This window comes from Gopherus evgoodei, chromosome 9 (genome assembly GCF_007399415.2).
Source record: "Gopherus evgoodei ecotype Sinaloan lineage chromosome 9, rGopEvg1_v1.p, whole genome shotgun sequence".
Lineage (NCBI taxonomy): Eukaryota > Metazoa > Chordata > Testudines > Testudinidae > Gopherus > Gopherus evgoodei.
This window is the reverse complement of record NC_044330.1, coordinates 39,101,847-39,390,204: the sequence shown is the minus strand read 5'-3', so window position 1 is coordinate 39,390,204 and position 288,358 is coordinate 39,101,847. Positions and strand designations below refer to the sequence as shown.

General features: G+C 41.2%; 1 protein-coding gene across 2 annotated transcripts; it reads right to left on the bottom strand.

The window, feature by feature from the left end:
* Positions 1-128,592: 128,592 nt before the first annotated feature.
* EPHA4 (EPH receptor A4) lies at positions 128,593-266,606 on the bottom strand. 2 transcript variants are annotated; one of them, XM_030575754.1, is made up of 18 exons: positions 266,493-266,606; positions 263,881-263,948; positions 258,719-259,382; positions 208,794-208,949; positions 192,831-193,169; positions 161,847-161,971; positions 160,587-160,746; positions 159,226-159,337; positions 151,133-151,191; positions 149,042-149,155; positions 148,640-148,825; positions 144,326-144,387; positions 143,608-143,817; positions 140,890-141,039; positions 137,913-138,106; positions 135,311-135,466; positions 134,168-135,028; positions 128,593-131,119 (listed from the first exon to the last, which is right to left on the bottom strand). In XM_030575754.1, exons 1-17 carry the CDS (start codon positions 266,581-266,583, stop codon positions 134,914-134,916), a joined length of 2,961 nt encoding a protein of 986 aa, XP_030431614.1. In that variant the 5' UTR covers positions 266,584-266,606; the 3' UTR covers positions 128,593-131,119; positions 134,168-134,913. The 2 variants fall into 2 exon arrangements, with proteins under 2 accessions (XP_030431614.1, XP_030431615.1); XM_030575755.1 differs by lacking the exon at positions 128,593-131,119 and having other exon boundaries at positions 134,938-135,028; positions 135,283-135,466.
* Between the last annotated feature and the right edge of the window lie 21,752 nt (positions 266,607-288,358).

The window sequence follows — 288,358 nt, the reverse complement described above, 5'->3', positions numbered from 1 at the left end:
TGCAGCACAGTCATGGAATCTGAGTGCCTAACAGATTGTTATATGATTACAAAAAAAAAGTATTTTCCCTGCCTATAATCTTATTACAAGATGGAATAAATATAAAAAGATGCATGATGAATTCTGATCAGTAATAGACATGCTCAGTTCTGGAATATATTTATGCACAACAGCCCTGGAGAGAAAATCAAAGCATATTTATAGGGAGAAGCTCAGCTCTGAAGTTCAGGTACCTTCTCATATAAGGCCAGATTCTCAGGTAGGGTAAATAGGCATAGCACCATTATTTTTAATGGATCTTTGCCTATTTTCATCAACTGAGGACCCAACAATTTACATAAGCTGTAGAAAAACAATTGTTTGGATCTTGAAGGTTTAAGGCTATAAGAGACGAAGGATGGTCTTCTGTTTAAGGCACTGGAATAGGTCTCAGGAGTTCCATGTTCAGTTCTAAGCTCTGACACAGCTTTCCTAGGTTATCCTTAGTCAAGCCACTTATTTCTCTAGCCTTCAGTTCCTGACTGACAAGATGGGAATACTACTTTTATGCCTTGTCTATTTAAATTATAATCTGTTTGGGCAGTAAGGGCAGTCAGTCCTTCTCTGCATATACAGTGCCTAGCATGATGGGGTCCCACTCTCAAGTGGGGTTTCTATGTGGTATTGTATACAACTAGCAGGAATCTGAATGATTCACTAAAAAGATCTTCAAAATTTTGTTAAAACAGTTTGATGCTATAGCCATGGCCAGCTCTCCGAATGCTCCTTTGATGCCTCCCCTACTCCCTTCCATATCAAAATCAAACTCCTTGTTCCTGCATGCAAGGGTTTTCAGAGCTTAGCTCCTTCCTTCCTCTCCCCATGCTCTCTGTTTCCTCCAAGCTGCCTGCCTGACTTCCCTTTCTACCATGCACACTCTCTTTTTGAGGTCTGAGATTTCACCCCACAAAATGACAGGTCCCAGGAGGATGGGGGCTAATTGCTTAAAACCAGACACACAATTTTCAAAGTCATTTCAAAACTCATTCAATCCAAGAGGTTCGTAGAATATCAAACATTGTTTCTATAAGTCTTGATGAGCATGATCATATCAACATGACCCTCTGACATCCCTACTCCCTGCTTCTGTCTCCTCTTGTTGTTCTTGACATCCATAAGGCCACCCTTACTCAGTGAAAGAGGGAATGAAACAGCTCTTATGAGTAAATAACTGCACTGTGGAGGCAGATACTACACTGACTATGAGCACCACAGTAACGTCTAAACATAGAGAAACCAGTGGATTCACTTCATGCAGTTGGGGCAGAACTATGACAACAGCATGGAGTAGGGAGGAGATACTTAACTACATGGCAGTTCCCCAGAACATGACAAAAAGGAGACCATTGGTGTTGCTCCCATGCAGGGCAGCATTGTGAAATAGCATGCACAGGGGATGAGGAAGTAACAGCAGCTATCCAAACCCTTTTGCCAGAGTCCTGTCACTCAGGTAGTTCAAATATGTCAAACAAGGAAGCAGGACCATGTGCCTACAGGCATATACAATCATGTGGTGTGAATGTGACAACAGGAAACTAAATGTTAAGTTTTCTTGACAGCCAGCAAATCTGGCTTAAATCTTTCTCAGTCAGGAAATTAAAAAAATCACTTTTAAATATGGGGTTCTGGATCAGGGCTGCCCAGAGGATTCGGGGGCCTGCGGCAAAGCAATATCAGGGGCCCCTTCCATAAAAAAAATTGCAATACTATACAATGCTATATTCTCATGGGGGTCCCTGCTGGGCCCAGCACAAATTGCCCCACTTGCTTAGCACCCACGGACAGCCCTGGAAAAAATAAATCTTCTGCATCTCAGCACAAACCCCATTTTGAGAAAAATTCTTTACAAGCTGTCATAAACAGATAGTTAAGGGTTAATGTTTCTTTTACCTGTAAAGGGTTAACAAACAGTGAACCTGAAACACCTGACCAGAGGACCAATCAGGAAACAAGATACTTTCAAATCTCGGTGGAGGAAAACCTTTGTTTGTGTTTTTTGGGTTTTACTTTGTTCTCTCTGGGTCCTGAAAGGGACCAGACATAAAACCAGGTTTCTTGCCAATCTCCCTGCTACAGTCTCTTACATATTCAGAATAGTGAGTATTAAGTAGAAAAGGCAGTTATAGTATTTTGATTGTTTTCTGTATTTGCAAATGTGTATTTTGCTGGACAGATTTTGATTGGTATTTGTGCGGGGGGGAGACTTCTTTCTAGTGTTTATAAGCTGAAAGACCTTGTATTATTCTATCTTAATTTTACAGAGATTTCTTACTTTTTTCTTTTATTAAAAGCTTTTCTTTTTAAAAGACTGGATTAATTTTTTTCCCCTTGTTAAGGCTCAAAGGAACTGAGTCTGTACTCACCAGGGAATTGGTGGGAGAAGGGAAGGAGGAGTGGGGGGAGGAAAGGTGAATTTCCTCTGTGTTTTAGATTCACAAAGCTTGAATCTGTCTCTCAATCCTGGATAGCCCAGGGAGGGAAAGCCTGGGAGGGGGAGAGAAGGGGGAGAAAAAACCTGATTTCTCTGTGTTGTGATTCAAGGAGTTTGAATCACTGTGATCTCCTAGTGTACCCAGGGCGGGAAAGATCTGGGGGGAAGAAAGGAGGGGGAGGGGAAATAGTTTATTTCCCTTTGTTGTGAGACTCAAGGGATTTGGGTCTTGGGGTCCTCAGGAAAGGTTTTGGGGGGGACCAGAGTGCCCCAAAACACTATATTTTTGGGTGGTGGCAGCCTTTCAGATCTAAGCTGGTAATTAAGCTTAGAGGAATTCATGCTGGTACCCCATCTTTTGGACTCTAAGGTTCAGATTGGGGAATATACCATGACACAAGCTATCACTGGTTCTCAGCATCAGCTAGTGCTAAAAGGCACTAAAGCTCATTAAAAGGGTTGGACAAATATTTTCCGTCAAAACTTTTTCTGGATCGAAAACTAGGGGTTTTTAAAAAGCAGAAAAAAATCACGGAAAATGTCTGGTTTCCTTCAAAATTTGTTGTGTTTTTTTTTAATTGAAAAGCTGAAATTAGTCTGCCAAAACCTGAATATAGTTTGGGGTTTCAGAAGTGTGTGGCCAAATATTTGCTGCTTGCTGTGTTTGACTGTTTAAAGAAACAATAACAAAAAATTCTGCTTAAAAAAAATCCAAAACTTTTGAACCACCTCAGCTTGTGACCAAACGCATGAGCCCATCCAGTTAGAGATTTTTCCAGGTTTCTGATACTCTGCTGGCTTCCTTGACTCATAGCCGTCTCCATAACTTTGGGTTCATTTAGCTTAGAACATAAGAATAACCATACTGGGTCAAACCAAAGGTCCATCCAGCCCAGGATCCTGTCAACCGACAATGGGCAATGCCAAGTGCCCCAGAGGGAGTAAACCTAACAGGTAATGATCAGATGATCTCTCTCCTGCCATCCATCTCCACCCTCTGACAAACAGAGGCTAGGGACACCATTCCTTACCTATCCTGGCTAATAGCCATTAATTGACTTAACCTCCATGCATTTATCTGTTTCCTAGTGACTGGCTCCATGGAGTCCCTCACAAACTGGAGAGGTTACTATAGGTTTGTTTTTAGTATAGCTTATGTACATACTCCACAAACTGAACATTTGAGCTTGTTCCAGAATCTGGGATGAGCCTATGTTGTGAAAACTGAAATGCTCAAAATAGCACATGCATGTGAATGGACACAGGGTGCTAAAATTAAATTAACCCAGGGGTCCTCAAACTGGGGGGGCAGGACCCCTCAGGTGGTCACAAGGTTATTACTGGGGGTCGTAAGCTGTCAGCCTCCACCTAAAACCCTGCTTTGCCTCCAGCATTTATAATAGTGTTAAATATATTAAAAAGTGTTTTAATTAATAAGGGGGAGGGGTTGAACTCACAGGTTTGCTATGTGAAAGGGGTCACCAGTATAAAAGTTTGAGAACCACTGAATTAACCCCTCTGAAGCCTCAGTGAATGCAGGGGACGGCAGTCTCCCTTGGTAGAGTTGGGAAGGATATTGCTCTTCTCATGTGATCCCTCCTCCGGGGCTACTTTTAAATGAAGCTGCCCTCTCCTGACATGAATCTCCCTATGGCACTGAAATTAAATATAGACTATAATTTGGCATTTGAGAAGTGAAAGGAATGGTAGCCCTAATGGAAAAGCTAACAGCTTGGCTCTTCTGCAAGCCATTCGAACTGCTGAATGAGCTTTAGGGTAGGGAAGGCTGTGCCTCCCAAACAGCCTGGCCCTGCCCCCATCCGACCCCCACCACTTCCTGCCCCCACCCAACTGCCTGCCCCGCCTCAGAATCCCCAACCCATCCTGCTCCCTGCCCCTTCACTGTCCTCCACAGACCCTCCACCACCGCGGGACCCCACCCCTGCTCCCTGTCCCCTGACTCTCCCGACCCCTATCCACACCCCCCCCCCCCCCCCGCTGAGTGCTGACAGACCCCCGGGACCCCCAAATACAACCCCCCTCCCGTTCCCTGTCCCCTGACAGCCCCCCCACAACCTCTTCCCCCCCTCTGTGCTCTGACTGTCCCCGGGACTTCCTGCCACTTAGCCAACCCCTCCCCCCAGCCTCTTACCCCCGGCTCCCCCCTCAGTGGAAGCCTCAGCCCATCCACGAGCTTCGCTTCACAGCGCCAGCGTGACTCCGGCGAGGCCCCTGAGCTCCGCCCCCTCAGAGCCGCGTGATCAGGGGGCGGGGCTGCGAGCTCCATGCCCAGCGGGGCAGCTGAGCGCAGCCTGGAGCTCGCAGCCCCGCCCCCTGACCACGCGACTCTGAGCGGGGCGGAGCTCACCCCCGGGGCCGCGCTGTAGCTGTGTCAGGGGACGCTGCTGGATGTGCTGAGGCCCCGGGAGAGGGGCGGGGTCGCATCGGGTGGGGATGGGGAGGGAGCGTCAGCCATTCTCGTGGGGCCCCCTGCGGAGCCCGGGGCAAGTTGCCCCACTTGACCCCCACCCCCCGGGTTGCCCTGTTTTGGATGCCACATACACGGGTCAAATATAGTGCTTGTACTCAGGCATCAGAGAAAGGAAAATTGTCAAAAGTCTCCAGCTCTCTTCCCTCCTAGATTTCTCCCTCCCCGATTCAAAGCTTCAATTTAAAAGCACTCCACCTGGTAACAATGCTGAAATAACCCAGTTAGAAAGAAGGATTCCCCAGTAGACAATTCCGAAGAGATGTTGGCCATGTAGGCATGCCTGGGTTGGTATGAATGATCAAGAACTGTCAACGTATGACTAGAATTACCGTGGAGATACAAAGGAAGACCAATGATGAGATGTGCGACTAAGGTAACCAACCACACAGCACCAACAGCGAAGAACTGCATGTCGCAGTTTGCTAACAATCAATTGGCATAAATTTGCACATAATTAAACAAGTCTAAAAAGTGGACATATTCATTAAAAAGTGACCTGTCTGCAAAGTATTTAAAACAGAGAAAGGGGTTACATTTGCTGAATTATTTGCTGTGAATTGTTTCTTCATCTCTAACTGGAATTCATTGTAGCTTGTATCATTCCATCATGTAAAGTAATTAGACTATCACAATAATTCATGTAGTTATCTCAGCAACCTTCTACTAATCTGCAGGGTTTTAAAATCAAGCTGAGATCTCGCTGCAGGCCCAGGTATTATTTAAAGACTATAATGATCAAATATAACACTGAGAAGAATTGTTCAGCAGAATTTTGAACCTATTTCAAGGTGTAAAATAACCTCTGTCACTTATCACAGGTTTACAGGCCAGAGGCAAGCATGAGCTCTTCTAATTCCATTTAATGGCATTAATCCAAGATGAAAGCTGTTTCTAGGATGTAAAATAATGTCATGGTAATATCTGTGTATTATCCTCAAAGGAGGAGTTCAGTTCAAAGAGGTACCCCAAGATTTTTAACAGAAGGTGAAATTGGATCAGCCAAGACATAGATGAAGGGCAAAGCCATGGGACTTGATTCATTACTGCATCATTTAGTCTTATACCAGTGTAACTTCAAGTTACAACTTTGTAAGACATAAGATGATCAATCAGGCCCACTGATTTTAATAAATGAGGGGGTCTAATACAAAACATTTCAGTGTTATATGCTTTTTTAAAATAAAACGTACCATTGAAGCTAGTTAATTGACTAAAGCATTAGGACAATCTGACATTGACTTAGAGAGAAGAAATACAGTGTAATTGTTAAAGCTTAGGAATGAGCAGATCTGTATTCTATTCCTTGTTGAGCCACAAACTTATGTGTGGCTTTACCTCTCTGTGTCTTTGTTTTTCTATTTTTAAGGTGTGGGGGGGTATCATGACTCCTATATCACAAGAGTATTGTGAAGCTTAAGTCATTAATGTCAGAGTGCTTTGAGATCCTCAGATAGAAGACATTAGAGATAAGGAAATAATGTTAAAGGCTATTCCATTTAAAGCAATAAAAGGGAGCTTTTCTGCGGGTGGAAAGGAAGAGGAATCAAACATACAATGCCAGGACTGTACTGTAACACCAGAAAAGAGAAACCAAGGAAACCTAAAGTACACCAAAGAGAAACACAATGTGGTTGACTATAATGAATGTCCATGAGTTCAGTGAAAGTTTTGCCAATGTCCAAAGCCATGATTCTAACTCCCCGTTGAGGAATTTTAAAGTTACATATCAATGATGTGTTATGGGTTGATGACAAGAAGCTGCACTCAAACTTTAAATTGTTCTGAATAAGTGTTTAATTTAGATTCAATTAGAAAATTGTACATGATTTAAATGACAAGTGATGATTATAAAAGATATTTAGTGAGGCTTCAACCAGCAATCCTACCACCTGTGCTTGCCAAAACTCTGAGCGGCTATGGTGCAAACTGTGTGCGGTTAACAGCGCTAGCTGAAAAACTGGTAACAAATAATACTTTCTACAAATGCTGCCTCTCGGTCCTTTTGTGAATCACCCACAATCAGATTGCATTTATCTTAGATGCATTCATTATTCAAAGATATCTGCAGATTTCTATGAGGCAAGATTGTTCCCGGAACTAAGCAGCCACGAAGAGGCATAAAGAATAATTGGAACCCTGCCTCACACCTCTGCACGGACTCCCTGGCCTTTGTGTTCAGTGCACAGGCATAAACAGGAGCAAGGTACCTGCTATTCAATGCCCTCAGGGTTTACAGTCAGGGAGAGGCTAGGAACAGGCGGGGCTATCCTAGCACCAGCAGCTCAGCTAAGGTCATCATTTGCTGTTGACATAGGCTAGTAGCAAAATCCTTAACCCCTGCTACATCTTCACAGCAAGGGGGAACCAAGGAGGGAAATGTGCCACTCTGGGACATAGTGGATTCTCTCCGGTGCTCCTGGATTTGTACAGCTATGCACAAATGCCATACACCGTGCTAGGGCAAAACCACAATATAACCCTCAAGGAAAGGAAATTACTGGAAATGGGAGGGCACATTTTCATCCTACTTCCTTACAAAACCAATGGAAATGATGGTCCCAAGGATGGGCAGCAACAGCATTTTTGCCTCACAAAGGCCCATTGACAGAGGAATCTTCAGTTCATTCCCCATTCAGAGAAGGGGAGAGACATCAAGATCTCCAATACTTTCCTCTATGGGAAGGAAAAATCCAGTCTCCATCCTCCTCACAGGCTTAGGAAGTGGCAGGGGTAGCACAAAACACTGAGATCTTCGCACCTGCTCTTGACAGACCTAGGGGAGGGGAACCATAAGTGAGATTCACTACCTGTCTTCATCCATCTAGGCAAGGTAGAGGCAGCAGGAGCAAGAGGACAGGAGCTCACGTCCGGTCCTACTGTCCACAGGTTTAAGGAAGGCTCAGTTTCCGTTTGCCACGTATATTGAAGAACAAATCCCACAGCCTTCTCTAGACATACTCACTCAAAACTCCTCTGAAGTCCAAGGCAGTTTTTCCCATTTAAATTTTAACTAAGGACTCAAGTATCAGAGTGCATCTGAGGAAGTGGGTATTCACCCACGAAAGCTCATGGTCCAAAACGTCTGTTAGTCTATAAGGTGCCACAGGATTCTTTGCTGCTCTAACTAAGGACTGTAATATTTGGCCCCATCTTCTGATTTGACAGTTCAAAGGAGCTTCTCAACAACTGCACTAGCATCTCCAATAGAGAAACTGCCAATGGGAGCACCAGGCCCCAATTTGGAGTCTGGAGCAATGTGCAAATAAGGATTTCACCAGGTGGGCATAAGCTGGTGTGGACATGTCCTTCTGACCCAGCGATTGTAGGCATGCCTGTGGTACAGGGCCCAGGGTAAAACCTTTGAGCCTTCATGAGCTTAACACTGAAATAAGGAGCCCCACTCGGCACTGAGGAGCAGTAGAGAGAATCTGCAAACATTGCTTCAGTCTTAGGAGTAAAGCAACCCCCTCGGCTGGTGCAGTACACCTGCTCAGATGAGAACAGCCAGTGTAACTGCTTGATTGTGCATCCAGTAGTCTCACTCACACTGCTCCTTCACCCACTGCCTATGTCCTGCTTCTTAACCCCCTGCATCCCATGCAGTCCCCTGACCTTGCCCTTCCTTTCTGTAAGAAGACTGCATACTTTTTTTCTGGATCAGGAGCCTCTGTATCCACAGGAAGGAGAAGAATTTTAGCTTATGAAACAACACAAGTTAGTAAATAAATTGGCTAAGCATTATAGACACTAGTTCTCCCTTTTAATGATCTACTGTTAAATACTGAAACGTGTTCTTTATTAAGTGGTTGTTTAACATGCAAAAGGTAATTAATTCTAAATCCAAGACTCAGTCCAGCTTGTAACATACAAGGTACATGATATACAAAGCCAACTGCATTTGCAGTCAGTGGTTTTACTAGATGCACATCAGGGCATATATGCGTATGCCAAAACAGGGCCAAGCCTGAGAAATGTGGCTGAATTATAGTTAGGACATGTGTTACTCAACATCAGAACCTACTGGGCTTTTGTGGGCCTGTCAGGTGAACGGCTACTTCAGCACAGGTGTTTTCCTGGACTAAATGATCACCTTTATTATATATATATTTCTCATAGAAAGAAATATTTCTGAATTACATAAGCATGTATCTGTTTATTCCACTAAGAACTTTTGTAACCTCATACTTGCTACAAATTAGGAAAGAACATAGTAATCATATTTTAAAAAGTTTTCTAAAGCCTAATCTAAATTCTCTACCAACTGTTTTTTGTGTCTTCCCAACTCATACTCTCAAACAAAAATTGGGTTATATATAATTTAACTTTAATATTTCATTCCCCAAATCCATACCACTCTTAAAAACCTTTTTCATTATTACATCTAATCTCCAAGGGGTTAATTACTGGAAGATTAATATATTATATTAACCAAGGCTGTCATTAACAAAAAAAAATACCCTCAAAAGTCTTGCTTTTGTTAATTAATAAAGTTATCACTGTCATAATGAGCCTCAAATTGTGTGCGATTAGGAGGCCAAGTCTAGGGAGAAGGGGAAGACAGAAACATCACAGCGCCATGGAGTGTGTTCACATTAATGCAAGATAAAAACAATCCAGCATCAGAACTGCAGCCCACAGCTACTACCAACATGTAGAAATTCACATTAAAAAAATACAGAGAGATTAGAAAGCTCTCTCTGTTCCCCTTATAGTTACCATACATCAGCATAATTTCCAACTCAAGGACATACCCATGCTGGCTCTGATCAAGTTAGCACAAAAAATAAAATAGTGGCATAGCCCTGGTGGTGCAAGCAGCAGGAAAGGTCAGTCATCCGTACACATACCTAGAGTGCCAGACAGGATAGTACTCAGGTAGCTAACCTGTTGTGCCATGGGGGTTATATTACTGTTTTTGATGCACTTGCCTGATCAAGCTAGTCTGGGCATGTCTACCTGAGCTAGAAATTACACCTCCAGCTCAAAGTATAGACTTAACCTACATATTTATTGCAGGTCAAATCCTGAAATTGTTATTTGGGCTGAGGAGGAAAGAGCTGTCCTACCCGAAGAGGAGCTTTATGCAGCAGAACATACAGTCTCATTGATAGAGCTGGTTGAAAACTTGAAATTCAGAGATCTGGTGATCTCAATATTTGAAAACTAGGGGCATCAGATGAAGGTGTTTCAATTCCCCACCCCACCCCCATTTTGCAATCAACTATATGGCTGGTCAAAATGTTTTTAACTTCAGAATTGTGAATTTTCGGTAGGAGAGGAAAAAAGCAGGGAAAAGTTTTCCCAGAAAAATTCACATTTTTTCTCCTGTGACCAGCTCTACTGATTAAGGTCCTGGTTTGAAAAAGCATCCCTGATCAGGATGGATACTTAAGCACATGAATAAATCCCATTGTTGGCAATGGGGCTTAAATGCATGTTTAACATTAAGCACGTCCTTAAGTAGCGTTCTGTATCTAGGCCTAACACCTGTAGGATTTGCCCAAGAATAAGAAGTGAAATTTGCCCCTGTGCAGAGGGCCAGAACAAGGGCTTTAGTCTCACTTTAGTGGTGCTGTCCTGTTGCATAGGTTTGTATTTCACCCAAGGTGAAGAGATACTGATTACCAGATGCATTGTCCTAGACACCCTATTACAGGGAGACAGTGTTGCCAGCTCTCACCATTTTATCATAAGTCCCACAATATATGGTATTTTTTGTCTTAAAGTCCCAAGTCCTGGAGTCATGGGATAATCTCAGTTTCCTTTAAAAAAAACTAATAGAAAGATATGGTGCTAGTACTCACAGTTACAGACAGCAGCTTGAAAATAAACTCTAACAGCTTTTAAAAGTCAGATGGGAAACAATAAATGAATGTCACATGTATTTCTTTAAAGTCTCATAATATTTAGGCCCTGTATTTTGATTGCTAGGACTGGCAAGATCAATAAATATATGAAATATATATTACATCTATAAATATAAGACAGTTTCTGACACCAAGGAGGAATTATCTCATGTAATATATAGAGGTATAACTGGGAGTAATTGGATTAAATTAAGACAGGAACATTTAGGAACAAATTCCTCAAAGAAGGATGCATAATATTGTGAAAACCTGGGAGACTGCAGTCAAAATGAAGTACACTTATCCCATCCTCTCTTTTTTCCCCTTTCCACTCTTTGATAAAGAGAAAGGTAAAAATAGAAATATCAGCTATGGAAGGACAATTCAATAAAGACAGGCATTGGAGAAACATTCATAAACTCACTCATCACCTTCCTTCAAAACCTTTTTTAAAAAAATTCTCCCTTGACATGAAGCTTACCAAAAAATATATATATCTTGGCAATGACTGAGCTGTTGGTGCGCTGAAATCACAGTCTATCATGCTGACCAATAATGTTTCATTGTTCCCTTATAGTTTCCTCTGTATCCACCTGTTCTCTTTTGTCTTATACTTCCACTGTAAGCTCGTAGGGGCAAGAACTGTCCTTTTGTTCTGTAAGTACAATGCCTAGCAAAATGAGGTCCTGGTCCATGACTGGAGCTCCTACGCGCTACAATCCTACAAAAAATGAATAAATAATACTAAACACAATTAGTTTAAACATCTGTAGGGTGGCATGCATGGGCCTCCAGTAGGAAAGGCACAACCCATGCTTTTGAAATGGCTTTTTCAGAATTTTAGGACTGATAATTTAATACATATTTTCTTTAAAAACTTATTTTTGACTTGTCTATGTATAGTCCAATACATTCTAGGGCCAAATAAATTTTAAAGTCCTTCACATTGCTTTATACTGCACCTGGATCCTGCCCAGTAATTTCTAGTCCACCAGTCATTCATTTTGTACTACTTCATGTTTTACCTCTGTCACACCTGGAGAGGATCTCAATATAAATTATTTTAAATTCTTAAATACATATTTGAAAGTAGAGCCTGGAAATATTGCTTTGGGTTGAACAAACAGGATGGAGGTTCAGATTTTACGAATTGCAATGCTTGTGAAAGGTGCTTGTTTGACAGCCCTTGTATTTAGGTGTGACGCTCCAAGTACATTTCCCAGAACTGAAGAAGAGCGCTGTGCAGCTTGAAAGCTTGTCTCTTTCACCAATAGTAGTTGGCCCAATAAAATATATTACCTCACCCATCTTGGCCCTGGAACTGAAATATTTATTTTACAGAACACGTACATCACAGGCAGCGGCAGCAGTTCAAGCTTCCCCCAAACTGCTCTGCCAATGTGCTACCACTCTGACCGGGAGAAACTACCACTGGATGAAAGACAGTAGTTCAGTCTCTGTACTCACTCAATCTGTGCTGTCTTTGCTGCACCTGTCAACAAGAGTCTTAAATATAGCAAAGGTTTTCTAATGTGACACTTGTCAACTAGAGAACAGGTTGATGAATGGGTTGAGACCATCAACTTCTTTCACACCGGGCAACATCCATCCATCAGAAGATAATAAAATTCAGGCACTGCCACCCTAGATTGGATTTGAATTGGCATCCTACAGGTAACGAGTAGAGCTGTGCAGGCACTAGATATTCTGCTTCACAGGAAATTCTATTTCAAGTTCCTTTCCATTCTGAAGCTGAACAACAACAAATCAGTTTCCTGAGAAAGAAAATGCTGGGAAAAAAGTGTTTCTGGTTAATGAAAATATTTCCTTTAGATTAAATTTAAGTATTTCATTCCCAGTTTGATTTTTTCTTCTTTTTATAATATATAAGAAACAATTTAAAAATTGGATTAAATGTTTCATTCCAAAAAGATTCCATTTCAGCTGTATCTTACCACTTCTTTCCATTTTTCTTCCAAAATGAAATTTTGTTGAAAATTACATGTTTGTATGTCAGGGAGACCCGAAGAAGAGGTCTTTGGGGCTCAAATCTAGTCTCTTTCACCAACAGAAAGTATACTAATAAAATAAATTACCACACTCACCTTGTTTCTTTCATATCCCGGGAACCAACACTACAAACAACATATTTGCATGAAACATTTGGCTTTCAACTAATCACCATTATCCAACAAAAAAAATTCTTATGGAACATTTCCAACCAGCTCTAGTAAAAAGCTAAAAAAAGTGTAAGTTAAGATTGCATATAAAGAAGGCTTTTTCATCCACAGATCATGAGCATATTGGACAGGGTACCCAAAAACACTGAGAGATGATAGTTTCACATTTCAATTCCATGATACTACCTTTATGGAATAACAGTTGTAGATGCACCTACTGAAAGGTACATAGTACCTGTCACATGATGCATTACGTGATTCCTAAAAACTACATTGAGGTTTATTTTAACATCATTCCATTTCTATCATTGATAAGTAAAGTTAGATATTTATTACTGGATTTGGATCATCACTCCATTGCACCTACATATTAAGTTACTGGGTGTGGCAGATAAATGGAGGTTGGTGTCAGTTTGAATGTAATCTGATTGAAATAGTATCTCTCAGTGTGAGAAGGAAAACGTTTTAAAAAACACATTTTGGTGAAACTTTAATAGCTATGAGGAATTTGAAGAGTAGGGAGTAGGTGTGGAAAATATGAATGCCACCCAGCTGGGTGCCATAACAATGCTTGAAACAAGATAGACTTGAGTCAATATGAGTTGCCTTTCCATAACCTTTACTATCATCTTAATTAAAATTTAAGATTACATGCAGCCAGCTCATCAGTATGAAAGCAGTTGTTTCTGGAGCAAAAGGTGTTGTAAGCGTGCAGACTCACCCCCTGCAGCGCCTCCTGCTGGTCTCTCAAGGAATTAGCTCAATTTCCAGCCCAAAGCGCCCTCTGCAGGCTGGTGATCCACTAACACTTGGTCCCCATGTCCCTCTCTGAACTCCAGTGCCCTGTCAGCTGGGGTGCTGCCCCCTGGCAGTAACCCCTTTCTCTCAGGGTCTCCTCTCCCCAGGAAACCCCCACCCACTATCCCCACCTTGCCTTAGTATAAGGCTACTGCCAGTCATCATCTAGCCCCCACACCCTGGGGCAGACTGCAGTGTCAGCCTACTCATCACTAGCAAGGTGGGTTTGGACCTGCTGCCTTGGCCTAACCCTGGGCTGCTCTCTGCAACCCCATAACTAATGGGCCTTACCAGGCCTTTAGCCTGGGGCTTTCCTAGGCCAGAGCTCCCCAGCTCCCTAGGCCTTTCCCCAGCCCTGCTCCACTCTTGGTTCCACTCTTGGCACCTTACAGCCAGGCCCTTCTCCCTCTACAGCAGAGGTAGACTGCCTGGGCCTCTGGCTCACAGCCTTTTATAGGGGCCAGCTGGGCCTGACTGGGGCATGGCCCCAGCTGAGCCTACTTTCTTCCTATCAGCCCAGGCTTCTTACCCAGCTACAGCCCTCTCCTGGGCTGTTTCACGCCTCACAGGGCAGGAGCAGGTAATCACTCTGCTACAGATGTACAGTACTCGTGATTGTCATAGAGCTCACAGCATGCTGCCCTCCTTATAGGAATTAATGATTCAGCCAAGGATGTAGAGAAATACTGTACAGACTATGGGCCTCTCAAACCTTCCTTTTAAAATCATTTTACTGTTCTTTTACTTGTTATACTGCATTTAACTGCAACAATACCTGGACTATGTGCTGTCTCCTGTTTGACTTGACATGGGTCAAGCTGAAATAAACTGGGAATTCCCGGGTCCTGCTTGAGTGAATAATATTCACTTGTGGTTTATGTTCAGCAGAATGTAAAATACAGCTATATATAACTTTCACTTCATCCTGAACTCTGACAAGTATGCCATGGTTTAAAAACTGGGGAACAATGTTGTTTGTATGCTAATAAATAGAAATCCAAGGAACTGTTGCAACTAATTCAGAAATTAATAGCCACTTGTTTGCTATACCCTGAAATCTATAGCATGAGCTAGATGTACTCACACTAAGTGGTAAATTATGCCATGTGATGCCTTATTGTTTTAATGGAACCACTAAGTGGGGTAAATCTGACCCATAATTTGTTACTCTGATATGGATCTCTTCGGGCATTTACTTTAATTCTAATCATTATAAACATGACCTTTTTCAGGAACCTGTAGATAGACGTTTAGTCCTTGGAAATATTAACAGTTAACTATAAAGTTTTACACTTTAAGTATTTGTTTAAACTCACATTTTAACAGCTGTTTTGCACAGGGTAAGCTACAGATGAATGTGAATCAATACCCCAAATCCAAACGCTTAGGAGAGGTTAAGATCTGCATCTGAACTCTGTGATTTGGGCCTGGCTTTAGTGGAAGTAGCTTGACTGCTGGAGATCCACATCTGGAGTCTGAACCTTCATCCACTGAAGTCAATGGGAGTAGAACCAAGCCTCTATAATACATTGTCACGTAAGCCTTTTTAAGGAAAGATTGTATTCTCGGGGACTGAAACTTTAGCTGTGGCAGCATGCTGCTCATGTCTGAGCTCTGAGATTGCTTCGTTATTCCTCCCATGAGAGTTCAATGGATTTGTTCAAGCACCATTGAACGTGATGCTGTATTAATTGCCCTGGAGGGTAGCAAGGCCTTTGAACTGTGGCTGTGAGTGATATTTTGCCGTAAGACATGTGTCAGCACTTGGCTGGTTAACTCTGGGGCTGTGTTGTACAGCATGCTGGGACCAAGTATCTGGAAAACTACTTTACATCCTAATCTTACATCTGTTTTCAATCATACTCTGAGATTGACTGGCCATTCTATCAGAGAAGCATCACTCTGAATAGTCAGAGTTTAAGTAAAAATTTTGTACTGTCAAAGAATATTAAGGATTTGCCATCATCTCTTATAGTTTCCAAAACCAGCTGGCACACGCATGCAGTGGGATGATGTAATGAACTAATGCTCTACCCTTTCACCTTTGGAGGAATGAGAAGTAGTGCATCAGCATTCTGACACAGCAAGTAAAATTAAGCTGGTTCTACGGCTTTCTGCTAAAAGCATCCTCCCTGCTTTGAACACAAAGTCACCATCATCCATGTGCGAAGCAGTTTCCTTTCCTACATCATTTTAGTTTTCTTGTAAAATAGCAGCTTTTGGTTTAATTTAACTATATGACAAGACAGTGCTGTCAGTATCTATCCTGTTTAAATCAATGCTTTGTGTCTTTTAGTCCTTGATTTGTAAGAAGGCCTTAAGCTGGCCTCCAAATCTGTGAATGTAACTTTGTGCCTTCAGTTAATTGCAGACACAATTCATAGCACTTAATCAACTGTAAAATAGGGATAATGATAACCTTTAAGATGGAGCTAATGATATTGACCTCCTTTGCAAAGTGCTTTAAAAATCTATGTATGAGAAGTGCAATATAAGAGATAGATACTGTACTATTATTACCTATCTACCTGATACAGTAGCATCAAAAGGTCACAAATGAGACCAAGCCCCATTGTGCTGGTGACATTCATACACTAGTGAAAGACAGTCCTCTGCCCTGAATAGCTTTCATTCTAAATAGAGAAGGAAGTATATTATCTTCATTTGTACAGATGGGGAACCAAGGCCCAGAGAGATTCAATTACTTGCCCAAGGCCACTGGGGAAGAATGTGGCAGAGCTGAGGATTAAACTCAGATCTGAAGTCCCAGTCTAGTAGCTAAACTACAAAACTCTATGAAGTGTGGGGACAGACTCAGAGTTCATGTCTAAAAATCAGGCTCTAATTTTTTGCATAGATATTTTACTAACCTTTTTAAAAAATAAGGTATTACGATAAATACAAAGAATTGCCCAGGCCAGGGCTATATACCCAGATCTCATTGTCAGGTAATAGGAAAGGTGTAATTCCCTATCTAATCTACTCTTTAAAATAATCACAACACAATCTGTAACAATTTTTGCTCTGGTGGGGGAAGGTAAGACTGCAGATAAATGGGATTAGAGACAGAATGAAGCCGTAGCCCAGCCTAACAGAACAACAGTTTTGCAGGTATGATTTGAAGTGAATTGCTTGGAAAAGAATCTGAAGAGTGCACGTGGATTATTGGGACTAGACTATTGGCGATGTATTTTAGAAACACAAATACAGCAGTTTAAGGATCACTAGTGAAGATGGCATAGGCTGACTCAAGCCCTTGGTTAACTGAGCTGGTCTCTGTACTTCATAAAGAGCTTGAACACATTTCTAACCTTTCATCTTAAAAGGGAGCCAGAATCCCCTCCACCCTCCGGCCGTGCGCACACAAAAAATCCCCAGGCCATCTCTCTGCATTGTGCTGCAATCATGGTAGAGATTAAACAGTTACATTTGGGGAAGGAGAGCAGTAAACATCATTTTGCAGGTCTGTCCAAAGGTACTAAAGCCATGTCTACTTATTAAACATCTCTGCTGTCTTGGAGGATGATTGAGCCAGCTTCTGTTCACGAAGGTAGCTACCATGCCAAAGGTGCATCTGCTGTTGCCATGGCAGATGCTGCAAGGTGCTGCATGCCCCACCAGCATCTCTAGAAATGAAGAGGGATGGGAGAGAAGGTGAGGTACACTATGCAGACCCTGGTTCTTCCCCCTCAGAAATTATTTTAGCTGCTTATCGTTGAATAGAACCGTGATAATGAAGCGATTGTTCACAAAGATTCTGTCTCTCTAAATATATAGAAAACAAAAGAGAGAGCGCTACTGAGGATTGTAAAGAATTTCAAAAATATTTGGAAGGATGGAGGTCTTCTCCATACATCTTAGGTACTTCTATGGCTCCCATCACCATAGTATCTGGGCATCTCAGAATCTTCAATATATTTATACTCACCACACCCCAGTGAGGCACAGATGGGGATCAGAGGAACAAAGAAACTAAGCAACTTGCCCAAAGTCACAGAGGTAGTCTGTTGCACAGCAAAGTATTTAACTTTGGTCTCCTGTGCTCCAGACTACTTCTCTAACTAGTGGGAAATCCCTCCTCTCTTCCTTTCAAAGCTTACCAGTTTTGCTCTCTCAGATTATGACTATTAATATTAAGCAACACTATTCCTAATCTTCATAGTCATTGTCTGGACTAATCTGGAAGTTGTACGTAGAGGTGGGTGGCGTAAAAAGGCCACTATGGATTCACATAATAAGCACAAGGCCTGTTATTCACTATGCTATAAAGAGATCCAGGCTCATACGGATATCTAAGTAATGAGAGATGGTGCACAAAATGGAATGGATATAGCATCACTATTCACAGACACCGTGTATAATAATTATTGAGTAAGATATCTTGGGGAAGTAAGGGTCTTCCCCTGGACTCTTATTTTGAATTCTAAAATATCAAAACAAAATTAAAAAACGTTAGCTACCCTTGCTAGAAGTAAAACTCCAGGGTTACTTTTTCATTTACTGATTACATGACTACCTGAAATATTTAGAACACATTTGAAAGTTGAAAAGGTAGACAGGGATGGCATTTTAACATGAAAGGAAGTTGTCTTTTTGTGTCTGTTGCAATATTTCATACATTGGTGTCTAACAGAGGAGTGCACTGTGACAGAAAAAGCCCACAGTGTAGTCATAGTAATGTGATCTACGACATAGAAGTAGCCTATATGTTGATGCTAATGTGGACTAAATAATAGATGTGTCATTACTGAAATACCTGAAGCCGTGGGCAATAGAAAAGTATAGATAAATTCCTCTAATAACTTTCCTTATCCAGAAAGATGGGCCCAATTCTGCTTCCACTAAAGACTATGCAAATTTTGCCATTGTCTTCTACGGGAGGAGGGTCTGGCCCCCATATGTTCTTTATTCACCAAATACACAACTCGATGGATAATTTAAAGAATCAAAAGTAAAAATCCTCCATTTCTTTTTCGAATTAAAAATAAATCTTTTGAAATGCTTTTGAAAATGCATTCCCTCCACTCAAAGGCATGATCATGCTCATTGAAATCAATGAAAAATTTCATATGAACATCAATGGACATTGAAATCCAACCCAGAGTAGTCTCCTTGATAAGCAGCAGATTTGATGGTGTGCCATAATGTTTCCTGTGTTGTTATTGGCCCCAGCTTAGTTATTGATATAGTACTGGGGGATAAAACAATTCAGGTAAACTTGAGCTGTTGACTGCCAGAATCCATCTGTTATCCTAAAAGTTATCTTTACATGTCCTAAAATGTTACCACATATTGAGCGTGGAAGGAAAAACAGCTAGCTAGTCATGTTAAATCTGAACTGTCAAACAAGAAAGTTTCTGCAGTAAGTAGCAGTGTAGTTTAACAGCATTTATCAAGAAAGTCCATCAGGCTGAGTTCACATGTAAATTGTAAAGTAAATCTGACAGTTAAAATATTAATGCATCCACCTGGTTCTATCTTATGCACTGCAATAGATGTTTAGAAAGCATCCTTTATATCCATTTCAAATCTAGCTGATTTTTTTCAGGTTGACATCACCTAATCCTAAATCTAATTTGAACTAGCTATTTAGAAATTATTCTATTTTTGTATTGCAAACGTATTTTAGTGAGTGTCATTTACTTTGCTTGATAGCTAGTTTTCTATTCATTATTTTCCATGGTGTCACACTTCAGTGTGATGCAGGTCTCTCAACGCCACAAATATACTATACCTTTATAACTTCACTCAAATAAATGATTGCATCTTCGGCAAGCATTTGGATGTTCATTGAGATCGCCTTATAGTCTTGCTCAGCGGTTCTGATTGTACACAAAGAATACGTCTATGGCCAGAGAAATGATACACAAAAAGGAAAATGGCCAGGACTAAACTGAATACAAGCACCCTGTTGTCCCAAGGAAATATCTGCTCCTGAATTTCAACAATGGACATGAGGCCTTAAAAGCCCTTAGCCCGTTTAGAGAGATACTATGGTCCATGACCTGAAACTACAAGGAGTTTAGCACCTCCGGAGGATACTGAGCAACTTCAATTCCTATTGAAATCGATGGGCAAGGAGGACAGTCAGCACCTCACAGGACAGTCTCAGTACCTTGCAGAGCTGTGCTGTATGAGAGGTACAGGTTGATTTACTGGGTTCCATTTTACTATTAGGAGTCCTTTGTAATAGGCAGGTATAATGGAGGAAGAATGAAAAAAACATTGTTCTTAAATACATCTTGTAAATAGTAAATTGTAGGCTATGAGAAGGCACAAAATTGAAGGCATTGCTAGTCTATTGAACAGGAATGTCTTCAGTCTTCATTAAGATTAGATCAGATGAGATCAGATCAGAGGAAAAAATATCTACCCCTTTCTGTACCCATAATATATCTTGAGCGCTGTTCTTAAAAAGCATTCAACACCTACAAAGAATTCATTCTCTTGTTTGTGAACACGGAAATACAAAAATTCTAATCCAGTGGTAAATTGAGAGATGAAATTATAAATAAAAATAGCATCCTTCAATCATTTCTTTCAGTAATTGTATGGGACCTTTATTTTCAAGTTTACTTTTTATTCGTTACAAAACTCTGCTTCACTTCATATCCCAATCAGACTGCATTATAAAAAGAATGATTTCACTTGATTTTAGAAATAAGCTCCTGCCTCAATCTTCTATGTTATTTATCAAACCACTCCATCTGCTTCTTAGTGAACCTTTAAAAAAGTTGCCTGTGGACTATAAACAGGAAAAAGAAGAGTTTTGTCTTTTTTTGCCAACCTTGTTTGATCTCGCACTAAACACTAGATTGTGTAAAGAAGAAATGTACAGCTAATATTTGTTAAATATACACAGTACAATGCTTTTGGGCAGTATTGTGTCTATAAGAACCTGATCCAATGACAAGACTCCAGCTGACATCAATAAGAGCAGGCTTAAACCTTACAGAACATTGTACACCACATACTTGACTGAGGACCAAGCTCTCAGAACTGAAGAAAGTACAAAGAATACCAGATACATCCTCCCATAGGGGACCATAACCTGCATTTGCAAAAGGTTCTTTCATCAGATTCTAATCTGGCATTACAATAATGGTGTTTCCCAGTAAATATTGCATATAAAAACATCCAGCACCATTGTACTTCCTGCTTTTGACTAGGATGAAGACTGGATAAACCAATATACTAAAAGGAAAGTTATTTTCAGTGCATTTGCAGTCCCTGATTTTTAAGGCTCTGATTTAAACACTGACATTTTGTTAGGTTACCAGAGAAAATACCATTTCTCAGTGTTCTAAACACTGAATTAATGTTTCTTGAATTTCTTGGTAATAGACTTGATCCTAAACACACTGAAGAAAATTACAAAGCTCTCATTCAATTTCATTGTGCAGGACTAGAGCCAAAGCTATTAAGTTACTTTCTAATATATAAGCAAAATTGTTCATTTTATAAGAATGTGATCCCATAGAACTGGCTGGCTGTTCTACCCCTAAACTCCTGGATTCTCCAAGATATTTTGAGGCCTATCCCTGGGCCTCCTTATCATTGCTCAGCTTTTCCCCAGCCCTCACCCTCCTTCCCCACCCCACAACACAGTCCTCTTAGGCGGCACATCTCTCACAGGGTTAATCTGACTGGGTCCAGTGGATTTTCAAAGGGTTCACTTGCACTGTAAGTCCTGGGAGAAGAGGAGGGCGTTGGCTAGGTTCAGTTCTTCCCCTCCACACTGAGACCACAGGAGGGGCATTGGTACCTTTATTTAAAGTTCATTCCTCTCCATTTAGAACAGGAGGGAGGAGCTGCTGCTGCCACCAAAAGCTATTTACTCCACCCTATATTAAGACCAGTGAGGAGATGTGATTATTTTTCTTCCTCCTCTCCACTGAACTCTTTGGAGTGGGCAGCATTTTCCTCCTTCCTCGTGCCATATGACTGGGAGGAGGGGGAAGTAACTGCTAGAGGCAAAGATGAGCAAGCTGTGCCTGGAAAGGAGTGAGGAGGACTGATCAGCAGAAAACCCAAATATCAGCCAAGAAAACAAAGTGTGGCCATATTTGTATTGCTAAAAATGACAAACATTATCAAGGACCCAGGGGATGATACACATTTGCTCGCTCTCTAAAAGACTGCAATTCCTAAAATAGGTAGTATATACCATTACAAGATCTTAGGTTGTAATGAAATCTCTTCCAGCAAGAATGACATAATACACCTTAAATTACTGTCACAGGATTATCAGATTTCAATAGTATTGCTGCCTACACTAGTCATTCCTCTATTCTTTCTCTGACATGATAAATTTTGATGACAATGGCCTAATCCCTGAAAAAAATCGCCCTTTGGTTTCAACATCAGCATTTCTAAATGCTGACCTGTGTTATGTTACACCATTCTACATGGTCAAACAATGACCAAGGACACATTTTTATCTCTAATGCAAATGCCAAGTTTTTGGTCTTTCTTAAGAAAAAAAAAAGAGAGAGAATGTCTGTGGCTTCTCTCTTATTCCAATTTCAGTTATCCTGTTATTGAGGTCTGTGTGAAAGAACTTGGCTTGGACTCGCTATTAAAATTCACAGGCAGCTTTAGATCTGGAGCTGAAGGATTCGCACTGGCCTTCATAAAGTGCCCTGATGAGAACATTTGAAGCTTGCACCATCCTGGAGCCCCACCATGTCACAGGTAACTGACCCTATACCAATTGACTGCCTTTTGAAACAAAGTACATTAGAATATTTGGACATTACAGTAAATCTTACTGATAACATGTCTCTTGATTCTTCTGATTCCACTCTGCCTGTGACTCACCAAGTTGCTAATAGACATTTTTTTCCTGTTCAGTACAATAACTTACTTTTCTTATGAGAGATGCTATTCAAAAATATGAAGCATTTCATAGCCACTTCAATTCAACTTGAGTTCATCAAGTGTGGAGAGACAAAGACTTCCTCCTCCTCCCCTCCCTCCCTCCCCCCGCATGCCTCTTTCTTTTATTTTCTCCTTGGCCACTCTGTACAAAATACTGAGTGCTTTTAGGGTTTGATCTTGCAAGTTATTGAGAATTCTAGCCCAAACCAGCAAAGTACTCAGGCATGTGTGTAACTTTAAGCACATAAGTTGTCCCATTAAAGTCATGTGCTTTGCTGGACCAGGCCAAAATGTTCAACACCTTTACTCAGTCAATAAGGTTGGTAAGTATTTGTATCTCCCAATGACAAACAGGACAACTAAGGCAGGGAGAAAGAGACAGCTGAAGCAACTTGTCCAAGCAATCCAATGTTAAACCAAGATATGGAATGCAGGAGTTCCTATGTCTAAGGATATAAAACAGCCTATAGAGATCACAGATCACAACCCTCTCCATGAAAAATCTAATCAAACATATCTTATAAAAAAGTCTAGATATATAAAATGAAAGATGAGGCTTCACCCTTCATTGTGTCCACATGCAGAACTAGCCACCATTTCTTGTAAAATAAACAGAAGAAAAGGTCCAAGGGAAAACAATGGAAGTTGTTAGACGTATGGAACGGTGGAGTCACATGTCGCAGGAGAAGCATAAACTGGCCAGTCAACCTCAGGTGTCCACCTCATAGCCTGAGATCTCGCTACAGGTTTCTGCCTCAGCTTGCCTCTTCTTCAGCTCAGGACCTCTTAAATCAAGCTACTAAACAGCTCTTCTCTGGTTCAGCCACACCCTGCCTTGGGGCTGGATGTATTAAAGTAACAAAAAAACATCAATCCCAAAAATCAAGTTGTCAAATCTTCTTCAAGTCCATACTCCCATTGTCTTTCCCACCAAGGTCTCCCAGGCCTTCCCTGCCCAGAGCCTTTTCCTTGAAGACTCAGCATTCCCTGCTGGAGCTTAGTCTCCATTTAGAAGTCTCTGGGCTGTCTTTCATCCTGAGTATCCCCCCCTCTCTGCAGCTTCCTGCTGCTCTTTATAGAGGAACTGGCTTCTCCATACCCAGTTGGTTCTACTAATTAAATCCCACATCTCATTCCAGGTGTGGCAGGCAGGGTTAATTACATGGGGCCGGGTGGATCTGGGCCAGGAGCAGCGCCAGGGTTTCTGGCGCCTTAGGCAGAATTCAGGGGGTGGCATTTTGTGTGCTCCCCACGGGGCAAGCAGGAGCTTCCGGTTCCATTCCCATCACACTGCCGAAGAAGGACCCTCTGCCAAAATGCCGCAGGTGACAGCGGCAGCCGTTGAGGTGCTCAACTGCCTGCCACTGTTTTTCGCGGCACGTCAGCAGAAGGTCCTTCTTCGGCGGCACAACGGGAGCAGAACCGGAAGCTCCCGCATGCCCCGTGGGGAGCACACAAAATGCCGCCCCCTGAATCCTGGCGCCCTAGGCGACCACCTAGGATCGCCTAATGGAAGCACCGGCCCTTATCCAGGCCACCACATTACAAGGAGTATTTTAAAAGTTTAAGGCTATCTTGTTTACAGAGGAAAAGAACAAGAGGAACTGATCAAAAATTGGATAAACACTAACCTGTAAAATTTAAAAATATTGACTATTTTCCATTTTATGGAGTGGTGAGGTTGCGATTTTATTTTTTGCAAAATATTTGATCAAGGGCTGCTAATTCTCCTTTTTCTACAACGTGCAATACAATTAATTATATCCTTCCTATCACACACATTTTCCTATTTTTTTCCTTTTGTTTTTGCCACTCTGTAATTTTTCCAAAGTTAAGAAAGTTTGAAAAGTTACAGCATCATGGCAAAAGGAGAAATTATATTAAAAAAGGAAAATGTGAAAAAAAACTCTAGACATTATTTATTCTACTGTATTCAGTGGCCCCAATAAAGTGTTTTCAATATAACTCCACTATTTGGCAAGAAAAAAATTGGTCAAAAAATTTCAACCCACTCTAGGTAAAGCATATATGATAAAGAATAATTTAATTTAACCCATCTGGGTAGTCCCATTTACCTTGGCCCATAATATGGCACAAATCAAAATTTGGACCCTGATCTTACAGACTTATACAAGTGATTACATTTATTCATGTGAGAAGGCCCACTGAAGTTAACAGTACTACTCACATGTGTAAAGATAGGTACACACATTTTTTATAGAATCAGGGCCTTGACTGAATGTTGCCTAGGGTTTTTGGTTCATAATCTGAAATTCAGATATGAATAAAAGATGTTTTAATCCATGTAACCCAAAAAGAGGTCATATGAGCCTCTGAGACCATAGCTCGACTGAAAAATGAATGGAAATTACTCTGGATAGTCTAAAGCATCACATCAGCAGCTGACCTTTTGCAAGGCAGAATGGATGTAGCATCTTAACACAGGAGACATACATGATGCCATATCTACCTTTCTTTTCTCTTACTACAAGACAAGTCATTCTAGCTGAGACTAGACATTTGCTCCTTGCGTTTAGAAAACCGAACAGCTTCCATATTTTCATTTCTGCTCCTCACATACAAGTAAACAAGGTCACAGAAGAACAAATTGCTGAGCTCCCTTGTTCAATCTGAGAAGTGTTTGTATGTTTTTTAAAGCAACACAAAAATATAAATCAGATTTTTGTTGAAAAAAGAATCAATGCCCCCTCTGTTACTGAACTTCCAGGAGAAAAGGCAGGTCACTAAAGATAACTTGAAGGCAGGTTGTCATCCAAATATTTTTACTGGTGTATGGGAAAAAGGAGGAATCACTGCTGGGTTTTTTGTTTATTTGTTTTGTCTTCTAAAATATTTTCTTGTCCTATTCAGTGTTGTTCTGAAAGTCAGTCCCAAGATTCTGCATGATGTATTTGCTTTCTCAGCCATCCCTAGCTCTTGCATCTAGTCTCACCGGATATCAGCTGAAAACTGGGTTTGATCCTGCATGGTAACAGTGCATGGTACCCACAGACCCTAATAGGAGAAATAGTCATAAAAAGCAAGATACTTAAAAGATTTGCTATGTGATCTTATAGCTAGAGATGTGGGGGTGTTTAAGATGACGTTTTCATGCTCCAAATAGCAAGTTTCTTCCTATGAGAACTGTCTTGTTTGTTTTCAAAGGAAATTTGCAATGCCACTGAACCACCAGACCACATGAGGTCTAATATCTAGTATTCATCTTGATTACTTTTGTCTTCTAAGCCACCGTGTATGATATAAGGTAATAATTACAATGGAATAGAATAAATGTAATTTTACAGGACGGGTAAATTGGTCTGTATAAAATATTGCACCTTAATGACCTCACATTTAAACAAACCCCCTTTGACATTTGAAACAAGACAATGGTTCTTCTTCCTCCCACAACCCTATGTTCACTTTTTTACCTTTTGGGGTTCCAGCATTGATTCTTCTGCTCCAAGTATCAGAATAGAGCCTGTTCTGCCCAATCAGAAACTGGAAGCACCATCAGCCTCGCAAGGGAACCTATTTCTCCAGTTGTCCTATTTAACACTGGAACATTCGGGTGCTTCTCCAAAACAAGTTTCAGAGTAGTAGCCGTGTTAGCCTGTATCCGCAAAAAGAACAGGAGTACTTGTGACACCTTAGAGACTAACAAATTTATTTTAGCATGAGCTTTCGTGGGCTACAGCTCACTTCATCGGATGCATGTAGTGGAAGATATATAAATGTACAGAGGGAACATGAAACTATGGGTGTTACCATACACATTATAAGGAGAGTGATCAGTTAAGGTGAGTTGTTGTCAGAAGGAGAGAAAAATAACTGTTTGTAGTGGTAATGAAAATGGCCCATTTCCAGCACTTGACAAGAAGATATAAGGAACTGGGGGATATAAGGAAGCCTGGGGAAATAGTTTTACTTTGTGTAATGGCCCATCCACTCCCAGTCTTTATTCAAACCTAATTTAATGATGTCCAATTTGCAAATTAAATCCAATTCAGCAGTCTCTCTTTGGAGTCTGTTTTCAAAGGTTTTTTTTGTTGTAATATTGTGACTTTTAGGTCTGTAATCAAGTGGGCAGGGAGGTTGAAGTGTTCTCCAACTGGTTTTTGAATGTTATAACTCTTAATGTCTGGGGTGGAGATTGCTGAAATCATGATGGAATTCCTCAAGGGCTTCTTTTCCATGGGTCATCATTTGCTCCAACCCCTCAGACAGACAAATACCTACAAGATCTCTATCAAGTGTTCTTACAACTACAATATCCACCTGCTGAAGTGAAGAAACAAATTGACAGAGCCGAAGAATACCCAGAAGTCACCTACTACAGGACAGGCCCAACAAAGAAAGTAACAGAATGCCACCAGCCATCCCCTACAGCCCCCAGCTAAAACCTCTCCAGCGCATCATCAAGGGATCTACAACCTATCCTGAAGGATGACCCCTCACTCTCACAGATCTTGGGAGACAGGCCAGTCCTCGCTTACAGACAACCCCCAAACCTGAAGCAAATACTCACCAGCAATGACACACCACACAACAAAGCACTAACCCAGGAACCTATCCTTGCAACAAAGCTCGTTGCCAACTCTATCCACATATCTATTCAGGAGATACCATCATAGGACTTAATCACATCAGCCACACTATCAGAGGCTTGTTCACCTGCACATCTACCAATGTGATATATGCCATCATGTGCCAGCAATGCCCCTCTGCCATGTACATTGGCCAAACCGGACAGTCTCTACATAAAAGAATAAATGGACACAAATCAGATGTCAAGGATGATAACATTCAAAAACCAGTGGGAGAACACTTCAACCTCCCTGCCCACTGAATTGCAGACCTAAAAGTCGCAATATTACAACAACAAAAACTTCAAAAACAGACTCCAACAAAAGACTGCTGAATTGGAATTAATTTGCAAATTGGACACCATTAAGTTAGGTTTGAATAAAGACTGGGAATGGATGGGCCATTACACAAAGTAAAACTATTTCCCCAGGCTTCCTTATATCCCCCAGTTCCTTATATCTCCTTGTCAAGTGCTGGAAATGGGCCATTTTCATTACCACTACAGTTATTTTTCTCTCCTGATGACAACAGCTCACCTTGACTGATCACTCTCCTTATAATGTGTATGATAACACTCATTGTTTCGTGTTCCCTGTGTGTATATATATCTTCCTTCTGTGTTTTCCACTACATGCATCTGATGAAGTGAGCTGTAGCCCATGAAAGCTTATGCTACAATAAATTTTTTAGTTTCTAAGGGGCCACAAGTGCTCCTATTCTTTCTCCAAAACAAGTTGCTAAATCTCTTGAGGTTTGGCCTGCACTAGCTGTTGCAACAGCTAGCAAGAAAGTTGCCATCAAAACAAAAAAATTAACAAAAAACAGAACATTCTTTACAAAAATTGCGCATGAATAATATTTTCCAACCAGCTCTAATAATCTGTAGAAACATGTAAATATTATGTAAGTGTGCATGCATGCTCTACCAATAAGTACTTGTTCAGTATGCTTGCATGCCCTAACAATAAACTCTAGTAACTTGTATTTAAAGAGCAGGGAATTGGTATTCATGCTTTTGAACTAATCAAGTGTTTCCCTAGAAATCACTGGGAAGTAAGCAATTACACTGAAGTCAAAACTCCAGATATGGCAGTAACCTACAAGCATAATGCCTTAGCCTAGGGCATATATTTTAGTATATGTGTGTGTATATATTCCTGCCAATGTAATGGACCAATGTTGAATCCCTTTTGTCCATGTTTGGGACACAAACCTCTGGAAGGTGGTATAGCCATGCATAATGCACTTGAACCAAAAAACAGTAGCTCTCTGGTGATGTTCAAATCTTTATAGACAAATAGTCCTTTGAAGGAATTAAATTACAGCACATTAAGGTAGTGAGTGCAGCAAATCCAAACATTAATCTTTTTGTGTGTGAGGGCATCTTGAACAGAATTGAAGCCCTACTGTGCTAGACACCATTTACAATCTAAGGTCCTGCTGATCCTAGAAGCACATTCACATGAGTGCAAATGTCCTCCAGTGAGGATCAAATATCAAGATCAGGGTCTGAGACAGGAATATCAAGTAGTAAATAAATTTCATCGTTCTGAGTGGAACACTTGTATGAAAATTGTGTCCTTCAGTTTGACTCTCTCCCCTACCAAGAGTCCTGTATTTATGATCAAATGTCAGATCAACATGACTACGTTGTACTAATTTGCCAATACTATTAGCTTTTCTGATCTGATAAAAGTGATAGCTTCAGAAATATTTTACTTTCCAAAGAAAAAGGAAGATCTCAATGTCCTTTTATCATTATTATTTAACACTCATCATACCCATGAATTCTTCAGTAGTGTTTCACTTGGAGGATTGCATTAGTCATTCACAAAGTACTGAGATAGGACTTAGATACTCAGACTCATAGACTTTAAGGTCAGACGGGACCATTATGATCATCTAGTCTGACCTCCTGCACAATGCAGGCCACAGAATCTCATCCATCCACTTCTATAACAAACTCCTAACCTATGTCTGAGTTATTGAAGTCTTCAAATTGTGGTTTGAAGACCTCAAGCTGCAGAGAATCCAATAGACAGAGAAATGCAATTTATTTGGTGCAATTCAAACAATGCCAGTAATTGTATTTATTACTCTCATAATTCCAGTCTATTTTACCTTTCCCCGCCCCCCGCAAAAAAAACAGGCATCACTATCACATTAAGATCTCCAAGAGTATGTCTACCCTGTTATTGGGAAGTGAGACTGCAGCATGTGTAGCTATATTGTTAGCTTGAGAAACAACAGCAGTGAAACCAAGGTAGCACAGGTGGCAGCAGCTTGACTATGCACCCAGGGGTCCTGGGAAGGGTGGGGCTGTACTGCCCAGGCTTCACTGCTATTGTTACTTGTGCTAGTTTTGATCTAGCTAAATCAAAACTAGCTTAGGTATACCCACACGTGCTGCAGTCACACCTCCCTTTTGCAGCATAGATATAACCTAATTTTCTGCTGCTCCTCCGTAATGCACTATAACACACACCCCACCCATGATGCACTTACAGTTGGTTTTTAAAAGGTATTTAGTATTGTCAGAGAAGCATGAAATACTGGACTATCAGACTAGCTTGTTGACCCTTAAGGAACAGGTTTCTATTTGTTTTAAAGTCATGGAAATCATGTATGCTTAGCTCTGGCAGGAAGGGCAGAATTTAAAGCATATCACCCATGCATTTGTCATTCATTTCCCTCCCCTCCTCCTAGTATAGGCAGATGCAGGGAGCAGCATAAATGACTTCAAAGGAAAAGACACAAGACACAATAATGTAGTGCTATTGAGAGAGGGAATACAATGAAAATCTTTGCAGGTTTAAAAAAGACTCACAAGAAAATACTGGGACCTTCCTGAACACTTGTAAAAGCAGAAGTGTTAGATACTAGGCTGGGTACTTTCAGAAAGTGTGATTTGGTTGTTCATAACCCAAACCTAAAACAGACAGAAATGAAGAAAGAATCATAACTGGCTTTAGAAAGGCATTACATGTTTGAGCAGTTTCTCAGCAGGTGTAAACTGGTATTGCGGCGTGGAAGTCAATTGCCGCATTTTACATCAGCTGAGAATCTAGTCCTTAGAGCTCAACAGAACTGGGAAAATAGTGGGAAGCAGCATTTCAAAAAATCTGAGCATTCTGAAAATCAGCTGGATTTGGCATTAGCACCCTCCCCACTTCCTTTCCACCCTCTCTTCTTTTGCAAAGTTCTGTTCACATGACTTCATGTGAAATGAATTTCAGACCCCTGGTTCAAATTCATTTAAACTAAAGACAAAAATGCACTAAAAACACAAAATGTAAGTGTCTGAGTGCAAGCTGCAGTAGTTTATAAGAGTTTGGTCACCTGGTATTGTTCCTGTTCACTCTTTGTTTAGCCCTATCACACAGCTTTCATAGTGAATTCCAAATATCTAATATTCATGGCAGACAGAGGATGAACAAACTGTACCCTGGAATCTGATCATGTAAAACTTATTCCTTATACAGTTCTGAATAATGAACAGATTCTTGAACTAATGCCTGGACAATTTGCAAAATAACAATGGACTCAGTTCACTGAATCAGCTATTCTCTGTAAATTATTTCATCAGCTCTAGAACCTACACTGGTGTCATAGCTGCACTCTTAAGGGTGTGCAATAGAGTGCAATCAGAGAAAGGAACTGAAGAGTTGCAAAGATAGTCACCATTTGGAATTTTAATCATGCTAACTTCTAATTTTTGTTGATTGTCTGTTCTGATTGCAACTTTCTAAAGGTAAGTGCTGTCTTGTAAACAGCTGATCATGCTGTTGGCATCTAACAAATATTAAAATCTTTGAAATCTATACAGTTTCAGAACACATCTAAACACATCCATGCATTTTAACAGCAAGATATATCTATACAGCTGGTTGAAAATTTTCCAAAGTAACATTTTTTTCTGTCAGAAAACACTGTTCTGTCAAAATCAATACTATATGCAGGAATGTGTCAATTTTGTTTCAACCTTACTGGAACAGAGTATTATGAATTTTCATTCGAAACAACTTTTAATTTTGAAGTTTATTTTTATTGTTATAAATTATAATGTGAAATATAAAAGTCAATAGGGGAACAAGTTTTTTGATTTTATCAAAATGTAATGTTCCAACTGACCCAGAATTTTTTCTTCAAACATTTCATTTTGTGGAAAATACTGATTTGTTTGTTTTGTTTTGTTTTGATTCAGAATGAAAACAAGTCCCACAGTGTCAGAATTTCCCCAGAATGGAAATTCCAAGTTTTGACCAGCAAGTTTAGTTTTAGAAGTTTATAGAAAAACATAAAACTACTGCTAAACTACTAAATGGAAAACTTGGAAAAGTAAAACTGGCACCACATTTTATATTATGAAGAAAAACTGAGATTATTGCTTGTTGTGAAACTGTCATTATTTCTCAAGTTCCTGTTTACCAAGAATGTTTTTTATGAAAGTCTCTTCTATAAAGAAAACCTTCAGGGCAGGGCTAACAAAAAATGAGGCCACCTTGTTTTTGTAGAGATGAGGATTTGTACGTATGAGTTCTGTTTACCATGAAAACAACAGTATCTCAAGCACCTAATTCTAATAATATTTACTGGTATATCTATGATTATCAGAAATTAATCATCACTAGAGTCCATTTCTCAAACCCAACAAATAAATCATAACTTGAAATGGCATTTACCAGGAAACATCTGAAAAATGGAAATTTTCTGCCATGAATTGAGTGGCACTGAAATTGCTTGCTATGCCCATCTGATTTTAGCAATGACTCTGGTATTCCTTATACAAAATACACAACTTACTGAGATAAAACACATGAAAATGCAGTGTAACTAATATCTCTCTTTCACACCATCCCCCACAACCCACCTCCAACTAAAACTAAGAAAGGGCATATAAGAGAAGCAGTTTTGAGAGAATGCCAGTATTCAGGACCCCCTCAGTGTCAGGAAATTATGAGTTTGCTTCTGAGAAATGTCTACCACAGCGAACTGTGAAGATAATGACATCAAAAAATTATCTGTACCTCAAGAATTATGATAATTATTTAAGATGAATTTTTGATGACATCTCCATTCACCAATTAGTTTGCTAGTCACCAAAGAGCACATTTGGCAAGGGCATTTGAGCAGAGCACTGAAAAATAACAGGAGAAAGGGAGATGAATGGGGCCCCAATCCTCTACTCATTTATATCAGCTTAGGTAGGGGTTATTCCATAGAAATCGGCAGAGTTGCATTGGCTTTAAACCAGTGTAACCGAGGGGAGAATCAGGATAGCTATTGTTATTTTATTGCTTACTAAAACAGTAGGGGCATTTCCTCAGCTGTTATAAATTGGTGTAACACCATTAAAGTGAATTCGAGCAATAACAAGGCCCAGTGCCAGACCAGGCACAAGCATACCATAGAATGTCTTCTTACGTTGGCTGTCCATGGCCTACTCTGGCAGCCAGGAATCAACTAGACATGGAGATAGCCCAGTCTTGCCTTATTTTACCCAGCCATGCCCCCTATACCACAAAGTGGTGTGGCATAGGAGCGAGCGAATTGCTAAAATACAGAGAGAAATCTCAATTGGCTAGAATTTGGGCCTGCTGAGTATTGTCAAATTGGTGCAACATAGCCCCAATGCTCTGGAGATTTGAACTATATTTCCAAACAATTCTGTTTGTCTGAATGGAGAGAGGGAAATATACTAAGATCATTCTTCCTGATTTACCCTCTCCTTCTTGCATGATAGGATCTTTGAATTTTGCAGTAATGCATGCTGGCTAAGAGAAGCTTGGTCTTTTGACTCAAAGCCAGGTAAAAAGATCTTTTTAACGAGTGCCAGCATTTACTGTAGTGGAAAAATACACAGCAGAACCTAGTATCTCGTCATTCTCAAAAATTCTACTAAACCCCGTAGGATTCTTTTCCTGTGCCATAAATTGGTTTGCACCCAGTAACCAATCACCCTCTGATCCTGTGTTGTTTTCCAAGATTGTAGATAGATAGATTTGGTTACAGATTTGGTTACTAATTTTTTTACATGAAGCTAGTACTCTGTGTCATGGATTATTAGCTATTTTCCCATAGCTGCATAAAGCACGGCTCCTTCTGTCTGAGGAGCTATTGGGACAGCTGGTATCTAACTGAGAGATGTTTATTTTAGACTTTGCTCTGAAGCAGATAAGCACAGTGCACCAAAGGGAGCTCATAAAAAGAGATATGGCAAAGACCTCTCTTAAACAAGTCTAAAGAAAGTCTAAAATTTAACCCATATCTCAGTGCTGGAAAATATAAACAAATCAGTTGAGTTGGATTTAGCCTAGTCTGACTTAAAATGGTTTTCTACAATGTCATCAAGCATTAATATTGACATTTCATGGCATTTAAGATGCTATGTACACTCAATATGCTAGACATATACCAGACAATTTGCCATCAATGCAAGCAGCTGGCTCCTCATTTTTGAGGTTGAGTTGGGATGGAGTAGTCATTAGCATCTTATGGCCCCATAAAGATTACTGAGAAAGGATTTTAATGCTAAAACAGCTCCAGAGTACACCTTGTACATTCTGGATTTGCTGCATCAGCCATCTGTGGATAGAATGAATCAATACTGCTTTAAATTATATCTTCATGTTAACCACAGAAATATCTGTGCTTGATCTTATGACTTTGGTCGCACTGGTCCCAAAAAAATGCTTACAAGTCTTCATAGTGATGACAAGGTCCTACAAAGAAAAGGTGAGCTGGTCACTTCAGTGGAGTTACTCTAAATTTTCCACAGGTGTAACTGAGCAGGATTAGATGACATTTGTGGCCAGTCTATGCTACATTTTATACTAATGCAGCTATGCCCATGCTAAAACACACAATTCTGTCTAGTGTGGATGCATTCTAAGATGGTCTTATGATCATTTCACCATCCAGGTTCTGCAGTTCAGCAATAAAGCATTTAGAGATGTGGGAGTGTGTTACATTCCCTTAAGCAAAAACATGGTATTGTCGATGTGTTTATTATCTTACTTCCTGCCAAAGAGGAAAAGCAAATTAACAATTTCAAAGAGCAGTCTTTGGAGACAACTTGCCTTGGTTATGTTTATTTCCAGAGAGGAGCTGAGATGAAGGGTGATCTAAAGCAGTGACATGTCCTGCTCGCTGCTGGGTAGCTAAACCAAGACTAAACTAATAAACTCTTTTGGTTTGTAATCAGGTTATAAAAATAAAGTTCAGCAAACAGAAACAAAACTCTTTCTGTAAGTAATTCATGTGCTTTGTCCAGGCCTTAATTAGATCACATGGTAAGAGACATTTAGAGATGGCTTCTTATAGACACCTTTCCAGACTTCTGGGCTCCTGATATCCTCATCTCCCTACACCTTGCTCAATAAGCCTTATAGCAATAATTACATGGGCAGGTGACGTTAAGGGGAAATTCAGCAGGAACCTTATCAAAAGACAATAGTTGGGAATTGGCATCCTTACTATAGTATCTTCAGCCCAGATCCTCCCGTGTATTTAGGTGCCTATCTCCGAAAGAAATCAACTTCTGAGGATCTGGATCTTCCTGCCTTTCTAATTTGACCTCACTGAAAAGGGCTACTTTAAGATCTGTATGATGCTTTATGTCTAATGTTATCTAAAGGCACGGTAAACTTGCCATTATTGAAAAGTGCAATGGAATTGAATAGGGTTCTAAAGAAATTACATTAAAAATCTATAGAAATGAACAGAGAATTGGACCCTTTTTATATGATTAATTGGCTTGCTATATAGAATTCTGTTGCAGGATCAGTTCCTAAAATGCCTGCTCCCACTGATGTCATTATCAAAGCTCCCACTGAGATGAGGATTGTGGCCATAATTCTCTACGGTGGTTTAGAAACCCTGTAGAAAGTTTATCATTCTCTACTCAATTCTGAAGGAGCTTTTCAGAAGAGGTTGGAAAGTCCTTTAGACATTTCCATTTGCACCCCTATCCACCCTGCTCTAAGGGTCTTTTTCATAGGCAGTGCTGCCCCTGAAAATGTGCAGCCAACATGAAATCTGACTGAACATTTCACCTGTGTTAACTCCATGTTCCTAGAAGGACATTAGAAGGACAATAGACAATTGCTGCTGAGGCTAATCCTTGCTGCTATTCTCAATATGGAATGTTAGGTCAGAGCACATTGGTACTGGGAAAGTCATTTCAGTAATTTGTCTCTATTTAGCAAGAGATTGCTGCACTTCTCATAACCAAATGGGTTTCTTGCACTAACTGTAGAAGAAATGGCTATAAAGGTAAGGTGCTGATTTTTTTCCTTAACATATATGCAGCCTCTGAAAAAGAGCCACAAAGCATCTACAGAGATTGTATACAGTTTCCTATGGTGCTTCTATAAAAATGTTCTTTCAAACTATATCTCAAGGCTTGGAACTCTTCGTCACAGTACACTTTTTTCCTGGATCAACTTCATGAGTCACTGTTATAGCATAAGGTGAAACAGATTGGATAAAATAAGACTTTCCCACCCAAACATACACCCATTTTTGAAGTATAACTTTGAGATTCTGAGACACTCAGAAAGCTTTTTGTCCTCTCTTGTCTAGTAAAAGTGGAATTGTATTTGATCAAAATGTCTGGCTTTCTGAACATGACTGGATGGTGACTTGTATTCTGGAGTGTTAGCTTTTATTTTAAAAGATCAGAGAAGAGAAAGGCCCAGTGGAAGCTACATCACTCTTGGGCTAACAGATTCCCAGCTACCCCAGAGTGGATTAGAAGGAGAAAGTAGAACTGCCATCTTGGTCCATCACTGGAAATTTAACTTGAGATCTCCAGAACAGCCTGAGAACCTCCTCATTATTCCAAAAAAGCTGTAATGGGGAAGGGGCATTTAGATAACTATTTGGAAAGACAGATGAGCCAATATGTCTGGCTAATTGGATTAGGGGGAATAGTCCCCTAGATTATACCTTGAAGATATTGCATAGGGTAGCAGACCACTGGGCTTCCCCCACAATAAAACAATATTAACTGGGAAGGAGTTGGGAGCAGTTAGGAAAGTAGTGTATAAGGAAGTGGAACTGGGCAGCTCAGTTAAACTTAAAAAAAAAATACTGTAAATTTTCAGAATTTTATCTGAACCAAATTCTATATCACTGGAGATTCAACCAAAATATGCAACATTTTAACCTGGTGACCTCAAAATCTCCTCTTTTTCAAGGAAATACACAAGGCATGAATTTGTCCTATCTCCACTGAAATCAATGCACTTACGCTTGCGATGGATTTGGCCCATTAAATATAACTTCTTCAAAACCTCCTTATAACCATTCTGCCTTCAGTTCAATTGTTCTACACCAATCTAGGTATTCATACACATACAGACCCATCACTACAGTATGTGGGCATCTCACAAACATTAATGGATACAGCCTCACAATACTCCTGAGATATGGTGAACTGAGGCAGAGAGAGATTGTGGCAGAGCCAGGAAATGAATCTAGATCTCCCAAGTATCAGGGCCATCATCACAAGGCTACCTTTTTCTTCTTCAGTCTAATCATATCCACCCCATATGACACTTGTTATTCCAGGTGGGATGTAATCAATACTCCAAGCAAAATATTCTTTGATCCACATTTCTTTCCTATTCCTTATGCAAACTATTGCCTAGTTCCTTTCTCTCCCTCACAATTATACAGCTATGCCCTGGGCTAAAAGTTTCAAAGACTTAGAGGCAATAAGCCAACCTGTAGGATTTACTGCTGTGGAAGACCAGGATAATACTAAGGTCTTGAAAGTTTTATGAACACTAGTAACATTTGTAGCTATACAAGCTAAGACAATGATAAGGGTAATCAAATTGGACCGAACTGCAGCGAACAGCGGAGGCTAACAGAAGGAGTTTGCCTGGGATCTGTCTGAGAGGAGGTACACTAAGTGCTACATTAGGGGGCTGTGTTGGTGAGTATCTGAGTGTCTGTTGTGGGGACAGTTTGTCAGTTTGACTGTGTGCTTGATTGTTTGAAAAATGTGAATTGGGAGTGCTTTGTTAGAGGTGGGCCTAGAGTGGATCTGACTGTTATAAAAAGGCAGTCAGCAGCAAACCAGCTGAGCGGCGAACAGCAGAGGCTAACAGAGGGAGTTTGCCTGAGGAGAGCTCACTGAGGCTTTCATCTTGCAGGCTTCTCTGAGTAGTTACTGCAACAGCTGAGGAAGCTCTTAGAAGGAAGGAAATATGGATGGTGAGCATTCAGCTGTTGTTACCTGCACAGGATGTGCCATGTTTGCCTTTCTTCCACAGGACAGAAGCGACGTTGTCTGTACAAAGTGCAAACTGGTCTCCATATTGGAAGAGAAAGTTTGAGGTCTAGAGAAACAAGTATCGACACTGCATTGCGTAAGAGAAAATGAAGATTTCCTGACAGACGTCAGGATATGCTTCTATAGGCACAACATTCTGAAAAATCAGAGCAGGATGCGCAGTGGGGACAGAAGGACGGTGAAGAAATTTGGCAGCATGTGACCTTCAGAAGAAGAAAGAGGAGCGTCCATGTACCAGCAATGCAGTTACAGATGAGCAACCATTTTCATATTCTCTCCACAGGTACTAATGCGGAGAGTGGACTAGATGATACATCTGAGGGAAGGGAGCAGAAGGAGACTCCACCAATTGGAAGACATAAGATACACGTCCTAGGGATGAGGATTCCTTGACCACCACTCCCAAGAGAAGGAGGCGGGTGGTGGTGGCTGGGGACTCTCTCCTCAGGGGGACTGAGTCATCTATCTGCTGCCCCAACTGGGAAAACTGAGAGGTCTGCTGCTTGCCAGGAGCTAGGATTCACAATGTGATGTAGAGACTGCCGAGACTCATCAAGCCCTTGGGTCGCTACCCTTTCTTGCTTCTCCACATGGACACCAATATACTGCCAAGAATGACCTTGAGCAGATCACTGCAGACTACGTGGCCCTGGGAAGAAGGATAAAGGAGTTTGAGACACAAGTGGTGTTCTCGTCCAAACTCCCTGTGCAAGGAAAAGGCCTGGGTAGAGACCGTCGAATCGTGGAAGTCAATGAATGGCTACACAGGTGGTGTCGGAGAGAAGGCTTTTGATTCTTTGACCATGGGATGGTGTTCTAAGAAGGAGGAGTGCTAGGCAGAGACGGGCTTCACCTAACAAAGAGAGGGAAGAGCATCGTCGCAAGCAGGCTAGCTAACTAGTGAAGAGGGCTTTAAACGAGGTTCACCGGGGGAAGAAGACCAAAGCCCTGAGGTAAGTGGGGAAGTGGGATACCAGGAGGAAGCACAAACAGGAGAGCAGAAGAGGGTAGGACTCCTGCCTCATACTGAGAAATCAGGACAATCAGTAAGTTATCTTAAATGCCTACACACAAATGCAAGAAGCCTGGGAATCAAGCAGGGAGAACTAGAAGTCCTGGCACAGTCAGGGAACCATGACGTGATTGGAATAACAGAGACATGGTGGGATAACTCACATGACTGGAGTACTGTCATGAGTGGATATAAACTGTTTAGGAAGAACAGGCAGGGCAGAAAAGGTGGGGAAGTTGCATTGTATGACTGTTCAGAGCTCCAGTATGAAACTGCAGAAAAACCTGAGAGTCTTTGGATTAAGTTTAGAAGTGTGAGCAACAAGGGTGATGTTGTGGTGGGAGTCTGCCATAGACCACCAGACCAGGGGGATGAGGTGGAAAGGGCTTTCTTCTGGCAACTAAGAGAAGTTACTAGATCGCAGGCCCTGGTTCTCATGAGAGACTTCAATCACCCTGATATTTGCTGGAAGAGCAATACAGCGGTGCAGAGACAATCCAGGAAGTTTTTGGAAAGTGTAGGGCAGTGGTTCTCAAAGCCAGTTCACCGCTTATTTAGGGAAAGCCCCTGGCAGGCCGGGTTGGTTTGTTTACCTCCATGTCCGCAAGTTCGGATGATCATGGCTCCCAGTGGCCACAATTTGTTGCTCCATGCCAATGGGGGCTGTGGGAAGAGACACGACCGAGAGATGTGATGGCTGCCCTTCCCGCAACCCCCATTGGCCTGGAGCAGCGAACTGCAGCCAGTGGGAGCCATGATCTTCCGAACCTGTGGATGTGGCAGGTAAACAAACCAGCCTGGCCCACCAGGGGCTTTCCTTAAACAAGCGGTGGACCAGCTTTGAGACCCACTGGTGTAGGGGATAATTTCCTGGTGCAAATGCTGGAGGAAACAACTAGGGGCAGAGCTCTTCTTGACCTGCTGCTTACAAACTGGGAAGAATTAGTAGGGGGAGCAAAAATGGATGGGAACTTTGGAGGCAGTGACCATGAGATGGTCAAGTACAGGATCCTGACACAAGGAAGAAAGGAGAGCAGCAGAATCCATACCCTGGATTTCAGAAAAGCAGACTTTGACTCCCTCAAGGAACTGATGGGCAAGATCCCCTGGGAGAACATCATGAGAAAGAAAGGAGTCCAGGAAAGCTGGCTGTATTTTAAAGAATCCTTATTGAGGTTGCAAGAACAAGCCATCTTGATATGTAGAAAGAATAATGAATATGGCAGGTGACCAGCTTGGCTTAACAGTGAAATCCTTGCTGATCTTAAGCACAAAAAAGAAGCTTACACGAAGAAAGCAACAAGAAGAAAGTCAAGGAAAGTGTGGGCCCCTTACTGAATGAGGGAGGCAACCTAGTGACAAAGGATGTGGAAAAAGCTAATGTACTCAATCCTTTTTGCCTCTGTCTTCATGAACAAGGTCAGCTCCCAGACTGCTGCACTGAGCAGCACAGCATGGGGAGGAGGTGACCAGCCCTCTGTGGAGAAATAAGTGGTTCAGGCCTATTTAGAAAAACTGGATGAGCACAAGTCCATGGAGCCAGATGCGCTGCATCCGAGGGTGCTAAAGAAGTTGGCGGATGTGATTGCAGAGCCATTGACCATTATCTGTGAAAACTCATAGTGATCCCATCTTTAAAAGGGGCAGGAGTAGGATCTGGGAAAGTACAGGCCAGTCAGCCTCACCTCAGTCTCTGGAAAAATCATGGAGCAGGTCCTCAAGGAATCAATTCTGAAGCACTTAGAATAGAGGAAAGTGATCAGGAACAGTCAGCATGGATTCACCAAGGGCAAGTCATGCCTTACTAACCTAATTGCCTTCTATGAGGAGATAACTGGCTCTGTGGATGAGGGGAAAGCAGTGGATGTCTTATTCCTTGACTTTAGCAAAGTCATCCAGCCCATACTTCTTTAACGTGCTAGCAAGAATACTGTGGAAGTTAAAGAAGTATGGGCTGGATGAATGGACTATAGGGTGGATAGAAAAATGGCTAGATCATCGGGCTCAATGGGTAGTGATCAATGGCGCCATGTCTAGTTGGCAGCTGGTATCAAGTAGAGTGTCCCAAGAGTTAGTCCTGGGGACGATTTTGTTCAGTACCTTCATTAACGATCTGGAGGATGGCATGGACTGTACCCTCAGCAAGTTTGCAGATGACACTAAACTGGGAGGAGTGGTAGATATGCTGGAGGGTAAGGATAGCATACAGAGGGACCTAGACAAATTAGAGGATTGGGCCAAAAGAAGTCTGAATAGATTCAACAAAGACAAGTGCAAAGTCCTGCACTTAGGATGGAAAATTTCCCAGGCACTGCTACAGACTAGGAACCAAATGGCTAGGCAGCAGTTCTTCAGAAAAGGACTTAGAGTTTACAGTGGACGAGAATCTGGATATGAGTCGACAGTGTGCCCTTGTTGCCAAGAAGGCTAATGTTATTTTGGGCTGTATAAGTAGGGGCATTGCCAGCAGATTGAGGGACATGATCATTCCCCTCTATTCGACATTGGTGAGGCCTCATCTGGAGTACTGTGTCTAGTTTTGGGCCCCACACTACAAGAAGGATGTGGAAAAATTGGAAAGAGTCCAACGGAGGGCAACAAAAATGATTAGGGGGCTGGAGCACATGACTTATGAGGAGAGGCTGAGTGAACTGGGATTGTGTAGTCTGCAGAAGAGAAGAATGAGGGGGGATTTGATAGCTGCTTTCAACTACCTGAAAGGGGGTTCCAAAGAGGATCTATCTAGACTGTTCTCAGTGGTACCAAATGACAGAACAAGGAGTAATGGTCTCAAGTTGCAGCAGGGGAGGTTTAGGTTGGATATTAGGAAAAACTTTTTCACTAAGAGAGTGGTGAAACACTGGGGAATGGGTTACCTAGGGAGGTGGTGGAATCTCCTTCCTTAGAGGTTTTTAAGGTCAGGCTTGACAAAGCCCTGGCTGGGATGTTTTAGTTGGGAATTGGTCCTGCATTGAGCAGGAGGTTGGACTAGATGACCTCCTGAGGTCCCTTCCAACCCTGATATTCTATGATTCTACAATTCTGTGATTCTAAATCCAATGCTTTGGGGCACAAAGTTATTATTCAGGGGGTCAGGAAGAAATCCCCCCTCCCCCATCTCACATACAGTGATGTATAATGCTAAGTGTTATGCTTGTTTTTTTCTGAAGCATCTGGTGGTAGTCACTGCCAGAGGCAGGGTATATTAGGCCAGTGGTCTGATCCCATGGTCAAATCCTGTGTTTCTTTATTACTAGTTAATGCATTGCTTAGGAAGAAATGCACTAATAAATAAACACATGTATTCTAAAACAGTTTAAGACCAAAGTTTTCCGATGTAGGTGGATAGAGTTGGGCACCTAAATCCGGGGGGGTTGGGTATCTCAGTAAATGGAAGACTAATTTTCAAAGGTACTAGTACTTCTTAGCATTGCACGTCCCATTGACTTCAGTGGCAAAATGAGTGTTTAGCACCTCTCCCTGTTATTGAGGGCACCTAAATATAGATTTAGATGACAAACTTTAGATACCTTAAACTTAAATCGTTCAGTGCCTTACACACAAGATCATCCTCTCTAGCCAGCTCTACATAGAATGGATATTCTTTGAGAAAGCTCCTGATTACAGGAAGTGTCTCAACAGACAAACACCTATGGGGTCAGGCAAGCCACACCACCAGAACAAGCATGTCTGTTTCCACCCAACTGATAGAGAACCAACAGTCCTTTTAGTCATTATTATTTATCTCCTTTGATCTTCTCCCCTTGAACCTCACGTCACTTCCTTTTACAAGTTCTCCAGCTCTTTGGCAACAGTAGCTATATCAACACCATCTGGCACCATGCAAGAAAATATTACTACATGTTTCCCAAAAAAGCCTGCAGTGCTAGCCATGATCCACTGACATTATTTCCAGCACACTATTTCTGAAGATTTTTACTTAGACTCCATTGCTTGTATTTCCTCTCTGCAGAGGAGAAATAACTCTTTCCATTGATTTCTAAGGTCAGGAAATGTACATCTCATTTTTTAAGAATGCAAATACTCCAAGTTCAAGTTACATTTTACTGCTAGCTGCTCATTACGCCAAGCCACCATTCTGCTTCCAATAAGTATGTTGCAACATAATAGAAGCCTAAAATACTGATTCCTATAAAATGCTTTTAAGTACTGCATTTTGTACATGAAAATCACTGTGGTTGATGTTTTGCATCTTATCATGAAGGACTTTGTTAGATGTACGTACTCGACATACTAATTTGGGGTAAAATATTTAACAAACTGCTTTACAATAACCCTTATTTATTATACCCACAAGTGGTGGGTGATTCCTGTGTTCCAACTGTACACTTAAGGCCCATCATGTATTAGGAGTTGGAACATTTATACATACTTTTGATATCACATGCAAGCCTCTCACAACAGATTAAAATGAATGTAAATTCTCTGTATCACCTAATCCTTGGTATTGAAAGAATATTAACAACACAATCCAAACTGTAATGGAAAGCTCAGCTAGCTTAGTTCTGTGTAGTCATTTAGCTGGTTTCATTTAAGAATAAAGTTGATTCCAACATATCTTGTCTTTATTAATCTGCATTGACTAATTAATCAAATTCAGCATTATATTAGTTGAGACATCACAAACAGTGCTGGTCAAAACTCAGACTTACCAGTTTGAGATGAAATGTGACATTTGAAATGTCTTTGCATTCTGGTTCAAAAATAAAAAAAATTGTTTTGAAATTTCTCATGAACCAGAAATTCCAAAATATGTTTTGACAGAAAGTTTCCAACCAGCTCTAATCAGGACTATTCATGTGAAGAAAACCTGGTCCTACCTAACTATATTCCCTACAGAACCTTATGTAAAACTATCTAGAACTGAGTGTTATAGTCAGTATTTAGTTCAGATGCAGACTTCCAACTCATAACATATCGGAGATGCCTATGGTGCAATAAATAACCTGCAGCACTCGGGCTTGTGTGGCTCAGATAGCAGGGCTATAAAATTGCAGTGTAAACATTCAGACTCACCCCCTTTGCGAGGTCTCACAGCCCAGGCTCCAGTCCAAGTGTCTATCCAGCAACGTAATGGCCCCACAGCCCGAGCCCCATGAGACTGATTCAGCTGCCCCAGGCAAGCACAGTCATGCCACAGGCCTTTTTATTGCAGTGTAGGCATATACACAGAGCTGAATTCTGGGCAGCGAGTTCTTAATGAGCCCTTGGATCTGCAGCAGGCTTGTTTCTGTGATGTGCAAAAGTTCAAGTTTGTTGACATTCTGGGCATGGCACAAAGCACATCACTTTATTTAAGCTTTAGCCTGAAGGCATTGATGATATCTTTGATTGATGTCATTGATCGAACTATAGCATATTGGGAGACTGTTTGCGAGGGGGGGGGGACATCAACTAACTGTGATAGTGACAATTTGTAACTAATGTTTGTGTTTTAGCTGTGTGTTCAGAGACTTGCAACATATATCTGTTAGAAGTAAAATAATAAATATACTCTCTGTGCCAAGCAGTCCATGACTAGAAGTGTGCTGCACAAACTCTGCATCTTGACTGATCTGCCTCACACTAGTCATCAGAAACAGCAGATCAGTGTTCAGCACAGGAGATACAGGGCCAAATCCCACTCCTCTGACTTCAAAAATAACTCAGTGTATTAGTAGTGAAACTGCTCTAGCCAGCTGCTCATGCTCAATTACATACCCAGTGCTGCCCCGTCCTTCCCCCGTCGGGCAGGCTTGCACAGCCCATGCTGCAGTCCATTCTGCTTCAACTTCACCGCTATTGTTATTCAAGCTAGTTCTGATATCACTAGCTCAGGTATGCACACCTTGATTGCAGAGTAGACCCTTTTGGACATGGGACTTAGGTCTTTCTGAAAAGTTTTACTAGAGATCTTAGTAATCATGTGAATATAATATTACATGGAATTCCAAAGGAATTCCAGAGCAGCTTTTAGTTTGATTTTTTACATTGCAATGAGTAAACCTTAGATGTTATCGTACTCAACAGGAAGAAAGTATAAAAACTATTCTTTAAAATGGACTTTTCTTTTTAACACATTTATTTTTAAACTGCGAGTTCTTGCAACACCCTCTACACAGAAAAGTCTCTGATGACTAAACCAAGTGAACACAACTTTGAAAAACATCAATGTTTTACTATTAATAAAACTCTGTACAATCTGCATAATCCATAACTATACTGAAAACTCACCTGGTTTCATGTTCAATATTAGACGAGCTAAATGTCATGAATCTGGACTCAGCTTCAGATGAATATTTCAAAGGAAACTTGGATGTGCTTTCAAGCAAACATAGTCCAGTTTGTGATTTTTTGTTAAAAATTGGAGGTCGGCAATTTTGTTTGCTTTTATTAGAAATCATCTCAGATCAGGATTTCCAAATCCAAATACCTCCAAATGCTGGTGAATTTCAGAATCTGATCTGGACTTGAACTTTAATGCTCCATCAAATCTGTCTACTTTCTGCGCAGACCCAGGAGAAAACTGGCATTTCTGACAGAATTTCAGTTTGAGAGTTAGGGTATGTTTGAGCCCAAAGTCAGCCTGTTAAATCCTGAAAGGGCAGAGTCCAACGGGAAAAAAAGGGCTGCTCCTCAGCGGGGAAAGGGGCCATAAGATCATGAATCAACTAGTTGCTTGAGACAACAAATGAAAATAAAATAATAATAAAAAAAATACAGGTGAGTCAAAGGTACAAAAAGAGGGGGCTAGATGAGGATATCCAAGAAGAGAACAAAAAAAATCAGAATTAAAGTGTAGGATATGGCCATACAAAGAATCATTCTGTAGCATGTGTCTAATGGTATTCTCACCTCACCAGCATTGCTGCCACAGCTTCCCTTCCAGTCCGGACTCCTTTTCTGTGGTAGTTTGGTACTTTGCAATCTCTAGTCAAAAGAAAAAGTCCACTCCCCTTTCAGGGACAAACAGAACAACCCAGACAAGTCACCTCAGGGTTCATCTACACTACGGGATTATTCCGATTTTACATAAACCAGTTTTGTAAAATAGATTGTATAAAGTCAAGTGCACGCGGCCACACTAAGCACATTAATTCGGTGGTGTGTGTCCATGTACTGAGGCTAGCGTCAATTTCCAGAGCGTTACACTGTGGGTAGCTATCCCATAGCTATCCCATAGTTCCCGCAGTCTCCCTCGCCCCTTGGAATTCTGGGTTGAGATCCCAGTGCCTGATGGGGCAAAAAACATTGTCGCGGGTGGTTCTGGGTACAGCCTCACCCCTCCATCCGTGAAAGTAGCAGACACTATTTCTCACCTTTTTCCCTGGCTGAACTGTGTAAATGCCATAGCACAGCAAGCATGGACCCTGCTCAGATCAAGACCGCAATCATGGACGTTGTAAACACCTTGCACATTCTCGTGCAGTCTATGCTGAACCAGGACCTGCAAAGCCAGGGGAGGAATAGGCGGCTACAGCAGAGCAGTGACGAGAGTGATGAGGACATGGACACAGAATTCTCTCAAACTGTGGGCCCCTGCGCTTTGGAGATCCTGCTGGTAATGGGGCAGGTTCTAGCCATTGGACACCGATTTTGGGCCCAGGAAACAAGCACCAACTGGTGGGACCGCATAGTTTTGCAGGTGTGGGACGATTCGCTATGGCTGCGAAACTTTCGCATGCGTAAGAGCACTTTCAGGGAACTTTGTGACTTGCTTTGCCCTGCCCTGAAACACCATAATACCAAGATGAGAGCAGCCCTCACAGTTGAAAAGCGAGTGGCAATAGCCCTCTGGAAGCTTGCAACGCCAGACAGCTACCGGTCAGTCGGGAATCAATTTGGAGTGGGAAAATCTACTGTGGGGGCTGCTGTGATGCAAGTAGCCAAAGCAATCATTAAACTGCTGCTACGAAAGGTTATGACTCTGGGAAACGTGCAGGTCATAGTGGATGGCTTTGCTGCAATGGGATTCCCTAACTGTGGGGGGGGGCAATAGATGGAACCCATATCCTTATCTTGGCACCGGAGCACCAGGGCACCCAGTACATAAACCACAAGGGTTACTTTTCAATGGTGCTGCAAGAACTGGTGGATCACAAGGGATGTTTCACTAACATCCACGTGGGATGGCCAGGAAGGGTTCATGATGCTCGCATCTTCAGGAAAACTGCTCTGTTTAAACGGCTGCAGCAAGGGAATTACTTCCCAGACCAGAAAATAACAGTTGGAGATGTTGAAATGCCTGTACTTATCCTGGGTGACCCAGCCTACCCCTTGATGCCATGGCTCATGAAGCCATACACAGGCAGCCTGGACAGTAGTCAGGAGCTGTTCAACTACAGGCTGGGCAAGTGCAGAATGCTGGTAGAATGTGCATTTGGCCGTTTAAAGGCGCACTGGCACACTTTACTGACTCGCTCAGACCTCAGCCAAACCAATGTCCCCATTGTTATTGCTGCTTGCTGTGTGCTCCACAATCTCTGTCGGAGTAAGGGGGAGACCTTTCTGGCAGGGTGGAAGGCTGAGGCAAATCACCTGGCAGCTGATTACACGCAACCAGACACCAAGGCGATTAGAAGAGCACACCACAAAGCGGTGCGAATCAGAGAAGCTTTGAAAATGACTTTCATCACGGGCCAGGGTACAATGTGACTGTTATGTTTGTTTCCCCTTGATGAACCCCTCCATTGATTGACTCATTCCCTGTAAGCAACCCACCCTCCCCCTTCGATTACAGCTTGCTTAAGGAAATAAAGTCACTATCATTTAAAAATCATGTATTCATTATTAAAAAGTCATTATAAAAAGAACTGACAAGGTATCCTGGGTGTGGTTTGGGAGGAGGATAGGAGGGAAGGAAAAGGCCACTAAAAATATTTCAAAGTAATGACAGCCTTTTGGTTGGGCTGTCCACGGGGGTGGAGTGGGTGGGTGCACAAATCCTTCCCCCACGTGTTCTTACACATCTGAGTGAGGAAGATATGGAACATGGTGAGTGGTGAGGGTGGTTACACAGGGGCTGCAGCGGCACTGTGTGACCCTGCTGCTGTTCCTGAAGCTCCACCATACGTCGGAGGATGTCAGTTTGATCACACAGCAGCCCCAGCGTTGCATCCCGCCACCACATATCTTCCTGCCTACACCTCTGATCTTCCTGGCACCACCTCTCATCTTGAGCCTCCCTCCTCTCCTCACGTTCGTCCCTCCTATCCTCACATTGGTCCCTCTTATCCTCATGTTCACTGGCATCTTTCCTGTAATTTGATACCACGTCCTTCCACTCATTCAGATGAGTTCTTTCATTGCGGATTACTTCCATGATTTCCGAGAACATTTTGTCTCGCGTCTTTTTTTTTCCTCCACCTTATCTGAAATAGCCTTCAGGATGGAGTAGGGAGGCTTGAAAAAATTGCAGCTGCATGAGGGAGGTAAAAAAGGGAGAGAAGTATTTAAAAAGATACATTTTAAAGAACAATGGTTATACTCTTTCACAGTGAACAACACTATTCACCTTACATAACACATGTGATTTCACTATAAGGTCGCATTTTGCATCTTAATACTGAGTGCCTACGGCTCTGGTGTTACAGATCTCACAGATGCAGGCCCGGGCAGCAGAATTCAGCTTGCATGCGGCCATGGTACACCATTGTCTTTCGGCTTCTGCAGCCTTCATATACACAGTGCCTTCCTTTCCCAAATACCAAGCAAAGCCCGTTCAGTGCTGCTTCTTTCCTGTTAACATGCAACAGCAGAAACCACCCCTCCATCCAATTCTCTGGGATGATCGCTTTACCCCTCACCCCACCACGTGGCTGGTAGCAGGGAAGATCCCTGCTAGCCAAACACGGAAAAGCTCAGTGCCATTATCCCCTATCCCCTCCCCCCGCTTGGCTACCTGCAAGGAAGGATTTCTTTTAAGCAACAGGCAAACAGCCCAGTAGGAATGGCTATCTCTGTCCCCTTAATTAAATTCCTGAATTTCAACCAAGTTACCATGAACGATATCACTCTCCTGAAGATAACACAGCGAGATAAAGAACAAATGTTGCTTGAATGCCAGCAATCACCGGGACCACACGCAGCTAGGCTTTGTCATGCAATGATACCAGATTACTTGCTACATGCATGGCGTGGTCAAGTGTCCTACCATGGTGAACAGAATAAGGCTGCCTTGCCCAGAAACCTTCTGCAAAGGCTTTTGGAGTACCTCTAGGAGAGCTTCATGGAGATGTCCCTGGAGGATTTCCGCTCCATCCCCAGACATGTTAACAAACTTTTCCAATAATTGTACTGGCCGCAAATGCATCCCAAGTCCTCAGGGCAAATCAATCATTAAAAAACGCTTGCTTTTAAACCATGTTTTATATTGACAAAGGTACACTCACCAGAGGTCGCTTCCATGGCTTCATTGTCTGGGCTAGTGGCTTGGGAGGACTGGGAGGGTAATTCCGTCTGGGTGAGAAAAAGCTTCTGGCTGTTGGGGAGAATGGAGTGCTGTGTGCTTTCTGCAAGCTCGTCCTCCTCATCTTCCTCGTCCGTAGAATCCTCAGCCATGGTTGAGATTACCACCCCCACCTCGGAATCCACGGACAGGGGTGGGGTAGTGGAGGCGGACCCCCCTAGAATTGCATGCAGCTCAGCGTAGAAGCGGCATGTTTTCGGCCCTGCCCTGGACCTTCCGTTGGCTTCTTTGGTTTTCTGGTAGGCTTGTCTGAGCTCCTTAACTTTCACTCTGCACTGCACTGAGTCCCTGGTGTGGCCTTTCTCCATCATAGCCTTGGAAATTTTTTCAAATGATTTTTCATTTCGTCTTTTGGAACGGAGTTCTGTTAGCACAGAATCCTCTTCCCATATAGCGATCAGATCCAGTACCTCCCGTGCGGTCCATGCTGGAGCTCTTTTTTGATTCTCAGGAGACTGCATTGTTACCTGTGCTGGTGAGCTCTCCACGCTGGCCAAACAGGAAATGAAATTCAAAAGTTCGCGGGGCTTTTCCTGTCTACCTGGCCAGTGCATCCGAGTTCAGATTGCTGTCCAGAGCGGTCACAGTGGTGCACTGTGGGATACCACCTGGAGGCCAATACCGTCGATTTGCGGCCACACTAAGCCTAATCCGATATAGTAATACCGATTTCAGCGCTACTCCTCTCATCGGGGAGGAGTACCGAAACCAGTTTAAAGAGACCTTTATATCGATATAAAGGGCCTCGTTGTGTGGACAGGTGCAGCTTTAAATCCGTTTAATGCTGCTAAAATCGGTATAAACGCGTAGTGTAGACCAGGCCTCAGATTCTTTCCAGGCCCAACATTTCATAAATCCCTCCCCTAAGACCAGTGTTTCTCAAACAGGGTCGCCGCTTGTGTAGGGAAAGCCCCTGGTGGGCCGGGCCGGTGTGTTTACCTGCCCCGTCCGCAGGTCCGGCCAATCGCGGCTCCCCCTGGCCGCAGATCGCTGCTCCGGGCCAATGGGAGCTGCTGGAGAAACCCTGCCTAAGACTATGGAGCTCAGGTTTTCCCCTCAGCACCCAGGTTTCCACACCACTCCTCTAGGCTGAACCCTATGTGGGTTCCTATGCCCTTAATGTTGCCACCTCTCAAAATTTTATGGTGTGTCTCATAATATTTGGCATTTCATGTAAAGCCCTAGATCCTGCAGGCATGTGAGTAGGTGAGAATTTGAAGGCAGGGGGAGATTTTTTTTTTAAGTCAGTTTCTATCTCTCATGGCTGTTGACAAAAGCTTGAAAATGCAAACCAAATGCAACCTAAAGATGTGAAAAGCAGAAAGGGAGAAAAGGACGGGGAGGAACCTTTTTTCTTTTTTAAGCATCTCATTATTTCATAGATCCCATCTCAGGATTTTGGAGCTAATGGGTTTGGTAATACTGCTTCCTTCTATTACAGGCTCTGCTGCCTCAAAGGGGTGTGCCTTAAATCCAGCACTGCAACTGTTCCTCTAGGGCCACTTCCTCCAGCTTCTGTTCAGGCATTTTCCTTTTGCTCCTCATACACCTTTCTAGACTCACCTCTAGGTCTTCTCATTGTTTTACACCCCTACCCTTACTGAACACAGGTCCCCTCTTATATTTCCCCCTAGGGCTAGCTCTCAGACACTTGCTCAGTCATGGGAGGAGTCAGTTCACACCTGGGGCTTGAACTCCTTAAAGGTGCAGCTGACCCTTTGACAATATTTGCAAGATCCCCTGCAAAGCAAATCAGCCAAGTTTCTCACACCTCTGGGCATTAACCTGTCCCAGTGTAATGGATTATGGTACTACATCATTAACCAAAAATCCAATTAAGCATAATTAGTACCTAAATTATGGACTACATTATGGGTTTAGCAGATAGTTGCTAAATGTCTGGTGTCCGTAACCATAGGACAAACCAAAATAGATAAGAACAGCAAGACAAGAATACAACATAAAATTATTTGGCAAATTCATTAGCCCAAATACAGGACCAGATCCAGGCCCCTGCTGTGTCTGATTTGTGTCAAGACACTGACAGAGAAACACTGCAAAGCCAGCTTAGCTAGATACTCAAGGATTCCCCTCAAAGAAGGGGCAGCTCCAGTTATTAGCGGACCAGATTAGATGGCTCCATGATGGGCCTTCTCAGCACTCCATGATGCAGGGGACAGGAGCATGGGAAACAGGATGTGTCCGAAGCGTCGTTATAATCTGGTGATGTCAGGAACCAGAGCATCTACTACAGAGAAATGCAAGTTAGGAAAGCCTTGCAGCTGCTCTAACTTTTTCAGGGAGCCAGTCAGCCCATGGCCAGTGCCAAGATGATGGGAGGTAGTGTAAGGGAAGCATTCAGCTCACTTTTTCCCCCAGTCCTAGTGACCTGCACCAAGAGGAATTTAGCTCAACCCAAGAATCTGGCCTTTAGAGAGGCTGCATGGTATAGCAAATAGGAGCCTAGACTAGGAGCCAGGTGAGCTGGGTTCTATTCCTGACTCTGCCACTGACTTGCTGTGTGATCTTGGGCCAAGTTACTTAAACTCTTAGTGACCTGATTTCCTCTAATCCCTTTGCTCTGGCTTGTCTACTTAGATTGTAAGGTCTTGGAGGCAGGCATTATCTCACACTGTGTTTTTATATTGCCTAGCACAGTGGGGCCATAATCCTGCTTGGGATTGCTGTAATATAAGAATATATAATTTAGTAAATAAAAACATGACTGAAATTGAAAGTGAGATAGGCTCAGTTCATGTCCATAATCTTTACACAGACAAGAGTCCCAAAACAAAATATTGACCCTTGGTTCTTTAGAACATAAGCACATAAGAATGGCCAATGTCAGATGCTTCAGAGGGAATGAAAAGAACAGGACAATTAGTGAGTGATCCATCCCCCTAATCCAACTTCTGGAGGCTTAGAGACAGCCAGAGCACAGAGCTGCATCCCTGATCATCTTGGCTAATAGACACTGAAGGACTTATCTTCTATGAACATATCTAATTCTTTTTTTTTGCATTTTTTCATTCTTTTTTTCTGAACCCAGTTATATTATTGGCCTTCACAACATCCCCTAGCAATGAGTTCTGTAGATTGACTGTGTGCTGTGTGAAGAAGTACTTCCTTATGTTTGTTTTAAACCTGCTGCCTATTAAAAATACTTCCTACTTTATGAACAGTGAAATCAATGACCAAACTCCCATTAACTCCAACCCATAGGGCATCCAAGAGGCTTACTGATTGACTAAGAATTCACCCTCTGATGTCCTGAACAGTGTATTTTTTAATATCTGCAGCCTGAGAACCTACTGATGAGCAGCACTTGCTCATTTCTTACTTTTCTTGTCACTAAACCTAGTGTGAGCCCAAAACATTTATAAGCTCACATCGCACTTTTGCATAAGTCTTTTATTGATAACATGAACCAAAAAGGATCTGTAAGGTTGCTTTTTCCTGCTTTGCCATCTTTCTTTATCTACTTGTGAAGGCAAATATTTCACAATTTGCTACCATGCAAATTAGCTTTTTTTTTTTTTAAGATCTGACAATGGCTGGATAAGGATAGCTTATTAACCATATTTATTTAAGATGTCTCTCTCAATTTGACTACCTACCAACTACTCACCTATTCTGCCATCCTCAAAATGTTTGTCCCCCACAGTTAGTTCCTTACTACGGATGAACTATATATTACTTTGATACTCGAGCTGCGAGTCATACTGATATAATGTTAGGGATGAATTTATACTGCTTCTAACTCTTGAATATGAATGAGTAGTAGTATTAGTTCACATAAGTATCATTCATAGCAAGGCTGGGATTCACTCCCTTTTCAAAGGCATGATTCTTTCATATCAAGAAATATACTACTTAGCCTATGGATATTATGTACAGCAAAATGTTACAATTATCAGTAAGTTATTATGTAAATTACTTTTCCCTCTTCAGTACTGATATCTATCTACCTGTACCATACTCCTCATTGTAGTATTGGTATGTCGCATCCTATTTTGCTCTCAATTAAACCAGCATAACTTGCTTCTGTTTCTGCAGTGGCAGATGTTACCACATTCCTAATTCAGATAATCAGTTCTAGTTAAATCAGCAAAAAAAACCTGGAGAGTTTATCCTTTATTTATACTCTCAGTGACAATGTTAAGATGTTCTTAGTTTTTGAAACCAGTTAGCTGTTTTTTGTTCTTGTTGCAGGGAAGCTTTACTAATGTCTTGTTTAGTTATTTTTTGAATTTCTTTTCAGTAACTGCCCAGTTTCCTACTTGCATCACCCTATTATAAAAGTCTTATAGTAGAGATGCAATACATCTTTAGGTGCCTAAATACCCTTAAAAATCTGGTCCTTAGGCACTTAGTCTAATTCTTGTAAAAGGCCTAAATCACTTTTGACAGTGATACTTAGGCTCCTAAGTCACTTAGGGCTACAGTCACAAAGGGAATTAGGTGTTGTGATGCCCAGCATTTGCCTAACTTTTAAACACCTGGAAAACACTGAGATTCACAAAGCCTGAGTTAGGTGCTTAGGCTTCCTAAACCATGAATGGGGAGAGATAGATGCCTCTGAATGGGATTCACAAACACCAGCACACTAGGTGGTTCCCCACTCAAGTTAGCCAATGGGAGATGCCAGGGAAAGGGGTGTGTCTAAACTCCACCCCTCTCAGGGAGTTTAGCACCTATCTGTGCTTAGGATTCTGAACTGCAAACTCTCTTAAAGTTAGGTGCCTATGCCATTTTTGCAAGAAACTGGGGAAGAAGGGAGGAGGATTCTCCTAATAACTTTTAGCCAAGCAGTTGGAATGCTCACCTTGGACATGGAAAACCCTTGGTTCAATCTCCCTTCCCCTGAGGAGGAGGGGAGAAGGGATTTGAACAGAGATTTGCCACTTTTATCCTCTCTGAGGTGGGCCATTTTGTGTGAGCTCGCATGTGGGGCCCAATCCAGTGAGCAACCTTGGAATATGTCTAATTGATTGGGCCCCTCAGGAAAGTTAGAACACCTATTTTCGGGGACATGCATCACATTGAGACTTAGGCATCCAGACACCTACAGTGAGGCTGCGATGGGCATGCTCAGAGGCAGAAACAAGGCACCTAGGGAAATTTACTGCCAAAAGTTAGCCACTGAGTGAATGTAGGAACGTATAGTGTTCGGCGGCCACTGAGTAGGCCGCTTTCTACATTTTTGCTAAAGAACCAACATCCAGCAAAAAAATACATTAGATTTTCTATATAAAAGAGGACCAACACATCATTTGGTGCCCCCTTTGTCAGAGGAAAGACACACTATAATTCACAAAATGCTAGCCCTACCACAAATAGAAATCAGAGAGGCATCTACAACAATATTTAGTTGTTAGCTAGCAGGATGTTATCAAAGCATGAGTGGAGAAGAAGCTAGTTAGGGAAGCATGAAGGAGTCAATAGGAAGAAGCTACTTATGTAAGGCCTAGTCCAAAGCCAGTGAAGTCAGTGGAAAGACTCCCATTAACTCCAGTAGGTTACAGACTGGGCTCTTTGACAACATGATATAAAAATGTGGAGGCCTTGTGGCTTGGGCTATCTGACTTGTTATATTCATGAAATGTTGTCGAAATCACATTGCAGCTGAAGAATCTGCTTGACCCCCCCATAGTGGCCCTGATCCAGCAAAGCATTTAAACATATCCTTAACAGTAAGCATGTAGTTAGTTCCATTAAAATTATGTGCTTAAGAGCTTTGCTGAATAAGGCAACTGGATGTAGTAGCTTCTGAAGTATCCCAGATTCTCTGTAATTATAAAGTATATGGAGAAGTTGTCTGTTTCTACATGCAAGTGATAATGGCTTCCATTTTAAAATAAATCCCTGTTGAAGGCCACTGGAAATATGTTTTAGATCATTTTTTAAATTAAAGTAAGTAAAAGATTAAGGAATTCTTATATCCTTGCCACTTTTCTAAAGCATTTAAATAAAATCTGATCCAAACATTTACAATTTCACATACAAGAAAGCCACATAAAAGACAGATCTAGATTTGTAAGAACATGATATCTAGAAAAAACAGCTACATCAGAATAGGCTAACCCTTTAATAACTTAAATTAAACATAACCCAATTGTAGGTAACCTTTTCCCACCCTACTTTTTATTAAAATCTTTCATGTGTGGGATTATGACCCTTAATGGCCAAATTAGTGCTAATTATTTATCTTGACCACTGTGGCTTTTTCCCTAGAAATAAAAATCAAAAATAAATTTATATATGGCTGAATTATTGTTATTAATTCAGCCTTTTTCCCTACATGAAATGTTTTAGATCAAATGCAATTTATCAACTGATACAATCGGGATTTGGATAATTTGCAATCCAAATGGTAATACAGATACAGCTTTAACTACAATGTGATTCTGTCCACGGTCAATAATGAAATTATCTTTAAAACAAATTCTGTCTCCTTCTGCATGGTGGATATGCAAGAAATTTTCATCTGTTTCCAGTTTTAAATTTAATTTTGTATATATCTAAAAAGAAGAAAAGAATACTGAGATACTGTTGGCAAATTTAGGAACTGGATATCTCCAAGAATGATTGTGTTTCTGCAGTCCCAGGGGAAAAATCATTATCTAGTCCACATGTTACAAACCATATGGACATTTCTGAGGCCACCTGGACTCCTTGAGATTTAAAACATGAAAACTCTCTCAAGGAGGAGATATAACTCATTCAAAGGCATACTCAAGATGGTATCTAAACATTTCTAGCTCTGTAGGGAAAGAAAATAAATGACGGCTTAAAAAAAATGAAGACACCCTGGAAAGAGAAAAATAAGGGACAGTTTCAAGCAAGAAGAATACGTTTGTAAGTCGCTGTGACACTGACCTGTAATCAATGATGACCTTATTCTGTATAAACCTTAGCGAAAGGTACATGGAAAATAGTAGAAAATACTGTTGATTTCTTATCTTGAAGGGAAAAGGCATACGGTGAGGACTATTTGCAATGCTATGTGACTGAATAATCAAAACAATGAGCTAAATTAATCTCAGTTGTAACTCAGCTGAAGTCATTGGTGTTACATCTAGAATATAATTAGCCCATTATTTCTGAAGCCTCCCACTACCAATTAGTATTATAGAGGTGTCAGCTCTGAAACAGAGAAACTAAGATTTTAAAAATTTACAGTAAATCGATGGAAGACCAACCAGGGTTCTGAGAAGTCTTTAAGATTCTAGCAATTCTTCTCCCATCTTTCTTGTTTTGTTAACTTTGTGCCATTGCATTTAGTAATAGTACCTCATATCTGCCAGCTTCCATAATCTGGCTGTTAGTCTCTAAGGTGCCACAAGTAATCCTGTTCTTTTTGCAGATACAGACGGCTGCTACTCTGAAACAAAGGGAGTTGTGATTTCCCTTCTCAAATAAGAGTTCAATTGCCTAATGAATAAGAAAGTTTTCAAAATGGACTTAGCAGGGTAATATATTTACATTGTTATTTTGGTTCATCTACTTCAACATTGTACTCTGAAAAATTGGGAAGGAACTTCCCATAAAGGGAAAGAATCACTTTTTTTCAGGAAACCCTTTTAAAGAATTGCTGATGCCTGATAGAAAAAACTGTTAAGCATATTCTTTATAGAAGCAATTCTGCAGATGTAATGTATTTTCAGTGTATATTGTCCCACAGTATTTTTATAATTAGAACATTTGCATGAAAATAAGATATTTGTATTTTTAGGGGTTCATTTTCTCTTGCTGCTTTTTTTCCTGCACTTGAAGTCATAGTCTTTTTATATCACCATTCTCAGGAGACTTTTTCTATTGTTTTCATGAAGCCAGGAAGTTTTCCTCCCCCTTCACAACTAATATTTGTCTGTGCCTTTAAAAATAAAATCAACACTGGACAAAAAGCAGGCCTGGAACACTACTCATTCAGGTCTGGGGATAGGGAGTTCTTTTTGTGAAACCATTTAGTACATCTTCACTCATTTGTCCCACCTGATAAAATTAAGGGGTATATTTATGAAATCACAGCAATGAAAAAAAATAAGAAAACTGACTAATGAAGGTCTCGGAATGTCACACTAATTCAGTGTCACAGAAAACTGAGACATACAGTGGGACCTAAAAAATTCTCAATCCACTGATCCCATACTTCTTGGGGGTAAAAAATGATGATTTACTTTTGCCTCTAGCAAGAAATGTAATAGTTCCAGTGATTAAGTTTAAAATTTTAATAATTTAATAGAGTTTTGCAGTAAGATGCCATGCTACCAAGAATGTATTACTTTTCCTATTACATTTACTAAAAGTACACTATGAATTATTTAAACTGATACTTGTCAGAATAAATGAATTACATGTTGTGATACAGTATCCTTGTTTTAATTTTGTTTTTTTTCCTCACCCAGTTCAGCAATTCAAACAAGTTCAGTGAGCCAGTTTCCTAGCCATCAGAGCCAACTACAAGTGGAATACTGTAGCAATGTTGCTACTATGAGATTATTTTTAAAGCAATCGTCTAACTTTATATTAAGCAAAACAAATACTGGTGGTTTCAGATTTACCTGTTGAAATTAACTCTATGTAGTAGGAACTGGAAATTATCCCAGTGTGATAGTATTATGATTATAGAGTGAACTGCGTCTTAGACCCTTTAGAGTCTACCACTTAGGTGACAGGTCTGGCTTTCTGCACTCTACTGGAGAAGGAAGCATGTGATCCAACATTCCTAGTCTAGATTGTTGGGTGAAAGCCCCCTGTCACTGACAGCATTAACACAATAGTCCCAATGTGTTCAGTTCCTGTAAACCCTTTCACTCCAGGGACCTATGACCAGCAAGCTGATTAAAGTGACTTAAAAAAAGATGCTTCAAAACCAAGAAAGAACACCGCAGTTAGGAAAATGGGTTACCTCAACAAAGAGTCCTATATGCATATTTCCTAGTTTAGCCTCTTATCCATCACTCAGATAAATCCAGCTTATCCTCATCTCTTAATTGGGAGAGCCAGCCTGCTTGCTGCAACTCACGTATCTGTCTCCACGAATCTCCATGAGTTTAGCTGTCAGCCTTGGTCTGCTGACAACCCACTCACCTTCTTTCTTCCTGAGGCCAGCATCTTTAAGATTTAAGATCATGGGTGTAGTTTGGGAGGAGGCCAGGAGGAACATTGCCTTCCCAAACTGCAAGCATTGGGTAAGATAGGCGCAGGATTTCTTCTCTCCCCGCCATGCGTGGCCCCATCGTCCTGATTGGAGCTTCTCCCTCTCCACCACCCCAAATATAGAAGTCAAACTATGCCTATGTTTAGGATCCCCTTTGAATCCAGGCTTTGGTCTGGGAAAATTAAACCATTCTAGCCTGGATGGAGCTGGCTAGGTTGCTACTTCCCAATGGATGGCCCAGTCATTCGTATCTTAACTCCTTTTGAATCTGTTAACACTAGGTGTCTTAAATTTGCTATTATTTGTTTCCTGGTGGTTTCTCCTTTAAGTGACCCATCATAAACACATAGACAGAGCCATGCACGATATTAATAAAAAATAATGCAGATATTTCCCAGTTCATCACAGATATTTCACATTAGTCACTGAAAAACAAACTGTGGGTTTTATATGGATATTGTTGAATTCTCAGTTAGATTGAAACCCTGACCCCACTGAAGTCAACAGCTTTGCCATTGACTTCAGTGGGTACAGGATAGTCTTCCAGGTGTTCATGGTGCTTTACAAATACATTGTTGTAAATGATTCCATGCTCCAATGGCCTCACCACCTAACTGCGTAGAAAACAAAATAAATGGGAGTTCCTAATAGAGAAATATCACTGAATATTTTAAGAAAATTGCTCTACAATTGATCCATGTTGCCAGTCTCCATACAGACCAAAGAGTGAATAAGCATGAAAACTGTATAAGTCTCTTAGTCCTAAAGGCAATAATAGGTCATGTTAGAAGGAAAAGCCCAATGCAGATATGACCGTAGAGGGCTTCATATTCCTTTCCTGTCATTTTTGTACCTTTATGAGTATCAAATCCACCCCTTAAAAAAAGAAAATGAAAAGAAACCCTAGACAAGTGTCTCATACAGTTTGGATACTGTAAAAAGTGGTAGTTGTTCAGTAATACTAGGCCTTATGTTCAGAAGTGAAGAGTTTTTCTGGGTCCCTTTGACTTTAATGGAAGGTGCGGATGCTCTGTACTTCTGGAAATCAGACTGTGTCTACTTTTCCTTTACTATTGGAACATGAAGGCTGTATTGAGTTTTCTGGGAAGCATGAGCAGGGGAAAGCCACCTCTTGTTATCAAATAGGAATGTCAGTTTAGGAAGCAGTAATGCAATGGTTTGGTAGGATCCAATTAATGTTTTTTATCCAGGACTGTGGTATTTGAATGGGCGGCAATACTATAAAGTTGGATCAATTTCAAATGCTAAAGAAGCTTAAATATGTTTGGATACTCTCAAAACAGAATTTTTCTTGAGATCTAGGACAACTCTAGCTTGCCACTTTCAGCATTTAAATTCTTATTATGAAATAAGAAATGCCACTCTTTGCAGTAGGAATGGCATAAAATACTGTATGATGTTAAATGGAAAAGCACTGAACACATCATGAAGCATTAACATATTTTGTTTACTTACATGTCACATGGTTCAGGAAAGTAGATTTAAATCTTGGTGTAAATAGAAACATCTTGAACACTTCTTTGGAAAACACAATCTAAGTATTTGAAATATGAATATGATCATTCTAGATATTAGAAGGCAAACTGGAAGATTTTCAAAGTAGGCACCCTGTTCTCCTAAATTATCTTCATATCACACCAGCTTTACAACCTGTTTTCCTTTTATTTGTTGTCCAAATGAAGGGGCCTGTAGCAGGGTGGACTCCTGCTCCGGGAGAGAAGGGACCAAAACAGCCCTGGCAAGGGGCCGTAGCTGGAGCCAGAACCCTGGGCTGATGGCGGGAGTGGCTGCAGCTGGGGGCCACACCCCAAACTGAGCCACGAGGCTGTATAAGAAGGCCAGGGGAGCCAGAAGCAGGGGCAGTCTCTCTCTGACTGGAGAGAGAGATAGGCCTAGCTGCTTGGGAACTCACCCAGGGTGCCTAGAGGAAGGCAGGGCTGGGGAAAAGCCTTAGGAGCTGAGAAGCCCTAGGCCAGCAACTCCCCAGGCTGCAGGGCCTAATTCTAGGCCTGCAAGGTACTGGGCTTGCAGAGGGGCAGCGGGAGGGTGGGTAAAGGCAGCCAAGCCAAACCCCCCTTTGCCTATGATGAGTGGCTGATACTGCAGTCTGCCTCAGGGCATGGGGGCTAGACAATGACTGGGCAGTAGCCAATACTGAGGGATAGTGGGGTGGGGTTCCCCTGGGAGGGGGAATACCCAGTTAAAGGGGCACTGAGGTCCAGAGAGGGGCCCAGGGCCAGCAGAGGACAGGTGGATCACTGGCCTGCAGAGGGTGCTCCGTAGCTGGAATCGAGCTAATTCCCCAAAGCAACCAGCAGGAGGCACTGCGGGGGTGAGTCCGCTCATTTACAGGGCCATTCCAGGTTCATTGAACATGAGAGAGAGAGACAGAGAGCAATATATTTGATTGTGTGTCTGTGCACACATTGCCCAAATCCATGTGCTACAGGCAGCTGATATCATGGTCAACCACAAGAATCAAACCCAGCTCCAAAACTTCTACCACCTGATCTACAGATGAACTTATTAGGTGGGCCAGCCTATAGACAGTGACACAACTGAGCACGCTTTTAAGCTATAATTACCATCTGTATTCATATGTACTTGTATTTGGAGGGATACCGTCCATGTCTCTTGCTCTGTTTGGTGTTATTCTTATCATCTTATTCCCTTTCTTTAGCCAGACAACTGTAACTGTTACTTGACAAATATCTACCACTCTTGTTTCTAAGGTACTTTACCTATTGGCCCACCTTCCCTGCCTAAGGCACCAGCCCAATCCTAACTGCCACAAAAAACAATGTTTGATCTCTCAGACCTCCTCACACTTCTCAGAGAATCACTAAGAGGCCATAGACCAGGTTACAGTGTGTTCTAGGTATCTTTGGGTTTTAAAACAGATCTCACGGTTTTTTGGTCAATAGTAGAGATCCGTATACCAGAAATTGAGGGATGGATGAATATCCTCCACACGTACACATCAGGTAATTCAAGTTAAAGTAGGAGATGATTATAACATGTTCATAACTCTAGTTGCTGGGGAATGTGGAAAGATCTGAACCATAAGTTCCTTTCTTGTCAGATGTCATAAAAGACAAGGAACATTTTTTCCGCTTTGAACTTCTGACCTTTTCACACACTTAGCTACATATACTGCTTGTCCTTCCACTCTTCTTTTAAAAAGCCTTTCTGTGTCCCTGGTAAAGATGATTTCTTCTTACTTATGGTTTTAGATTGAAAAGGATCATCAGAGTTCTTGAAAAACTCATCAGAAACAGATAAACAACTGTTGGACTAAATATGTGCATGCCACTCAGAACAGATCAAATTCCCCTACATTACAGAGAAGATTTGGTGTGAGCTCTGAAGTGATTATGCAGATATGAAAACTATGTCGCGTGGGAAGGGCTGAGTTGGCCTCATCCCTTTCTGACTGAATATTAATTGCCTTATAAGAGCAACAACAATATCTTATATTTATATGACATCTTTCATCCCAAAGAATCACAGAAAAACCACCACACACTAGTTTATGACAGGAAACGGAGAAGAGAATAATGTGTCCAATTGATACTACAGGGAGATTTGAAGGAGAAAGAATGTGCATTTGGAATCAGGCCCAAGACAGTGGGGTTAACCCCTTACTCTTTCAAAAAAGTTCCATGGGATAGTAACAACCATAAGTGCTCAGGACCTCAGTTTTATGTCTCATCTGAAATATTGTAATACATTGTCAGTTAATTCATACCTACATTTAAATTTTCTTAATTTGTATTGTTTATGTTTTTCAGGCAGCATGCAAGTAATTAAAAATCGGTATGCAGCGAGTCAGGATGTTGGTGAAAACCACTTGACAGGCATATTTGTATTTAAAAAAAAACATATACTGCAGTTTGTGCTGGGGTGTGTGTGTTTTCATTTATCATGACTCAGTGTGATATAGTCATAAGTTCTTTATGCTAAATTGTATCTGATAAATGGAATAATTAAAAAAAGAAATCACTGTCCTTGACACAGCCATGTAATATGCTGGTTTTTTAACACTCCCTACAATATTTTTATAGCTGATTCAATATTTTCAATCCATATTGTATGATGTGGCTTACTGGTTACAAGTGGACTCTGAGTGAGAGTCTAGAAATGGCTTACTTAGTGCAATGACATGTTTAAGTGCTGACAAAATGCTAGCTGTTATTAACTTTGTTTCTAGCTCAGGTATGAAATAACACAATTAGAGCTAAGTGAATAATGGATTCTTTTGGTACAATGGGATGAACCCAAAAAAAAAAAAGTGGTTTGATTCAAACTGAACTCCCTTCCCTTTTTTTTTTCCCCCTCAAAAATGTTTGACAAATCGAAAAACTCAAAAAATGTGTTTGGAGTCAAACAAAACATTTTGGGCTGACAAAAAAACTTTAGTTTGTTTTTAATTGATTCAGCCATTTTGGGGCATCTTTCAGTGTGTGTGTATATGCACACGCATGCTCAAATTGGCCAAATCTGAGAACAAAATGCCATTTCAAAACAAAAAGTTGAAATGAAATGTTTCAGCCATTTCAACACAAAATCAGCATTTTTTTTTCCAGCGGAAACTATTTGTCAAATTCAACCCAAACTTGCAAATTATTTTGAAGCCCCCCAAAATGCATTTTTCAGCAAAAATTCCATTAAAAAAATTTGTCAAGCTCTACTAACACTAGATTTCTAGATGTTCAAAGAAACCACCCTTTTTTCCTGTGTGAAAGCATCTTGCTTTAGTGGTTTTCTATTGTAAATCCATAATTCTTTCAATTTCCCCAGCTCACTCATCTAACACTGTACTGACAATATCAAAGGATAAATTCTGCATTGCCAGTGACCTAACAGTTCTTTCGCATTTCTAATTTCTATGGGTTATATCATACTATCAGTTTTTAAGATAAACTCAGTGATATAAAAGGACTCCTTTAAAAAGTAGTAGTATAATATGGCCTAAAGATTTTATTAACTGATACTTTGGAAATTGTACAGGTTGGAGTATGGGAAAGCTTATAAATCATAGAAACTAAAAGATTGAAAAGACCTATTTGTCCTTCCAGGTCATAACACCGATCAAGCCTTTCTAGTGTAGTATATTCTCTAGCCTTTCCAGTTAGACCAAATCAGTGTATTACCATTAAGATCTCTCATCCTAAAATATAGCCCTTTCATGACTAGTAAAAGTATTTTTTAAATGGCCAGCACTTCAAAATGAGCTATTTAAATAGCTGAAGCTATTTTGGTTCATTAGGCTAAACACAAGGGGTAATTTTTTTCAAAAGCTGGAAAATGACAATTCCATTTCATGACAACTTTCAAACTTTTGTTTTCATTCTTCATTGGAAGAACATAAAACCTTCTGAATGATTTTGCAAAATGGAATAGGGTCAAAAAAGTCAGGTTGTCTATTCAGGTCTCCCTCCCTCTTTTGAAGTGATGTCACAATCCACTCTAGACCACCTATCGAAGTGAGAAAGGCCTTCCTATCAAAAGTCCTTCATTAAAATTGACATGACTGCACAAAACGGCTCAGCTTCAATAAAATAGCGTTTAAAAACAATTAAAAAATGTTCTAATCAGTTTTACTTGGGACTCTACATCCCATTTGACTTTCAGTGAGCCTCAGACTCCTAAATTCCTAATACCAAGTTTTCCTTTAGTGACTAGTGAATTTTGGTGTCTAAATTTGTTCAGCATACTTCTTGAGGCACCTCGAAAAGGCCTAATTTTCAGATTGTGTGTGCTCAGAACTTTCCAAAAATCAAGTCTCTTCAGGACGTCTCAAGTCAGCCTCCTGAAAATTGGGGAACACACAAATCACTAGCTTTTGAAAAGCTTGGCCTAAATTACTTCTGAAAATAGGACTTAGGAGGCCAAGTCCTTTAGGTGCTTTTGAAAATGTTCCTGTGGGGTCCTTTAGCACATTTGAAAGAAGCTCCTTGGATTAAGGAAAAGGAGAATTTAGATTCCTGATTCTTTTGGCTGGTATGGTCTTTGCTTCATGTATGCCTGCCGGCCAAATTTGCATACCATAGTGCAGGGGTGGCCAACCTGCACCTGAGAAGGAGCCAGAATTTACCCATGTACATTGCCAAAGAGGCACAGTAATACATCAGCAACCCCCATCCGCTCCCCCACCACCACTTGCCATCAGCCCTGCTGATCAGTGCCTCGTCCTTCTTCCCCATGCCTCCTGCAGCATGCAGGATGCTCGGGGGGTGGGGAGGACAGCAAGGGCCTGGCAGGCTCGGGGAGGGGGTGGGAAGGGGTGTATTTGGGGCGGGGCCTGTGACAAAATCAGGAGTTGAGCAGTTAGCACCCATTCCCCATTCCCCAGCACATTGGAATGTTGGCACCTGTAGCTCCAGCCCCAGAGTCGGTACTTATACAACGAGCTACATATTAACTTCTGAAGAGCTGCATGTGGTTCTGGAGTAGGGTGACCAGATAGCAAGAGTGAAAAATCGGGATGGGGGGTGGGTAATAGGATCCTATATAAGAAAGACCCAAAAATCGGGACATCTGGTCACCCTACTCTGGAGCCACAAGTTGGCCACTCACACCATGGTGCATTCCTAGTGCCAGGGCTGTATCATCAGAGTTCAGTTCTTCTCTTCATTCCACAGCACTTCCTGTGTTAGCTTTATTATCAGGGCTATGCATGCATATAATGTGTGAGAATTGGGCACCGACTGGTTTTATTTGAAGAACTTAATTAGAAACAATACAAAGATAGGGTTTCTGAACTTAAAAAAAGACTTAAAGTCAATGAGTAAAGTTCAAAGGAGGTGAAAGAAACATTGCACAGAGTTAAAATGCTAATATGATATTTTATTTATACATATTGTGAATGATGCTCACAAATCACACTTATTACAGTCAGTCACTCAAAACTTATCAGATCAATGATGGTATGGCTAAATGTCAGAAAAATATCATGCTAAATTTTAAGTTTCATCTCATTTGGTAGGACTTAAAAAAAAAGGAAAAGAAAAGAAAAGAAACAAACATGCATACATCAGCCAGACTAGTATCTCAAGATACACAAGTGGGAGTTTATCCACTAGGCATTTCCTGTGCAGAAGTGGGGTTTAGAAAGCCTACCTCCTTCCTACGACTTTGCAGAGGGCTCTCCATGGAATCAGGAACCATGCAGGGTGAGGTGACTGAGTAATGTTCTATTGAGTGGGGCCAATGACACAGTCCCCTTTCTAGACCTGTAAAGTGTACCTTGGAAAATAAATACAAGAAAAGGCTCTAGTATTTGCTGTGTGGAGGACTTCTTTACTGCACTGTGTCTCCCCAAGAAAGCCACAGCTGGGAGAAATCTCTGGTAGCATGAAAGGAGTCTCTGTATAGATTTCCTTCCTCTTAACCTCTTCTTCAAAGTTTTTGCTTTAGGTCCAGTCATGAAGCCTGTATTCAAGCAAATCTTCCAATTAAATCAATGGGAAGATTGGCCTGAGTAAGGACTGCATGAGTCTGGACTGCAGGATTAGTCCCATATATGTACATGTACCTCCAGCACATGTATATTATTTCAAGTAAGGGAAACTACAGTGTATATGCAAAGCAGTTGCATTCCTGCTACATAACTGCTGTAACAAAAACTTTCTGATCGCATCTGTGTAAGCGGGCAAGCATTGCAAATTATTTGAAGCAACAACTTCATTTTCGTTATCAACATTCTGAGCTATTTATACTTAGACTGATTGTTATCCTGTATTCCTTGCCAAGAAGTGTTTTGAGAGCCCTTTAGCCATCTTTGCTCAGCTCTTCAAGATTGTTATGCCAGCGTAGGTCAGATGCTGAAATATATAAACAGTCCTTTTGTGCTTGAACTTGAAAGAGAAAAATCAGTCATCTGTATATGATCTGTGTAACAGCAAAATGTAATTTTTCCCTCTGACAATGTTTATGGTTGTTAAGTTATCTTGATTGCCAAGAGAAATCTGTTTTCTGTGGCAGACTTCTCTAGCTTAAAATGTCAGCCACTTTTTTTTTTCCTCCCATTTTAGTTTCTGCCTCCCTTTTCAACTAATTCAGAAATTGAGTTGACTATTAGCTGGGTTAAAAAAAACAAACAATTTCCTGAAAATTAAAAGTCTGGCACAATACTACACTAAGAGTCCATTTATCTTCTCTCTCTCTCTCTCTCTTTTTTTTTTAAATAAAGCTATGCTGCAATTTCTGGCAAAGTTCCCACTTCCAGTAAGGAAGGTCCCCAAGGACATTTGGCACCTGAGCCCATCTCTTCCTGGATCCTGACTCTGTTACTGTGTTTAATCACACACAATTAAATTGCCTGTTAGTAGAGAGCTTATTATTATTTGTATTTATTATTGCAAAATAGAAAGAGCACAAAAACAGCTGTATATAAATGATATCATGAAACTTAGCCCAGTGACTTTGTAAGCTATGGCATGAGTTCAAAAGAACTAATTCACCATACATATTAATTTTGTTACTCCCCCTCCAAGAGGAGCACCATATTTTTCTCACATATATTGTATGCATTCACTAGACTGACAAGTAATGGAATAAGGTCATCTACATAGATATTTCGTGCAGGACATTGATTTAGTGTGACTAGGCCCTGTCTCAGATATAATCATCTCACTGTGTAAACTACCTGAAACTTTACACTGGTCTGCAACAAATCATGCCAAGACTATAACCTTATCTTGTTTAATCTGTCCCCTAAAGTCAATACATTCTGCTCCTTGCCTTCCTTCTTCACATCCAGGTGGCAGTCAACACCACTGCATGTGGTGCAGCTCTTCAAATCCATGACTTGGTTGGGCTTTCCAGTTGATCTAAATGTTGCATATTCCAAATGTAAATACTGTTTACTTTCTTGAGGCTCCAAGCAGCTCTAACAAAATTACAACACCAAATTGGCTCATCTTTCATGGCATTTGGGAGAAATAGCACTTGAAGAATTGTGCACTTGCAGTGGTTTCTAAAGCACTGAGCAGTTTTGGACATGGGGCTAGTGGACCATTCAAAGTCTTATTGTGACATTTCCTTTCTTTTAACCACAAGTCTACTCACTAAAGCAATAGAATCTTCCTTTTAGTACCAGTTGTGCCAATATAAAGCCACTTTGTCAAACAGGTGGTGACACTACAATTAAAATGCATTTTAGTTCAATCATTCATAAATCAATGTTTCTATTTCACTTGAGCTATAATGTCATTTCATAATGTGTACTGTATTTTGCAGTTATTAATACTATATTCCAACATGATTACAGAATCACTTTTTTCACTTTATTATATTTTGAATATTGTAGGGTTCACCCCCCACACACCTTTATTATATTGCATTAGAAGAGTCTGAAAATCTTCTGATGCATGAACAAGGACACAGTTCCAGCTGTTTTGTTTTTCTTTTTTGTGACATAGATGATTTTATTTTAAAAAGTACATGTAGTTCACTTTATGTCTGTCAGGATACATCATTTGTGATGGGTGGACACTTCACTGCAAAGCTTTGGAAAAAGATTTACATCAATAAAACCAGCTTTTGCAAAGTTCAAGTGTTTTAGAAATGGGATATAGGTCTTCAAGTTACCAGTTTAAATCTAACACGCGCCAGATAGCCATATCAAATCATAGCAATGTAGAGCTGGAAGGGACCTTGAGAAGTCATCAAGTCCAGCTCCCTGTGCTGATGTAACGCCAACAGACCCTGGTCATCAGTGGGCAGGATTGAACCTAGGACCTCTGAAGTTTAGTGCATGAGCCTCTACTGCATGAGCTAAAAGTCAACTGGCTGTTAGCAGAATCACTTAATTCTCTCACTTTAAATGGTTTTGGCGCCAGCAGATGGGACAGAACACCACACTCAGGAGGCGTGGGGGTTACATACTTCCCCTAGCTGAGAAAGCACATCCCAAGCTTCAGAGACTTCCCAGCTGAAACCTCAGAGGAGCCCCTCACTTATAATGCTGACAGACCCTGGTCATCAGCAGGTGGGATTGAACCTGGGACTGCTGGACCTTAGTGCAGCTAAAACCGTATGAGCTAAAAGCCAACAGCAGACTCATTCATATCGCCCTCTCTCTCTCCTCCCACATTAAATGGGACAGAACACCACACCCAGAAGGTGTGGGGTTATACTGAGGCAGGACCAAGTAAACTTAGACCATTCTAGACACATAGCAGAACCATAGTGGCTAAAAGTCATTACCATTTGAAAGCTGTTTGGTGGCCTACATGAAATGAATGGGTTTCCTAACAGTTTCCTGTGCTGGCAGCCGTTCACATGACAAAATCTACCACCATAATTACTATCTTTTTGTTAGTCTCAGAACAGTAGCCACGTGTCTGATTCTGAATTCACTTAAACTGCTATAAATCAGGAGTAAATCCACTGCTCTTACTATAGTTATGCTGGTGTAAGAATTATTTGTATTGTACTTGTCTCCCAGCTGAGATCAAGTCTCCACTGTGCTAGGTGCTGTATTGACACATAGTAAGAGATAATGTCTGTCTCTAAGCGCTTACAACCTAAACAGACATAACATCTTTATCTTCGTTACAAGTGTCCCAGCAAGGTAGATCAATATCACAAAGTTGCTTGAGATACAGAGGCTCTTTGGTGCAACTGGCAAAGGGTTTGCTTTTTGATGTGTGTATTACAAGCAACTCCTGTCTCAGACCTGACAAACTCCCTATGTCTAATACACCGCTTTCGTGGTATTTATCCATGAAGAGTAGCATTTGAAGTCTCTACAGAAAGCTTGTAACTTATCAATAGACATAATCATTGTCAGGTAATATTTAAGAAAGAATGGAACTATATTGAAAACTCTGCCTTACAGTCTTGGAGAAAAAGTTAGTCACCAGAAAAATCAGATGTCTCCGTGAAGGCCATTGAAATATCAGAGTTGTCACCCACCCCCTGGTTAGCCAGTGATGTAATGCAAGGTTTACTTGTCTACCCTTGCCCCATCCCAGAGCAGTCAATGGAAAACTATTAAGACTACTGCGTATAGTCGAAGGCAAAAAGGAACATTATAACAGACAAGGGATCACTTTGTCCATGAATGAAGACAAGAATGATTCAGTATAATGGAGTGGAGCAAGACTTTCTGCATCCATTCACTGAGGAGACAACTTGTCAAGCAGGGGTATTTCATAGACTGGATCCTGGTTCCCAGGAAGCCAACCAGCTCTGCAACAGACTGAACTTTGGGTGAATTATGTGGGAGGGAAAACCTACTTTATTAGATAGAAAAGGTAGTTATTAATAAGCTTAGTCTCTAGTTCACATTTTATTATTGTTTCATATTATAACCATTTGCTTCCATCACTCCCTTGTTTCTAGTGCAACTGCTATTCTGTCGTCTTTTGTTTTATTATCTGTACTCACAAGTCCTTTGCATTATGCAGGAGTGGTGATTTAAGGTAAAACTGGTAAATTGGGGATACACCGTTCCTTTGGGAACAGCAGCTCTGAGAGATCTAAGAGTACCCAATGTCAGGGGCTGGATATCACAGGAGAACAATTCAAGGGGACTCAGGTGCATTTATTGTTAACCTGCAAGGCAAAGATAGGGCTGGCATAGCCTGGAGGAGAGTGGCATTAGGGAGCTAACAACCAGTTACCTCAGGCAAGACTCCCTCTTACTGGAAACAGGGCGTAACAAAGTGATTCAGTCCTGGTTACCCCAAGAACCATCACATTACTGCATTCGTATCTTTTGAACTTAAAATCTCAACAAGGACCCAAGCTGTGAGGAAAGCTGGTCCATGTGCCACCACCTGATCACTATGCTGCTGTCTGAGAAGGCTAGCGATGGTACTGCCTCACCTAACCAATACAATAACATTTAGCTTAAGAAGTAGGCAGACATAGTCCAGGTGATAACATGTAGGACCAGGAAGACTTATTAGAAACATGGAGCAACTAAAAGAAGTTATTGTCCAAGAGGAAAAGACTGAACCATTGTTCATGGTGGCACTTGGACTCTTTCCAATCCCTATTTCCCTTCTCCACTTCTTCAGCTGCAAATGGCCTGTAATTAAGGAGGCAAATTATTCTGAAAATAATTGTGTAAGCCATTAAGTCAACCAAGGTGCTCAGATCTTATGGTGATGGGTGCCACATACTTCAGAAAACAGACCTTGCTGGACTACCAGAAGAATGTGGTATGAGGGAAATGGGATAACTCTTTGCCTCTCAAGGCATCAGGAGGGAAAGGGAGTAGTTGACCTGACCTCTCCCCACAACACCAAGAGAAGGATCGGGATATCATACAGGGAGATCTGGATGACCTTGTAAACTGTAGTAATAGTAATAGGATGAAATGTAATAATGAAAAGTGCAAGGTCATGCATTTAGGGATTAATAACAAGAACTATTGTTATAAGCTGGGGCGGCATCAGTTTAAGTAACAGAGGTGGAGAAGGACCTCGGAGTATTGGTTGATCACAGGATGACTATGAGCCGCCAATGTGATATGGCTGTGAAAAAAGCTAATGTGGTCTTGGGATGTATCAGGCGAGGTATTACCAGTGAGATAAGGAGGTGTTAGTACTGTTATTCAAGGCACTGGTGAGACCTCATCTGGAATATTGTGTGCAGTTCTGGTCTCCTATGTTTAAGAAAGATGAATTCAAACTGGAACAGGTTCAGAGAAGAGCTACTAGGATGATTCAAGGAACAGAAAATCTGTCATATGAAAGGAGACTCAAAGAGCTTGGCTAGTTTAGCCTAACCAAAAGAAGGCTGAGGGGAGATATGATTGCTCTCTATAAATATATCAGGAGAATAAATACCAGGGAGGGAGAGGAATTATTTAAGCTCAGTACCAATGTGGACACAAGAACGAATGGATATAAACTGGCTATCAGGAAGTTTAGACTTGAAATTAGATGAAGGTTTCTAACCATCAGAGGAGTGAAGTTCTGGAACAGTCTTCCAAGGGTAGCAGTGGGGGCAAAAGACATATCTGGCTTCACGACTAAGCTTGATAAGTTTATGGAGGGGATGGTATAATGGAATAGCCTAATTTTGGCAATTAATTCATCTTTGCCTACTAGCGGTAAATATGCCCAATGGCCTGTGATGGGATGTTAGATGAGGTCAGATCTCAGTTACTATAGAGAATTCTTTCCTGGGTGTCTGGCTGGTGAGTCTTGCCCACATGCTCAGGGTTTAGCTGATCACCATATTTGGGGTCAGGAAGGAATTTTCCTCCAGGGCAGATTGGCAGAAGCCCTGGGGCTTTTTTCGACTTCCTCTGCAGCATGGGGCATGGGTCACTTGCTGGAAGGTTCTCTGCACCTTGAAGTCTTTAAACCATGATTTGAGGACTTCAGTGGCTCAGACACAGGTTTGATACAGGAGTGGGTAGGTGAAATTCTGTGGCCTGCATTGTGCAGGAGGTCAGACTAGATGATCATAATGGTCCCTTCTGATCTTAAGGTCTATGATTCAATGATTCTATGAACACACACATCACAAAAGGAGCGGACCTTGCTCAGAGTTTGTGGTTCAAACCGTGCAAAACTCAGCATCCAGTTTAAGTGTTTCTATGCTTTTTAAAGTTTTTATTTAACCTGAAACTCAAAGAAAACTCAAAGGTGCAAACCTACATAGATGAAAAATGAAAAAAATTCTCTTCACAGAAATCCCTGTAAGAAAAACTGCTACGTTTTAGCGTTAAAGTTTAAAGGTGAAACATAACAACAAAGGAAAGGGATCTCACTTTTACCAATGCACACACTGGAAGTTCTTGGGCACTGAAGCAGACCTCAATAAATCATTTCCGTATATAAAATTAACTTGGAAGTTAAACAGCAGTGAAATTCTCATTTCTTCCTCTTTTCTTTTCAGGTGACTGTTTATACACCTCAAGCCTTTGAAAGGAATTCCTTTTCAGCTTCAGAAATGTGCTATTTGTAATGCTGCAACATGTTTGTGCGCGTGCATATTTGTGGGTATGTGTAACCTACTTTTTATTATACTGGCAGGTAGACAGTGATATACCCATTTTCCTTCCCCCCGTAACAATTATATTAACTGGCAAGATGCATCTGCACCTCTCAAAAGATGGTGATTTGCTAGCTGAATAGCAATAAGGATATTCCAGACAAAAACGGAAAAGAATAAAGACTGGATTCATGCAGACCTCTGTTCTTGAGAGTAAATTGCAAAGCCATGAATATGTGAGTGCCTAGGTTTAGATCTCATTGCCCTTTCCTCCCCGCCCCCAATGTAAACTCCATTTAGATCAAACCATTGAAGAGAAGTCAGGATTTCTTAACAGGATAGGAACAAAAATTAAGTGGATCTATGTCCCCCATTCCCTCCCTGCTTCACTTAGCCATTTTGCACTACTGAATGGAGCAGAAATTGATAGCTAGAGCAGAGCAGTTCTTTACACTGGCAGTTCAGTTGAACAGTGCCTAGCAAGAATCAGGTATTCCAATTATTTGAAATTACAGAAAATATAGAGCCATATGCGGAGATCTTGATGCTTTGCAACTTTTCATACTTTTGGAGAGGGGTGCTGAGGTAGAATGAAATGGGCTGGGCCAAAATCTGCTCTCAGATGCACAAATGCAAATCCAGAGTCATTCCACTGAAGTCAATTTATTTTCCCGCCAGTTTAAGAGAGTGAAATTTGTCCCATTGTTCCCAATACGGGGAGTCATATATACAAGTATTTGCTCAGAGATTGCCCTTGCCCTGATCTTGTTCTGATTTGTTCCATTAACATCATCACAGGTTGCTATTGCTGAAATACAGGATAAAAACAATAGAAAGCAAATAGCTTTGAAGGCAGCCTTCTGTTTTTAACTGAAGCAGCCTTCTGTTTTTAACTGAAGCAAAATTTTCCTTTTTAGGTTTGGTATTCTGTGCATCTCTCCATTTTAATGGCTTCGAACTCGCACATGCATAAGCAACATAAAAGCAGCATGGGGGTTATTACCTATGAGAGACAGGTGGGCTGTTTTCCTGTAGCAAATACCATTTCCCAATCCATTATGCCTTCCTGTAACTCCATCAATAATTAAGAGAATATGCCTGTTTCACAGAACTCTCTCTTATCAACTGCCAGCTCGCAAAAGCTTCCACAGCAAATGTACTTACCATGGCATGTGCTAACAAACCAGGTTGCTTTGATCTGTGTGTGTGTGTGTGTGTGTGTGCGTCTCATACATAAAAACATACGGTGGTGTGCACTAAACCATAAGTCAAATGCCTTAAGTTGTAAACTGGTTTAACAGCCATAAATTTAAGGGGGTTGTGCAGATGCTAATAAATTCCATTCAAAAAAACCCTCCCCCACAAATTTCACTGTGGGCTTTCACATCATACACCTGTTCTCATTATGGGAAACATACACTTGTTCTGTGATAAAGCATTCCTTAGTGATAGAATAATTAAATATCATGTTTCTTTCATTCCTCTTTTGATCATTATGTAATCCCCTGTGGCAATAAAAACATATGCAGTAAATGAGTCGTATACGGCAAGATGCATTTCAATATGCTGAAAAAATCTGATCCAGCAAATATATTTTGCAGAACTCCCTTAATGTAGCAATATATTTATAAATATCTATGCAAAGTAGTACATACAGCTAAGTTTCTTCTGCAAAAACTGTCTGACTGACTATGCATAACTACTATACCATAACATTTAGCATATGAGGAAACATTTTTAAAAGAAAATTATTTGAAATCATGGCTACCAAAGAGGGAATGTAGGATTTCGATACATTGCTTGGAATGGTTATTAAAAATGATCTGTAATTAGCAGGGCCAGTCCAAGGAAGTTTTGCGCCCTAGGTGAAACTTCCACCTTGCATCTCCTCCCCTCCCCCCAGCCCTGCAGCAGCTCCCCACACCCCCCACCAGGAAGCTGTGTGGCACCTTCCCATCCCAGCTCACCTCTGCTCCACGTCCTCCCAGAGCACGCCACCCCCACTTTAATTCTCCTCCCATGCTTGCAGTGCTAAACAGCTGATTGGCGCCGCAAGCCTGGGAGGCAGAAGTGGAGCAGCGACCCTGCTTGGGGAGGAACCACTGTAAAAAAAATTGGGGGCACCTCTTTTTGGCACCCCCAAATCTTAGCGCCCTAGGCAACCACCAAATTCGCCTTAATGGTAGCACTGGCCCTGGTAATTAGGGCATAGCATAAGAAAATTAACTGACAAAAACCTATATAAATTTAAAATATTTGCCTTTGCAAATTTATATTAGTTTAAAACAGCAGCATGTGCTCACATACAAATAAGTGTCAAGTTCATGAAAAGCGAGTGACAAAATAAGCGTGTTTTGGTTTTTAAAACAATAGTCCCCAATTCTCCACTATGATCTGGCTATTTTGCCCTGCTCAGGCTGCAGAAACCGCACAAAAAGCCAGATAAATCAGCTCCAAGGAATTTCTTCTAATCCTCATATGGTGTACAGCTAGAGTAGAGGCTGTGATGGGGTAAGGGTAGGAAATATGGTTAGAACTTTGCTATACTATGATCCATGACTGCTGGATTGGGTAGTCACACCTGTGAGATAAAGCTACCTTCACTGGCCCAACTAGTCCCACTCTGAGCATCTCTCAGCCAGATAATCAGATCAATTTAATTATTTTCAAGCAAGAAATAAGGGTCAAATCCTGCCCTGACTAGTGCAGTGAGGATGAGTAGTGACATTGCTCACTGTATGCTTTTCTTTATGAATTCTGCCAATTCAGAATGAATTCCATAGGGTTGGGTAGGTGAATGCCAAGTGGGACACACAGTACCGCTCCTCTGACCAGGAACTTCTTGTCTCCCTGTTCTCTGACTTCAGTTACCATGTGCTCATGAATATAGCATGTGCTCTAAGCAACCAGAAGAGATGGGCTTTCCTTTGTTGCTGATCACATCTCCTTAGCCAAATGGGTACAGATTGTCATCTGTACACGGGTTTTAGTGCACAAGAAAGGGCACATCACTTTATGCATGCGCTGATGCACAAATCTTGGGAGTCCACCTTTGAAAGATCAGACCCCATTAATTAAAGGAGACTAAATAAAAAGTTGTAAGAATTGATTTAAAAAAATCCAATGGGGTATTAATTCACCACATTCACCTAGTTCGAGGGCTTATATGGGACTTCAGTACCATCATCCTGCACAGGAATGAGTTTTAGCTGAAAGGGATTTAGACCTACAGTCCCAAAAACAGCTCCTAATTTTTGGAGTCTTAGTTATTGGGTACTCTATTTTAGATGGTTATTTGTGGCTTTATTTTCAGTGCACTCTGCAATCAGTGGAGTTACTCTGTATTGACGCTGGCATAACTGAGATTGAAACTGGCCCAATGACAAGATTTTTCAGGCATCTCAGCCAAGAGGCTGAATTCCAAGGGCAGAAGATAACAATCTTTCCCAAAGATGCAAGTGAAAAAGGAAGAAATTGGTGGAGTTTAAAATATGCCTTTGCAAATGTTAACATCTGCACATTAATTTTATATCCAGCTAAATGATGTGTGTTACATAGTAATAGATCTGCATTTTCTGGAATAGGAAATCAGTGAAACAACTTCTACCAGTCATTACATCTGCTGGTGCCCCAAGACATACAGAGTAGCGAATGCCAGTAGGTCTGATGTGTGACAAATATGGGCAAATTATATATACTATGTAAAATTGCTTTATTTTATTTAAATTGTGTTAAGTATATAAATAAATAGCTTCAACACATTCTAGCCAAATGAACATAACAATACTCTTAAATGAAGGAAAAAAATTGTCTTTTATTTACTCTCTTGACTGTATCTGGTAGCTGTACCTGCATAGAACCTCACATGTTGGACCATTATAACTGACACAATTATGGTTTTATGCAGTGTAACTCTGACAGTTCCATGTTAGTCAGCATTTCTCAGTAACTCAGATATTAAGAAGTCTGAGCAAACCCTGATAAACTGAGTACTATTGTATATTGAAAATGCTGAGAATAAGCATAATTGCTTTAGGAAATCATCTCTAATCCTTAAAGTTATAATCGTTATCATTGTTTTAATTGTGATTTTGGAGAGCAGATAGCTCAAGAGATTGGCAGTAGACTACAGGTTTAAATCTAGCCCCAGTCAATCATTGCAAAGTTGTCTCCATTTCATGACTCCCATCAGTAATCTTGCAGGCCTTCTTTGCAACACAGTACATCGGGGTCCACATCAGAACTGGCACTAACTGGAATCTCAGCAGAGAAAATAAGGACCTGATTTTGAACCATGACCTGGTTCCTTTATGTTGCTCCAGTGGTGGGCAGTGACCAGAACCCAGATAGATCCCTTGTAGAAATTCCCCTGGTCCGGGGGCAGTCTAGGCAGCCCGACGTCACCTCCCACACAGCGCCCAACTTGAGGCTGGTGAGGGAGGGTCAGTGGGGAAGGAGAGTGCCCTGAGCACTCTGCTTTCTGGCTATTCTAGGCTGTGGGATGAACTCCAGAGGGAGCTATGGGTCAGGAGCAGGGCCGGTGCAACCATTTAGGCAAACTAGGCAGCTGTCTAGGGTGCCTAGCGGTTGGGGGCGCCTAAAAGTCCCCTCAGGCGAGGAGGTGGAGTGGAGGTGAGCTGGATGGAGGGGCACGCGGGGAGGGCTCCCTGCAGTAATGAGGGGTGGTGCGCACAGGGGAACAGCTCCCCGCCCCAAATCACCTCCACTCTGCCTCCTCCGCTGAGCACACAGCCCCCACTCTAAGTCTCCTCCAATCAGCGCCACAAGCCTGGGTGGGGAGGAGAATTAGAACGGCGCCAGTGTGCTCTGTGGAGGAGGTGGAGCTGAGGTGAGCTGGGGCGGGCTACCCAGGCAGGGTTAGCTGCCGTGGCGGGAGGGGGGTCTCCCCAGGCAGGATTAGCTGCCGTGGGGGGACAAGGGGGAGAGGGGTTAACTGTCATGGGGGGGGGAGCTGCTGCGAGGGGGGGTTCCCCGGGTGGGGGGCTGAGTTAGCTGCTGCGGGGGGGGGTAAGCTGGGTGGGGAATGGGTGCAAGGTGGAAGTTTCGCCTAGGGCGTGAAACTTCCTTGCACCAGCCCTGGTCAGGAGCTGCAAGTCCAGAGCAGCGGTTGCAGCACTCTGACTTAGGGCAGGGCCACATCTGACCTTGAACCTACCCAGAACTTGGGAGGCACAAATTGGCACACAGCCACCGTTATCCTCTGTGTAGCTAGGCTGCACCCACTGAGAACACTGCTAAGGAAGGGGCTTCTCAGAAACAGATCCCAAGGACTCAACCTGGAGAGTGAAGAACTGTGTCTTGCTTTTAAAGGTGGTCCCTTAACCATTAACGCTGACACACTTTGGCTATGAAGAATCATGTACTGTGGTTATACCTCTTCTTTAGGTGAGCAAGAGATTTCACTCCCTGGAAATGAGTACAACTTATAAAGATGGACTGGTTTAAAGTGAAATCTGCTGTTAGATAATGATTCCAATTAGTTTCCCCAATTATTTGCCCATGACACAATATCAGCAAACAGTTAGAGACAGTTTATCTTAGAGCAATTGTCAAGGCCAGTGTTACAAGTAAACATCAAGCCACTGAGTATTTCATAAACACTATCATAATCCCTTCTTAACCTGGTGGATGTTTTCATCCCGATATATTGAAAAGAAATCTAGGAGATGCATTCTCCTGTCCCCCTGGTAATTGGGCTTGTAGCATTCAGAAATTAGCTATACAAGTGAATATTTACTTTCCAGGGTTTGTTTACAGATTTTGCCAGATGAATGTGTAACCTATGAACTATAATTAGGGATTTCCAGCTGTTACCAGAAAGCCTGGAATGCACACAGCTTACAAGCTTGGAACATGTTTAAGAATGAGCTATTGGTAATCCTAAAATAATATTACTGATAGGGATGGAGTAACAGATTTGAAGGCTTATTAACCCTTTAGGGACAATAATTACAGGACTTGTGTATTAAGGGGTCACCTTTGGGAGCCAGATTGTAGCATTTAAGCACAGCCCAGAGTAAGTGGCACTGTATAAGTGTACCGTCCCATCAGGAGCACGGGGTAGAATTGGGACTCTCTGAAGTTACTTTGCACTGGGAGGAAAGAAATGTACTAAAGTCTTGAAAATGGGTGTAATGAGTTTATTCTCCCTTTATCCCCCACACCCACCAAGCTCTGCCAGCCAGTGCTGTCATAATATAATTCCCAAATCTGGACCTTAGCATCCAAAATATGGGTATTAGCATGAATTCCCGTAAGCTTAATTACCAGCTTAGATCTGATAGGCTGCCACCAATTAGGACATAGAGTAGAGCGCCTGATCGACTCTAGGCTCCCCCAAAAACCTTCCCTGGGGGTCCCAAGACCCAAATTCCCTGAGTCTCTCAACAAAGGGGAATAAACCATTTCCTTCCCCCTCCCTTCTTCCTCCCCAGCTCCTTCCCGCCCTGGGAACACTAGAAGATCACCTGATTCAACTCCGTGAATCTAACACAAAGAGGAACTTTACCATTCCCTCCCTCAGGCAATACAGACTCAAGCTTCTTTGAGCCTTAACTAGGAGAAAACACTCAAACAGGTCTTAAAGCAAAGCTTTTAATAAAAAAAGAAAGAAAAAAGTAACAGGTTTATCTCTGCACTTTAGATGGTAAAATTACAGGGTCTTTCAACTTATAAACAATAGAAAGAAACTTTCTCCAGCAGAAACACAATTTAAGCTACTTCCAGCAAGTACACATATGCAAATGAAAAAGAAAACAAATTAAAAGACTATGACCTCCTTTTCTACTTACAATTCTGAACAGATAAGAGACTGTAGCAGGGAGATTGACAGAAACCTGGTTACACCTCTAGCCTCATTCAGGACTCAGTAAGAACAAAGCCAAACCCAAAACCCACAAACAAAGGCTTCCCTCCCACGAGATTTTAAACTATCTTGTCTCCTGATTGGTCCTCTGGTCAGATGTTTGGGTCCCTGTTTGTTAACCCTTTACAGGTAAGAGAGACATTAACCCTTAACTATCTGTTTATGACAAGTGCATACGAGGGTGCAGGGATTTGGCTCCACTCAGTCCCTACCTGCTTTTTGCCACTTGCTTGTGGTGGGAAGCAGCAGCCACACAGCCTCTGCATGCTGGTGCAAAATTCCTGTAATTCTAATGCAGCTTGCTTCTCTACTCCCCTCAACCACCATATAATAGAAACTGTCAAGACCTACCCCTATTAAGTCCAATTTTGTCACTCCCTCTAACTTTCTGGGGGGGAGGGGGAAATCCTTGCAGCATACAATTTCCTGACATGTAGTTTCTGCTCAGAGGAGGTATTAAAGTTAGACATTAATCGGGACAAGCCATTTCTGAGTTACGAGACTTTGAAAAAGTGGTGGTTTTTCACCTTTGGAAATTTGTTCTAACATTTTTTGTCCGCTCATAACTCAAAAACTAGTTGGTGTAAAAACTTCAGACATGGTTTATACACTGATCCTCACAGAGAGCCAGAGCAAAAAAAGACACCGAGTGCAGAATTATAAGTTACAAGGGTTGAATTTTTGACGCCATGGAGTTAGTTAAAGGTTTTCTGTGTGTTACCACTTCCATGAGAGGTCAGATAGATGTTCAAAGCTTGTTCCAGCTAATCTAACATTTCATTAAGGGGAAATGACAGTCTCCAGAATAGATGAAACAAAAATCGGAACTTTTCCTGCAAATAGGTATTTCTGAACTGGTTCTGCTATGGAATCAAGATACCATGACCCAATTCTGAGGTCATGAAGAAAATGTCATGATAACTCTGTTGCAGAGACAGACAGATATACAGACACATACACACACACGTTCAAGCATCAGGAATCTTAGGGCTCTTTGTTGCTGTTTTTTATAATTCCGTGTTTGATTTGTACTCTACAAAAAAATTTTAAAGGACATAAAACAAAAGCAAGAGTGCCTTTAAGAAATACAGACGTGCATAAGGTCCTATAAATCATTTTTTTCTCAAGTTACTAAGTATAGTAATTCAAGCTTTGGCTGTCTGCCTAGAACTACAGTTTCCTTAAGGTTTAATTCAAACTTTCATCTATAAAATTGATTGTGCCATTAAAATAAAAGTGTCATAGTTACCAACTGCTCACTACAATTAGATACTGTTAGGTCCTTCCTCTTACTTAAAAAACATTCCCCATTTAATAGAGAGAGAGTTAGTGTTGACTAATGATCTTCCTCATTACTAACTTTTTACCAGTTAGTGGGAATAGTTGCATCAGAGCTGTGAACACTTTGGAATAGCCAGGAATTTGTTTTTGAGAACCAGTCTGAAAGGTTCCAAGTCAGGTTTAAGTCTGGAGGTTTACAGCAAAATGGATTCCTTACTGATGTCTTCTGCAAACTGAAAGAGAGACTAGCTAGAGAAATATGGCCCCTTGCATTTATTACATACCACATTTTGAAAAAAAAAATGGGACAAGTTAACAGGTCCAGATCTGAATCAGTGTTTCAAAGCACTCTAATTTCAAAGATGTTCTGATCCAGACTCTATTATAAAATCTAGGGTATTTTTTCAAGATATAGAAATCAATCCCAGTTCAAGTTTTGAACATCCCCTAACATCAGAGTATACATCGTCACTATTATTATTATTCCTTAAGTCCTCTCTCCAGCTAGGTTATTTTTACTTGTAAATCAAAGGGATCCAGCCTCATAAACCTATTTATAGATAAACAGATACATACTACTAAATGATATTTTTGGATACAGAGTATATCATAAAGAGAGGTCATTTACATATTTTAATACTATAATAGTATCTTATTGGTTTGCCTAAAGTTTTTGTTCTGTTTTTTTAAACCAGACAACTAGCTCTGTATTAACAGCAATAGAAAATAATGGTAAGGAGGGAAGGGAGTGATCACGGACAAAGGCAAGCTGCACTGGAAAGACCAAAATTTGGCTTACAAACTCCAGCCCATGCTGTGGGAGTGCAGAGGGGTCTCACTGTTCTCAATCACCTTTCTTCCTAAGGGATCCTAAACAGAGCATGCCCCATGACAGGGAAAGAGGGTACTAAAGTCGGGGGGGACCTGGCTGGTGAAGGCCGCATGAGCTTCCCTTATACCATGAGCACAAAGCCCATCCACAAAATCCAATATTTTTTACTTCTCAGAATTTTCCTTTAACTTTCCATGCAGGCCCAAGATCACACTCCCTGAGATGAATAACCAGGACTTTAGGTGGGTGTACGTTACTCAATGAGTTCAGGAGAAGCACTGGCAGATCCTGCAGTATGCCTCTCCTGCCAAACCACTGAATGTGTATAGCGTTGGCCTTGAAGACCACCTGTGATCCACCTGGCTGCCTTCTTTGAAAGCCCAAAGCTCTATAGAGTACCCGCAGATCTGAGCATCAGCTATGCTTTGGATATCCCCACGAATCCAAAACAGATAAGGTTATGTCTAGTCAAAACCAAAAGCCGGAAAGGACTTGTGACCTAACTGCTATACTCGGTGATCTAAAAGACCAGCACAGATCCCAAAATGCATTCTCCACAAATACTATTGGTTAGTTACACTTATTACCAGAAGAAAGGTTATTGGAAATGGAGCAGACATGAGACCTGTTGCAATTAGATTTCCAGTGCCCTAACCCCGTTGATACTGCCAATGTTGTTGCCCGAATCCTGAAAGAACGAATCCTGAAAGAAAGTTATGCTTTGCTGTCTCCACCCAGCTTTTTCATTATTGGAGCAAACTCATGTCTTGTCAGAAAGCTCCCATCCCCATGAATAACCAGCAGGCCCAGGTCCTTGTTCCACATGGCTAGGAAAGTTTACATTCATCCATACATATCCATAACACCACAAAGGCCCCTTTCCCATTCTGGTTTGTTTCAGAGTACCTTGACTGTAACAACACTGCTCCAGGTGACAATGGGTTTGTGGCTATCTGAGGCACCAGCTCACTTACCTTAAAAGTGCCAAAGAAAGCCACGACAAATGCTGCCTTAAACAAAATGACCTCCATCCCAGAACTGCATATCCTGCACAGAGCATTTAATAATCCTGTAGAAATGGCTAAGAGATGTCTCCTCTACCCGTCACTTCTGCACCACCCCTTTAACTGCTTCTGCACTATGAAATCTCTATGTAAGTCTGGGAAACATGCTATCCTGCACCAGAAGGACAGGCCAAATAGCTGACCTGATACCAGAGGAAGCTAACCTGTGGTGCACCAGTGATACCACATATTTCATTGCCTGATGCCTAGGAATGGGTCCACAGACACTAGAGCCCTTTCTGAGCTCACAACTGCATGAACTCAGTAAGGTAGGCCCATTCTTGGGGAAACTGCATTCTTAACTAATCTCATGGCTGCCAGAAGCTAGGCTTTCACAGGTGGTGAGGTGTCACCAGAGGATCTGTCCTGGCAGGTAGGGCAAGCTCCCGAAATCTGCTAACCTGAAACTGAGACAGAACATCAGCAATGCCATTGTCTGCTCCTGGAACCTGCAATGCACAGAAAACAATGTTAAACAAGAGGTAATACAATACCAAAGTCCTCACTAGCCTCATTACCCATGCAGACTGAGCTGACTGCCTATTTGCTATATGAAAAATAGGCTGGTTGCTGTACCTGAAACAAACCTTTGCACTCCTGAATGTCTGTCCTGGAACAGCAACTGCCACCAATATTGGACAAAATTCAGTAGAGACAATGTTGATCATAATACTCTGGGCTACCGCAGCCTGTGGCCACCACTGAGCACATCTTTCCCCTTCATAGTACACCTGAGACCCCATTCTCTGTGGCAGCAAATTGCACCTGAAACTGTCCACAGAATCGACTCCAAACACCAAATTGAGACAACACTAAACTGCTCGAGAAATTTCTTCCAACTCTCTAAATCTTCTTTCTTTTCCCTAGTCACTGACAAAATGGTGAGGTTCCTTCCACATTCCAGATGTGACTTCTAATAGATGAGCTCAAAATGCCATATCATGAGCAGCTACCCAGTACACAATGTAAGTGTCCCATGATCTCTTGGAGTTCTTTCAAAATAACCTTTTTTGTACTTTTGATTGCCCTTGTCAGAGCCATAAGAATATATAACTTATCTGTGACTGGCCAAGAGACATCCTGAACTGTGTCCAGTTAACTTCCTAAGTATGTTAGCCTTTTTACAGGGCCTTCTGTTTTCATTTTAATGGTCAGGGGACTCCAAAGTGCTCAGCCAAATCATGGAATGCCCTCAGTAGGTAGGCACAATTGCTCAGTCCAAATTTTCCCCAAAATAGGAAGTTTTTAAGTGCACGGTCTTGATTATTCAGGTCTGTGTCTCTCACCATTACCCACTCCAACATGAAACTGAAAGTCTAAAAAGCTACTCAAAAGACCAAGCACCACATGGGCATGTCCTTATCAAAATAATAATGGCCCACAAACTGAAAACACAGCAAGTTAAAATCTCTGGGGTGCATGGGAAGTAACCTGAATGCAGACATGATATTGCGTGTTGCTAACATAGCACCAGGGCCACACTGTCTATCCATGGCTATTGAGGCATCAAATGAGGAATATCGAACTGAACGTAACTGCAGATTGATACAGCCAATTACAGAGGAGCCCTTGAGGTAAGATAAGTGATGAATAATCCTATATTTTCCCGTTATATCTCACTTGGGTGTGGTATCATGGAAAGCTAAGTCTGGCATTGGAAGACTCAAGATTAGTCCCACTACTCTCTTCACTGCCACTTCTGCCAAAATTTTGTCCTGCATTATATGCTTGAACCTTTTAATGGACTTCAGATTCTCAGCCCAAACATGGCATCTGGTGCCTTCATATGGAATTTGGAAATCAGCCCTAAATCAACTGTGTCTGTCCTTTTAGGATAGTCCACTAGCAACGTGCATAACACTTGTAATTTAATTGGGGAAGGGACCTTTTCCATAAATGCTACCTCCCCCTTCTGGCTCTGCTGAAGTATTGAGCCTTGTTGACTTTCTTACCACCTTTTTGGCTCCTCCTCTGCCCCTCATAGCAAGTGAGGGCACTATGCTGATTCCACAGGCTTCCTAAAGCGGCGTTTGTACTTGCAGCGGAAATGAAAACACTTTTCATCTTTCAGTGCAAAGAAACATTGGACTCTATATCCACAGATGGTGCTCATGATTTTGCCACTGGCAACCCACTCTCTGTGAAAGCTGCTGGGCAGGACGATGAGGGGTCCTACAGTCCAGGCAAAGGTCCTGATCTTTTTTATCCCATGGTAATTCTGACTCCTCTGCTGCCCTCTGTCTAAATTCCCTGTCATATCTTATCCATTCTAAATCTGCTATTCCTGCTCCTCATTCAGTTACTAGTAGTTCATTTTCTGCAGTGAAGACATAAGCATATAGAGCAGAAGTTTGTTCTTCATTGCATCTGAAAACCTTAGCCATAGCCCCATAGCTGCACTGCTTAAATTAGTAACATTTGAGTTTAAAACTTCCAGTCAATAGCCACAATAATCCATTTTTATGCAGAGAAACAATTTGGAGAAATAATTCAAGAGTTAAAAAACCAAAACAAACAAGTGGAAGAGCAGCAGACCTTTTATGCTGTTGATCATGTGGTATTTCCTACTTTAGAGCTTGTGATCAGAAGTAGCTTTGTCCAGCCGGACATGAAAGGAATGTGGAAGCACTAAAGCACAAATATATTTGCAATGAACAGGGCCCAGGAGTGGTGCTACCAGGAATTTCATGGGGCTTATTCTAGAAAACTAGCAAGAAAGGCACAGCAGTGGGAGGGGAAGTGTGCGAGAAGGACTGGGAGCACATTTGGATGAAAAACAGTTGTCTGAATCAGTCCAGAGCTGAAAAAGAAGTTTAGTGTTTTACTTTTAGGAGTGGGAGTTGAGGCAGGACTGGGAGCGGCTTGGGCTGGTTCTTATTTTTTTTCTCTTTCTTTCTCCTCTTTTGTTTTTGAGCAATGCCTAGACAAATGTCACACTGGAAAGACAAGTTCTGGAAGTAAGAGAGAAAGGAACCCTAACACCAGAGTGTTTTTTTTTAATTATCTTCTATAATTAAACTTGCTCAGTCTTGTAACCCCAGTGAACTTGGAAGACTTTAGAAAATTTCAGTTGACTCATTGTATGAGATCACTCTCCTCAAACTAGAATTTTATCACTGTAACCACACATTCCTGGAGACTGTTACTGTCCACCTAATCCACAGATATTAGTGTCCCAAAAGAAATGCTCTGCTACCTGATAGAATACTAATTTTCAATAATCAGGTTACCTGTTAATACCGGTTTAGCTCTTTTTGGAGTCTCAGCTTTTTTTAATGTCTTTTTCCTCAACTGGGAAAATTTACTGTTTTGTGTCTGAGAAGGGAAACTTCCATTCTATTTGCTGTTATGAGTTATATTGACCCAAAGTTATACTGTACACCTTACAAGCTAGGAGCCTGATCAACATCACTTAGAAATGAATATCAACTGGGTATAGAATCTGGCACCCCTGGAAAAAGCACAATTAGACAGGAATAAATACTCTTCCTTAAATTAATCTGGCAGCAAATACTAAATAATGTAGGGTCTTGAAATACAGGAGGAGTAAGGGGAGCAGAATCATATATGCAGTGAAACAAAAATTCCTTATAGTTCTAATTGCCTAAGTGCTTTGCAGAAGATGCAGGGGAAAATGAGAAGAATTACAGAGTTTTGAGGCTCTAATGTAGCTCCTTTTGTCACTACTACAGATGGCAAGCTGTAACGAGCCCAAGCTGATGCCTCCTGTAGACATCCTATATGCAGAGATGTATCGCAGCTCTCTGAAATGTCTGCAGTGAAACAAAAAACCAAGCGTCATTGGCCTGGTTTCAGGTTTTGTTGCACATGTGAAAGGCAGAGCTGGTTTGTTGAAAGATTTACAAGAGATTCACACATTTTCAGGTGATTCTGGAACAGTCATAGGTCAAATTATGGTTTAGTGCTGAATCCATACAAAGTTCATGTCCTCATGATTTCAGGTGAAACCTGCAGGATTTGACTGAATTGCCATATGAAATTTTGGGTCTGATCAGGTTAAGAGGGAGAGAGAAAATTTGAGGTAAAATTGTGATTCAAAGCCATATCTTAGTATGTGTAATGAAGGATCTTCACTCCAGTGAAAGCTGCTAAAGACATCATGCCATTCTAGCATATATACTAGAGTCCAACTGAAAGTCAATCCTAGAGAGAGTGTCTAAATACTGCCTTTAATACTACACAATAAGCCAACAAATGAAGAGAAATTTCTTGTAAGTTTCACAACTCCTGGGAAAGAGTGGAGTAGGAACCGAAAGAGAAGACATGTTCATATATTGTATGAAGAATAAAAGATTACTCAGAGCTCTCTCCTCCTCTGTCAGTGAAGTGCTGGAAGGGGTTTTCAGAGCATCACAAGGTCCCTTGGGGAAATGTCTCTTTCAGAAATGGCAGCTATCACTTGGAATCTGGGGGGACAATACATGCTATGGAAAATTAGCACACAGATTAACAGGCAGATCGATTGATACATAAAAATAGGCTGAAGTCAAGTTTATTTACATGTAGAGGGGCAGGATATTTAAAAAAAAAAAAAAAAAAAAAAAAAAGGTCTCTCCCCCCCTACCCCCTTTAGATTCCAAACTGACATCTCTGCTATCCGTGCATTATACTCAGTGGGTGAAACACTGATCTCATCTACAGCACATTTACACCAGTGTAACTCTATTGATTTCTGTGGAAACACTCCTGATTTACACTCTTAAACGGAGAGGAGAATCAGATCCAGGGAGACATTCTCAACACTTCCACCGTGTGAGACTAATAATGAAGGAAGCAAGCTTATGCTTAAATGGGTAAACAAATAAATAGATCTTTCCGCCTTTCTTCTGGGAGGACATGCACAACCATACATAGACTTATCACAAGCTAATGGGGAACATTTCTGTGGGAGCTCCTTGTTAAAATACCAGTTGCACATCTCTATCCAAAAAGTACATTTCTCTTGTCCTGCCACATAAAGATTCAATAATTTAACCTAGCTGTTATGCCTGATGTGACAAAAAATTGCAAGGAATCAATTTGTAAAGTCTCCAGTGCAGCAGATTTCCTAAGTTAGGCCCATGTTATATAGAACTACGACACTAACTCATTCGGGGGGGGGGGTGACTCTTAAAAAAATCGTAACATTTCCTTGGCTAATAACTAACTGTTAATGTGTTTCTATAATGCTCTTTTAAATTACTAGTTAAAAAACACACATACACACAGTGCTGATTTCAACACTGCATTAATTATCTATAAATGTGTCTGAGATTTCCTAGCTCAGATTTTCACAATCTCATTATTCCTGTACAGACAAATTAAACACACTGTAGCCATTCCAAGTTCAGCAGCCCTATAATTTACACAAACCTGGTAATTGATATTTAGAAGTACAGCAAATCTGAAATGAATAGAAATGTTAGATGGTCTGATCTAAGTTCACAGACCTTTAATTTGAGCACATGTATTGAGAATTGAGGATTTGCATAGAAACGGGCACTCTCTCTGCCTTGTGCTCTGGAATGTGTACCTGTAGCCAGAGATCCTCCTCTTTTTTCCCCCCAGAGGGTGGATTATTTCTCACTGCTCATTCATTCTCTGGTGATACTTTAACACAGGCCTGATTGTAAGCAAAATGTGGGCAAACTGGTTTGTAAAATGTATCCCGGGAATGAGCGCTTGTCTGGCTATGCTGTAGAAATTATTTTTGGATCATTCCAATTGCTCATAAGGGAATGTGAGTACCAGGTAAACTGTAAAGTAAGTGCATCTCCTTGGCCCAAATCAAAATGGCATCTGTTCTGTGAGGCTGAAAGACCCGGAAAGGCTGACTATTTTATCTATTTGATAAGAAAAACAGAAAAATGCTCCTTGACCTGAGAGCAGGTATTGCACATCCAGCCCTGTGCAGATTATCCCTACTCTGAGTAGGAATAACTAGTGGTATGTAAGTGTTCAGTGCGGAGACAAAGTTTGGGTCATCTACAACAAAACATATTTATAGTTGTCATCCCCTACCCATCCTCATCAAACTGCAGCTCCCAAGTCCAAACTAAGGTAATAACAGTCTACGACACACCTAGCTCAGAAACCACTTCAGCCTTATGTCCCAGCCTGGACTCTACAGTCAGTTGGGAATGCTTTAATTGTTAGTACCCAGGACTTGAGGAGTATAGTATGTGGGTTGGGAAGAATTATCCTTGACAGCAGCAGTCCCTGGGCACTGGACTTTGACCTCACTAGAAATCTGTCAGAGCCTACATCTTACCAGGTGTGATGCAAGATACATCTCTCTGTTCAAACTTTCCTCTAACTATGTTAGTTAAATTCCTCCGGTATAATCTCTGGGATGGTTATTCCCATGACTGGTCTTTAAGAAGCTGTATTGGCTGGTGCAAAGAGACACAAGATATGATTCCTCATTGCATTTCATAACTCATATAAATGGAGCCCAGACAACGTGACCACATTACCACAGTAAAACAAGCAAACACCAAACAAAAAACAAAGAAGGACCTGCTGACTAAAAGAAAACTTTCTAATTTTGGGAGCCATTGAAGTTGCAGCACTATTCATGTTTCACTTGGTTGCCCCTCTGTCATGATGGAGGGGTGTCCAAATTTGAATGAGTGGCATTGCGGGGAGCCAGGCCCAACCCTGCAGGACAGAAGCTGTCTCAGTGGGGTGAGTGCAAGGAAAGCTTGTTTTCCACTCCTCTGGGGACTGTCTTCCTCACCAGGCCAGGATTAGGGTTGCAATGTTAGGGCAAATGGTGCCACTGTGGATGGGCAGTACCTCCTCAGAAGTTTAATATAGTGCACTCATTGAATCATGAGGCTAACTGAGGTGCTCAGACAACTTAATGGCACTATATAAGAACCTAGGTAGATAGATACCATGTTGATGGGAACTAAATCCCAGTGTATTTATACATACATGTAGTATATGCTGTAATTTATACATACATGTAGTATATGCTGTAATTGCTAAATTAACTCATTATTAGACCATTCAAGAGGATCACTGCAAGAGAGCAGGAAGTGGCTTTTTTTCCATCCCTGAGACATGCAAATGTTTTACAGAAGAAAAGAAGCCCTAGAAACCAGCTGACGTATGTAACCCAGGAAGTTTGTGCCAGACGAGGGAGTAGAAGCATGTAAATCACATCAGCAACCATTTCTTTTTCACCCACTGGATTTTTTCCATTTTCTAGGTTTCATGCTAATTTCTACCCCCTCTTAAATATTTTTTCCTCAGATAGGTCTACTCTAATTAACCACATAGAACCTGATCTTGTTTTTCCTTTAAACAGATTATGCACTGGATATGCACTTGCTGTCCTCTCTTACAGAAAGCATCCATAGAATCTTATTGTTCATGTTAAATTCTACAGAACTTGGGAGGCAATGGAATTTAATAGAAAATGCTAATCTCTAATCTATTTTTTTTCCTTTCAAAAAAAATAGTAGCAGGAACATAGTTTTCTATTATATTCTAATATTGAAACCCATGGAAAAATTAGCATTTTCTATTAACTTTTATCTAGATACTTAAATGTCCCTCAGAGGTATCAGAGTGCCCAGCAATCATTAATGGATTTCATCCGCCACACGTCTCAGAGGTAGGCAAATATTATCCCTATTTTACAGATGGAGACTTGAGCACACGATAGATTAAGTGGCTAGCCTATGGTGACATAGGAATTCTGTGGCTAAGCCAGCAATTGAACTCTCAATTGCCAGCCAGTGCCCTACCCACTAGGCAGTGCTTCCTATAAAATTCCATAGGATATTTTCATAAGTCATTGTTAATCAGACAAGAATTTGCATTAAAATTGAATGAGACATTTACATATGTAAGGAGTGTAGAATTGTGCTTTTGGGCTTTGTTATCATTTCTGTTTTCCTCATTTCTTGTTGACCTACCTTGTCCAAACTGAGGACAAGCCTCAATTTGGTAGGAAAGGAATGGGAATTACAAGCCTGAATTCTGGCCTCCATTATACACCAACACTATACCATTGATTTTATTGGAGTTACTCCTTATTTCTGCCAGTATAAAAGGAAAGACAAACAGGCTTCTTGGTTTGGGGGGCTTTGCAATCTGCTGTATTGCAGAAAGAAAAAAAAAAGTACCCAGAAGAATTGTTATAAGCCAAGAATAAATATTGTCAGGAACAGCTTTGCTGTACCCAGAGAGTGGGATGAGCTGCCTGAAAAGAGTAATTCCCACTCCCACCACATTCAGCAGCACATTTTGAACAATGGTGCTGTTGTGAGTGGAAACTTTGTGCATTCAGTAGTATCTAACTAGTACTCCGTCAAATCACACACACACATGGTTAATGTGCTTCAGATTTCCCTTTTGTTTCCCTTTTTATTATTATTATTATTTTACAAAACAGGATTGTCTTCTTCAGGACAAAAATGAAGCATTCCCTATTCAGAGTCCAGTCCAACAAAGTAGGCATCACATTCACTCAAGCCCCCAACAACCCATCCCTGAACTGAGCTTCAAATTACCATGGATAGCACAAAAAGTTGATTTTTCATCCATCTTGTGATTTTTAGATCTATATTCGTTGATTCCTGAGCTATCACACCCTCAGAAGATCACATTCTGTCTCAGCTACAGGGTGATATACAGTACTCAGAAGGAATGTCATGCTGGGGCCTGATCGACAGAGATAGGGCATTTGGGTGTGGGGGTGTCATAAACAGATAAGAAAAGTTAATAGCACAGAAGTACTTTATATCTCTTTGACTGTAAAGGGTTAACAAGTTCAGTAAGCCTGGCTGTCACCTGACCAGAGGACAAATCAGAGGACAGGATACTTTCAAATCTTGAGGGAGGGAAATTTTGTGTGTGCTGTTAGATTCTGGTTGTTGTTCACTCTGGGGGCTCAGAAGGATCAGACGTGCAACCAGGTTTCTCTCCAATCTCTCCAATACAGGCTCTTATAAGTTCAGACTAGTGAGTACTAGGTAAATAAAACAAGTTAGGCTTATGGTTGTTTTCTTTATTTGCAAATGTGTATTTGGTTGGAAGAAGTTCAAATGAATATTTGGCTGAAAGGAGTTCAAATTGGTATTTTGCTGAAAAGATGTTAATTTGTACTTGTGTACTTAGGCTGGGAGGGTGTTCCCAGTGTCTATAGCTGAAAGACCCTGTACCTATTCCATTTTTTTTAAATTTACAAAGATTATTTTTACTGTTTTTCTCTCTTTAATTAAAAGTTTCTTGTTTAAGAACCTGATTGTTTTTTTATTCTGGTGAGACCCCAGGGGACGGGGGCTGGATTCACCAGGGAATCGGTGGGGAGAAAGGAGGGAAGAGGGAGAGAGAGGCTGATTTCTCTCTGTGCCAGGATTACTTTCTCTCAGGAAGAGTCTGGGAGGGGGAAAGAGAAGGAGGGAGGAAGGTGAATTGTCCTCTCTGTTTTGTGATTCAAGGAGTTTGAATCACATAGTGATCTTCCAGGGTAACCCAGGGAGGGGAAGCCTGGGAGAAGCAACGGTGAGGGAAAGGGTTTACTTTCCTTGTGTTAAGATCCAGAGGGTCTGGGTCTTGGGGGTCCCCGGGCAAGGTTTTGTGGGGACCAGAGTATACCAGGCACTGGAATTCCTGGTTGGTGGCAGTGCTACAGGTTCTAAGCTGGTAATTAAGCTTAGAAGAATTCAAGCTGGTACCCCATCTTTTGGACACTAAGGTTCAGAGTGGGGAATTATACCATGACAGAAGGGTATAAAATTCACACTCTCTGAGCACTGTAGCTGTGCTGACCTAACCTCTGGCATAAATGTGGCTAGGTCAATGGAAGAATTCTTCCATTGACGCTGCTTGGAGAGGTGGACTACCTACAATGATGGGAAAACCCATTCTGCGCTGTACGAAGCATCTGTGCTAAGGCACTACCATGGTATAGCTGCAATGCCATAGCATATACAGGGCCTGACACAGAAGCCCCAAAACAAGCAGACTACTCTACAACTTGCTGTCGGACAGAAAGGTGATGAAGTGGCATTCACCCACACTCTTTAGTGATCAGTGGTATAACTTGGGAGGCTCTTCGTTCTCTCTCTCTCTCAACATAAGGCTGTGCAACTAGACGTCCTCTCTACTGCATAGACACATGCTGGAAGGGTAGGGGCATAGGGATTCCCAGGGTGTCCTCCGAATCTGGTTTGTTTTTACAGAGGGGTGAATTGTTTTAACTTGAGAGATGTATTCCTTCTAGGAAGAGGTCTCTGCCCTTTTCCCCCAATCACTTGATGTCCATATATTGGGGCAAGTTCTGCCCCCCTTGCATGGCTGTGAGGGGCCATGCTGAGCAGAGGAGGAAGGATTTCTGGAGCTTCTATAAGGCGTCCGCAGGCATTGCAAGCTGATGAGTGCAGCTCTATGGGGGTTCTCTGCACATCCCTAAAACTAACAGGGTTTAGTGGTGGGGAGAAGCGTGAAGTAGGCACTGTATTCCGGACCCTAAAGATCTACAGACAATTGTCCCCTGTGAAAAGTGAAGCAGCTCCACAGCCATTCTAGAGATGTTAACATTTGTTTGCACATAACATCCATAAACTATTGTTAGCAAATAAATTAGTAAAATCACAGTTTGATCATGACAATTAGCAAACAGGAAAATGGGATAAAATCTTAGGATGAGTTTTTCCATTGTGAATTCTTTACCCGTTCGAACAGTGTGTGTGTTAGATCACACTGATGCAGCATAAGAATCTCATCTTCACATTTTGCCTTGTTTTTCTTCCTCTATTTACAATGCTAGCCTCCCGGTGTAGGATAATTCCCTATATAAGATCTGTCTTCCCTTTACGTCCTGCGTTATTTCTCCCTCTTTTCACACTGCTAGCCTCCCTGGAATGGAATAATACCCTGTAAAAAGATAATAGAATGTGTGCTACAAGTTGATTATTTGTGTATTAAATGTCCCCCAATGCGGGATAATATCCACTATAAATCTGTCTTGTGCTTCTTCTGTTGACATCACTGATACCAATGAGAATGCAAGAGTTACACTATGGAATTGGTATAGTTTTTGGTCCTAGGAGTACTATTTCCTGTTTGTAGGGAGTGTGCACTACTGTCACAAAAGGAGAGCACAAATAAAATAGTTTAATAGTAATGTCCCTCCTTAATTTGTGGGACTAACTGTACCTGTAAGAGGAGGCTTTGTTCTACATAAGCCACTATTAGCAGTTGCTATTTGAACTATGGGGTGACTGAGGTACTCTTTCTCCATGAAAGCTTATGCCCAAATAAATTTGTTAGTCTCTAAGGTGCCACAAGTACTCCTCGTTCTTTTTAGTCAAAACTCTATCTATCCAGTTTTTGGTTTAAGTTTTCATACCACACTAATCATGAGTCCATGCTTCCCTGTTTCTCTGGCTGTATGTAGATGTGTTACACATACACACATTCTTCCAAGCAAAATATGTCTTCTTACAACTGTATAACTGAAATTCCAACAATATGGATTTGTATATTGGTATTTTGCTGTGTGTGTTCTCTGTAGAGGATCAGTGTTTACTGGGAAAGAATTCTCTGTTCCAAACTGATGAGTGTGAGCAATGAGTGTGACAAATGCCACCATTAGTGATTGTGCCTATGTTAGGTTATTTCGAGAGTATATGATTCCTGTGGGACTAGCCAAGTATATTTTCTTCTCTATAGATAGATCAACCAGCTTTACTAACTTAAAGTCTCAATGATAAAGTCCTATTAAAGATATCTTACCCTCTTGGTTTTATTACATTTTTGTTAATGCAAGTGGCTCTGATGCAGTGTGAATGTCCTTGGATTGATTTAATTGGGCAGAAATCTTTGAAATATGCCCCAGGCTAATTCACTTTGAGGGTTAAAACAATGAATCCCCATAGAAAATAATATATTAGCAGGTAAAATGATGAATTAATGGCAGTACTCAAATAGCATCTCTGCAGTAACCAGAACAGCTGAATTAATAACATACTAGAGTTTTATTGTTTCCTGAGAATTACAGCTATGGTGACATTATAGGCAGACCAATCTTCCCCTTTATTGGACCTTGCTAGACATGGCTATACGCATGGCCTCTAGAGAGTTTTTTTTTCTCTTGTGATCATCAAACAAGGTTAATCCATTTACAGTAGCATCTCCTTTCTTAGCCATCTCTCTCTCTCATTCCTCCAAGTTCACACACAGGCCACACACCTAAGTATCTATGTTAAACCTGGCCTCAGGCAAAACAGTAGTGTGAAATTTGATTGGCAGACCTTTAAATCTGACTTATTTGGTGGGAACTGTTAGAAAATGAGCCGCCATTCTTCACACAAAAATGTTTTATGCAATAAACAAACATTCGACTATAAAAATCTTAGCACCACATGTATTGGTGGGCCAAATTCTGCTGTCAGTTACCCTGCAGGAAAGCTGGAGTAGTTCCACGGCTGTCAATGGAGTTATGCCAATATAAATCCAGAATAAGAGGACAGAATGCAGTATTTGGTCTTATTTTTTAATCTAACCATATAGTCCAGTGAAGATAGAAGACTGTGTATAATTGAAATGGAAATATTTAGCCCAATGTACTTTTTCTAGAGAATGAATTTTAGGGCAAATCCACCAGACACAGTTGTGTGTGTCTACATACAACTAAGTGTTTCAGACACCAATACTGCACCATTGAAATCAGTAGTTCTCTCCTTCCCTCTGGTGAGTGCAGAATCAGGCTATTAGATTAGGGGTGCATTAAATGCTGCTCATTTTAGGGCTCTCTTGTTTTAAATTTAGCACTGATCTGTGTGAACTGGTACCAAAGGAAAAATAATCTTATAATGGGGCTTTAAACAAATGCAAGGGACGAAGGGGATAAAACGTAGCTACCCCATATTCCCATCTTGCTGTTTGAGCCTGACAGAAAAATAAAGCCTTTGGTAAGACTGAGAAGGCATGAAATTGTTGGTTGGGTTTTTGAATTAGGAAAGGAAATTGGTTTAGTGGATTTAGGAATTTGTGTAGCAAATGCTTATTCAGCAAGCTCCAAATCATAATCTGAGCCTTACAGAACTGTAGGCAAAACCAGCCTCCAGTTCCATGGTCACCCAAGAGAAGGGGAGAGGAAAGATTTGAACTAGTAGCAAAAAGGTGGGCAGCATAAGGAATTTGGGTTATATCTTTACCTTAGAGCCCATAACCACCTTCTCCTGTCACACTTAAAGCCTCTTCCCTAAAATCATTGTCCACACAGAGGTCACTGGGAGTTATTATTTGGATATTTTTATTTTATTTCACATATAGGTAGCATCTTCTATCCATTTTTAATGAGACTAGAGATTAGAAAAACTAAATCGTGACCCACTCCCACAATCTTCTAACTAAGCAATAGTTGGCACAAAGTTAGTCTTATCGTCTCCCAAAACAAACCAAAAAGATAGACAAAATAGTGTGGTTTAGTGGATGGGGCATACAGACGCAGCAGACTGGGTTCTGTTCCTGGCTGTTCCACTGACAGCATATCAAGTCATTTCACCTCTCTGCCCTTCCCACCTTTTGTCAGTCTGGCTTATTTAGAATGTAAGCTCTCCAGAGAAGGAACTTTGTCTTTGTTTTTTATAGTGCCTAGAAAAACAGAGGCTTCCAGCTGAGCTTGGGGCTCCATGCATCAGTTTTAAACAAATACATAAATTATAGGAAAAGAAGTCAACTGACCTTTTTTAAAATTAATAGTTCTTCATTCATGCCTTATAGGGAGAGGCGTAAGAAGCTCCATTTATTTAGTTTATCCCAAGAGGAAGTTAAGAGGTGATTTGATCATGGTTTACAAGTACCTACACTTGTAGGAAGAGATTTTTGGTAGTAGATGGCTCTTTAATACAGCAGAAAAAGGCATAATGAGATATAAGGGTTGGAAGCTGAACTAGACAAATTCAGCCTAGAATTAAGGTACACATTTTTATAGTGAGAGTAATTAACCATAAGAGGAACAATTCATCTAGTGATGTGGTAGACCCTCCACCATTTGAGGACTTTAAATTAAGCCTGGGTCTTTCTAAAAGATGTGCTATACTTCAAACAGTAGTTACGGAATTCAGGCAGAAATTATTGAGCACGGTTCTATGGCCTGTGCTAATGCAAACATTCAGATTAGGTTACCAGCATTTTCCCTTCTGGTTTAAAATCTATGACTTTCCAAGCACTAGTTGGATCTGGGAGCAGAAGCACCAGAAATCATGCAGGAAAGCTTGTCCTCATGAGATTTTCAGCCCAGTGTTGTAAACCCAACAGGGGCTGGCAGGTTTGGGCAAATATCTAAACTTTTGGGTGTTTATCTGAGTGCTGAACGCTGTGTGGTCCATTCATTGCTAACCCGCATCGGTGCTGTGACAAAAACTGTGAGGAATTACTCTTAAAGTTGAAATGGATGTGTGTGAATGGAATTGCAAACTGATTTTACACTTAAGTACTGTGATGTGGTGATGAGTGAAACAGGTATAGACATAATAGATGAGTTGTCACTCGTTTGCGATATTGTGAAATGTACAATTTCTATCAGAAACAAAATGTCAAAGTGATGAAGTCCCATCCTCTGAACAAAACCCTGAATTGTTATGAATTTGCTCAAGGAAAATAGGTTATGAACAGCACATTGTGGGTTTGTGAGTATAGTAGGAGCCGGTAATCCTCAGAGATTACAGGCTAAGGGACAAGTTTGCCATTTTACACTAACAAAATACTGTTTTGTTCAACCTACATATCTCAACAAACACTACCCTACATTCATTCCATCATAAATTGCCCCCTCAAAAATCAAATGTTTTCTTTGAGGTTCGGAGGTTGAGTTATTTGTGCTCCCTTGGGGAGCTGGGTTACTAAACTCGGAATCAGAGTTATCTGGAGTATTTTGCATGCTCGTTTTCAGATCAGCTAGTTTGTCTAATGAATGAGATGTGAAATGAGTTCCTGGGCTCAGGAGAAAGCTGGAGGAGGATTTTTTGGGCTCTCTGGAACTCATTGTCCTCGTGTGCTATTGAATGTCAGAGCCTAGCAAACACCTAGACAAACCAATCCATCACTAAGCCTTCTGCAAAGCATTAAAAACCCAGGGCAGAGTGGTGATTTGTGAATTCTAATAGTTTTTAGGAAAAGGAAAATGCACTTTTGGCCAAGTCTACACTAGACACTTTTGCCATTATAGCACTGTCTGTTAGGAGCAGGATTTTTTTGCAACCTTTCTGTCAGATGCAGTTATAACAGTATAGAAGCATACAGATCAGCTTTTGTATAGATGCAGTTATAACCGTATAGAAGTGTTTTTGCTGGTATAGCTTATTTTGCTCACTTAATTGGGTATGATTTATACTGGCAAAAAACACTTTAATGCTGGCATAACTGCATCTGCACCAGGAGAATTTGTTTGCATAATTATACCAGCAAACATTTTCTAGTTTAGACGAGGCCTTAGTTTGAAGGCATTGAAAACAAGTTGCAGGTATCAGAGCATTAATATTTGTCATTGCTAGACCCTTGCATGAAGTAATCTTAATGGGCCAATTTTTTGAAAAAGTAGTTTCTAAACTGTGTATTTTAAACTGTTTCTAAATTCAGTTTGCACAACTGCACATTTTGCCTCCAACACCTTCTGGTTGCACCCACTCATGCATATTTTGCATACTCCGCATAGATACTTAGTCCAAAGTTTTCAAACTCAGGTGACTGAGTGAGAATAGAAGCTTAATGTACCAAAATAAGTGACCTAAATGTAGATCAGAGCATCTGGTGCCACCAAAATATCAATAATAAATCATAACAATAATGTCAATGATTTCCATATTGTGTACTCAGTATTTTTTTTTCCAAGTTTTAGCCCTGCAAACTCAACTGGGCATCTGACAGTCTAGCTGGGTTCTTTCCATCTCATCTGCATACTGCTGAGTCAGGTGTGATGAGAATCTGAACAGAGCAGAAGCCACAATAATAAAGGCTCTCTGGGCCAAATTAGGCCCCAAATACAGCTGCAAAGCCCACTGTTTTCAAATTATGCCCTTAGTGACAAATTATGCCTTCTGTGGGTTTGCACAGGTTATTAAATGCTTTTCCAATACAAAACTACTCAGCCATTGATACACAAGGTGGAATACAATCTAGCTCCCTTTGGTCTTTTAACTGTGTTACTGCTACAGGGCTAACGAGGCTAGAGTCAATAACAGAGCTAATGAAGAGAGTGACCTGCTTTGGGAAAACACTCCCCTTCTCTCTCCTACTATAGCACCAAGAAGGAATCAGACCTCCAGACAATCAGATCCACAAGTGGTGAGTAAAGTATTTATGCGGGTGAGGGGGAGACCTTACGCCTCATTTTAGCCCCTGCCTACTGCTGCCTCTGCTATTGTGTGTTTCTATAGTTTCCAAATATGGCACTGAGGTGTCTAAAACTTCACAGCCTAGGTGAAGCCTACTTTCTGGACAGTACTAAAACGAGATTGGTTCCTCATGTTAGTTTGGATGATTAACAAGAGTACATAACTATCCACAGCAGATCATCTCTTAAAAGGAAACATTCCTTATAGCTCAAACATGAACTCAAGTCCTAGACCCAGAGATCACAGTGATTGGTGCTTTAGAAATGCATAAACAACAGTAATAGTCAGTGTTTTAAGGTTTTCTAATGGTTCGCAGTCATTCAAGATTCAGATTCAAGATTCTTTTGTGGTTAAGGTCATTTTAGAATTTAGTAGTCTGCTTTCTGCATGCGGAATGGAAAAAATATCCAATTGCGATATCAGTTTGTGAGTTAGACACCAAATCCCAATTCTTTTGAGGTTTGCCCTTCCCTTGAATTCAGTCAGCACATAGTTATTCAGTAAATAGCTGCTGTTATTAAAGTCATGGCGAAGCAGTGCTCCTATTTGTCATTTGCACTTCATAGATATAAGGGAGTGTAGATTAAAATCCATTAGTACAGTATGACACCCAGGAATGTTTCAGTGGCAGTAATTAAATCCCGATGTAAAACTGCTACAAATATTTCTCAGAAACTGAAACAGATGTTTCTGCAATCAAGCGATGAAGAAAACCTGAAAAGTTCCACAAACCACACAAGGGGGCACGTCTGAGGGAAACCTGCTGCACGACTTTGCTACCATCCTGTCTCAATTTGCCAGCAACGTTAAATAGATACAAGACAAGCCATTTTTTTTGTATTATTATCTTGGTTTCCAGTAGCACGCCAGAAGTAGCACAATAATGTGTGTCAGGGGACTTTGGAATAAAAAATAATGGTAATAATGAGGCACAAGGCTTGTAAATTTACATTTCAGTTTCCAAAACCATAATAAATTAGCACAATTGCTCAGACTTCGTCATGAATCACAAATCATATCCTTGTGTGGCTTTTAAGGGCTAGAATTATCTAATTAATAACCAGTAGTGGTTTATACATAAAAATATTAATGATCATTACTATATTCATTCAGTTGGTGTGGAGTTAAATTAAAACACACCATGTGTTTTAAGCTGTGCCAAGCTGTGAGAGAGAGCAAAATGCAGGACTTTCCACCCTTTATATATGTAACTGTTTCCTTGTGGGCGTTTTGTCTCAGGAAAGAGGCACCTCAGCCTTTCCTTCAAAACACACCACTTAGCTACCTTGAAGAATGGTTTTACTATGAAGCAGGCCTCTCCTCTAATACCAGAGTGTGTATTCACCATGGAGTTGTCAGTGGAATGAGATGGAGAACTATTTGATCCACGGGAACATAAATTGGTAACAGAGATACAGTTGCTACTGTGACTCCTGAGTTTGAACATGGTAAGCATAATTCTCAGTTGAACCAGTTTTAGCTTTAACAGAAACAAAGGAGATATCGGGCCAGATGTTCAAAAGCATGCAGCACCCACAACTTCAGCTATTTATATAAAACATTTCTAAGTGCTTAGCTCCCAGTTAGTCACATATAGGAACAGTGTTAACTCCCAGATCTTGAGGACTTTTGAAACTCTGCCCACTTCATTTAGGTACCTGAATGGAAGCTGAACTCCTAAGAAAACCCTCCCAGTAACATTACCCAGAAGATATAATGCCAATTCCTTACTGGAAAGCACAATGAAAGCAGCTGCCACTTGTTTAAAACTAGTGCATTTTATTATGTCAGGGCAATTGCTGTCCTGGTACTGTAGCTTATTAGTTCTAATTTATTATCAGTGTTAAAGTGGTTAACTGCACTGTTATTTCCTCTGCTACTGGGCTTTATTGCATGTCTGCCACAGAGTTCAGAGTAAGCCCAGATAGCAAAGGAAACAACAAAGGCCACAACTTAATAAATATCCTCTGAAGGAACATGGCCACCAGGTAGGAAACAAAGCCCTGTGCTACTAGGGGAAACCAGGAAAGGAAAACTATAGCAGCTTTTATGGATGCACAGTGAATAACTCATTTATTCAATGCATTTAGTGGAAATCACAATCTGCACAGCTATCTTACAAGCAGAAAAAAAGAGACTAGTTTAATAAGTTTTAATAATTCTTTGATGAATAATCTAAGTCTGTGGATTGATTCCTATCCATTGCTGAGAGCAGTTAATGCTTACTATACACTCTGCATTAATTAGGTCAGAAAAAAAAAGCACACTGTACTATTGCTGTTCCCTCATTGGCTGAGCTCCCAAGTACTTCCAGTGCCAATATATGTAGTCAATGGAACTACTGATATGCTTAAAAGTTCAGTATGTGAATAAGTGTTGGCAGGCTCAAGGCCAGGAAGTTTTCTTCCACCCCTCAAAAATCTCTACAAACACGATCTTGACATAGATTAGTGCCAGTAAAACTCAACCACTGGAAAAAAGCAAACACAAACAAAGGTGCATGAATGTGGCCAAGCACATTAATTTAACATTAGTGGAAATATTTTTACATCATTCACTCAGCTGTGTATCAGCTACCAAAGCCAAAAAATAAAATTGCTTTGACTGCACAACACTGAAAGTTAACTACAATAGAAACAGACCATAGAGAGTGGAACAAATAAAAGCAGTTACCATACTATTACACCTGTAAACCAGCACATCTATAAGTATATGTATTTTATATACACACACTCATGGATTAGCATGTTAAATTCTAAATTAAATTATATACTGTTTAATCATTACACTCAATCACATAATTACAAAAAGTGCCACTCTGGAAATACACTGAGCAGTCATTTCACAGGTGAAGCCAGGCTTTTCTTGATTGCAACACTGAGGGTGATGCTTCCCTACTTTCCATTTAAGCAAATTTTAGTAAACAAGCAATGAGCCCATTTCTTAAGTCAGTGGAGTTCTCTTGATATATCTGAGATCAGAATCAAACCCAATGTTTCTCAACATATATCTATGTCCCAACAGCAAAAGATTTCCTGCATCTCCAACAATAGACACTGAGGACTATTCTCAGTGCCCTGCAATCTATAAATGAGCATGTGATCCACAAATGGAGATTTACAGTTAACAATAACTATAGCTACTGCATACAGTTTCTAGTTTCATATACACATATAGCTTTCCAATGGAATTGGCTAAGCAAGAACATAGGACTATGAAGTAAGCAACTGTGACCACTGAAATCTGAAGTGCATGTTAACCAGCAGCTGGCATTCATTGCTGACCACTTTAAATGCTGACTTTCCCCAACATTAAATTTGGGGAAACGTATGTTGAATTTAATGTTATAAACTCCACAATCACCTCCAATTCTGACTCAACCCATGGAGCTGCCTTTGTAATTGAGACATTAACTGGGCTCACGTGCAAGGACTATTTACCATTTTCCAAGTTATAAAACAATGCTGCGAGGTACATACTTTGAGTGCTGTCCTTTATTCAGGCTAGTGAGAAACATAACAAGAGTTAATACTTACCAGCTTGACTAAAGGAACATGCAGCACCATGAAGGTGTTTCTCCCTTGGCTCTGCAAAATATAAATGGCCAGCTGCAGAAAGGCATGCTGGGAAATGCCATTCTTATAAAAGAGAAGAACCAGTAGGAACTAGGACCCTGGTTCTCACAGATAGGAGTTAGTCATCTAAATACCTCTGAGGATTTGGCCCTAGATGTTTATCCCCTGTTTCAGCAAAGATGTTAAGTGTATGCTTAGGTCCCATTAACTTCACTGGGACTGAGTGCTTAAGTGTTTTACTGAGCTAGGTTAGTCTTTTGTGTGTTGTATATCACCACTAAATAATTAGGGTGCTCTTTCAAAGAATCAGTCCACTTTCTGTGGCATTGGTGCAAGATCCCAAATACCCATTATTTATGGAAAAACAGTGTCTACAGTTTCCACTGATGTTTCTGATGCCATGTACTCTGTCTGAAAAAAGTGTTTTGTACAAGCAAGATCAAAGTGCGACCCTTCCCCTTTTTCCTTGCTGCTTTGCATCTATCAGCTAGTTGCAGGTAGTTTGCAGGAATTTCACCCAGACTGTTTGCAGAAGAAAATTGGGTTTTTGACTAAACACAAAATGTTCATTAAGTGTCCACTTTTGGCAGAAATTTTTTTACTTTTCATCACAAAACTAAACTCTCAAAATGGAAAAGATTTTGGCCAAAAATAGAAAAAAACATTGATTTGGAAATGCCACCAGAATACCTCATGGCAGTAGTCCAGGTGCCTCCCTCCCATATGGGCTGGGTTCTACAGCTAGACAATGATGCCCAAGATACACCATGGTTAGGGACTTTCATGAAGCACCATGACAACTCAGGAGAAAAGGAGACAATGGTGCAAAATGGGAGATGTAGGATGGCCAGGAAGGCTGGCCTATGTAAAAATATGGGAGTATGTGGTGTTTAGATGTTGCTTGTGATTATTAGAACTGAGAGCACTGGGTGTTGGGAGTTTGAAAGGACAGGAAACAGGAAGGACCGTGGAGGAGTTGAGGAGGCAGAGTGAGAGTTACAGAGGGTGCAGCAGCAGCTTGGGAAAGAGGTTTCCACTTTAAAAATAAAGTCCGTTGAAGTTTGTTAGTACCTTGCCTGGTTGATACAACAGAGTATGACTAAGGCATTCAAAATATAATTCCATGAGGCAATAGGGAGGAATTTCACCCAACAGAAATTTTCAGTTGTCAGCCAAAGTTCTCTTCTTTCTCCTGCCTCCCTTTTCTCTCACTGCTCTCTTCATTTAATCTGTCTCTTTTCAAATTTGTACATTCCCTCATTGATGTACCCTACTAAAAATCCCCTTTTGGCTCCTCCCTCCCACCCCCTCAATTCCTTTTCTCTTCTCCTTTTCCCATTTGGTCTCTGAAGGACTGGCAGCAGTAATGCTTTACAGATGGCAAAGCTGCCGGCTGCACAGGGAAGTTAACTAGCATTCTAGTTGATTTTCCTCTGCAGCCCTTTCCATGTGTAAATCATAGAAGGTAGAGATGAAAAAGGGCAGATAGGCAATCCCTCTGGCCTGGGTAAGATTGTTCTCTATTGTAAATCTGATTTATTAATCCCAAAGGCTCAAGTTTTAAGTGTCCTCCCAGATGGGTCTAGCACAGCTTCCCTTGGCAGATTATTCTACAACCTAAGAGATCAGTCAGAAAGATTTCCTAGCTATTCCACTGACATTTTCCCTTTCTTGATTTCATCCTATTACTCCTAGTTGTATTGTATCTTCTATAATTTGTCTCGCTCCTTGTTATTTTACATCCTTTAAATATCCCCCTTAGTTATCATTTAGCCAAGCTCTATATTTCCCAGAACCCTTTACATCTACTTCTGTGCATCAGTCTCTCTAGTCCCCAATCATTGTTATTTATCTTTTATTAATGCCTTCCAATTTGTCAATTTCTTTCTAGTAGTGTGGAGCTTGGATAAAAATGCAGTGTCCCAGGAGTATCCAGGGGCAAAGAGAGCACAGCACCAGAAAGAGTGGTTGTGGCGGTGTAAGGTACCAACAACCCAACACAGGCACAAATGGGTGGCAATAGATCCCCTGTGCCAGTATGTTTGAATTAAGCCCAGGAACTACTTCCTCTGTGCATGCTACCCAAACTTATGTTGCCCTTTCTTGCTATTAGATCACATTGCAATCACATGGCTAGATTCCTACACACCATCAACCCTAAGGTTTTTTCAGCTTCACTCCTTTTCAGATTTCTCCCTCCCATTGAGTATCTGTGCTCTGAATATTTTTTCTTCCTATGTTAACTTGTTTTTCAAAGATTTGTCTGGTTTTATTTTCTATCTGTGCTTCTATTTAGTTAATTAATAACGTTCATTGGGTGAATCAGAGTGAGTGAAAAGCATAAGAGATGGGTGAATAATGTAAAATCTCCTGTGAACACCCATTCAAATTTAACTACTTAGGTGCTGCTGCTGTTAGCATTCCTGCTGTGTTCACTTTCTGCAAATATTCTTGCAATTGAGTTTTATTAGATTTACTGTGAATGCTGGTGGAACCCAAATCTTAAATATTCTTTGTGTGAGGATTCACCTCAGAAACCTGAGGATTATGTTCATCCAATCAGAAAGTAGAAATAATACCATGCAACATGTGGTGTCAATTCAGCAACAAGATCTGAGCATCAAACTTATGAAAAGCCTTCAAGTTAATACATCTAGCTGCAGGATCAAAACCTAGGGGAAACAAACACACTTTGACATTGTTGAATACTGAATAGCAAAATAAAGGGTCCAACAAAATTCATGAAACATTTAAGCAAATAATTTTAAATGAATGTATGAAACAGGAGACAGATCCTGATCTGCTCCCAGGTCTGTGAAAACAGAAAAAGAGAACTTGTTCTGGGCAAGTTACTTGTTCTATTCTATAAGTGACCTGCATCAGGTAGGGCTACGCATTGTGAGACTGGGATCAGTGATCAAGTGAGGAGAGTTGAGAAAGAGAGAGGAAAGGATGAGATATGGGGGGAGAATAATCAAGTTGGACTGGAGGATGAGAGGCAAGGCAAAAAAACCCTCAAGAGGTTCAGATAAGCAGCCAAACATGAGGCTAGTCTAAACCCAAGGACAGATTCTCATCTGCGCAAGAAAGGCTCAGTACCACTAGGCAGAGGGGTGCAATGGTGCCCTTTGCACAACCCGAATCCTGGGGTACACTCTGCAATGGCTGTTCTAACCTGCACAAGCTGCCAGCAGCCCCAAAGGCCCTTGTAACAGCTACCTTCCGAATCATACTCCTCTCCCTTGACCACACCTCCTCACTGGGGGAGAGAGTGACACTGATGCATGACAACAGTGGTGATCGTCTGGAGGGTAGATGTGCTGATTTAGGGCTGCTATGCACCAGAGGAGTGACACAAAGGTCCTACAGAATGCCCAGAATCGGGGCCCAGATTTCCAAGCCATTTCTCGTGGCTTGAAGACGTACAAGTTTCAATACATGTTCATTGCAATCCTCATGACTTGGCTAGCTCCACAAGCCAATAAGTTTATGATTTATTGACAACTGTCCTGTGGTATTTAGCAATCTATATAGATCATTTTTCTGAAAGTACCTCTCTCTGACAGCAAGGTGAATTTGAGGTAACAGAGCAGGAAAATAAATTAGGAAAGAAATTGTGTGGTAGTTTTTTCTTTTCAATAGAGTTTGACTAACTGTACCCTGGGTCTGTGTGTATACAGTAGCACACATTTAGTGCCCCCCTGCTTAAAATGAGTATTGATACGGAGCATGCATCGATCTGTCCAGTATGGGTACATGCTGTAACAGAATACTAACACAATATCATCTCAATGGTACCTAGGATATTACTTTCATGCCACTCTTGAGTGATCACTTCTAAATAATTTACAGTCAAATATGAGCAGTTGTACAGAACAGGACAAACAGTTGTTGATGGTTTTAAACTTTACCTCAGTAAAGTTCTCAAAAGAGCTGAGAGGCTAGCCAGATGTTCTCAGAAAATGCTGTTTGAGTGCCTTATGTCAGCAGACTGAGTAATATAATACACCGATATCTTCTGAAAAAGGCTGAGCCAGATTGTCAGCTGGTATAATATTGACTTCAGTAGAGTTATGCCCATGAATACCAGCTGAGGATCTAGCCCATCATTTTTGCCTGGCTTGCTGATCTAGTGAGAGCGCTCTGCATCACTACGCAGGAGACCCCAGGGTTGATTTCCGTTAACAGTCCCTCATTTCCCTGTGAGGGCTCCTCTATGACTTAAAGGGACACTACCTAATTCCTCCACACTATACACAACTCACATTTTCCCTTTGTAGCCCTAAGGGGCCAGTATACCCCATTACAAGAAAGAACTGGCACTGACTTTAGAGGCGTTCTGGCAGGAGATGAAGCACCACATCCATAACAGTCTGGAAGGAAAGGGAGTTACAGTAGCAATAAGATGACTAGAAAAGTGAGGAGATTCTAAGGTATCCTTCAGGACTTGCATTTGTTCAACACTAGGAACAACTAAGGAACCCCATGCTCGGAAACCTAGCTGATAGCACATGGAACAAACTTGTGACAATGTAAGAGAATAAGTCGGTGTACAAATTCTCAGGCTACATTATGCATTTCCCAGTGTAGATTTCCTTCACTTTAATGCTGACAAGCTGTTGATTTTTAATTTTAATTATGAACTGCAATCAGGTTTTGCTGTCAGTTATAAATATAGCAGACTGCTATTTAACTTCAGATTCCCTATCACTAATGTAAGTTGTAAGTATAGTCAGCTCAGTATCTTTAAAATAAAATATTTGCTGGCGGGAAAAGGAAATTTTATCTCAATAAATAAATATAGAACGATATGATTGTTAGTGAAAATCTGGCCAGATGACTATTATTAATGTTGCAAGGGTGTTAAACAAATCCACATTTAGGAGAGATTTTCAGCCCAGTTTAAACAGCAAAAATAAGGCAGAAAAGATGGTCTTGTGGTTAGGGCACTGGATTATTACCCAGAAGATCTGGATTCAATTTCTAGCTTTGCCACAGGTCTGCTGTGTGACTGAGAATAAATCACTTAGCCTGTCTGTGCCGCAGTTCCTGGTTTGTAAAATGTGGATGAAGATCCTTTCTTTGTCTATTTAGCCGGTAAGATCTCTGGGGCAAGGGCTGTATCTTACTAGGAGTTTAAACAGTGCCAAACACAAGGGAGCCTGAAAATTGGCTGAGCTCTTTTGGCACTACCATAATACACTTAATAAATAAAATAACACTGATAAAACAAAAGCCAATGATTGTTCTTCCCTTTCATTCATTTCAGCAATGGCAAGCTAGCAAGCTGCTAAATGATTAATTTAATTGAGGTATCCTTGAATATCGCTTTGAGTAGCCCTTTTAAAAAACAAACAAACAGACCTTTTACTGACTAAACTGACGTCCTAAAGGAAAGATTTCCCCAAGAAGTAAGCTTTATTAACAGGCAGTATAACACCTTGCAGTTATGCTACTAGTGGCTGCCACAGCCCAGTGTTCTGGTTACAGGAAAATGGGCTTGCCATAATTCAAGAACTTGCAAACTAGTGCTTATAATAGGTAGCAATGAATCATAAGCTTCCCACATCCTCATAGCTCATTTTACATTGTCTCTTATATCTTTCCAGAGAAATACAAGACATTTCTCAGCTCCTTTGGAACCTATGCATTATATCTGATTTCTTTTTCTCTATCTTTGGGCCATCAAGTCTCCCTCAGTGGCCAAAACAATATTCTTGTAATTTAGAATTAAATTAAACATTGTCTACATGTCCCATCATTTGGGGGGCAATAGAATAGAGAGGTAAATAATGGTGGAGGTTTAGCAGCAGATACTTTTTCCATGTTTATTATTATGTTCTCTTCTGTCTTACTCCATTCTGGCTTTCTGATAGTAGGATGAATCTACGGTATTCCTGTAGTCTTGAAAGGTTCAAGAAAATATTTTACCAAGCAACACCTATATAGTCTTTTCACAGGAATACATTAGGTAGAAAATCAATGTCGGGTGTGCTCATTACAACTTGGTTGTCATTCTCCACATTTAAAATGCAGTTTCAGTACAGAAAGGAACTAATATGGTTTCATATCTCTGAGTCATATTCATGCTACAACTTGGAAATGTCTATAGCGTCTTTCAAAGAAACAATTAAAAAACACAGAGTACTAAGAAAACAGATATCAGAGGGGTAGCTGTGTTAGTCTGGATCTATAAAAGCAGCAAAGAGTCCTGTGGCACCTTATAGACTTACAGACGTATTGGAGCATGAATACCCACTTCGTCGGAAGCATGACACTATTAACTTTAATGAAATGGATATTTCTTCTTCACAAAACAATTTTGTCTTTGTATTGCATTAGAAAGCCAATTAATGGTATATTCACAGAGGTCCTGATCTTCTGCCCTTGAAGTCAGCGGAAGTTTCCCCATTGAGTTCAATGGGAGAAAGAACATATAAACAATTAAACAATTGGGATGATCCTTCCACTATGTTTATTGTTAATAATGCTTGTAATAGCACCAATCATTATTAGCGTAAGCTGATACACCATCTATTGTTGATAATAGAAAGAATCTCATGGATTTTGATGGCAAGTGGATAAATATCTTTGTGTTTGGTGCTGTATGGGATATAAATAATAATGGTCCCTCATGAGGAAGGCCAATAAAGCCATGTAGCTAAATTCCAAATTGTAATCACTATCTATAAGAAATGGGATAAGTACCTAGAGGTTTGTGATCCTTCCCAATCAGATCATTGCTATATTTTCCTTTTCCACCCATGACCAATAAGCCTTCTGCAATGTTATAAAAATACGTTACCAGCACTCAGCCTTTCCTATTAAAACAAGCAGCAGCATAGAGCTTTCAAAGAGCCATTCGGAAAAGTAGTACATGAAAGTTCATAAAGGAGACATTATGAAGAAAGAATGTAAACTACACTGTTTAACATTTTTATCAATGACCTAAAAAAACCCATAAAATCATCACTGACAAAGTTTGCAGATGACACAAAAAATTGGGGAAGTGGTAAATAATGAAAAAGACAGGTCACTATACTTACTGGATGGGGGACTCTATCTTGGGAAGCAATGACTCTGGGAAAGACTTCTGAGTGGTGGTGGATAATCAGCTGAACATGAGCTCTCAGTGTGATGCTGTGGCCAAAAGAGCTAATGCAATCCTGGGATACATAAACAGAAATTTCAAGTAAGAGTAGAGAGGTTATTTTACCTCTATAGTTGGCACTGGTGCAATTTCTGCTGGAATACTGTGTCTAGTACAGTACTGAATTGTGGGGTCCACAATTGAACAAGGATGTTGATAAGCTGGAGAGGGTTCAGAGAAGAGCCACAAAATGATGAAAGAATTAGAAGACAAACCTTATAGTGACAGATCAGAGAGCTCAACCTATTTAGCTTATACAAAGATAGCTAAGGGATGACAAATACAATCTGTAAGGCTCTACATAGGGAACAAATACTTAATAATGGACTCTTCAATCTAGCAGAGAAATGTATAGCATGATCCAATGGCTGGAAGATTAAGCTAGATAAATTCAGGCTGGAAATTAGGTGTAAAGTTTGAACAGTGAGAATAACCACCACTGGAACAATTTATGAAGGGTCTTGGTGGATTCTCCATCACTAACTATTTTTTTAATCAAGATTGGCTGGTTTTTTAAAAGATCTACTCTAGGAATTGTTTTGGGGAAGTGTTATGGACTGTGTTATACAGGCGATCGGACTAGTTGATCACAATGGTCCCTTCTGGCCTGGGAATCTATGAAATGGTTGATTCCAGAATACCATTTGGGTGTACTGAATGAGCAGCTGGATAGGAAAGCCTCCTGGTCAGCTAGGAGCTGAGGGTTGTTTCATATGCCACTTGAAAGGTAATTTCCATTAGATCAGAGCTAAGATTTTACCTGTCAGCCATGGTGTTAATGATCTTCACATAACACTGAATACTGGCCAACAAATAAAAAAAATTGGTGGATATACTAGATAGTTATTCAGTTGAAAGTGTAAACTCAGTTATTAGCACTCAGTGTCTAAACCATTACTTGTTTGAACTGAATATAGCTGTCCCTCAAACAGGTAACTCCAGTGCTATGATACAAATGCTGTGCCTGTATTATAATTCTGTTAAAACAGAGAGGAAATGAACCTAGCTTAGTCCATTATATGTGTGTACTCCAGCTGTATCAGTTCACAGCCTTGCCCACCTGTGCCAGTGCTCCTGTAATTGATTCCTACAAGCTCACATATGCCATGGTATTCGGTTCCATTTAAATGCAGATGTGGTAGGGCTGTGCATTTTGAATAGAAAACTAGGGAACATATTACTCACTTGTTTTGTGATCTGAATGTGTTTTGTCTTTTCCTTAACAACATTTATTTTGTTTTTTTTTTAAATTAATAGAGTGATTTTTTTCCATGCTCCATTCTGAAGGAAAGGGGGGGAGGGGAAGAGCTAATTATATCTGAACTGAAGTGTAACAGTGGCCCTATTAAATAGGTAGCAGTTATGTGCTATTGATCGCAGTTCACAGGAAAAGCTTGTCATGTCGTGTCAGGAGGTTAATGTAATTACAAGAGCGGGCAGCAGGATCAGCTGTAGCCTCGAATAGGCGAATAACTAAAAGCTGCTTTAGAGACACATAATGTTGTCAAAGCATAAATAATTCATCCCAACATTCGAGAAGAAATTACTGCTCCGTTCCAGCGTATTATTCAGCCATTAAAATCCTGCCCTTGTAAAGACTTTTGATGTAGTCATATTTTCAGTTCTAAGAGCAGTTTTGGAGCATTCAGCTTTTATTAAGCTTTATATTGTGCCATTTTCAAAGTATTAAAAAGGATATGAAATAGACTTACAATTTGTTTAATAACTGCATTGCAGTTTAGATAAGAGAGAGAACTGTATGGATTTATGAAGCTGCTGTGTATGTGAAGTGAGGAGGAAGCTGTGGTATAAAGGGATAGAATTCTTGAACTCTCAATCTGGTGAGAGTTAAATTGACTTCAGTTATTTACTGGATGCAGTGTTGTTTTAGCTGTGTCAGTCCTTGGATATTAGAGAGGCAAGGTGGGTGAGCTAATAGCTTTACTTGGACCAACTTCTGTTGGTGAGAGACAAGCTTCCTGGCTTAGACATCCTGGCTTAGAGCTCTTCTTCAGCTGTTCACTGGCACCGAGAGCAGCAACAATCCTTGCAGCATTTGGTGAGCCATTTCTTGGAACCAGATAAGTAGGAGAACCATGAGAAATATAAACATGCCCAGCTGCCCTCCATAACAGCTTATTGACTCCAGCTATTTGCTAGTTCTTATTAAAGTCTATGGCAATTGGGCACTGAATGGACTCCACTCTTCGCAAGCAGCTTGGCAGCTTAAACTATGTGTTTCTGTCAGTTGCCTTCTATTAAAATATCTAAGATTAGCTGTGTTTACAATCTCCAGGATCTCTATTTTATAAGAGATCACAACAAAGTAACCCTGAGTTGTGATAACACATGTACATAGAGTCAGAATGTGGCTAATCCTTGTGCACAAGTGTGTGGGGCAGGAGGGAGGGTGAACAGGAGGAAGGGAGATGGTACACGGCCTCCCTCTCTCTCTCTGGCACTTCCTTCCCCACAAGAGGCCAACAGGGGTTGCAGCCCTTGTGCTATCCCCAGCACAGAAATTTCTGTCTGCTAGCAACTCATAGGGTACAATCCACCTCAAAAGAGGGGAGTTCATGGACCCGCCTACTTTCCCCCGTCTGCTCCAAGACCTAATGGAGATGGCTGGCTGCAGAGGGAAGTGCACACAGTACAGCTCTCCACAATGCCTCCTGATGCAATAATACTGTTCCAGGATGCACCCAGCAAGAGATAGAGAATAATTGCGAGGATCTTGCCAATATTATTTCATTTTCTGTCCTCAGAGGTTTGACCTTAACTCAAACTCTCATGGTGAAACAACTAAAACCTCATCATTTCACCTGGCTTTGATTTGAAAACATGCAAACCTAAACGTTTTGCATTAATTCAATAGAGGACAATAAATTGCTGGAAGTTAGTTTGGGTTTGCTTAAAAGTTCTGTGAGTTTTTCCAGTAAAGCTGTTCCACATTTCCAGTTCACAAAGAAACCTGAATCCAGTCTAAAGTGGCAATAGCTGTGCTGCATTCTTTTAAAATAAAGGATCACTTATTGACTGGGTCCTCCTATTTGTGTCACAAGAACTAAAGGCTGAGAGTAGAATCCTGCCCTCATTGTGTACAAAGACAAAACTCCCATTGACTTCAGTGGGCCAGGATTTTAACTCATGTAAATCAGCATAGTTCTACTGAGTCCACCAGAGCTATGTCGATTTACACCAGCTGAAGATCTGGCCCATTAAAAGCAATATCTAAGATTGGTTTCCGCTCACTAAAGATTCTATATATTTTTTGCCTTTCCCCAGTCTGCCCTCCCCACCTCCACCATGCCCAACCATTTCTGTGCTCCCAGGTATAGCCTTGGGTTAACTATAGATCTGATTGAAGCCTTAAACCTATTTGGGGAAGGTCCTTCCATGGACTGAGAACTGGTTAAAAGACAGGGAACAAAGGGTAGGAATTAATGGTAAATTCTCAGAATGGAGAGGGTAACCAGTGGTGTTCCCCAAGGGTCAGTCCTAGGATCAATCCTATTCAATTTATTCATAAATGATCTGGAGAAAGGGGTAAACAGTGAGGTGGCAAAGTTTGCAGATGATACTAAACTACTCGCGATAGTTAAGATCAAAGCAGATTGTGAAGAACTTCAAAAAGATCTCACAAAACTAAGTGACTGGGCAACAAAATGGGAAACGAAATTTAACGTGAATAAATGTAAAGTAATGCACATTGGAAAAAATAACCCCAACTATACATACAATATGATGGGGGCTAATTTAGCTACAGTGAGTCAGGAAAAAGATCTTGGAGTCATCATGGATAGTTCTCTGAAGGTGTCCACACAGTGTGCAGAGGCAGTCAAAAAAGCAAACAGGATGTTAGGAATCATTAAAAAGGGGATAGAGAATAAGACTGAGAATATATCATTGCTCTTATATAAATCCATGGTACACCCACATCTCAAATACTGTGTACAGATGTGGTCTCCTCACCTCAAAAAAGATATACTGGCACTAGAAAAGGTTCAGAAAAGGGCAACTAAAACGATCAGAGGTTTGGAGAGGGTTCCATATGAGGAGAGATTAAAGAGGCTAGGCCTCTTCACTTTGGAAAAGAGGAGACTAAGGGGGGATATGATAGAGGTATATAAAATCACGAGTGATGTGGAGAAAGTGGATAAGGAAAAGTTATTTACTTATTCCCATAATACAAGAACTAAGGGTCACCAAATGAAATTAATAGGCAGCAGGTTTAAAACAAATAAAAGGAAGTTGTTCTTCACACAGCGCACAGTCAACTTGTGGAACTCCTTACCTGAGGAGGTTGTAAACAGTGTTTAAAAGAGAACTGGATGAATTCATGGTGGTTAAGTCCATAAACGGCTATTAGCGAGGATGGGTAAAGAATGGTGTCTCTAGCTTCTGTTCGTCAGAGGATGGAGATGGATGGCAAGAGAGAGATCACTTGATCATTGCCTGTTGGGTTCACTCCCTCTGGGGCACCTGGCATTAGTCACTGTCGGTAGACAGATACTGGGCTAGATGGACCTTTGGTCTGACCCAGTACGGCCCTTCTTATGGTCATTGAAAAATGATGTCATAAAATTCAAACATTTGTAGTTTTGTGAGGAACATATGTTTAATTTATGTCTATTTTTAAAAAAAAATAATCTCATCTTCTGTAAGGAAGGATTGGGGTGGGAGGGGCTGTTATACAAATCAAAAGAAACAATACTACAGATTGCCGATGCAAAATCAGATGTGGATGGAAGGAAGCATGTAATATATTACAAACATCCGTACTTCATCTTTGTTCAAATCTAGAGACTGTATCATATAAATTGTTCACATGGTGGACTCTCTAACCAGCAACAGATTTTCCATTCTTATGTATTTTTTAAATGATACATAGTTCATATAGATAATATGTGGTGTGTTTTTCATCGACCAGCTAGGATAAGGATTGAACACTATTCATTTGACTTCAGTCATTTGTTATGACTACAAGGTTAAGTAAAAACTCCTCTTTCAAAACCTTTGGAACTTACTATTTCCCATATTTTGGTGTTTAATAATCACTTTGCATTACATCTCTGATCTGATCCACTTCCTTAATCTTTCTGTTGCTACTAAAACTTTGGTTAGTTCTATTTGCACTGATCTTTAGGTCCAGCCAAACTTTGTGCAGCCCATGGCTAAAAGCACAGAGGAAGGGGAGAGCAAAGGTAGCTTTATAATACCTCATGGCTGCTCTAACTTATATCCACTTGCAGTGCCCCTCCCCATATGTTCCCTAGGTCAGAGGGTATAATAAAATGGTGTGGAAGTGGCTATTTAGAACCCTATGCCAAGGAAATCTCCCGCTGAGTTCTTAGGCTAGCATGAGGCAGACATTTTTGAGAAGAAAAATGATTCAGAGTAAGAACTGGATTTGTTTGTACTATAATCGTTTGTTGAGAAAGTTTCAGTCATCCAGTCAGGCAGCAGAGAAATACCTGTGATTCAGTTGACCAGTCACACACAATCAATAGCAAACCGCAAATAATTGAAGTGAACTGTTTCTGAACAGACTGAAATTGTTCATCCAGCCTATTCAGCAAATGGTTGCTAATAAGGAATACCTCTGTAGTAATTTGGATTGGTTTCCAAATTATACATAAACAGGAAAAGGGGCTACATTTGCAATGAATATTATTTGAAAATATACAAGCAACTCAGCTACTCAGAGAGTTTCACTTGAACCCAAATCTAGAAGCACAATTCAGGGATGCAAACACACCTGGGCTGAAAATGAAGGAAACCTTTGCAGAAACCCCAGCAAATTGAAGCCAGTGAATTTTGCACAACTGCAACTGTAGCCCCCACCAGTCCAGCTGTACACTAGGCGAATGTCTGATTGTGAGCTTTACCCCGTGCGACCAGAGTCCCAGGGGGAGCCACCTGATTATTAGAGTGAACTGCAAAGAATGGGGCAGACAATCCCTAAAGCTGGTGGATATTCCAATACTTGGATTTACCAAGCCGGCACCAAATAGCTTCTGTTATACCTCACTGGTTACTCAGAAGTCCAGAACACATTTCCTTTAAAGTAACCCAGCCTCAGGCCTCCACCTAGTTACCCAACAGATATGATGAAGATTAATGGAAATCTTATTTCATCATGTAAAAAAATTCTACCAATCACAAAGGATTGGACACATTACCTCCCAGATTAATGAATATACCAGATTTTACCCAAATACATGCTTACAGCCAATTCTTATTAACTAAACTAAGATTTATATAGGATTATATATGGAACAGACATATTGCACAATCTTTCCATAAAATGTGCATGAAATTGAACGTGATGGTGGACACAAATCATTCATGAATAGGACCGCCAGTTTCTCGGATGCACATTTCCATACCTTACTTTTGCTGTATGTAATGAGATTACGATAGATTATGAGATAAAATACCCTATAGCTATGATTCAAAATGTAAACCTATAAATCCATGGAATCCCCTTTTTAATAGAAGCAGAAAAAGTTTAATTATTCACTTTAACATAAACTTGGGCATCAGCACAAAGAAACTTGAATAAATTCAGTAAAAGGTAGATTAGTTAAAATATTGATCTTTCACCCAGAAAGCGAGGTTCAATATCACACAAATTCTGCTCATAATTTGAAAAGATGCCATGTGCTCAGAAGCAGCCCAGGTGGCATGCACTGTCTTAAATACTCTACAGCAATGAAGCTTTACCCCTGGTCTCAGAAGATACACATATCTCTTAACACTCTTGCATGCAGATTTGTTCTAGGTGTGATACTGTGGGCCAAATTCATCCCTGCTGTAACTTCTCTGCAATCAATGCACACCGAGTATATGCTTGCAGTACTGTCCTGAAGATGATGTAGTCATTGCATCAGGAAATAATAGGAATTTAAAGAACGGACATAGATATCCTTCTAGAGACAAGCAATTTGTACTTGCACTAATACCCAGAATGTGGTGATGAGTGCTTAAGGCTCAAACCCATAGCCTAACATCTAGTCCAGTATCCTATCACCAGATTCTTCAGAGCGACATCCAAGAAACTCCACAGTAGGCTGCTGTGGAATTGTCTGAGTCCCATGATGGTTTCATGCTAAACCTTAATAGTTTGAGATTAGTTTAAACCCTGAAGGTTTCATATCCTTATAAAAAATGTTGATAGCATTAGCTATTTTAACTCTGACATTAGCAATGTAAGATGGAGAAGCCATTGGCTGTGGATACTTAACATCCCAATCTATCTACTCATCCATCTCCACCCCTGACATCTGCTACAGGTATAGATGGGCAGGGCCAATTGGGACCCCCTGGCCCTCATTAACCCCCTCCTTGCCAGTGTAGCACCTGTATTCTCCATCACAAACTGGTATCCATTTTGGGCATCCTCCAGAACCAGGATCCAAGATCTCTTTACCAGGTGGTATGACATCTATATCATATATTATTAGGAGCACATATACACACCCCCTGCACATAAGATTGACACACAGCATGGAGCACAGACATGGTACTGTGCACAATCATGTTATGTTCAACAACTGCTTTCTTTTTCTATAGCTTGGGGAAGCATTGTAGGACCCACCAGAGCGTTGTCTTTGTTTCATCTTTCTTTTATATGGTCTTGTAATTTAAACAGTGCACTGTTTTTCATTTATTTTTAAATACATTTGTATCTGCATTGCATGCAATTGTTACCCTCTGTGTGTGTCATAAAAACAGGCACAAGCCACTCTAGACCTATAACCAGTTCAGGATTGGTAAGTAAATCATTTCACATTCAGGATTTCTGCAAATGGAAAATCTTAGCCCTGTGGCAATTTGAGGGTGAAGGAGGAGAGGAATTTAATGATGCACTAAGAAGAAACTGACATAAATAGGGGCTGGAGAGTAGGAACCATGAATTACTTTGGGTTGAGCATAGGGAAGCAGCAGTGAAAAAAAACAAACAATAACACAGTCCTTTATCAGTCAAGCCCTGATCTGAGAAAACGGAGCCTTCTCTACATCAGGAATTTGCCTCAGTTTCAGCAGCTGATGGCTGCAGTAGCTCCAACCCCAATCGTAGGCAAGAGAAACCATCATTTGTACTGATGATAAAGCTTACTATGTGGGCTAATTAACCATAGGTATATTGCTCTCAGTTAAATGTGGGGGATCTTTAGCAAAAAATAAAATAAAATAAAATTAAGTGATACCAATTCCTTGCAAAATCTCAAATAATTTTCTATTTATTTCATTGACAGCCCAAGCAAGGACCTCACTAGCAGACAAATGACTCCACTCTGTCTTGGGCACTACAATCAGTATAATATGCATCAACACAAAATCCCCACAATGACTTTATGTATTTCAGGAATACAGATGGGTTCCTATTACGATTTCCTTCCTCCATTGTGAAGGGCCAGAGATTGTCCCAGTTGTCTTGTTGTTCAGTAACAAAGATATTTAGGAAAAGAGGGTAACAGAGCCCAAATCATCTTTTCATAAACTGGGAAACTGCAACCCAGAAATATTTCCTCACTTTAAATCTAAACACACCTTGTTATTTACATTTAAAAAGCAGCAGAATTTTGCAAGTGTTTCTCTTGCAGCAGGGACGTTAGGCCCCACCTTCTCCACCCAGCTTCCTGCCCTGTTTGGGGTGGCTATGGCTTTCACCTGTAAGAGGATGACCAAACAGGGGGTGTTCCTTGGGCTCTACTACACAGGCAGAGGCTTAACACATTCTGATCATTAGTGCATATGGCAAGTGCACTTTGCGAAGAGAAACTCACAGGGCTCTGAAGAAAATGGGCCACATTCATGATTGGTAGAAGCAGGCACAACATAGTGAAATCAGGAGAGTTGTACCAGTTACTGCCATCCTCCATCTCCTTAGTCTATACTGGGTACACTTAGGTAAGGGATAGTCTGAGATGTGGTACAGAAGGAGTAATTTTACCAAGCAAACTGTGCATGAGGGAAAGCCCTGTTATCTCCCATCAGATGGCAAAATTAGAGATAGGAAGTATAATTATGTGTTAGGAACAGGTGATATATTTTGAGGCTTGCTAGGAATCCTGGTTTGATATGTTGTTGCATGTGAGACTGGCAAAGAACCTGGTTTCATGCAACGCCATTTTAAAAAAGGGAAAGGAAAATTAAAAACAACCAGAACAACTCCTAAACTGCAGCGAGAAATCCAACCCATGTAGATAGCCAGCAAAAGACTTATGCACCACTGTAAGTCTATTTTTGAGGCCTTAGATGAGACTCCTGAAATTCATAGCTTATAAAGCCAGATGGGTCCATTGTGATCATCTAGTTTGCCCTCTCATATGGCACAGGCTATAGGCCTTCTTTTGGCCCCATTGCACAAGGGTCAATTTCACCTTTTATGAAACTGGAAGCTGAAAATCTTATACTGTAGAGCAGGGTTAGAAGATTTTTTCCAGCAAGCACACCTGAAAATTGTTATGCCCCAAGGAAAATTGCTGGCTTGCAGTAGGATTACCTTGGCTTCTCCTAACACACTCCCACTATATATAACTAATACAGTGAAGTCACCATGACTGTAAAAGTGTCTAAGGAGTATTTAGGAGAAGGGCATCTACTATAATATTGCTTAGCTTCAAGGTGTTAATGGCTGCCATCAGCAGAGTCTTGGATTCAAACACAATCACAGACCTCATGACAGTAAATACTTGTGCCAAGTACCCTCCTTCAGGCTCAACAGAAGGCACAACCTAGCCCATTTATGTAGTAGAGACAGCTGCAAACAAGGGGAGCTACCACCCAAGGACTAGATTGCATGGCAGATCAGAGATAAACCATGTGGACTGAAGTGTTTCCCTAATTGCAAACACAGTGGCCAGAATATTAGTTTGCAACCTGTGTGTGCTGGAAGCAGAAAAAGCCTAGAGAAGGAGTAGTGAGGGTGACCCTCAGAGGAAGCAAAGAGATGGAAGTTCTTGGGCACAGAGCTTAGTGAAGTTTGGAAAAGTAAGGAAAATTTACCTGCTGTTGTTTGTTTCTTTGTGTTCAAGGAAACAGGACCATGTTGTACATTTTTGTTGCAAATAAACCTTTTATACCCAACTCTCATCAGCGATTTCTTATTCTAATGGAAACTTCCCTGCAAGACCCTGAACTTCGACTAACCATTCAAGCCATGGAGGCAACAGCATCACCACTACAGACCATTCCTTACATGTAAAATGGCAGAAAATTTACACAAGATTCTCTTGCCCACTCCACCAGCATCTGACTCCAAAAACAGGTCTAGCAGTCAATCAACTAACTCTTTGGGTAAGATGGCTTTTGCTTAAACAGCAAAACTGCATCTAATCCATCACCCAAACCAGTTTTCCTCCCGTAGAGGTCTGTCACTGTAACTACGCTGATTAAGGAGATCCAATGGAGGCCTCACAAGTTCCATCTGATTATTAATGATGGAGTGTAATTCCTTTGCTGGGTCCTGATCTCAGAAGTGTACAGGCTTTTGTAAAGTATCTGTTCCTTAAGCCAAATTTCTAACCATTCATTCATTCACCTAAAGGCAGATGAGGCTTAACCTGCTTCAGTGCTTATTCCTGTCAACATCCTCTAACCTGAAGGTTGCAAATAGGCTTATATTTGCATAAATCTAGCCACAAACCCTAGACATATGTGCTTGCCCTTTTTTTAAGTTAGATTCTAAGGAAATTTTGCTGAATGTTTTTCACTGAAAGAAGTCTGGGGCCAAATTCTACTCCCCTGTACAATGGTGTAACTGCAATGTAACTCCATGGCAACTGAAATTTTAAACATCTCTCAAATTCTTTCTAAATCCCATTACCCCAGGCTGAAGCAAAGCACTGTGTGTGTGCCTAAAATACAACATGCAGTACAGCAGCCTGCAACACGGTCTTCTGCCTGGGGCCCACTACTGCCCTAATAAAACTCAGAGAGGCCTCTAGTTTTTCAGCACCCATGGCTTTATCTACACCAAGTTCTCCCACCACTAGTGATATACTATATACAGCTTGGCTTGTAGACCTTACAATCTCCTCTTCTACACACAGTCTGCCCTCAACCTGCAGGCTGACCTTCCCCTAGCCATTCTCCCTTCTTCTGGCTGCCAACCAGCCTTTATAGCCCTTGAACCCTCAGGCCTGTAGGTACAGCCAGTTCTAAAGGCCAGGCACCAGACTTCTCCCCAGCCCCAATCTATTTCCCCTGATTGGGGATGGCTGAGCAGGGGCTAATTAGGTGCCTTTGCACCAGCACCCTGCTACACAGCCATATGACCTGACATTGCACCCAGTGAGTTACATGGGCCAGCACACAGCACCAAATGTTCATACTTCTCCCTTTTTCAATCTCTCTTTTCTAGCTGCTCCCTCAATACCCCCTACTTTTTCATCTCCCTAGAGTGACTGACAACAGCACCTTCAAGAGTAGTAGCAGGTCTAGAGCTCCTACCCAGTCAGTACTTGTAAAATGGATGGGAACAAAGAAATTCTTAATTGTGCCCCTGCCCTCTCACTCCACTGAGCCATGTGTTGGAGTCACACAAGACATCAGCTGCAGCACCCACCAACATACAAAAAAAAAGAGTAGCACCATGTGTCCATCTCCTGCCCCCCAGCCAGTGTCCTTCATAACCATCCTGGAGAAAGCCTTTTCATTAGGTTTCTTTGGACACCGATAGGAGGGACCAAAGAGCAGTCAAAGGGGCAAACCCCCAGAGCTGGTAATTCAGCTGTCACATGCCATAATAGGTGAATGAGAACAAAGTATATCTTTATGGCTCACCCACATATCTGATACATCTCTGATGAGTACCTCCCTCAATTGTGACTGCAACAGAGAATGAATTGACAACTCTTCTTGAGGAATGGAAAGTGGAAAGACGATTGCTGACAACCAGAAACAGGAAGGTGAAGAAAAATGGAGACAAACACACCATATCTACACCAAGAAACCAAGAGGTTTCTTGTACCTATCAACAAACCACTGGGCATATTTCAGGTAAGTATTTATATAGATATACTCAGTAAAAATTGGATTGTGGGGTTGTGTGTTTAGTGTTTCTCAGGGAGTAGAGATCAAATGTGTTCAATTTGCAAGTAAAACAATTTCCTCCCCACCTTTCTAACTACCAGTCATGGCTCTGAGATTCAAGTTGGGCTCTTCCCTTCTTGTGCTCATTATTAATATAAATTCTACTATCACAATTCTGATTCCACAAAAGCCTCCCATGCATGGGTTCTGCAGTGCTTTCTGTTCCTTTTCCTTTCATGGTATCTGCGTACCACATAAATCGTCCACAACAATGGATACTTCAGCTGCACCCAGACCCCCGAAAAGTTCAGGTTGCTGTTACTTACATTACTTAGTGGGAGTAAGTGGCTATTTTATGAAAGTGGTTTTAGACCATTCTTCTGATCTCTTGCCATCACCACTGAGGAGAGCTTGGGCAAAAAGAAGGGTTTTGTGTCGTACCCTATAAGTGGTCTCTGCTGGCAAGGAAATCCACAGTCATGGGCCCTCTGTTGAAAATGCTCTGTACTAGTCCCCGGAGAGTTTCATTCTGGTGCCTTTCATCATGCATGGTGGGATGCAGAATAAGGAGAGTGGGTTCCAGCACACAAGCAACTATGAAAACGAGGACGTAGGCTTTGAATGGGATCCGGAATGTAACCAGAAATCAGAGGCACCTGGTCAACATGGAATTCACATTCATTCCCAGCTGTGAGTAAATTGTCTAAAATGGGAAAATACTAATCCAAGTTAAGAACAAAAGTAATGCAAATTTTAGTTTCATCATAAAATTACAGATAAGTCTAAGACTATGAAAACTGAAAATGTTACCTTTTTAGCATTTTCAGTCTTCTGGGTTGAGTCTGATCTCATTTACACTAGTGCAAATCAAAAGTAACAGCAGTGAACTGACTTACTCTAGACTTAACACAGGTGTCAATGAGATCAGAACCTGACCCTTTGGCTTAGTTTTAGATTTGTTTTCCTTACTCATTGTCTCTGAGAAAGCCCTTATTTACTAGCACCAGCTTTGACCTACAAGTCTAGAAATACCAGGAGTCCACCGACCCACCTATATTAAACCAAACAAAGTACCTTACTGGAGAGAGAAGTAGCCTGGCTCTCTGTTAGAGCTCTATTGGATGGATGCTAACAAGCAATACACAAGGAAACAATTACCCTTATTGAGGCAGTATTCTAAAAATCCTTCTCAAAGGATCCACAGAAGTAGTTCTGTCACTCAGCTCATACTGAACAAAAAGAGAAAACACCTGTTTCCAAACTGGTACAATTGAGGCGCTCACCACCTCTATACCAGCTCAAACTCTAATTCAACACAATATTTACAGTGTAATTCAAACACCGGTTTACTGTGTCACTTACAAGTGATTCCCAAAATTAAAACAGCAGTGTGGGCTTCCTTAATACAAAAATAGCTTCTCCATAAACTTCCTAAAGTCAATCAACTAATTCAGCTAAAGGTATTCAGTCAACCAGTGCTGATTTGATTTAGCCGTTGGCCATTGATTTTTTTGTTACTTCAACTCCACCTACTTTCCAAACCAATTTAAAAAAAAAAAGTTACTGAGATTTTCCATCAGCTCAGAATGATAAGTGGGATCCAAAACTAATCAACTCTAAAACTTAGGGCCAGGGGAAGCTTTTCAAGGGGACTCATAAAACCTAACAAGAGTTATGGGTACCAATCTGAAGAGCAAAAGCAAATAAAAAACAAAGTAACAACTACATTAAAGAAGAAGAAGAAGAAATGCTTAAAATCAATATTTCAGCAGGTCATGGCTGTTTGAGGATAAACTGATATACCCATGTGCAGGGAGAGTGGAGATGCTGACTTCAGGTATCTAATTGCTACCAAATAATCTCACCTACCAACATGAAACCAGCGCAGAAGGAACGCTATAATAAGAGCGCACAATGTATGAGGAGTGAAACAGTGTCATTATGGGTAAATCATTTTAAAAATTGCCACTGATACTTCTGAAAAATAATAGTTGGCTTATTAAGTTGCTTACTCCTCTGTGGATGATCTATGGCTCAACAAAAGACTCTGTATTCTGGCTCTACCATTCACTGTGCCTCTTCAGGCATAACTGAACAGTCTGCTGCATGTTTGGATTGTTGGATAATTGGGAGCACTTCTTGTTCACCTACACCTGGTGTTGTGTCCATGCCTGAAACTCAGTTAATGGAAAGAGGGTGACTTCCCCCTCCCCAATCTCCAGTATACTGGAGATCAAAAGTTGACGAATGAAACATAGGTGCCCTATCTCTTTAATAACCACAGCAGAAATGTGCAGAAATGACACTCATGTCTCTAAGGATCAAATACACAATCCTGGCCCAGTTAGCCAAAGAAAATCCATCTGCAGTCACAATATGAACCTGAAAACAAATCTGATCTGAACAATGAGGGTATTTGTATTATTTCTCAAAAGCCTCTCTCTACTTGTGTAACTTCCCTCTCCCCCACTTTTAATGGTTTCAATAGGGAAAATGATAATTAAAGTCTATGATAAGGTTCTATGTTTTATAGTTAATGGGCAAGATCTCCAGCTGATGTAAATTAATGTAGTTACATTTAAGTCAGTTTCCACTAAGTACAATTTTTCATTTATTTTACTGGTATATCCTAGTAGTGTCAGTTTCACTTGTTGGATGTGTCCATTTATTTGATGTTATATTTTTTTTTAAAAACAGCCTTTTTTAATTTAAAAAAAAACTCAATAAAATGAATCAATTTTAATAGTCACCTTTTAACTGGTGCATCATTGAAGTGTAGCCGCACCAAAGTTGAAAAGGGAGTAGTTGTTTAATACTTGTTGTTCATTGCAACTCTACACAACATTCTAGGCAGGCAGGAAATAACGTTTTCAGTGAATTCCCAGTGTGAGTTTACAAAGGGAGAAGTTGAACTGGGTGATTTTTTTTTTAAAAGTAAATTTTCTGGAAAATACTTTTTTCGGTACCCAAACTATTTGTGAATTTAGATCAAATTCAGTAAATTGATTCAACCAAAAAACAAAACAAAAACATTGAAAACATTTTTGGAAATATCAAAATAGTTTGTTTTGAAAATGTCAGAATGAACTGTTTTGACATGTTTGTTTCAAATGTGCTTGGGGGGGAGTGAAATATCAATTAAGTGACATTTTCTAAACAAACAATTTCTCTCTTGAAAGTCAATCTTGGACCTCAAAAACTGAGAACTGTTGTCAAAATCAAACCATTCCATGAAATACTTCAGTTTTGCTAAAACAGCTTGATACCTTCTTAGTAGTCTAAATTCTACTATTAACTAAATCCTTGCAACCCAATTGACTTCAAGACATCCTGAAAAATGAAAATGGTAGTGGAACAAACTTTCAGGTGGTGATGTGTCCTTGTAACGTAGCGTGCATAATGCAGCAGAATCCTTTGGCACATGATAAAGGCAATTAGCTCATGAAGTGGTTTCAAAGATGCAACAATCTAATGGGCAAAATCTTGAGTAGTTTATGACATGGAAAGACTGAAGTAGATGTATAGCCTTGTTAATTGTCACTTAATTTTTTAATACCTCAGTGCTTCTTCATCACTGAAGAACAATCATTTTCTATTCCAATGAATAGCTTCATCACTAATCTGTTCTTTGAGGATCAGATTTTTAAATGTATTTATGTACCTAGAAATGCAGACAGGTGCCGAGGGGTATTTCAAACATATCTAGCAGCCTAACTTCCATCGATTCTCTATTGACAGTGCCTGACTAGACATTGACTTCAATGGAGTTGAGTTAGGCTGGTGGAAGTGAGGTGAGAATCAGATTCCAATGTTGTTTTTGTTTTGTCAGTCAACTTCTGACAAAAAAAACCAATCTTCACAAGTTGAAGGCAGAACTTTGGCTTTGAAGTGTCTGCTGCAGTTTGAACAGTTTTATGGTGCATTTTATGGAACAGAATCCTAAATAAGTAACTAAACACTATGAAAAACATGGATCTCATTACTTTGTTGGTCTGGTTTCAAGCTAGTAAACCACAGCAGATTACTGGGATATAATTGGCCCTTATCTGTTATCTATATAATACTTGCTTTATTTATATATATTAAAACAAGTTAGTGAGTAGTCCCGTGGCTATTTTCTCCATCTGTGTATGTAAAATATATGCTTTAGTAAGTTGATTGGAATGGAATGCTTTAGATTTTAATTTTATTTTTTAGGCAAACTTGTACATATTCATAAAACTTTCTGTGAGGCTGCTGTAAACAAAGAATTATGTTCAGGGCCACTGCCAGAAATAAGATACGTCAGAGGTCTGTTACCCATTCAATAGAGAATCAGTCAATGGCCCAAGGGTACTTCCTTAAAAGGGAACAGGTAAAATAACTAAGCTCAAGGCCTCAAATGCATATAGTTTTAAACCTATAGTTGATTTAAGAGTATCACGAGCATTTTTTCAATTGTAACCAAAAAAAAAAAAAAAAAGGCAAAATGGATTTTGACATGACTAGAATGGTCCCAGCATCTGAAAATAAATCATGCCTTTTCTCACATTACGCTACTCAAAAGAGTCCTCATGAAGCAAGCTGCATTCTTTGCAAGTAAGGGACACAAAAACATGCTTTAGGTATACTAGCAGCTCATTCCCTTTTATCTCTCTTATTGTCCTCCTGTTATAATATTTTTAGGCAAGACAGAGAGAGGGTCTGAAATTTTTTGATTATTTTCTTTGTCAAAAAAATGAAAATGGAAACATTTTTTGAAAACGTGGATTTTGGTGGCACAGTTTCTTAGGTGCAGGGTGGACTGTCTGGAGAGAGTGAAAGCCTAACCCGTTAGATGGAAAAAAATGGATGTTTTGACACAATTCCGGTTCACAAAAACCTTCAAAAGCTTTTGTTTTCATTCCAATATAGAATAAATACAAACACAAAACCTCTAAAGTTTTCTGAATAAGGAATTGTCATCTTCTGGCCAGCGTGCATGTTCTCTCTGTATAAATGGTAGGAGCATCCCGTTGCTTGATATTTCTTCCCAAGTACAAATGATACAAATTTCGACAGTTTACTGCACATAAAGCATAATGTATTGGGCCTAATTCATCCATGGTGCAATTCCACTGACAGCAACAGAGTTTCAGTCATGAGTCAGAAGCTAAATAAATCTTGAAGAGTACATTTTCAGAAGGGTGGCCTCCCTTTTCGTGGTGCGTACAAATTGCATATAGTATTTGACTTCCTTGTCCAGGATGATTAAGTGAACACTGATGCTATTGTAACGTGTGGTTCCAGAAAGTCTGTGTATTCCAAACTTGATACTTGGACTACACAGCTGTACCCTTCAGCAATGTTTGGTTGCATTTGCTGAACATGGGAGACTTTTTTCTCACATAGTTAACAGAATTCCAAAGAGTTAAACAAATGGCCTTTTTCAGTCTATACTCATTCTTAAATAATGGAAAAAAGAGACAATACCACTCAAATCTATTTCCAGAAGACTGCAACAGTAGTCTTAGCACACCTGAATGAATGCATTGTAGCCCTACAAGATTCTCCTTATACAATTTACGTGCGTTGGAGACCTTTTGTAGCAGAAGCCTTCATTATTACACGTGCCTTACTTCTTTTTAAATACAGTTAAAACTCTGTGAATTACACTTTGAGCTACTTCAGTGTTTCCTTCGTTAGTGATAGGGGCTCATAGCTGATTTAGTGGCACTAGTCTTTGACTAGTCAAAAATTTTCTCAAACAGGAGGTAATAAAGGAGTTTGGTCATTTCAAAGAAGTTCCTAGTAGGTTTCTCCACATCTCTCATCCACCCAATGCGCAGTTTGCCAGAAGTACCCTCTGCATATGAGAAGCCAGGTTTGGCAAATGGTAGGGGAGCCATACCTAGGTAATCCTGGCAAGTGACCCGCACCCACATGCTGCAGAAGAAGGCAAACAACCTCCCACCCCACAATTGGTCACTGCCAATCTGACCAACAGGGAAAATTCCTTCCTGACCCCACGTATGGCAATCAGTTAGAACCTGAGCATGTGAGCAAGAACCAGCCAGCCAAGCACCTGAGAGGAAAAATGCTAAGTGTCACCTCAGAGCCCTGAACTCTTCCTATCCAGTGTCCCATCTCCACTTGTGGCCATCCTTAGTGCTTTAGAGGAAGGAGATTAAGAAAAACTTTAAGAATACATGTGTGTGTGGTGGAGGGATTTCCCTTCCTGACCCTTGCAGGTAGTTAGCTGAAACCCTGAAGCATGAGCTTTTAGGAACATAAGACAAAAACCAGAAGTGAGCCCCAGGGCTTTTGATCACTGCTCCCTGCCATCACAAGCAAACCCCTCAGACAACTGCACTCTTAGCTTTCTCCAGCTCTCTCTTAAAACAGATTGTTTGCTTCCCACAGTTCCTATTGGGAGGCTTTTCCAGAACCTTACCCGCCTCATGGTTAGAGACATTCTAATTTCCATCACTACCACTTTGCTTTGCCAATACATTCTGTATCTGCCATTCCTGTTCCCTTTTTTTTAATTGTTTTCCTGTCCTATTCTTCACTCCTTCCACTTTTTGCTGTCTCACCACTCTCACTGTGCCCCTGTTCAATCCCCTATTCCACAGTCCCTAACTCTCTATCTCCTCTTTCTCTCTTCTGCCATGTGTCTCCAAGCACATACCATTGGATCCACTCCTTATCCTGCAAATGTAACACAAGAGCAAAGCAGCAGTGTCCGTCACCTGGTGGTGGACTGAAAGATTGAGAGTTGCATGGTCAGTGTTCCCCCATCATGTGTGAAATCCTGGCCCAACTGGAGTAAATTGAAAAACTCCCATTGACTTCAATCAAGCTAGCAATTTCACCTCATAAGCCTATAAAAGGCAGCATGGCAATATAGCAAGAAGCAGTCAAGGGAACAATTGAAAAAGGGGCTGTTCTCATTGTTCTGGAAACTGAAGTCTTAATCAACCTTAATAAGACCTCAAAATAAAATCTTTAATGACTGTCACACACACACACACACCCACATAAATATCACCTGGAATACACTGGTATCTGTGTAAGGAGGGGAGAATGGTGTACTTTAGTAAATGTCTGAATATTACGGCGTTAATATGATAAGAGTGCACTTCTGTCACAAATACTGCAGAGAAATAACCAGTTTGGGGGCAGGGAAGTTTTGTGCTATGCCAAGCGCATTGTCAGCAAATGATCAATCATAAACAGTAGCAATAATTAGCAATAGCCACATCTGAGGTTTGTACAGCAACTACTTTATTGTTTTCAAATGCAAACTTTTGCATTGTTTGCTATTTTACAATTTTACAAACTAGGTATAAAAGACCATAAATAAATGACATAAGTTATGTGTACCTAAAATTCATGGAGGGGGCGTGGGGGGCAATTACAAATTAAAATAGAAAATCTCTGTCTAACCCAGAGACTGTTCAAATTCATGAACCAAAAAATGTTGTTAGAATCTTTTTCTCAGTATGAACTAAATTATAATATGCCTCATACATTCTACTTTTAACCACAGTCCTTGCATATTCCAACATACTTGCAGTGATACAAAAAAATAAATGCACTCTCTCTTTATTTCTTTGATTAGTATTCAGGATTTTTTTTTCTGGTTATGAAAATGTCACATAAAAGAAAAATACTGCTTTTTAAGTCCTGTTTACTGGTTAAGTACCAGCTTTTTTTTTTTAATACATTTTTAAATACACAGATCCATCACAAAGTTAGTACAGCAAGAAACCTGGACGAACATCAACCGGCGGTGTGGTGAGCAGAACAATTTCTAAGAAAGGCTTGCCATGCTAGAGAGACTTGTTGATGACGTCTTCTGTAAAGAGGAAAAGATGGAAGCAAAATCTGTAGTAACTTGTTTACTTTTTAACCCAAGCTCTGTTTAGAACTGCAATTTGAATGTGCTGGCTTTGCAATGCACACTTCCACTCCCTGACTCCTTGATAGTGTTGTATGGTTTCTGCCTTCAGCACAACTACATGGGCTTTCCCCACATCTCAGCTATATTGATCTTTAATGTATGGTTCATGAGAGCATGTAATGTTATTTTAATAATGAAAATAAAGTGGCCAGGAGAGAAGGAGGAAATAGAAGTAACTTTGAGACATTTCTTTATGGCTCTATTCAGTGCGGCATGCTCTTTTAACGTGGCAACATTCATATTTTGTCTTGGTTTTTCCAATGCATGTTTGACTGATTGCTTGTCCCGTTATAGCTTGCTGTGCTGTACTGTGCTACCTCAGTAGACATCAGTCCTCTGCAACCAGAAAGAAGGTTGAGCATATCTGTTGCTGAATTCAAAATGTGGAATGGCAGCACATTTGCCAGACTCTAGCATACAGCTACACTCTAAGGATAATTTACAGTAAATAAACAGTGAATGCTCCACACTCAGTAAACTTTTCTAGGTCGTACTGATATTGTTAGCACTGGTCTTTGGGCCACAGAAATTACCTTGTACATTAATTCACCTATCCTTTGGCTATGGAGACTAGGAGCACGACAAACTTTTGCAACCCTTTTGTTAACAGCCGTAATCGTAAATGTCTCTTGCAATTTAATTTCCTTAAGTGTTGCTGGGAGAAAATGAAGTATTCGACTGTCAGCTACAGGACACATGGTTCTCACAGCTGGCACACTGAGCAATGTGCTTCTGTGAATGGATAAGAATTGCATATATTTGTTTGCATTCAACAAGTCTTTAAAATCTTATTTTTTCAGATAAAAAAGGCTACATAACAGTTCAGAGTTACCAGTGGATGGATACAGGCATCGTTGCCTGTCAACTTTTCATCAAGAAACTGTTTTTGATCGTGAACAGGTCTTGATAAGAACAAGTGATATTGATGGAAAGCTTTATCACCGTTATGGATCTTATTATTCATCACTCCACAACATAAGTGAAAGTGCCCCTGTTCTAGTCTGCAGAACCAGTCCTTAAGGTTAGTGTGGCAGCTATAAAATACATTTACAGATACAGAAATTTAAACTTTTTGTGTGTGTTTTCTTGCTACTGTTGCAGACATCATCTGCTGGGCTGTTTTCCATGTAATTCTGACTAGCGATGGATGGAATCCAGAGCTTCCAGAGATTCTTTCGGCATATTCACAGGCAGTTCTACACATGCAGCGACGCAGATGCACGAAAACACACGCGCACATTTGGAAGAGATAAGAAGTCTGTTACCCATTTTAAGAAAAAATATATATATTTATATCACTGCAATGGCACATTTTGTGTAAAATGTCACTTCAGCAATGTATATAGGCAGCTCATGTGAACTGGGTTCTGTGTCGTGCCATCTGACTTGGCGTCCATGGTAATACCTGTAGTGCTCTGTCACTTGCACTCAAACAAGATGCAGCAGTGACATGCAGAGGGTACGATGCAGGGGGATGGGGGGAGAATCAAAATATATAAATAAAACCATAAGAAGGAAGAAGAGGGTGAGGGGAAATCCCAGAAGTCTGAAGGGCTTTGATACAGTACATTCTTCAAATGACAACTGGAGAACAGATATTGAACTTTATAGTCTTTTTGTTTTGTTTCAATGCAAAGAGGGAAATTAAAAGTCCCCACTCTTCAGGGACTGATTCCACTTATTGAGTGTCTGTATTCCCCAGAATCAGTGCTGGTGAAGCAGGGCTTGTGGAATCTGGAAGGCTTCATGTCTGGTCTTTTGTTCTCCCATGGTCAATATGATCAATAGGAAAGGCTGTGAGGCCAATGAAGAAGAATCTATTTTCCCTGTAAAAAGGAAACAGGAACACATTAGACCAAATACAAATTCCTGGACAAACGCAGCTACAGCAGCACCTGGACAGCAGCCATTTGGATTTCCTAACAAAGTTGCCACTGCATTTACCCCTAGGTAATGAGGTTCCCTGCCCAAATAGGCAGGTGTGGGAATTGGCCAGTTTGCACAAGCCCACAACTGTTATTTTTTTTCCTTTTAAATTAAATACAGATAATAACCATACAAATGTAAGTGTGAAGGCAACATTCCGGTTCACTGAATAGTTTAAAGAAATAATGTAGGAAGAAAAGGTGCAGGATTTCCAGTTGACTGTGTTCTATCTTCACTGCTCAGAAATGGTAGTATTAATGGAAGTCCAACCACTAACAGTGCCTTCTGTTACCCAAAAGCATGTCATTGTGTCTTCCAGGAGCAGTAGAGTTAATCCCACAAATCATGGCGAGGTGTAAACAATAGAGAATCTCCAAAAGCAATGGAATGAACAATTCCCAGAGAGAGAGAGAGGTGTTGTAAATGGTTTATATTAGCAGGGGAACAGAGAACCACACCAAAGCCAACTGTGTATGTGCGCGTGTGTGTCAGCAGCAAGGATCAACACTGCATTTCCTCGTAGCCCTGACCCACTATGCCAATTCCACAGTGGCAAACAAAGGTGTGTTCAGGTGGTTATTATGAAGAACTGATGAAACCTGGACTTACTTGCAGGCAACGTAACTGGGTAACGTGGGTAGGTCCAACAGAATTAAAAACACTACCAGCAGGTGGGGAAAATGACTTCCAAATGAGACAAAGAGGGTTTTCTTTCAGAGTGGATGGAAAGTACAATTCACATTATATATGAAGAATTCCCACTGGAATTCAGGAGCATCTTCTTGGCTAAGTTAATGACAGTTTAGCCTGCCAATGACCAGTACAAAGATCAGCCTGTGCTTCTGTGTATGCAATTTTCTACTAAAAAAACACACACATGTTTAAAAATAAAGAAGCTCATGAATTTATCAGGTGAATTTTGTGAAGTGAACTTCTTTTGTATCCCTTTTTGCTAAGAAGCTTTCATTTCCCTTGCAGCATAATTGACACCCTGCAGTTTCCTAATGCAAATTCCTGAGTGGAATAATCATTTTTTAGTTAAGAAAAAACTCCATTTTCCATTTAAGTTCTCTTTCTACTACCCCTTCAGTTTTACACACACACACACACACCCCTACCTTTCCTCCAGTTAAAAACATGTTCATGTTCTTGCCCATTCACCACTCATTTGATCACAGTGAAGTTAATATGAGTGGCAGCACTGAAAATTTAGTTTCTGAACTGCCTTCACAATTTTCATATTAAAAAGAAAATATTGAAATACTCTGACCTTATTGTTACTAGCTGCCTACTACGTAACTCTCCAAATTGTCCAGAGAATTGGGTACATTTTTTTTTATTTAAAAGATAGCCTTGACTTTCTATAGCAGGTTTGCAGCAAGGGGAAGATAAATGTCTCTGAACTGAACAAAGGATATTTGCTGGCAAAGTACAAATGTCAGATCATTCAAATGAATCTCCAGGTCTTACATCTTCCAGCAAAATAATGTTAAAACATGATGGTCTAAGTACTTTTTTAAACAAATCTCAAATTCCTCCCAAATAGAAAAGCTCTTATGAGTAATGTTGCAAAAAGGTTTTTACTAAGTTGTGATGATTTTACAGGTCTCAAATTTAGGATCCCACATTCTGAACAACTTGCTTTCAGAATAAGCTGGGACTTGGGGATTGGGGAGAAAGCTAGTGGTTCAAATCAGCAAGTTATTGTTACAAGTGACAAAAAATAATGAGAATGACTTTGTTATAATGGCAAGTTTGACTTGTTCAATCAAGTCAACTGTTTTGGATTCAGAATAAATAGTGACTTTAAACTTCAACATATCAAACTCAGTCATTTTTTGAAGCTGCTGTCAGGTGTAGAGGTGGACCAAAAGCAACTGTGACCTGAGAGATGATCTCATCATTTTTGAAATGTGAAGTTCACCCTACTAAGACTCTGTCTGTTATTCACAAAACTTTGCAAAAATCAATGCTCAGTGGCATGAAAGTCCTCTTCTCTGCACCTCCACATCAAAGCACAAATGGGTCTACTATTCAGATACACTAAGGTCTGGCAAGGTACTATTGCTCTGGTAGTGTAAAGTGGCCTTAAACGGACTGTATGTGTAATTTATGCCCAATTTAAGGCCTCTTTACACCAACAGAACAGTGTTAATGGATCTTCATAAAAATAAAATTCAAGCCCAAATGCGTCTGGAGCTCTCTTGATCTCACCAAACTGAATCCCCACGTGATCAAATAAAAATGCAGGGATCTCCTAGACTAGAGTAACATTTTTGTTTGATGTGTACCCATCACTACACACTAGCTTACATGTGCAAAAGGAAGAAAAAATGCATGTATAATTCCATTTTACTCCATTCTTGGTCACATAACACCACAGATGTGACAGCAGAGACTGAACTTCAGCCTAAAAAGAAGGTCAGAGGGTTTGCTTTGATTGTTCTACCTAAGTAGGGTATATCATGTTTCCAAAGACCAAGGGAAATCTTATATCTGTGGTTCCCCTCTAATGGCACATTTACCAGTACTGGTGCTTTTAGGCATTAGTGCCTGTTTCTCTGTTTTCCCACCACTACTGCAGAGTCCAATCTTTCACCCACCAGTGAGAAATCAACAGGAACAGGGGTAGGCTCTTCATGATGAACTGTTCACCAACACCATCTACTTCCCATCATCTGTACACATTTCAACCCACAATTGAGCTTGCAAGTGAGACTAAGGTTTGGAACAGCCCAATTTCCATTGTCACTAAAGAGTGCATGCAACTGAATGTGACGCAGTAGGAACAGTTGAGCTTAGTCTGGCAAACTAGTAAAGGTTTATCCAAAACAGTCAGGAACCACAATCCTACATGCATTTTCTTCCACGCAGTATTTACAGGTAGTAGTATAGTTTGAAAAAATAAAAACACCAGGAATAGAAATGGAGGCTATACTTTCACTGACCTTTTCAGTGTTGCAAGAGCGATTGCTCCTTCAAAGGGGAAAGGGATGCGAGTCTGGAAGTTTCATAGTCAAGACTGTCACAGCTGACTGTCAGATGTTTGCAAAAGGTTTACAGATTTACAACTCAGTATGGCACAACAACAGCCAATAACAAATCCCCCCAGAAGTCTAGTTTTGTCCAGTAATCCTCAAGGTGGGTTATTCCCGATCTCACCCTGTAAATGGGTAAATCACTAACTGAGAGGCACTGATCAGCCGAACAATTTTCTCACTGAGGTTTCTGCACGGTATCAGTGACATGCTGAGTCTGCAGAAAATATCCTGGGGTAGATTCTTCATTCCAGTGAAAGATGCACAAGCATGGTTTATCCCACAAATAAAATACTGTGGTTCCAGGTCGTTGGAGGAAGGAAGAATAATTATTTTTTAAGCACAGTATCTGGCAGCAAACACAGCATCAAAACTTGAATGTGATGTTATATTTATATAGATACATGTATTTTACATATCCTTGATCAACAGAAGTATATTCCAAGAAACAATTTGTTCCAGGTCTGGTTTAAAATGACGGCTTGTCATTTTGATAGGACCCCCTCCCCACGGTTTCAGCAATCGGTACAGCAAGCAATGCTGCAGGTCTTTATTTCAAAGGGCAAGGAGACGAAGTAAAAAAAGTGCAGTTCTTCAATTAAAGTGCATGGATGAGGTAAACTAATTTCAAGAGTTTGAGTTTATTCAGTACTGGCTCAGACAGGAACCATTCTGCCGTGCATCTGTTGCATTTGGGTCCGCATTGCCTGGACGCTGCTCAAAATCTTGTTCTGGTGCGCAACGGTGGTAATCCCAATTCTCGTCAGATCACTGATTAAAACAAGAAAAGAAGCAGAGGGCTGAGAACGTGTGTTAAATGCTGACGCAAAGCAACATATGAGAGTCAACCACATGTAATACTGCAAAAGCAAGGCAGATGTATAGAAATGTTTAATTAAATAACTGAAGGCACTGTGGAGGCATTTTAAAGTTCTACTCCATCCAAATGAAAGGCATTCCATTCCTTTAATGAGTGTAATGATATGTTGCACAAAGCAAAAGAAGCCGATTAAATCCAGATTTACCAGTTTTTGTTATATGCTGAGTACTTACTCCTGGTTCATATGTACCACAGCCTCTAGGGTTGTATAGCCAGCAGCTGTGAAGTTATCCTTATATCGATCCATTTTAATGGCCTGAAGCCAATCTCCAACAGAAACAACGGCTGAGAATTCCGGAGAACTCGGATCCAACAGGGCAGTGTTTGGTCTAGGAGCAGAAAATACATGGACAGACAACAGGTATTAGCTGGTTAACAGAACAAAGTTTAAGCTCTGCAATGATTACGCTGGGACTAGGCAAAACAGACGATTAGTTCAAACAAGGGAAGCATGGTGCCTGTAACTAGGAAAAATTGGGGCTCATGCACTATAAAATGTAACCAATGACAAATTCAGCAACCGTATAAAAACAGGCCAATTGTCCCCATGAATAAATTTGATTCCAGGTGTCTATAGTTACCTTCAGTTGTCAATCAAATCATTGTGCCTTTTATAGTTTGAGCCCCAGATGCAACAAGGTTCATCGAAAACACTTTGTGCTCAGCAAACCATGAGGTCCTGAATGCTGCAACATGTTCAGGCTACTGTGTCTGTATCCTGCATACAGCAATTCAAGCACTTGCCAAATTTGCTTATGTCACACCTCAGTTCAGCAACTATAGAAACACTACTGAAGTATGAGCAGAGGAACTGTGAGCTCAGAACCTGCCAGACTGGATTGGAGCTCAAACCTCAGGGAGAGTTCAGCTCAGGCAGGTTTCTAGCCAGGTTTGCAAGCAGGCTCCGTGCGTTCAAACAAACTCAGGACAGCCGGGAGTTAATCCCCTCTTTAATCAATCCATTCCTGATCAGCACGTGTGCAGGGATTGGTGGGAATAATGGTAGCTTTGATCTTTGTTTGCTCTGTGGAATGTGCTTCTTATTTTCCATTGTAGAGATTCTGGAATAATTATTTTAACAAATTCGGTGCCTATTTAATAGCTCATTTATTATTTTATGTATTTTGAAAATTGCAATGTTTTTCATTAAGCCACTGTAAATTACTACCATAGATCTAAACAAAGCAAATGCCATCTTGAGCATTTATTTTAAAATGCATAGCATCAAAGACTTGTTCTGCAATGCTGTTATATATTGTCTAGAGGGATTGGGTTCACATTGGTAGCACTTAACACAACATTCACCCATACTTTCTTGCAGTCTGTTCAGTGCCCCTTTTCATATTACATATAATGCATACACAACAATTTGCAGTCTATTATTAGGGTCACTATATAAAGGCATACACATATGTTTGTTCGGATTTCATGCTCCAAGGAAAAGAAGTCTACAAATGGGATTTGGACACAGGGAAAAGGGACACACAACAGGCTGTAAACTATTGTAATAACTAAATGTAGTCAAAGATATGTTATCTGTGAGCTGGAATCAAATCAAGTTGGAGGAGATTAAACAGTTGGTATTATGACTTTCTCGTTCTTAAATTATTTAAACCACAGAGGTGGATACACACGCCAGGCTACAGCTGCAATTAGGGCAATCTGGAGGAAGTGTGGTGATAGTGGCCTCAGAGGGCTAATAACCTGTCTTTGGTAATGTAAATGGTAAGCAATAGTCACCGAGGGATCCACTAGTTTAAAAGTGAAAAACAGCTTTTTCCATTATGCTGGCCTGCCAGCGGCTGAATCAGGAACTGTCTGGCCTCTGTTATTGCTCCACTGATTCCGGGAGACTTATTCCAGGCAGCATAGAGAATATATATCTTATTTCCTTTCTGTTCAGGGATCGGATCATGTTTAGGATTTTTTTTCCTCCACCCTCCTTCTCTGCTAATTTTCTTCTCCCTCCAGACCCTTCCACTTATTCATTTCAAGCAGACTTAATTTTGCTTTAAAACCAGACAAACACATTCCCAAATAAAGGTCCAGATCCTCCGCTGGTGTTAATTGGTGAAATTCCATTGATTTCAAGAGTTCCACTGATTTGCACCACCTGAATATCTGGCCCAAAATAATGATCTCTTTAACAGCTTTGAAATTTTCTTTGCAACGTGACACAGGATCAGTACAGACATGAAACTTTGTCTTGCCACAAAATCAAATTCAAATTCACATAATAATTAATCCACACCTTTGCTGTGCCCACAAGGCTTTGGCTGTAATGCTGTAATGCTCATTTGCAAATCCTATCTAGGGTTTATAAAACTTGATGATGTACTTTTTTCTTTAGCAAACCAGGTCACTCCTACTAGTTACATTGCACTGAAGCAGACCCCTTCAGGATCTTTTATTGAAAAAAAGAGAGACTCAGCATGTCTTGTTTTGTCAAGAAAACATCACTTAATTGCATCAGATCTTTTCAAAGCCACCCTTAAATCTATGTTATAAAAATATTCGGACCTGGTAGGATAAACCAATTGCTTTCCTTATTCAGTTTCTGCTTTCACAGAGCCAGGAGCATCTGGGCCCCACAGTCGGATGGAATGTCAGAATAACCCCAATGGGAAACAATCTTCCGCTGGATAAAAAAGGCTGTGCAGTCTAGCAAGCACTGTGAGGCATGCCTTCATGTGAGCACAGTTTAGGTGAGTTACAGCTTGCCTGTCACCTCTAATGTATTCCCTCATAGATCACCATTAAAAAAGCACAGCTGACCTGGAGTTCTCGGTGCCTGTCCTCTTCAAACTGTTTGGGTTGCGAATGAGTTTGTCCAGCATGTTGACAATCTGTCCGAATTTAGGCCTGTCGCTGCGTTCCTTCTGCCAGCAGTCCAGCATCAGCTGATGGAGAGCGATGGGGCAGTCCATTGGGGGTGGCAGGCGATACCCTTCCTCAATGGCTTTAATAACCTACCCACAGCACCATTAAAGAACAGTTAAAGAGCTTCACAGACTGTAGCTGTGTATAAACCATTCTAGGTTGACCGTAAGCATGGAAACAAACCCACAACAAAATGAAACAATGTGGAAAATAAAATTCAAACTCAAGCCGCTGTTGAGGCCTACCTACTCTCACCATTTCCTTTTGCGAATTCAGAAATTAATTAAGGTTTAAAACCAGAGGAGATGAGCACATTTAGGGAACATCTATGGTGCAGGGAAGACAATCACATGCATTTCAAGCTCATGAGTGGGGATAAATATCATAAACATTTGTTGCATTAGGTATGGCTTCCGAAGCACACGTCTTCAAAGATTCTGCCCATTGACGAGCCACACACAAAAATAACACAGATGAGGATCACTGTTTTCCTGAAATACAGTGGGGCCAGAGTTAAACTGCTGGTCATCTTGGATAGGGGTGAGGAGGCGCAATGCCAGAGCAAGAATCCTGCAGGAATTTCAGCCAGTTCTGAGGACTGCACCTCAGCGCCAGAGCTCCCTTCACGCTGTCTCAGGGTGCAGCCTGTGCTCTCCCTCCTCTTGAGCTAGCTCAGCTCCACTAGCAGTGCAATCTAGCACAGGGCCTGTGCTCTCTCCTCGGTTGAGACTGGTTGATATTCAAAGGGGAGGAGGAGTCTCCTTCCATCCTCTTCCTCCCCTTGCACATTCCCACCTGGACAGTCACAATCTGGCCTATTGTGTCAGTTAACGTGTGCAGCTTACTTGTAACTATTAACAGCATGCAACCTGATCCAAAGCTTGACTCTATGCAACTACCTCACACCCTCTGTACATATAGCTCATTACTATCCGAGGGTAGTATGGCAATCTATGCGGTCATTCCAATCTATGCGTTCTTAAGAGATGGTACCCACATCACAGCCCTTTCCCCCATCACAGCTGGAACTATTGGACACCCTTGTTGGCAGACTTAGCAGAGAACAAAGATCAATAGTCAATGAATCAATACTCCAGTAGACTGAATTATGCTGTTACCCCTAGAGCTGGTCTCCAGAACAGTGGCTAAGACACGATGCCTGACAGTCTGGAGATGCTTGCACTGCCTCTGACCATTTAGAGAATAAGGAGAACTAGTGTTGCCTGGGCAGTCAATCTAGTACTTTTCACAAACCATTCATCACCACTGCATTGTCTTTCTTTGCCTATGTAATTCTCTATGTATGAAGTGAGCTGCACAACACTTTTTCCTTTAGGAGCCACAGACAATACCATAGCTACCTCACCAGTTTTTGGATCTATCTTGACCCATCAGACAGGGAAGGCATCTGGAAACCCACTTCTGTATTGCTCTGAATTACCTATTATTGCTAACGAATGTGTTTCCAAGGTGCATCTGGTGCTTTGTTTTCTTGTAAAGCCTTGATGACTTCCTGTTGATACAGGAGGGCAAGGCAGGGTGCCAGAGGAGATATCCACATCAGAAGGAAATGTAATTAAATTCCCTTTTTTAGATTAAATGCCATCCACATGTAAATGCTCTTTGAAAATGTTCAGCTCCATATAAGAAAGTGGATGATTTGTAAAATGTTATTTAACTTTCCACCTTTGACTCCATAAGCATATATTCTGGTTAACTTTTTATCCACTCATTTATTTGCTTATAAAACCCTTGGGAAAGGGATTCTAGCCAGCCCATGTATTATTTTCACAGGAAATATTTGTTTTATTGAGTAAAAATTCTATTAGTGCAGACCCTTATTAGTATTATTATTAAAAACTCTTCTGAAATAACAGTCATCGTGTGTACTCCCCTTTGGAATAGGATGAAGTAGTCCAGATGGTACTGTTAAAAGGGACTTGCATAATTTAAGAACAATCATTTAGTGAAGCTGTTTTTTAATGTCCTCTTGGGGCAACTATTCCATTGTCAAGGGATGCTTTGAGTGATAATCACCGTTATACCTTGCATGCATTGTTCTGAATATTGTAAAAGAAATAAAATTGTATGAACAATACTAATAATTTCAAGTATACTAGGGTTTGGGAAATTAACTCTTAATGGGAAGCCCCATAAATTCAAGTGTTTTTTCCCCAGTAACCCTCAGTGAAGTTTAATATTAATATTCACATTGTCCTTCTCTTTTTAACATAATTATTTCTGAAATATTTTAAATGAGAATTTATGAACATTTCAGCTCCATTCCTCACTCTTCTATTTCCTTTAAAACTGTTAATAATTTTTTTCTAGAAATCATAACACATTGCAGAAAGTATAGAAGTAAGAGCAATACACAACATGTAGACTCTGATTCAAGAAAACGTTTAAGCACACACTTCACGTTAAACATGCGGCTAAGTCCTATTGACTTTTAATGGGACTTAAAAACTTGCTTAAGTGCTTTTCTGCATAGGGATCCTTTTTTTGGATCATGATCATTGTGTTTTCTGGAATTCACCTAATCAATGGGTTCAGAAGAGTGTCTCATCTAAGTCTACAAGCTCAACTTCATATAACACTTGCAATAGATGCACAAATAGATCAATTACAGGTCACTTGTGGATGCAGGATACCAGACATGATGAAGCAAGGTCTGATCCAAAATGGAAAATTTTATATAAGGGTCTGATCTTGCAAAGGGAAACATGTGGGCAAGGGAGTCCATCCATGCTACTCCTTTTGCAAAATTTGGGCCTAACACATCACCACCACACTGGGATTGCGAGGAAAGAAGAAAAAAATGAAATGAAGAGGAAGAAAAAAAATAAAACAACACCATAAAGGAACTCACATCTTGATTGGACATATCCCAATAAGGTCTCTCTCCATATGACATCACTTCCCACATTACAATGCCATAGCTCCACACATCACTAGCTGATGTAAATTTACGATAGGCAATTGCTTCTGGTGCAGTCCACCTGATAGGAATTTTGCCACCCTGTTAAAAACAGAAGTAGACAGAGGCTGGTAAGCTACTAGACTGACACTTCATGTGGATGTCACTGTGCTATGTCACTGGCTTTCAAAACTGCAAGACAGAGCGCTGGAGACAGATGCCATCCATCTGTTTTCTTTAGTCACAGGGATGCAAATAAGTAAATTGTTAAATGTATTTTTATCAGCCCACTGCCAGATTTCTGCTTAGGGCTACAGTGAGCATGGGAAAAAGCTATATACAGGAGTTTATAAAGGCATATATTAGAGGATTAGTATACAAAACAAATAAGTACACACTGTTAGTGCAAGGGCTTGACTATTTTCTTGCTTGCCTGTCTGACCTACTTGTCCCATGTCCAACAAAGTGTGGTTATAGACTCCCCACCCCCCCAGAACAGCAAAATAATGAGAAGATCATCGGGGAAGCTGTATGAAATACTGTGCTTTTCCCTCTGGACGATATCCCGTACATAACTCAGAAGTAGAGTAAATCAGCTTTCAGGCTCCTACAGTCAGTATAGGAACAGTTAAGTATAGTATCATGTAACAGGACCACTTCTGATACCAGCAAACTTTGGGGAGAGCTTTTTTTAATTGCATTTTTTGACACGCACAAATAAAAAGGCTCGGGCACCTGAATTAGGCCATTGGGGTTAGTTAATGTTTTAAAAAGAACTCCATCCCATTTATCTGATTTTGCCTCAAGTGATGCTGTGCCAGAGATTTCTCCTTTTGTTTATGCTAATGCACAAGGTGTTTTTAATTGAGCTTTAGGTTTCCTGCAGTCTCATCTGGGAACACTACTGAAAGTTGAACAAAGATGTTTTTTCTTCTTTGTTATAATTTATGTTGTTGAGTTTCTTTTTCTTTGCATTTTATAGACACACCTTTTGTTCCTAACTGCTTGTCCTTTGTGTCTGTTTACCTGGATGATAGTTTATTGTCCATTGTGTGTCTGTAGTGTTTAATATGGGGCTCTTCCAGACCCCATGGAAAGCAATGGGAGTCTTTCCACTGACTTCAAAGGGCTTTAGATAAGACCCTGTGTGAATGCATATATGCATTAGTATGTCTTTTTTGTCTGTGACTACAGCTTTAAGATGCTTTCACTTCAATGAGTTAGAATCCTGATGGGGAATAGAACAGACAATTATGTTAAGATAGGACAAGTGCTTTACAAAAAAAAAAAGCACTTCACTGTATTATCTGTGACTGTGAAGCAAACTCCCTTCTTCTGTCAAACACAGATGTATGGACACAGCTTATATGCGCTTGTTATTTTAAAAATTGTCAGTAAAGCTCAACATTTTTTTAAGCTGATCGAGTACAGTGGAGCTCATCCAAATGTTCCCGGCACTTCATTACTGATACTAAAAGAAGACAATGTACTGTAATGCAAATTACATTGATTCACTGCAGTTTGCTCAGAGAAAACAGAGTACTATATTTGTACTCCCTAAATTCAAAGGGAAGCTTTTCAGTAGTTTCTGTCTTGCCCTGGTATATTTGTCTATACTTTTATTTGGTTGAATACAGCTTTGCAGATTTCTGTTTCAGCCCCCCGCTCTCAGCACCCTTATTAGTGGGAAATACCAGGGTTGGCCAACATTTAATACTACAATACTACATAAGTCTATTTTTCCTCATAATGAACTGTGAATTCATTAAAGGATGAGTATAGGGATTAAACCACAAAAATTGAATACTGTAGACAATCTCTGCACTCAGGAGAACAGATGGAGAATGGCAGATATTTAAAAATGCAACAAGCAGCAATTAAAAAAAGACTTTATAAAATCTCTAACTTTTGCCTGGTGAATCTTAATTTCAAAGGTGTTGGTAATGGCAGAATATTGCTGGTAAGCAGCAGTGTTGGTATCGTTACATGCAGAATACTAAAACTAGGATAGCAAAATTAGTAGCACTATGCTGCTAAAATTCGAATGGTATTACATATCTACCCCCACTTTTTCATATTTAAATATTAATTTGCATATTATTAATAATGAACAGAAAATCTTCATTGTGTAAATGGTCTTTGTAATTTATCAGGCATCTATAGCATAAACTGCTTAGGTGTTGGACATCTTGAGAAGTTCTTTAATCACAATTAGAACAGAATCACAGAATCTATTTTAGGGGCATGAAGAGGCCATCCACATCATCTAGGCCCAGATTCTGCAAACATTTAAGTGCATACCTATATATGCACACATGAGTAGTTCCACTAAATTCAGTGGGACTATCCACATGCACAAAATTAAGCACTTGCATAAACATTTGCAGGAGTAGGACCCAAAACCCTAATTCCTGGTCTCACGCTCCTGTCACCATCTCCTAGTACACTGAAGGCAAGAAAATGGGCTGGAACCTAACAGAGGTATATTGATGTACCTACATTGAAATTAATGGATCTACAATGATTTTCACTGGCTGAGATCCTGGCCCAATGTACACTTTTATGTAATGAAACAGGTTTTCACGTGTGCCTGAGATTATTTAAAAACAAAACAAAAAAGAAAAAAACAAAACCACTTTGTAGGGAAGAAAAGGCCCTTTCCTGCCTTACCCTAGTGGTATAGGCTGCTTCAGGATCATCTTCCAGGACACGGGACATGCCAAAGTCAGACACCTTGCAGACCAAGTTGCTGTTGACTAATATATTTCGGGCAGCTAGATCCCGATGCACATAGCTCATGTCAGACAGATACTTCATTCCAGAGCCAATGCCACGAAGCATTCCCACCAACTGGATTACTGTAAATCTGCCATCATTTTTCTGTAGATGAGGAAGGGAGGTGGGAAAAAAATCACATAGCATTAAGTTAAAAGCTACATTACTGCCACAGCTGAAGCTGGCAAAGAGCACACCTCTACATCTTCATCTTGTTTGAAATGAAATGCAATGTTATTTCCTCACCTTCCTGACTAGTGTCTATAATTCACCAGTAAAGTACAAACCCAGAGGTTTTGTCATTGCTTCCTGTGATGTATAGAATATATCCAGTTTTAATGAATCTGCAGCATTGCAAGGCTTTCAAAAAATGGAATAAATCAAAACTGCTCCCTATTAAACATGGATTATTTAAGAGCCTACATTTCAAATGTTACATCTACTCTGTATCTCCTCGCCAGCTAGATAAAGATATTAAAAAGCATTTCCCAAGTACAAACATTCTTAGGTTTATATTCTTTATATCCCTCCACCAACTAGAACAAGAAACAGGAATCAAAGTGTGTTTCCCTGTGTAAAACCTCTTTGGGTTTATTATAAAGCAATCACCTACCCTGAGGAAGGCATCCAAGGAACCATTCTCCATGTACTCAGTTATGATCATTACCGGTTTACCTAGAGTTTGCAGAAAGAAAAACACAATTCCTTGATGAACACCGATGTTAATGAGATAAAAATGGGTTGCACATGATTTTACTGCCAAGACACCTGTCTTGCACAATCTAATTTAATTTAAAAAGCGTCAAGCTTATGCCTCAGCTGTAGGGATCTGGAAAATAAATATTATGGGACAATAATGGAAGGTTAACCCTTTGGGTGACTTGTTGACAAGGTCTTTAACTAAAGAGGCCTCGGGTCTCCAGGGAACCTATGAATGGATACTTGCTTGCTAAAGAAGTAGAAGGGAGGAGGAACCAGATAGAGTTGTTCAAACTTGAAAAATTGTTGGGATAATTAAATTCTTTGCTAGAATATGCATTTTCTTTTAGAGGGAGTCTCAGTGAGCACTTGGATCCTTTTTCTTCTTTTGAAAAATCAAAGCTTCAGGGGAGTGAAAGCTGTCAGCAGCTAAAAGATATTCAGGTGCAGCTTGAGATTTGAGCATGCAAAATATAAACTTTCTCAGTCCGGAACCTGTATCCTGTATGTCTCACTATTTCTAAATGAGCTCTCTCCATTTCCCACATAAAATGAACGATTCAATGAATTGTGTCAAATATGGGGTCAAATGCAGTAGCAGCACTCATCTTTCCATACTGCAATAAGGAAAAGCTAACTTTAAGAAATGTAAAAAGAAATATTGGGTTACTGACATAGAATGGTGACTAAAAAAAATGGCCTATCTCATAATAATAATAATAATAATAATGAATAAACATGCACATATAGAAAGAATACCTGACATACAAAGTTATATGGCTCTGATCCTGCAGGTGAGAAACCTCAAATGATTTCAATGGATTAAGCACACATCATGTTCAGACTCTGTGTTTGAAGGATTGAGGCCAATCTAATTACTCCTGTTTTAAAAATGACCAATGAGAGCCATACAGGGCCGGCTCTAGGCATCAGCGTTCCAAGCACGTGCTTGGGGCGGCACTTTTCAAGGGGCGGCACTCCATTTTTGGGGTTTTTTTTTGTTTCAGAAGTGGCACTCCCTCCCCCCCCCCCTTTTTTTTTTTTTTTTGCTTGGGGCGGCAAAAAACCTGGAGCTGGCCCTGGAGGCATAAAGAGATTAAGTGATTGCCAAGCGCAGTCCCATGAGAGGCTGTGTGAATTCTACAAGGAGTTCAGCTCCCTCAACCCCAACCGAAGTCAGAGACTTGGTATTGTTCAGCTCCTTGGAGGGTGGCAGTCAGAAACAGAAACCAGGATTGCTGCCTCTCTGCTCTAGTCGGTAGACAACACTGCTTCTTCCTTCAAAAAAAAAAAAATTCCTGTCCCTGAGAACATTTACTTTTGTTTTCATACTGATAGGAACTGCTTCGAAAAAGGGAATTTTATAGGGAGAGAGGGTTCAACCAACCTGTGACCTAAACTGCAGATGCCTTCAATATAAAGATAGAGCTGAACTGGCAAAAATGCACAACTTTTCCTTGCTCCATTCACCAGCAGTATCTGCTCAGAACAATCGACTATTAAAACTGGCCATCTGTGAAATATTTTAGCACTGAAAAGCTCCCATAATTATTTCTACATCAGTGCATTTTTCACTCAAGAGAACGCTTCCCCCTTGTAATTCTGCCAGAAGTATGAAAAATCCTCACCCGAGCGCTGTAGCTAGGCTGACCTCCCACCCTCCACCCATGTAAACGGTGCTAGGTGATGCAAGAATGCTTTCAGCAATCTGGCTAACGGTGTTTCTACAGCATGGAGAAACCCCCTTCCTTTGATGCGTCTGCACTGCAAAACTTCAGCACCATAATTATGCCACTAAAGTCCCTGTTAACATAGATGCAGCCTCCAATTCCTGATTCTCCTACCATTTTAGCCAATACCCAAAACTCTCATTATCATAATCACATGCCACCTTTGCTCATGTAGACCAACATGCATTTGAAATTGTAATCAGGCAGCTGGATACCTACTCAGCTGATTTGCATGAACAAAGGTAAGCCTTGAGCAAAACATTTATGTGTGTGTGATCTTAAAAGCCTTGGCTGAATATTTGCATTCTTACAGGAAAAGGCTGGGATAAGATTATCACTCCCCCTCCTTCTCCATACAGGAAAATTCACCTATCTGAGCATTCATCAGTAATGGAAACCATTCTAATCCAATCTGCATATTTCCCCATTTCATTTACCCTTTGCAACTGTGACCGGTCATTTGACAGAACAAATACATCTAAATGAGTTTTAATTAACCTCCCTCAATCAAAATACACTTTGTCAATTTAAAAGAAAGGGAGACTCTCTTTCAGTGCATTAACACATAATTCCATTACTCAGGCGCTGCTTGAGTAGTGGGAGGGGGTGAGAGAGCCTGGGGAGGGAGCAAGTTACCATCATCTAGTCAATTATAAAAGTATTTGACTAACAGCCAATAATGCATTCGTACTTTCCTGCTTCCTCTCTTCCAACACTCCACCTCCACAATTCATCTTGCACTTTAGTTTTCAGTTTATTAAATGCATTCATTGATCACAATGTTCAGAAAACCTACAAGAGGAATTGAGATGAATGTCTTCTTAAGGAGCCCTGTTTACCAAACAGCAACAGCTTTGAGGTGCCCGAGCTGGCTGGTAGCAGAAGCGCTGCTTTCTGGGAGCCAGATGACAGGACACACTGGGGTCAGCCTACCACCTCCTCAATGAAAATGTTAAATCACTTTAATTCGGTGAGAACTGCGTTATGCAAATGCCTCCAGTCATTTATAACTGTTACAGCTGTACTAGCTAAGGGGTTTTAGAGCCTTGGGATTCCAATACAAAGATCCCCCTGTTGCTTCTCTTTTTTCCAGAAGTGCTATGAAAATCAGTTTGCAGCAAACATGTCACCACCTACTCAGAAACGCCCCCCCCCCTTTTAAAGGGAAGAAACCTGCAAAGGTATTTAATTATAATATTATCTTTTAATTAAAGTACTCAGACACTTAGCAAGGCCTTATAAGCCATAGGCAATAGCAATCTGAATAACCTTTTTTTCCTTGTGGAACCTCTATTTAAAAGAAAACAATAATATTCTAAACTAATATTTCCAGCCACAGCAAATATCCTGCACCTTAAAAGGGGGAATTCAAGGATATTAAAGGGAGAGACTTTCAAAGGCACAAATGGGAGAGTTAGGAATCCAACTCCCATTTGACATTCCAGAGGGGATGGGTGTCTAACTGAGATCTTCCCTAAATGACATATTCTTATTGTCACCGATTTTTTCCCACCCTTTAGCTCATTTCTAAAGTTAGTTCATTAAAAATTATGGGCTCTCCACTCTCACTTTAATCAGCCACTTTATTTCAATATCCAGAGATCTTTTTAATTAAATGCCATGCATTCTCATTGCTATGTGAAGGGTTAAATGCACAAACCCCATCCACTCACAACAATGGATGCAGAGGGTTCGTTCTGCTACTACACCGCACTGAAAATGAACCCTTAAATTTAAGGAATCCTCTACTTTTACCACTCTGCAGATTGTTCTGCAGCTATTCTATGCATTGTATTTGGAGCACAGCCATCTTAAACAGTAACTGTTTCCACTACACAGTCTCAGTGGTGCTTTATGAGTCAGACCCACATGGGTCTCGCAGGTGTATTTCAGTTCTGGCTTGGAAACGGCATCAGTTGAGCTTTGTCGTATTCTTATTGAGACAGAATTCAAATACTAAGTGAATGTTAACAGGTTTTAAACAAAATGATTGACAAGGTGTTACTGTAAATGGAGGCAAAGCTATCAGAGTCATAAATCAGAGACAGCATATATGCAAATCATACCAAAATAAAGACTACTTTATTTCAAAGACCTGCTCCTCACAGATACACCTTGTACTTCAAAGCACACCGACACTGTAGTTTTGTTTTGATTTTTTTTTAAGTATTGAAAATACTTTGCTTACCATCTGCCTATCTTGTAACAAGCAGTTCAGTCTAGCAAAGGTTTGAAAGATGCCTGCCTAGCATACCAAAAAAACTGCAGTATTAATTCCCCCTAAAAAATCTTGCACAAGCTGCCTGCAGATCGGGTATCAGCTGAAACTATAAACCCATTTACAGCTGACAACAAGATTAATGACTTGTCCTCCACTGATTTCCTCCTATTAGCTATCAGTGGATCTGCTCCATCTGTCACTTAACAGGGAAAAAATATGCAGATTTAATTTCTCAATGACTTCCAAATTGGCCTTGTCACAGAAATGACCTACTTACATTTGGTAACTACGCCTTCCAAATGGATGATATTGGGATGGTCAAATTGTCCCATGATGCTGGCTTCACTTAAAAAGTCCCTCCTCTGTTTGTCAGTGTACCCAGCTTTCAGAGTCTTGATAGCAACACAGATCTCTCTCTTTCCTGGTACTTTGAGACGTCCACTGCACACTTCACCAAATTCACCTGCAGAAAAAAGACCAAACAGTCAGCCATGAACATGAAACGCATGTGACCCTCTGTAGCCAAAACGTAATTATCAATGCACTTCTGAAAGTTCCTGTTTGTTTTAGAGAGTTGTTACACAAACGACAGTTAGAGCTCAAGGTACCTAAACACCAATGAAAGCTATACATTACAAAAACGGATTTACTGCACAAACACAGATGTCCTGAAACTTACCCACACCTATGACTTTTTCAATCTTTATACAGGAGGCATCGATTTCTTTGGCAAATTCCCGCACAGCTTGGTTTGGATCCTCATATGTAAAAGGATCCACATATGTTCTCACACCTGCAAGACAAAAATGCTTTATTTGATGTCACTGATCTACATACTGCTGAGCACGGAACATACAAGGAACGAATTCTTAATGGTATACAACAGCAAAGAAAGTGTCCAGTAAAGATTCACCATGTTGGCACTGACTGAATAAAGAAGAAAGGACTTAAGAAGATTCCAGTGTGCTTTATTTTTAAAGGCAAACATTTAATTTCCCATCTATTGAAACATAGCATCAGGCTTTTGACAGTGAATGAACTCCATATATCACTGATATCGGTAGCAGGCTAACTAGCTGGCTGCAGCCCTGTGACTTAGGCCTGGTCTACACTACACAGTTAGATCAATGCAAGGCAGCTTATGTCAACCTAATTATGTCAATGTACACATTACAGCCTTGTCCCGCCAATGTAAATGCCCCACTACGCCGACATAACTCCACCTCCATGAGAGAGGTAGGGCTTCTGTCAGTGTAGTTAGGGGGGTGCAGTGTCTGTTTAGATACTGTTCCTTACATTGGCTGTTGGCTATCTTGTCAATTTCATGGCTCCATGCTCCAGCTAGAGACCAGCTGCCCTCGGCTCCCAGCTAGATTGTGCCTGTCCGGCTCCCCACTCAGGGAGTTGAGAAGCCCGTGTGGCTGACACTCCCCCTGCCCCACATACACTCTCCTGGTAGAGTATGGGGAGCAAAGAAGCCCGGGCTGCTGCCTGGTGGACAGCTGGGCTCCCGATGGGGAGCTATGTGGAACTGAGATCCCTGTCTCTCAATCCCCGACTCTGCCCCTCTTCAGTCGGTGGAAGCGCTCCTAGTAAGGATGTACACCACCGACAGAGGGAGGGTAGTGTGGACATCAGCCACTGTAGTAATTACTGTGGTGGCTATAAGTTGACCTAACATAGGTCAAACTTAAATCTGTAGTGTGAACGTGCCCTCAGAGAATAAAGTATGCATAACTTCCATTTTTTGGGCCAGGGGAGTTCTGAGTTCAGAACCCTAAGCTTGATCCTTCACTCAGTAGAACTAGAAACAACAGCATGTTCAATCACTGAGACTATATCTACACTACCACGCTGTACTGCTTGTGGTGGAGATGCTCTAAGCTAGGGATCGGCAACCTTTCAGAAATGGTGTGCCGAATCTTCATTTAGTCACTCTAATTTAAGGTTTCGTGTGCCAGTAATACATTTTAACATTTTTAGGAGGTCTCTTTCTATAAGTCTATAATATATAACTAAACTATTGTTGTATGTAAAGTAAATAAGGTTTTTAAAATGTTTAAGAAGCTTAATTTAAAATTAAATTAAAATGCAGAGCCCCCCGGACCGGTGGCCAGGACCTGGGCAGTGTGAGTGCCACTGACAATCAGCTCGTGTGCTGCCTTTGCCACACATGCCACAGGTTGCCTAACCCCTGCTCTAAACCAACGGAAGAGAGCTCTCCCGGGGGGTTAATAGCTCTTGCCTCTGCGAGAGGCAGTAGCTATGTCAGCGGAGAAGCTCTCCTGCCAACATAGCGCTGTCTAAACAGGCACTTAGGGTGGTATAATTTATGTTGCTCAGGGGTTTTGATTATTCACACCCAAGTGATGTAAGTTACACTGAAGTAACCTGTAGTGTTGACAAGGTTTGAGGAAGGAATGTATGCCTCATATTTCCCCTTAAGCACCTCCTTTGGCCTATCCTGAAGCATCCTTGACATATACTGGGCAGAAAAGCATGCCTATTATCTTCAGCCAGAAGTAGAGGTCGCCAAAACCTTTGAGTAGGAGGGAAGAAAAAAAAATCTCCCCAAAAATCCCAAAGGTTTTTTGAATAAAGCCTGCCATTCAAAGTTTCCCTGCTACTAGGTGCTTCATTCTGGCAGCAGAGGATTGCAAACATGGAAATATTCGTTTCAAGAGGAATGTCATTCTTTATCTTCTAAGCATAAGAACACAGACATGCTTTGTGAACCAGATCAAAAAAACCAAGCACCACTGCCTTTTACCTTGATTCAAATGTTTCTCCTCATCTGCCTCTTGCTTGGCCTTACTGTACTTACTGCGTCTGTCGGGATAAAAAGAGCATTACAATTCAAAATAAATCTCTTAATTTAGGAGACGAACTCAGAATCTTCTTGACCTGCAAAGACTTGAATTGCTATACCTGACAAGACTTATGTTCTGGGTTTGTCCTACAACAGTTGATAACCTAATTTATAACCAACAGCTTTGAAAGAAGCTGCATTCCCTATACAGTTCTAGGTGTTACTGTCATCAACAAACTTACCAAGGGAAACAAAAACCCTCAAATTTACATCTTTCCATTCAAGAAAAAGAAGGAGGTTTGTTTTGCAGCTACTTTTCTTTAAAACACAGATCTTTGTAATTCTGAAGCCAAATTTTGAAAGCAGACCCAATTAGGCTTTTGGGATTTTTTAGCATAATTAAATGTGGATGCAAATGCTAACATTAGATGTCTAACTGATTGATTTGCAAGCACAATCAGGCAGAAATCTAAATACTAGCCTTTGTACCCACTCTAATTGCACAAAATTAAAGGTGGAATTTAAAAAGCAAGCCCGTTCAATCTACACAGCTGTGAATATTAATATGATAGGTGGTACAGCATATTAAGTTTATACATTATTACTTCTACACGTAAACGCACAACTATTTATACTATTTATGTCTTTAATTTTAAAAAAGCATTTGAGTTTAGCTTTAAGCATCAAAGTTTGTGTGGATTTGAGAGAAGTTAATACCAGAAACATCTCTGTAGTGAGGACTTTTATACCAAAAGCTGCCGCGTTTGGATCTAAGGTTTGGTTTGGCCCATTATAAAGAGCGGGGGACAGTTGAAAAGTACAGAGCCAGATCAAAAGTCAAAGGAACCCGAAGCTGGGGGTTGTTACTGCCCATCTACTCCACTTGCTTGCTCCTGTATGGGCCTCCTAATCTCTGATCTCATGATACTGACCTCCTTTGTAAAGCATTCTTGAGACCTACTACATCTGAACATAAGAACAGCCACACTGGGTCAGACCAAAGGTACATCTAGACCAGTATCCTGTCTTCTGACAGTGGCCAGTGCCAGGTGCCCCAGAGGAAATGAACAGAACAGGAAATTATCAAGTGATCCATCCCCTGTCGCCCATTCTCAGCTTCTGACAAAAGAGGCTAGGGATGTCATCCCTGCCCATCCTGGCTAATAGTCATTGATGGACCTATTCTCCATAAATTTATCTAGTTCTTTTTTGAACCCCGTTATAGTCTTGGCCTCCACATCATCCTCTGGCAAGGAGTTCCACAGGTTGACTGTGCATTGTGTGAAAAAATACTTCTTTTTTTTTTTTTTAAACCTGCTCACTATTAATTTCATTTGGTGACCCCTAGCTCTTGTGTTATGAGAAGGAGTAAACAGCACTTCCTTATTTACTTTCTCTACACCAGTCATGATTTTATAGACCTCTATCATATCCTCCCTTAGTCATCTCTTTTCCAAGCTGAAAAGTCCCAGTCTTATTAATCTACCCTCATATGGAAGCCGTTCATTTTTGTTGCCCTTTTCTGAACCTTTTCCAATTCCAATATATCTTGTTTGACATGGGGTGACCACATCTGCACGCAGTATTCAAGATGTGAGCGTACCATGGATTTATATAGGGGCAATATATTTTCTGTCTTATTATCTATCCCTTTCTTGATGATTCACAACATTCTGTTCACTTTTTTGACTGCCACTGCACATTGAGTGGATGTTTTCAGAGAACTATCCACAATGACTCCAAGATCTCTTCCTTGGGTGCTACACATCAGAGCTAGGTATTGTTATATAATATTGAAGGGATCAAGTACTGACATCAGTGGTGAAACTTCCAACAGCCCAGACTGGGTCTGGCTGGGCAAGGAGATTGGGACTGGAAGCCAGGGGGACTAAACTCAGATAAGAAACATGTGTGGGGAGACTGGGATTGGCTAAGTAAGGAGACTGGGACTAGTAGCTCGGGGGCAGGGAGGAGTAAGGAAATGAGTGAAATGAACCACACGAAGAGCCTGGGAAAGAAGACTGGAGCAGCTAGACATCTAGAATGATATGGAATTGGGGGGTGAAGCGAGATCAAAATTTGGACCTGGACCCTGGAGGGAGAAACTAGGACTGTCTGGGCAAGGAGACTGGGATTGGAATGAGAAGCATTGGTAATGAGGACTAGGACTAGGTTGGAGAGGAGAATGGGACTGGGTTGAGGAGATGGGGTGGCAAAAAGACAGGACAGGGGCAGATTAGAGGAGATAGAGTATTAGGGGTCATGTTTGGGGAGAACAGAAAGAAGGATCTGTGACTACCACAACAGTCTCCCCTCCAGAGCCTGGAATGAACTCAGAATTCCTGAAGGCTGTCAGCAAATACCTGTGATAAAGTACGTCTCATCTCCTTTCGGTGTTTCTCCATACAGAAGATGAGAACCTACGTGTGCTTATCTGTTTCTCCAGTAGCTAACATTGCATTTCCTAATTTCTGAGTGCTTGCCTTTGCAAACATAAGGTTTTTCTAACACAGTTTATCGTGTGCAATATGCTAAATAATTTACCAACAACATGGAGGGGAAAAAACACCAAACAGTCCCACACTGCCCTTGATCCAGGTCTCACAGCTCCCTATAATCTCCTGGGAATTGTATTCATACACCAGGGACTGCACATGCCACAAATGCCTGTGAACTTCTTTCTTTGCGATGTCAATTAGAAACCAATACTTTTGAATACAAGGAAACCATTAAAACCCCCCTCTAAATCCAAATGCCGAGTAAAGCCGTTTTCATTGCCTGGGGACTGACTGTTGCAGTGAATCAAGGGACCAAATTCTGCTCTCATTTATGGGGGGGGGAGAGGGTTGCACAAAATGTGACTCAATATCTATAAGTGTATAATAGGAATGGACCTTTAAAAGAGGAACGTGTGAGCAGTGCTATTGTTGTGCAAGAATAGAACGCTTTCAGTTAAGTAAATGATCACCATGCAGCCTAACTTAGGAAAAAAGTTATTCTGAATTTTACGTATGACTCCTCCAATCTAATTCAATTAATACTAAAATGAAGAAGTGAGAAATGCAATGCAAATGTGCATTACATGAAAGTGACAAGTATTAAAATACCCCTTTTGTCTTGTTTAAAAACTTCCCTCTAAGCCCTACACAAAAACTAGCGCAAAACACCCTAGGATGCATAACAGGTAAAAGGAAACACAGGAATTACTGTTCAAGCAATATAATTGTAGCTTATTAGCTTTTAATAATACCTTCCAAACTAACTACCTGGCTTCCACTTCTATCTTTGTCACCTGTTGACCTTTTCTCCTTGGCTTGGGGTGGGACACTGCTGCCTACAATTGTCCCTGGGGGAAAAAAAAAACCCTGGAAGGTCATTATTCAATCATTGAGCCATTGGGAGGAAATCTGGACATGAACTGACATCCACAGAGAGCTCACCTGAATGACAAAAGGAAACCTTTGTCCCAGGTTTGAATTCCATAATTATAGGGATTTCGGGGTGGTGATTAAATAGGGGCGGTGTTCAGGAAGAGAATACAGAAGCTTTCACAAACTGCAGGGGTCAGAAATGCAGGCAAGCCTACAGGTGGGACTTGGAGATAAAGAAGGGGTGGGGCTTTTTTCCCTATAGGCCTACCCCACAAATAACAAAGGGGGGGATTAGCATGTATTGTGGTGAAGCAGCATGCACTCTGGGCTGCTCTCTCAGCCTCTGCATGGCTGCTGGCACCTTTACCATTTACAAACAAAAGGGGAGCTGAGGGTTAGAGCTGCTCTGATTAAAATACTGCCTGCCAGGAGATCACAAGGCTATGACTGAGGTAGCCTGGTGTTCCAAGGCTCATTAGCAAAAGGTGGACAACTCATTCTAAATGCTCACCACCTGCCTCAGTGAGTAGGGGAATTTTATGGGGGCAGTTGCTGAGGGATACCAGGTAGCTCCTCCCCCCGGGAGTCTCTGGCACCCACTGGCCAGCTGGGGGCAGGGCAGCATTCCCCAGCTCTCAGGATTTAACCTGGCCTGACAGACGCTGCTGATCTGGCTAATTGCCCATTTGAGGGGTCAGGAAGGAATCTTTTCTCCCATAGCCAAGTAGTAGAGGACCAGGGAGTTTTTCGCTGTCCTAGCTGTACCGTCAAGCCACAGTGGGTTGAGTAGGAGAGCGCTTAAGGTTGGATTGTTAACTCGTCATAACTTCCATCCACTTTCCACTGCAGACGAAAGATTTAAATCAACAGTTCCCACAGTAAAAGACCTGAAATTTGGTGATGGGCTTTAGACTCAAGGGACAGAGTGAGTCCATGTGGCCCTCATGGTCCCCACCGTTCTGCACCCTCCACCCCCCTTGTAGGAGTTGTGGGCTAGGGGACTCAGAGAGAGAGCAGAATCTGAGGCCATGTCTACATCTAAAATTTTGCAGCGCTGGTAGTTACAGCTGTATTAGTACAGCTGTATAGGGCCAGCGCTGCAGAGTGGCCACACTTACAGCAACCAGCGCTGCAAGTGGTGTTAGATGTGGCCACACTGCAGCGCTGTTGGGCGGCTTCAAGGGGGGGTTCGGGGAACGGGAGAGCAAACCGGGAAAGGAGACCAGCTTCGCCGCGGTTTGCTCTCGCGTTCCCCGAACCCCTCTGCAAACCGCAGGGAAGGAGACCTGCTTGCTCGGGGCTCCGGGAACTAGAGAGCAAACCAGGAAAGGAGACCCGCTTCGCCGCGGTTTGCTCTCGCGTTCCCGGAGCCCCTGCAAACCGCAGGGAAGGAGACCTGCTTGCTCGGGGTTCCGGGAACGAGAGAGCAAACCGGGAAAGGAGACCCGCTTCGCCGCGGTTTGCTCTCGCGTTCCCGAACCCCCTGCAAACCGCAGGGAAGGAGACCTGCTTGCTCGGGGAATGGGAGAGCAAACCGCGGCGAAGCTGGTCTCCTTTCCCGGTTTGCTCTCGCGTTCCCGGAGCCACCCAGCAAACTGCAGGGAAGGAGACCTGCTTGCTCGGGGTTCCGGGAACGCGAGAGCAAGCTGGGGAAGGAGACCAGCTTGATTACCAGAGGCTTCCTCCTTCCACGGAGGTCAAGAAAAGCGCTGGTAAGTGTTTACATTGGATTACCAGCGCTGGATCACCAGCGCTGGATCCTCTACACCTGAGACAAAACGGGAGTACGGCCAGCGCTGCAAACAGGGAGTTGCAGCGCTGGTGATGCCCTGCAGATGTGTACACCTTCAAAGTTGCAGCGCTGTAACCCCCTCACCAGCGCTGCAACTTTCTGATGTAGACAAGCCCTGAGAGAGGAAAGTGTAGGCTAAGGAGAGCCTACCCCAAGTTACAAGTTATATGGTAAGGAGCCCTGTAACCCCTTCACTGGAACCAATTAAATGCCTGGTAGAGGAGAGTGTGGGCGATGGGAGGGTAGTACTTCTTGTCTGTGCCAAAGTTTAATAAAAGCTGCTGCCTGTCACATAATTCCATGCCTGAGTCTGTCTTCATTTTGCTGCTGTGTCTGCAAGAAATCTGGAGAGTAAAAGGTAAACCAGTCTACTAGCCAAGAGACCTTTTTACATGACACATTTGTTTAAAAAAAAATAATTTCATTACATAACCAAAAAACGATTCATAAAAGCCATCTTTCTCCACTCAACTCTCTTCTGAAAATAAAGCCTCATCCTCTTGCTCCAAATGTTCCCCCAAAGCTACATTTGAAATAGTCTGAATTTAGCGGTGTGCTTGTTGGAAAGCTTTGTAGAAATGCTCAAGCTGCCATCTGTCCTTTGCTGTATGAATTTACATGACAATCTATGCAAGTTTAAACTAACACTTAAGTGGATTAATCCTAATGTTAACATCCCAGGGACAGAAGAGAACAACATATTCTCAGGCTGCTGGAGATAGGAGACAGCAGGGTCCTTAGGAAAGTTTCTGCCATGAAGATGAATTTTGTTTTTTTGAGCACTGATTTGATTTAATGCTAAATGACAATATTAGTCCCAGTTTCAAACGTGGGCACTCTAAACGGAAATCCCTATCCCACATTAGGATACTGATATGAGTACAACTGCACAGAATGGAGGTTTGTATACCTACGTACAGATCTGATGGCACAACTATGAGATTTAGGCCAGGTGTACACTAGAAAAGGTTGCTGGTGTAGCTACACTGGCAAAGCCTCCTGGTGCAGGCGGTTTGGCGAGCAAAATAAGCTATGCTGGCAAAAGTCCTTTTATGCTGTTATAACAATGTCCACTCTTGAGCTTCTGTTGGTATAGAAATGTCACAAAAATTCATCTCTCCTACCAATATGGCCATACTGGCAAACATTTCTAGTGCGGATTGGCCTTGGGTGCCCCATTAAGGCACCTGCTTTTGAAAACTGGGCTCTGTTTATCAATAGCTACTCCCAACTACTGGAGCTAAGTGTATGTAGGCAGGTAAGTGCTATGATAAACATCCTAAATGCACTGATATTCACAGAACATCCCATGAAGGGGCCTCATGGTTTTTTTGCTGCCTTAGCATTTCATTTACTTTGTTATGTCTCTTCTCTTCCACAGCCTCTCTAAAACCTAATGAGGCAGAGGTGTGGGACATCTTTGAACCCACTGCCACTTGACTAACTTATCTGCATTCCCACCAGCACTTAGGCCAGCCTTTGGTCCTGGCTACCAGGCTGCTCTTTATCTGTGTTTTGTCCAATTTAAACACTTCTAGGCAGAGATAACTAAACAGACAGCCTGAGTGGGGAGAAGAATTGGCTGAGTACGCATCAGCATCAGCGAGTCTGTCAGCTACCAGGCTCCAGGCAGCCTTTCCTTTGACAGCTTTATGGCCGATACTAAAGAGAATCAATACTAGGGCATGGGGTTGACATTTCATTTTCTAAAAAGTGATCCATTGAGGGCCAATCACCAAGCCATGTTTATCAGCCTTGAGAAGTGACATTGTTTTTTATTGGGGGAGGTGGGGAAGGAATCATCTCAGAACAACTCGACAGGCTCAATTCTCCAAGGTGGCGACTCATAATTAGAAATCCAATGTATCCCGCTATCAGTCTGGCTTTAAATAATAAAGTGATCAATAAAAGCAGAGAGGAGATTAAGTCATCAAGCCCTGGTGATACTATTTTCTGTTGCAATGGCTTTTAATAAACCTGTCTCTCTGTATTACATTTTCATATGTTCTTTTCCTCTTTTTTTCCTGCCAGCATGGATGCTTTGAGCTGAACACCCACAGAAAGCCATTACAATGCATGACTACTTACCAGATATTATAATCACACTGATTTAACTGCTCTTTTTAAGATGATTTGAAGTGAAAGAGTAAATCAAAAGGAAGTTGTGCCCATTTATAGCTAATGTGATCAGACCCTACTATGGAGAGTGGGCCAACTTGTATTCTCTCCTCTCTGATATGAGATGCTGTAGTGATTTTTCTGAGGGGTAAACCCTGTTTTGGGGGCAGAAGCAGGTGCTTGATGGGAGATTATAGTTCTGCCTGACAATGTAAGCAAAGGACCCAGTCTGGTGTGTTACTGTACACGAAGTATTGAGTGCCTATGGCTTCTCTTTAGTGTCTTTCTTCCTCACAATGGAAGAACTATCCCAATGGCTGATGCAGACATGTACAGACAACTGAGAGTATTAAAACCAAAAATCAAAAACACCCAAGCAACACTGTTTGAGGTTCTCCATGCAAGTTACTTCACTGCAGTACTGCTTTCCTTCCCCTACATATAACAAGCCAACCCAAGAAGATCCCCTGTACTCAGACTCATTAAACTCAACATCAAATTACAATATCTGCAGCTCTCCAGTTGGCTTGTTTCTCAATCCCAGTTACAGAAATCAGCTTTGCATTTGAAGGGCAAATAGCGCTGGAACTATTACCATTACATTACATACTGCTGTGGTACTAATGCTGAGAAGATCAAAGCTACATGGGAGAGAGCTTGTAATGCAAATGCACTGTTTATGATGCTAATCAAAGAATTCAGCTTTGTTTGGATGAGACAAAAAGCTCCCTTATGAAAGAGAGAGGGAGAGAGAGAGAGGCTTAAGTTCTTACCTCCTGCTGATGACAAAAGCAGCAATGAGAATGACCACGAGAACAACACTGCCAGCCACTGAGACAAGAAGCACTGTGGGATTGGTACCATCACCAATGATGGGGGAAGGAACTAGAGACAGAGAAGACATCAGTTAGTGTCACACACCTGGGGCACAGCCACTTACAGTACAAAATTGTCAAGAGCAACACTTAGTGCTGTGTTCTGGTTTGCAGAGGCAGTTCAGGCTATTACTCAAAGCCAGTCTCAGGCCTTCATTATGTATTCATTCAACATAATTTTCCAGGAGGGTCCTAATTAGTTAAAGACATTACGTTTGATAATGGTTTGGGGAACTTCAACTCGCTGAGAACAAGGACTTCCTCTCCTTCGCCCCTCCATTCTCAGTCAGAGGGTATAATGCCTGTTTTATTGCCCACTGAATTGCTTCCCAGTTTACTTTATTTTTTTTTTAATGGACCAGATGCTCATTCCTCACTGACACAAACAGAGCAAGTTGTTTTTAAAATGTCTTCCCTCTGCCTGGTGGATTGACTTTTTTAAGTTTTCTCATGCCATGCCTGAGGGAATTTAACAGAGTGACGTGACCTGAAGTGATTTAAACAGACCTGAATAATGGAAATTAAAGAAACACGTTCGGTCATATCCTCTTCCTTCCGCTGTCTTAGGAAGCAAACACTCCATTCACATTTTTGTGGACTATTACATGTTACCTTGACTTAAACAAGTGAGAACCTACTCAGAGATAGCACAATCTACAAATGCCTCCCTTTGCAAAACTGTCTAAGAGAAAACACAAAGCAAGGAGACACACATAATATATCTCACTGATTCATATAAAAAAAGGAGAGTACATTAAAAAAGGAGAGTAATTGGGGTTTATCCTCTATATGAGACACACTGGAAATGTATGCAAATAATGCACATTAGCATTAAAAGAAGTTGAGAATATAAATCTCCACGAATCAATGAAAGAAAAAACTTCAGAGCATTTATAGTGTGTACTTCTACCATACCACATTCAGATTTCTTCATTAAGATTTGTAAGCATCATGCATCCAGTATGCAGCATGTCCAAATAACTGTGCAATGTCACATTTACTAAGGCCGGATCAGAGAAACAACAGTGGAAATGGCAGTCAACAGCCATTTTTACAAATCATAGTGCCACACAGGAGTATGGCACAATATGGATGCCACATTCAAGTGAATAAATGAAGTCAAACTCCCAACGAGCAACTCAGTCAAATTCAGTATAATCTGAGTCGAGTCAAGAAAGAAAGAAATAAAGAAAGAGAAAGAAATGGGGGAAGAAATGTATCTACTGTCAGCCATCCGCCAATGATGCACATGTTGTTACCTGTGTTAGTTGTGAACTCAAATGGCCCACTGAAGTCCCCATATCCCGCTGCTGTCCTGGCTCGCACATGAAACACGTATGAAGTCAAAGGGTTCAGGCCTTTGATATCTGTGTTCCTGGCAGCTGTCTTCACAATACGATAGCTGCGCTCATTTTGGTCCTAGGAGCAACAGAGCACAGGGGTGAGGCACACAAAAATGTCTCCCTGCACAGTGAACCCTGGACCCCCAGTTCACTACCAAATCTGTCTGAGGCTATGACTAATAGCATTTGACTTATCAAAAGATCCCTAAAAAGGTTTTTGTTGTTACCCTTACTAGTACTGGGTTTTAAAAGGGCGTCTTGGGGATGGCCAGAAAGGATGATGGGAATGGTAGGTCTAATGTTCAGGTATCAATGACTGTTTCAGAAATCGAACGAAAAAATTCTCTGGAAAGTAACCAGGTCTTCAATCATAATCCTGCGGATGAACAAATATAATTTTATTCTTGCTCACTCTTTCTTTTTCCCTTCTTCCAGCCAGGAGCTACATATCCAAGAAACCCCTGGGAAATGTTTGCCAGAAAGCCCATGTCTTAATGTCTATTTCAGGCTGGAAAATGTGTCAGAAAATGTTGTAATCTATTTTCAGTGAAAATCAGCTGCCCTCTTCTGGCTTTATTAGGGAGGCAAATAAGTGATTACCTTTAAAAAAGGAAAAAAGAGAGCGAGAGAAAGAAAAGGTAATTGTTCATTTTCCAGGCAACCTTGAAAGCAAATAGCTCTTTTCATAGTTCTGTACTTGGGGAAAGACAAATTATTTTGTAGAAATAATGTCTCCCTATAACTTGGAAAGGCTGAAGAATGTAATTTTCTTTCCTTATTTTCTATTAAAAGCCATCAAACCCACACCATCACTCTAAGCAGAAGCCATCGACTTAAATAGATCTTATTATTATTGCTGTGTTACATACTTCATTATTACACTTCTGTCTCTGACGTAAGGCTAATGTATCACTACTTCTCAGCTATATTGATTCTCATTATAAATATGCTCACTGTAAAAACCTGGTTCTAAGGGAGAAAAAAAGAAAAACCCAAATACACTGTTAAGAGCAGAGTGCAGTATATTAGTCTCATTATTCAGTGTAACTGTTCAAGTGTATGAAATCCCTAATTGGTTATGATTATGAAACCAAACCTATTTGGTCCCGATAATGAGATCCTATCTGGGAATGGCTGTAATGGAAACAAACCTCAGCTGATCATTTTGAGTAATACCTTCTCATAATATTTGACTTCATATTCCAAGATGACTCCATTCGGCCTGTCAGGTTCCAGCCAGGCCAATGCAACGCTGTGTCTTGTTATTTCTTTAGCCTGGATCAAAGCAATTGGAGACGGAGCTGACAAGAAAAAAGAAAAACTGTATATTAGCAATATTTTAATTTTAAATGAGGATCATGTATTTTTAATTGTAGCTTTCCTACTCAATGGGCTTTGTGAATCTATAGCACTGCTGGGAATTAAAACGTCTCTTGAAGAAAAGACTTGTGTTTGAGCATACGGCTGCTATTTTTGCTGTTATTATCTGCAGCACAGTGAGATTTTATTCTTACAGAAAGATTCTCTAACAAGCCCATTCTTGGATTCTGGTCCATACTAGAGCAGGAGTCTCCAAAGTAACAGCATGGTGGTCCAAGTATTGTCACATTATACCATGCCTAAAGCCAAAGCCCTGTAAAAGGCTAACATACTAGAAGATAGGGTTGTGAGTTCAATCCTTGAGGGAGCCATTTGGAGATTGGTCCTGCTTTGAGCAAGGGGTTGGACTAGATGATCTCTTGAGGTCCCTTCCAATCATAATAATCTATGTTGGCTCATTTCTGAACTTTACTAAACGTGTTGCATGAGGCTTTGGAATTGTTAGTTCTGGCTTCATAGCAATTCCACCTATTCACCTTCCAATATTAACTGGTGTCATTTCACTAGCTATTAACATTACAAGAAATGGGATACTGAACCTTTGGATCAGTCCTGGTCCCTCTGAAGTTGAGGGACTTCTGCTTCAGTGAGAGCAGAATTGGGCCGTGTACAAATTCAGCTTCTCCTATGAACACTGGGATACTTGGATCTCAAGTATATAGGCCAGGTTTCTGCCAGCCTAACTCATGCTGTGAAGTACCATAGTTTGTAAGTAGTCCAACTGAAGTCAATGGGCTTACTCCAGATGGTCAGATTCTGACTTTAATGGGACTACTTGGGGAGCCAGGTGCTACCCACCATGAGGAAGACATCAGAATCTGGTGTATTGTGAATAAGACTCCAGTGTAACTGTCCCTATATAACAATGATAGCTAGTTACAGTTGGATGACAGTACCATACACTTCCAATTCCACTGACAGGGCAGAAAGGAAACATGATTTTGGAAAATGAGCCATGTATCCAACAAAATTCAACTCAAATTTACATCCTTGTTCAATAATAAGGGCTACAATTAAAAAGACAATGGAATATTTCTCAATGTGCACTTCAGTTGGGCCCTTGATAGTGTTGAAGTTCAGTTTTTGACTTGTTGGAGGACAAAGCATTTTCCTGGGGACTATGACAGTAACAGATTCACAGCTGTGCTGGGGGAATGGGTTTGCTGAAGATTTATGAACCAGGCTGCCTGGTTCTTGTTGTGTTGCTGTGTGGTCACGTCTCTAGCCAGCTGTTATCAAGCCCTGCCACTACTGACAATAGCTGATACAAATGGTGGGGTCTCCGGGGATGAAGAGGGACATTCAGGAAATTTTTAATCTTATCTAACAAAGCCGTTCGGTATAACCAGAGATTAGAGGTCTCCCTAAATTGAATGTATTTCCTCTTTTGTCCCTGAAACTCTAGAAAAGTACAGATTTTTATTTTTTTAACTCGGGGATGAAGATCCATGTAAGTAGTCAAAAGAGAAAGGAGGATGCAACGTGTAGCCCTGAAAACTACAGAGAAAGACAGAGAAATAAAACAGTCACAATAAATGAAGGGAAAATTGAACGTGAAAACTTCAAACCTACTTGACCGTATCAGACAGCTCTGATGGGAGTGAAAATAACCAGTAGGCCCCACACACATGGTCACAAAAGGGAGTCTTCCTGATTTATTATTTGACAGCTTGGCATCTCTGTTAGAAATGCCTTTAGACCCTTTCTCTTTGTCTGTCTGTCTCTGAGTCTCATGTGCACAGACAGATACTAGATGACAGAGGAGACTATAAACATAAACCAACAGGGAGGATTCAGGTGTGAGCCATCAAGTTATAGATTTGACATGATGGGATTGGTAATGCAACTCTCCTGCTTGAGAGCCCAGTGGCTTCTACACCAAGGGCACATTTTCCACCCTTTGCTCTGCAGTAGCATCACTGCTTAGCTAATAAAATGGGAATCAGGTTCTTTTTCTGCGCACGCACACAAACACAGCAGATTAGCAATAACCCAACCAGAGAGGAACCTGCTTAGTTAACAAGTGCCACGCAGAGGGCAGAGACACCATTCTTTGCAGGGAATCTGTCACTTACTACGATCTGACCCCAGCAATCTCAGATAGATAATTTGTTCGCTTTATGATTTCCCTTCCTCTTTATTGTTCTAACAGCCCCACTCTACTATTTCATTTCTTCAGGCCTAGATATTGGAATATAAAAAGCTCTTTCCATGCAATGATGGGCTACAGAAATACAAGACAACGTGGTTTAGCTCTGAAGTAAAATGGCTATTCACGGCACATGAATACACACTGATCTCCTCTTTACTTAGAGCACTCAGTCCCTATGGGTTAGCAAATGTTTTTCCACCTGTCCACATTATATATCAAAAATTGTTCACTTACTCTCATGCACTTCAACATACTGAAGAGAACAACCTGGCGCTAAAACAGGGCTAGATGGGCTAGATACCCTAATAGTTCATTTCTATCTCTAATTTCTATGAATTAAGCTAAAAGATGCACTCTACTTTCACCCTCTTGTTCCTTACTGGTCATAAATTGATCATAATACAGCTTAAGTCTACTTAACCCTTCATCCAGCCTTCATTGTGTTAATACTGTGAAATGAAATCTTTCCAATCCTATCAGTGCATAGAAAATCTAACAGCCCAGATTCAAGTGTTGGTCACTGCAGTCTCCTTTAGAGGGTGGAGCTTTGCTTTTCCAGGGCCTCTCCAGAATCTCCCTTTGGGGGCCTATCCTGCTCTTCCACACTCTGCGTGGAAAGCCCTGAGCACGTGTAGTACTGGTGCTGCACGGTATGCCAGAATGCAGGGACCCCTTGCAGAGGTTCCACACCCCTTTGTGTGTTGTACAGCTGTGAATAAGTAAAGGGCAGTGTCTTTGGGGAGGATCTGGTGGATCTGTTGTTGTGTGGATCCACTGGCTGATCACCCTTGCTCCTGTATGAGTAGTGGCTTCAACAGTTACAGGGACTACTATAGCCCAATGCTTGGGGAAGCTGGAAATGTTCCTTCCCACACTGAACCCCATTCAACTCTCCCAAACACAGCCATTTTCTTAGGCTTTGTGCTGTGCCCACCTTTTGGCCCATAGAGAGTTACGGCTATAAGGGTGCCTTTTTTGAGAAAGTTGGAGTTTGGGTCATCCTAGGGCTTGTCATCCACATTACCAACTCAGACACAATGCTGGCAATGACCAAACAATTAGTGCAGGTCAGGACAAACTGTGTTCAGCAGCACATCAGCTAATCATGAATAGAACCCAGGGAACTAAGAATACATTCTGTCAGTTAATTGTAGCAAACTCTGACAAAGGAGCCTATGGAGATGTAGGATAGTCCCAAAACCATTGGACTATCTTAGGATTTGGGAGACCTGGGTTCCTTTCTCTGCTCCGCCACTGACGTCCTGTGGAACTTTGGGCAACTCAGTGTGCCTCAGCTCCTCATCTGTAAAATGGGGATAGCTCACAGCTGTGTGATGATAATAAATTAAGTTTGTGAGGTGCTCAGACGCTATAGTGATAGGGGGCACTAGAAGTATCTTAGAGAGATAGACTCTTCACAAGCATGTTTGAACAGGCTAAAACGTTGTAAAGTACATAATGCCTCCAGGCCTAAAAAGAATAACTTGACCAAACAGGATAACAGAGACATTTGGGTCATTTGATATAGTTTCACAGATGTGTGTGCGGGATATGAAGGAGTCACAAGAGTTTTTGGTAATTCTTTCCCTGCTTTCCTCCTTCTTCACCTCTATTCCGGCTAACCCTTCCACTCTCTCTTCTTAATTTAGATGCTATATTGGCAATTTATTCCCACTGATTTATAAACAAGATACAAAGAGCAATAATATAAATGAGGTAACTCTCTGCGCAGTGGAATGGAATTCCAGTGCTGCTTCTCTCCACCCACCCCCCTTTATCTTTTTAAATGTCATGCTACTCTCCCCTCTTATTTACGTTACTAACGCTGTACAGCAGAACCTCATTTATTCAAATGGAATGGCATACATGGATTTCATTCAGATAATTAAGGATTCATATAAGTGATACATATTGGAGACATAACCTCCATTATTCAAATTTAAGTTTTCAGATAACCGTTCTAGTGTACTGGAAAACTGAGGACCTGAACTCATTTAAACATCTTTGCTGGGACTACTCTCTTGTCTGTTGATGAAATATCCATGCGAGGTATCGTCACACAGTTACAACTCATATAAGATGGGGACCCCTTCCTGAAAGCAATCTTTCCTGAACCCCTTCTTCTAGCCCTCTTCACCCTCTCTACCCACCCACTCTCCAAGCTTACTATCAGAAGCAAGCTCCCCACAGACCAGGACACACCAATCCAAAGCGGCGCCAGACTCTGCCAGAACAAAAAATGTAAAACCTGATAGTCAACAACCCCCACAATACACCTTTCAAGATCCATGGGTCCTGCATATGCCCATGACAACACGCGGTGCATAGCATCCAGGACACTAAATGCCCCAATAACAACTATGTAGATGAAACCAATCAGTGCACTGTCAAATGAACTCACGCAGAAAAATTATAAAAGACAAAAACACTATATCACCCGGGGACAAAGTAATCACTCTATATCTGACCTCTCAGTCCGCATCCTCAAAGGAAACCTGCACAACACCTTGAAAAGACGAGCCTGGGAGATGAAATTCATAACTTCGCTAGACACTAAAAATCATGGACTGAACAGAGACAATGAATCTATAACCAACCCCTTTCCCGTACTTCTCTTCCCCCCCTCTCCGGCCCTCCAAATACTGGAGAGATGTTAATAGGCTACTTCACCTTAAATGATCCCTTGAAATATGTGTTAACTACTTATGCTAAACAATCTATTCACCTTGTATTTAGCGGAGACACTCTGGGTACATTTCCCAGACCTGAAGAATAGCTCTATGTAAGCTCGAAAGCCTCTCTCTCTCTCTCTCACACACACCAACAGAAGTTGTTTTAATAAACTATATTACCTCACCCACCTTGTCCCTCTAATGAAAAAAAAAAGTGGTTTTTATTTTTTAATTCAATATCTGGGAGAAGCAATTGGTTGATCACAAACTATGTAACTGGAAATGTTACTCTCCCCAAGACAACCAAGCAGCACAGCTATTGTGGACCTCAATTTCTAAAAAAGAATGCCTCGTTAAATCTGTATTATTGGAGGTGCTCAACAGAGAAAAATATATCAAGTAGTATAAAAGTGAAACAAAGTTAACACTCTTTGTAAAGATATTGTTGCCATAATAATACCAAGTTAAACTCCCCAAACCCAATATACATGTCTGTAGGCAGACACATACGTATCGGAATGCTACATACTGTGTAGAAATTCTATCAAACCAGTATATTTCACAGTGAAGACTGACTGGAAATACTTTGGTATGAAATAAAAGATTCCCTTTGACAAAATGGCTAAGTATAACTTTCTTCAGTTCAAAGCTCAACAGTTCAGCTCCCTTAAAAACTTCACCCAGCCACTGATGTGAATGCAGCAATTTTCTTTTATCTACTTCCTCAATAACCTGCCATTAAACACCTACTAGTAGTTTTATTACTGCAGTTCTGTGCTTGTGGACTACAAACAGAGAGAGAGCAGATGCACTACAAAAATTTCACCCAAGTGCCATAAAGCCATTTCCTAGGGCCAACAAGCCTTGAATTATAACAGTTTTGGGGCAATTGAAAGGAGGGCAGAGACAGCGTGACAGTGTTTCATTACCAGTTCATATTAGTATTGGGAGGAGAACAACAGGAAATAAACAGTTGCAATGAGAGGTCTCTGGCCTGTAAGCAGCCATGAGTGAAAACAGCCTGTTATGAAAGTACTTGAAACCTGAGCACTTGGATGTCAAAGGCACACAATGCTCAGTGTTTTAGTCAAGTTATCTTCTTAACCGCAGCGGGTTTACTTTCCACTCCCCAGAATTTGAATTTAAATGTATCATGCTTACTCAAGAGGTCTTTCACTGATTGAAAAATATACCCATAGTTTATACAATACCTCAGATAAATTCTAATGACATATTTAAATTTAATTACTTGAAGTTTAGGGTTTTTCATGCTTCCCCCTCAATTAAACATAACAACAATTATTTGTTCTTATCAATGGCTATGCGCTTTAAAACGCTGTCAAGCATCAAAATTAAGTGCTTGAATGCACTAATGATGTTATTGTGATTAAGGGTTTTACCTTCCAGGGTAGATGCTAAAAGTCTACTTCATTATTAATGACTTTAATGTATTATACACATGAGGGATTAAAGAAAAAAAACTTCAGAAAGCAAAAGAGACATAAAATAAGATCTTCTATTTATTGAAATGAAAAGCTAATGCAAGAAACCTGATATGCACAAGGATTTTTGAATCTACCCCTTGTAATACTTTTAAATCTGATTTTCAAAACTATTTTAAGTAACTTCACAGCATGAATAGGATGGTTGAAGAGAAAGGATTCATGCATGTTTTTAAAAGGCTTCTGAAAGCAAAAATGATATGCTCCAGATTCTTGTAACTTACTCATGTTGGATGGCACCTTCATTTGCGAGACATCCCACTGACGTGAAAGGAGTCAGAATTTGGCCCTGTATTTTTACATGAACCGGAGACTGAATTAAAAAGGCATCTGCTCTGTCCTCTCTTAAACTAAAGCTGGTCTACACTATGCGTTTAAACTGATTTTAGCAGCATTAAACTGATTTAACGCTGCACCCGTCCACACAACGAGGCTCTTTATATCGATACAAAGGGATATTTAAACCGGTTTCTGTACTCCTTCCCGACGAGAGGAGTAGTGCTGAAATCAGTATTACCACATTGGATTAGGGTTAGTGTGGCCGCAAATCGACAGTATTGGCCTCCGGGTGTATCCCACAGTGCACCACTGTGACTGCTCTGGATAGCAATCTGAACTCGGATGCACTGGCCAGGTAGACAGGAAAAGCCCCGCGAACTTTTGAATTTCATTTCCTGTTTGGCCAGTGTGGAGAGCTCACAGCACAGGTGACCATGCAGAGCTCATCAGCACAGATAACAATGCAGTCTCCTGAGAATCGAAAAAGGGCCCCAGCATGAACTGCACGGGAGGTACTGGATCTGATCGCTATATGGGGAGAGGATTCTGTGCTAACAGAACTCCATTCCAAAAGATGAAATGAAAAAACATTTGAAAAAATTTCCAAGGCCATGATGGAAAAAGGCCACACCAGGGCCTCAGTGCAGTGAAAGTTAAGGAGCTCAGACAAGCCTACAGAAAACCAAAGAAGCAAACGGAAGGCCCAGGGCAGGGTCGAAAACATGCCACTTCTATGCTGAGCTGCATGCAATTCTAGGGGGGTCTGCCACAACTACCCCACCCCTGTCCGTGGATTCCGAGGTGGGGGCGGTAATCTCAGCCATGGCTGAGGATTCTGCGGATGGGGAAGATGAGGAGGAGGAAGAGGAGGACGAGCTTGCAGAGAGAACACAGCACTCTTTTCTCCCCAACAGCCAGGAGCTGTTTTCTCACCCAGACGGAATTACCCTCCCAGCCCTCCCAAGCCACTAGCCCAGACAATGAAGCCATGGAAGCAACCTGTGGTGAGTGTACCTTTGTAAATATAAAACAAGGTTTAAAAGCAAGCGTTTTTTTAATGATTAATTTGCCCTGAGGACTTGGGATGCATTCACGGCCAGTACACTTATTGGAAAAGTCTGTTAACATGTCTGGGGATGGAGCGGAAATCCTCCAGGGACATCTCCATGAAGCTCTCCTGGAGGTACTCCAAAAGCCTTTGCAGAAGGTTTCTGGGCAAGGCAGCCTTATTCCGTCCTCCGTGGTAGGACACTTGACCATGCCATGCATGTAGCAAATAATCTGGTATCATTGCATGACAAAGCCTAGCTGCGTATGGTCCCAGTGATTGCTGGCATTCAAGCAACAGCCGTTCTTTATCTCACTGTGTTATCCTCAGGGGAGTGATATCGTTCATAATAACCTGGTTGAAATTCAGGAATTTAATTAAGGGGACAGAGATGGCCATTCCTACCGGGCTGTTTGCCTGTTGCTTAAAAGAAATCCTTCCTTGCAGGAAGCCAAGTGGGGGGGGGACAAGGGGGGGAATGGCACTGAGCTTTTTCGCTTTTGGCTAGCAGGGATCTTCCCTGCTACCAGCCACGCAGTGGGGGGAAGAGAGGGGTGATTAGCAGTGATCTTCCATGATACCAGCCACGTAGTGGGGGGAGGGGTAAAGCGATCATCCCAGAGAATTGGATGGGGGGGGTGGTTTCTGCTGCTGCATGCTAACAGGAAAGAAGCAGCACTGAACGGGATTTGCTTGCTATTTGGGAAAGGAGGGCACTGTGTATATGAAGGTTGCAGAAGCTGAAAGACAATGGCTTACCATGGCCGCATGCAAGCTGAATTCTGCTGCCCGGACCTGCGTCTGTGAGATCTCTAACACCAGAGCAGCGGACACTCAATATTAAGATGCAAAATGCGACCTTGTAGTGAAATCACATGTGTTATGTAAGGTGAATAGTGTTATTCACTGCGAAAGAGTATAATCATTGTTCTTTAAAATGTATCTTTTTAAATACTTCTCTCCCTTTTTTACCTCATGCAGCTGCAAATTTTTCAAGCCTCCCTACTCCATCCCGAAGCCTATCTCAGATAAGGCGGAGGAAAAAAAAGAAGCGAGACGAAATGTTCTCAGAAATCATGGAAGTAACCCGCAGTGAAAGAGCTCATCTGAATGAGTGGAAGGACGTGGTATCAAATTACAGGAAAGATGCCAGTGAACATGAGGATAGGAGGGACGCTCGAGATGAGAGGTGGCGCCAGGAAGATCAGAGGTGTAGGCAGGAAGATATGCGGTGGCGGGATGCAACGCTGGGGCTGCTGCGTGATCAAACTGACATCCTCCGACGTATGGTGGAGCTTCAGGAACAGCAGCAGGGTCACAGAGTGCCGCTGCAGCCCCTGTGTAACCACCCTCACCACTCACCATGTTCCATATCTTCCTCACCAAGAAGTGTAAGAATGCGTGGGGGAAGGCTTCGTGCACCCGCCCACTCCATCCCTGTGGACAGCCCAACCAAAAGGCTGTCATTACATTGAAATATTTTTAGTGGCCATTTCCTTCCCTCCTATCCTCCTCCCAAACCACACCCGGGATACCTTGTCAGTTCTCTCCCTATTTTTATAATGACTTTTTAATAAAGAACACATGACTTTTAAACTATAGTGACTTTATTTCCTTAAGCAAGCTGTAATTGAAGGGGAACAGTGTGTTGCTTACAGGGAATGAGTCAATCAAGGAGGGGGTTCATCAAGGGGAAACAAACACAACAGTCACACAGTACCCTGGCCCATGATGAAACTCATTTTCAAAGTTTCTCTGATGCGCAGTGCTTTGTGGTGTGCTCTTCTAATCGCCCTGGTGTCTGGCTGCGCGTAATCAGCGGCCAGGTGATTTGCCTCAGCCTCCCATCCCGCCATAAAGGTCTCCCCCTTATTCTCACACAGCACACAGCAAGCAGCAATAACAATGGAGACACTGGTTTGGCTGAGGTCTGAGTGAGTCAGTAATGTGCGCCAGCGCCTTTAAACGGCCAAATGCACATTCTACCACCATTCTGCACTTGCTCAGCCTGTAGTTGAACAGCTTCTGACTGCTGTCCAGGCTGCCTGTGTATGGCTTCATGAACCATGGCATCAAGGGGTAGGCTGGGTCACCCAGGATAACTACAGGCATTTCAACATCCCCAACTGTTATTTTCTGGTCTGGGAAGTAATTCCCTTGCTGCAGCCGTTTAAACAGAGTAGTGTTCCTGAAGACGCGAGTGTCATGAATCCTTCCTGACCATCCCACGTGGATGTTGGTGAAATGTCCCTTGTGATCCACCAGTGCTTGCAGCACCATGGAAAAGGACTCCTTGCGGTTTACGTACTGGGTGCCCTGGTCCTCTGGTGCCAAGATAGGGACATGGGTTCCATCTATCACCCCCCCATAGTTAGGGAATCCCATTGCAGCAAAGCCATCCACTATGACCTGCATGTTTCCCAGAGACACAACCTTTCGTAGCAGCAGCTTAATGATTGTTTTGGCTACTTGCATCACAGCAGCCTCCACAGTAGATTTTCCCACTCCAAATTGATTCCCGACTGACCAGTAGCTGTCTGGTGTTGCAAGCTTCCAGAGGGCTATTGCCACTCGCTTCTCAACTGCGAGGGCTGCTCTCATCTTGGTATTATGGCATTTCAGGGCAGGGCAAAGCACATCACAAAGTTCCATGAAAGTGCCCTTATGTATGCAAAAGTTTCGCAGCCACTGTGAATCATCTCAAACCTGCAAAACTATGCGGCCCCAGCACTCTGTGCTTGTTTCCCGGGCCCAAAATAGGCGTTCAATGGCTAGAACCTGCCCCATTACCAGCAGGATCTCCAAAGCACAGGGGCTATGGCGTTTGCACAGTTCACCCAGGAAAAAAGGGGCGAAACGGTTGTCTGCTGCTTTCATGGAGGGAGCGGTGAGGCAGTACCCAGAACCACCCGTGACAACATTTTTTGCCCCATCAGGCACTGGGATCTCAACTCAGAATTGCGGGAACTATGGGATAGCTACGGGATAGCTACCCACAGTGCAACGCTCCGGAAATCGACGCTAGCCTCGGTACATGGACGCACACCGCCAAATTAATGTGCTTAGTGTGGCCGCGTGTACTCAACTTTATACAATCTGTTTTACAAAACCGGTTTATGTAAAATCGGAATAATCCTGTAGTGTAGACATACCCCTACTCTGTGCGTGGCTTGTGTCTCTCATGAACAGAAGTTGGTCCAGTAACAGACGTTACCTCATCCACTTTGTCTCTCTAATATTTTGGGACCCAAACACACAACTACATTGCATACTCCTTCCTCCCAATGACTGTTAACATTTTTTCCCAGGGCCATTTTCCATGCTGGGGATCTGGGGACAGTGCATGCAGCCCGGTAAATTTTAGGTTATTTTTAACATGCATCTTAATTATCAGAAAACAGTACCTTTCCCATATGAATCCACTTCCTGTGTTACTGTAACAAAACCTATGAACTAGTGAAAGAAGTTTGGTTGCTTATCTGAGCCACAGAAGGCCTCACAAAACACTCCATAATCCTCTGTCTTCACACAATCTTCCTTCCTCTGCAGTCTCCTGATAGCTGTTGTTGTCTCCTAGCAGGAAAGATGATTGGTCTGCTACTCTCCTCCATTTGGAAACTGAGGCACGGAGTGCTTAAGATCAGCATTTTCAAACACGATGATTAAAGCGAAGCATCTAAATCCACATATCTGCCTAACATTAGGCACCCAAGTTTGGAAATTTTGGATTATGTGACCCAAAGCTGGGATTAGTCTCTTGTTCTCAATCCTTTGCCTAGACCAGTGGTTCTCATGCTATACAGCTTCTCGAACCTCCTTGTGGCCAGCTGTTCAGCAGAAGAACTGACTCAGAGAGTTAGCTGACTAGTAGCAGGTTATGGTGGCTCTAGTGCCATTAGCAATAGCCTGGGTGGTACTGCCACCTATACATGAGGTCATCCCCAAAACCAAGGGACGTATGGTTATGTTTTTACCAGACTCCAAAAGCCGATCACTGTGAATAACCTGTGATCTTTAGGGTAAAGGAGTGATAAGCTCTCGGATCAAGTGATTGGTTTACATCAACTATATTTTCCTTCAGAAGGAAAAGGGATAGATATGTATCTTAAACAAGAGGGCTGAAATTTTCCTTTCAATTTTCTTGCCGACTCCAAGTAAGAATACTCGCCTGCTTTGGGAGTGTTGCAGAACTTCAAAAGCTGGCTCTCACTCCTATCAAGTTAAAAGTTTACAGAAAAACTTGGGTCATTAACAAAAAAGTCACTATTGAAAGGAATCTCAGTTTGAAATTTGCAAAATGCCATATATGACGGTTGATTCCTGAAGCCATTATATAACCTGCCACACTAACCAGGGATTTTTCAGTTTTCAAATATATCTCAGAGGCTTTAAAATCCACAAGTTGATACTTAGGTGTGACAGAGCTCTGATGAGCTTACTTGAGTGGGTGGCTGACGTGACTTTTCAGCAGTTTTCTGACTCCTCTGCCCACAATCAATGCTGATGGTCAGTCTGGCCCTAAGGCTGCTCTAATTTCCATCACTGGAGTGCAGTGCCTTTTACCATCCTGTCCTGGCAGAGACTGTTGATAGTGGGGAGAGAGGCACAATTTAAAGGTTCTGGTGGTATGCAGTAAGGTTCTGAGGGGGAGGGGCATGCAACTCTGTGCACCCCCCCACACACACGTGTTGCCTCTGTCCTGGCTTATATTCTCAGAGGTACACCATATCTGCTGAGAAAAGAACCACAAAGAGCCTGTTGTGGATCCCTGAGTGACACTGAGTCCAGCCTTGGCATAGATTAGAGCAGCACTGAGGCTGCTCTAAATGACATGAAGCTGGTTATGGAGCCTCAGGGGTTGTCTGGTGTTTGTCAGAACACACTGGGTACATCCACATTGAGAATTTAAAAAGAAAAAAGAAAAAGAAAAGAAAAAAAAAGAAATAAAAAAGAAAAAGACCCGCAGCAGCAAGTCTCAGAGCCCAGGTCAACTACAGGACTAAAAAAGAACCAGGTATACATTTGGGCTGGAGCTGGGCGGCAGGTTCGTATAATTTTTGGTGGTGCCCAGAACGGGTCCAATTCCACCCTCCTCCCCCCCCACACACAGTTGCCTAAGGCACTGGGAGGGCATTTGGGTCCAGGAGGGATGTGGGCTCTAGGCTGGGGCAAGGGGTTGGGGTGCAGGAGAGGATGCAGGGTGCAGGGTCTGGGAGGGAGTTTGGGTGCAAGAGGGATGTGGGCTTTGAGCTGGGGCAATGGGTTAGGGTGCAGGAGATGGTGTGGGGGCAGGCTCTGTGAGGGAGTTTGGGTGCGGGCTTTGAGCTGGGGCAGATGTGCAGGAGAGGGTGAGAGGTGCGGCTCTTACTTCGGGCGGCCCCCAAAAGCGACCCACACACCCTTCTGACAGTGGCTCCTAGGTAGGAGGGCCAGGGTGAAGTGAACATGTGGGGAGAGGAGAAGAAAGGTGCCTGGCTTCTTCCTGTGAGCAGGTCCCAGCCCAGGCCCATCTTCCCACAGCCCTGGGGATCGTCTCTCAATCCCCTTCCTCTCTCCTGATCCCCCTTCCTCAGCCCCTGCAGCTACGGAGTTGGTGGAGACACACCCCCTACAACCCGGAGTTGCAGGGATGCGCCGGCCGCTTCCAGGAGTGGCACAGAGAGAGGGCAGGAAGGAAGCTGCCTTAGCCCCCCTGCACTGCCGGTGTGGCGCCAGTGGCAGGGGCGAGACCCAGCCTTGAACACTGGTGGAGCTGGGCCCCTGGGCCCTGAATATTCCTGGAGCACTGGCACCATGGGCCCATAGAACTCGCTGCCCCTGGACTGGAGCCGAGGCTCTGAAACCCGGTGAGGGAAGAGGGTCTTGGAGTTTGGGCTCCAGCAGAAGTAGGAATGTCTACTCTGATATTGTTAGTCCTAAAGAACAAGCCCGAGTTAGTTGGCCCAAGCCCAGAGACTCCCTGACACATTCATTTTTTATTTTATTTATTTATTTGCTATGTAGACATATCTACTAGTGCCCTCCTGTAGCTTATATCAGAAGCTTCAGTGGCAGAGGGGTGGTGCAGGAGGCAGCTACATGGGCTCTGCATCCACTGGGGACAACAAAAATTAAAGAACCTGGCTATTAATCTCCGAGGGCCAAATTCTGATCTCAGTTACAATAGTGTATATCTGGAGTAACTCCAAAGACTTGAATCTGTAATCAGTACTCCACATTCCCATAGAACAGCTATAAACCAAACGGACACAGAATCTGCTGAGCATCATTTAGGGGAGCAGTGTTTAACAAGAATCCTGCATTACACCCAAGCATGGGGTCTGTTTAGTCTGAGCACCGATTGTTTTCTTTCTGCTAGCTTGCTAAGAGAAATCCTGTTGGCATGTTCTGACAAGGATAACTTAATACTTGCCAACAGAAACATGGCAGGATACTGTGTGTATTTTTCCTGTATGTATGAATGCCAGTTTAAAATAAACAGGAAAACAAGACTTTCAGTTCGAAGGCAATTTATAAAAATCTGTCTGAACATTACAACTGCTGGGGGAGGGGAATAGGCAAAGAAACATTCCTAAATGCGTATTAACACAAAAGGGGTGGATGTATTTAGCACTGCAAATTGCTTTAAAGAAATTCTACAGCCATAAGCAATTTGTTAGATTTGGAATTAGCTGCCAGCTCCCTAACCTGGGCAGGTATTGAGCCACTGGCCTCAGTGGAGTTACTTCTACCTGTAATCGAGATTAGAATTTGCCACAACATAAAAGAGAAACAAATTCTGCAGCCTAAATGAAGCAATGCCCTTTTAATAAATTACAGTGGATAAAGAGAATAGCAGAATGTGGGACGGGCAGCCATGATAATGGGAGATAGCTGGGACATCCCTTAACATTGATTCAGGTTTAAAACCTGTTCTGAGGGAGAACATGAAACGACCATACTGAAGTAGCATCTCATGGGCTGAATTCTGGTTAGGGCACATGGAGAGCACATATTACTCTGTCATATTAGAAGATGCACCAGACCCTGTTCTCCACAAGCCACCCATTCTACTTGTTGATGTAGAGGGCATACCAACCTCATTCAGTCACTTCTCTTTTGGAAAAGCCAGTACCACCACCAGAGCTATGCAGGGGCTGTGCCTGTACTCTGCAGACTGAGTGCAGCTAGTCCCAAGGCACCAGGGTATGAGGTGAAATCTCCTTGCATCCTCTCTTTTACCTTTATATCTATGTGCAGGACCAATCAAAATCTACTCTGTAATTTTTAAAAACAAATTCCTCCACCGGCACCTCTCCTTTTCATATGTTCAACCATCTTGTCTTCACTCTCAAGGCTAAGGCGGTACTGTCACTGTCTAAACTTCAGCTCCCATTTCCAGCTACTGCCCTTCTCACATCAGGTCACTTGCCAACCCCTCAACTCTCCCTTTTTTTCTCCTTCCACTCAAAGTCTCAAAAGTGCTCTATGGTATAGTTGCATGTATATGTAAATAGTTACCGGGCAAGTTTCCAGTAGATGGCTCTCAAGAATGTGAAGCATTGTTTCTGGGTTTTGTAGGACCAATAAAACTTCCTGTTGTTGTGCTCCGCATATAGCTTCTTGTATGCAGCTTTTAAACCACTTCTGATGGATATAGTATATCAGGGATCAGTAAAACTATGTAAGATGTGCTAACAATAGTCTTTAAATACCAGAGTGACCACTTGCCCCGTATTAGAAGGGATAGCTCTGGCTCCATGCCTAATATCTCAGATCTTGTGTGTGTCAATATGGAATTTTCCTCCTTTCCTCAGTCCTTATTCTGCCTTTACCACCATGACATCTGAGTACTTAGTTATTTCAGCAGTAATCATGAAAGTTTAATCCAATATGGCACAAATGAATGAATCCAGGGCACCATACTTCATGGTGATATTCCTTAATGAGACACATTTTCTGCATTTCCCATAGTGTTGTCTTTTATTTACTTGGAACGCAGCTGTCCAGATGATCCATACCTGGTGAATAATTTTCTTTGCCATTTACTCTCAGCATTAAGAATATTAGATTTTATAGACAGAACTGTTTAAGAGCCTGCCAAGAAATCCAGATAAATACAAGCCTTTTGCACTCTTCACTTGTCAGCTTTTGCAGGTCTCCCGCACAGAAGTAACTTATAGACAAAAATATAAGATGTTGATTCTTCTAAAGCAGCTTTTCTTACTTGAGTAACTAGATTTGGTCAGGTGGTGTCATTCTGGCTTTGAATGTGCTATGGCTACCTCAAAGGAGTTAGGCTGCACCATTTGTGCTTCTTGAATCAATCATACATTGTCAAAAATGCCAAGAATCTCTGAGGAAGGAAGATAATAAAATGATGAACATTTTTACCCTAATAGAGATACAGGCAGGTCACAGGCTTCAACAGCAACTGAAGGCTTGATTTCAAATATGCACTTTTGAGCATAAAGTGCCTGGAAATATCAAAAAGCAATATAAAGCTTCAGCTCCTGCTTTAATGCCTGAGGGTAGAAAGGAGTTTTTAAAAGCCATCAAAGTTCCTCAAGCAAGTTCACATTTAAGTATTTACATTTAAACTGAACAATCCAAAGATTTAAATTTTATTAGCTCTCCTGCTTAAGTGAGGCCACTGTCTAGCGCGCAAAGGTTAGATGATCTTTTGGCACATGTCATGATCTCCACTGCAGGCTTTTGTGAACAGTTGAGAAATGCTCCACATTGAATCAAGCTTGACGGTTTTTCATACTCACAACTTTTAAAAAGGTAACCTAGTGCTTTGTGCAAGGTGCCAGTATGACAACACTAGAAGATGGATCCCTCGGTTCTTCTGTGAATAGTTACAGCACAGATACCAGCAGTGCAAGCTTTGCCACACTGCCCTGCGAATGTGCCTCATCTCTCTTCCTGAAGGACCACCTCAAGGGATGAAAGAGGAGTCTGTGCTTTCAGAGAAAGCAGTGTCACTAGTTAGACTCTGGTATGCCCAATTCTCTTGGACTCTGTCACACACCTCTTTTTTATTCCCCTATATTTCTCTGGAATTGAACTAAGTCCACTTTTCTTCATCTGAAATCTGTAGTTAGCAAATTATAAAACACACAAAGACTAGATGAGGAAGAAACCCTCATTCTGCACACTGCATAGTTTTGTAAAAATAAGAGCAATCTTCAGTCAATTCAGTTAAAACAGAATGAGGGATGGAAATGTGAAGAGTCTTCAAGCCTTGAAACATACAGCCTTAGAATTAAAATCTTGCTTTAGGGTGTCAGTAACAGATTAGATCACAGGTGCCACATAATTTCAATTCGTGCAAGCTTTTAGCTGTTTTGATTTTGGTTTTATGTGTAGTGCTGAAAACAACTGAATTATTCATTTTAATAAACCACCATTGTGTCAATTACAAACTCCTCAGATGGAGAAAGCGCTTAAAAAAATCAAGATGGCTGCCTTAACAGAACTGGTCAGGAAGGTGAGATAATTGCTAGGAATATTTACTTACTGTTAGTGCTATTTCAAAGTCTAAATGATTTCAATGCTAAACTATCATCCCATGAAGTCATGAGGCATGGGGGATTAAAACAGGAAACAATAACTTTTTAAAAATTACTTTTTAAACTGGCTAGAGACAAAACTGAAGACTGCAGAGTCCAAATGGTTGTGCAAACAAAATTCAATGATAATAATGATCCTCAGTTTGGCCCAGCAGTCTCGTGCGCTGCCAACCACAGATCAGTTTGTATTCTGATCCTAGCCTTTTATTTCTTGGCACAGCATGCTCCTCGGCTGAGGGAAGAGACCTCTGAATGATCCCGTCTGGCTGTTGATCAGAAGAGGACTGATCATTCTTCTTCTGAGAGTGAAGGCCCCAAGTTTTATTTTGGGGCTCATTTGGCAGAATTAGGGAAAAATGAGAAGGGTGAGGGGAAAGTCTCCCCCCTGTAAAAAACTAAAATTCCAACATTGTTTCTTTTTCTAACAAATTGTGAACCGCTTCTCATTTTTTAAGTCTCAACTTCTTTTATATCCCCTCCACCCCATTTTTCAGCTCAGTTTTCTGACAGATATTTCCATAAATGTGATCCTTATTTATGCCCAGACGAAACTGGTGACATCTGAAAGTGAATACACAAAATGAACAATTTACCACAGTCAGTAAAGATCATTCTGTATTTGACTCAAGATAATGCCTACCCTGCCGAGCCTGCACTGTTTGCAACATTTGCTATTCAGTTTCTAAAAATGATCTCCAGCTGAAGAGAAATCGCACATTTGCCACAAGTTCTAAAGCTGTCTTCCTTTGCGCCTGGTCCACTCTCTTCAAATCACTTCTCTTGCTGCTTTCTTCCCAGCGCTAGCGTAATTGCAGCCTTTTTAACTTTCTGCACATGCAGCAGCAACAGCAACAGAGTGTGACATACTCATGGAAATGCACTGCAGGGCCCGGCACATCATCTACAACATTCTATAGAAAACCCACAAAATCCTGCAGTACTCTACAAAATCCCACCAGTCACCATGGCCCCAATTATCCTTGGAACTGAAAGAATATTTGTTAAGCCTGAAGCTACTTGCATATTCAATTCACCTACAGTCTTATTTAGGTGCGTGCATCAAGTCTTGATAACTAGAAGGAAAGATGCGGCCCGTCAGTCCACATTCACTGTTATGCTAAGAAAGATTAATGGAGGCTGATTCAGAGGACAGATTTAAAGAATGTGGTATGTTATCTAGACAAACACAGTCTTCCCAGGGAGTCATTGTTCTGGGTTGTCTTCAGATCTTACTTTTATTTGTTTGCTAAAATGAATGGATGTTACACAAAACTTACTTCACATACTAGACAACAGTTATGTACAACCGCTCTCTTTTGCACGCTACTCAGCCACATCTGCTTTATTCTGTTATTTATTAATGTGCTCCTATAACAGGATAGGATAGATTAAAAATAATAAAAAAAAGTTAATTTAAAATGTTCAGTGTTTTACCACTAATATTCAGGAATCTTTGAAAGGATATTTATGTCCACTACATATTACCATTTAACTCTAGCACTTTTGCAGTCTGCAATAATTCTTCATGGAAACATCTTACAGAATTTAATACTGATTAAATCAAAGGGTTCTATCAAAATTAAACATGGTTTAATAGAAATTACGGTACTCTAAAACCTACAGACTTCAATAGAAAATGAGTCTTTTCTCTCTCTCTCTCTCTCTCTCTCTCTCTGTGTGTGTAAACCAGCCTATGGTATTCAAAAGCAGGAATATAATTTTTGATTAAATTCTATAGGATAATTCAAAAAGCTTAGAGAACGTTTATAATTTTTTTCCGTTAAGTTCTATAGACTTTTCCATGTGGGAATCTTTGAAACAAAAAATAGAGAGATACGCTTTGGAATCCTTTTCTCCTCTCTAGAATTATTAAAAGAGAAATGTCTAAAAAACACTGTACATTTTTGTTACCTAGAGATTACAAAATATTACTCTCAGAGACCCTGAATCAAAGTACTCCAATAGCCAAGTAGGTTACTAAATCAGAGTTTTGAGATACCAGCTCTTGAATTTAGTAATAAAGACAGATTACAGTAATCTAAAGAGATGCCATGAAATCTTTCAAATGTATGCAGAGAGCAGACATGCATTTACATGATTTGTTTGGGGAGGAGGAATCTACTGGAGTCCTGCCATAATAATAGAGACTCTCTTCATGCTAGTTCACATTAGAGGCCAAATCAGAAGTGACAAATCTGAGTGAAAGAAGTTTCACTGGAAAGCTCAGCATTCTGATGTCCAGCAAAACATTACCACTTTCATTATAGAGTCCAGTAGACATGCTACAGCTCTATTTGGACCTCATGGCTCAATAAATCTCTGCAAAAAAAAAAAAAAAAAAAAAAAAAAAAAAAGGAAAGAAAAGAAAAGAAAAGAAAAGAAAAGAAAAAGAAAAACAGAAGACATCAAAGAATGAAATCCTTGGGAGTGTTTTTCATGCATATGGATAGATCTGAGACACTTTTTTCAACAGCAGCTACAAACTAACCATTAAATATATGAATGGAACAGGACTACTCTGACCACAGCCAGGTCAATTTACTAACCTGTTCCTCAAATCAGGAGTCATTGCAGAAACTGTGGAATTCAGAGACAGGCTATGTTTATTTGTGCTACACTGCATGGCATTTTAATTAGTAACTGTGCGGATTTAAAACCTCTGAATGGACACACAGGGACAGTTGTGCAGACTAGCTTTTGTGTTTCCATTCTAAAAAAAATCCTGTTTTAGGACATCAGCAGGGGGTTAATGGAAGCTTTGATAAAAGTTCTCTGAATCCTTTTATTGTTGCTCAACTACAGACTGGATTCTGGTGTCTTTCTGGCTGCTCTCTGTAGATAGTAATTAATTTAGTCAGTTGGGAAGACAGCTAGAAAAATAAGAAGCCCATCTGAACATTTGGTAGCCACAAACCGTCTTTTTATAAAGAACTGAAAACTCTTCCATGCAGTGCTTTTGGGGAATCACTCAGATTAGACTACAAATGGAGAGAGTTGTAGTGTGAACAAGCATTGCCAAGAATGGGAAATATGCAGCTAACTAATTCATAGTAAATAAAGACCCATACGGTCTGATCTAAGTTTAGTTATTCTGAATTTGCTCTGGCATAACACAGATCAGAATGGGTTCCAAGGTATAAATCTAGCTTAATGTTAATAAAGGTAAATAAAAATAAAGGTTGCTGCTACTCAGTCTTGAAGATGAAACAATCTTTTCTGCTGAGGGCATGTAAAAATCTTCCATTTCCCATAGTGAACCATCAGATCTTTTAAAAAATATGACCAACTTTTATTTAAATGCTGTAATTACTTTTTGGCACTATCTGACATGCAACTTGTCTAAGCTGTTCGCTGAACCCTGAAGCTGGTTATTTACTAAGACTCTTTAAAAAGCTTTTCTTTCCCCCTGACCGGGACTTATATTCCCCACCTTGAATACAAATTCATGGAAATGGGTGGTGCAGATGGCTTTGCCAGAAAGTAGGCAGTTGTTATTTTTATTTCTTTGTGTAAAACTGCAATTACCTTAAAATAATAATTTAATCCCTCCCAACAATAGTTTTCCTGGTTTCGCTTTTAAGATGGTAGCACATAAGCTTAGACTTATAATTACATCTTTCGTATACACCATCAGTAGAAGCAGCAATCTGTGTATGAATACAGTGAGTTGTTAATGAGAAAACGGCAGTTTCTTATTTCTACACACTCTTTTACACACATAATTAAATGTGCCTGGGAATGAATTTTCAACTGGCCATCCCTCTATATTTCTGATGTACTGACAGATCTCACATGTAAGCATTTGAGACAGCCAAATGCAAAGTATTCCTTACCTAACCACTTATTTTTTCCTTCCACGTAATTTCTTCTTTTATGTGTTGGGATTATTTTTTCGTGGCCGTCTCCTACAACAGTCATTTGAAAGTTCTGTGGTTTCCTCAAATCCATTATTTGTATTGCTTTAAAACTCTTTGTGGTAATGCAATGTGTTACAAGCCTTCAAACATCCAAAAGCAAAAGCAAAACTTTCTCAGAGAGACAAAATGGGGGGGGGGAGAAATGGGGCAGACTCTCAGTTGGTGACAATTATAGCTCCATTGATTTCAATAAAGCTAGGACAATTTACACCCGCTGAGGGTCTACCTCAACATATTCAATTTTAAAAAAAGAGGTTGTTACTTATACCTAGTAGATGAATTCCAAGTGTTAAAAATTCACAAAAGTTTAGATTAAAAAAAAAAATACATACAATGTACTTGAATCTCTACCAAATCCTGCTGCAAAGCATTCAGTATTTGCCCCTCTCATCATGTCACCCCTTCTCGAAATCTCCCCTTCAATAGCTTGGAATCTCCTTTCCAATTGAGTTCAGGAGTGATACTCTGCTGAGGAGACTGGGAGTGCTGCTCCACCTCCTTTAACATAAAATAAAACACCTCCCATTTCCAATCCCCTCTTTTCATGATTCTGGAACAGAGCTTTTCCAGCTCTGCCACAACTCCACAGCACAACAGCCAGGGGGAAGCACATGTCCCATGCACTGGGCCTCTGGCATGACCCAGAAGTTCTCACTTTAACTCAGTCTTTTGGGGATCAGAGCCATTCTAAATAAACTATATTGTCTCAATGCAAAACAGAATCTATGTAATGCTCCCTCTCCATTTTGTGGTCATGCAAAGGTCTCTGTTGCTGGTCCAGTCCTTGACAACATAACATTATGCTCTGATGTGCCCCCGAACTGCAGTTCCAAAACACAAGGAATCGAAGTGAGACACACACACATAGGTGGTCAATAAAAATGTGTAATAACCATGAGCCACTTGTGTCAGCAATAGCCTGAACAAAACATAACAACAGTCCAAGTGGCAGGTCTGGAGCTGCAGGCTCTGAGTAACTGCATACTCCCAATGCTATGTACACACATACAGGAAGAGAAACTGGAACACTGAGTTCAGCAAGCAGGAACCAGGAATCAAACAGGAACAAGGAGCAGGAAGCACTAAGCAGGAAGGTAACACACCCACACCCACGAGTCAACCTAGTCTCCTACGTAGATTGTCTGATCCTGATCCCTTTGGCCCATTGGGAGCAGCTAACTGAAAAGGGGTGGTAGAGAAAGGTGAGGTCGTGGTGGTAGGAAGATGGTAGGAGGTGGGGCCATGCTGGTAAAATGGAATTTATATATCTTTTCTCTAACTTCTCCCAAAATTGAGGGCATCCGATTGTGACTAGTAAACTGGTCTGTCCTGGGTGTCCTTCAGATACCTTATTGCTACTTGGATCTTCAGCTACGGAAACAAAAAATTACCCCACCGACTTATATCTGCTATTGGCCAGAATACTGTACATCAGATACAGGTCCAGTCATGGCAACCCACTCATTCATTACCTCCAGGCTTGATTATCAGTCACATCTTGGAAAAACCTGGTACAATATGCAGTAGTTTGTCAACTTGCCAGTACACTGTCACAGTTCAGGGCAACTGTACCTGCATTCCACCACGGGAACTCACTCAAGGCTCCCAGCTCCTCACAGATCATTTCTAGTGTAGCGACTCCACCGTCTCTCCCTCCTGACCAGGGGTTTTCCAGGCTGCACAGTTCCCTGCCTTCAACGTGAGTTCCCCAGCAAGTAATTCTATCTTAACAGACTTGTGTTTGTTTTGCTCTCTCCTCAGAGGCTATGAACATTTGCAAATTGCCTCTTATCAGAACTTACCTCACAGCTCTTTATAAGCAAGCACATTAATGTTTAAGATGAAAGCATTACAGAGAAAACACATAAAAAACAATACAAGAGCCTGCACGCATGCTAGATGTTCACCAGATCACCCATCAAGTCTTATGGAGACTGTGCAAGTCAACTCCTTCCAACCCCTCTGCAGGGATTCTCCCTCTCCCTCGCCTCTTGGACAGAAAGACCTGTCCATCTGCAGGATCAGAAAGAAGACTCTGAGTCAGTTTAAACTCAGGTTATTTATCTAAAACTCCTTTCTTTGGGTATGTCTATACTAACCCCCGGATCGGCAGGCAGCGATCGATCCAGCGGGGGTCAATTTATTGCATCTAGTCTAGACATGATAAATTGACCACCCAAGAGGCGCAGTCAGCGTCAATGGGGGAGCGCTAGCAGTCAACTCACCGCAGTGAAGACACCGCGGTGAGCAGATCTAAGTACATCAACTTCAGCTACGTTATTCACATAGCTGAAGTTGCGTAACAGATCAATTCCCCCCACCCCCCGCAACCCAGTGTAGACCAGGCCTTTGTCTGTTGGTCTCTGGAAAACCCAGTTTGAACTACTACATGCTAGCATCTTCAGGTAGTGGTTACTTCTCTGGAGGTGCTACAGCCTGCCTAATCACCCCCTGCTACAGTTCTTAATTCTTAGAGGAGTTGTGGTCATCCACACCACATCCCATGAATACATCATTCCACACACTGAGGAGTCCTACTCAGTTCCCTGCCCTGATAGTCAAAGCTCTCCTTCCCTTCCTACGTGTGCAACCACTGCTCCCTCAAGGGACCATGACCTTCCAGAAAAACCACATTCCACTAGAACGATGAACTGTCGGCCAACAGGTGGAGGCTTGTGAGAACTTTCACAGGAGTTGGAGCTCACTCCTGCAACCTTGGCCCTTACAACTTTCAGAAAGGTAAAACTCCTTTCTGTGACTCAATTTCCTTTCAATAATATTTTCAACACACTCGTGCCCACATGTCTGCCACCACTCATTCTCCCACATAAACAGGCATGCAAACAAAAAACTCTGTAAAGTAACTGGACTGTATATTCTTCCTGTAAGAAATAGTTATTGTGGTTTCGATTTTAAAATAGTTAGGCTGTGCTCAAGTCCTGCAGTGACAGAGACAGATAGATTAGTTAGACAGACAGATCTGAAGAATCAGCTGATTTTATTTTCATATGGACATGAACATTATATGACAGATACAGTTTGTGGCAAGCAGTGGTGTGAATCTACCATGCACTATCCAGCCATACACTAACTGTCCATGGGGACTCTGCTGCCGTGCACTGTTTGTTTTGTAACAGGAGCAGATTAAAGTACCATAAGGTATGTTAATGCTCATTGGCAGGGTCCACATGGACAATTAGTGCATGGCAGGATAGTGCAGGGTAGAGTCACACCCAGGCTTGCTGGAAACTATATGTTTTTGTAGGCAAGACCTAAGTGTATCCATGTGGTTGCTGTTGCTTCTTTTAATTCCTGCAAATTAATAACCTCTTTATATAGCTTTTTATTTCTGTGTGGAGCAATTCTTTATGGCTGACTTATGAATACCTGGGGTGGCGGGGGATTCAAATGGAAACACTGACAGACCCTTAGTTTTAGTGGCATTGGTATTCATACGGAAAACACTAACAAGCCCTTACCTTAAGGGGCATTGGCAGGTTTTGCTCCAAGTATGGGAATCAAACTAAAGGCCATAACGCTCTTGATCTCTGCATGCAACTTCTATTGTTGTCAATGTATGCAGTATACACTGTCTGAGGGCACAGTATATCCATGGATCCTTATTTGCTTTTGCACAGGCTAAATCAGACTGACAGAACATAGGACCCTATATGCATTTTCTGTGGTGCATGGTGCAATGTGTGTGGAATGCTAATCAACGTCTGAAAGGAAAGACCGGCTTGAAAGAAGTTACTCCAAAAGATGGAATAAGAATTTGTTCCTCTATCATAAAATCCTGTAGAGATGGTGAGTCATTTGGAAGCAAACAAACCACCCTGACCTCTTTGATTTTCCAAAAATTCTAGTTGTTTAAATAAGGCTCCTTCCAAGGGTTCATTTAGATTTTTCTTTGTTTTAGTAATTGTGCCTCAATAAGGAAATGGAGGGGGGAAAACAAAAAACAAACAAACAAAAAGAGTGTCAGCCTCTTCCTTCCCCACATTGAGCTTGAATATCTAGAATGGATATAGATACCACAGTTTGATAAAATTATTACCACTGAAATGAGGCCCCAAGGAATACTCAACTCATCTGGGTCCATGCTGCAGTGGAAGGTGTCCAGCCCAAGCACTGATGACTCTATGACCTAGATAGTTACTACACAAAATGGAAGGCAAATAATGGCAGGGTTCTGTATGATCCTGAGGGACCAGGGAAGCATATGAGGGGGTAGGGGTGAAGGCAGAAAGACTGGAGCATGATTTGCCACAGTTCTCTGCCTCTCAGATGAAGCATCTTTGAGACGGGCAAATAGACAGCTAGACAGACTGGGGGAAGGGAGGGAGGGAAGGCAGAGATGGACAGAAAGTCTGAGATAGTCATAAGATCCTTTCTTGATTCTGATCACCAGCACTTTTTAAAACATCCACATTCTGGTGTGATGAGGGAAAAGACCAGGTCTGCTTATTCATACACTATTTCTGTCCTAATTGGCATATCCCAGGGTTTCTCAGACAGGGGTCACCGCTTGTGTAGGGAAAGGCCCTGCCAGGCCGGGCCAGTTTGTTTACCTGCCCCATCCACAAGTCCGGCTGATCACGGCTCCCACTGGCTACGGATTGCTCCTCTGGGACGCTCTTGGCCCGGAGCGGCGATCCGCGGCCAGTGGGAACCGTGATCAGCCGGACCTGCGGATGGGAGGGGTCCAGAGCAGTGATCCACAGCCAGTGGGAGCCGCGATCGGCTGGACCTGCGGATGGGGCAGGTAAACAAACCGACCCGGCCCGCCAGGGGCTTTCCCTACACAAGCGGCGACCCCTGTTTGAGAAACCTTGGCATATCCTGTATCCATCTAACTGCCATGGTCCACTTAAGGAGAAACTGAGCCAAAGGTAACAAATCACCAGGCGGCCTGTTTATGTCTATTCATAAACATCAACCATGTAATTTCTCCAAGAAAAGGACCGAAAAGACAGCCTTGTCCCCCATAAAATGAAACTGAAAAAAGAGGGAGGAAGGAAAGCAGCATAATCATCTTCTAGTTTGAATCTCATCTGAAGTTTGTTTGTTCCTGCTGACCCTCATTCCACATGAACTGCTTCAGCATCAATGCAGAACACTGCCTCACTGCGCTATGCGGCCGTACACACAGATCAAGGAATATTCCCAGTGAACTGGGCTGTCAGGTTTGAGACTTAAACAGCTTAGGCTGTATTCTAATAAAAATATAAACTATACTGTGCCCCCATCCATGAAACAAAGGCTTCCTGCTTGCCATGAAAAGTCTCTTTATTGAGAGATTTACTTTTAATTTTGAACAGCTTCGCAGCATTATCCTCTGGGAAAAAACAAGGCTCTGAGATTTGTGTGTCATTCAGTCAACCTCCTGGTAGAGTTTCCCAATCAAAGAGAGCCTCTTTTGGCACGGTACGAGAATGGTGTCCCTGCAGTTCTTCCACAAGTGCTTTCACTTCACTTTTAGATGATGGACTAATTGTGATTTTATTTGGTCATGAACATAGACAGCAGGCCAAATTCGCCACGGGTGTTAGAAACCATTGATAACAGACATTTGTTGTGCTCGTTGCAATAATGATACTGCCAGTAGGTTTCAACAACATCCCATTTAATATTTTGCTTCTTTAAATATATCTATATTTCCAAGTTTAAATGAGGGGAAGTGTCCTGTGTGTCAGTCTCCCAGGTACTAAAAGAAGTATCATTTTATAACCAATGTGCAGAAAGCTGAGCTAAATTCTGCTGCCAAAATTCTTAAACATTACCACGTTGAAGTTTTATCTTGAACATTAAAGAGAGATTTTCCATTGATTTGAGACCAGAAATTTAGTCTTAAAAGGAAACAGGGACTTTTAAAGAAGCAGTATCCAGGACTAGTACATTTTTCAATATATTTCTCTCCCCCCCCCCCAAAAATCAATGACAAAAGTTGTGTTTATTTTCATATAAACATTTTCCTGCAGCACTGGAAACTGAGAAGGGCTGCAAACTGAAAAAAAAAAATCTATAGACAAAAGTGAATAGCCTAGTTCAATGTCTCAGCTGAGTTGAGTAAAATGGCAAAAGCAAACAAAAAGCACCTGTGCTGTTCAACTGTACCTCTTCTGTAGCTGCAGTACCTATCTTCCAGCTCATATCATGTACAGTAATAAATGTACTGATTTCCCAGTGCCTTCCATCTGCCCTCACATGCTCGCTCCTAAAGAGGCTCACACATACAGATCATTTTTATATCAACATCAAAAAATTTATTCTGAGATTTCAGGAAATTGCACATTTTGTAGTTAGTAATGAAACATTTTCTGAGAATGGCATATCCGAATCCCCTTAGCAGATACTAGCACATTTAACAGGCAGCCCCCACCCTGACCTGTCCCACTCCCTGGATTCTGCTCACTCACTTAATAGACTCAGGGCCATATGCAGTCACAGAGTGTTTGCTTGAGTGAAGACCTCAGGATTTGACCCAAGAGGGCTGCTCACATGAGTAAATAATCATGTTCATGGACTGCATCTATTTTTTCTTCTGTGAAGTGTTGGAATGTCTTAGGATACATAGCAAAAAATGTGTAAGGTGTTTTAAATTCTTTCAGTTTTAACAGCTAAAGTTAACAAACCAGCTTTTTTTATTGAGTCTAATCTAATTTATACTAGTGTAAATCGGGAGTAACTCCAATGAAATCAAGGCGGTTACATTGGTATAAAATGGTGAGAGAGCAAAAACATGCCCTGTGGATGGATATATATATAGTTATATATTTAACCATGGCAGTGTCTCCTTATAATGAAATATTACAACAGAAAATTGCTGCCATAGGAATTTTAGTGCACTCCAGACTCCCATTTACAATGATTACATGAATAACTACTTGTAAAACCCAAGAGCCCAACCTTGCAAACCTTTACCTAACCAAGCAGTCCCACTGAACTCAAGGGACTGTTTGCATACGTAAGGATTAACTCCTGGGAGGAAAGGTTTGCAGATTTGGGCCACAAGTTCTTACTTTTCACACGGCTATCCTAGGATGTGTGACAAAAGTTCCTCCTCTGCCTCCGTGGGTCCTGCGCTTATAGGCAGATTTGCTTGCCTCAGAGGTTCACAGCAGCCCTCAGTTTGGCCACTTTTGCTAGTGGCTCAACCCCGCCGTCCACTCAGCTAACCTCATCACTGGCCAGCATGGGGGAAATGACCCCGCCGTCCACTCAGCTAACCTCATCACTGGCCAGCATGGGGGAAATGGAGAACAATCCCCACAGTCTCTGTGTCCCACCTAGTGGGTCAGGGACAGGTCAGATCCCTTTCCAATTCAGACCTTCCCTGCTGGTGTTTCTCACAGACTAGGTCAACTCCTCCCGTGTCCGATCGGGAGTCGGGGGGATAGGGGGAACCCGGGACCACCCTCTACACCAGGTTCCAGCCCAGGGCCCTGTGGATAGCAGCTGTCCACAATGTTCCCTGCATCAGCTGCGTGACAGGTACAAACTCCCTGGGCTACTTCCCCATGGCCTTCCCCAGCACCTTCTTTATCCTCAGTGCAGGATCTTCCTCCTGAAGTCTGATCACACTTGAACTCTTCACTGCTCCAGCAGCACCTTCTCACTCCCTGCTCCGTGCACACATCCCTACTAACTGATGGGAGGTCCTTTTTAAACCAGATGTCCTGATTAGCCTGCCTGCCATAATTGATTCTAGAAAGTTCTTAATTGGCTCCAGGTGTCTTGATTAGCTTGCCTGTCTTAACTGGTTCTAGCAGGTTCCTGATTGCTCTAGGGCAGCCCCTGCTGTGGTCACTCAGGGAAAATTGTTCATCCACTGGCCAGTATATTTGCCTTCTACCCGACTCTTGCACCCCACTGGTCTGGGTCCATCACAGATGTTATATGCCCAATATGATGTGAAGTGCAGGGGGCGCAGTCTGGCACCTTTGAGTTCCTTTTCATTCACACTAGCATAGTTTTCCCTGGCCTCCTGAAGCATTTGATAGACTAATGGCAAGAAATACTGGCAACAATACATACCTCCTGATGTGAAGAACTGTTACCCGTGGATAACAAAATCAATTCTGGTTTGCATATTCAATCAGATTCCAGTTTGAATATTAAATCATAAGATGGCAGAATTTTTCACATAGTAGATGGATCCCACTTAATTATTCATGCATACATGCATCCACTAACCCCCACACATGCCAAAAAAATCAAAAGCGGTTTCTCTACTAGGCATTCATTGCACAAAACACAAATCCTGCTGCAGTCCTCAACTTTGGTGTTTCATATTCTGTATGGAATGCTCTCCCGAAGCTCCCTCCTAAGATTCTCTCTCTGTTTTCTGTTAGTCCTTTTTTCTGTTAGTGCTGGCCAAATTAATAGTTTTCATTTGGAAACCACAATCAGTTAAAAGGTTCTACGAAAAACCTACTGGACCAAATTTTCAAAGGAACTACAACTCTAATATTGTATTTGTAATTTTGCCTGCATAATTAAGTGTATTTCTAACTGGTTAGATATTTATACAACAGTGTGTACACAAAACCATGATTCTGTACATAAATGGTAACTACGGACCCATTCCTAGAAGTGTTGGGTCCCTTTCACTTTAATTAGAGTTGATACCATTTGGCACCTTCCTGGATCAGGTCATAATCCAAGGGTCTGGTAGCAGGATGTTTAGAGACCTGAGCTGTACAAATGCAAGTGCATACGTAAATAATTTTGCACACATACTTCCAGTGTGGAGGCTGTATTTGAAACTTTGTCCGTGTCTGAATAAAAACAGTTTTCATCAAATTAAAATTTAAAAACAGAATCTGAACTGAATACTGTAGTTCTCCTGCAGTACTGCAAAGTAAAACAAAGAGAACCAAAACCAAAAAGTGGAATGGAATATAGTCTAAACAGAGATGAAATTTACAAATCAAGTTTCACTGTCTTGGCAGGATGACACGCAAAAAAAAGCAAACAAAATAGCATAAACCGTGAAAGGTTCATCTGATATTAAAAAACTATTTCAGCTTTGATAAATGGAAATGTTGTTAGTAACTTGCTTATAAAGATATTTAACAACGGGCCAGATTCTGCTTGCCATCTGTAAGGGTGCATAGTGTAGGAGAAGCATGCAAAGAGTTACTACCCCGATCCTTGAATAGCCCCTGTAAGTGTCGGGCAAAGCTTAGGGAAGTCATATTGCTCCCCTTGTAACTTCCATCCTAATCACTTCCACTTTTAGGGTCTCTCCCACAGGATGCAGAGAGAAGGCAGGGTCATCGATCCACCCCCTTAGCACAACCCAATAATGTGAGACTGGAGACAGACCACTATCATGCACCAATAAAGCGCTGCATTGGGAAGGGGGCACTGCCACTGCAGAATGCCTCCCAGTGTGGTGCAGATCTGCACCGCGCCTAGCGCAGGGCTGTACCTAAAAGTCCTAATCAAACCCTTCTGTTTTTCTGCCCACAGCTCACCTTTGAACATTAACATTACTCCATATAAATGATCCTGAAAATATGGATACGGATCAGTGCTATATATTTTGGGTTCTCTTCATTAATTTGATTACGAAGACATGAACTTAAGTCAGGGCATTTGCAAAAAGCAGACGGAGGAGGAAGAGGAGGAGAGTGTGTTTAGAGGCCTACCTGCTTGGTTAGTCGTCACAGTGACTGAAACAGCCTGCTCCTGGCTGGGGTTTTGCTTGGAAACTCCATTCACTGCCCAGATTTCAAAGGTGTAGTTAGCGTGGGCCAGAAGGTCAGTAATAGAGACCGTGGTGGTTTTCAAGCCATTCTGCTGGGGGCTGAAGTGCACGCCGCTGCCACACGACCGACAGCGGTTGAGGTCGCCAGCCCCACATCTCTTGCACACCACGTTGTAGGAGATGTCGTTACGCCCGCCACTGTTCTGAGGGGCGCTCCACTCCAAGTTCACGGATGTCTCATTAACATTGGAAATCAGGTTCAGGGGAGCGGACGGAGGGCCTAGAAAACAAAAATGCCTTATCTTAATAATACGGGAAAATATTCCTTCAGGGCATCTCAAAACTCTGTCTCCAGGGGGGGCTGAGTGCCCTAGCTCCCACTGCAGTCAATGATAGTAGAGATTGTGCAGCATATCTCATTGTACTGGTCCCTTAATGAATGTGAAAAATTAACTCGTTACTAAATAATAACCATACCCTGTGAGGAGCACAATGCATTTTTCAGACATTAACCAAAATTAACTCTTGATGTTTTATCATAGGTTTTATCACAGATTTTATATTAATTTTTTTAAGTCTCTTGTGATCTCCTGTTGGTAGCATCAAACTCATAAACTTTTGTGCTTATTCAACATCACTGGAATTCCCCATTACATATAATGGGAATAATGCCTAAGGCAGTCCTCGGTCAAGATGGCCACCATCTCCTTATATCTTTCACTCATGGAAAGATCCCACTGTTACCAATTACACTGAAGCCAGAGTGAGATCCCTGCCTAGTAGCCAATGGACAGGCCTGCATTTTTATTTATGTATTTCAGGCAGGTGCCTTCCTCCACAGGCTCAAAAGTAACAGGAACATCCAAAAATTAAGTTTTAAATCACATTATTTTAAAGCTGACCTCATAATTTTTTGAGGTCAGACTCACGATTTTGGAAAACTTATATTTGGCAAGAAGAACTCAGAACACCCTTATGTGGTAGGTAAAGGATTTTATACCTAAGGAACATTTTACTAACCAGTGAAATACAGCCACTTCTGGGGGATGGAACACAGTAGCTACTTAGCAATGCACATCGACATTACAACAACTGAGAACAGGAAATAAGGAAGAATATTGTCTCTAATGCAAATGTAACTGCAGGGGGAATAAGGTAGGCAGAAAGAAAGAGAGTTGGTAACTAGGATATTGAAGGTCCTTCTCTGAAGGACATGATCACATGTGCTTAACAGTCTCGGATTTACATTTTATGACCCCAAAAGATATTGGGGAGCAACACTTTTCTAGAAGGTCACAATCTAAAATAGGACTTTAGAGTTAGTCCAAAAATGGGGGAAAAAGTTGGCAAGTTTTCATGAAATTCTCTCTCTCAAACTAAGTTAGTTCATCAACATTTAAAAATTCAAAAAATTTCAACCATCTCTACAGGGAAACAGAGGGAGGCCAGGAAAAAAAACCAACAAAAATTCCATTCACATTTTTCATGGTTTTAAAAAATTCATCAATTGTTTTAGAAAAACAAGTGTTTTTGAAAAAACTGAAAAATTTCAGCCAATTTTGTGATGTGTAAAAAATAAATTAATCATAATATGACAAGTGGCAAAGAGGTAGAAACACCCATCAGGCAATGGCTACAAACTAAATGAACAGAGCTGAAGTAGGAATTATATTATTGACACTGCAGGGCAACTCAATTGTAGCAGAAGGTAACAGTGAAGGGATTATGCAGTTTACAGGATGGTAAAGGGACATTTTTGATCTGCTTGCCCAGATTCAATAGGGATAAGAAGGCCTCGGCTTTTGGAGCAGACTGTAGAGGCAGTATCCTCCGTTAAGGAAAGGGAGATTGTTAGGGCCATGTCATATCCTCAGTACACACTTGAAACGTCTCATGAAGCCAGAATGAGTTTTACATACAGAAAGGGGCCATCCAATCCTAGGTCTTTAGCATGTGAGGCAGGTGGGTGAAGAAAAAAAGATCATACATACAGAAACTAGATCAATCTATTTATCTATCTATGGTACTGAGGCACTCCATCTCCCTAGTATCTGAGTGCCTCACACAGTAATAATTAAAGAGCAATCCCTCAGACCCAGCCCAGCTTGTGAAACATTGCTTCTCTCTCAGAGCTAAACCTTCTATTTCTGGGCCTGAAAGACAGTGGAACTGGTGAGGTCCAATGAAAAAGGTGGTCAGGCCACAGGAAGCCTCTGCAGGAAGTAATCTGCACTCTTTATTCACCACAGAACAGTGCTCCATGCAGGTTTTTATTTATAATTTATTATTTGTACTATGGTAGCACCTAGAGGTCCCAGCTGAGATCAGGGCCTCAGCACTTTAAGATCTGGACTGTACATATACACAGTAAGTGACAGCCTCTGTCATGACAAAGGGAAGAAAAAAGGAGTAAGTATTATCTCCGTTTTACACTGGGGAAACTGAGGCATAGCCAATCAAGTGAGGGGCCCTAGGTCACAGAGGAAGTGTGCTGCAGAGTCAGAGACAGATTGATCCCAGATGTCCTGGGCCCCAGTCTAATGCCTTAACCACAAAGCCATCCTTCCTCTCTGTGAAAATTGATGTAAAACTCCATGAAGGGGGGTGTTTCAGAATCAAGCAAGGAAAAAGCATATCCAGTGGGTGTATAAGTAAGTATTCAGATCCACTGGTCAGAATAGCCCCTGAATGTATGAAGGGTGATGGCAGTGGTCCAGGACACCATTGTAGCCAAGAACTGCAGTAACAGTCACAGAACTACTTGTTGGGCACTGAGCTATGGGCAAAGGGAGGATTCCCATTCACCCTCCAGAATCAAAAAATTCCTTTACACAAAGCCCATTTGCTCAAGGGTGACAGCATTTGTCCCTCAGTATTTCTGTCTTGTGGGAAATTTTGCCATTCCACCTTTCAGCAGTTTCCTCACAACAAGAGAGTTCAAAAGTTAAAATGTGTTTTGGAAAGTAAATAAAAAAGCATCCAGAAACCAACAGCAGAAGTACATCCCAATAAATTGAGGGCAATCAGACCCCACTCTTGCCTGCTAAGGAAGTTGAACACCCATGAAGATCACGCATCCCCAGAAATGCTCAGTACCTCGCAGGACTAGGCCCTGGACAAACATAGCTCCTTGCTTCGTGGAAATGCCGAAGTGTTTTAAAGTGAGATATTTTCTACAGACTTGCCATGACACTTACTATAACGCTACCCCTTCGATAGCATCTGCCCAGTCTTGTTTGCATGTCTGGAAAGCCGTGAGAAGGGCTGCCATTAAGGCAAGTCTGATTAGTACTTTGCTGCTTAAAACAGGACCAGCTTATAAAACACTTATTCTCAACAAGAAGTACCGTACTCTTCAAAAAGTCTCATTGACTTCAGTGGGGGGCATTCATGAAGTAAGATACTGAATATGAGCAGGGTTTGTACAGTCTGGCCTATAATATACTTCAAATATCCTAAACAGCGGCATCCGGCTCAGACACTGCAGCAACTTTTGGGTTAAACCTAGAGTTACTCTGAAGTCCATTAAGGCATTAAGACGCTTTTCCAAGGCTCTATGTCCAGTTTCACGTGGGAAAATGTGCCACAAAGAATCAAGCTCCTCAGAAGCAAAAAGTCAGTAATTAGTATGTGGGACAAGGCATGGCAGTGTCTAAACAGAGAAGCATCGAAGTGGAAAACTAAGGAAGCAAATGCTTGCAGGTCGCAGAGATGAGCACACCACCTCCAGCATGAAAAGAAAGATTTGGGGGAGTTACCAAATGATGGTCTGACATTAAGGCGAGGGGAGACAATTTCCTTTCCTCCTGAAGCATATTTGCTAATGGAGCTATAAGAATTAGGAGTGGGCAGAGTTTTCAGATTGACAAGAGCAGTTTCAGTCTGTTTTATAAAACACAAGGCATTTTTCCTATCTCATCTACGATCGGCACATCCTTTGTTTTGGACATGCCTAGAGCTTCCTGTGTCAGGTCAGAAGAAAATACCCGTACAATGACACAGGGAAAAATCCTTTCATGGATACAGAAGGCCCTAAACAGAGTGAAGCCAGTGTTTTTCCACTGCAAAGCAAGTGGAGGGAGCAAACACGCCACTGGGATCACACAGGGAAACGGCACCTTCTGCAAGCCAGAGAGCTGCATTCATGGGGGTTTCCTTTCTGGGCCCTCATGGAGGAAGGTTTGGATATGGGACCGGAGGGGCTGGAGTGATGGTTCTGCGCTGTGTTGCCAGTTCTTGTGATTTTATCATAAGGCTCGTCGTTTATGGTGCTTTTCTAAAAGCCGTAGGTGCAGGAATCATAATAATGCATGTTACACAGACAAAGAGGGAAGGGAAGTTTTGAATGTTACTACTTCTTGGACCCCATAAATTTCACTTCACAACAGTCACTCTACATCAGTCTAACCCATGAGGTAACTTGAAGCAAACAGGGGACCTTGAGCGTAGCAGGAGAAGTACATTTCATCGCACTGCATTGTTTCTATCAATTTCCCAAAAAAGCATTACAAAGCTCTCTGTTTAGGAAGAGTTTTTGTTTAATACAGAAATGATCCTTGTCAGATGACTAATGTTGTCCCTAACCTTGAATAACACCTAATAACAAGAAGAGATGCCATTGTGTGCACGTGACAAAATGGTTCTGTCAGAAAAAAAAGTTGCTCTGTGAGTGTGCTAAACCATTGCAAAAGGCAAGTGGTGCAAAGAACATTTCATGCAATTGGATCAATACTCCTGCCATGGCTTCATAGATTATTAGGATTGGAAGAGACCTCAAGAGATCATCTAGTCCAACCCCCTGCTCAAAGCAGAACCAATCCCCAAATTGCTCCCTCAAGGAATGAACTCACAACCCTAGGTTTAGCAGGCCAATGCTCAAACCACTGAGCTATCCCTCCCCCCACGTAGGGACTGATTATGCCCAGCCCTTCATGCATGCACAAGGAAAAGGAAAGGCATCATGCCCCCTTTGGCTCAGGGACCTGGCACAATCACAGTCCTGGCACCCAAATGTACCAGGACTGTGCAAATCTAGCACTACTGCTGGCACAGGACTCCCCAAAGGGAGTAAAGAACAGGGCCATGACCCCATTACAGGACAGCAAAACAGTTCCTGTGTGCATGCAGGAAAGTGAATACTACATTTTGTCGAAGGGTGGCGCTGTGACTGCAATCTTGGAAACACTATGCTGACCTGAGGTGTTCCCATCAGGGCAGTGCCTCTTACTATTACCCATTACCATGGCCTGTGACATACAGGCACAGTCTGGCACTTCACTGAGTCCCAACCTACCCTGTCTCCCTGCTGCTGTAAATCCTCCCTGACCTACATGGCCCTTAAAAGACTTGAGAAATAATCAGCCCGGGTGCATTCAGGTTAGAAATTTGAATACATTGTTTTAGGTGATTGCATGTGAGCTCTTGCTATGACTAAGGTTTTAAACCAGTGATTTTACATATTGCATTTTTATTAGTGATCTGCCCAATAAGGTGTTCCTCTGAAAGCCTCCCTGGGTGTGTGCAGACAGTAAATTCAATTATACCTTTCCACGACTGTACCCAGACAGACTTGTTTGGCACAGGAAATACTGTATTCACTAGACCAGCTAATTTAGTCCAGCAACAATATGTGGTTAGAAGCTTTGGATTAAAGGACAGTGAAAGAAGAAAAGAAAGAAAGGATTCCCGCAAAGCAGCTCCTGAACCACTTTGTTGTTCTGCACAATGAGATGTCACAAAATGAGGAATTTATAGCATGGGTCTTAAGCCATCAAAACTGCCTCAGCCTGACAGGATGTCAGCATTCCATCTTGGAAAAACCAACATTCTGAAATTCTGGATGGTCTTTTAATGTGGATGGTACATGCGGGGGTGTTTTATCCAGTGATGACATACACCTCTTCTTACCAAGACTCCTGAAAGGTTCTCTCTTACACAAAAGCTATGGAGAGGGTTTATTTTTTCCCCTTTTTCTTTGGATTTACATGGACAAAGCATTTAAGATAAAGTGTTTTCTTTTTAATGAACCTGAATAGTCACTATAGGATATCTTAGTAATGCTTTTTCTATCAGATAAAAAAAAAAAATCAATTCTAGGATCCAGCATGGGTTTAACATCCAGGGCAAAATACATCTCTTATGCTTTTAAAGTGAATTTAGTGCTTGTGAGAGGTGCTAGATTGATAGCACTGACAACTAATGTCTATTTAGCCACAGAAGAGTAGCTGTGGAAGTTGCTTCAACTGCCCTGCCAAGTGACTCAGCCCTGTTACTAAAAGGATCAGCTGGAGGGCGCACCTTTCTCTGTACCAATTCAATCCTTGGCCTCTCTGCTGCGCGTGTCTATAAGGGTACCTGTGCTGGTGGGTTTTATGGTTGTGACACTTGGTATCAGTGTAGTCCCTGATGGGCATCAGCAATCAGATGGTAACCATTTTTGTTTACTACCAACCTGGGCTAAGATTTTGTTTACTATCTTGAAGGAGTGCGTGTGTGTGGGTGCAGTTCTATTAAAAAAGCAAACAGAAACCCACGCTCTCCACAGACCTGTTAATGGAGGTTTTCCAAATATACACGATACAACAAGACCAGGCTTTATCTTAAACATCTGCTCAGCCACTGACATTAGTGTCTTTAAAACAAGGCACTCTTTCTGATAGTCACTGTAAAAAGAGGTGGGGATTCCTAACCGGACTACTAAATTACACAAGAGATTTTCCACTGACTTCAGTGGATTGTGGATCAGGCCCTAACAGAAGCTTGTCCTTCCAGTCTGATTCTTATCACGTGATACGATGTGAAATGAAAACCAGCTATTGTTGTGAAGAGCCTAAAACGCCAAAAGGCTGTTCCTGAAAGGTGCTGAGTGCCTTCTATGCAGAGAGCCTTCTGGGAGGTCAGCAGGCACAGACAGCACTCAGGCTCAGATTTTTAAAGGTATTTACGTGCTGCTCTGCTCATTGTAGCATCTAACTGGTTGTGGAGCCTGTATCGCATTTTCAATGGGACTCAGCTTCTAAGTCCTTCTGAAAATGAGACTTGGGTGTTGCAATGCTTAAATACCTTTAAAAATCTGGGCCTAAGTACCTATTAAGTATCTGAGTACCAGGCCTTCACTCACTGGAATTCAAATCCATTCATTTGCTGTGTATATGTGTGTGTAAAAGAACATTTCTCCATCATGATACCTGCACAGAATGTGCAATGGATAATTATTACTTTTGAATGGGTTCTCACCCAGCATTCAGTCTACTTCTGCTTTGTATTATGAAGCCCAAAGGAAGCTGTAACTCACTGGCAATTCCCACCAAATGTTAGGAAGCCTCATACATGCAAAAAAGGACTTATCTTCTTTAACTATCCTTGTGCTATATTTGGGATGGGGTGGGGGGGAGATCATCCACCCACCTTGGTAGCTAGCTCGACAGACCCTAGCTCGATAAGGATTGTTGTGATCCTAGCACAAAATAAAATGTCAAGATGCCCCGCTATGGTTTAAAGCAAGCCTAATCTTCATCTTTAAACCAAGAAAGTCTTATTGAACACTTAAATTCAGCAAAATGTAAACTATGGACCTGATCCAGAGCTTATGAAGGCAATGGAAAGACTGAGTGGCTTCTGTGGGCTTTGGGTCAGGTTCTACAGAATGATTTTCTTATGGGCCTGATCCAGTGAGATGCTGACCGTTCTTAACTCCAATGCCTCAGGAGTAGGCCCTACATGAAGGAGAGCCTAGTCCGCTGCGTAACAGAGTCATGTAACAGAAAAGACCAGCCAAGACTCACTGCAATCTAAAAGGGACCTGGTATGAATAGGACTGATTCGAATCAGCAACTCGGCTTTGAGTAAACCAGGGGTGGCCAACCTGTGGCTCCAGAGCCACATGTGGATCTTCAGAAGTTAATATGCGGTTCCTTGTTTAGGCACCGATGCTGGGGCTGAAGCTACAGGAACCAACTTTCCAATGTGCCGAGGGTGCTCGCTGCTCAACCCCGACTCCACCTCTGCCCCCACTCCACCCTTCCTGCCCCCTCCTCTGAGCCAGCCATGCCCTCACTCCTCCCCCTTCCCCCCAGAGCCTCTTGCACATCACAAAACAGCTGATCAGGAGGTGCAGGGAGGGAGGAGGAAGGAGCTGATCGGTGGGTCGGAAGCGCTGGGAGTGCGGGGAAGGGGGAGCTGATGTGGGGCTGCTGACATATTACTGTGGCTCTTCGGCAACGTACGTTGGTAAATTCTCAGGCTCAGGTTGGCCACCCCGGAGTAAACTATAGGAAAGCCCTGAAGTTTTTGATAAGATAAAGGAACAACTTTGCACTCTAGGCATTTGGGAGTAACTGTCCAGATGTCAGCTCCTCTAATGGAAAGAAAACCTAACTGGACACATATTATTCACTGTACAATAAGTCATAAAAAATCAAATACATCTTCTATTGTATGAGGTTTGGAAGCCAGACATCGTGTATGATATAGCAAGAATAAAAAGGACTATATAAAGAGATGCAAGGAGGAAAGAGATTCATATCTAGAACAGCTCTCAGAACCCAAAGGCTTTTAACCATAGTATTATTTTTTTTTTATCAATCACAAATCTAAGACTGAACTCTCTAGAGACAAAGTTCAAGTGCGAATGCAGATTGCAGTGTTTCCAATTGCGTGCACAGAAAAAACCCTCAAATAAATAGTAAGATAAATTCCTTTAAACTCCTGTTGCTGCCTCACTGAAATGCTGGGGAAACTGGTGCCAGGACAAGAGTTCAAGAAGAAGCACCTTGGTTCTCCTCTTTCTATTTTATAAAGCTTCGTTAATCATGTACAACTTTGGAGCTGTCAATAATGCTTCAGTGTCTGGGCTGTGAAGCCCTTCAGATAAGCCTTTGTTGTTAATCTCTCCATCTGAAAGACAGGTTATAACGCAGAGTAAACACTTGGGATGTGTAAGTTTTGACTCTGAAATAAAGCCCATGCTTTCCCCTGACAGTTGTATATGTTGCTGCCACTAATTGCTTTCTTTCAGCAGCTTGGACAGCTCTCTGGCTGCTGCAGGCTAGTTTACATAAGCGTTGCCATTTAGGGCAACAGTTGCTTCTTAGCTGCATGGACATTCTAGTCATTTATCATTATAGGCTATGTGTTTTTACAACTGTGAGGGCTAAAGTCAACAGTCCACTAAACGTAACAACCACTTGAGATATCAATCATCAGCTACTTTTCTTTCTTTTTGGGCACAGATTAATATTAGTTCAGGTTTTTAATAGAAGGGCATCTGATCGGGACACAAGGGCCGGATTCCAAAGTTTTTACTCAGGTAAGACTCCCTTTGATTTCAGTGGGAGTTTTGCCTAACTAGGACCTTTGGTCCATTTTCCTGGCATGTATTATTTCCTATTGGCAGGCCAAAAGACCTCTTCTCTTTGGGTTACTTGATATGTAAGACCTGGTTTCTTTGATTTAAAGAACAATGCAATTGATATTTCCACTTCTCTGAAGCTAAGCTAGTTACCGCAGAGCTCTAATTATTAATGTGCTGTTGCAGGTTTGAGACACACGTCACCACTGTGTGGGCTCTTTGAATTCCCGCACCAATGGCTACTCTAGTAACAACTACTGACCTTCCTAAACCAGCATTTGTGGCAGCTCATGCTCTCACACAGCCTAAAGAAGCACAACCACATCTTCACTAACTAGCTTAACTGCAGCTTAAGAGCAAATATCCATCCAAATGCTTTTTAGATTAAAAGCAATGAAATCCATTATGAATGGCAAAAAGTTCTTTGGACACTGGATAGGAAAATGTCCAACCTGGAAAAATAGGTCATGTCACTGCAACAAACTGCTGAATTCTTTACTTCGGCAAAACTTGATTTACTTCAATGGGAATTTTGCCCGAGTATGGATTTCAGGACTGGGCCAAATCAGAGTCCCAAATTAATCCAGTAAATGTCTGTACTAATTTAAAGATATAGAGAAAGAGAGGCAGAAGCTGGCTAATATCTCAAGGCGATGTTGCCTTTAATGAACTGTTGATTTGAACCTTAATTATAATAAAGACACAACTCACCTGGTCCAAAAAATGCCCTCTTTGTTTTTAAAATGTTCTACAGACTTGTTCCAGTGAGTCAACCCCTCTCTTTCTCCCATACCCTCCTTACTCACTTAGCCTCTTCTCAGTCCCTTCATCCAATCATACTGTTTGTGGAGAGAGAGCCTTCTCCTGTGAAATTCCTCTCATCTCAAATCCCTTCCATTATAGCTGCAGCTAACTGATGACGTATCTCTAAATCTCATCTAAAAACAAAACCAAAAAAATCCCCCAAACCACTCTTCCCTATTGCCTCTGCAAAATACAATTCTTTCTCCTGCCTCTGTTATTTTTGTATAGGTTTGCATCTGTAATATTTTACCCTAAAAAGTTTTTCAAGATAACGGTTAGTAAGAAGGAAGTTCTACACAATACAGTCATGGATTATTGTTCCTTAAAGATGAGGCAGCATTTCATATAATTAAATCTGTCTTAAAGGAATAATAAAATCTGTTGTTTAATTATCATCTTCTAATAAGGTGAGGCAGAATTATTACATTGGGAAACACTGCCTCCTATGACAGGAGGGTGCCAAATAAGTCTCTTGTATAGGTTTCAATGTCATTTACACTGGTCCTCATTTGCTCTCTCATAGCATATGGTACAACTTCTCATTGAAGGCCTCAGACTGCATTTCTAGAAAAACTCTGGGGGAAACCCTGGGAAGAAAATATGAAAAAGTCCATGCTAAAGCTGTCTGCAACACACTACCGCTTCCTACTATCTGGTTCTTCTGCACCAGCAGTTGACCTCAAATTATAAACAATTAGAAGAGGTGACAACCAGAATTTGCCTGGATGTGCAGTGAAGGTCTAAGTTTAAGAAAAAAATGTATGTGTGTGTTCTTTGTGCAAAAACGTAAGCAATTGTAGTAAATATACTAAATACATGCTCAGATGACCAGCTCTATGTGCAATTAGTCATTTGAATGCAGAGTTATTGTGAATGTATTTGCAAATAGGTATGTAACTGCATCCACATTTCTGAAACTGTAGGCCAATGTTTATCTTTGCAATATTTTAAGTGTAACAGAGGATGGCATCAAGGACATACGTAAGAATGTAACATTTGCAAGATTAAAGTGTTTAGACCTTAGAGACCTTTTTTTAAACCTTGACCTTGGAAACAAGTAAGGACAGTGTTATTTTAATTTACATTCAAATTTTAACAACACAGTCACACAGCACTAGTGGAATCCACATTGAGTTTCCACTGTAGATTGTTCATTTCATTATAGTTCATTATGTTGATAACTGTCAGAAAGCATTAGAAGCAGGGGGCTTGAGTAATAGGACTAAAATGGTAATTTAAAAACAATATACCTTCTGGAGGAAATACAGAAGTGCACTAAATTCAATTAGAAGAGGTGAATGTAAAGACAAACTAAGTGACGTTTGCTGTTTGAAGTTAAGGTTCTTTTGATTTCTTGATGACCTAAACTGGAGAAAGCCTTTTTAAAGCAGGCACTTTCCTCACGTATCTTGGTATAAACGGTCTTAAAAAGCAGCTGTTTAAAGAATATTTTAGGCCAGGCCAAACTATCAATCAATCAGTCCTTGTTTGGGTGGCACAACGGTCTAAATTATTTAGAATCATTTACTTAGAAAGATCTCAAGGTGGACAGTCTATACTAATCATCTCTTTTGTAAAATGCTCCCAATCACAAACCATTAATAACCTTGATCAAACAGGCAATATAAACAACACAAAAGTGCTTCATGTCGGCTTATAATGTGTGCACTGTTTATTAAAAAACAGTGAAAGAGACACATACGTAAGCAAGAGCAATTCTCAATGACTTGAGTAGGAATTACATCTGCCTATGCCAGAATGGAATTTAGCAAGGGGGAATAAAAAGTCTAAAATCGGCATCCTCACAGATTAGAAAGAGAACTGTTAAATTGGTGGCTTTTTACCTCTCATAGCTTTGTTTATTGTGGAGACTATTAATACCCCATTTAAGTGCTGACTTTATGCAGACTCCTCATTTCAACCAGTACTGAAGTATAATGAAGGTCTGAATAGTTGCATTAATATAACTTTTGCCATGCTTCTAGAGGGGGAAAATAACTGTTTCCCACAGTTTCTGGTCAACCATTCCATTTCCCTGCCCTAGCACACAGCTGAAAAGCCCTGTCAGCTTTAGAATTGCAAGCTTGAATTCCTGATCCAAAGTAAGAAGGAGAATTCTGTCTAAGAAAGGAGGAGGTGATTCTTTTCCTCTGCAATGACACAACATCAGTGATTATCCCTTGGAGACGAGACTGAAGTGAAAGTTCCCTTCTGTCCCATAAGTAAATGTGTGTCTTTGTGCATCTATGTCTGCTCTATTCACATGTCCCAGCTACAATTTGTGGATCAAACTCTGCTGCCATTCATACCCATGCAACCCTACCTGGCCATATTCTGCTCTCAATTTTGTAGGTGTAAGTCAGGAGTAACTACTGATATCAGTGGAGCTATACTGGATTTCTACCAGTGTAACTACAGTCAAATGTGGGTCATTTACTTAAAGGAGGCATGAGCAAGAGTTAAAAAAGTGGTTTGTATAATTTAACACAGGACAAAGAACATGTAAAATATTCCTCATCAAATCTTTGATGCAGAGGGATAGTGTCAGAATATTCCAAGCTCTGGGGACCATGATCGGCCCAGCACATCAGAGAGTAGGTGCAATTTTCATTGACATGAGAATTGTGTAAAAGGGAAGGGAGGAAGATCTCTAATTCCCTCTCATCCATAAGAACAATCAGGTTAATGGAAAGTTGCAAGAGAATCTTCCTCCCCAAGCCTGCAAAGGGTAAGATACAGATGACAAGAGAGAGCTGATATATCACTAAAAGAAATCGATACCAAAGGGTCAAGGATCGACAGAAAAGAGTCCTGAGAAGACTGAAGTTCTTCATCTTAAAAAAAGATTTAGAAATGATAATATATAGTTTAAAAAAATGATCAACCGATAGTCCATTCCAGGTGTTTCCCTCCAAATTACCCAACACTACTTTTGTTCACTTGGTCTAATAGTTCTCCAAGTGAACAGAAACCTGATTTTACAAGCCACTGGAGCATAGTCTATCTTTCTGCTAGAAGAATGGATCTCAGATACTGTGTTTTATTTCTTCATTAGTGTGCCGTCACACTGAGTGATTACTAAATGCAGGGCTGAATGAGAATACCAGGGTTAAAAAGAGCATAATGAACAAAGAAGGTGCCTGATTATTATGGCTGTCCGCAAAAGGGAATTGGCTTTGTCACCTGGTTTAACCAACTGGTAAGAACTGATTAGCATCTGAAATCAGTTTGAAAAAAAACTTCTAATGTTTATGTTCTTCTCCATCTCCACATCTTGTCAGGAAAGGCAGACTAACTCGGGGGTTCTTTGGAAGGGTTACTTACATACAGGCTTCCTAAATGGCTTCCATCATTTGCCCAGAAGGAGTTGGCCAATGGCTATCTGGAGTTGGTTTCAGAAGGAGAGGTTGGGCAGGTGTCCTCTTGCAAAACCTGCCTTGCTGTGAGACGATGCCTTAACATGCTCACACAGGGATACACTTCATGATCAGAGCCTTGTCTGTTGTAATGTCATAAGCATACACAGTCATAAACAACATTAGAACATAGCTAAGCCAAAAACGTCAGAGGAGGGGTGTGCTGGAGAGTGTGCGGCATGCCGGATGTGACTGCCCTCTCGATAATAAAAACACAGAAATAACCTGGTTGTTCTCCTTCACGTTGGGTCACATAGAAATAAACCCTTTAACCTTTTTTTAGCAATCCAACAAAACAAATCCATTTCACATTTCTTACAGACTACATGCAAGCATACGCATACAAACTCTTTTCTGTAATATACACAGGCTCAAATCATGGCACTGGGCTACAGTGGGTGCAGTGTAAATCTACATTGTCCAGGTCTGAGCTCTGCCTGGAACCATCATTCTTCCTCTAATTCTCCAGTGCATTTGGTACTGTGCAGCCTCTTTGTTTCTGTGTGCCCAGTATTATCATTTGCAGACGTGAGGAGTGGAGGCAGGGCTGTGTCCCCATCTCTTCGTCTCCAACTTTCTGGGTTAAGCTATAAACACGGGGGTAATCCTGAGAACAGCGACTGCAGCTGTGACCGAGTATCATGCCAGCCTCAACCCCACACACACACATACAAGCTGGTCAGAACCTCATCCACAGTGATTAAACTTAGCAAACATGGACCTATCTCAAACTGATCATCTGCAGGAACATGCTTCACAAGAAAGAATTGTACTTGTAAATATACTTGTTATCCTTCCACAAAAAAAAGATTTCTGGATATGACTCACTATCCCTTAGAACCCTCTCTTTGCACTTTGGTCACTTGCACATGCCGTGTCTCCTTACCTCAAACCTTCGTTTGATAGTTTCATTTTTGGTTAGGACTTCTCTCACTAAGGCCAGGTTTTCATTGGAATCTTTAGCTGCTGTAATAATGGTGCTCAGGGGTGCGATTGTTGGAAGGGAAGGGCTGGAATTTAGGAAGGATGCTGTTAACAGTGATGGACAAAAAATGAAGGGGAGAAATGAAGATTAAAAGGGACACTATAAAATGTCCGGTGGCACCTTAAAGATTAACAGATTTATTTGGGCATAAGCTTTTGTGGATCATCTGAAGGGTTTTCGTGGTTTTATGCATCATCTGAAGGGTTTTCGTGGTTTTTTTACCCATGAAAGCTTATGCCCAAATAAATCTGTTAGTCTTTAAGGTGACACTGAACTCGTTGTTTTTGTGGATACAGATTACAAGGCTACCCCCTGATACTTGACACTATAAAATGTGACCCATCTCCTCATAAGAAATTTGGATTACAATAAAAACAAAACAAAGAATATCTCTTGCTTGCTCGCTCTCACACACAGACACCACCACATCCTGATTCTGGATCCAAAAGCAGTCCCTATAGACTTCAGTGGGAGCCGTACACGAATATACTCCAGCAAAATATAGCCTTTATGTTTATTAACTCAGAATATTATATTCATATAGAAAAAAACTCAATTATCAAAATATTAGGCTGAGGGAAGGTTTAAGTCTCACTTCTTAAACAGCATGACCCACTAACACGTACCCAGATTGATGTGCTGGTTGTACCTACCCCTGTAGGCATGCTCTCGCTGATGAAAACATCCTTGTGGAATTAAATGTAATCTCCTGATTCCCCACAAGTTGGAGCGACTGGAGGATTTACAGATATTGCACAGATTTGATTGATATAGATTTGGACATATGCACTTATAAACCATGTATGTATCTTACAGGGACACAACAAACTAAGCATCTTGGTATTTAAGACTGCTACTGCCGTCATTAAGGAGTTATGCTGTAAATTTTAAGCTAGTCAACTCGACACAGATAGTCATTAAATATCCAAATATTTACATTCATCCTTGTAACTGTGAACAAATGTATCACAATTTCTACATACATTAAGGTTTTAAAACAGAAGAGGCTGTATAGTTCAGAGGATAGTGCACTGGACTGGGACTCAGGAAATACAGGTTCTAGTCCTGTGTCTGCAACTGATAACAATGGAGCATGAGGTCAAATATCTGATTATTACTGAGCTATTTATTTTTACAGCAATGATTTCATCTCTCATTTAATTATAATTTCATGTTATGTTTTGTGCTGGGAAAAGACCTGCTTTCGATACCTTGCGTTTACTTGGCTGAAGAGGAATGGTTACTGAATGCAGCTGCTGCACACTTCTCAAAGCGTGATGTGCATCTCAAGGGAACGTTTTTCAAATTATTGAGGCAGAAGGAATAAATAAATAAGAGAGTCTGACTTACGAGTGCAGGGCATGGAGGCAGCATCATTTTCAGCTCGGAAAAAGCCCCGATCACAAGTGCAGGAGGTAGAGCCTTCCCAGATGGAGTAGCTGTGGGATGGGCATTTGGCACAAGAAACATCTGTGGAGAGAGCCTTGTAGTATCCAATTTTGCAAGCTAGAAGGAGAAAAGGGAATGAAGAGTGTTATTTGCCCAGTATGAGATAATAAAATCTGTCCCCTTTACTCAAAATCTAGGCTGGAGACATTTTCGAAGAATAACAAACCATGCCCACATGAGAAGCTAACAAACCAACAAGCTCTTAGTCGCTAGCCCTACACTGAGGGATACAATTTCTAATTCAAACAAGGGCCCTTTAAGAAGCTGGTTTGGTGCTATTACAACAGCACCTATAAACACATTCCCCTACCAACTTTGCTGGAAAACCTGCTTCATCTTTGTGTTAGACATGGTCTTGCATGTCACTCCCCATTCCCACCTGCGTGCACACACTCATACAGCACAGTAACAGAGCACAACAGTTTAATTCCACGGCCACTTAAGGAATGGCAGCTGATAGTCTGACAGTGCCAATTTTGGAGACGGAGTGGAACAGGCACCCACTGTGATTGGCAGGGAGGCTCTGAGTCTAACATGCCCGGAAATGGCATGTCTCCCTCTGACAAGGCAGGATTAATTTGGCTCCTTCTCCTCAAGGGAGGAAATAAGCATGTTCTTCCCTCCTTGAAGCTAGGGTATCCAATAGCTGCACTGCTGGCACCGAATCCCCTTTCGGTGACATCATCTTCATAAGGGCGACGCTTACATGGATGGCTACTTTTACATCACTTGGAAAAAACTCATTACTGTCATTAATAGCAAGTTTTAGTAGGGGCCCCCAGGTATGTCATCCTAGAAATCTGTGCCTTGGCAAAAGAGAGAAGGCAGCCAACACCACTGGCTTTCAACCCTTCAGAGGCCAGAGCAAACATCCAGGCTTTTTTTTTTATATAAAAACAGAGAGTGTAAGGTGGAGGGTTATTCCCCATATTTACAGCATGACTCACTCTCAAGGCTCTTCATTTGGCACCTAGACTATCTTTAGAGTTCTTCCTCTCTGCACTCATCCAGTTATTGTTGTTTTTCATTTATTCTTTAATTTTTAAGATACACACCTTAGACAGGGATTTTAGCGACATTTGTAAAGGAGCATGTTACTTTGCTCTTCCTAACCAAAGCCACTGACAGAATTTCCTTAGTGAGTCTAAACTTCATGATGTGTGAGCACTGTCAGTAAAAGCACTGAGAGATCAATCTCGGCCTCGCTCACCTTGGCTGTCACTGGACCAGGGAATCTTATAATAACACGTTGCTCCAATGACTAAGATTTATGCTTCCAGAGTTTATACACATCACATAATTAGATAAGGTTCAGCTTGCAAGGTGCTTTTTGGCTAAACGTCAAATGGCCTTGGGGTTTCGATTAAAATCAGAAACTGCTGCTTTGGCAGGAAGAAGCTCTGGCCTCTCCACATCAAATACAATTAGTCCCCGAACACAAATAGAAACCCACTGGGTACAGGCTGTCACTCAGTCAGTCACAGTAAATAAAGGCAACTTGTGCAAAATGGGTTATTCTGCTTGTAGTACAGGCTGCCAAAAAAAGGGAAAAACTACCTTAATATTTTTTTACATCGGAGTTGCAGTGTTTGATTAATGTGCTCAAATACTGCTAGCAGCCTTGATGCATTTGGTTTAAAACCACTGTCATGTGACAGACTCTGAGTTGAGTTACACTGGTGTAAATTAGTAGTAACTCTATTGAAAATGGTGGTGCACCTGGTTTGTATTAGCATAAGTCAGATGACAATCATGCCCTACACCTAAAACTGACAAATACATAGATGCAGACAGAGAGCACTTTTTTGCAACGTAAAAAAGAAAGGGAGATGAAAAAACAGAATAACCATCCCCATACAGGGGATGAAAATTCTGCTGTGGTTTTAACATTTTATCACAAAACCAGGAAGATATAGCAGTTACACATTCTGGGGGGAAATTCCCACATTATACACTCTTTTCAGACGCTGCAGCTAGGAAGGGATTGAGGGGATGCAGTAGGCATGGGAGTGGGGTTTGAAATTCTACAATTCACAGGAATTTTCCCCTTTTTCTTAACACAACATAATCTTTTGTTTTCTACTATGTTAAGCCTTGGTCATTAATATTTCAGGACCTGCAAAAAGCTCTCTCTAAATGCAGTGGCAGCTTCTGAAGCACTGAGCCATTTTGCTTCGGCTATACAAAATCACCGACTACTGAACCAATGGTTTTCTTCACTTCAGCGTGTTCACAGATGCACTACATTTCAGCACTTGGCACATAAGAATACTTGAGAATACATTGCATTTATTCAACAGTTCTTTGCACCTCAGAGTTCTATTGTATTTTCACTTAAAAACTTGATCCTAACCCTGTCAAGGGTATTCTTTCCCTGAAGTACAGCTGACACACCTACTATGACTGGTACTGGCCTTTTTTTTAAAACTAGGATATTATACAGTATTTTTTAATGTTAATGAATTAGTAGACAAACAACAAGTGTGAATAGAACCCCTTCCTTGAAAGTCTTTATTGCTTGCTCATGACAATCCTTCATTTTGCTTCTTTTCTGGGGAGGATTTGCTAGATAGGACAGGGCATGAATGGTATTCTTACACAGCTTTCGAAAGATGTCATTGTAAAAAGATTAGTTTACATGTGCAGTACAAACCCTGAATTCAGTTCCTTTAGCTTTCCCTTAATTAGTTCTTTCTATTAGTTTAAAAAAAAGTGAGAGAGAGAGAGAGAGAGAGAGAGAGAGAGAGAGAGAGAGAGGAATCTTTTCTTCCATTCAGATCACCCACCAACATAAAGTTATTTTTAAAACAGAATTATCCTTAAGATTTCCAAGGAAATTCTTAAACAGAAATATTTTCAGTGTGAAAAAACAAAATTGTGATACCTGTATTTTTTCTGGGGTAAAAAAAATAATTTTAAGTGAAGATGAGCCTAAACCAAACCTTGGACTCACAGCTACAGAAATCCTGCTTTCAAGCACATCTATTTTATTTATCTTTTCATGATACTCAGAAGAACACCGCCAACCTTAGCAAGCAAAAAATTTAGCCTGCCATTCTCATAGCTTTCACTAGGGATATCCACTAAAGTACAGCTATAATTGCAAAAACAGGAGTTTAAGAAAAGCAGGAGTCCAGGTCTCACTGAATATCAAAGGGATTTGGGTGTATAACTTCCTTAGGCTGTTTTAAAAATCCCAGCCTCCCATTATAAACCTGTTTTCAGAAGCTCATGACTTCCTGAAACAATTTATGTGTAGACTGGAGGTTGCTTTGCTTGTTTTCATTCAACCTTTCCAAAATAAAGTGAGGTTGAAAAATAAACAATATAGTTCTCTTAGCTGATTCTCCCCACGCTTTTTATTTGGGGGGCGGGTGCGGGGGAGAGGGCAATGCTACAACTAAATACGTTGAAGTTATTGCACGTAAATACAAAATACTGAGAGACACTTTTGATAGGTTTGGAAGAAAAATAATTAAAAACTAAAATATTAAACATCAATTTATTTATATATTGGTTTTATTTCAAGCTGGGAACAAATGCAAACATTTTCACCCAAAATGCAGTCCTTTTTTTTCCTTGTTGAAATTTGAATTTAATATTTCATCAACATTTTGAAAAATTTGAACAGTTCTACAGATGGTGGAAAATGAGATTAATTTTTGGCAAAAAACTTCCTGAAAAAATTCATCCCAGTTTTTTCACTAAAATTCAAAATAACTACAAAAATATTTAAATCTGGGAAATTTAAGACAACTCTATTTATATTCCTTTTGGCTCTCTTTCTTGGTTTATTTACTTCCCTTTTCCCTGGTGACCCTCCCTCCCTGACTCTGCGTTCACCAGAAGGCTAACTTCTACTTTGGGTGTGGATAAGGTAGTCTCCATGGGGCTAAACTTCTTTGTGGTAGATTTCAGTGGCATTAAAGTCACGAAAATGAGATTTATTTGGGTTGGCGGGCTGCTGCTTAAGCCTATAGCCCTCTCTATGACCCTCTCGATATGGGAGCTGCACTAGCAGCCAGATTATTTAGGGGGCAATACAGAAGCTAGAGGAAAAAACTTATGGAGCTACCAGCTAACTCACGCCAACTGCAGAAGCATATTTTTAATGGGACAAATCACAGCTTCTGGTTTCGAAGCTAATAAAGAGGAGAAGGTAGATGGATAGATGAAGGGCCAAATTCTTTGCTGGTACAACTCCTCTTAGTCAATGAGAAGGTCTGGCACATAAATTTTAAATTCTTAGTTCAATGTACAGCAGCAGTAAAGAAAGTTAATGGTATAGAGGCTCGTAATGAGGACATTATGGGCGTGTAAACCCTAGAATGTTGACCTGTGACTCTATAAAGCATAGTTAGCCTGCATTTGAAACCCTAATCCTGTAAGTACAAGTATGGCTCCCGGAGCCTGCATGGAACTCACTGCAGAATCAGGACCTCAGTAGGAAATTTATCCCTTTGCAGAGGGCTAGCACAGGGTCAATGCACCACTTAAACCTTCATTAATGTGACTAAGTGAGTGCTGGTGCAATAATCTTAAGATTTGTGTCTTCTAGCATCTCCAGTTAAACAGAAAACAAGAATGTTACATTAATGTATTTGATGGCATTTTTATAGGCAGAGCACAATTGATCTGCTTAATAGAAAAACAGATCAGCTGTGTAAATAAACTTAGAACTTGTTTACACTTCCCTACACTTGCAGCAGATGTAGGGTACATGTAGATACATGCAGCAGTGAAAAGGTCCAGCAAGGGTACACAGCGGGGAAAGGTTCTAGCAGTGGGTAGCTGCTTGAGCCTTTCCCCACTGTCTCCCTCTGTCAGAGACTCTCTGTGCTACCAGAGTCTTTTACTGAAGGGACAGGCTGATGCTACACTGCTATAAATAGTAATGTAGACATAGAAGGCATTGTTTGAGCGTGTAGAGAGCCACATAGAGTATATATCCTTCGGTTCAGGAGTGCAGGCCACACTACTCTACTCTGTTGTCCTCTAAGCCAGTGGTTCTCAAACTAGGGCCGCCGCTTGTTCAGGGTAAGCCCCTGGCAGGCTGGGCTGGTTTGTTTACCTGCCGCGTCCACAGGTTTGGTCAATCGCGGCTCCCACTAGAAGGGCGGCCAGCACATCCCTTGGCCCACACTGCTTCCTGCAGCCCCTATTGGCCTGGAACGGCGAACCGTGGCAAGTGGGAGCCGCGATGCGGGAGGTAAACAAACCGGCCCGGCCCGCCAGGGGTTTTCCCTGAACAAGTGGCAGACTGGCTTTGAGAACCACTGCTGTAAGCAGTGCCTCCCAGTCTACACTCTATTTATACCCACGCTACCTAAGCATGCAGTGTCTGCACTCTATGTGCTGCCATAGTTTCTAAAGTCCACAAAATGCTCTGGATGTGTGTTGTATCAACCAGGCAAGGTACTAACAAACTTCAACAGGACTTTATTTTTAAAGTGGAAACCTCTTTACTAAGCTGGTGCTGCACCCTCTGTAACTCTCACTCTGCCTCCTCAACTTCTACCCACTCCTTCCTGTTTCCTGTCCTTTGAGACTCCCAGCAGCCAGTGTTCCCAGTTCTACTAATTACAAGCAACATCTACACACCACAATGTGATTAAAAGAAATCCCAAAGCAACCGCTATTCTTAAAGCAGCGGCAGCAGCCCAGCTATCATGAACAACCCTACAGTAACACACCAATGTGTGCAACAAAGGAAAAAGTAAATTCTTGAAGGAAGCAGATCTCAGCTTCAAGCTTCCAGTAAATTAGTTCTAATTAAGAATGGGAAAAGGAATTGTTTTTAAAATGATTTAAAAAAAATGATACTAGCCTCTTAAAACCTATTTCAGATTATTGATGACTGGTTCCCTTTTCAATCACGCCTGCTACTTTGGAAATATTTCCAGTTTGTATTCTAACTGCACACCGGGGAATAAAAAGTTTTCATTTTTCCCTCTAATGTTCTTTTCTCTCTTTACATGGATGGTTTTCTCTCTCAAATTTTAACAAAACCACATCTGCCACATGAGTAGGCAGCTTCTTCTTAGCTCTCTTTTACTGTTATTACCATTTCTGAACAGATTTTTGTGTGTTAATTATAGAACTCAATTGTTTGAATAGTCTCTTTTGTTGAGCTTTCTGCCCCGCGCCATGAACCCCTCAGTGATTGTACAGCTGTTTTAGTTCTAAATGCTCATCAGGATTTTCTAATTGTCAAGCTGTCCCAGGGACCAGGTCTTTTGACCTAAAAGTCAAAGAAAGGGAGTCACCCTTCTCTCTCCAACATGAATACCATAGAACTCCCTATGCCCTCTCCCCCCATTACCTGTGAGACAATGCCTGTCCCAGTCACTGCCAGTCCAAGCATAATTGGGTTTTGGGTGAAATGAGAAGATTTTAAATAGAATGAGTTAATGAGCTTCTTGTAAAATTAAGTCGTTCTTCTGGTCCAAACTAGTTACTCACTGTAATGCCCCTGCGGCTGATAACGATCCTCAAAAGCCAGAAGAACAAAAAAAAAAAAAATTGTTAACCTTCTCTCAAGCCCGTCTTAAAAGTCAAGTTGTAGAATTCAATGTGATGAACCCAGTGCTGCTTCCAAATAACGCCAGCTTCCTTTGATGTTAGCGCTGTCAGATCTGTCTCCTATTGCTAATGACTTCATAGTTTCTACAAATTACAATCAGTTCCATATTTTTAACTCACATCACTGATGAGGGGAAACAAACAGATCACTTGTAGTCACCAAGGATAATTTTTAACTGAATGAATTTAAATATGGATAAAGGAATACAAGCACCAACAAGAGCACATTGGAAGGGTGGTTTAGATTTAATAGTTGGTTTTGGTATTCTTGTTTTTAATTGGATAGGTATGTAAGAAGGGCTTGAAGATAACCTGGAAGTAAAACTCAGGGGAACTAAGGGTGCACATGGAACTATGATCATCAAACTGAGTCCAAGAAGTTCAGCTGATGTGGATTGACGCTATTTGTACATCCCACCAGGTCTCTGTCTGGTCTTCCCTGGCTTCCCCACCCTTATCATTCTTGCCTTCAAGGCTGAGGGGCCTGCCGTACAGTAGCTTGAGCACTTCCCCAACTTTGCTCTTCAGTTGCCCATTTCCCCCAGGAAGTTCAGGGTTGCCAGTTGTTGTTCCCTTCATCTTGTACCTGTGGGGGTCACCAGCTAATGCCACTGTCCATCTCCAAATATAGATTTTTCTATTGGGAGATGGATAGGAGAAGGGTCCCAGAAAGTGGTCAGATCCTGTCACAGAGCAGTAGACGGAGCACAGCGTTGCTCTCCTCCAGTTAAACTGATAGTTGGGAAGGAAAGTATCCCAGTGCAGCTGGAGGCTAGCAAAGTGAAGCCCCATAAATCTGGTACTTGAGTGGTTGCTCAGGAAATCCTGAGATTTCTGTAACTGTAACACTAGGGATTTAGGGGAGAAGCTATCTACCTATGCTCTCAGATCAGGGTTGTTTTCTGGCCACAGAGGAGAGTTGTTCCTTCTTCCACTTCCCTGTATGTATTGGGGGCTGGTCTGGCAGCTCCCAGCCCTTTTTCATCTCTCCCCCGCCCCTCACCAGGACTTTTGGATTTGGAGGAAGGGGACCTGATGGAAGGCCCCACTCAACCTCCAGAAATAGCAGATGAAGTGGTTAGGCCAGTGGGTCAGCAAGGGGGAGGAAAGGCCTGGCAGTTGTTGGTGTGAGGGAGTCACTGGAAGGAAGGCTATGAGAATTTCTCCTGCAGGTGTAAGTTGTACAGAAGCAAACCATCAAGGAGTAGTCAGTTGCCAGCTCTTGCCTAAACTGAACCTGTGCAAGGCGAAATTTGCCTAGCCCACCACATGCATCAAACCTTACTCAGGTAGATTTTTCCAGCAACTTGTCTGCATGGGAAAAAAGCCCACAGTAGCTGGTGGATGCTGCAGCTAGCTAGTCTAAGTTCACACACTCCCCAAGTGGACCCTTTAGCTAAACACTAAGCGTGCCTCTATGCACATTAGCAGTACACTGAGCTGTACACCTAAGGGTGCTCAGTGTGCAGTAAAGAGCATTTACACAGAGAGAAAGTACAGAGTAGCTAGTGCATTTTACATTCACATTTTACCTCACTATGCACTAACCTCCCTGTGTAGACAAGCCTTGGGACTGCCAATTTTCATAGCACTTTTTTAAGGTTTGCTAAATTAACCACAAGTTTAAAAAAGTTTAGAAAGGAAAGTTAATAATGAAGTATCTGGGAAGCAGTCATCTGCTGTGTGCACCAACTCCACCTACCTAATGTACTTGGGTTGTTATAATACAATGAATCAGCTGTCAAAAAAAGATGACTCAGTGGGTGAATCTGCTGCTGCTCTTTCTGCTAGCAAGGGAAGAGTCACTGGCAGACAGAAGGCGGGCTGGTGACAAGCAGTTCACAGGCATAGGATGTCTGGGGTTACCCTAGGAGAAGCTACGTGGCTGCAGATTGCTGGAGTGGTATCTGGGACCCACCAGCTGCTAGAGTCTTGGTGGTATACCTGACACGCTACCAAGGATTGGTGTTCAACTCATCAGTGGCACATCCCATACCACCCACCCAGAACTGACGATTTCACAGGTGGCAAGATCTCTTTACAACCCCATAGGTCCAAAATCCCCAACTGGCTTTGGCTGGCAGACACTAGGGGTGAGCGAGGTGGCAAAAATGCTAATCAGTGGGTGGAAATGAGTAACCCTGACAATCCAAAGTGTTTCCTTGGATTGAGATGGGGCACCAATGCTGACTGCTACTGTGGTCTGCCGTTTGCTTTCTGGGAGGAGATTATCCTGGGCACTAGGGTTACCTGCTGTGTATTAGTTATACCATCTTGTATTGTTCATCTTCCTTTTCTGTTCTATTATCTTTAACATACAAGAACAGCAACTTTGAAAAATTGTGGAAAATATTGTGCCGCTGTTAGTCAATCCCGTGCATAAGCATAACAGGAGAGGGGACATGGAAATCTGTTTGAAAAAAAACACCACAGACACAAACCAAAGCAGTCAGACAGACGATGCTAAAATTAGAATGGTATGTTAATCCCACACATGAAGGGCTTAGTTGCCCTTTTAACATCTTCAGATCCAATTTTCAACACATACTGATTTCAGACCGTATTCAGTGTCCAATTTGGGGGATCTGGGCCAATTTAGGTGCCCATGCTTGGAAACTGTGTTCCGTAAATTCAGGCTCATGGCATCTCTAGCACAGTGTGATTCTATGGCATCATCACATTTCAAAAGAGGCCACTTCTTGCATTAGGACTTCAATCAGCCACCATCACTCACACTGAGCAGCCCTTCTCCCACAAACAGTCTCATTTGCGGAGTACTAATCAGAGGCAGAAACTGTCCCCACATGTTGAATGCACTAAAATAACCTATTCTGATTATTAATGGATTTTTAACCTTTAAAAAAACAATATAAAACCAAAACCAAAATTAGTCTGATAACTCAGCCAACAGTTCATTTTTAAAACTCCATCCCCCTTTCCAGCATTTCTTGAGTATTTGTTTTTTTTTCCCCAGTAGATCCTTATGCTTGTTTTGAGTCAAAGCTGATATATCTGGACTTACCTGGTATCTGCTACCAGAGAAGACATCCCTGAGAAATTGACACTGACTGCATCAGAGTCCCTTTGAAATGATTCAACAGGTCTAGGATCAGGCGCTAAATGGAAAATGCTACTGCTAAAAAGCATGCAAAGAGGTATTCTGAAGCTCACAGTTCACCAGATAGTGTATCACAACTGCTGAACACAACTAGGAAACGACTGCAAGGGTTGCCATGATGTTGTACGTACTGCAGCCAAGAGTAACACCTAATATTACTAAAAAAGGGAGAAGTTTTGGGGAAAGACTCTCTCTCTCCATTATTTATTTTGTGTATCTTGACAGTACAGCCTCAGAAAGTTTTGTATTTAAGTTACAGTACTGCAAGGCACATACAGAACCTCCTCCTTTCAAATACAGAGCAGATATACTTCCTGAAATAATTTAAAAATCCTCAAAACAATTAGAAATACTACAAATTTATATATAGGCAGTTCCACTGTTTTGTTGGTGATCATTTGTACTTCCTGTCTCAGACACTGTCATGATCAACAACACTTTCAGGAGCTGCTTCTAGGCACTCTCTATTAGCACTGATAGAAAATTTTCCAGCACAACTGTATTTTCAATGAAAAAAACTGGGCTTTTAACGAAACAAATTTTCTCCTGGAAAGTTCCTGCTTTCCTCAACATTTTTTTCCTCAGAAAATTTTTGATTATTTGATCAAATGTCAAAATTTTCCATGGTGGAAAAAAAAATTCAAACCAGCTTCATTCTCTTAGCCCAGCACTACAAAGCTAGGTCTACACTATGAGCAACCGCAAAGGTGAACTGAAGAGAAAGAGGGCAGGCACTGAACAGACAGGAAGGAGAAGGAAAAGGACTTGTGCACCTCAGCATATGTCCTATGGCTGCTCCCTCCCTTATAAATATCAGTAGCGCCCCAATTCAGCAAAGCATTTAAACATGTGTTTAACTTCAGGCATGTGGGGAAGCATTTGCTGAATAGGGATGGATTGCTGAATTGGGGGCTAAAAGAGAAGAAAAGGTCTCAGAAACTATTTTTTGTTAAAAAAGGTTTAAATAATAAATGCAGGCCACGGCTACAGGGTGCCCTGTCAGAAAACTGAACTGTTTGAAATGAGCGGTTTAGTCATTTTTTAATGCAGACCTGAATTAAATACTAGCTGATGTTTGTGTCAGTAGCAACAAGGCCTTTAAACCATTCCTGTCAGGGCTAAGTATTAAACCTTCTAATTTCGAACTGTTCATGCTGTCCCTGTGCTCTGTCACTGACTTCATCTGACTTTGGAAGTTTAGTCGCCTTTTTCTAGGATTCAGGAGCTATTGAGATTCCAAGGTCAGTTTCAAATAATTAGTCAATTAAAAAAAAAAGAGTTAATAGTTTCCTTTGAGCAGGAGTGGAAAAAAAAGCTCTATGATGCAAAGTGGTTTGTTTGTTGTTTAAAAACAACCATAATCAGCAGCTAAGGCTGCACAAAACACACTTTTTTAGTTTGTTTTTAAAACAAACATAAATTAATGCCATTTTTATTTTACAAGCGGAAGATGTGAACATTTACAGGACAAACCACTAGCTAAATTTTTACAATATACTCTGGTGAAAGCTGATTAATTGGCTGAATGTTCACTTTAACAAGCTCTAATCCTTTTGTCAGGAGACCTGCTTACAAGCTTCCCTCCCCAGTCAGTGAAAAAGTACTGATGGGAATGGAGATCTATATCTCAAAGCACTGGCCAGTCAGCCTGGGATTATCTCTCATTTCTTAAATCTTAACAGCTCTGTAAAAAGGCAATTAAATTTCCAAAGTTAGATGAAGTCTGTGATAAAGCACAGTAGCAGCTTGAGCAGTTTGGAACAGGAAAGCCTAACACTTAGCCCTGACAGTATTATTTAAAAGGTCCACTTGCTACTGACACAAGCACACAAGCATTAGCTGTCATGAACCAGATGTCTAAAAAATATTTAAAAAAAAAAAAAGGGAGTTTGCTAATACAGTATATAAAATAGCAGAAGAGTGTCCAATACATATTAGTATGAATAATTATTTTTAAGTGCACCAATAATTCATATGAAGTAGTAAGAAGTCCGAAATTGTCTGAAATCATATGACTCTTAAAATTTAATTGACTATTCTTTTTAATAATTATGGCCTTGACCCATGGCCCGGATCCTCTAGCACAGACCTCTATCCCGCGGCAGAATCCCACTGACTACAGCAGAACTCCACATAGGTTCAAGAGTCTGCACCATTATTATAATTTAACACTCATATGGCAATAGTGCCTGGAGGCCCACTAGGTTTAGGTTGGGAACCAACTGTGACAGGTGCTGTACAAACAGAGAAAATTACAATCCTGTCTACAAAGACTAGCAGATCCCAGGCCAAAGTCAGAGCCTCACAGTGCACTGCAAAGCTGCCTCGGAAGGAAAGAGGCAAACTGACTGTTTAAAAAAAGGACACTGTTTACTTCTGCTAATTTAGGATTTTAAACTATCGGTCAACAGAGGTAGCATGATGCAGTGGATCGAGCACTGGACTGGAAAGCAGGAGTCCTATAGCCCAGTGGCTCTCAACTGGGTCCGTGGAAGCCAGAAGAGGTGCAGGGCTGAAGCCCTGAGCCCCAGCACCCTGCCTGCGAGGCTAAAGCAGGGAGCGGCATGAGGCTGAAACCCTGAGCCCTGGCACCCCCTTCCGCCATGGGGCTGAAGCCTTGAGCCCCGCCCTGCAGCCAGGAGCAGTGAGAGGCCGAAACCCCGAGCTCTGCCCTGTCCCCCTGAAGCCAGGAGTGGCAGTGCTTGAGCCCACGGGCAGAGCTGAGGGTGCACAAGGGTGTTGCTCTGCAAAACTGCAGTAGCTTACCCAGAGTGGGATAATGCTGAGGACAACTCCACTCCCCTCCCCCATCTCCTCCTCTCCCTCAGCCTGCTCACACAGCCAAAGGCAGCTCGGGGCCCAGCAGAGCTTTCGGGGAGTAGCCACCAGCACATAGCCCCAGAAAGGTGGGTGGCCTGCTGAGGTGAGTCAGGGGGTGGAGATGGCACTCCCTCTTCAGACCGCGCTGTGCAGAGCTGGCCCAAGCCCTACCAGCCCCTGCACCCCACCTCCCCAAAACAGAAGTCCCACCCCTGGCCCGGAGCCACCCACCACTCACTCACCCCCGCCGGGCCCCGGAGTTTTTCTGGCATGTTGACGAGGGCCTCAGAAAGAAAAAGGTTGAGAACTGCTACTATAGTCCGTGCCTACCTTTGTCACCAATCTGTTATGACACCTTGGTCAAGTCATTTCCCCTACGTGTTCCCATTTCCTCTCTCAACCTTTGTCTGTCTTGTCTATTTAGGCACCGATCCTGCAAAAATGTATGCATGTACTTAATTTTACACGCTGCTAACAGTGATGAGACTACAAACAGTGCATAAAGCAAAGCACATGCATAAATGTTTTCAGGACCAGGGCCTTAGAATGTAAGCTCTCTGTGGCAGGGACTGTCCCTTACTAGATGTGTGTACAGTGCTCAGCACAATGGGGTCACGATTTCAAATGGGAACCTCTAGATGCTACTGTCATGTTCATTTGTTTATTTTTTTTTTACCTTTGGCATTAATATATATTAGCGCTGTCGATTAATCGCAGTTAACTCACGCAATTAATTTTAAAAAATTAATCATGATTTAAAAAATTAATCGTGATTAACCACAATGTTAAACAATAAACCTCTTGAACATTAGAGCAAATAGATGGACATACTTCTAAAAGACACACATAAGCATCCCTGTAAAAACTATCAGTTCTTATCTAATGTATCATCAGTAAAAATGGTGGCATGCAAATCACAATCCATTAACTATCCACACTTGATTACCCATGACATTTCAGAGAGGATCATACATTTGATGAGGTGCTTCTGTTTTCCTCACCTTTTGATATTTGGGGTGCATGATCAGTACTAGCTCATTACAGATGCAAAGATTAACAAACATCACACAGTTTAATCTAAACAAGTAAGGAAACAGCTGCTTTTTGTTTCATTCCCTTTTCCCTAAGACTCATGCAGACACATTATTTTTCTACATTTCTGTGCAATTTTCATCTGTAGCAACAAACTTCTCATTCTTAGCCTGCTGGTTTAGATCAAGTTCACTATCAGTTTAATACCCAGTATGTTCTTTACCAAAGGACTACATCCTGCAGTTGCAAGGGATGGACTCAAACAGTTTAATAGGCTTTCTTCACATATGATTTCTCCCATTCTGTCCTATACATGTCAGATCAGTGAAAGGAGACTGAAAACCTGCTCCACAATTTGTCCATCTTGCAACTATTGCAATTTCATGATGTGAGCTTTTCAGCTTTGACACTCTCCCTCAGCCAGGTTTTCCTGAAATGGGGTATGATCTGATGGTTAGAACAGGAAACTAGGAGTCAGGACTCCTGGGTTCTATTTTTGGCTTTGTCGTTACGGATTAGATTATACCTTTAAACCACAGCCCTGCATAATCCTTTCCTGATGTGGATGGAAGGTGAGCAAACTGTTACATCCTGAAAGGACAGTACAGCTTTCACTGCACAGTCTGCCCAGTCTAACTGGTGTATGATATAAGCATGGCCCAGCCTTCTCCTTGATCAGTTTCAGGTCACTTCCTGAGCACAGGAGCTATAGTTGTGGCTCCTTTTCCTAATGCAGGCTGATCACAGTGGAAGGGGAGGTGGATTAACTAAACCCCCTCTCCCCAATGCACCCACATAGTGGCAAGCCACATTCCGGCTCTTAATCTCTACCTCAGGGCTTGTCTACGGGCTTGTCTACATCAGAAAGTTGCAGCGCTGGTGAGGGAGTTACAGCGCTGCAACTTTGAGAGTGTCCACATCTGCAGGGCATCACCAGCGCTGCAACTCCCTGTTTGCAGCGCTGGCCGTACTCCCGTTTTGTCTCGGGTGTAGAGGATCCAGCGCTGGTGATCCAGCGCTGGTAATGCAATGTAGACACTCACCAGCGCTTTTCTTGACCTCCGTGGAAGGAGGAAGCCTCTGGTAATCAAGCTGGTTTCCTTTCCCGGTTTGCTCTCTCGGTCCCGGAGCCAGCCAGCAAACCGCAGGGAAGGAGACCTGCTTGCTCGGGGTTCCGGGACCGAGAGAGCAAACCGGGAACGCCGCGGTTTGCTCTCTCGGTCCCGGAGCCAGCCAGCAACCCGCGGGGAAGGAGACCTGCTTGCTCGGGGTTCCGGGACCGAGAGAGCAAACCGGGAACGCCGCGGTTTGCTCTCTCGGTCCCGGAGCCAGCCAGCAAACCGCGGGGAAGGAGACCTGCTTGCTCGGGGTTCCGGGACCGAGAGAGCAAACCGGGAAAGGAAACCAGCTTCGCCGCGGTTTGCTCTCTCGGTCCCGGAACCCCGAGCAAGCAGGTCTCCTTCCCCGCGGTTTGCTGGCTGGCTCCGGGACCGAGAGAGCAAACCGCGGCGTTCCCGGTTTGCTCTCTCGGTCCCGGAACCCCGAGCAAGCAGGTCTCCTTCCCCGCGGTTTGCTGGCTGGCTCCGGGACCGAGAGAGCAAACCGCGGCGTTCCCGGTTTGCTCTCTCGGTCCCGGAACCCCGAGCAAGCAGGTCTCCTTCCCCGCGGTTTGCTGGCTGGCTCCGGGACCGAGAGAGCAAACCGCGGCGTTCCCGGTTTGCTCTCTCGGTCCCGGAACCCCGAGCAAGCAGGTCTCCTTCCCTGCGGTTTGCTGGCTGGCTCCGGGACCGAGAGAGCAAACCGCGGCGTTCCCGGTTTGCTCTCTCGGTCCCGGAACCCCGAGCAAGCAGGTCTCCTTCCCTGCGGTTTGCTGGCTGGCTCCGGGACCTAGAGAGCAAACCGCGGCGAAGCTGGTTTCCTTTCCCGGTTTGCTCTCTCGTCCCGGAACCCCCCTTGAAGCCGCCCAACAGCGCTGCAGTGTGGCCACATCTAACACCACTTGCAGCGCTGGTTGCTGTAAGTGTGGCCACTCTGCAGCGCTGGCCCTATACAGCTGTACTAATACAGCTGTAACAACCAGCGCTGCAAAATTTTAGATGTAGACATGGCCTCAGTTTATGTATGTGACAATTGGCCATACTGTTTATAATAACTATGTCATACGGGTGCTGGGAGGCTTAGTTAACTAATTAACGTTTGTAAAGCACATGGAGATCCTCAAATAAAAAGTGACATATAAGGGAAGTGATACACATATCTGTGTCTTCTCTGATGACTATGATGGTGAAGCTTGTAGAGTCTCAGTTCACCAGCTTTTTACATCACAGAGCTTCAGCAGAATGCTCAGCGGGGGAGGGCAGAGAGGGGAAATCCTGTAAGTGCTTCACATTCCCATCTCTGAAATTCACTCCCACTAGAATCAAAAGGAACAGGAATCAGATCCCGTTGAAGATTATTTCAGCCAGGAAGAGCAATATAGCAAGGGCAGATGAAACCTCCCACCTCTGAGTAGCTATAAGGTGGAATGCATTCTGGCAGCTTTTGCATTCTTTTGTCATACTTTGGTTGTCTGGGAAAGCACAGGCTGCCAAAAGCCCTTGCAGGTGAATTCCTTGGCCCTTTCAAGTACATCTGATTTAAAATGATGAGTTGAAAGTGTGTTTATGTAGCTGTTTGGCTGATAATTAATGAGATCGGCAAATCCCTTCCATGTATAAATTATAAATCACCTTCAGCGATGCCTGGCAAATTATCAAGTAATGGAGAATATGCTCATTTCCCTGCGACAGTCCTTTGCTACAAATAAGCAAAAAGCGAGGCAGGAAGTTATTTGGGGAGAAATATATCACTTGTAACCCTGAGACAATCTGTTATGTCATGAATGGAAACTCTGGTACTATTAACCGCCTTTTAAACTGGGCACTGTGATATATGGAAGGAGACACCAAAGTTGGCACACTCAGAATACTGGAAAAAGCAGGAAAGCAACAAAGTATTGTAACCAGCATAATATAAAACATTAGTACTGTCTCTGTTCATGTTTTATGCACATTCAAAATGATTTTCTTAATTGTTGTTCTGTCTTCTCGCATTCTCTGTGTAAGGACTGCACCTCTCCCCGTCAAAGTGAAAACACTCTCCCCTCCCACACATGCCTCCTGCAGAGGATAAGGAAGGGAAATAAAGGTGCTGGAATTGGATTTGTGGAGCTCTTCACTCAATGCCACCTGCCCAGGCAACAAGCGCTAGGAAAAAAGAACAAGTTCTCCAGCTAGACTCTGACCCAATCAGTCTTTACTGTAAGAAATTCATGAGACATGGAGTTAGAATATGGGCCTGATTTAATCTCTGAATAGTCTACGACCCTGAATTTCACACTGAGCCCCTTTTTTGCCTCAGCAAAGGATGCCATATTTTTGACAGTTAGTTTTAAGTGTCCAGATTAAGTACTGATTTACAAGCCAGCTGACAATACAATTCTGGCAATTCGAAGCCTGCAGAATTGTGCCCACTTCTTTGGTAAGATTTGAAAATGATTGAATTGAGCTTCCCCCTAGAGCACTGGATGGGCGCTTTCATTACAACAAATGTGAATAAATATATAGGGTTAAGTGGGAACCTTCAGAAAAACAGCTGCTAATGTGCATGAGGCCCGAATCTCACAAGATGAGGCACCATTCTCTTCCTCACTGGCTTGGTCTTCAACAAGCCATTCTAATAAGATTCCTAATGCAAACAGAACAATCAGTTAATGGAAATGTGAACTGTGAATGGAGGGTTGGATGGAGACATCCAAGATACCAGCTTGTGTGCCTGTTCCCTGACCAAAGTCAATATTTAACATTTACACTGCAGTAGAGCCAAGGCTCCAGTCAGGGATGGAGGCCCCATTGTGCTGGGTGCTACACACACAAAGAATGACCTTACAATTTAAGTAATTAAAATGCAATTTCAGAGTTCTCAAGGTGCTGGTTAATGTTAGCGGATTGCTGGCATGAGCAAGTGAAAAAGGTGCTCTCCCTTCTTGTGCATCAAATATAGTTGTTTATCACATTCGAGTCAGTGACACCTGTGCAAACCCAAAGATGGCACACTGGGACTGCACAGGTGTCACTGATGGCATAGTACGAAGACAATGAGGCTGCACAGGTGTAAGTCAAGATGTAGTTTGATCTACAGAGTCTTTATTACTGATGATGGTGATGATGATTGATGATGCATGAGAAGGAAAGAATCCAGGTGGACTTTCACACCCATGGTTGATGTTGCTGGGCTGATAGAAAAAAAACATGATTTTACATGTAAGCCAAGGAATGCACTCACTGAAAACAGTAAAAAAGAATGAGTACAGTAATGACTTTAGGTTCTTGGGGGCTTCATCACTGATGTGTGTTAGCAACTTGTTCAGACATACATTGATATGGAAATTAGTAAAAGATAATAAACATGGAAGCCCAGAATACCATTTGTAGAGTCATTTCCAGAGCAGAACTGCATTAAGGGCCAGATTCTCAGTTGGTCCAAGCTCCATTGACTTCAATGAAGCCATGACAATTTACACTAGCTGAGAATCTGGCCCTATGACACTCTCAGACTCCCTATATACCTACTTACTGACATATAACTCACATCACCTATGAATTTGGCCTGGTGTCTTTCTGAGGTGATTAAAGCTATCAGTTTACAGTTCTTATGACATTACTTTTATCTAGTTTCAATAACCCATATTAAGACTTAATTTTGCTGCAATGATTAACAGAATGCTATCAGTAACATCCCAACTGTGCATGAGACTGCTTTACACAATGAGGCTTTAGTGTATCACTAACAGGGTAACCTTACACCCAACAAAACAAATAAATTAGCTTTTGTGTGCACAAGAGTGTCACTTGCGAAACACATATTTCAATTTCTTATTGATGCCAAATTCACATGGAAAAATATCTGCTACCAGATTTCTGCCAAGAGACCGCAGATGTTTTTCAAGATGTCTCGCTTTATATATCTACCTGCTGAAGGATTGTTATCAAATCCATGTGAAATTTTATACAAAATATTTCTCCATTCTATGTAATTTTGTGACCAAACTCAAATGAACCCAACTTCAAATACAGTACCACTACTGCAATGAGATGTGTGCACAGACATCCAGACAGTGTAAAAGACTACGTACACAACCTCAGATGTGTTGTTCTCAGACATGATTACTCTCTATAAATACTTAAGGAGGGTAAATAGCAGGGAGGGTGAAGAGCTATTTAAGCTAAAGGATAATGTTGGCCCAAGAACAAAGCTGGCCATGAACAAATTCAGGCTGAAAATTATAAGAAGGTTTCTAACCATCAGAAGGGTGAGGGTCTGGAACAGCCTCCCAATAGGAGTTGTGGGGCCAAACAAACTAATTGGTTTTGAGAGAGAGCTGGACAAATCTATAAGTATGATTGTATGGGAGGGTTATTTGTGCGAGCAGCAGGGCTCAGCAGTCCTGGGGCTCACATTTGGTTTATGTCTTATGTTCTTCAGGGTTCCAGCTGGGCCACCTGCAAGGGTCAGGAGGAGATTTCCCTCCACTTAATACATTAAGATAATCTCTTTCCTCTGAAGCACTTAGGATGGCTGAAGATGAAGACACTGGTTGGAAGAGCCAGGGCTCTGAATGGCACTGAGCTTGCTTTCTCTCAGGTGCTTGCCTGGCTGGTTCTTGCTCACATGCTTAAGGTCTAACCGATCACCAGATGTGGAGTCGGGATGGAATTTTCCCCCAGGGTAGATTGGCAGTGACCTTGGGGTTTTTTCACCTTCCTTGGCAGCATGGAGTGCAGGTCACTTGACAGGATTATCTGGGCATATCACATTTAACTACTTCCCTGTCACTTCAGAGGCCTTAGACATTGGTGCTCTTCAGTCCCTCCTGTTCTCTGCCTGTAGTACACCAGTCTCCTGAGAGCTGTAATACTTTGGGCATGGCTACACTTGCAGATGTAGAGTGCTGTGAGTTAAACCCGACTTTGTAGAGCTCAGTAGGTAAAGCACTGCGGTCTGTCCACATTGACAGCTTCAAGCGCACTGGCATGGCCCCATTTGCGGCACTTGCAGTGGCACTGGGAGAGGTGCATTATGGACAGTTATCCCAGCATGCAAGTGACTGCAACGTGCTTTTCAAATGGGGCGGGGAGGTTTGGAGTGTGACAGGGAGTGTGTTGTGTGTATGTGGGGGGAGAGAGAGTGGGGTTTTGGGGTGCTGAGAGTGTCTCAGCAGGCTGTCTTGTAAGTTCAGATCCCCGTTCTCTCCCCCCCTACACCTCTCTCTCACTCACTCAAAGCAAACAGTAAATGTTTGCTTTTCTCGGAGCTGATAAGCAGCAGTATGGAGCTTTGAAAGGGCATTTCCACATTCCTGAAGCCGATTTCACAATGACAAGAGTGGACACTTGACTTAAGGGGATTATGGGACGTTTCCAGAGGCTGATCACAGCGCAGTAACGCAACACCTCGTTCACACTTGCGCCACTGCGCTCCAGTGGGGGCACAGCAAACGTTATTCCACTAACCAAGGTGGAGTACCAGCAGCGCTGTAGCTGTGAAGTCAGAGGGCTCTACGTGCCTTGCCAGTGTGGACAGGGAGTGAGGGTGCCCAAGGCTACTATATTGAGCTGTAACTCGCAAGTGTAGCCAAGGCCTTTGGTCTGATTTCCATTGTTGGGAATAGTGTGTGAGTGCTGGGTGGTGTGATATACAAGAGGTCAGATGATCTGGTGGTCCCTTCTGGTCTTAAACTCTAGGATTCAGTGAAGTATGTGAAGATGCAAAGTAACGCTGCACAAAACTGTTTTCACAGAAGCACAGTAACCTTAGAAAGGGCAAATGCTTCATGTTATCAGTCTCATTGTGAGCAGAGATTTTGATATTTAGTTTTTTAGATCAGTAGCAGGAAAATTTTCTTGTTCTGTGAAAAAGAATATGATTTACCAAAAAAACAGCTCGCTTCCCATTTCATTAACTGGGACCTGATGCTGCTGCTCTTTTCAGGTGAAAAGTCCCATTGCCATCAACGGCAGGTTTGCATCAGTACAAAGCATTGCATTGTCCTGCTTACTACAGGGGAGACCGCCACTGATTTTCTTTAGCATTCTTTCTCTCTGATCCATATCAAAGTGAGATCTGACCAAAGTTATCCCAGAGATAACAACACCATCATTCCCATATGAGCACAGGAAACACACACACACACACACACACACACACACACACACACACACACACACACACACACATAGCTGTACTGCTTTAATTACACTGGTATAGTTTCTGTGGCTGTACTGTACAGGCTCTCCCACCCCCCTCACCTTGTAGAGACAGTTATAGTGACATAAAAACATGTTATATTGGTATGGCTGAGCCTGTAGAGCAGTGGTCCCCAACATGGTGCCTGCGGGTGCCATGGCGCCCGCTGGGGCATTTCTGTCTGCCCACCTAGTGCCCAACAGGGGAGATAAGCCACGGCCCCGCGCCTGCCGGGGACAGAGAACTCTGGGGGCCGCAGGCTGCAGGCACCGGCGTTCTCTGTCCCTGGCAGGTGCAGGGCTGCAGCTTCTCTCTGGCTTTGAAGCTGGAGAGAAGCCGTGGCCTCGCCCCTCCCAGGGACAGAGAACTCCGGGTCTGCAGACTGCGGGCGCCGGTGTTCTCGGTCCCTGGCAGGTGCAGGGCCGCGGCTCAAGCCAGGGAGAAGCCAGGGCCCCACGCCTGCTGGGGACAGAGAACTCGGGGGCTGCAGGCTGCAGGCGCTGGTGTTCTCTGTCCCCGGCAGGCGTGGGGCCCGCCTAGTGCCTAGCAGGGGAGAGAAGCCGGGGCCCTGTGCCTGCTGGGGACAGAGTACTCCAGGGCAGCACACTGCGGGCGCCAGTGTTCTCTGTCCTCGCGGCTTCTCTCTGCACTGCCCAGAACTGCCAGCAAAAAAAAAATAAATGCTCTGACTCTGCAGAATGCACGGAATGCCGCCTCGTAGCATGTACTGCCCCAATCACGTGCTTGCTCTACTGGTGCCTGGAGCCAGCCCTGTATGTGAGTATTCTTCCTGCACTGATACTGCTGTTTTCTTGTGCTTTGCAATTTATTATTTTTTTAACATTTTGCCCCAAGATGAGTGGTTCAAATAAAAGACAAAGACAACTCACATATTATTTCAAGGCAGAGAGTGGGAAGAATCCTATTGTTTTATTGAAAATAAAGGGAAATGTGTTTGCTTATTGTGCAGGGGTGCTGTTGCAGTGCCAAAATAACACAATGTCAAATGCCATTTCCAAACTAATCATGGCTCTTTTGACATTAGCCATTCACTTAAATCTGAGTTGAGAAAGAAGAAAATTAATCAACTCAAATCAAACCTATCAGCCCAGCAATCTGTTTTCCCTAGACAAGTGGTAAAGTCTAAAAGTGCTACTATTGCTTCCTTTAAAATTGCTCATCTGCTCGCAAAGAAGAAAAAACTCTTTCAAGATGGTGAATTGTTGAAGGAAGTATTTTTGACTGGCGCTGATTGCCTGTTTCAAGGATTTCCTAACAAGCGTGAGATTTTCTCAGCAATACAAGACTTGCAGTTACGAGACAACACAGTTACGAGGAGGATACATGCAATTTCAAACGACATGCAAACTCAGCTAAAGGATGACTTGGAAATACGTGACTGGTTTTCACTGCAATTTGATGAGTCGACAGATATATCGGATATAGCGCAGTTGGCAGTTATGGTGAGGATGGTATTTAGTGACTTCACCATAAAAGAAGAGTTACTAAAAGTATCGCCTATGAAAGGATGAACAAAGGGTGAGGACATCTATAATTTATTCAAATCATACGCAACAACAATGAATATGCCACTACACAAGCTGTCTGCGATCACCACTGATGGGGCACCAGAATGAGGGGCAGCGCCAATGGATTCATTGCACTCTGTAAGAGGAATGAATTCTTTCTGAACTTTATGTCTTATCATTGCAAGAAGCTTTATGTCTTAGCCCATGTCCAGACTACCCCGCCGTATCGGCGGGTTAAAATCGATTGCTCGGGGATCGATATATCGCGTCTAGTCTAGACGCGATATATCGATCCCCGAGCGCGCTTACATCGATTCCGGAACTCCATCAACCCGAACGGAGTTCCGGAATCAACACGGAAAGCCGCGAACATCGATCCCGCGCCGTCTGGACGGGTGAGTAATTCGATCTTAGATATTCGACTTCAGCTACGTTATTCACGTAGCTGAAGTTGCGTATCTAAGATCGATTTTCCTCCCCTAGTCTGGACGAGGCCTTTTTCACCAAGAAGCTTTGTGCATCACAGTTCTTTCTTTTCAACACGTCATGAATGTTGTTATTAAAATAAATTAACTCTATTCAAGCGAAACGTTTGCAACACCGACTCTTTAAGGCCCTGTTGGAAGATGTTGATGATAAACTGATCTTATCTTGCACACAGAAGTACGATGGCTGAGCAAAGGTAAAATTCTTGCATGTTTTTAAGCCTAATTGAAGAGATCAAAGAATTTCTGTAGTCCACAAATCAGAACTTCGAGCAACTAGAAGACTCCAGCTGGTTAATGGACTTGGCTTTTCTTGCTGACATCACTGACAAATTGAACATTTTAAATCTTGAGCTCCAGGGAAAAGACAAAACGTGTGACTCAAATGATAGGTTCTGTAAAATCGTTCAAAGTAAAACTGATCTTGTGGATGTCACAAATGAAGACAAAGCCTCTCGTACATTTCCCAAGTACAAGGAAAATAGTATGTGACTGTGATTTTAACCCATCACCATTTGTTATCCACATTCAAACACTTCTGGAACAATTTGAAAAGAGATTTCAACAGTTAACCATCATTGATCCTGTATTTGCCTTTCTTGTGAATCCTTTTACTTGCCAAATAGAGGTAACAGAAATGGCTACATCAATTGTGAGTCTCATTCAAGAAAGAACAGAAGATGTGGAACTGAAGATTTTGGACCTTCAAAATGATATTGTTCTAAAATCCTGCGCAACAGATGAAAACTTTTGGAATCTGGTTGACTGAAAAATGTTTCCTGCCTTAAAAAATGTAGTATACAAAATAAAACCTTATTTCGGTTCCACTTATCTATGCGAAGTTCTGTTTTCTACAATGAACATCATAAAATCAAAATACAGATCTCGACTTACAGATGCCCATCTTGATGATTGCTTATGAACGGGAATATCATCCTACTCTCCCAACTACGAAAAATTGGCTGAAGAAATGCAGTGCCAAAAATCACACTGACTTTATTAGAAATACCACGTGAATTAATTATACCTATTTTCCATTAAGTGCTGATGAGTGCGTATGATTAACTTTTTTTCATATTTGTTTGTTGTTTATTGAAATCCAGATATAAGTAAAAATACAAAGACTATTTTTCATTAACCGTGACTGGCTATCTATGTCAAAATAAGAATAATATATATATTTGGACCAGCAGTTCAACAATATTTTACTTTTTTAAAATAAGTACGATGAAAACTGTTTATGATATTTATTTTGTAAAAACTCCTTAATTTTTCTTACAGGTAGATAAAAAAGTGAAAATTCACATTGTAAGGTGAAAAGAGTAATTGCAGAATAATTTAATTAATACCTTTTACATGTAAAATTACCCTTTATAATCTTATGGATTCATATATTATGTAATACTAAATATGATGTTTTTGTATTATTTAATGTATAAATACAAAATAAGCCTTGAAAAATTGTTGGCACCCACCACACTCTTCTGAAAACATGAATGTGCTACTGGCCACAAAAATGCTGGGGACCACTGCTGTAGAGAAAGGAGAATGAGGGACCACTCACTGTAGTACTTACTGTGACGAGCAGGAAGTGTCTGCAAGATCATGCCCACAATAATTTCCTTTACTAGTAGCGTTTTCCCTTAATGGGTAAACAACATCTATAAAGTTTATATATCTGAAATATATCCCTACACATGCTGTCCACAACCCCCTAAAATAATTTTTCATATGATGTATTCACCAAAATGTTATTTCCACTACTATCCCTCTGGATACTGCAAAGAGAGCACTGGCTTTCCGTTTAATTATAAACTCTGTAAAATTAGTTAAATTTGTAACATAGTAACCCTATATTACTTGAAACATTCATTTACCTGTTAAACACACACAAATAAAATTGGTGCATAGTACTGCAACATGAGCATTGATTTCCCTGATTTTTTAGGGACAATTAGTTAATAGACAAGAGTTTTCCTTGCTTCTGCTCATTTGTTAAAAAATGCATCTGAGGAAACAAAAACTGTGTTTTCTATTAAAAAGTAAGAAAAAACTAACACAGTTCAGGAGTGCGAGGAGTAGAGAGGGAAAGTGGTGACTGCAATGAATTAGTTATGGCATGTCTGATGTGTCAAACTTTATTCGCTTTGCTGTTTTTTTCTCCACGTAAAGGTGGAGCCAAATAGCAGCCAATAAATTTATACTGTGCCAGTGCAAAACTAACTGTGTATGTGAGATCAATCACTAAATGGGGAGAAACCATGGATATTTTCCATTTTTATTTGTATGTTTCTGCCTTCATTTTGTTAACATGCCACTTAAAAAGGGCTATTTTTTAAATTGTGTCTAATTCAGTGGAGAAGGTACATCAATCTATTGGAACACCAGCATAAATCACCTTTATCAACATAAAGCGGGGTCTGACCATACAAATATTTAATGACAATTCTAGTTGATGTGCTGCATACTGAAAAATACACCATCACCTGGATATTTGCTTCAAGGCTTCACTGGAGTGTGATACTTGAGTGCAAATCAAAGTGAGAATGGATTCTAGTTCCCAATTGCTTTAAACCAGTAGAGAAAGGAGAACAAAGGGGGTCATTCATGCACAGCAACCGCTCTGTTCAACTTGTTTACACCACAAAACTCCTCAAAACTAGGCTTGTGATGCTGTCCTGATTCAGTGCATCTCAATTCTGTGCAAGAGAACTGAGGTTCTTCATTGAAAATGTTGGGCTCTCCATTAGAATTCTGATCTGCAGTTTGCCCTGGTGAAAGAACAAGAATAGCAGAGATCCAAGAGGATTCCTCCACTCATGTAAGCACACAGCATCATGCAGAAAGGAAGTGTTACAAGAGGCTGAGTACACAAGACAAAACAGCTGCCCTGTCACAGTAAAAGATTTCCCAGACCTGTTGTTAAGCAGCAGCCTCAGCATCCAAATACTTTAATAGCTACCTGCAGGTTAGCATCATTAATGCTGACTTGTAAGTCAGTTGTGCACAAAATTCTGCAACAGGGAGTTTAAACACACTGCTTCAGAACTTATCCACCTTCGCTTGCACATACAGAGCCAATAAAACAAAGTATTTGCAATTCAAAGCACTCTAGCATTCAAGGTCAGAGTTTTCTAGCTCTGAAATCCTTCCCTATGTGCAAAATATGCAGCAGCAATGCTATGAGACTGATTTTTAGCATCCCCCTCCCGAAAACAATACAAGAATGAGCACAATCATAACTTCAGGTTCTTGGGGCTTCTTTGCTGATGTGTATTAGTAACTTACTAAACTGTTTTGCAGCAAATTATGTGGAAATGTGAGCTCTGTAACTGCCACAGGCAATGACAGTCGGATATAAATGACAATTAGAAAGGTGTGTCCAGATGCTTGAGATATGAGCAATGATTAAATGCTTGTGAAATTTCACCTGCGTGGGTTGGAAGCAGGGGGTGGAGGGAAAGGAGGGAGGAAAAGGCACTGCCTTGAAGAAACAAAGTGTCAGGTGTTAATAAAGTAAAAAATGTACACATCACATCCACACATTCCAGCCTCTGCGGGTAATAAACCATAAAGCTTGTGGGAATCAGTCTGAATCAGATGTTATTAGAGACATACACCAAAGCTGGAACAAGCAGTACCGTTGCACAAACTGATGATTAGCACAAGTATCTTTTTAAGCTGGTGCAAAGCCCAAATACTTTTTGTGTAATAATGAATTTTGGCTTCATACTTCTACAGGTCTTGGCAAATTCCTCCCTATCAGCTCTTACTTATTATTTTAGAAAACTACAAGGATCAGACAAACATCTACCTGTTTTAGATTTAGAACAAAAGAAGACACTTCTGTCTGATAAAATGTTTAAATGTTAACAATGGCCATTATAGTCAATAGCAGCCAAAAATGACTAACAAGAAAGAACATGAAATCACATCATGGACCTTCAGCAAGCCATTAAAATATGCCCTTTTCACAGTCAAAAATAGCATATCCTACCAGCCTTGATTCCATCAGTCCATTCTGTCAGCAGTTAAAGCTGTTTTCTGGGGCATGGCATTTTCCATTAATGCAATCTGATTTGCCACTGCATTTTTAGAAAGCTAAGGTGAAAGTGAGATACAGAAAGAGGGCAGTCAGTAATCCAGATAAGGAAGTCTAAAATCCTCATATCGGGCAAGGTCAAAGAATAGCTGTCTATGAAACACCCACAAATAACAGCTCACATACTGTGTCACGTCAGTGCACTCCCAGGATTTAATAGCTATGGGAACTTTAAACAACCAATAATAATTCCACAAAATGTTAAAACAAATACAGAATATGACTTGCTGGCTCGGTTTTAACACCAGAACCCACTTTCAAATCTCTGGCACGGATAGGTTTAGTTTCCACATCAGTTGAATTACTAAATATGCCTATAAAGTTGTGATCACGTGCACATTCTGCATAGCATTAAGCCTGTTTCTACTTCCAAAAAGAAAGAAAATAAATCAACCCAAAAGCTCATGTATTTTTGAAGCTACAACAAAACAACATACATTTGGGTCTTAAATCCTGTCTGACAATTTCCAGGAATTTTGGCACTACACAGTTCAGTAATGGAAGAACTAGCAGCAATTTCCTATGGAAGAGATAATATAATTAGTTAGAGATAGGAAATCTAAACGAACAAAAATAATTACCTCCATATATCCATAAAAAATCAAAAGTAATTTTATATCTTGATAATCTGCTTACTACTCTAATGGGACCATTCTAAAAATAGGAAGTCAGATTCTTTTCACACTTACACCAATGTACATTAGGAGTAACAAATCAACAGACTTAAAATCAACAGAGTTACACAGATGTAAATAAACAGAGAATCGGGCCTTCGTACTGTGCCCTGAGAAGACTGATAAGGAAATTAGATTCAAATGATACATGGAAACTGGCTACCATGTGTTGTATTATGGGTAAGGGAAATCACTGTTGCCACCTCTCATGGATGTTTTTTTAAGTCTCAGGTCTGGGAGACAACTGGATTATGTGAGAACCTCAACTTTCTTTAAAAAAGAAAAAAAAAAGAACTGAACTGAACTTTTTGGCCTTGCTGATTGTGGAGCAAAGCTTGAAAACATGGCATGAATGATAAAGAGACAAAACACTTTTTTTTTTTTAAATTTAAATGTTTTTAAGATTTGGAGTTTCCAGTACTGTTCTGGTTTCTACTACAGTGCTATTCTTGAGTCTTAAAAGGTAATTCTGCTTCTACAATTCTATTTGAATGAAAAAATTGTCCCAGTCTGAAGAGCTGTCATGAGCCTAAAATAGTAAAATAACCCAGGACAACAAAACTGTAAAAAATATTTAAAAAAATAATTAAAAAACAATGCATGCTTTTAAAAAGGTATCAGTGTGTGGTGGTGGTGGTGGTGGTGTTTCTAGAAAACTGTCTAAGGTCTGCACAAAGCAGCTGATAATATACTCTGCACTATCAAAGTGCACTAATTCTGAAAGAGTTTGAATTTATTTCGGAATGCAAATTTGGGACGACTAAAGGTTCTCAGTTGGATTGCTAATTCAGACAGACAATGTGTGTTCTTTAAAAGGGGAGGGCATCACTGAAGGACTCACAAGGTGAATTTCAAACACCAGGGTTGTCACTGTATGATTTGAATGGTTCTCTTGAAAGATGAAACAGACTGATAGATTGAAATTTAACAATCTAGCTTATCTTCCAGATGTCATGGACAGTCTGAGATCAGCTTTTAACTTTCTATGCAAGCAAATGGTTCAAAAATTAACTAGATACTTTGTCAGTATCAATCACCGCCAGTGTCTATTTCCTCTTCCAGGAATGAAGCAGTTATTTGTCCTTCTTATGAAGCTTTTATATCAATGACAACCCTATATTCATGATACTTTGGCATCAATACTGCATACTTAGTTGAGACACGGATTGCTTTATAATAAAAGAGTACAGACTAATGTATAGCACGTACAGCCACTGCAACACATCTAGCATGACCAAGCTATAGTTTGGATTTAAACAAAGTAGTCCAAAGTAGCCAACAATTTGCATTAATCCAGCTAGGAGTCAGTCCTGCAAGGTGCTGGGCACCGTCCACTCCCACTGACTTCAAGAAACGCTGAGGATGTTTGCAAGCTTTTGCCCTTCATCTGAATGACTAAAAAGCAAATATGTAAAGTGATCTGAAGAAAACCACTTGCTCCACGCATTTAGACTACTTACAATTGTGTTGTGACCCACTACTTGAAATTAACATCATTTCAGGCCATGGCTACCCTGGCGCTTGACAGCGCTGCAACTTTCGCGCTCAGGGGTGTGAAAAAACACCCCCCTGAGCGCTGCAAGATACAGCGCTGTAAAGCCTCAGTGTAATCAATGCTGCAGCGCTGGGAGCGCGGCTCCCAGCACTGCAAGCTACACCCGTAGAGGATGTGATTTACGTGCAGCGCTGGGAGAGCTCTCTCCCAGCGCTGGCGCTGCGACCACACTCACACTTCAAAGCGCTGCAGTGGCAGCGTTTTGAAGTTTCAAGTGTAGCCATACCCTTAGTCTTCCAACTCCAACTGCACTTGTGCTCTGAACCATCTGCGCGGACCTTTGTTAAAAAGATAGAAATACTCACATGTTCTGCTGCTCCCGAGTCTCCATCCCATAAGAGCCATACTGAATACACGGATGGAGGGGAGAAGACAGAAGTGGCTCAGATATCATGATGATGGATGCACTGTATGAACCTGGATAAAACAGAATTTCTGCCACCTTTGTAGCTCTCCATATTCTGGAGATGGCAGGGAACTAATTGCTTGATTCCTGGGTTGAGTTAGAGCAATTTCAAAGCTACTCTGATTTATGCTCAGCTACAATGACCCCTCTAGACCACTGCATCCACTGAAAATAGAGGATTGCACTGGTGTGCCAGCTATGCCCTAAAGCCACACCCTAGCATGCTCCTTATTCTATGGATGGCAAGGGGGGCAGAGCATTGTAAAGTCAACACAGCTGGCCTACATGCCATTCAGAGAAACCACAGGAAAGGGGTATTTCCTGGTGGGAGAATATACTGTCTTTTATGGCACTTTTAACCCACCAGAGATGTGTAAAATGTACCAATTATCACAATGCAAACTCAGTCCTGCTATGCACCTGACCCACAACCCAACTCTGATCCATAACCCAACTCTTTCCATTAATTTCAATGGCCTGTGTCAGGTAGAGACAAACATTGTTGCCATCCTTACTTGCTCAAGTAGCACTGATTCACGCAAGTTCTCCTGACCACTACAGTCAGTCGCACTAATCACATAAATAAGGTTTGCAGCATCAGGCTCATACTGCAGTTGCCATCCCACGCTTTTCAAAAATACTTAAATTACAGCTTCCTAGGATGGCTCTGGGGTGAGGCCGGAGAAACAACCCAGTATCTGTTCCCCAAAAAACACTTTTGTTGACTGTAAAAAATATGTGTTGACTTGTAGTTTTTATAAGAGGAGCAGTAATATAAAACAAAAACAAAAAAAGCTTCCAGTTTTAATTGTTCAGTGGATTTGCTTGCTCACTTACAAAAATCATGAACACTTTTATTAATCAAAACCAACAATTCCATAAACATTGTTCAATTTAGCTCTTCACTTTTTCTAGTTCTTGGAGGAAGAAAGGATTAGCATAAGAATCAGGAAAAAGATCACTACCTCCAAATTACAAATTATGCGCTAATGCAGGGATCAGCAACATTTGGCATGTGGCTCACCAGGGTAAGCCAGTTCATTTACCTGCCACGTCGGCAGGTTCGGCCGATTGCGGCTCCCACTGGCCGCGGTTCACCGTCCCAGGCCAATGGGGGCATCAGCAAGCAGCATGGGCCGAGGGATGTGCTGGCTGCCGCTTCCCACCGCCCCCGTGGCCTGGAGTGGCGAACCACGGCCAGTGGGAGCCGCGATCGGTGGAGCCTGTGGACGCAGCAGGTAAACTAATAGCCCAGCTGCATCCCAAAAGGTTGCCGATCCCTGCTCCAATTACACACCCTTTTAGAATAGCATCATGAACCCTTATCCTTATTTCCTGCTACTCCCCACTTACAGTAATGTAATTCCAAGCAAGAGAGTTAAGGAACAGCCAGGGGTGCAAGAGAAAAAAAAAGTCACTAACCCTTTACATTTCAAAAAGTCATAAATAAAAAAAATCTATTGTATGTAAAAACATTTAAAAATCATTCTTGTATTACACTACCTATTATGCATTTTTCTGTGAAAGGGATGTTTTTTATACATTGTGAATGCATCCGAGTACAGTTAGCTGACAAAACTTTCTTCATGAACAAAAGTCAAGTGCATTGTGTATAACCATCATATGAATGGAGATACCGGTACATTCTATGCTTGATCCGTTTATTCAGAACTATTAAATGACACACTATTACATAGCTGGACCATACTGCATGCCCCATGATATCCTTTATATGAGGTTTGCACCTGTTAATATTATAATCTGTAGAACATGTCACAACAACAAAACCTGTCATTTGCTAGAACTAACATAATTCAAATTATCAGTCCTTCCTTGGCACTTCACTAAACCCATGAGTTTATGCTGGCAGACAGAGTGAGTGTTGTATGTACGTCACTCTTTGATCTGGTAAATAAACCTGTAGTGAATTCAGGTTCAATTACAGTGTTTAAATTTATGACATCTACCGAACTGTAAAAACCTGGTGACAAATGTGTTTCATACAGAAAACGTACATTAACATGCACAAGCTGCAAAAATCAATTGGCCTTCTACACGTTTATTAAAACATATTTTGGCACTTTTTATATAGCCCTTTATACACACTTGTCAATACATCTGATTGCAGCTCTATTCAACATTATCAGTCCACTCTTACATGAAAATGTCAAGTAAAGCAAATTTCTTTTTCCATTCAGTTTATCAGAATGAAAGTGTCCTATGTTGTGCATACGCACAAGCCATGGCTGTTACTGTTATTTTAATTTCATTTGCATCAGAACATCTCATGCAAAGTACAAATGGTGCAAATTACCAGCAGTATAAAGGGACTCCATGAAAGTTAAAACTTCAAACTATCTGGTAAAGCAATTTGCACTTGGGGCCTGATCCAAAGAACAGTGAAGCCAGTAGGAGTCTTTCCATTTGCTTCAGTGGATTTTGAATCAAGCATCTCGTGCTGTTTGTTGTCTACACAGTGGCAGATAAAATGACTTAATTCTGATGGGTACTGGCTTATCCAGATGATCTCATGACCGCCGGTGTCAGAGTCCAAAACTCATGAAAACTGCAACATACCTCTTATGTCTCTCTATCTCTACTCCACGCTTTACTGCAAACACGCTTTTCTCCCTCATCTGTAACACTTAATTTCTTTCTCCCATTGCTGATACTTTGTAATAATATTATTTAATTCTGAAGAGTGTGTTCAGTTTGCATGAAAGAGTATCTAGTAGAGTGCATAAGAAACCAGCTGTTTGTGATCCTTGAAAAGCCTTCTATGTGCTTCTGTAGATGAGTGCTCACCTCACTGTGCCCTCTGGTGGTCTCAAGGCAGCCCTGCATGGACCTCAGTTTCCTTTCTTGGATGTCCAAATAAACTCCACACATGGTTTTCCCAGTCCAACCACAGCAGTCTGGATTAGGATCTGATTTATTAACTTAATGTTCAAAATTAAACTCAAAAGTCTTCCTCCAGCCTTCCAATGGGTACAGCTGAAGCTTCCCTGGTCTGGTCTGAATCCTTCCTGCCTTAGCAGACTCCTCCCATCCCTTCCTAACTGGAGCAATTTCCCTGGTCTGTTGCAGCCACCTCCTGGTCTTTATAGGGGACTCATTCTGTAATCAGGACTGGCTGGGTCCCAGACTCTCCAGGCCAAGGGCAAACCACCCTATTACAGCTTCCCAACACGGAAATAGATAAGTGCTGCCAATGGTCTATTTGAGAATAATCAGTTTGCTCAATATTGCTTCAGTAATCAGTTTGGTGTTTCCAACACAAATCTTCATTTGGCTACAAATACAATAATAACCTCCTCCAAAGTGGCAAAAAAAGTGTTCTCAAAGAAAGTGATGGGAAATTGTGAGGCAAAGAATAAAAATTACGGGACCTGTACCAATGCTTACCAGGTAGATAACGAATCCCATGTTTGTTTCAATGAGCTTGAATCACTGATTTAAGAAACAAACATTTTATTGGCTGAATGGAATGCATCATTAAAAGAAGGCATGCTCTGATGTACACATTAATGAATGATGTGTCTATTCTATGTGTGTTAATGGAAAACACATACACAGGAACAGGGCAAAAATATATTATGCTGTGTGTGAATTTTTCCTTCCTCTCTATATTTCAAAGACATAAACACTCCTCATATATCATGGTTAAGGGTTTTATTTCTTGGCTTCCACAGCTCAGGTAATGATATCATAACTCAAAAATGGTGCAAGGCCTGATACAGCTCTGAACTCGTAAACAATTTTAATATCCCTTCTCCACCTCCCAACAGATATAGGTACTGTACCTGTACAGCCCGCATCTCCTTAGTAGATATCTACTTATTAATTATCTACTTAGATTAGTAAGTGGATACACATGCTGCGCATTAAAACCAATCTGGGTGCAAATGAAATGTTTCTGCTGATGTAAATTAGGCTATTTTTCAATGTGATATGATATAAGCTAAGAAAACTCTGGGGGGCGGAGGGGTGGAAATGTGATATTAAGCCAAAACAGGTCACACAGTTAAAGCCATCAGCATAGTAACGTGGATCTGATGCATGAAACCTGCAGGGGTCTCCAAAAATGAACCGTATCAGAGGGGTAGCCGTGTTAGTCTGGATCTGTAAAAGCAGCAAAGAATCCTGTGGCACCTTATAGACTAACAGACGTTTTGGAGCATGAGCTTTCGTGGGTGAATACCAACTTCGTCAGATGCATGTAGTGGAAATTTCCAGGGGCAGGTATACATATATGCAGGCAAGCTAGAGATAATGAGGTAGTTCAATCAGGGAGGATGAGGCCCTGTTCTAGCAGTTGAGGTGTGAAAACCAAGGGAGGAGAAACTGGTTTTGTAATTGGCAAGCCATTCACAGTCTTTGTTTAATCCTGAGCTGATGGTGTCAAATTTGCAGATGAACTGAAGCTCAGCAGTTTCTCTTTGAAGTCTGGTCCTGAAGTTTTTTTGCTGCAGGATGGCCACCTTAAGGTCTGCTATAGTGTGGACAGGGAGGTTGAAGTGTTCTCCTACAGGTTTTTGTATATTGCCATTTCTAATATCTGATTTGTGTCCATTTATCCTTTTTCGTAGCGACTGTCCAGTTTGGCCAATGTACATAGCAGAGGGGCATTGCTGGCATATGATGGCATATATTACATTAGTGGAGGTGCAAGTGAATGAACCGGTGATGGTGTGGCTGATCTGGTTAGGTCCTGTGATGGTGTCGCTGGTGTAGATAGGTGGGCAGAGTTGGCATCGAGGTTTGTTGCATGGATTGGTTCCTGAGCTGGAGTTACTATGGTGCAGTGTGCAGTTGCTGGTGAGAATATGTTTCAGGTTGGCAGGTTGCCTGTGGGCAAGGACTGGCCTGCCACCCAAGGCCTGTGAAAGTGTGGGATCATTGTCCAGGATGGGTTGTAGATCCCTGATGATGTGTTGGAGAGGTTTTAGCTGGGGACTGTATGTGATGGCCAGTGGAGTCCTGTTGGTTTCTTTCTTGGGTTTGTCTTGCAGTAGGAGGCTTCTGGGTACATGTCTGGCTCTGTTGATCTGTTTCCTTGTTTCCTTATTTCCTTGTGTGGGTACTGTAGTTTTGAGAATGCTTGGTGGAGATTTTGTAGGTGTTGGTCTCTGTCTGAGGGGTTAGAGCAGATGCAATTGTACCTCAGTGCTTGGCTGTAGACAATGGATCGTCTGATGTGCCCGGGATGGAAGCTGGAGGCATGAAGGTAGGCATAGCGGTCCGTAGGTTTTCGGTATAGGGTGGTGGTAATGTGACCATCACTTATTTGCACCGTGCGGTCTAGGAAATGGACCTCCTGTGTAGACTGGTCCAGGCTGAGGTTGATGGTGGGGTGGAAGCTGTTGAAATCGTGGTGGAATTTTTCCAGAGACTCCTTCCCATGGGTCCAGGTGATGAAGATGTCATCAATGTAGCGTAGGTAGAGAAGGGGCGTGAGTGGACGAGAGCTGAGGAAGCATTGTTCCAGGTCGGCCATAAAAATATTGGCATATTGTGGGACCATGCGAGTGCCCATAGCGGTGCCACTGATCTGGAGATATATATTGTCATAAAATTTGAAATAGTTGTGTGTGAGGATAAAGACACAGAGCTCAGCAGCCAGTTGTGCTGTGGCATCATCAGGGATACTGTTCCTGACAGCTTGTATTCCATCTGTGTGTGGGATGTTCGTGTAGAGAGCCTCTACATCCATGGTGGCTAGGATGGTGTTTTCTGGAAGGTCACCAATGCTTTGTAGTTTCCTCAGGAAATCAGTGGTGTCACGGAGATAGCTGGGAGTGCTGGTGGCATAGGGTCTGAGTACAGAGTCCACATATCCAAACAGTCCTTCAGTGAGAGTGCCAATGCCCGAGATGATGGGGAGTCCAGGATTTCCGGATTTGTGGATCTTGGGTAGTAGATAGAATAACCCTGGTCGGGGCTCTAAGGGTATGTTGATTTGTTCTGGTGTTAGTGTAGGGAGTGTCCTGAGTAGATGTTGCAGTTTCTTAGTGTATTCCTCAGTGGGATCTGAGGGAAGTGGCCTGTAGAATTTGGTGTTGGAGAGTTGTCTGGCAGCCTCCTTTTGGTAGTCAGACCTGTTCATGATGACAACAGCACCTCCTTTATCAGCCTCTTTGATGATAATGTCTGGGTGGTTTCTGAGGCTGTGGATGGCATTGCGTTCTGCACGACTTAGGTTATGAGGCAAGGATGTTGTTTTTCCACAATTTCTGCCTGTGCACGTCAGCAGAAGCATTCAATGTAGAGGTCCAGACTGTCATTTCGACCCTCAGGAGGAGTCCATGTGGAGTTCTTCTTCTTGTGCTGTTGGTGGGAGGGTACCTGTGTATCAGTGTGCTGTTCAGTGTTGTCCTGAAAGTATTCTTTGAATCGGAGATGGCAAAAGTAGGCTTCCAGATCGCCGCAGAACTGTATCATGTTGGTGGGGGTGGCAGGGCAGAAAGAGAGTCCCCGAGATAGGACAGACTCTTCTTCTGGGCTGAGTGTGTAGTTGGATAGATTGACGATATAGCTGGGTGGGTTGGGGGTACCACGGTTGTGGCCCCATGAGGCAGGTAGGAGTTTAGACAGCTTACAGTCCTTTTTCCTTTGTAGAGAGGTGAAGTGAGTAATGTAGATCTCCTGTCTTATTTTAGTGAAGTCCGTTTGTATGGAAGTTTGGTTATTGATGAGAGTCTCCAGGTTGGAGAGCTCTTTTTTGATGTTTTCCTGTTTGCTGTATAGGATGTATTGGTTCCTCAGTTTTTTTGATAGAGTATGGCATAATCTCTCACTGTGGTCTGTGTAGTATGTAGATAGCAGTGGATTTTTTACCTTTAGTCCATTTGGTATGATGTCCACAGGCTGAGGACCTTTAAAAGGATCACACACCTTAGGAAGTAGCTGCTGGCCTAACTGAACCAGAGCAGAAATGCCAGCCAGCAGATACAACGGAGCCAGCAGCACAAAGATTCTTCCCAAGGCAATTGGGCAGGGGGCGGGGGAACGTAGGAATCAGGGGGCTAATGTCCCCATTATTCCATTGTAACCATGAGCCAGGATTTGGACCTGGATTAGTTAAAAGAACACCATCTAGGTATTTCATTATTTACAAATATTTTCCACAATGTTGTGGACAGATTCTGATATCTCAAGTCGCACTGAATAGTATTTTATCTGAGTAGACCCACTGAAGCCAAAGGAATTGCCTGTGGAGTAAAGTACTACTCAGTGGGAGTAGGAATATCAGATTTTAACCCCTAATGATAGCTCCTTTAGAGAGATTGTATTTCCTTGTATCATTTCAGTGTACTTATTTGTAGAGTTACTTGTGAGATTTATGACTAAGAGCACAGGGCATTAAAGAATTTATTTTGCGAAATCAGATATAGATTGAAAAGGGAATGATGAAGGCATTGCAAACTTACATAAAGAGAAAAGGCAGGTCAAACCACCTTGGTCGTGTATTTTTAAGTGGTTTTGTATAGCAGATAGTCATCTCCAGTTAGCCATGCAAGAATGAAATTAATTCTACATTAGGTTTCTAGTTTTTCAACATATTTGCTGAAAAATCTGGAAAAAGAGGAGGCTATTTTCCAGCAAATACAGAGCTATGGAGCCTAAATTTCACAGTGTTTCTTTGGTATGAATCATTCCCAATCCACAGAGACCTGGCTGCCAACTTCTCAGTTAGAAATTGATTAGAGAACCCTAATGCCAATGCTCAAGTCTGCAGGCATCACAGGAGACATGGGAAATGTTAAGAGTCCACTTCAGTGTATGCTAGTATTTGCTGGTAAATCTAGTTGTTCTTTACAGCAGGTTTTTAAAAAGAAACATTTCTTTCAACACAAAACCAGACACCCTAGATATGACCTTTTTAGTTATCTTTCCACCCTCTCATTTAATTCAGGTTGTCCTCTGATGACCAAATTCTGTCCTCCGTGACACCTGTGCAATCCAATTGACTTCAGTGAAAGTGATACAGGTGTAATTTACAGCAGAATTTGACCAAAAGTCTGGAGAGGATTCTCTTTGAGGACTTAAGCTGTGAGGAAGAAAGGTTACATGTTTGTTTACCCCACCATAAGGTTACTGTGATGTGATAACTGTTACATGTTGCAAATTTTCAAGGTTATCCTTATCAAACACATATTTTCCTTGTTACTTAGCAATGTTGAAGGACACCTTACTGTCATTCATTTGAGATAGGGCAACAAAATAGTAATTACTCCATGCTCCTTAAAACAAGGGCCTTTTAAAAAATAATTGCATAACCATCTCTCTCTTTGCAGGTCATCCAGAATTTAGGAAGAGAGAATAGTGGTTGACAAAATGCGTTTGGATTTCAAAGGGCAAACTTCGAACCAAATAAAGAGGTAATGTTTACACAAGAGTCAACTTAGCCAGTAAGGGGTGCTGAGCAAACCTGCACAAAAATGCCCATTCATTAGTCTGTTACAAGAGTATTCTTAAAACCAGGTTTCAATACAGGTGTACTCAGAGGTCAAATTATCATGAACTCTCTAGAAGTTTAGCCAACAGCACATTATAAAAATGGAAGTTAAAATGAACTTTAAAGAAGCTGAGAAACACCGCAGGCTAAATCCTGGCCCCTGACACATGGCAAGGCAAGGGGATGACACATGGCTGGAGTACTCCTGAACTTCAGCAATACCTGGCTGGCAAAATGACACCTTGCAGCCATCAGTACAAGGGCTGTTCTAACCTGCGGAGCAAACAAGCTTCTGGCAGCCCCAGAGAATGGGGGAGCAAAAAAATTGGTATACTGTCATCTTTTTCCTCCAGCCCCTTGAGGTCCTGTGCCCCGCTCAAAGAGCTGATCCAGAGTACTGACACAGCATATCCCTAAGAGGAAGAGGAAGAAATAATCCCTTCATAAAGTCACAGGCTGCTTCTGGTCTATACACAACTCCCATGACAACCTGGTGTGTTCCACCATGAAAAAAAGAAGGTGCCTCAAATCTGCTCTCAGGTACTGCCAATCTGAATCTGATCTAAGGTCTATCTTGTTCAGTATTCTGTCTCTGACCATGGTCAGCACCAGGATCTTAGGAAAATGCAAGAAAGCTCTCTCTCTATGGCTTTCTCTTGCATCTGTTTTAGTCAGGTACAACTACCCTTGCTCCCTATGTTACTGACATGTTCAAAAGCTCTTTTGCCTCCAATATTGTAAGTGGTTGTGGATAAACAGGACTGGTGTTATGTGTTCTCTCATAAATTCATCACCTTTAGCCTCTCCAGACAATTTCTAAAATGGTGGCCCATTTACAGCACTCGATATTCACAACACCCAAAATCCCATCTCTGCAGGAAGTGGTTCCAATGTACAACCCTGCATGGATTTTCTGGGGCAGTCTCTTCTTTGGTTATTACAAAGCTCTAGTCAAAACTGAGAAGGGGATGAATGCCGAACATTGCATTGTGTACATCTGGGATTCAATAAAGGGTATCTGTGCAGGGTTTGAGAATGCCCTCAGTAGCACACATTTCGTGCAAAAAATCTTTCAGTGCTGTAATTTTTGCTAATCTGTGTCAGGGCCCAGGGGCCCTGCTGCTTGATAGAGGGCAGGGAGAGACTGGAAGGATGTCTAACTTATGGACTGCTCTACACAGAGAAACTTTCTCTGCCTCCCAAACAAAGGTCCTGCAGGGAGCAGGATCCAATGAGGAAGGCTGGAGCGGGAAGAACAAGTCTGCTAGAGGAAAGCGTCAGCAGAGACAGGACTAAGAACCGTGCACCAAGTGTTGTGAGGCAGCCAGGAAAGCTGGCTGGGAGTTCTTGCATTTCCTTGTGAACTTTGTTAATAAACCTAGACCCTGGAGGTGTTACATGATACATGAAAACCTCTGCTGAAGTTACTGGAGAGACCAAGAGTGGGAAACTGAGGCAATAACTAACCTAAGGTCAGACTGGGTAGGTGGCACTGTGACAATCTGATATTAAATATCATGGGTGAGATACTATCTTTTATTGGCCCAACTCACCTTGTCTCTTTAATATCCTTGACCCAACGGAGCTACAACAACAATGCAAACGTTAGAGGTGTAGCCGTGTTAGTCTGGATCTGTAAAAGCAGCCAAGAGTCCTGTGGTACCTTATAGTCTAACAGACGTATTGGAGCATGAGCTTTCATGGGTGAATACCCACTTCCTCGGATGCAATCTGCAACCGTTGGATGCAATACTGCAAACATTAAATAGTATCTCAATCATATTGTCATTAACTGCAGAGTCCTTGATTAATGAGTGACTGGATTATATCTAGGGACCAGCTCCTGATTTTAATGATCTTATTAGCTCTAACTTGGACACTTACAATCTACAAAAATGGAACGAGGAAATTCAGTAATGTAATTCTGAGTGGGCAAAACGCACCAGTTCATTTGTATGAGAAGGCAATGGGATGAACAGAAGGTTCACAGCTGGAGGGTAGGATGGCAAATATACAGGTCATTCAAAACAATTTCAGGTAGAAAAACGAGGCTGATTTGCTTTCCTGCTGTCATCAATCAGCCACCCCGCAGCATTTACAACCAGATGTAAATATCATCCAAAGGTTGTGAGAGTTGGAATGGCTGTGCTGAGAAGCCACCACGGTTCCTACATTTTAGGAAGACTAGGATGTAATTTGGATCAATAAGAGGTTTTTTACGCTCGAAAAAGGACAGGCAAAGCAATGATTTTCAACAAGCACCATTTACTAATTAGATTACCACAGTGCTGTCAGGGAAGTGGTTTTCAGGTAATGATGCCCCTGTTGGTAAGGAGGTACTGTATAATGTTTAGCACTTCACATCTTCAAAGCACTCCTGGGAGGGAGGGAAGGAGGTGAACTGTTAGTCCCATATGACAGATGCGGTATTTGAGGCAGGGACAGCCCAAAGGCTGCAGAAGTAGACAGCATCAGAATTCAAGCGTCCTTGGCTCCCAAAGACAGAAGCAGGCAAGTTACAAACAACCAGAAAACTGGATTACATTTCTTAAAATAAAATAATGTTCACAGAGAAACCAGAAGTGGGTTCTGCAGTCTGTAAACTAGTACTTTTCAATGTACTACCTAGAAGTTTGCTGTCTTTGACCCAAGCCCTTTTTAAATTTTTGTTTACTTGCCCCTTGAAAACAGTTCAAGAAATCTTCTACACGCTCAGGCTAAGCATTACAAATGGAGAACTGCAACATCTAAGGAGGAGTTCAGTCAACTTGTGCCCTTTATTGATCTCCTATTTCTCCCTACACTTTCCTTCTAATCCTCTCCATAATTATATGAGCTGCTTCAGCCTTCCAGAGCTGTCAATTTCTCTTGACTCCATTTTCAAATGGCCATCCTTGAAAGAGTCTGGGCACTGGATCAAGCTGTCTCAGCTTGATCACAGTATATCCATGTTGCCCATACTGCTATCGACAGTTCTCCTGAATCATACTGGCACAGCTGTCAAGAGGCTTCTAGTGCTGCTCAAATTCTCTGCTCTCTAGAGAGAGAGAGAGAGAGAGAGAGAGAGAGAGAGAGAGAGAGAGAGAGAGAGGGAGGGAGAAGGAGGGGAAAGGGGAAAGTATTGATCCAATTCTTTTAACATGCTAATTTGCCTAGAGGCTATTTCAATCATTGCCAGACTGGACACTTCAAAAGGAAACTGTTTTCAAAGTGGGGATGTCTTTTTCAACTACAGAAAACACTTAAAACTGAAAACAAATGAATTCAAGCACCAAGTTCACAGAAGCCCTCCTCAACACTTTTTTCATCTCTCCAGCAGATATGTTTTATGTCTGGAAAGACAGACTTGTTAATTAACGCTTTCACAATCTGGCCTGGCAGGAAGCTTCTGGGATTTAAAAAAAAAAAAAAAAAAAAAAGGTTGTTCCACACCCTTTAAGTAAGACACTTTGAAACTAATACAGATTTTTTTTAAATATTAATAATTTGTAACCTGTTGAAGAGTTTCATTGTTTTTTTATTATTTATTTTTAAACCAAGCTTCCTGCTCTTCTCAGGATAAAAATTAATCTAGCAGCAATTAAACTGCGGTAATTCATTAACAGCATCAATGCTGATGAATGTTTGAACCTTTCTTAAAATGTTGATAATGGAGAAAGGGAGCTGACTGTCGAACCCATTCATTCAGACGCTGATGAGAATGCATGGCAAATGTTAGACAGAAAGCACCTGTGTGTGACAGAGGCATTGTTAAAATATTTAGGAAAGATGCAGCCTCCTTGACTGATGCTTTTGTTACCAACATGCACTGTCCTCAATCAGTGGATAAATACAATGCAAGGAATGAATATGTTGACAAGATTTAATTAATGGACTTTGGAAAGTCTGAACTATGCTACATATACATAACGTTTATTAAATGAAAGCAGTGAGTGTTTTGCATCTGTTTTCAGGTCACACGTGGGCTTCTGGTAGAGATGAAACTGAGCCTGAGCTGTGAAGTTAAGAGGGGTTTCTCCAAGTTCAGGGCTTTTGGAGCTGTAGTTCCTGTTCTGGCCCATGGCTACATTTGGAATTTCAAAGTGCTTTGAAGTGTGAGTGTAGTCGGAGCGGCAGTGCTGGGAGAGAGGTCTCCAAGCGCTGCATGTAAACCACATCCCTTACGGGTGTAGCGTGCAGCGCTGGGAGCTGCGCTCCCAGCACTGCCGCCCTGATTACACTGATGCTTTACAGCGCTGTATCTTGCAGCGCTCAGGGGTGTGTTTTTTCACACCCCTGAGCGCGAAAGTTGCAGCGCTGTAAAGCGTCATTATAGCCATGGCCATGAGTTTAGATCCAGATCTTAACTCTTCCAAAGTGAAGAGGGATTTAGATGTGGAATTCTAGATCAGGCCCTTATAAGGCTATGTTTCTCAATATGGAAATACAAGGGAAGATCAGATCCCTTTAAGAAAACTATAATTCAGAAGAACGGTAGCTGGGAAAATCTAGCCCATTTATCTGTAACAAAGTCCTGCAGATAAGCTCTCCAGCCAAGACTGTATCTTAACTAAGCACCAGGTCTGTCCATATTTACCTTTCATCAGTATTGTGGGTGGAAGTCAGTACTCTGTTAACCTCTGAGCCCCTGGAACTGAAGGAGACAAAGAGCCAATCTGGAGTCATGGGAGAGTGTAGCCAAATAGCAAACGGCAGGAAGCCAATTGTTAAAGCGACATTTGGCTCTGGACTAGGCAGCTTCATTGGGGCAAACTGTTATTCACAGAAACAAGGCATGAAGAGATAACACCATAAAATATAAACAAAATGTAACTTGCTTCCTTGCCACTAAATTGTTAGCTTTATAGGACTTCATGCTGAACAGTATGAAAAAAAAAACCAATTTGCTTTGAAACGCATTAGTCTAACATCCTAATTATTGTTTACATTGCCATTTGCCTTCTATTAAGAATTGAATAATTACCCAGCACTTCATAGTTTAAAAACACAAGCAAACAGGATTATCTGGGTAATTGAGACACTGTACCACAGCCTTGTATTGGGGCTGCGTATTCGCATATATAAGAGAAATGATTACTATCAACTAACTTGGTTCAAATGGTAATTTAAGATTTCAAATAGATGGAAATCTGTAACATATTAGGGCATTGTTCCTAGGATCAACTTTGAGAAGTGTGGATCTGTCTGAGGGAGGAAGATGGCCTGATGGCTAAGACACTAGACTAGGACTCGGGAGATCTGCATTCAATTCCAAGATCAGCCACAGACTTCCCCACATGACCTTGAGCATGTTACCTAATCTCTCTGTGCTTCAGGTCCCCATCCATTAAAATGGGGACAGCACTACTCCCTTCTCCTTCCCCATACTTTGCCTGTCCTGTCTATTTAGATTGTAAGGATGTTGGGGCAGGGGGCTGTCTTATGCTAGACATAGAAAAACAAGGCCTTGATCTCAGTTGAAGCCTCCAAGTGCTACCATAATGAAAATACTACTTTAAACCTATCCTAAGAGAAAGAATTTTCTCTCTGCATTTTCTCTTGGCACTAATAACTAACCCATGAAGCACATACCAAGCACACAGTGCCTCTTGGTATTATTTAACCCTACTAGTCCATTCCAATTGCACTTTGAACAGCACCATCTCACTTCCTGAGGTATTGCACAGGACAAAACCAAAGTTTGTGCACGTTCCTTTGTTGTTTTAAACAGCCCTGCCTCTACTTAATTGTGCCACATGGTCTCACACTGTGCAGTTTACGGCCCTGTGAAATTATCTTTCTCTAAGTTAAACGCTAATTGGACATCTAAAATTGTATGTTTATATTTGCAACGAAAAACCCTGCCTTTTTCGGTTTATAGAATGCAGCCCCTAATTTGATCACAGTCCTAACTTCATATTGTTGATTTATAAAACACAAAATGAAAAACGACGCTTTTTAAACAAATACAGTACATGCATGCAGCATGTGTTCTGATTTAAATCAACAAGCCTTTCAACAAATCCGTCCCAAACAAGCCTGGGTTTGGGGAGCATTTAATGAGCCTCAGCTTTCCTGCAGGCCAAAGGCAAATTTTAAGTAAAGTTAAAAGGAAAAAATTAAAAAGGGAAAGCTACTTAAACCACAATATATGGGTGCATTTTTAATTAGGAAGCTTACCGAAGGCAATAATTCTTTTTTCAGAGATTATTTTCTTTTGATAAAGAAATGTAGCAGTTTCATTTGTGCAAGTTTATCCGAGCACTATAAGCTGACTTCTCTCCATCCCCTAAACTAATAATTCTGGGCCAAATTCATTCCTGTGGCAAGTCAAAAGAATTACACCCCATTTGAACTGGCCATTTGCATCGGAGTCTTCCTGAGACACACAACTTTATGCTTTTATTTTTGGGTCCAGTTCCTGACGTTGGTTCCCTTGGAGAAGATGTAGCTACAGAAGGTCACCCATAAACACTGTGAGTAAAATCACACCCAGTAACATGCACCGCCCCCCTTCCCTCAATAAAAAGCACTAGAAAGGACACCTGAAATGAGTGATCAGTTTACAAACAAGCTGAGAGTTTTACCAGAGGGTAGCACTTTCCCATATGTCAACTTGAATTGAGCAAGTGGGCTCCACTTAGTAGAGAGTGACAATCAGCCATATTTAGAAGGAGAAGAGCCGGGGTACAATACGAACACAGTGCAAATATTGCACTTTGTATCTCTTAAAGAAAGAGCTTAAATCAAAACAGAATTAATTTGCATGAAATCCAAATCTTCAAGGTCTGCCTAAACAGAAGGAGATTTTGGCCAGCGTCTCCAAAGGAAGCTCTTATCTCCTTGTGAAATGGGTGTGCTACTTTGCATGAGAGTGTATACAAAATATGCAAATGAGGAATCTGCCGCATGCAAAAGACAAACTGGCCAGACAGTTGACAATCCCTATTCCCACAGAAAACTTTCCTAGTCTCCAACAGGAGTAAAGAGAAGGGAAGCAAACATGTTTGCTTCCCAGGGAGGTGAAACAGGCTCTGAATATTCATAAAATGTCCATTTAGTCATGGGAATGTTAATTGTCTCTGATTCATGAAACTATATGATCTCGCCTGCTGCCCAAAAACATATAAAAAGATGCAACATTATGGGATGAAATGAGAGAAGCTATTTAGATCACAAGTTGGGAGGGAGGAGCAGAGTCTCAAAAGAGACAAGTGTACAGCTGAGCTTTTCCTTAATCACTCCTCCTCAAAAGCACAATAAAATCTAAGACCACTGGACTGTGTTATTAGACACCGATAAAATAACCCCTCGACAGGCAAGACTATATATCTAGGTCTCACCACAGGCAACACAAGCTAGGTTTGGAGATTTTTTATCAAGAGAATTTATCTTACAAAAACAACCAAAGGCTGCTATCCAGTCTTCTAATAAAGTAAGAAAGGATTTTTCTTTATTTGGTTTTAACATAGTTTGTTGATCTTCCTTCTTATTAATAACATCCCATGTAATGACCAGACCCTGCTCTCACATAAATGAATAACAGTTTTGTTACTGATTCCGAATGGAAGCACACCCACAAATATGTGCCAAGGAAGATTTTAAAGGAACTTTTTAGATTTACATCTAAGGGGGGAATTTTAAGTGTGCCAAATATTTAAGTGGACATCTTGCACCACACTGTGGTACAAAATCATATAGGGAGCTATCTTAATAAGATGTGGTGGGCTCTGCTAAAGGAGATATTTTCAAATCACTTATTTTATATAGATAAGTCTTTAAATTAATATGGCTCAGACAGACTGTCTCTCACTACAGCTCCCCTTTCCCCCACCCAGCAGCTTCTCTCTTCCACTTTTCATTTTTTTCTGTGGCCAAAAAAATAATCAGTTTGCACACCTTAAATGGCAAACTCAACTCTCCCCTCTCTGGGTAACCTCCACGATGCCCTTTGTGCAGATGGAAAGAGCAGCGAAGTTATTTTGGCAAAAATTTGGCCGCAACCAAATCAATGTGTTACAGAAAAGGAACAATAATTAAACTCTAATCTTCGGATATAAAATGAATTGCTTCTCTCAATGATCACAGCCACAGTATTCAAAGCCACAGAGATAAAACCAATCACATTACTCAAGGGATTGCTTCTTAAGGTTGCCATTATCAAAAGTAGGAGGAAAATTCCAAAAATGGCAAGGAGATGAAAAGGCAATGCGTCAAGCCACATTTTAAACGATGTCGGATTTTCTGCCAACAGGCCTGTTCAGAACTCACAACAGCAAGTGTGTATGAAGACAAAGCACTTAGCTCTCATAACCTTTATACAAATCATAGCAAAAAAAACCTCTTGATTGTCTCACATATTATACTAGATGGCAGTTCTAAACTGAGACTTGTAATTTCATAGCATCAGAACCAGCCCCGATGGTTACAATCTATTATATTTATAATTGGTCTATTTTTTTCCTTTTACTCCCCTCGCAAAATATAGACAGCCACTTTATTGTGATAAGAAAATTGCTTAACTAAATCTAAACCACATTACGAGTTGACTTTCCTTGATGGGTAATTACCTTAGCCTTGAGATAGGTCATAAGATAAGATAATTTAATGTTTCATTAACAGTATTCCCCGTGACTTTTTTTCTTTCCTAAAACCTTGGTGGGGTGATGAGAAGAGGACAAAAATCAATGTTAAATTTACCTTCTTTCTACTGGGTGTTAAAGCTGAAACCTCTATCATGATAGGAGAATGACTGCTCAGCTAAACAACTTTGTTTGTGTGCATCAGTGTCAAATATTCCAGTGTTCCACTGCATATCTGGGAAACTTCCTAAGCTTCATAAAAGTTTAAGATGTTATTTTTTCCCCTTCATTGATTTTTGACAGATGACAAGGTCTCAGCAGAACAATTATCCTCAGGAAAGCTTGTCAGAAATTTTCCGACAAAAGAGGGGCAAATATTTTGCAATACTTGTCACAAAAAAAAAACAACCTGTTTTTTTGACCTGTTCTAATTCTCAGCATCAACTATTCAACAGGTTCAAACTGCTGTTAACTACAGACATACATTACCCTTGAAAGAAGAGTTGCTTAACACTATGTGGTTATCTCCCACCAAAGACTGAACAAAATCAGCTCACAAAATATTATTCAAAATCAGGAGCTGGAATGAACTTGCATCTGCTTTTGGGGCAATCCAGCCATCACCTTATAAACTCTGACATGTCTCCTCATTCTTGGCCGCCATTAGCATACACTGCTAGAGATGAGAATGGCAAGAGGAAGTGTAGTTCTGTCTCAAAGGCTTCTGAAGTCTCCAGCAGATGACCAGCGTTAGATCTCACAACAACAGGGGTGCCCTCCCCATCACCCTAACTATTCTTGCCCACTAAGCCTTTGTCAAACTTTTAAGATCTTAATCAATCAACTCTGACCTCGGGATCACAGGAGGAAGATGGATGAGGAAATGGGTGACCTCTGACCTACTCTTGTATTTGTCCTGCCACAGTCGACCCATTGAAAAACAATTGGGGTGGAACCTGCTTGCAAGGTTCCAGTCATAGGCTGGTGTCTTTTTATAGGCTTTTGCAGACTTAAGATCTTTCGTTCCCCCCTCACCATCCCTTCAAAATCCATGGGAAGCAATTCCCCCTTTCAAGCCTCCCCCCAGAAAAACCTGTGAAAGAAGCAAAATTGCTGAACTGTAAAATTAACTAGACTATGGAAATGGTAAATGGGAAAACTTCTCCAGCAATGTCAAAAGCCTAGTTGGCCTTAACCTCAGTAGAAACCAACAGAGAGTGAATTGTGAACTTTATTGTAAACTTCATGAATCAGAGGAGTTTCCTGGTAAACTACTCTGACTTTGGGATTGGCAATGCCAAAAGGGAAACCACAAATAATCAGTGATGAAATGGTTTTAACTATTTAAAATTACTTGATGGCTTGCATCCTCTGAAAATAACTTCAACAGGCTAGCTTTACACAAGAGTTTCTTTCTCTTTTTATACATGACCCCCTCAGATTTCTCTTTAGCTGAGGAAATGGAGAATCAGGTTTTGTGGTTCCAACTTTCATGGGTCAAGTGAAGAGTTTATAGGGAATGTGTCTGTAGACATTAATTCCCAATACCTATTCCAAAACTGCCCCACCATCTGTACTGCCCACCATTAAAACCTCTAGAATGAGTTCCCTGGAACAACACAGCATTTGTCATGCAATTAGCTCATTGCTTCTGAGCCAACAGCTAAAAAAAAAAAAAAAAAGTGTTAGATCTGCCTCAGTCAGTGTGACCCACTACTGACCCAATAGCCCTTGAAGAGAACTCAGGATAATCTCCATGCAATAAACCAAGATCCCCTTTTCATTCACCTCCTCCTCCCACAAATTGGGTTGTAAAAGTGTCAAGGAGCCTTGCCTACAAGTTATTGGGCCATTTCAAAATAATAATAAAATCTCTCCAGCCACTGATGCTCTCCTATAGTCCCCAGTCACCATATCAGCCACATTTGTATGTTTACTGACATGCAAAGAGTTCCAAGGTTCTATTTCACAACATTCCATAAGACAGAGTAATTTACTGTAAATAGAGTGCCCTGCCATTGTGCTGTTAATTTTTCAATTCTCACTGCAGCCCATTGTAATTTTGTGGCCGATAAGATATGCTTATATTTTTCTCCAAATGAAAATGCTTGAACGAAGGCAGAGGCTTGTGCTTAGCCTTGCTTTCCTGCCAACCGTTAATTTCAATGCATAACAATGAACTTCACATTGACTGTAAATTATCATCTAAAAGAATTTCAGTAGGGTGTTTAAGAAAAAATAGCTCTTTTCTTATACTGGACTAGCAGAAAAGCTATCGGTTGTTTGTGTTATTACCTCCCTCTCAATTTCTTAGTAACAACAAGATATTAAACTTATTCGAGGAAACAAGCACAAGTAGCAAAACAGAAGAGTGTCCATTATGAAGAAAACTACCGTTCCAAACATCTTAAAGAACAATACAAGGCTCAATCATGCAAGATGCTAAGCACCCTCAATTCAGTACCTTGTAGGATTGGGCTCATTCATCCGTTCAAGAAGCCATTAAAGCCTGATCTTTATTTATGCTCACAAGTAAGGGTTTAGAAGATCAGGCCCAAGATTTCTAATAGTTTACTTATAAAATAATAGTAACATCTTAGGGGGAAATGTAAATCTTTTGGAGATAATCTGCCTTTTATATGAACTTTAATCCCTAATTCTGCAGAGCCTAGTATAGGGGGTGGAGGGCTGTAGCATTTCTAAGAGTATCCTAGCACCTCCATTGTAATGACAACAATAGAGACCCTCTGAGAAATAAAAATATTTAACAAAGGCAGCAGTATCAAATATCAAATGGTTATTTAATGCAAAAGTTTGCAACAAGTGAAACATCAAAGATTTACACTTCCGGGAGAGCTAAAATCATCAAAATAAAAGCAAAGTTTCTCTGACTGCTTCTTCTCCCGTTTTAATACCAAAGTGGCTCCAGTGCATTACTTTTGCATCCAATTTCAGTGGCTACACCAAGGTAATTCAAATCTAAGTGCTTGTTAGCAAATGTGTTTTGCCTTCTGCTGACTGCAGTAGCATCATTTGTTTTGTCAGTATTATACACTTCTTAGCCTAGCCACCTGGAGCTATTGCACTCTCTCATTAGACACTGCTGTCCCATTGCATCCCACAGGGGCTGCTAATTACTGGTGTTACTCCATTTACTTTAATCTCTCATTCAATTACCCACACTGAGCCCTTATGAAAAGTACAATATGACTGGTCCTACCTTGGCATTCTCCATTGTGCTCATCATAGCCAGCATTGCAGAGACAGTTGCCAATGGGTACCAGCCATTCGCCATCTGCCCCACAGTACATTTTTGGCACATCCTTCTCTTCTGAGTTGTTCACACAGGAGCCACGAACTTCCACTAGAGAGGACGTATCAGCCCCAGTAATTGTGTCTGGAAACTGAGCCAGGTTGCGTACTGTCAATGGGCACTTCTTGTAGAAAACACGGACAGACACCAAGGCGATGCAGGCACCTACATCTTGAAAAGCCAGGTAAAACCCCTTCTTGCTCAACGGGCCCACATCACGTATCTCTGTGTTCAGCTTCATGATCCTATCACCGATGTCCACCTGAGTGAAGCTCTCATCAGCAGCAATGGTGTCGATCTTGGCAAACTGGCTCTCCCGGATATAACGCTCCTTATCATTGTTTGATTCATAGTAGTAAAGGTTAAAAGTTTCTTTGCAAGTTCCCATGACACCTGGCAGACTATTGCAGTCTCTCAATGTGAATTTAATTTCAATATATACTCTCTGAGCCCCCTCGCGGGGAATCCAGTCAGTTCGTAACCAGTTGTTCTGACTTGGCTCCATCACATTGCAGACTTGATAGGTGCGGATCGGAGTGTTTTTCTCATCCATAATGCTTACTTCCTCCCACTGTGATGAATCAAAGCAAAAAGTACACCAGTGTTAACAAAGGTACATCAACTCTTCACTACAGAATTAATCCTTTTGCTTCCACTGGTAGCACGTAGCTTTGATTTGTTTTCATTTACGGAAAAGTCGTTAAACCAAGTCATATGTGTTAAAGCAAGTACCTAAAAAGTAGTCTGTTACAGGGAAAGCAAGTTCAAAATTAGGTTCGTAAAATACCCCAATGAACATATATTTAAGAACAAACAAAAAAACATCACACTGAGCTAGGCCAACAATCCCTAAAGGCCCCCACCCATATCTGGCTCGGATTTGCTAATCACTGCAAAAACACATACTTCAAGATAGCCCTTGCACTGGAAAGAACACAATATCAAAAGACAGGCAAAGTATTAATTATCCTCATTTTACAGATGTGAAACTGAGGCATGGAGAGAGTAAGTGAATTGCCTAAAGTCACACAGAAGGTCTGTGGCAGAGCTGGAACTGAATCCAGATTTCCAGAGTCCCTGTCCAGTGTCTTCATAAGGAAGGATGTTTTTGTAGTCATTTCTCTACGCTTTCAAAAACCAGCTACAACCAAATTCCCCCATAAAACCATCCTCAATTTGGAGTGGCAACAGTACAAGTTTAGTTACAAATGGATAGCTATTATTGTGAACATTGTTTTACTAGAGACCGGGGGGGAAATTCTGGCCCCAGTGAAGTTGATAAGACTTTTGCCATTGCCTTCAATGGGGGCAGGATTTCACCCTTGGATTGTTAAAGACAGGGAGAGAGGAATGCGATATTGTCAGTTAATTAGACTCACTGACAGAACTTTGCTTCCTGACACCAAAATAAAAACTCTTATTTACCGCCTTTTGTTTTCATACCATCCTGGAGTTAGAAACCTCAGGCAGTTAAATTTACAGTCTAATAAACCCTAATATGTTATAATGCTGCAGGCAGGCTTTAAACTTGCAGTGATGTAGGGATTTCCCTCTCCTGAAGGGAACAGAAAGTAGGGGGAATAAAAAGCAACACAGCTATCGCGTTGGAGCAAATTCAATCCCCGAAGTAACTAACTACATTCGTGTCAGAGAAGTTCTGTGAAGGATGAATTTGGCTCCCATGTGTGTGAACCAATGTTTCAGCAAAAGTGTGATGAACATACCATAAAAGAAAGGAAATGGTGAATAACAGCTTTGAAAAAAATGTTACAGATTATGATAATCACATAATGCAGAAAAGAAAGCCTCCACAGTGGCCTTCTTTTGTCTCCTTTTCAGAAAAAGAATCGTGGTTCTGCTGAATTGGGGGGAGGGGGAAATAATTCTTTTTTAAACATTTGTATTTGATAAAAGCTACATTCTGGCTCAGATTCCAGGCTGTAAAATGAAACACGTGAAAATTATGCTCAGAAAATTGTTATAATGCAACTTTCCAGGGGCTTCCTAGAAATGCTTTTGAAAACTACTAAAGGTGCTGCTTTGATAAACAGCAACATTCTTAACACCGTGGACCTCAGCATATAATATCCTGCATTATTTTTATCAGAGTTGCTCTTTCGCAAGTGGTCTTTAATTTAAAAGCCTCCAGAGCAGTTGAATCTGCTTATGGATCTATGGCAGTTAGCAGTGGCACCATGACTTAAAAGTAGTAAAGAGGATAATGTTTTAGTTTCTGCCTAGAGATACTTGTGAATTAAAAAGGAGGGATGTGGGTGGAAAATCGATACACATCATGTCACACTACATGTTGCAGAAAAGGGAAAAACTGGAAAGTCATCTATCAATGTAAAACGTAACATGGAGTTAGTAACCAGATAGAGTTCCTTAATTCGCAGCTGCCGTGAAATTAGTTTTGTGTTACAGTGCTGTTTTTATGATCCATTACTTTCCATTCTCTTTATCTTCCGATGGCCTGCACTACCTTCTGAGTGTGTGAAGGGACGGGAAATCAAGAGTTTTCAAAGGGATTTCCTTTAGCATGTTCATACAATAGACGATGTAGTTATAGGTTTTGATCTGAAGCCCACTGAAGTCAATGAAAAGACTACAGCCGAATTCAGTGGGCGTTGAATCAGGCCCTCAGTGCAAAATACATGCATGACCTTTTTAAAAAAAATCTGTTTCTTATTTAATTTTTTTAAAATCTGTCAGCAGCTGAAAACAATTAGAGTCCTAAATTTCCAGCCACTTGAGATTATATGCAACTCTAAATGTGTGGTCAAAGAAATATCTTTTTGCTTTCCCTTTAAAATGAACTTTTATAATATAACTCATCCCATGATTTAATGGTGCACAGAAAGCATTCCAGAAAGAGAACCTCTCTTTCAACTGTGAAACTTAAGAGTAATTCATTAATTTAAATTTATAATGCAGTACTTTATTTCCTCCATAGTTACTACATATATTTGATAATGGGTAGTTCTATTCATTGGTCAATACCCTATTTTTACCTCCAACACCTCATATTAACCAATAAAATGCTTAACATCTAAAGGTCTGCTGTAGAGCTATCAAACCGGATTTTTTAAGTACATACAATAAGCTATACACAGTTAAAAAGAAAACAAACTGGCCTGGAAGGATAGAACTTCAGGGGTTATTTTTGAACAAAGAAAACAAGAAAGAGAAAAGGGTGTTCTTTTCTGCTGCTTTGAAATAAATTTGCAGCCTATGAAGTTATAATAAATGCTTTCCAAGCACTCTATTGCACAGAGATATCATGTACTCTTAAATTTTTCACTACCAGCTTAAAAATAGAACACACATAGGTCGGTTTAGTCATGTCCACAATAAAACAGTACCCATTTCCTTCTCAAACTTGAGAGGAGTCTTCAAAGATGACTAAGGGGAGTGAGGGGGAATCAAGTAAGTATTAAAAACATACAGAGCTCCTTTGGTCATCAGGTCTGCTACTGACTTATTAAAAGACTCTAATATATTTTAATCTACACTGTAGGTACCCTTGGTGAAGCATAAGAAAGGCTCTGTCTGAATCACTGACCTTTCTAGGGTATAGAATTAACAAGGAAGCCTGAGTCTCACTGAGATAAAGCTGTACCTTTCCCCACTGTCAAAAGATGAGGGCAATTGCCTGCAATCAGCAGTGAATGTGTGCTGTCTACACCGCCAGAGGCCTGCCAATCATTCCCCCTCTCTTTAAAAAATAGTCTCAGAGACTGCGCAGTGTTCTGCAGTCAAGTTCAGGCAGAACAACAATGGGGGGCAAAACAATCCTCCATTTTCCCATGTTATGGTTAATTCAAAGCTTATGCATAATGCATCACTAAAATAAATAGCCTCAAATTCCTTCCATTTGCTACTGTTTCCTTTCCTTCTTAGTAGGGCCGGGCGGGGGGGCCACAGGGTGGAATGTTAGTCTACAGTGTGTTTCATTAAGGCACTGGAAGAATCCACTTATACAACTACTTATCTTTGAGCCCCTTTATTTTCACTCATTTTGACTTAGTAATAGTGTGTATTTCTATTTAAGAAGGCTTATTTGTTTTTTAAAAAGGATCTGAGTGTATTTTAATTTGATGGGAGCAGGTTGTAAATTGCCAACATTTTTTCTTAAATTGTTCACTTTTACAATTTCCTGCAGAGAAAAAGGTTCGATACATTTTTTTCAGTCTTAAATGGTCCAATCCTTCAAGGTGTAAAGTGCTCTCAGCTCCTATATAGTCCTTGATTGAGGGATTTGACGGTTCTCAGCAGCTTCCGACAAGATGTGCTCTGCAGCTTGCCTGATTGGGCTCACTGCAGGTAGCAGCCAGCTTGTGCCTACAAATACTTACTTAAATTAGCAGTGAAGGTTTTGCATACAAGGGACTATGCTGAAATCTCCCTAAATCCAACCCCAAAATGTGTGACCCTTCCTTCCAGGATCTGAAACATAACATACTGTTGCTTACTACTCTTTTTACAGGGTCCTCAAAAGAAATTCATATGATTTGCCCACTGTACAAAAGAAAACCCTTAAAAAATCTGAGATGGGGGTTTATCTATACAGGGATCAAACCATGTAATGTTGTTTTCACTTTGAAATAAATCTATTTAAACTACTATCCCTTCACATCATAAGAAAGGTCTGTCTTGTATCTCGTCTATTGATTTCTTTTCCCCCATACCACACACTCAATTAAGAAATAGAACAGCAATTGCTCTGAACGGAGACTATCCTTGGATATAACAATTACAGGGATGGATTCCAGTTTGGTCGCCAGATCACATTTCTTGTTGGTATTTCAGTTTTAAATAGGCATCAAAGTCCATGGTTTGACCAATCTCCTAATTTTGAAACCCTTTTTCTGCCCTTTTGGTTTCTAGTTCTTCAGTGATAGAACTATCCGAAGGGAGTATAGGGTTTCTCCAACAAAGTGTAATTCACTTTATAGGCTTGGAAAAAATCTGACCTCCACAATCAACAATAATCGAGACATTAGGACTCTGCAGAAACTTACTAATCAATCCCTTTTACCTTTTTGACCAGATAGTAATTCAGAACTTACCCCTCCTTCCAAAGGACTTGCTATCCACCCAAGTTCCCCCTGAACTGATCTGGAATCCAATAGGGTAACTGCAGAAAGACAGAAAAAAATGGATTAATTTCCAGTTGCCAAAGGTCAAAATGACAGACAGTATTTACCCAAGCATTTCTATACATGCAGAGCATGACCATATCCAACTTAGATCTAAACCAAAATTTTTTCAGTTAGGTGAATATCTACATTAACTTGATCTTCTCTCACTTTTAAACCTGGAGCATTTTTGAAAGCGTGTTTAACCTCTGTAACTGTTAAAATTTGTTCCAAGGATGATGATCTAACATTGTTAGTACTCAAACCCATCTGTTAGATGGAATAATTCTCAATTAAACAACAAAGGCAACCAGAAATGCTAGAAGATATACCGCAAATGATGAGCTCCCAAATACTCATTTATGTAACCCCTGTATTTTACATTAGGCTACACAAAAAGAGTGGGAAAGTACTGTTTGTTAAGATTCAGGATGATCACATAATTCCTGACTCTTGAATATGGCAAAGCCACAAGTGACCTTGTATGGGATTCCCTTCAGACCAAAACAAACACCTTATTTGTTCTGTTTGCTATTCCAGTTTGATATTCACATTACATAGGTGAATATTTTTTAGAAGGAGGCTTCAATAAATTGCTTAGACATTCAGCATATTTGTGACATCACAAGTGTCCCATAACATTGTTCTCACATTCTGGATGTTTTTTCTGCATTTGCAGAAAAATGGGTTTGCCCTTTTAAAAAAAAATGTTTTGAGTTCACCAATCTGTATTTGTAGATAAATGAACACATACATACACACTTCAGTTCTAAGAGAAAAAAGAACAAAACACCAGGTGATTTTAAGTGTGCTGCAGCCCAATCTTGCAATTCCCTGCACTACCCCAGACTCCCATCAAAGGTAGTGTGATTTTGTTATGTGCAAAGAATACAAGATCATTCACCTAATATGGAGTTAACTACAGACTTCCAACCAGACCCAGTGAAATTGGTCTTTTCACCACAGCGATTCTGCAAAACCACAGATTCTGAAGACCACTATAAATTAAGGCTCCAGCTGTAACAATCAAGTGGTAAACCCCATTTTAAAAGAAGGGTTCGATTATTAATCTGGCTGTTTATGGCCGTCAAGGACAAATGTGGAATCTTTGAGCATTTTTTAAAATAGCTTTAATTAAAAATCATCCTCTCCCACCCGTCCGTCCATCTTTCATTCCAGACAGATGTGGTAGATTTAACATGACAGTCAGTCCTGTAACTATTTTAAAATGTGGCTATCTCCTTCTCAAAACTCCCCTTCATTCTTCTTTCTGTCCCTGGAGAAAACCCTCCTACATCCATTTGGTTTAATGTAAGGTGGATTAGGGAGACAAAGGGAACAATGCAACCCAATTTACCCAAAAAAAGGGAGGGGGGAGAAAAGGAAACGTGAGGAGAATCAAAAAGAGATACGAAATGAAGGGGAGGGGGGAAGAGGCCAGAGCAACCCACAGCAGCTCTAAGCAGCAGCTTTTCATCTGCAACGCCTTCCACTCTCAAGTTTAAACTCTGGGAGCCCAGTTTGTGTCACATACAGAGCCTCCTTTCAGGTCTTCAATTTTCAAAAAGGCAGGGTGCGTTAGGGGGAATGCAGGCAGGACAATGAAATCCTCAGCTAACTAACACAAGACTTCGTCCCTCAGTCCTCTACTCTGGGGGCCAGTGGCAGCAGAGCTGAGATTCCAGCGGGCACCGGCTGGGAGAGAAGGCTCAGAGAAGCAGCACCTCTCTGCAGCCAGATGTGCCCAGGTCTATTGCAGGGAGCGCATGTGTAGGTCCATGCGCTTATACAACACTCCTGCAGCTTCGCCTCCTATTGGCGCCCCCTCCATCTCCGGGGCAGGGAATACCCCATGGCTCCCTCTCTCTGATCAGCACTCGCCCACTCCACCAGCTCATCAATAAGAAATTACCCCAGTTCTCGCAGCGATCCCACCGCCCCAGAAAGGGGGCGCGTGAAAAGTAGGGAAACTGCTTCGCGGCGCATTTTAGTGTCACTAATTGATTTGCAACCTCGGTCGCTGGGATCCAGCGGGTTCCAGCTACGGGGGGCTGGTCCCTGGCCCGGGGTGCGTGCGCGCACGGTGAGGGGAGCAGTGCAAGGCGCATTGCACTGGGAACCCAGGTCAGGCTCACACGCGCGCGTATGCGGAACCCGTCCACACGCAAGGGGCTGCGCAGATGTCAAGTCTGCGGCAATCCGGCCGCAGGGGGCCCCGCGCCGCAGCAGCCCGCGTCAGGCTAAAACTTTACTCGCCCAGTGCTGGGACAAAAGTCTCCGGAGGAGGCGCCGAGCGAGCCTGCTGTGAACCAAGTCCCGTCCGCAGCCAGCTCACAACCCCAGTAGCTCCCGCTGCATCAGGGACCCTGCACTCACCAGCTCTCCCCCCGCGGGCGGGTGCCCAGCCCGCAATGCCCCTGGGTGCCAGCGGCTCGCCCCCCCTCTTCCCTGCTGATGAACTCTGCTCAAAGCCGCAACTTGCCACAGCCACACATGAGCCCCGAGCCCCAGCCAAGAGCCCGGCTGCCCCCCTGCCCACCTACCTTCATTGGCCGGATACACCCGAGAGCCGGTGACAGCGCCGCAGATCCCCCAGAGGAGCGAGAAGAGGGTGAAATAGACAATCCCAGCCATGGCTCGCCGGTGCCAGCGCCGCTCCAACCGCCTCTATCCCAGTGGAATAAATGCTTCAATGGGGAGGGCAGCAAGCTGTAGACATTGCCAAGGGGGCGGGGCGGGCGGCTGACGTCTGCCCGTCCATCAACCCCATTCGCCATTCGGAGTAGCTCATGGCAGCTCAATCCCCACCCTTCTGCCCAAACCCGCCCCACTTCCCTCTTAGCCCCGCCCCCACCTGCTTTCCTGGCTGGGCTCTTCCGCACGGGGCGATCGGCTGGCGCGGGGTCTGTGCCACCCTCCAGGCAGCACCATCCTACTCATAATGTGGCTGAAGGCTCTTGTCTGCGGTTTGGCAAATGGGGAGGTGGCTGCGATGCTGCTAAGCCCCTGCCTCTCCTGAGCAAGCGATCGCCGGACAAGAGTTAGGAAGGCTGCGATTAGTAAATTTGCCCTAAAATTAATGGGCTGAGCTTTTGGTGGTTTGTTTTTTGTGGTTGGTTTTTTAAAAGGAAAAAACTTTCAACCCAAGAGCAAAACTCCTGAGCGCGAAAGGAGCTGAACTTGTTTCTGACCGATCTGTATTATTCTGGATTTCATTGTGTTTAATAAACGTTTAGTAGGGGAAGTGATGTGCAAAGGGGATATATCGAATTTTTGTTTTGTAGAGGTTAGCTGTTAATTTCATGCGATTTCCCCCAGCCCCCAGCCCTCAGTACACACACAAGTAATTTGCTCCAAGACAGGAAACAAAACAAACGAACAAAAATAAAAACCCCACTACTTTCTTGAGCGTCTGGTGACAGGTAACATATTTGATCTGTCTCCATTAATCCAGCAAAAATGTCAGCACACACAGATTTTATTTGCATGTTCTGATTCAAAGCCAGCGAAAAGAAAAGGGATTCAAAGTGTGACGAAATACATATGAGAAATGGGAGAGGAAGTGTGCAGGTTGTCATTAACAGTAGGGCATTGAGAAATGAGAAGTCCCTGAAGCTAACAATTCCTCAAAATCGCGCTACGTATCTTGTTTCCAGCGATTTCCTTGGAGGATACTCCAATAGAAAAATCGAAGAGACTGGTGCAGCTTATGCTATCCACCCGCAGCGATTCCTCGCATAGCCTTCAGTATCTGCAACACCCAAACCGATTTCTTTTGCTTAGGGGAGGATGATCAGTGCGCTCCATCCCTATTGATAATGTACATTGCAAAAAAAAGTGTCATGCCTCAGAAGCCAGGGCAGAGTGTGCTTTTTCCTCTATTTGCAAACAGTGTCACACACATACTTATTCATTTTAAGCTGATAGGTGGCAGGAGAGGACATGCCCTTTGATGTATATTATCCTGGAGCATCCTCGCCTAATCAGGACGAGGAAAAAGTTTGCAGTTTCTTGCCCCTTTCCCCTTAGTGCATGCATGGACTGGGGTCAGGATTTCCTCACCTCATCCTGCAAGCTCAGGGCTGGCTTCACGGAAAAGCGCTGGTCTCATTCACCGGCGGAGTTTCTCATCATAAACCAACAGCACCACCTCGTGGATTGAGGGATAGCGGGGGAACCCAGACAAAGACGTCAACGTGACAAGTCAAAGGACGGGGATTCTTTTTAAAGGTGTTTGTATCTAAATAATTGTCTGGAGCCTAGAAATGAACAGTTGAATAATATGTGCAGCACATTCACTCGTTCCCTGCACATTTTTAATGCTGGAAAAGGTTAATGTGGAAGGGGTGATTTTATCAAGGGAAAAGAACCATCCCTTCTGTAAATAAATATGTTGAAAAACCCACAATATATAAAATTAGCTGATTTCACCCCCACCCCCAAGTGTTGTAATAACAAAATGTGGGATAGCTCTGAACGCGAGAGAGGCTTTAGTGTCTGCTACTGCTGATCTGTTGACGAGACTGTCGGGGTTATTAAATATGATTAGCCCTTATTATTTCCTTATCCTTCATTACTGCCACAAGCTAACAACTCGCCAGTTGCAGCCTCTGCAAGCTGGAAAAGTGGGGTTGGACTATTTCGGCTCATTTTTTCCTACGTGGAGAAGAGGATGGTAACAAGAAGTAGGGAGGCGGGATAAAATCTTAGCATTTAACATTTACAAATAAATGCAGCTGAAATATACAGTTTTCAGATGCTGTTTTCCCCTCTTTCAATTAACAATAAACAACAAAGGGAGTTGCCTTCACTGGAATTTTAAAAGGGCGCCAGTTCAAATGTGTACCGGAGTCTGCATCTTTATGAACAAACACACAGTGTTCTAATTGAAAGGGGATGAGGGGTGGATGGTGCGTTTCTCTGCCGCTGGGGATATTCATTCCTATCTCTGGGCGCTGTTAAATCATCCCTGGACCCTGCCACAGATTAATTTTATTCCTTTGCTCAGCAAAGGTATTTCTGAAGCTTCTCTCCCCCCTCCAGCATCCCCACACACTTCAGAATGTGCTAGATTGCACCAAATGGCAGGTATTTTCCAACCAACGCTATACCATCACCACCTGCTCTTCTCCCCCTTCAAATGATTCCGGAGAAACACGTTATAAACAAATGTAAAGCAATTACCATGTGTCATTTATGAATCGCAAGGCTCGATTCTGCACACCAATAGGAATGTTCCCTGAGGAGGAGACCCTCAGTTTTCTGAAAAGATGTAAATCCAATCATTTTTTAATGCACATGGACAGCAGCCTGTGGAACTTTAAAAAAAAAAAGGCAATGAAACTGTAGTAATATGACTTTTTCCCACTCCTTTGGAATATGCACTCTGAATATTAAAACCTTTCCCATTGCAGCTGCCTCAAATCAGTGTGTCCTTCTCAGTTACATGCAGTGAGTTTAAAAAGAAAAAATAGCCCATGCCTCAGACAATACTCTGCTGAACCAGGAATCTGTAAACACTCACTGGAAGGGCAAATGTAACAGCTCTTTTGAAGGTGTTACGGTCTGTAGGGAAAAAATCAAGTTTTTGTTCATCCTCTGAACATTATGGACCATTTGGTTAAAGGGATTCACAGATACACACACATATATACCCACTTTTATTTATTTATTTTTTAAAGCAGAGATTCAGAGCCTCTGTCAATGGGTAAAAATAGAATGTGTTGACATTTTCAAAGCAGTGCAGGCGATTTTAATTTTAATGAGAGATCTGTGCACTGCTTTGAAAACTCTCAGCCAGGAGAGTTTTTTTTTAAATCTCTATATGCACATTTACAATGAGCCCATGCTTTTAAACATCCCTCAGTATTTGGTTTATTAGCCAGTGTCACTATGGTAAACAATGCTCTTTAAAAGCATATATATTTTAAAACAGTCTGAACTTCTGCTTTACAGTGGGAATATTTCCTTTCTCTTAAAAGAGAATGTAAGAAAAACCTCAAGACTAATTTATTCCAATGTGATAGCTTGCAAGAAGTTACTAAATCCTTATATGTATAAACCTGTGTTTAATCACTGATTGTATGATAAATGATAAATATAATAATAATGATAAATAATAATGATTGGTGTATATATATTGCTTTTCTTCTTTAAAATGCATTGCAAACACTGGCTAATTAAGGCCCTGCAGCTGCTGGATACTAACCACCCTTTCGTTGTGTGGAAAGCAAATGGTTTTGGAATGCTCAGTTTCTTTGCAGAATTGCACCCTAAAGACACAATTAAACTTTTAAGGTTTAGTTTAGGTTTGATAAGGATTGGAAGTCCATTCTTATCTCACCCTATGCATCAAGATATTGCCAATATTGGGGGTTAATGAGAGTTTTGCTGCATGTGGAATGAAGAACCTGGCCTATTATAGTCCTCTCTGCTAATACAGCATAGCAGCAATAGATGATCCTACATCTCAAGTTTTCAGTGAGACTACTTAGCACAATAATCACTGTGCACAGCATTACATCTTGGCAGGATTGGGCCCCACATAAGCTATAATAGTTAAGTCTAATGGACAGAACCAAAGACAAGAAATGTGTGGTGAAATCCTGGCTCCATTGAAGTAAATGGCAAAATTCCCACTGACTTCTGTGTAACGAGGATTTCAGCTCTAGTCCTGATCACTTCGATCTTCAAAACTTCCTTTTAATTTAATAGGAATTTTGGGCACAGATCAAATGCAAAATTGGCTCAGAATTTGATTCCTTCGGCAAGAGATTTGTTGGAATAAGCGTGCAGGATCAGGGCCTTAATATCTTCAGTCAGATGTCTTGGCTTGATAGCTCAAATTCAGACCTTTTAAAAGATTTTTTGAGTTATGTAAAATGAACTAGTGCTGTGAGTATTAATTCTAGTTTATTCAAAAGAGGCCTATAGATGCAAAATTCTTCACAAAACTACAGCTGTCGATTTTGAAGTGTGACTATGATTATTTTGTAAACACAAGACAGAAACATAATAAGAATCAACTGTTTTATGATTAAACAGAGCTACATTTTCTCAAAAAATATCGTAAACAATATTGTAATATAACTTTATGCATCCAAAGACAGAGACTAAGTTGTTGTTATGTTTTGTTTTTGTTTCTTAGGATCCAATTAGTATAACTTTTGTCAACATTTTTAAATGGCATATATATATATATATATATATATATATATATATATATATATATATATATATATATATATATATATATATATATATGCATCAGGTATTGCTGATATTGGGGGTTAATGAGAGTTTTGCTGCATGTGGAATAAAGAATCTGGCCTATTAAATAGATATATATATATTTAAGTGTGTTAATGTTGTTTTTGTAATGAGTTGCTAGGGTCAGGATATGAGGGGGAGGGTTTCCCACCAAACATTTCTTTGAACATGCACCACTAACAGTATCCTAAAGATAACTCTGATAGCTAGTATACTTCATTCTTGCAGTAGAAAATAAATCCTTTAAGTGGCTGTTCAGATAATGGAACTTTGAAAATAGTCCTTGCAAAGCAAATGCAGCTTTTAAAATGTTGTACTTCCACAGCTTAATTATCTACAAGGTTTCTTGGCCTAATGTGGGGGGAAAGGCGGAGCTTATCTCTTTTTTGGCTATTTATACAAAAATTAAGCCAATGATTAATTAAAGCAGTTTGACTATTTCTATTTTCATACCTCAGAGACATCCAACAGATCCACTCTAGGTCAATGGAGACTTTATGGGAGCAATGAAACAGTCAAGAAAAACGCCTCTCTTTCTAGTAACAAAACACAGACTTTTGTAGTAAAGTCAGAGAAATCAGTTTGAGCTACACAATATTTTTAAATCATTCTAAAAAATATTTTATTGTATTAGGATCATTTACATTTATTAGGATAAAGGGTTTCCACATAAAATCACCACAGACAATGCAAAAAGGGACAGTAAATGGAATGCACTAAAAATGCACAATTTTACCAAAACCCCACCATACTTCCCACTACCATCTAATATTTTGGTCCTAAATAAACTTTCTTAAAAATCCCTGCCAAGATAATCACAATTTCCTTGCTTTGTATCTTTTATAATAACTCTACACTCATCTTAGCTCTAACATGTATAATTGAGATTTAGACCAAATTCTGCTCTCAGTTACATTAAACCAAATTAACTCCAGATTATAAGGAAAATCTCAGAATTTAGCCCTTAACATTTTGTTACAGAAATTGGGATCTGTTACTTTTTTTTTTAAACTACCTATTAACAGAGCAATCTGCTCTGTTGTCAGCCTGCCTAGTAATATTATTGTGACCCAGTATCAGAAGTGATTCAGCTTTGATGGGGACTAATCATGTGTGCACCATAATCAAGTTTACATAATTTAGATAGGCAATTTAATGCAGCTCAGCAAAGCATAGCCAGGTTTGCTCTATCTGTCTTATTATTTACATTCAAAACTTTTGAAACTACTTTTACTTGAAGGACATGTTGTAATAATTAGGTTGTTTTGTTAAATGTTTGGTCATGTCTATTTCATAGAGGTTGACCAGGACTGAATTATTTAGAACAGTTTATAAGTCTAGAAATCAACAAACAGTGGTGTACACACACATACACAAAGAACACATTTCAAGATGATTTAGGTTTTTGAAAGACTCAGTTAAATATATTTTACCCATTATATTACTTTTATATTACGCTTTTTATTTTTATAATATACTTTTTTATTTATACTTTTATATTACTTTTTTCTAACATTACAATAGTCCAAAATATTATATATAAACTATATTATTAAGATATTTGGGCATTTACATATAAAGTTGGTCTTAAATATATTTTTGCAGTTAGTGTATTTCTTGTTAAACATTTGACATTAACTTGACACTAAAACTAATTCATATTTGTTGAGTTATTTTACATGACACAAATGTATCTAACAATTACTATAACAATGAATGCAGTAGAGACCAGAAAAGAACTGTGATTTAGTACTGGCATTCTGGTCTTTTTTATTTAATCTTTTCAGTCCTTTATTTTTCCATGTCCACCTACTCATGTCCGTTCATCTCCCAAGAAGCTTTTTGCTGTCAGTCAAGTGACAGCCTCAGTAGGTGGTTTTGTGTGTTCAGGGGCCTCCTGAGGCCCAACACAACATTTAGATGGAAAAAGGAAAAAAGGAAACACAAGCTCTTCCTTTAGTATGCAGTTCCACAATCTGGAGGAAAAAATCACCTGAAAAGTGCTTTCCCACAAAAATGCAAGCCCATTTACTGAACTCCCACACACCTTAAGCCCTACACAGCTATTTGGAATGGAGTATAAAATCACACTAGGAAGTTTAGCACTCATAGTCTAGTTGTCAAAAGGAATAATGCACAAAAGATGGACTTTTACCAGGCTAGTCACCAGAGAATTGCTATAGTTTCCTTCCCAGTACAAGTCTTCAGATGTGCCTAAGCCTTCCCTTCTTGGATTTACAGATTCTTAACTGACTTGTGAGTATTCATATATATGCTGATAAATTACTTGAAGAAATTTATTACTAGTAATGTGAGAATAACTGTTGCCTTCTTTATTTGTTATGAGTAAGATTTTACTCCTCATTATATAAAGTTGTACGAAGTGCACATCTACATGTGGATAATAGTTTAGTTCTGCAAAAGGCAAGCTAGGGGACTGAACCTTGCTGAGGTGAACAGGAGTTTTGCCATTAACCTCAATGGGAACAGGATCAGACCGTTAGCTCCTTTTAGAATCCACACAGCTAAAAATCATAGCATGGAGTCAGACTTAGGCATTTCAAGTTGCTTTTATTATTTTTATTAGTGATAGCCTTCATACAGTTTGCAGAAAATCTGATATTATGCTTGTTATAGTTAGGCACATGTGACAAACTGATGATAGATAATAATTTTGATTTCTTTTCTGATCAGCACTAGTCTCTAGATCAGTGCGTAAATAGATAAGAACCATAAATGAAATGTAACAAGATTTTAACAATAACAATAGAAGCACTAGTTGCTACCCTGCTATTTACAATACTCTTCTAATCTCAGTGTTGGAGTGACATTTATAATATACCACTGTCAGGTCCTAGAAAGAAAATTGAGTCACTTAAAAATATTTATGAAGACAGCAATATTTATGATGCACTTTATTCTTTTTATCTTTTTATATATATTTATAAATTTATATTGATATATAAAGAAACACACACACTGATAGATTCTGATAAGAGAAAAGGGTTAGGGAAAAAGTGAAAAGAGATACAGATCTCACAGAGAAAAGAATTATATACTAGAATGTCAAGTCAGGTATAATAGCTTTTCATATAATAACCATCAAAAATAATAAATATAAGAGCCCATTTCTGCTAGATGTCTGTAAGCACATTTCATTATTGTAATCAGCCTTGTTAATACGGACAGGCAAAAGGCAATCTGCAGCTTTTTGATGTAGAAGTGTGACCAATAAACCTGTGCAAATATCTTTATAACCCTGGAGGTTGTTCACGGTGCTGGCACAGATGCTTGGCAACCCAATGAGAAATGTTTGTGCAGACATTTGATTTAAAGGTTATTTAAAGTTGAAGTTAAAGAGACCTCAATTATTACAAAATGCTTTTGGAATGTCATTGGCTTCATAGTGTCAATCTATAGCCATTTCTTTCATTGACATTGCTTCTTTCTAATTTATTATCATTTGGGAGTATAAGCAGCCTTCATGAAACAGAGTTATTCTGACTCAGTTGTGCAGCCCTTACTCACCTTGGCAAGCTCTTATTCACTTGAGCAGTCCTATTGGCATAAATAAAATACTTATGTGAGTAAGGGCTCACCTAGATGGGTAACGATTACACAATCAAGCTCTGAATGAGAATTCCTTGGAGTGTTTGGAAAAGAGTGCACACAATTAACAAAAAACAAATGTAAGTGAAATAGTCTGTGCAAAATCATACAAAGTCTGTTTCCAGCACATTTAGACATGTCAATTAAATTCAGACTGAAGGGTAAAAACAACAGAGTTGCAAACTGCATGGGAACAATTTTTCTTTTGAAAATCAGAAGTTCACATTGTGCCATAAGAAATACAGGGTTTAGTCTGACAGTTTATCTTCCCCTTTCAAGAATAAGATTATGTAAATCTTTTAAGAACTCTGGGTCAGACCCTGCCCATCTTGCTCAGGCAAAGCTACATCTTACTCCAAGAGCAATTTGATTATTTACTAAACCTAAATGGGGGGTGGGGAGGGGCAGAATTGGATCATCCATCTGGAAAAAAATACATTTGCAATTAATATTACTGAGATATCCAGTTTTCAGATTTGTTTTCAGATTGAGATTTCATTTTTTTCTTGCATTATTATTAATAAAGCACTATTATTACTAAACCAGCAGATATTCCATATAAACCTCTATTGATAGACAATGCAGTGAAATTGCCTTTCTATGAGTTATCTTTTTGGTAAAACATAAGGAAAAGAGTGACAAATTTGTGAGCTGCAGAGCTCTAATTTGTGTTTATTCAGTGTATTTTGAGACAGAAATCTTCATGGAGATCATTTATGCAATGACAGAAAAAATCAAACCACACCCCAGACAGGCTCCCTACAGAGCACTGGAGATTTCTATCATTCCTAAAGGAGTGTAAATCCTAATGAATGCAGATTAAACCATTCTATCTGAGATAGACTATCCCACTATCATGAATGAAATATTTGCAAACGTGGATGAAAACCAAATATTTCTGTAGTGTAGTTAGAATAAAGGATTAAATACTCCTTACTTATATATGATGTGGATTTTTGTATAACTGTGGAAAAAATGGTCCTAACCTTCCCTTTAGGCTAAGTATATAACATTAGTATTTGCCTCCTAGAAAGGAGAAAGGATCTCTGAAAATTTTCCAGATTTGTTAAAGGGATTTGTATTCAGAGGGCAAGGCAAAGATGCTTCAGTAGTTAGGGCCTGGAACTGCGTTTTGGAAGCCAAGGATCTGCCACAAACTTCCTGTGGTACCTTAGACAAATCACTTACACTGGGATTTTCAAAAGTCACTAGTGATTTTGGGTCTCTCATTGTTTTGACATCCAACTTTAGATGCCTTAAATGGTCCTGATTTTCAGAAATACTAGAACACATGCCTTCTGAAAATCAGACCTCTAACAATGTCACAAGTTAAGCATCTGAGAATTGAGACATCAAAAATCACTAATCACTTTTGAAAGTTTGGCCTAAGGCTAAAACTTTGAAACTTGGCATTTGAGTTTGTCACCAAAATCTATAAGCAAATAGCCTGATTTTCATAGGTTCTAATCTTCAAGACAGCAGGGAGCTCAACACCTTTGAAAATCAAGCCACCCATTTAGATGCCTCTGTATGAATTAAGGTGCTTAACTTTACGCACCCATGTAAAACTTTTGGCCTTAAACTAAACATGCCTCAGTTTTCCCTCATCTCTAAACAAGGGATACTTTCTTCATAGAAGTAAGGCTTAATTCAGCAACATTTGTAAAGCACTTTGAGATCTTATATTGGAAGTTGCTATATATAGTGGTTGCTCTTAAAAACATACTAATTTTGCCTTAGATAAACTTACCTCAGAATCTGCAACAGTCTCTTTATTTCCCTATCCTTGTTGTAGGAAATATTGCAGATACCAAGTTAGTTATCAAAAAGGGAATTGGCATGTTTTTAAGTGTGACCACTGGATGGAGGGAGAGAGAGTGTGTGTGTGTACACGCGTATTTTACCTCAATATTTGGAATGTTCTCTATAGCAAAGAATACTGCAAATACTAAGGAAACCTTACTTAGGGCAGACCTGGTAACTAAGTGTGAGAACTGTGTGTAGACCTTCCACCTGCGGATCTCCAGGATGGACAATGGAAGAAACTGGCCTTTTATTGCAAATAAGTTGCATTCATTTTTTCCTCTGTGTTTTAAATCAATCTTAGAACTGTTCTGTGCATAAGTTAAAGATATCCTTGGGCCAGTACTTCATCAGCTCACCCCCTCACTCTCAGTGACCTTGACAGCATTCCATGTGCACAAACTGCTTTTGAACAATTCCTCTAATTTATGAGGTACAAACTGTCTTCTCTCATTTCATCTATTTATTGCATCAAATATTTTGTCTTTATTTGTGGCCATTGCTTGAAAAATCCTATTCTTCTGTCAGGTTTGAGTTTCCCTTTAACAGCAATTCTCTCTCCTCATTTTAATGGGAGTCATATAACAAAACACTGTTCTCTTTAAAATTGTACAGGACTATGTAAGGATAATAAGAAGAACAACTCATTCAGCACCTTTCTTGGAGGATTCTACTTTAAGTCCAGGGTTACACTAGCAAAGGTTTGCTGGTATAGCTTTATTCAGTATAGCAATACTGGCAAACACTTATTGTGTAATCGCAGCTTCTCCTGGCAAAAAATGGTACAATGGTTTGCCCAGTGAAATAAGCTATACTGGCAAAAGCACTTTTTCCAAAAACAACTGCATATACACTAGAAGTTTTGCTGGCATGAAAATGTCACCAAAAACCATACCCTTAACCAACGTTACTAAACCAGCAAATGTTTCCATTGTAGACTTCTTGTGAAACATGTTCTCCATCAATAGGTCCATTTTGAAGAAAGGAGATTGTGAATGATTATATTTGCCATGACCTGTCAAGATCAGCTGTATTCTTTCTTGTCTACCATTCCAAAAGTTTGCAGGGGCACCAATAGTAAGAGAATTGGAAGCAGCAGTTTGCGAAATTTAGGGAATATCATCATGGATTAAGGGTGAAGTGGTAATTTTATTAGCCATTTTCTACTAATGGAAGTGATTACTCTGTAACCATCAGTGAATGTTTCCTCTTGGCAAATATCATGGAAAGTACAAGCATATAAAGACTTGCATGTTTTCCTTTCCCGAATTATTATGATACTTGCTTCCAAATACATCTACAGAACAAATTAGGGAGTGGAGGGGAATAGGGCTGCCCAATTTAAAATCCATACTTAATCCTAAAATACCTAGATGCTTTTGCAAAAATGATCTGCGGTAAAACAACAGGTAACATTTGTAACCATTAGGGTTCAGAGATAATACTCATGCCTCAGACATATTTTTCAGGCTATTTGCAGACTCAGGAAGACAGCATTTCATCAAGCCACATGTAGAAAGTTTTCTTCGCAAACATAATGGAAGTTTCTCTGTGGTCACCAGGGAATTTGCTGGGATAGCGTAACACCAAAAATCAGCTCAGGCCAATCCTCTTCATCAGCTAAATTACACATAAAAAGTGTGTTTATGTATTTTGTTGATACCATGCATCTAACATGCTTGTTTTGCCATGGAAAGAGATCCACAGCAATGCAAATCTCTTGTATAGAAAGGCACTGGTTCTCAACCAGGGATACGTGTACCCTTGGGGGTATGCAGAGATCTGCCAGGGGATACATCAACTGATCTAGATATTTGCTAGCTTTACAAGCTACATAAAAAGCATTAGTAAAGTCAGTACAAACTAAAATTTCATACAGACAATGACTTGTTTATATTGAAATGTAAGTATAATATTTATATCCAATTGATTTATAATTATATGGTAACAATGAGAAAGTAAGTAATTTTTCAGTAATAATGTGCTGTGACACTTTTGTATTTTGATGTCTGAGTTTGCAAGTAGTTTTTAAATGAGGTGAAACTTGGGGGTACACAAGACGAATCAGACTCCTGAAAGGGGTACAATAGTTTGGAAAGATTGAGAGCCACTGTACGAAGCAAACTGCTTAAAATGAACATGGATTTAGTGAATCCATATATATGGTGAAGTAGAACAAAATCGTTTCAATGCTTTTAAAGTGATTTTCCATGTTACGTAAACATCATTTGATGGTAGAAATGGCTTCAATATAAGAGTCCCACTGTAATCAGGATATTTTACAATGGATTTTTTAAAAATAAATTGTGGATGAAATTATCTGCTTTAGGTATACACACACACACAGAGACACACACACACAGTCTGAATAAACATGCTTTAGGTAGGGAACTTGTATGTAGGCTGGGGGATAGAGGTCACCCCCTCACTTACAGGCAAAGTGCAAGCAACCCTAAAACCCTCCACAGCTGCTACTGACCATGTCTTTCTCCAAGTCCTGAACACACTCTTCTGGGCTGGTCTAAAGAACTGGTGAAAAGTCAACTTCTGCCATGAGTAGTATTTGTGGAATTCCCCCAGTGTGTGCAGGACCTGATTATTACCTCACACATATTGCTAAATTATTGAAATCACTGGAGTTACCCCAGTGTAAAACCAGTGTGAGAAGACCAAGCTCTGGCTGTGCAGCTGCCTGTCTCACGCAGAGGGACTATGCTGGTTTCTTTGCACTGGGGACTTTTCCTCAGTCCATATAATGATGGGTGAACTTCACTTTACATTAATAATGCAAACATATTTTCGGCACAATTAATGAATGCACTAGTGCTCAGTAGTGTTTACATGTCCTTGGGCAAACTAGTGCTAAATTTAATCAGGTGGATCAGCACAAAACATTGATGAAGTTCAAAATATTTACTGTAAACAAAAGTTACTCATGTTTCCAATGTGTGTTACAATTCTATGATATTTTAAGTGTTGATTATGTTCTCTTTTGATTGTCCTTAATTTGAAAGACACTTGCCAGGTAAATATTGTTTTAAATACCAGCTATGCAGAATCTTCTTAAATGTCCATCATCAACATGGAACTACTATACATAATTGTTGCATCTTTTAAACAAACTCTATTGGTTTTTAGGCTAATGTCACCCTGCAACATATTAGCTGGCTGCTTTGTTATTTTGACTATGAATATTAAATGATTGGAAACAACATAAATAGAGAGGTCCTCTGTGGAGCCTATTTTCTAAATTTTTCCCACCAGTTATTTAGAACCCCAGAAAGATCTATTTGTATCTATCCATCTGCACCTACTTTTATTTTTACATGTTTACAAGTGCAAATCTCTCAGTGTCATAAGGTCTTCATAAATAAAACAACCTACTTAGATCTGCATGTTTTGAATAACAAATCAGGCACCAACCAGCAGATGGATACATTTTTAATTAGTTAATCGGCTGTTGCCTTTTGGTTTGAAAACTCTCGTTTCATTTAAAGAGATGGAAAAGTAATCGAGTTATTTCCAAAATCATGAAGGCCCAGTATGTTGTACATCAGCTCAGATCCCTGGCTGCGTGATAAAGGGAAATTAATGCAATATTTTTATATTGGGGAATGTTTAAAGTGAAATATTGTAGGAGTCTTGCAAGAATATGCTATCAGCAATACTTTTTTAATGTCATATGTGGCTACTTATATGAAGTATTCTCATTTGAGGAAGACTGTATGGTCCAAACTAATTCATTTTGTTGCCGCTGTGACAGCTTTTAATCTACATATCAGCCATCCTCTTGTGATGAAGCATAGAAGGATATGCTCATAGGAACAAATATATTGTGTTGCTTAAAAATAATCCATGGAAAGAAACTCTTTGTGAAAATAAGTAATGTGTGAAATTTCAAAAATGTTTTTGGTTTGGGACTAGGAACGAAATCTAGTATCAGTAATGAAAACTGCATTCCAGAATAAAATGTAAAGGGAGATCCCTTTAAAATATATGTTTAGGGTCTCTCTAAATTTCCTTGATCAGGGCAAATCTAGCTGTAACCCATGGCCACAGCGGTACTTTTGGCACCAGAAGAGTAGTCTACATGCAGAGTTGCATTTAGTTTCTATATTAATTTTCAACTATTTAGTTAAACCAGTGCAAAAGGCTGTGTGGTGATGCTTATTCCAGTTTAAACCAGGTTTATTTTGGATTATATTAAATTGATTAACAGTAGGTTTAAATTAAACTGAAAGAAGCTACTATTTTAATCTGAAATAAGAACATCCGCACAAGCTCTTGTGCTGATTTAGCTAAATGTGTAGACAAGGTCAGAGCCAGTGTAGGTCCACTATACACAGTTAGGGAGCTATATTTTTGCAGAGTCCATCTCCTGTGAGGTGCAGAACCCTTCTGTGGAAGTACACAGAAAACAGGTATGGAAATAGCAGGGGTACTTGGAAAGGGCTGGGGTTAAAGAACTTCTGAGTAGATCCCCTGATTCTCAGCCTCCATACCAGAGTTGACTGGGGACAAGGAGGGCTAATTAAGTCATAGGGTTAAAGCAAGCCCCACGTACCAAACTCTCAAATACTGTAGCTGTTCTGTGTCCTTTGGGCCTGATCTTGAGGGGTGTTGAGCAAGTGCATTCCTGTTGATGTTTCCAGATCAGACCCCATGGGTCTTACCATATCAAACTTCCCACAGCCTTCTGAGCTTTGCTGGCTGCAGAATGTCATGGACACTGACTTCAGAATAGACCAACTTATTGAGGAGACAGTTGTCCTTATCTGGAGGCCTAGCTGCTCTAGAAAAACAGTATACTATGGAGTTGCAGAGCATCTTAGCGCAGATAGGTGAGGAGAAGTCATGCATCTCCTCCGCAGGTCCCTATTCTGGATCTGTCCTCTCACTAACCTCAATGAGGCCACACAAATGGCTACAGTTCTAAGGATTCATTTATACCTAGAAGAGACAGGCAGGTCCCAAACTGCTTATTATAGTGTCATCTAAAATAATATATTGCCTGATAAATGGAAGAGTAGCTTAACCTCCACAATGAGACATTTCTAGCCTTTTTTGTTAGGAGACCTCATAAAACACCTTTGGCTTAATGGACCAACCTGTCATTCTTCTTAAATGGACTTTGAAATAGGCCTAGCAGCCTGGAGGATGTAACAGTTTGGGCCCTGAGATGCCTTCAGAATCCTCCCCTGCAGACTAAATCAGCCCCTTCACTAGGACATTGGGGGATGTGCTGAGGATTCTCTTGATTACCAAGTTCACAATCTCCTTTTGCAAGGAAGGGGACAAGCAATAGGATAGTGTAATAATCGGAATGAAGATGTTGTGGCTGGTAGTCCTGAAGTTCCACCTATGAACTATTTCAGCAGTACTAGGCAAGCTCATGGAGTTTCCATGTCCAGGAGAATGCTTTTTCCTAGCTCAGGCCCTAAGTGCAACAAGTTGTTTACATATATTGGCCCTGATTCTGTAGCTACTCCATGCACAAAGGCCAAGATTTTAAAAGAATTGGGTGATTAATATTTGGCTTTTAAGTTGCTATTTAGGCAACTAAATAAGGATTTAGGAGCTTTACTAAATGTAGGCTTTTATTTTTCAAAATTCTGGCCAAAAGAAAAAAGAGTTTCTTTTTTACTGTTAAAATAAAACACTACCCACATACCCCAAAGAAAATCTGACACTACGGGGGAAAGCAAGTGGTAAAAAATGGACCAAACGTATCCTTGTTACTTCTTTGGCTTTAGTGGCACAACACCAGAGATAAAAAAACAGGAGTACTTGTGACACCTTAGAGACTAACACATTTATTTGAGCATAAGCTTTCGTGGGCCACAGCCCACTTCATCAGATGCATGCAGTGGAAAATACAGTAGGAAGAGAGAGAGAGATATATATACACAGAGAACATGAAACAATGAGTGTTTCCTCTGCATGCATCCGATGAAGTGGGCTGTAGCCCATGAAAGCTTATGATCAAATAAATGTGTTAGTCTCTAAGGTGCCACAAGTACTCCTGTTCTTTCTGCAGATACAGACTAACACGGTTGCTACTCTGATACCAGAGATGAATTTGTCCAATTTTGTTTCAATGTGCCTTTAAGAACTTGCTGCATATTCAGGGTCATGTAAAAATACCTATCAGTTTGTCATAAATTAAATAATAAAACTTTATTCTATTGTTTCTGAAAGCTCCCTTCATAGTCCTTTTTGACTAACTAAATGGAAAATTCTGTATGCCCACAGCTGACTGGAAGAAAGGAAGAAAGGACCTGATTCTGATTTCATTTGTCCTGGCTTTACACTGATGTAACTCCTTTGACTTCAGTGGAGTTACTTTTTTTCCTTCCATTGTTGGTATGATCAGAATCTAGTCCTTAGTGTACTTTGAAAATAGTTTAAGTCCACTAAAAGGTTCAAGATTCTTCTCAAAGCTTTGTTCCATTGCAGTCTAATTATAGTTTGTAAAATGATATTTATTGAGGCTCAGAAGCCAACTATGCAAACAGTGATTAGCTGAAACTTTAGAAAATAATAATTGCCCACTGTTCTGCAAGGATTATAGCACATAAAAATTGTACTGGGGAAATCAAGTTTATTCTAAATTAGATATTGTTGTCTATGTTCATATTTAAATAGAAAATACAAGAACAGAGACTATTACAAGGACATACAGTTTGAGAGTTCTATTGTGTAGGGATTATTTTTTTCCCTTTTAGCTTTATAGCTCTCTTACTGTGCTACAATTTTCCATGGGTCTATTTCTAGACATATTATACTTCAAAATCAGGAGGAAAGGAAAATCCTGTAATTTCACTATTGCTTATAACCTCCAGCTAAAAAGGAGGTGAAAATCTGGATGCTCTAGGAAACAAAATGTCCTTGTGAACCCCAACTTACATTGAAACCAGTAGCAACTTCAGGAGCACATAATAGTGACTTCCTTGAATGCAGTGGTCTGGCCCTGCTTTAATTTACACCAGAGTAAATCAGGAGCAAATCCACCAAAGCTAATGAAGCTATATTAAACTGTAAAGGTGGTGAAAACAAAAATAGGATAGGCCAATGGCAGTTTTGGGTGTGCGAGGACAGAAGAAATGGAACTAAAATGTCCTTGCTCTATTTCAACTTTAGCTTAGTAAATTACAGCTCAGTTTGACAAGATAAAGAATAATTTAGCTGCAGTAATTTGCATAGAGTTATTTTAATACTAGGAATGGGAGTCCTGTCAGTCAGACTGTCTATCGACAATCTATAACGATAAGACATCTTTCTAACTCAGATGAGTGTGCCCCATTAGATGAGTGCCACAGCCATTTTACTTCTCTGAACTTTTTCTTGGTAGAATTTGCTCAGTGTGGTGGCCTGAGTCTCCTACCACATACTCTAGTGGATAAAGATGGAGCAACTCCATTGAAGGCAAGAGAGATATACCAGTATAAAAACAGTGCACATGAGCGGAGAATTAGACTTGTTCCATTTAAGAAAGTTGTGTCTTGTAACAGAAGGAGGATCGGAGTGAATTTCAGAGCAATCTTTTTAGTGTCTAAACTGGAATGTCATTCTAACCTACCCTAACAAGTATAATTAATTATTATTATTTACTACAAATGTACAACAGCTCAAGGAACAAAATACTACTGCTAAACCTTGTGGGCCTCTCATTAACATTTGTATGTGTTTAAACCATTTATTTTACCGTTTCCCAAATGATTAATATTATTTTAATTTTGTGCAAAGAGCATTTGGCTTGGAATCAAGGAGAGGAAATTAAGTTTCAGATCTAAAAGCTTTAGGCAAAAATGTCAGGCTTGGAGCAGATGACCACATGAGAGTTTCATGGTCTCTTTTGTGCCACTGATCAGCCTGTATTGTTTGGATGCAGTTACTCTGGTGCAATAGCGCTAACGTAATTATGAGATCAAGCAACATCTGGCGGATTCGGCACCCGGCTCAAAATCGATTGTTCATCTGTGTCAAAAGATGAATGCACCTCAAATGCACGTTAGGGTGCGCAATCATAAAGCTTGCATTAGTGAGCAAGGGAGACAGTGACATTCTTGGGTCTCATCGCCCAACAAAATTGATGTCCCACAAAAGAGCAGTGGCAGAAGGCACAAAAGTGCTGATGCCAGAGAGACTGACACGCTGCGGGCGGTGTTTGACATCTCCTGGCTGAGGGCTGTTGTGTGTTGTGATTTATGTCACCATAATGATTGATTATTTCAGATCATTCCCATTCTATCATATCTCTGAGAAATTCTCTTCTCTTCAAACATCTTTTTGTTCCACCAACCCTAGGCTGCAGATGGTATCAACCCACACATCCCCATTGTTTGGAGCCCACAGAGAGCTCCACCATTCTTTTGGACGGGTGCTTATGGTTGAACTGCTAGTGTCCAATTAAGGCCTGAAAGTATGGCTTTGGGCACTTTAACCTCTTTGTTCCTCTGCTCCCTTAGGAATTTCATTAGGTGCAACAAATATGGTTCAGTAAGGCCTAAAAAAGTAATCCGAAAAGAAAGTCACAGCATTCAATTCCATGGTGTGTGCAGCTTTAAAAGAAGTCATGTACATATCCATTTCAATAATGCTAGCTAGTTTAGCTGCTTTATATATAAACAAAATAAGTTGGCTCTATTATATATGCTAAGGTATTTGTGTGCATATGTGGAATGCGATCTCAACTTCAGGTTCCAACTTGCCCTTGTCATAATTCATACCATCGAAAGGTTACTTGTAGTTGTTAAAATAAAGTTGAAACTTCGCTATTCTATCAGCTCAGTGACTTAGATTTTGCCCATCTAATTTATGAACTAAAATTTTTTCCTTGAGGAAATACATATTTTAAGTTATGGGAAAATTCTCACAGTGGTTGCTATTGCTGCATCTGTCACACCTCCATAAACGTCCTTCTTCACAAAAATAAATTATCATCTCTGGCATGCAAGATCCCAGCAGACTCAGCACAAAGGCAATAGGCTAAGCCTTTCCAAACAGGAAAAAACAAAGAGCCTCCAAGTGTCCATGAAAATCATCAGTTCATTTCATAACTCAGCCATTCTGTGTGACCTGAAATATCTGTGACTCAACATGCATCTATTGCGGACAACACAGACTCAAGAACCTAGCCTGCTTTTTTTCTTTTTTAAACTGAAGTGTACACATTCTTCTTGTTCTGATGGGTCTTTCGCATGAGTCTGTGCCAGCTTAGCATTCATAATATTTAGCATGTTAGATGTGTCACAGTCACACAGATCTATGGGTGGGCTTGGTAAAGAAGTGGAATTGACTGGACATTTTAAATATGGTTAAGAGGATTCACTTCTTCCAATCACAACACACACAACTCCTAAAAGTTGTTTTTCATCCTAGGTCCAACTCCTCAAAAGTTTTTGGGTTCCCAACTTCCATTGATTTCAATAGGAGTTGGGCACTTAAATATCTTTGAGGATCTGGGCCTTAGATTTGATTCTACATATGAGTGAAAAATATACAAAGAGCAAATTTGATATTACTTTGATATTATTAGTGGCATGTGCATTTTTTTTCTCCTTCATGAAAGTTGTAAAAATGAATACATGGAGCATCCCAGACAAAGTTCCTTGGTTGAACTTTCATCAGATGACATCAGCAACATCATTTCAGAACAATATTAAAAAAAAACAACAACAGGAGAAAAGACTTCACTTGAGATAGATTTAGAGGCAGAGCGAGTAAGTGGATGGGCACAACTGCTCTGAGAGGGACTGAGGGAAATATGTCCCCCCCCCTGAACATTTTGCTTTCCTGTTTATGTCCACCTCAAACCAGCTGCAGGGCTCATGCATTCTCAATTCTTGGCCCCACTCAACATTTCTGACATAGTTGCACCTAAGGGGAAAGACGACTGAGACACAAATGACTTACGTATCTAAATCAATTCACCCTGCTTGCTGTCTCCTTTGCTTTCACATGCATCAAAACCTCACTACTTTCTACTCACGTTACACTTGTGGTGTAATGGCGCTGGGTGAGTTGGAGCAATTTCACATCCCCACTTTGGTGAATAGTTCTACACTATGTGTGTTGTTAAGGTTTGTTTAAATGTTTCTATAGGCAGTGGTACCTTTTACATATTTTTATTAGTAAATCAAGGAAGCCACAGAGGACTGAGCAAGATGCAGCCACATCATTAATAAGGGCCCTTAGGAAAAAGCTGGAGACCAAGAGAATTCAAAAGGAAGGGGGTGTAGCCTTCTCTTGGGAGAAGAAGAAGAAAGAGTGCAAGCTCTTTGGAGCAGGGACCATCTTTTTGTTCTGCGTTTGCACAGCGGATAGCACAATGGGGTCTTGGTCCATAACTGGAGCTCCTACACATGGCAGTAACACAAATAGTACAGAAGAAGAAAGGTTTAAAATAATATATAGGATGCAGGACAAAAGAACGCATCTTTCTATCAGTAACATCCTAATGACATAAACATCTTGGCCAAGATTTCTCACGCCTTGCTCCACAAGTGATCTCACTGACCTCACTGAGATCACTCCTGGGGTAAAACCTTGTGTCACTACTTAACGTTTGTGTAAAATGAGTGAAAATGCTCCCATTTTGTTTCAGTACTATTCTATCCTGTCCTCGCACAAATGTCAAAGACTGCCCAAGATACAAGAAAGTGGTGAATCAGGCTCATTCAGGGCAGGTGTAACCACTAGGTGAACTAGGTGGCCACCTAGGGCACCAAGATTTGGGGGCGCCAAAAAGTGGTGTGCGGCGTCACAGGAATCAGCTGAGCGGGGCAGGGTAGGGAGGGAGACCTTCGTAACAAACCGGCCCCTGCAACGAGGGGCACTGCGCAGGACAGTCAGTGGGAGCCTGAGGCGGAGCAAGGAGCAGACAGCTGGCCGGGTGCGGCGACCAGCGTGGCCAAGGGACGGAGCTGTTGGGGGAGGCAGGATGAGGTCCTGAGCTCAGGTGATCTTCACCCTCCAACATGCTGTGCCTGTGGCCAAGCGCAGCTGTCTTCTGGGGTGAAGGAAAGTGAAATTAAACCCTGCAGCGTGATGGAGGGGAAAGGGCTGGCGCAGATGCTGTTTCAAACACTGACCCCACTCCCCTGGTGGCACTGTGCCAATGCAGGGAGCCAGCCCTGATCCCCAGGGAGATCCTCACCTGCTCCCTGGGAGAGCCTGGCTCTGCCCTCCTTGCCCCTGGGTCCCCCCCAGAGGGCAAAGTACTCAGAACCTGGGAACATTTAAACATTTAGAGACCCTGTGAGCTGGGGGCATTCTCAGCCTCCTCCTTGCTCATAGGTTTCCCCGGGCCAGAAGGGACAGTTGTGATCATCTCCTCTGACCCCCTTGTATTAATTCTAATGAACAATGCCACATTATGTAGTATTCATTTTTGAAAGTTTATAATAAGCGATGCTCCAGGGGGAGGGGATGGGGGGGCACAAGGTGGAAGTTTCGCCTATGGCACAAAATATCCTTGCACGGCCCTGGGCTCATTGGACTACATTTTGCTTAAATGATTCCCAAATTTATGCTGCCAAAGCAAGTTCTCTGCCTATTCATATTGTATTTCACCATATTGCATTTATCCAGAGACCCCATCTCCAACCTGGACACATTTATCAACAGCACATAGAACCTACATTTTGGAAAGATAGTTGCTTTTGTCAGGTTACAAAATGTATATATAAAAACATGTGGATCAATCCTGCTTGGGCCCAGTCCTACC

What these genes read in the sequence shown, in the direction of transcription:
- EPHA4 (XM_030575754.1), bottom strand. Translation starts at nt 266,583, where the DNA reads ATGGCTGGGATTGTCTATTTCACCCTCTTCTCGCTCCTCTGGGGGATC. An exon ending in TGTGACGACTAACCAAGCAG is followed by an intron (nt 161,972 to 192,830) that starts GTAGGCCTCTAA and finishes TTTTCTTGTCAG; the next exon opens with CTCCGTCTCCAATTGCTTTG. An exon ending in GGGATATGTCCAATCAAGAT is followed by an intron (nt 138,107 to 140,889) that starts GTGAGTTCCTTT and finishes TGCTGTGGGTAG; the next exon opens with GTTATTAAAGCCATTGAGGA.